Below are 288,358 nucleotides of genomic sequence, written 5' to 3'. Positions count from 1 at the left end.
TCATGGCTATGATGTGTGCAAATATGAATTTGGACAAGTGTTCATGTGTCCAAGGCCATAGAAGGTGTTTCCGACTCTTTGATTAGAAAAATGGGGTGTATAATAACCAACTCATGTCCAAACATGCCCAAACTTGATGTAGAGGCTATATGTGCCATGATAATGAATTCTGGATACCCAAAATATTGGCAGAATCTCTCTATGATAGTTTGAGACATCATATGTGTATGATGTCTTTTCTTGTAAAATTGACATTTGAGCATTGGGGTATGATGTATATGCTATGTGCATATCTTGTGTCAAGTTTCTCTGAGTTTGGAGCACTTTCCCTATGGATAAGTCCATATTTTGCCCAAGCACTCCAACTTAGAGGTTTTTGGCTAAGTGGTGGCTTGATGTGGTCCAAATTGCATGAGACTTGGTAGGTGAGCTATAAAATGCGTGGTTAAGGGGCTGGTGTGGAAAAAATGACATTTGCATGTGTAAAAGTGCTAGCCAGACATCATATGCGTATGATATCCAAGATGAAAAATTCAGGTGTTGATGAATGGGAAAGATGTGTGCCAGTGCCCTAAGCCCAAATTGCTAGTTTTTGTTGGGATTAAAGCCCAAGTGGCCTCTTATGCGGATATGGCCGGCCGCCCGCCTAACTCACTTACCTCTGACTCTTTGTATATACTAACATATTCTTTGTGAATACTAAGGAATTGGGAGATAACCCTTCTAACATCTCTCTGCGTACTGTGTACTGTGTAAGCTCACTGTGTGTGTGTGTGTGAGAGAGAGAGTCGACCCACGCTCCGCTCCGTGACTTCAATTGGTATCAGAGCCTTGGTTCAGTGCGGATTTGCGCAATCGCGCGCGCGCGCACTTTTCCGGCAGATTCTGGATCCGGAGTTCGAAAATTCACACTCGGCGTTCCGGGAGCGTTTCCACCAGGCGACCTGCAGTTTTACCCCCCTTTCGAAGTCGTTTATGCCCTCAGAATTTCGTTCTGAGCACTACAGCAGAAGATAGATTTCAGCCGCAAAGAAATCCGTCTTGTGTAGATTGGCAAGCAGGAGGTGGTCGACATCAATATCGACATCGACATACATCACTTATTCGTCTTCAGAGCATCATCTATAGACCAGGTACACATATATATCATCAGATATATATATTGCAGTCTGCATTGCTACTTCTTGTGCTTGCCAGGTTCCAGGGGAGGTGTGGCCATACGACGGCTTGACACCACTGGCATGTATGGCAGATTGATGTACTGTGATTGTGGGTCTGCTAGTTGTGAGTCACGCTAGCAGACAGACCGCCGCAGCGGTCATAGGACAGTGATTGGTCTATTATAGGATGTATGCTAGTTCTGGGCAGTTTGCTGAGCCATCTGAGAGGGTCGTGTGTGAGGTTTTTTGAAGCCAAGCACTGGGGGCTGGGTTACCCAGTGTGAGGTGGATTAGGTTGCTGGAGTTCCCCTCTACACGCATCCTCTTCGGCGACTTTTATCCCTTAGGATGTATGACTTTGTGTAGACACTGGATTGCATCTTATGCGTCAGGCCGTTGAGGCATTGTTCAGGGTTCAGTCTTGAGACAGATACAGGTTCTGTCATCGCCCAGAGAGGAGACAGTGTATGCTTACAGGACAGCATATTACAGGGATTTTTTAGATTTGTCATTGGTCAGCTATTTATGATTGTTTCTTGAGCTATCTTTTGGTTCCCAGAGCTCAGTTTACAGGGGAGACTCTGTCAAAAATTTTCAAAATACTGACAGTTCCTGAGGAGAGGTGTTCAGCTTGTTGATTATAGCTTGTTTACTGTGTACAGAGGCCAGTTTACAGGGGAAACTCTGCCGGATTTTTCTCAGGAGTAAACAGTTTGGCAGATATGGCATCTTCTCACAGTGAGACTCTTTACAACATAAAGAAGCTGGATGGCACAAACTTTCCATTCTGGAAGAAGCAGATTTGGCAGGTTTTGGTGCAGAAAAAACAAGTGAAGCCACTGAAGCTCAAAGGGGAGAGACCAAAATTTATGGCTCAAGATGAGTGGGAAGAGCTTGACGAGTTAGCTTGTTCCACAATCATGCTGACACTGGCAGAAAATGTTTACTTCAACGTAGCAGAAGAGACTACAGCGTATGGCGTATGGCAAAATCTATGTGATATGTACGAGAAACAAAGTGCTGCTTCTCAGATTTACTGGCTCAAGAAATTGGTGGATTTGAAGATGAAGGAAGGGACAGCCATGTCAAATCATCTGAATGAATTTCACTCAATTTTCAGCCAGTTAACAGCACAAGAGATAGTCTTTCCAGATTCAGTGAAGGCTATGTTTCTCTTAATCACTTTGCCAGACAGTTGGGATACTTTTCGTACAGCGTTAAGTAATTCTGTCGCGCCAGAAGGTCTTACAAGTGCCAATGTAGAAGGCAGCTTGCTCACAGAGGAAGTGAACAGGAAGAACATTGACAAAGGCAAAGGCAATAGTGCTTTGGTCGTTCGAGGGAGACAACAGTTTAAAGAGAAGAAGGGTAAGAAGGCACAAAACCGAAGTAAGTCTCGTGATTCGAAGTCAAAGGATGACATAGAATGCTACCATTGTGGCAAGAAGGGTCACATGAAGCGAGACTGTACGAAGTGGAAACAAGAAAAAGGCAAAACAAAGAGTTCTGAGCAAGATGAAAAGAAGAGTTCAGTGAAGATTGAAGAGGTGAATGTCACAGGATCTGGTTCAGACAGTGATTCTGGTATAGCAGGTGGTGACATCTTCCTTACAAGCAATCTTGATTCTGTTTTCTTGACTGCAGAGGATGGACATGCTATGAGTGATTGGATTATCGACTCAGGGGCATCTTTACATGTTTCTCCGCACAAAGAGTGGTTTACATCATATGTGGCTACTAAAGATTATGTCAGACTTGGCAATGAGCAGGTTTGTGACATACTTGGAGTGGGAGATGTGCAGTTGAAGTTTCAGAATGGCTCTTCTTTATGGCTCAAGAATGTCAGACATGTTCCAGCAATCCGAAAGAGCTTGATTAGTACAGGGAAGTTGGATGATGCGGGTTATGTGACAGTTTTTGGGAACAGCGCTTGGAAGATCTCCAAAGGTTCGATGACTGTAGCACATGGCAGCAAGTCAGGAACTCTGTACACTTTACATGTTTCAGAGGTTAAAAACCATGTAATTAATGTGATTGAGCAGCCAAGTGTGTCACTGTGGCATCGTAGGTTGGGACATATGTCAAAAAGAGGAATGGAAATACTTTCTCATTATGGTTATTTGCCTGGCTTTTCATTTCAAGATTTCGAGTTTTGTGAGCATTGTGTTTATGGTAAGCAAACACAGGAACCGCACAGATCAAAGAGGAATCGTAGGGACGAACGGTTAGCTGTTGTACACAGTGACCTATGCGGACCAATGCCTAGTTTGTCACTAGGGGGAGCAGCGTACTTTTGTACATTCATAGATGACTATTCTCGCAAAGTATGGGTTTACTTCTTGAAGCACAAGGATGAGGTGCTCAAGGTCTTTAAGACATTCTTGCAGCTGGTGGAGAATCAGAGTGGTCAGAAGCTGAAGTGCTTGAGAACTGACAATGGTGGAGAGTACGTTTCCAAAGCTTTTCAAGACTTTTGTCAAGAAAAAGGGATTAAGCGGGAACTTACTGCACCATATAATCCTTCACAGAATGGGGTTGCAGAACGTATGAATAGGACCATACAAGAGAAGGTCAGAAGCATGTTGTCAAATGCTGAGTTGCCTGATGGATTTTGGGCGGAAGCAGTGGCTACAGCAGTCCATTTGATCAACAGGTCTCCTAGTAGGGTTCTGGATAAGAGTGCAGTGGCCGAGATGCTATGGACAGGCAAGGCACCTTCGTATAAGCATCTCAGAGTCTTTGGTTGTGAAGCTTATAGCCATATTCCTAAGGAGTTCAGAAATAAGTTAGAACCAAAGAGCAAGAAGTGTATATTTCTTGGCTACGGAGAATCGGGCGAGATGGGTTACCGGCTTTGGGATCCTGAGTCCAGAAAGCTTATTTGTAGCAATGATGTGCATTTCAATGAAGCCAAGTTTCACGCTAAGCCAGAGAAGACAGAGGAGATCAGAAGAGTTGTCTTCAGGGAAGATGGACCTAGTGCTAGCACATCAAGACAGCATGGTCAGGCTCAGGAACAGCCTATAGTGGCTAGAGAGGTAGAATCAGTTGTGGTGAGACGTTCTGAGCGTGTCTCCAAACCACCTGATCGTTATGAGCCATCTCTAAATTATGTCATGCTCACAGATTGCGGAGAACCATCTTGTTACAAGGAAGCATTACAAGTGGTTGACTCGAAAAAATGGCAGTTGGCCATGCAGTCAGAGATGACAGCTCTGCATAAAAACCAGACATGGAAGTTGGTTAAATTACCACAGGGCAAAAAGGCTCTACCTTGTAAATGGGTTTACAGGTATAAGATCACCGCTCATGATAGTCAGCCAAAGTACAAAGCAAGGCTTGTTGCCAAGGGCTTTAAGCAAGAACAAGGCATTGACTTTGATGAAGTCTTCTCTCCAGTGGTCAAGATGACTACATTGAGATGCTTTCTTGCATTGGTTGCTATATTGGATTTGGTGTTGCACCAAATGGATGTCAAGACAGCGTTCTTGCATGGTGATTTAGATGTGGAAATTTACATGCAGCAGCCAGAAGGGTTTGTTGAGAAAGGCATGGAACATTTGGTATGCCAGTTGTTAAAGAGTCTTTATGGCTTAAAACAATCACCGAGGGCATGGTACCATAAGTTCCACCAGTTTATGCTTTCTCAAGGCTACAAACGTAGTGAGTTCGATCACTGTCTATATACAAAGAAGGCTAAGGATGGCAGTTGGCTGATCCTTATTTTGTATGTGGATGACATGTTGATTGCTGGCAAACACTTGGAAGAAATTTCAGCTTTGAAGTCAAAGATGGCAAAATCGTTTGACATGAAAGACATGGGTGAGGCAAGTCATATACTTGGTATGCGCATTGAGAGAGACAGATCAAAGAAGTTGATTTGGTTATCTCAAACAGAGTATATTGACAAGGTTTTGCAACGTTTCAATATGGAGAAGGGAAAGGCATTGAGTGTTCCATTGCCACCATATGTGAAACTTAGCAAACAAGATTGTCCTGTGTCTGAGGAAGAAAAGGCTGAAATGGATAAGATTCCATATGCGTCTGCAGTGGGTAGTTTGATGTATGCAATGATTGCTACACGTCCGGATATTGCATTTACAGTGGGAGTGGTTAGCAGATATATGTCAAATCCCGGCAAGAAACATTGGGAGGCAGTGAAAGGTATCATGAGATACTTAAAACATACAAAGAGTATGCGCATATGCTATGGTAGTCAGGATTTGAGTGTCAGAGGATACACTGACTCAGATTATGCAGGAGACTTGGATAAGAGGAGATCTACATCAGGCTATGTCTTTACATTGGCTGGAGGTGCCATATCATGGCGATCTCGATTACAAGATTGTGTTACGCAGTCTACTACAGAAGCTGAGTATGTTGCAGCAAATGAGGCATGCAAAGAAGCTATTTGGCTTGGTAGATTGGTTGCAGACTTGGGAATCAATGCAGATATGCCAGAGTTATATTGTGATAGTCAAAGTGCTATACAATTGGCAAAGAATCCAGTGTTCCATTCGAAGACTAAGCATATTGATGTGAAGTATCACTTCATTAGGGAAGTACTTGAAGACAAGCAGATACAACTGCTGAAGATCCACACCAAGGACAATCCTGCTGATCTACTCACAAAGGGACTTCCAGGAGAGGGCTTTGTGCATTGTCGTGAGTTATTGGGCATTGGATAGATGGCAGCCATGTAAATCTTTGTACATTTATGTTCATAGATTTACAGTTACTTAAAGTGCCACATTGGACTTTAAGTGGGAGGTTGTTGGGATTAAAGCCCAAGTGGCCTCTTATGCGGATATGGCCGGCCGCCCGCCTAACTCACTTACCTCTGACTCTTTGTATATACTAACATATTCTTTGTGAATACTAAGGAATTGGGAGATAACCCTTCTAACATCTCTCTGCGTACTGTGTACTGTGTAAGCTCACTGTGTGTGTGTGTGTGAGAGAGAGAGTCGACCCACGCTCCGCTCCGTGACTTCAGTTTTCAACCTAAGAAGTCAATTTTTTAGCATTAAAAACTCCCTATTTGGCATTTCAATCTCTGAAATAGAATTCCGCATTTGGAGACGACTTTCTGCAAGGATTCTTCTTGAGCTCGATCATCCAAGTTTGTAGATGTAGTAGGGTGCCTTTCCATGGGTTTTGTGTAGCCTTTGGCATTACGGATACCATTTTTGGCGACTTGTTGCTCAAATTACGTCTTTTTGTGAGGAGATGGTCGACAATGATTTTCCTTGATGTTTGACCATATGTTTTGGTTGTTGATGGTATGTCGATGATGCCCGTGAAGTTTGGTGGCAAGGTGGCAAATGGACACACCGTTTGGCCATGAGAGCCAAATGATGCTTTGCGTGTTCGAAGCCAAACTTGATGTTTTGGTCCAATTCTAGTAGTTTGAACATGGAGGAAATTACATGGGCTTGTAGAAAACCTCGAGGAGCGTCTACTCATGAAGTTTGGTGCCAATCTACTTGTTCCTAATTGACTTCTGCAGGCTCCATGAAGTTAGGGTTTTTCTAGCTAACCTAAACCAACATAGGAGGTTGTAGACACACTCATCTAGCCTAGGGTTAACCCCCTATCAAGTCTTGTAGCTATCGGGTTAGTGGTCGTCGAGTTACAATGCAGTTTCGGTCTCTTCCCTACGATGCCACATTGCCGTTTTTGTAGGTTTTTCGCGATGAAGTTAGCATAGAACAAGTAGAGTACATGGTAATGATCCTACCTCTCATGTTTGGTGCTAGTCGATGTCCCATGTGTGATGTACAAGGCCGTAGAAGATTTGCGCACTCTAGGTCTCTCAAGCTCACTCTAACTATGAATAGTGAAAATGAGGTAGTAAGTGGGGTCCAAAATATCTTATATCGAGGGTCCCCGGGCCACTTGCCACAATATTTGACATGTGCTTCTATCTCGTCGTGAAATGCACTTTAAGCTCAAAAATTTCTCCATTTGGACATCATTTGTCCCATTTTTGGAAAATTTGTCATTTCGTCCAAAAATTGGCCAGATTGGGCTTCCACAACTTTTTTTCCATAATTGCACCCAGACTTCACGATGTGTTGTCCTTGACTTACTATATTTTTCTTTTGTCATTTCGTGGCCATCTCACTTGATTTTTCCATTTTTCTTTGTTTTTCTTCAGATGATTAACAAAAATAAAAGGAAAATAATTAAATTAACTCAAAAATACCAATAAATAAAAATAAATAAATAAAAAACACAATAAACCGCTATGTATCGTCATTTGTGATATTTTTGGCAGCATTGCTTTGTTTTTCTCATTTTTATGCATAAAAATTGCTATTTTCACATACACACACACACACACACACACACACACACACACACACACACACACACACACACACACACACACACACACACACACACACACCTAGAGGCTCATTTTTTGCATTTGTCCTCATATTTCTGTAGAATCACATTAGATAAGGGCACATTCAACTTAGTTTCACTAAATTTTCTGCAATTAAATGCAACAAAACCCAAAAACATAGAAAATAGTGTCCTTTTAGTCCTTTCTAAGTCTATCGGGTTCGCATTGAGAATGCCTCCCCCCCTCCTAGTCGGAATCCTCCTAGAAAAAGGTGTATCGCCATAGGGTAGTGTTGTGCATGGGTATCAAGCTGTGCCAATGCATGCCATGTAATGCGGCCCTATATGCATACTCGGTCAATGCATGGGAAAAATTAATGATGTGCAAGAGGAGGGTATAAGCAGTGTGCTTATTGGCGTTCGATGTTGAGGTTTCCTATTATGGCAGTACGAATAGGAGAGCGGTGAAATAATAATCGTTCTAATTGTGCCGCCCGTTGTTTGATTGACAAGGGATGCCCTTGTACTTTTGGTCTCTATTTCCGCTTGTGTTGACAGGCTTGTTTGAATCCAAGAGCCACATATGTCGTTTTTGTTGGCTTTTGTTTAGGTATCCAAATTTGAGTTGATCCTTTGAAGTTGGCTCTGATTTCTTTGGCACACAAATCTTCTTTGCATGTTTTCGTGGGTGATATGGCTGTGGTTTTGGTTGGATATGAGGGGTTTGTAAACGTTTGCCGCTTAGGGGTTAATGTTTGGTGTTATAGTTTAGGGTTGGGAGTTACGAAATATGGTTTAGGCTTAGGATTTAGAGCCATAAGTTTGGGGCTTTGAGCTTTTGGCTTATAGCTTAGGGCTTAGGGCTTAGGGTTTATGTGTAGAGTTTAGATTTAGGGTATTGGATGTATTTATGTATATGTATGCATGTAAGTATATTTGTTTATATATATGTATGTATAAATGCATGCAATCATACATACATTCAAACCAATGTACACACACACACACACACACACACACACACACATATCGATATATATGTATGTATGTGTCTATGTATATGTTTATGTATACATAAATATTTACTTTCCTATTTACGTGTACGCAAATTAATACACACACACACATGTATATGTACATACATTAGGAAAAGTATGAACCCCAAAGGGGCATTGTAAGAGTAACCAATCAAATTTCAATCAACAATAGGACATAAAAGGGGGGGCATGGATAAGTCAAAGTCGACGATGCAGAAGCGTAGAGACCAAGGGGAGTGAGCGTGAGAGAGAGAGAGAGAGAGAGAGAGAGAGAGAGAGAGAGAGAGAGAGAGGGAGAGAGAGTCTCCTGAACCAATCAACCTTGGCAATGAATAATTGAATGTGTATACAATGGAGGCAAGGGGTTGCTTATATAGCAATCCCAATAAATTTCCCTACCCAAGACTTTGACAAATAAGTAAAATAAATACCTAAAAGCCAAACTAAATAATGGGATCACATTGGGCAGTTCACTTGAGATGCCTAAACTTTAACACCCTCTCTGCAGCTCACAATGGACATCAATAGTGAGACCAAGTCGATGTAGAGCTACTAGGACACCCCAACACCGACCGGGATACTGGATACACCTCGGTGTTGCTCTCCTCAACTTTGTACCTGAAAGTAATGCCATCTTGAGCATTGGTTGCCTTTGTAGAAACTTTGAACTGTAGACCGTACTACGTCCAATAATCCCCATTCGTGAGCTATGAACACATCACGTCCAGAATATAAAACTCCAAGCTAATGAACTGTTGAAACACATCATGTCCATAATCTGACAAAAAACAATGAATTGGCATGCCCATCCATAGTGTTTTAGACGTCTGATTTGTACCCTGCAAGATGCACGTGCATTGAACTCCGACCTACGGGTCCAAACACCAATAACTTGAAATCCAACACAAGGGTCCAAATTAATTATAAGGAGCAGTCATTGCCCCTCTCTTCCACTCACAAGCCTCTCTCTGGTTGAAGCTAGTGGTGACACCTGTCATTTGACTAGAAATCTGATGTCAAGGCCACTGTGGCCGCCGCCACGTGTGCCATGCCGATCTCCTCTGTCAAATCTTTATTATCGTAATCTCTGTACAACTTGACTTTATCCTTGTCTTCCTGTGAGTCACATTCATGACAATGGTGATTGTACCTCGTGGGTATCGAGGCAGCTAACTGAGTACTGGTACTACCATCCTTGTCCAACTGACCTTTGCCATTGTTCTCTAGCAAACTCTTCCATTTGCTTTTGACTTCACAAACTTGAGCCAAACAATTTGTCGGGTTCCTTGAGAACTGTGCCCGTGCATAGTCCGCTAAATGGATGGTTGACAATCAGTTATCCATAGATTTTGGTTGGTTTTGGTCGATGTCATCGGGGGTGCTCGAGCAAGAGGGTGTCATGTTGAAGTTGCAAAACCTGGTAATCTCGAACCATCTCGCATTCCAATAGGACACAAAAATCCCAAGTTGTCCCTCTCTTAATTTGCTCACCTTTTCGTCTCCCAAGCCGCTTCACATTCCAAGCTGGAAATGCTCCAAACAATTCCGCTCTGCTTCGCTGCACCGCACACAAGCCCGCTAACCCGCTCTAAAAACTATAGGGGGTTACTGCTCTCAAGTCGCACAATCTTCGTGTGGGAGCCCTCGAACAAATCAAGGCTCCACATAATCCCGCTCCCAAAACTGCTCCAATGGCCCAATCCCCAAGGCCGTCCAAGACTAGTCAAAGGCCACCCTTGCTGCTGGCTTACAATGTTTCAAAACGCAGCACAGTAGAGAGAAATACCGTCGACGTCAAAGAGGGCCACCCAATGGTCTCGTAGGAGGGTTACACAGCAGCACCATCACAACAGGCGTTTCAAGACGCCGTCGGCTGCATGCTGCAAGGCCAGGAGATGGCGGGCGTTTTAAATTGCAAACGGGAGAGGGACAAGGCACCGTAGCCTGGGGCATCTCAAAATGCAAGCTCAAGGGGGTTAGTCTGCTTCACGCTGCGGACAACGTTTAAAATGCTGCCGAAGGAGTAGGGGGGAAACTAGTGCTGGGCTGGAGGGGATCCACTGCCCAGCATTTCAAAACGCTAGTGAAAGAAGGTGAGACCAGTGCCACTGTGTGCAGCGTTTTAGAATGCCGATAGCAGCATTGGGGGTTGGATTGATGGCAACAATGGTGGGTCTCCTTATCACTCTTGCTCTTCTTCGGGCGTCCTCAAGGTTGCCTCTCCACGCCAAGGGCTTCAAGCACGAGCTACACCAAGTTGCTCGATACCATGTCAAAGTCGACGATGCAAAAGCATAGAGACCAAGGGGAGAGAGAGAGAGAGAGAGAGAGAGAGAGAGAGAGAGAGAGAGAGAGAGAGAGAGAGAGAGAGAGAGAGAGAGAGAGAGAGAGAGAGAGAGAGAGAGAGAGAGTCTCCTGAACCAATCAACCTTGCCAATGATAATTGAATGTGTATACAATGGAGGCAAGGGGTTGCTTATATAGAAATCCCAATAAATTGCCCTATCCAAGACTTTGACAAATAAGTAAAATATATAACTAGAAGCCAAACTAAATAATGGAGTCACATTGTGTTGGAATTAGGGTTGCAGAGAAACACACACAGCTTGGAGAAGACGAAGGAAGCTCAAGGCACACAACTGAGAGTGTATTACTTAGTGTGCAATGGAAAGATAGATAGCCCTAGAGTGATGGGCGTATATATAATGCACGGGGGAAAAAACCTCCTAAAGAGGGAAAAAATGCCCCGGCGGTCCTAGTGTGTTCACACACATCACTACCACATGTATATGGTAATAAATCCCCCCTGGAGTGATGCGGTGAACGAGAGCTGGCACATGAGTAAAGGGAAGTGCCATGCCCTGAGGACATGATCAGTCCACAAAGGGGAGTAAGCCCAAAGCTTTGCGGAAAGCTTCAAGCTTCTCACGAGACAATGCCTTTGTGAAAAGATCTGCAAGGTTGTCCTGTGTTGGCACATAAGCCAAGCTGATCTCTCCTGCTGAGAGCCTCTCCCTAACATAGTTGTAATGCACCTCAATGTGCTTTGTGCGAGCATGAAAAACTGGGTTCCTCGCAACTGCCAATGCGCTCTGACTGTCAGTGTAGATAGTGTTGGCAGTGTCTTGTCCAACACCCAAATCAGCCATAAGGCGTCTGAGCCATACACACTCAACCGTAGCTGTGAAGACTGCCCTGTACTCAGCCTCACAACTCGAAGTGGCCACAGTAGGTTTCTTCTTGCTCAACCATGATATACATGAACTACCAAGCATGAAACAAAAACCACTTGTGGACACTCGCGTGTTAAAACAACCAGCCCAATCTGAGTCCGAAAAAGCATGTAAGTTTGGCGGCAATGATCCCCCCTTGGGATAAAACAAGCCAAGATGTAAAGTGCCACTAAGGTAGCGGAAAATCCTCTTGACAGCCTGCCAATGCTTAGACCCTAGGCTATGCATAAATCTTCTGACCTGTGAGACTACAAACTGAATATCTGGCCTCGTGTTGCATACATAAATGAGGCAGCCAACAATAGTTTGGTAAAAAGTGACATCAGCAGGATCGCTAGCATCATGTAGACTCAACTTCAAACCTGTTTCCATGGGAGTGGCAATAGGTTTGCAATCCTCAAGTCCAAACTTACATAGAAATGTCTCTATGTAACTTTTCTGACACAAGGCAATACCACCATCACACTGCTTAAACTGTATACCCAAGTAATGATGCAACAGCCCCAAATCTTTCATCTTGAAAGTAGCATTCAAATCAGCCTTAAATTCAACAATATGTCTCTCATTTGGTCCAATGATCAGCAAATCATCAACATAAAGAACCACAATGAGAAGTACATCACCCTCACGCTTTACATACAATGTGCTTTCTGTTGGACTGTTATGAAAGCCTCGTTTAACCAAATGAGTTTCAGCTTTCTCATACCAAGCACGAGGAGATTGCTTCAACCCATACAAAGTCTTCTTACATCTGCACACTTTGTCCTCTTGTCCTTTTATGACAAAACCGCGAGGCTGCGTTACATAAACTTCCTCAAATATGTCACCATTCAAGAAAGCAGTAGCAATGTCTGATTGATGTACATCCCAACCAAAATGAGCTGCCAATGCACATAGAAAACGTACAGTAGTCATACGACAAGTGGGAGCAAAAGTCTCTTCATAATCTATGCCTTTTTGCTGTGCATAACCCTTTGCGACAAGTCGAGCCTTATGGCGATCAATCTCACCATCCGGTTTGCGTTCACAAACATGTTTGACAGGTGCTTGAAGAGGCGGCAAAGAAGCAACCATATCAGATTTCTGCAAACGCAGCAAACTAGCAAAATTTAGATGACCAAAATGTGCATGCCAAAGTTTTGCATCTGAAATAGCCCTTGAATCTGCAATAGCATTTGCAATATTTTGTCCACACTTGTCATACAAAGTGAGCTTATACAGCCCACGGCACAAAAGCCCAGATGCAACAATTTTATCACCAAAATTGAGATCATGAACTGTACATCTGTCATCCACAAATTTGACTACAAGTCCAAGTCTAGCAAGTGCGGATACAGACAAGAGATTCTTCTTGATCCCAGGTACATAAAGTGCATCAACAAGTGTGAAGGAACTGCCATTAGCAGCAGTGAGCACAATCTTTCCAACTCCTTGAACCTGATAAGAGGCGTTGTTGGCACAAGTGACTGAATTCTCACGAGGGACAGACTCGAGAGAGGTAAACAATTCACGATGTGAGGTAATGTGCTTTGTAGCACCATTGTTGAAATACCACACATGTGAATCTGTAGCAATTGACAAGCATGCATTATGGACAGCAGGATTGTAAGTGCACTCTGCGCTAAAAGCCCATTCTGCATCAACATCAGCAACACAGTCTCCTTTCACAGAAGACTCAACAATAGCTGCATTTGTAGTGGAACCAGCATTTGTAGTGGAACCACCCTCTTTCTTCTTAGCCTCTTTGGCCTTCAACTTAGGACACGACTTGATCAAGTGATCATTGGCTTTACAATAATGGCAACGCATCTTCTTTTTGCCCTTATCACCAGAATTTCCAAACGAATTGCTACAAGCAAAAGCATTAGGAACAGAATTTTTGCCACTCGCAGCAGAACCATAAGAAGTGGCTACATTGCTGTTACTACCCTTTCTTTGAGAAGCAATAAAAGCCTGTTCAACTGCACGCTACCTAGTCCTGTTTTTTCTAAAAAGTGACTCTTGCAACAGCAATGTGCATAATGCATCAAACTTGACAACTTCAGGATTTCCTTGGGTCATCAGTCTCCAAGTACTAGCAAAAGTCTGGTAAGAATCTGGTAAGGCATCAAGAACAGTCTGCACAAGGGAACTGTCTGAAATGACTTCACCTGTAGAAATAAGCTGATCATTGATATCCTTGACACTAGCAAGGAAAGTGTCCATATCATCTTCCTCATGCATAATCTTCGACTCCAGCTCTTTACGCAGCAAAGAAATTTTAGCCTCATTGCGGCTTGCATAAAGACTTGCTAGAATATCCCAAGCCTGTTTTGCAGATTTTGCAGAACGGATTTGAGGAACAATGGTGCGCTTCACAAACAACACAATCAATGCATGAGCCTACGCATCCTTAACATCCCAACGAGCTTGTTCTGTCGTAGGCAAAACAACTCTAACAGTTGCGATCAAGACCTGCAACATCCTCAACATTGCCTACATCCTCAGAACCAGGACGTACATCAATGCCCTGCACAATGTTCCAGACGCCCTTTGACACAAGAACATGTTGCATCATATAAGCCCACATAGGGTAGTTGTCCCCATCCAACTTGTCCTCAACAGCAAACATCTTGAACACATCTGTGTTGTTGTTGTCAGCCATGGTAAATGCTGCACCTGATGTGAAAACCGTCCGAAAATAGGAGAAACGGAGCGGGAACAACCTGTGCTATATAGCACAAACCATAGAAGACTATAAGGCAAAGTATTTGTCAACCTGCGAACGCTCGCCAAAGCTCACTAAAATCGGAGAAAGTGAGCAGGCATGTGCTAGAGCAGCTGCTGACTAAGCCCGGGAGGACGTGACCTGCTCTGATACCAATTGTTGGAATTAGGGTTGCAGAAAAACACACACAGCTTGGAGAATACGAAGGAAGCTCAAGGCACACAACTGAGAGTGTATTACTTAGTGTGCAATGGAAAGATAGATAGCCCTAGAGTGATGGGCGTATATATAATGCACGGGGGAAAAAACCTCCTAAAGAGGGAAAAAATGCCCCAGCGGTCCTAGTGTGTTCACACACATCACTACCACATGTATATGGTAATACATTGGGCAGTTCACTTGAGATGCCTAAACTTTAGCAGTATAGCCCATATCACGGACCTCAAAACTATATCATGTAACATATGTATGGAAAGAGCTTAAAAATGCGATCCAAATGCACTACTACTCAACAAATTTGAAGATAAAATGCTCAAGTTATGGCCATTCAGAAAAATGAAAAAACTGGTGGACCGTGGCCACAAGCCCATTCTCATTGGTGTAGAGAGCATATTCCAAAAGCATTTTTGACCCAAAGGGCCCTTTTGGGGTTCATATTTTCCGTATTGATAAATAAATAAATAAATATGTATATAACATATTATCTATATTTTATATATAATATATTATAGCAAAAGTTATATAACATATATAACCCATTTTTGTAACAAACCTTTATCCCACATATGCAAAAATCCCTTTTAGACTGTCCCTTTGAAGCCTATTCTTAAGTGGTAATTTTGCACAGAATCTCTCTCTATGCGAAACCCCTTTTTAGGTCTATGCCACGTTTCCCAACTCTCATTGCCACCTCTTGGCTCCTCTATCCCCTGTAGATATGCAATGCCACCCATTTTTGGAGAACCCTTGGCCACTTACTGGCCAAATTACTCTAATTGCCTTAGCCTTGAAGAGCCATGCATGTACGATAGGGTGTTTTGTCAGGCAAAAAGGATAGATTTGATAAAGGAGGTAACTGTATGTAGGGGTAAATGAGGCAATTTTGGTGCATGCATGTGATGTCATCTCTCTATTATTACTAGCAAAACCCCTAGGTGTGAATAGAGTTGATCCTGCCATTGAAAATCAGACAAGTTGCAACAGAAGCCCCAGATGTGGAGAAGCCTTGACTTTGCATCCAAGAAATTCACCTGCAAATCTTTTACCCTTTCTATTGTGGCTATTTTCAATCCATGCATCCCAAGAGCCCACATTTTTTGAATATGTTATTGTCTCCATTTCCAATGTTCAAATAAACTTTGTTTCAACAATCAATATTTGGTTGAATCTTCTCACTAAGTCGAATGTACAAATCAACATTGAATCTCCCTTGTGGCCACAAATAGAAACAATTACACTGAACACACAAGTGTGCAAGTATTTGTCAAGCAACAATGACACTAAGTGCACGGCTCTGAAAACAATTCCTAGTAACCATAATGCATAATGGGGAAACCATTTCAATAATACATATACTTCTCACAAGTTCAAGAAATAATCTACTGGCTTTTAAGAGTAAGCAAAGAGCATCAAATTGCAAAGTTGTCTCTTTTATGGTTAAAGCAATGCCATAGTTGTAAAAGCATAGAAGGTGTTGGTGTTACCAAAACAGATTTTTCTTGAACTATGAACATGAATTTTCTTTTTCCTTGCCGCAACAAAAATCTCTATGGAGTTGAGCCAAGTTTTATATCAACGTACATCATCTACATATAGTTTGTTTGTGGTATAGAATTAGAATATCATTGCGACCATGGGGTCAGAAGCCGTTGAGCAGATTGATTAACTCACTAGCTTTAGCCATTTCATCTTGTGCTTATAAAACAACCACTCAAGGAAACAATCTTAACTCATACCTCTTGATCTCTCTTCACAATATCTTTTGTATTAGCAATCATGTGTGGAAATTTGTGACACATGCACTGTAGATGGTGGGAACGCTAGTTGAGGGAATAGATGGGTGTGGTTGGGCAAGTAATTCCCAAGGTTAGTTATTTACTGGCACAATGGATAGTCGACTAGAGGCCTAATCCGGTGTCTATAAATAGGGCTCATTATTCATTTTGCAGAATCTCTTCTCGACTAGTCATTTTGACAGACTCTTCACTATCCCTATTGCGTGTCTTGTAGCTCGTCATGCTCTTGTACTTTGTAACTCTAATCCTTAAGCCCAGAAAAAACCTGTCTCACATGGTTGTAATTTTCCTATACTAATCTGAATATATTCCAGTTCCAATCTCCAGTTTCAGTGTTCAGTCTTAGTTTCTAGTTTAGTCTATATTCCAGTTCCATTCTTTGCATTCATTTTAGTCTTTGTCTCATATGATGTTTGAAGTCGTAATATGATCTAAACCAACTTTAACTGACCAAACTGGAATAGATTTCATAAGTGCTCATCTCATTCCATTTTGGCAATCATGGTGGCTTGAGCTAAGTTGCTCATGATAGACAAGCTATCTCCTAATTAGTGTTAGAGCTAAGAGAAATCAACCTTGCCACCTAGACAAGTTTCACGTGGCAGAAAGCTAGTTACCAAATTCATGGATGATCCAGACCACGTCAGCCCGATCTAGGAAGAATCGGAGCAAGGCTTTGATACTCAGAAAGAACCTGTAAATGAGATAGATGCTCCTTCAGGACACATGATGAATCAAGGGATTCTCAACATTCAACCCATTCCAGGCAAAGATGTACAGAGACAAAGAAGGAAACATACTGAGGAGAGTGCGGGCAGCAAGTGAAGTCATCGATCAGTAAGACATAAATTAGCAAAATAGCCTAAAGAAGACACAATGATTGAGATTGATGATAACCATGACAAGGAAGGTGATACCGATTATTATGCTAAGAGACAATCCAAAGATAGAAAGCCAATCCACAAAAGCAAATCCAGTCTCATCATGATCTAAAAATATCATTTCTAATTTTCAAATGGGGAAAGAAAGATGACTCGAATGTACACATTCAAGCGTTCAAATAGTATGTTGAACTCAAGGACATAGATGAGGATGAATGGGGGGAATATTTTCCCTAGACACTGAAAGAGGCAGCTAGAAAATGGTACTACCATTATCCAGCATGTCAATTGAGATCGTACAATAAGATAATTAAAGCTTTTCACTTGGAGTATTTAGATAATAGAGGTGATGAGGACATACTACTGTGCAAACTGGACAAAATCAAGCAAGGAAAATTGTCGGTCATAAGCTATGTGGAAAAGATTAGGGAATTGACCAGACAATTGCAAGAGCCTCCATTAAAGTAAAGGATGCAAGTCTAGTTCCTTAATCGTTTCAGAAGCAATAAGTTAAGGGAACATGAGGTTCTAGTTCCCACAAAGAATTTTAATGATCTGGCTGAAAGGCGCTGAAATTGGAGCAACAAGCAAAAAAAGAAAAGGACCACAAGAAAAGAAAATCCAGTGACAGTGAGTCATCCATGGAAGAATCAAAGTCCAACAATACTTCCGACTCATTTGAGAGGAACTCATATGAAAAAGGTAGAGCTAAGAAGAAGGGATCTTGGACCAAAAATCTAAAAGAAATTTCGAAGCAAATTATTGAAATAGCTAAGACAAGGACTTCAGCCAAAAAGATGGAGATCTGGTCTTTAAAGTGCAGATTGAGAGACCACAAATCTAATGTATGCTCACAATGTACATATTGCAAGGTCTATGGGCATGTATGGAATAATGTTGGCATTAGGATTCATCATTCAAGAAGGGAAAATATTTATCAATGGTTGCGCTGACGAATCTTGAGGCAGTAAAAGCAGATGAAAAAAGTGGTTCGAAGGAAAATGAGACCAGAACAGGTATTGTTAATGGCAGAGGCAGATATCAGGGAGGTACTATCCATGGCAAAGGCAGAGGTGACTTTGGAAAAAGAAGCTTAAATTGTTATATGTGTGGGAAACATGGTGATGGAGGATATGCATGAAAGCAAACACTTGCATAGCAAGCCTATACCAAAATGTCGGTGAAGGACATAGCTCGACCCGCAAGCACGTGGAAGCAAATAGATGGTTGTCAATCACCTACTCCACCTTCTAAGAAAATTAATACTCGAGGAAAATAGATGTTCATATGTGCTTGCAACTGCAATACAACCTAAAACACTCACGCTACCAAAAGTCCTCGAGTCACCTTGAAACTCATAGGGGCTACTCTACTTACCTAGAGGACACTACCCTATGGACTTCGATCCTTTATCCTACACATAACCACCTGGTGTAACCACTTGGTGTAGCAAGTGGTTACCAAAAGTCCTCGAGTCACCTTGAAACTCATAGGGGCTACTCTACTTACCTAGAGGTCACTATCCTATGGACTTTGATCCTTTATCCTGCACGTAACCACTTGGTGTAGCAAACATGTATGAAGGCAGACAGTCTATTACATGTCACCAATTCTCAACTTGTATGATCTTAATGTGTAGCTCTACTTGCCGTGAACCTACTAGTATGAAGAACTCACAAAAAAGACATACGGTTTGCAAGATAACTCACTCAGAAGCTCGTGGGAGCTCGCCTTGTGACGGAACCGAAACTTTGCAAGCTTGGCATTGGTGTGTAACCCCTTGCTGTTGCTAGCTCATTGGTGGTGTTGGCTTTGCAATGGCTACTCCATAGAGCGTGTAGCAAAGAGATAAGACCTCTCTCTCTCTCTCTCTCTCTCTCTCTCTCTCTCTCTCTCTCTCTCTCTCTCTCTCTCTCTCTCTCTCTCTCTCTCTCTCTCTCAAACACAATAGTTGATTAATTCAAAAATCTCCTTAGGGCTACAAAACTTTGACTTATATACATTTATCTTGAGTGGCACATTTCCATAAAAAATAATCTCTCCAATCTATTAAAAAAGAAATATAACAAAAAATGGGTGATCGTGTGATCCTTCTCAGTGTTCCATCAGTCACACTCCCCCCCTCCGCGTCCATGTCGTCCTTGACATGACTGGTTCATGTCTTTGTTTGATCTTTAGTCCGTTTCTTTTCTCAATATAACCCTGGTGTCTTTATCATCTTTAAGTATGATTCATATGTGATATTGCCGGTGCTCATAGTTGGTCCAACAATCTTGCTGTCATATGTGAAAAACCCTGTGTAGACAGCCTTTTCAAAGGCTTGCATGTGGAAGCTAGGTAGAAACATCAACCTTTGGTAGAAGTGGAGTAGCACTTGTGGAAAGGGTTGAATGGAGAGGTCGTAAGCTAGTTTGAGGAGAGTGTCACCCATTGACAATAGACTTGAGTTCGTAGCTTTGTGCAGCACAAACACCTCAATGCAAGCTAGCAGGGTTTTGCAAATCTTCATGAGTATCACACGTCGAATTAGGAGAGCCAGTGAAGAGCTTAATTTTTGCACCTGTTAGGGTTTTCGCCTCATAAGGCCCACTTATTCTCTCTCCTTCTTTGGGTAGTGGGAGATTAGGTTAATTTAGACAGGTAGGATGCTTCTTCAAAAGCCTTGTGTGGTCTTTCTAGGTGCGCATCCTTGGTACTGGGCAGTAGGAAACATCATCTCTGATAGATTTTGGAGCATCTATTAGACATACTAGGTAGGCCGGGTACTTTGTGAGCCAACATTTTCTCCGCTTTGGCTGTGAATCTACAATCCTCTTGGAGACTACTTGATCCTTTATATCACATTCAAAGAGAAGTGTCGTATCCTCTGCCTGGATTCTTTTCTTCATTGTGAGCACTTCATATTTGAGCAAAGGGTAAGGGAGGGATGGCTGCATCCACTCTTCTCTGATTGCATTAGTATCCAACCTTAGCACCCCCACAAAATGTAGCACCCTTTGCTCCCATTCTATTGTTGCTCTAACACCTTCTTCAGTGGATTTCTCTATTTGGAGATGGGCCTCGTTCTCCGCTATCATCTGATGGCCTTCTTCTTGAATTTATGGAGGTATCTCCACTAGTATAGGTTCCTCAAAACTTTATGGAATTTCCATCGGCTCTTGTTGGGCACTGACTCTTGAGTCACTTGGACCCAGATCTGTATTTTGACCTCTGGCTCTCTCCACCTCTTGTCTTAATTCTTCCAGTTGCTGTTGCATCAACATGTCTCTTTTGGTGGCTTCCTCTGCATTGTTAACTAGAAGCTCTTACAACGTTTCTAATGGAAGGTTCATCTGTTTATTTTCTTCTTGGAGCTCTTGCTGCTCTTTCTTGTGTCCTTCCTTAACTGCCAAGGAGCCTTCTGCTATGTGAATTCTTTGTATTTTCTCTAATTTTAGCTCTTTCTGAAGTGCCATGATACGAGCCTTCAAAGCCTGTATGGCATGGTTGTCCGCTCCTGCACTTCTTGCAGCCCTTGGTGTCCCCTCTTAGCCTTTGTATGGTTAACTCTTGGAGATATAGTTTGTCCTTGAGCTCTATTATCTCATCTTGAGCCAACTTCAGCTCATCCTCTGTCTTCTCTTTCTCCTCCTGCACATTCTCAATCTCTTTAGATACCTCAACCATTTGCAGCATGAGGGTATCCCTTTCCGCTTCAACTTCTTTAGGATTTTGCTTTGTGCTTCTTGCTCTCTTTCTTCACTTTTTGCTCTCAGAATAGCTCTTTGCAATTCTTTGGTGAGGTTGTCATGCTCTCCTATCAGATTTTCATCTCTCATCTTGAACATGCTATTTTCTTCAACTATAGTGAGAGACCTTGTTCAGATTCTGTCCAAAATTTGGTGGACAGCTCTCACGTCTTCTTCATTTGCTGCTACCACACTCGTTGTTGTTGTTTTAGGCAGTGGTCCACTTACGGGAAATTGGTGGCCCATACTTAGCACAACTCCCACTGGAGGAGGGTGCCATGGTCTTTCCAGAGGCCTCCATCTTGGCATTGGTGGGATTTGAACCAATCTCGGTACTCCAGGCAATGATAAATGCACTTTTGATGCCCTTCTTTGATTACCTTGGCCTTGTGGTTTCTCCTCGCATTTTTCTTCTTTGTTTGCAGCCCATGGCAAAGTTAAGGTGCCATACACAACCTCAGAAGCATCCGATGTTGTATATCCACCTTTGATGAGATCGTCATAAGTGCATCTTTTGTTCTTTTCCTTTTCCTCCGGCGTTGGATCAGCCTCTAATTTCTTCTTTGGCAAATCCTTTTGCTAGGATGTTGGGGATTTTGGGCTTAGAGGTTGTTGTGTGTATTTTGGGGGAGATATTGGTGGTGTTGTACTACCTCCCTCCTCTTTGGACTCTGTTTCTTCTTCTCCTTGTGCTTCAGGCTGCTCTTGCAGCTTTCTCTTAATATGTTGAACTTTCTCAACAGAGAAAGGCTCTAGATTTTGTTGTTCTATCACCCTCTCAGACTCTTCATATGCCCTGATGTAGTGATCAAAATGGTCCTCTAAGGATCAAGAGGAACCGCCGCCCATTTTCTTTGGGTCTCGTACCCAATACTCCTCAAAATCTCCCTTTAATGCTCGCTCAGTCTTGAATTGTTGGATCAGCCTCTCGATGCAAGCTGACTTTTGGCTTGTGGGGTCTTTTAGATTCTCCTCCCTAGTCATCGACGTCTTCCCTTTTTTTCTTTGGTGGCTCTTCAAATTTTTCTTATGGCACTGTCTCTAGCTTTCTCCTGAGCCTTGTTGAGATAGTCGGTGCCACTGGAGGTTCATCTTCTACATCCCCTTTCAACCTTAGCCATTCATTTTGAGTTGGTGGGTCTTGCCACTGTCCTCTTGCTCCAATAGCTTCATATGAAATTTTGGTTAATATTTTTGCTCCACCAATGTATTTGGGCTTATCAGTTTCCACGCCCACTACCTGTTCATGTATATACTAGTAGTGAGCACAATTAACATCTTTTGGTACACTACTTCTCAGTGCCCAAGTGAAGGTGGTGGCAATGGCATGAGGTGGTGTAGTGTATTTTTGTGGTCTCTTGTTGCAAATATGGAAAACCCGGTTGTACAATTTGCAGATTCTGATAGCTCTTGGGTACACCATGTCTTCAAAAATTGGGGTGGTTTTCTTCTAAGAGTACACTTCCAACACGTCCTTTGTTTCTCTAACTGAGATGCCATCATTGTGTAAACCCAAGGCATCTGCAATAATTAGAGGTGTAATGGTCACTTCTTTACTTTCTCCCTGAAGTGTAGTGAAAACTGCTTTGCCATCTTTCTTAATTGTAGTGGTCAACTCATAAACTCTTTGGAAATCAACACTTGCCGACACAAATGTAAAGAATCCATGTAGACCTACTCTTTCCAGGTGATTGATGATGCCTTCTTTGCTTGCATATTCAATGACTTCTCTTGGAATCATCGGCACATCCACAGTATTGCCTTATGGATCCCAAAATGTCCCTTGGTATAGCTTTTATGCCCTCCGACTCTAGAGTGGCTTCACCCATCTATGCTTTAGTCAGCTTCAATGTCTCATTGGGAATTGTGAAGGGCTGCAACGATATCTTTCAAGGTGATCCTTTTCTTCTTTATTGTATGCTAGGTCAAATGATATCCAAATCTCATGAAAATTTGATGGCAAGCTAATAAAGATGTGATAAAAGTACTGGGCTTGTCAAAAGTATTGCAGCATGTCAAATTAAGGGATCTAGACATCATATGCGTATGATGTCTATGTTGGATTTTTGGGCTCATGGTTGATGTGTAGCTTGCTCATGATGTGTGTATCACTCTGATGTGTTCAAATCTGAATTTGGACAAGTGCTCATGTTGCCCAAGGCCATAAGAGGCATTTTTGGCACTTAAAATATAAAATGAGGTGTATAATGACCAAAACATGCCCACTTTGGGTGTAAAGGCTATATATGACATAATAATGAATTTTGGATACTCAAAATGCTGGCAGAGTCACTATTTAGTAGGTCTAGACATCATATGCATATGATGTCTATTCTTGAAAAAATGAAATGTGAGCATGGGGATAGGATGTATGTGCTATGTGCATGCCTTGTGTCAAGTTTCACTAAGTTTGGAGCATTCCTTCTATGGATGAGAACATGTTTTGTTTGAGGACTCCAACTTAGCGATTTTTGACCAAATGGTGGTTTTATGAGGTCCATTCTGCATGAGAATTGGTATGTGGCTGTAATGAGCATAATAAAGAGGATGGTATTGAGAATGTATCCTGTGCATGTGTAAAAAGGTCCACCAGACATCATATGCGTATGATGTTTGGGATGCAAAATTTTGGTTTCAATGCATGGGGAAGATCTGCGCAAGTTCCCTAAGCCCTTTCAGCTCTGGTTCAACTTTAAAATTCATCAGTTTAGCTTAGAAACTCCCTGATTGGTACTTTGGACTCTGAAGTCAATTTCCACTCTTGGAGATGACTTTTCGCGATGATTTCACTTGAGCTTGATCACCTAAGCTTGTTGATGCTATGGGGCACCTTTCCATGCCGTCGGTGTAGAGCCTTTGGCCTTAAGGATGTCCTTTTTGACGATTTGTTTCTTTCAAAGCGTCTTTTAGTTGGGTGATGGTCCGGTGGTGTCCGACTTCTGCAAGCCCTTGGAGATTAGGGTTTATTTTTCTTGACCTGAACTTGTATGGCAGGGCTTAGGCTCGGTCATCTAGCCTAGGGTCAACCTCCTATCAAATCTTGTTGCTATCAATTTAGTGGTTATTGAGTTACGGTCCCGTTTTGCTCTCTACCCGCCGATGCCACATTCCCGCTTTTGTTAATTTTTCGCATTGAAGTTAGCATTGAACATGAAGAGAACATGGTAATTAGCCTCCCTCTCATATCTCGCGGTGACCAGTGTGTCGTGGGCATCGTACAAAGCCGTAGAAGATCCACGCGCTCTAAGTCTCTCTAAGTGTGAATAGTGAAAATGAGCTAGTAAGTGGGGTCAAAATTTCTTATATCGGGGGTTTCGAAACCACTTGCCACAAAATTTGACATGTGCTTAAGCCTATCTCATTACAAAATGCACTTTAGGCTAAAAAATTACTCAATTTGGATTCCGTTTGCTCAACTTTCAGAAAATTTGTCATTTTCGCCAAAAATTGGCCGGGTCGGACTTTTTGCAACATTCTCATAATTGCACCCTGACTTCACCATATGTTTCCCTTGAATTGTTGATCACCCCTGTATTTTTCTTTTGTCATTCCGTCACCATCTCACTTGCTTTTTCTATTTTTCTTCAAAATATTACAAAAATAAAAGGAAATAGAAAATCAAATCCAAAAATACCAATAAATCAAAATAATTCAAAAATAACATAATAAGCCAATACATGCACTCGTTTGTAATGTTTTTGGTTGGATTGCTCCGTTTTATCATATTTTAGCTAAAATAATTGCTATTTTTACACACACACACACACACACACACACACACACACACACACACACACACACACTAGAGGCTCATTTTTGGCATTTTTTCTCATATATATGTAGATTCAAGTTAGATAAGGGTATGAGTACTCGTGTTCACCAAAAAAAAATTGCAATCAAACACAAAAAACCCCAAATCATAGAAAACAATGCCTTTTTTAGCACATTGGGTTTGCATTAACAATGCCTCCCCCCTCCTAGTTGGAGTTCTCTTGGACAATGGTGTATTTCCCTAGGGTATGTGTTGTGCATGGGCATCAACATTGTGCTAATGCAGACCATGTAGTGTGTTGACACCGAACATAGAAGAAGCTCTTCCCAACTTTTTGTATCACTATTTTTAGAAACGGAATGACATTTTGTAATGGTTTAAGCAGCCTATATTCTTTGTGGGAACGAGCCTCTAAGGAGGAATCGTATAAAAGCCAATTTTTGTAGCCCTAAAACAACTTTTGAATTAATCAAATCTCAAGTTTACTGTGCGTAGAGAGAGAGAGAGAGAGAGAGAGAGAGAGAGAGAGAGAGAGAGATTTCTTCTCTTCCCTACACGCTCTATGGAGCATCCATTGCGAAAGCGACACCACCAATGCGTTAGCAACAGCTAGGGCTTCAATCCAACGCCAAGCTTGCATGATTTCGGTGTCGCGAAGCGAGCTCCTAAAAGCTTTTGGGTGGGTTTTCTTGAAAACCATGTGTCTGTTTAGTGATTTGTTTATACCTGTGGGTTCACAAAGAGAAGAGCTACATATTAGGATCATACAAATCGAAAAGTGGTGACATGCATTTTGCTGCTTGTCTTTATGTGCGATTGTCACATGGGGTGGTTCTAGGTAGGATATCAAGTCAGAGTCCATAGGGTAATGACCTCTTGATGAGGAGAGTGTTTCCTATGAGTTTTGTGACTTTTCGAATGTGTTTGGTCTAGTCTCGGATAGCATGAGCATTGTAGGTTGAGTTGTGTTCACTAGTGCATAGAGCATCTATATTTGATTTCCTTGAGTAGAGATTGTCTTAGAAGGTTGAGAAGGTGATTGACATCCATCTCCTTGTTTCCATGCGCCTACGGGTTAAGCTTCATCCTTGGTTGACATAGAGTTGTTAGTTTTGTTCTCGCTATGCTAGCGTTCGCTTGTGGCGTATCCGCCAACATAGTGTAGCCATATATGTATACTCAGTGTTACGTAGGTGACCTTACACTGATCCTATGAGGTAAAAGTCTCTTTTGGTTCACTAAAATTTTATTACTTCACTTTAGGTAGAATCCAACATAGGACTTTCGAGATTGTAGAGAGGTTTGAGTGGGCATAGGGCTTGCCCAGGTCATTGGCGTTTGACAATATTGTTGTAGTTATTGTAGTTAAGGAGTGAGTGATTTGTGAGGTGTTAAAAGCGTAAACTTGGTAGTAAAGTGTTTTTCTACTCATGAATACAAAAACCCCATAGGATGTGTAGGAGTAGGATAAGTAGAACTTGTGATTGAGATCTAGAGCCGACTATCATAGAGTAGAGTTGCTTGTTTGCTTGTTTGCATTTGCAATCTTAAGAATTGAATTTGGGGACATAATTGCAATAAACAAGCATCAATGGTTGATTGAACATGGTTGGATGTTACTGGGCATAAACAATACATCTGCAAGAGATATGTGTAAGAAAACTTCAAAGTCTCAAAAGAAGACATTATATGCGTTGTCGTGCTGTGACACGTACATAGTGGGAACGAATGGTACAAGATCTATCTTGCAACATTTTGGATACATAAGTATATTTCCTATAATATAAATATGCATATCTAAGAATAATAATAAGCTTTCTATCTCATCCTAATATTTATCTCAAGGGTAACATATTATTACTTTACCGTTAGAAAGTACTTTGGGAAAAAGCATCAATAGCTCCGCTTCTTTAACTTGGGGCAAAAAGCATTGGTTCTTTCTTTCTACTATCTCATTATCATCTCATGTCCTAGCTAGATCCAATATCTAGGGTAACTTCCACTATATATATATATATATATATATATATATATATATATATATATATATATATATATATATATATATATTCTATGTTTTTTTAATATTTTTATTATATTTCTTTTTAATAGCTACTATGAAGGAATCAAATCCTATTGGGACATTAGCTTGCATGATTCTCAAATATACACCTATTTTAATGCATTAATGCAAGGATGATTACAAAACTTTGTCAAGGAGCAATGTCATGCTTTCATATTGCATGAGGTGTCCATCGGAATCAAATGAAAGTCTAGGCTAAGGGAACCACAAGAAGACTTTTGCTGCCAGAAATGTACCCTATTTTGATGATTTTTCTACACAAGGTTTCAATCCAAATTGGAAAACGTATATAAAATGGGGGTCGTAGCTTATGAGCTGAATTTTTTGTCCCTATTTTTACTTTTTTTATTTGCAGCCACGGTTGAGGAGATATGATCAAAATAGTGGACCCCAGGCTGCCCACATCATGTAGGGACAGCCCCTTTCAAACTTTGCCACTTCCTGTTCACATTGGATCTTCTCTTTCTTGTGTAGCCCTTGGGCGTTCCCTTCACCTATAAAAAGGGACCTCTTCTTCTTTGAAATTCATTCAGAGGGAGTGATAGGATTCATGTCAAATTAGCCTTTAGCTCCACACTTGCCTTTGAGGAAGGCTAACTAAACTTGAAAGCATCCTTGTAAACATCAACTCTAGTCAATCAAGGCTGAAGTCTTCTATCTCTTGCCATCTTCATCAAATTGGCAAATACTCTCGAAGGGGTTGATAAGTAAGGTGTTTTTTTTGCTTTGTTATTTTGTTGATTTTTTGGTTTTTCATCTTCAATCCCAATCTATACCTGCATGTCTTCTACTATTTCTACCTCTACTCCTATCTCCATCTCTCTTGTCTCCTAATTGTTTCTCTTGAAGGCATTCAAGCAACAACGCTCTATCAATAACCTTCTTGTGAAGAAATACTAGTGAACAAGGTACATCTCTCCCCGAAGTATCCTTATTGCCTACGGGCAAGAATAGGGTTTGGGAGGGAAAGTTCTATTCTCTTCTCTTCTCTCATATCTACATTTTTCCCATACTAGAGTTATCCTAGATGAATAATCCATGATGTGAATTTATATCGCTTTCACTATGTGCAATCTATTGCAATTAACGTTTGGATTAGCCATAAAATACACTTTCAACAATGTATAATGTTTCTCTTTGGTCCAAAAAGGCTTAATGAAATATTTCTTTCACTGGATCCCATCATACTACCCCTTATAGACTATAACTTTTCATTTGACATAAGTGTAGTTATCTTGCTATGAACCAAGAGGATTTGTACACACAATTAATCCCAATCACTAAACAAAACATATATATTATGGTAAGCATAAAATTACAATTCCAAAGAACAATTCGTATCCTATTTGGTCGGCAAAGATCGAATGCCATTAACTCATCTATTAAACCTTTCATATTACCCATGATATGATACGATCATAGTCTTGATCTTTTCATCTTTGTGTTGTTTTGATATTTTCTTTTGTGTTTCTTCTTTGTGTGTGTGAGTGCAAGAGAGAAAGAGCGGGGCTTCTTTGATTGCACTTCCTTTCAAACCTAGACTTCGTGGCATCTATGGTATAACTCCTTCATATAGTTTTTGGAGTCCTCTCACAGCCAAAAGCCCGGTGCTTTCTTGGCAAGACCGCAAACTTCTCAACATATTTTTGGCGAACCCGACGCGAATCTGCTAGGGTGAGAGTTTGTGGGTAACTATGGGTGATCATGTGGAGCAACATGGTATGCATTTTGACCCAGCAACAATGCAAATGCTTCAAGCATTTGCAATGTTCATGCAACAACAATATGCCACTGAAAGAAGGGAGATTTTAACAACCAAATCTATACAAGCAGTCGTCATTAGAATGGACTAGAAAAGATGTAACCAAGTACTTGTGTGAGTATGTGAAGGAGATGGAGCTGCATCATGTGTCAGAAGGTGAGATGATTCAAAGCTTTGAGCTAGTTGTTGCTCCAGAAATTAGGGAACATGTTAGGGAAATTAAAGATGGGCATGGGAGAATTTGGGAAGAACTCAAAGTAGCTTTAAAGGAGAAATATTTCATGGAGGACTTTGAGAGAGTGAGCAAAAGGACAATCTTAGAATCGGCAGTCAAGACAAAGCAATGACTATCAATAACATAGCTACTTAGGGAATTCGAGCAGCACCTATTCACAACTCACCAGGACAAAAAAGGCCACAGTAGATGTAGAGAAGACAGATCTTTTCTTACAAGCTACAGGTAAAGAGTTTCAAGAAAATTTGGAGCTTCTTCTTGAAGGTGAAGATGCTAAGCAAGGAGTAAAGACCGACTAGAATGAGGTTGAATGTGTTGTCTCACTGCTTGCCAAACGGCAAAGAAGAAGGGACAAGATGGTAGTAAACACTACAAGTTCTTCCACCTCAACTTCTGACAAAATGGTAAAGCCTACTTTTATAGCTCCTAAGTTTGATGAGTCCATGCTACATGAGCTTGTGAAGGGAACGCGTGACTTGAAGGTGAAGCTTACAAAGCTTGAAGAAAAAGGCCAACCATCAGGGCCACTTCCTAGGCAAAGGCAATAGCCCAAGGAAGGGATTGTGATAGTTTTAGTGATGCTTTGACAAAAGATGTTGTCTTTTTTAAGGATGGTAAAATCCACTTAAGAGAGACAAGCCTACCCTTGAGAACTGACTTTGGGAAGGGGGGAAGGCAAACCTTAGTTGAAGATATGGCAACTAACCATGTCACCTCTTCAGTTGAGGCAGCTACTTATGGAGTAAATATTGATCATCTGATGAAGAGGTGATTGATCATCATGGTCAACTTTGGCCAAATGTCATGGAATTATCTTAAAAGGGAAAGATTAGAAAAGAGATTCTACATGAAACAGGTGATTGCATATGTCTAGAAACAAGGTGGAGTGATCCAGTGGATTCAATGTCTGTGCATGCCTACATTACAAACTTCCAAAGCCATGAAGCCATTGTAGAAGAAAAGCGTAGGTGTAAAAATGGTGATGCAGGGCCTTCAAAAAGAGCTAGAGAGTGGACGAAGGAATGATGCAGCACCTTTGTGAGCACCACGAACACAGGAGGCACCTTCACCAGAAGTGACCATGGAGGAATCTACAATATGAAAAAAAAGGAGTCAACAAAAGGTAAGCCAAAAGGAACAACTTGCAAACTACAATCTAACATTGAGCTTGCTACAGACTTGAAGAAAGTTCTAGAGGAGAGGATTTTGAATAGCAAGGTTGAGTTTAATTTGGGGGAGGTGCTTCGCATATCCAAGTGTGAATTCCATGAAAAAATTATTGACATCATCAAGAGAAAGAAGCAAACACTTGGAGAGTCTATTTGCCCACAAAATGAAGGCGGTACTGTGAAGACACAAGGAGTACAAGTGCGTGCTAAAGAAGGTGATGAAGCTATGGTGGGATGCTACCAGTCTTCTTAGAATGTAAGGCAAGTGAAATTTGCTGATGATGGGGAAGAATCTCAAAGTATTCCTAGGAGTCACTATTGTAGAAGCCATTGGGAACGGGCTACTACAGAGACATTGGTCAAGGTAGGTGATCTTGAAGAACCATTTGTTGCCTTAATTGACCATGGTTCTGAAATAAATATCATGTCAAAAATTCTTTACAACAAATGAAAATGGCCAAACAAAACATGGTTGGATGGTGAGAGTGGCAAACAATCCATCAGAGGTGAATTGTAGGAAGCATGTCCGAGTGTAAAGGTGACAATAGGTGATGTAAAGGTCAAACAAAACTTCTTTATACAAGACACATCTCCATATCATCTTATCCTTGGACAACCCTAAATTGTGGGAGTTTGAATGGAAACAAAGGTAATGGATGATGGTTCACGTTATGCTAGGATATGAAGTAAAGATGGTAAAAGTGTTGTTCAATTTCTCACAGTTTGTGTAAACCATGAAAGAAATTGTGACAACCTCAGAGATCATCCTCTACCAAAGGTGAGCAAAGAGTTTCATGATCATAGAGAAATGTTGGGTTTTGGCCAAGTACCATTGTAATGCGGGATTGCATTGGTACATAAAGAAAAAGGGTCTCGCCTGATCCAAAAATAGGTGACATTTTCTCAATGGGCTCCTTGGTAACAAGAAATGGATCAATATGTTTTACAAAAAATGAAGGTTTGAAGAGATGTGAGAGGCAATATGTACATAATATACAAATATGCATGAAAGAGAGTGGGTTGCTAGAGCCTAATGAAAGTGTTTTGGATTTGGGTGAACAAGTTTCTATTGTAGATACTACGGGTGAGCTTGATGCTATAATGGACTCTATTTTGTATCTTGAAAATGAAGTTGTGGAAGCATGCTCTATGTAAATGTATCAAGTAATAGAAGCCTTTAAAGAAAACCAATGTTTTAAGCAAACAGTTGGCCGAAAAGTCCATGTTGAAACTAAATACAAGAGTGTACCAAAGAAGGTGAAACCAGTAGCTTCACCCTTACCACCCAACAACAAGGAAAAGATTGAGAAAGATTCTTTGCAACCAAGTTTGAGGAATCCTAAAAAGATTGGGCATACCTTCAGAAAGGAGTCTTTTCAAGAGTTGTAGATTGGTTGCGAGGAGTTTCTAACACATGAGGAGATAAAGTGATTCAAAGAAATGTTTTCAAAGCATGGTAAGGCTTTTGTATTTGAGCCACATGAGACAGGATGTGTTGATCCTTCTATTGTAGCTCTTATGGTAATTTTTACAATACCTCATGTGCCTTGGAATCTGTGGCCTATTCCGGTTCCAAAGGCTCATTTGCCCAAGCTAGTAGAGCTATTGAATGAAAATATCAAAATGGGGATTTTGGAGCCTTCTTGTGCTCCATACTCAAACGGGCGGTTCATAGTTCCAAAGAAGAATGGTGCTCTACGCTTCATCCAAGATATGCAACCAGTGAACAAGGTGACAATTAGAAATGTAGGTATAGAGGTGTTTGCAAGGAGGACAATCTACTCGATGGGGGATCTCTACTCAGGGTATGATCAATTTTAGCTTGCAATTGAAATTTGAGACTTGACAACCATGAGGAACCTTTGGGTTTGGTAAGGATGTGTACCTTGCCGCAGGAAGTAACCAACTCGGTTGCACATATGATGAATGGGATGAATAAGGTCTTACGTGACTTTATTCCTCAAATCACAATGCCTTTCATTGATGATTTTCCTATCAAAGGATGTGAAGAAGGTGGAAAAGATGAAGCTTTGGATATCAGGGGGTGCCGCAGATTTGTGAAAAATCACATAAATGATTGTGATAAAATTCTATCTAGGTTGGAGGAAGTGAATCTTACTTTGTCAGGGAAAAAGTGTATGTTTGGTGTCAATGAAGTGCTCATTGTGGGGCACATGTGCGGGCCATATGGTAGGAAACCTTGTCCAACAAAGGTAGATGCCATCCAAATAATGAAAGAAACATGCACTAGCATCACCGAGGTTAGAAGGGAGCATGTGTTTTTTATGTTATTTGGATTCCACATTATGCACATGTAGCTGATCCTCTTTATCAATTTCTTCAAAAGAATCAGAAGTTTAAATGGACAAAAGCACATGTAAAATCCATGAAAAAGATAAAGGAGTTGCTCTAGTCAGCACCAACTTTGAGAAAGGTAAACTATGAGTGTCAAAGGCCAGTAATTGTGAAAGTAGACACCAGTCCTATACGAATTGGATGGGCAATAGGGCAAGATGACAAAGAAGGACACAAGTAGGTGGTGAGATTTGGAGCAAAGGTAGTAAGTGCTCGCCAAAGAAACTATGCAAAGATAAAAAGAGAGTTATGGGGTATGGTTACAGCCTTGAAAAATGGAAAAGTGTACCTGTTGACTGGGGGGTCAACAACACGACATAACTCACCAAAGTCTTATTTTTTGAGATTTAGAAAATGCTGCGGATTATGGTCATAAACATCATTTGTGATAAGTAGGTAGTCTAGTTGCAGAAGCTGGGGTGCAATGGCACTTCTAGATTTTAAATACCAAGCCATTTAACCCCTCAAACTCTATTTTTGGTTAACCTAAGGTAGCCTTAGTATATAAGGTACCTAGGTCATTTTTGTAAATTTTTTTTATGATAATCAATAGTTTGAAGCTGCCATTGACTGTGTGAGAGAGAGGAAGAGAGAGGGCGTGAGCTTCATTCTGACGCTACTCCCTGCTCATTCACCACATTGTAGATCCAACCTCACCATCGCGCTAGCCTTGGCAAGAGCTATGCGACAATGCCAAGCATTCCTCGCGGAATGGAGCAAACGTGCTCGTGCATCTACGAGCTATTTGCGACTGTAAGTATATCAAATGATGTCTATTTTCTTGCAAGTAGTCATTAGAATCATGGAAACATAAGCTATGCATAGGTACTCATAGATTTTAGTTTTGGGCACTTACGGAATTCGGCTCTGTCTTTATACCCGTTTTCTACAGATGGGTTTAGAGCTAGGATTTTGAGTGTAGAGGCTTAGGGATAGGTGTATCCTAGTGAGTGGATGATGTTCCTTAAGTTTTGTGAGATTCTGGTATGATTTGATGGGTTTCCTTTCGTTGTGTGTATGTGGCTTAGGTGGTGTAGTTGAGAGCAGTCACATTCTAAGTTGTGGTTTAGTTGGCCTTCCAGAGTGTTGTATGTGTAGGATGGTCTTAGCATGACAAGCTAAAGAGATTTCTTCCGTGTGCCTGTCGTGTCATCTGTGTCCTTGATTGACATTATGTTGATCTAGGTTGTGTTGCATGCACTTTATGGTTGGCGTGATTCGCTCTCGCAACATTGGCGCCATTGCTAGGGATACAAGGACTTAGGTAGATATTCCTACTCCTAACACTTGTGTGATGGTTGCTTGCTTTAGTTTCGGCTTAAGAAAGCATTTTTCTTAAGTGGATCCAAAAGAGGTTATTCCGAGATCAAGTGGATAGCCAGAAAGCGTGTGTCTTGCCGAGGGTCTGCGACTAAGTAGATTTAGTTAGGATTTGTACATTAGAGTAGTTGTTGGTGGTCGAGTGATTTGTGAGGTGATAAAAGCGTTTGCTAGTCCGTGTGTGGCATTGAAGCGTTTTTCTTTTCATAGATGCAAAACCCCATATGATTTTTAGGAGTAGATTTAGGTAAGTGATTTGATTCTGATCTAGAGCTATTCATCATTGATTTATTTACTAAACTGCTTGTTTGCATTTAAAATCACTAAAAAGTCTGCTTTTGAGAGTAAGAATGCAAAAAACAGCTTTCTGTGGATAGTTTTTCATGTCTGATTAGTGATGTGCATATAAGAGAGAATTTGCAAGGGTTCTGTGTACAAAAGCTGCAATTCTGTAAACTTAGACTTTATACGCGTATAAAGTCTCAAGGGGCATTAAGAGACAAAATTTTGAAAATTTGACTGCACCACTGTGTTCAGGAGGGGGGTTTTACCCAAGTATACATTGGAACTAGAGTTTTGACCAACTCTTGACACCCAAAAGATGAAAGACTGAGTGTCTAAAACAGGAAACAAGAAAACTTGTGATTTTGAGCACATTTTGCATGAAAATTGACCAAAGTACTTGAAAACCAGTGCTACACACCTGGGGATGCCCGTGAATCAGTTCTGGCCAAAAATTCATCAGTAGACATCATACACGTATGATGTCTCAAGGGTGATTCTGGCAGCCAAAATGAAGTTTTGACATTATACCTATCTTTTGCATGTTGTGTTGAGCACACCCACCAAATCTCATGTCATTTGGACTTATAGATTGAGAGTTAAGGGGATTTTACTCTTTCAAGGGATTTCCTTGTAAAACTAATGATTTTGTGCAATTTTGACATCCAAAATTTGCTGTGAGCACATATTCTTGTTCTACACACTAAGGGGCACCTTTGGTAGGAACATAACTAAAATCTGAGCAAAAGACTTCATACACGTATGATGTCTTAGAGGCAAGATATGACGTCAAAAGTTACAACTGAGTGTACCCTTGTGATCTACAGCATTGAGGGAGCATATAGGCCAAATTCTATCAAATTTGGATCACTTTTGGGCTTGCAAAGACCATAAGACGCATCTAGGCAAGTGAATGCTTGTATTGGCCATAACTTGCTCAAAAAGTGTTGAAATTCAAATATGAAACTTGTTGTGAGTAGCCAATGTAGAGAGGAACCTATGAAGTGAAATTCACTTCATTCTAACAAGCTAGACATCATACGCGTATGATGTCTAGCTTGCACTTTTAGAGATCAAAATTGAATCCTGAGCTTACCAGGGTGTTAAGAACCACAAGACAAGTTCATAGACCAAATTTTGTCAAAATCTGAGCACATAGACTTTATACGCGTAGAATGTCTCAAGGCCAGATCTAAAAGCCAAATTTCACTTTTGACCACATAGGGGTTGGGAAATGATGTGTTAAGCTTGCTTGAAAAATTTCAACTCATTTGGATACCTACTTTTGCATGTACAGAGACTTTGCAGATACAAGATTGTAAAGGTTAAAAATTGGTGATTTTGAGCAATTTTGACATCCAAAATATGATCTAATCACATATTCTTGTTGTATGCATCAAGGAGTACCTTGGGTAGAGATATAAGTGAAATCTGAGTACATAGACTTTATACGCGTATAAAGTCTTATAGGCCAAATCTGGGTCAAAACAGACATTTGAGTATATCTCAGTGTCTTAGAGCATAAAAGAAGTCCCTAGCCAAAATTTCGTAGAATTTGGAGCTCATTTGGGCTTGCAAAGAGCAAGAGACAGAAAACTACAAATTATGGCTTGTATAAGTCTTAACTTGCTCAAAAAATGTCCAAATAGAATTCTAGAACTTGTTGAGAGTTGCTTGAGTGATAACGAAACAATGGAAAAAAAGTCACCTCATTCTGCCACAAAAGACTTTATACGCGTATAATGTCTCAAGTGTCAAAATACAGGTCAAATTCACAAATTGAAACTTACAGTCGGTGGAGGACATCAAGAGATCTCACATACCAATTTTGTCAAATCTGAGCACATAGACTTTATACGTGTATGATGACTCTAGCCCTAATTTGGAGGTGAAAACTCAGAGTGAGCTTCTAGGAGTGTTAAGCATTGTAAAGTAAGCCTAGTGACCAAGTTTCAACAAATTTGGGTCACATTTGGTCAAGATAGAAGCAAAAATCCTTGATCCTGAAACTGTTTTAAGTGCTGTTTCAAGTGCAGTTCACCAAAACTGCTCTAACGTTTGATAGACAACTCCAAATTGAGTCAGGTATAGCCAGGAGAAAAGCTTGTGGGCAATAGATTTTAGAGCTGAATTTTCCTAGGTTTCCTAATTCCAAAATTTTAGGGTACCCAAAACCAGTATCCAGAGACCAAAAGAGTCACAAATTCGTGACTTCTGATAGACCAAAAGAAGGTATGGATCAAGAAGAACAAGATCTTTGATGAAAAATCGCAAGATCCAATGCTAGCAGAAAAATAATCGAAGCCTGCAAGAGCATCTAGGAAAAACACAAAGTTGCAGGCTTTCACAAATAGGATTTGCGTTTCAAAGAAGTTGACTTAAGCACAAAGAGATAAGGAGTTCATTTGGATCCCGAAGCGGTTAAATTGTCAACTCCCAGAACATCAACTCCCAAAGTATGAATCTCATCACCAACCAAGCGTACAAGAGCTGAAGCAAAGACCGTTGAAGACTCACACAAAGACAAGGTGGATCCCAAATAATTCTCTTCAAACACAAACGAAGCAACGAAGCAAGGACAAGTATGGGTTCCCAAACGAGCAGCATCAACAAAACAACCAGCAATCAAGAAGAAGTGGATCCCAAAGGGAACGAGGAAGATGATGTAGGCACAAAGTTCTTTGACTCCCCAAAGTCTTTTCACAGTGATTCAATTTTGATGTGTGTGCTTATTTTGTATGCCTTGGGTTTTTTGCTTTTCAAGGAAAAACGCCCACACTGGGAACCTCTAGGGCTCTAGTACCATAGGCAATACATGTGAGTGGAGTACCAAATCAAGCTGAGGTTTCTCTTCCAGCTTAAGAGTTTGCATTGTGGCACTTTGATTTTTTGGTTTGTTTGTTTTCAGCATTTTAATTTTGTAACTTTGGGGTTCATATAACACTATTATCCTCCCCAGGCTCATCACACTAGTAAACTCCCTTTATAATACTTAAGCTAAAGGTCAATAGGGACTAAGCCCACTAGAAATCCCTAGTACACTTTACAGAATGCTGCCTAAATCCGGATTAAGAACCTAAGTGACCATTGATAATTAGGAAGGCATTCCCCATGGTATTAAGAGAAGATCTATAACACCTAGCTTGGCCAAACTAGCTTAGTCGGACTGCTTGATTTTTAAACCTAAACAAGTGATTATGACAAAAAATTACATTTAATTTAATGTTTGATATTAAGCAAATGCACTGAATATTATGCTACCAATCACAATTAAAGCAGACAAACATGGATGCAAAAAGATAAGGGGCAATGTTAATGGACAAGAAACACTTGTTTGTGTTGATGGTCGCGCTTGGTGTGAAGTGTGAATGAGAGAAAGATTCCATGAAGGTCCAAACCCTAACCACAGCAACACGTTCCTGTACACACTAGGAAACACAAAGAATACCTCTAGGAGGCACATCAGTGGGAAGAAAGAACTTTGCTAATCACTAAACTCTAAAACAGAAACACTCCTATCGTACTAATCTTATTGTGCGCGTATATCGCATGTGTCAATGCAAGGAACTTGCCAATACACCGCGTGCGAGCCACAAATGGCTCCAAGCACACAACAAGCCTAAACTAGTAAGCTCAAAGATAACGATGGTGTGTCACTCACCACTCTACGCTTGCTTCGTGGAGGATTCCTCGCCGCGAAGAATAGGGAGATGCCGCTACGCCGCGCTCAACCACCTCGCCGCCGTCGTGCCACTGCAATGCTTGATTGCACTCTCTCTCTCTCTCATGCATACACACACACACACAAGGAGATGAAGAAGAAGAAGATGGAGATGGAGCAAGAGCACTCTTCAATTGCACAAATGAGAGAATGAGTGAATTTTAGGTTTAGTTGACTTTTATATGAGCTCGCCCCATTCACACTTGGGTACCCACACTTATCCAATCTTACCCAAACGTTATACGTTGCAGTTTTAGAGTGCCCTCTCATCGGCGATCAGTCTTACCGTTTTCCTATTGGACCGACAAGCCCGGTACCTGACTCTACCAAATAAATAATACGACGTCCATTGTAGGTGATAGGAATGTGCGTGAGGGTTAACATGTCCCCTTCCTTATGTAGATTCCCTCCTCGGAAGCTATTGAGTTGAAGCTCGTTCGTCGTCGAGGTGGAAGAGCATCTGAGATGAATGTCCTTAGCCTCCTTCAATCACTGCAAAATCAAACAACATTGGCACAGTAATTGCATTCTCATAAGAAATTAAAAAGCATATGTAGTTGTAGGCAGACAATTTGATTGGTAACAGAATTTTAAACCTTTTGTCAGTAATAAACATTAAATTGCAATATAATCAAACGCCTAAACAGCTGTAAAGGTAAAAAATTAAACAAGTCCGGGGTCGCTAATTTAACAGTCGAAAGGGACTAAAGATTGACTATTAATACCATGGGTAAGCTTTTTAATTTTCTCTGGTCAATTAAGTTGTTTAATCGCGAGAGCCAAGTAACTCATGTTCGAGGGCTAACTAGAGGCTATACCTAGAAGACCTTGTAGTTAAGCTACGATAAAAGGAATTTCTCATGAAATCATCGCCTGTCTGATTACCTTTTCTTTGACCCCCCAAAGTCCTTTCACAATGATTCAATTTTGATGTGTGTGCTTATTTTGTATGCCTTGGGTTTTTTGCTTTTCAAGGAAAAACGCCCACACTAGGAACCTCTAGGGTTCTAGTACCATAGGTGATACATGTGAGTGAAGTACCAAATCAAGCTGAGATTTCTCTTCCAGCTTAAGATTTTACATTGTGGCACTTTGATTTTTTGTTTGTTTGTTTTCAACATTTTAATTTTGTAACTTTGGGGGGTCATATAACACTGTTACCCTCCCCAGGCTCATCACATTAGTAAACTCCCTTTATAATACTTAAGCTAAAGGTCAATAGGGACAGCCCACTAGAAAGCCCTAGTAGATTTCACACAATGCTGCTTAAATCGGATTAAGAACCTAAGTAACCATTGATTATTAGGAAGGCATTCCCCATGGAATTAAGAGAAGATCTCTAACACCTAGCTTGGTTAAACTAGCTTAGTCGGACTGCTTGATTTTTAAACCTAGACAAGTGATTATGACAAAAAATTACATTGAATTTAATGTTTGGCACTAAGCAAATGCGTTGAATATTATGCTACCAATCACAATTAAGCAGACAAACATAGATGCAAAAAAGATAAGGGGCCATGCTAATGGACAAGAAACACCTGTTTGTGTTGATGGTCGCGCTTGATTTGAAAAGTGGATGAGAGAAAGATTCCATGAAGGTCCAAATCCTAACCACAGCAACATGTTCCTGTACACACTATGAAACACAAGAATACCTCTAGGAGGCACATCAGTGGGAAAAAAGAACTTTGCTAATCACTCGACTCTAAAACAAAAACACTCCTATCGTACTAATCTTACCTACCCTCCATCACGCGAGTGATGAGGATCAAAGGTGTTTAATGACATAGGTCTTTGTTTCAGTGTACCGGATGTGAATGTGTAGGTCTGGGTCAATGTTTTGACTTTTATTGTGCATATTCGTTTGCTAATTGCTCTTGCTCTTTATTATTTTTGTTTTTTGTGAGTATAAGGCTTTATATGTACATTCCCTAAGATTGGGAGATTGAGAGGTCAGGGAGGAAGGTTGAGAGGGAAATAATTCAATAGGCTGACATGAATGAAGACTTCCCCCCTTCCTTGGGTAGGTCATACTGTTTGAAATGTGGTCACTTTTTGAAACCAATTGTTCCAGTTGGTAATAGGTGAGTATTTTTTCCAGTAGTTTTCTATTACCTTAGGTGCCTCATCGAGTTGCAAGGGTGGTAAGATACTCTCCCAGGATCGAACTTGAAGTGGTTTATCAGGTGATTCTTGAACACTGGGAGGTGCGGATTCCTTTGTAGCTTCATGGAGGTCCACTATGTAGGTGGAGGTTGTGCAGAAGCTTTTACCTCTATGGATGCATTACATGAGGAGTTGGAAGCTTCATGGGACTCCCCCCTTCCTGAGCTAGGTGGAACAAATTGTTCTTTCTTCGGTACCCAAACTAGCTCTTGAGCGGGTGTGTAGCATTCCGGGATTTTTTCCTTTTCGCGATTGTCGATTCGTTTCAGAGCTACGGGATTGAGCTTACATAGGCCCGGTGACAAGTAAGAGCACAATTTATGTTTTGACACCCAGATTTGATCATTTCCTTTATAGTAGCCTTGCGCTTTCAATAGTCGTTTAGGAATCCAATGCCACATTTTCTTACATTTCTTGAAGCGAGTGGTACATTTCTTACAAGGCTTCTATTTTTTAGCACTAGCTATGGTCGCTAAAGAAGCTTTAGGGACCCACTTGTATGTTTTCTTTGTTACATTAGGATGAGTCTTGTCAGAAGCTATATGCATTGCTTGTAGCATATTTAATGGTACGGGCATCTTGTCCCGCTTAGGTGTTACCCATGTCGTCCCCTTGTTTCCCCAAGTGTCTATGGTTGCTGCTAGGTGGACCCAATCCACATTGTCCGACTCAGTCATCCTAGGTAGTACATCCATATAAGGAGAATCTTCCCCAACATCAGTGTCCGCTTTACACGTGTAACAATACTGCAAAGGGGCCGAGTGAACTGTGGTGTCAGATCTATGATCAATTATAAAACTTGTTTCCTAGGGGATGTGCTCGACCCGTCACAAGATCCACTCGAATGACAGAATCTTGGAACTGCAAGTAGACATGGTTTTTAGACCAGTCATGCACCATTTTTGCTTCCCTCATGAAAGGACGTCCTAAGATCATCTCCGATGCCATAGTGTGTTTGAAGAAATCCATAACAATGAAGGTAATCCTTATTTTATGTCCAAAGATCTTGATCTTGAGATCTTCTAGCATCCCAATAGGTTTAACAATAGACCCATTGGCCATCTTCACTACTATGGTTGTGGTCGCAAGGTGAGGTCTTCCCATAGTTTCCCAACAATTTTTAGTCACAATGCTAACCCTAGAGCCACCATCAAGGATTCCCTTCACAGCTAATCCCTTAGTAGTGGTTGGTATGGTCACATTGGATTCATCACCCTCAAAGTATTGTCCCAACTTGTTAATTGGTATTTCTATAACAAGGTTCTCATCTAGGTTGGGTTGTGGATCTAAGTGTTCCTCCTCTGTTGGCATCTCCCCAGCTCCATCCATCTGGGCAAATTGTGGTAGCCCAAACTTTAGTTCTCCATTGAGGAAGGCTCGAAGAGCTGAGACTAGCTCAGGGTCTTTATATAGTTTGGACATGATGATGGTTCTAACTTCTGAAGACATGAAACCCATCAATTTGGCAATGTTTAACGGCACCTTTTGGACTTCAGTCCCTTGACATGGGGAAGATGGGATCTCCATTTCTTCGATAGGATCAAGTAGTCCCTCTGTAAACATTCTTTCCATCAAGAAGTGAGTACGCCCACTTTCCCATGACTTTAAGTCACTTTCTTCTTGGATGACACTAGGTATGGCTAACGGTCTATGGAGTTGGTGATTTTGTTGTTGCGTAGGGAACACGGTGTATGTAATCTGGATCTTTCTAAGTGCTGGTTCTAGATCCCTTTGGGTATCTTCTACCAAACTCCTTAATTGCTTGACTCGCTCAATCTCCTCTGTAGGGTTTGGATAAGTTCTTATCTTCTTCTTGGATCCTGGCCATTGTGGCTCATGAAGATCTTCCTTGTTGGTTTCTATCTTAGTGGTCGTTTTGGTCTCCATGGTTTCTCCTGAATCAAAATCCTCTTTAGCGTCATTCATATATACGGGGTCGTCACCAGTCCCTATGTTGGTATTTGAACTGGGGTATGACTTCGTTGCTTTTTGCGATCTCTTTCATCGTGTTTGCTTCTTTTTCTGAGATTGGGCAATTGATGCCGTGTCTCTTTCCTCAAGAATATAATTTTGTTTTTGGAGCATTGATCGTGTGAGTACGTTTATTGGTACCACATGTGTACTTTGCGATGGCTCCTTGGTAACTTCAATCAAGTTTAATGGTGTGATCTTTGGTGCATTTGGATTATTTGGACATTGGGCAATCAAATGATCTATGCCACATCGATTACACATGAGTATCGGCATTGTAGACGTGCTCGCTTGATTGGTTTGCATTAGTGTGGCGTTCTTTTGTAGCCTAATAGGACACTCGGCTACACGATGTGGACCTCCACAATCATAGCATTGAAGAGGTGGTCCCTTAGCGGTGTAATTGATATTTTGGCCTCTTGCCGCAAGAGCAGCTACTTGATATACAGGTTTAACTTGTCCCCAATAGTCTTCCATGTAGTATTTGTGGACATTCTTTAAGCACATCCATCCCATAGGCAATATTAGGATCTATATCTTCCTCACAGCCTTCCAAACAAGAAATAGATGACTCACAACCCACTTGATTCACAGAAGTGATTCTCGGATGTGGTGGTTGCGGTCGTAGCATTGGAGGTGGTAAGGGTGTTGTTTGAACAACATTTTGGGCCCTAGGGACCATATGTTCTGATGTTTGTTCAAGAGGTGGGACCGGCATCAATGCAGACACTCGAGGTGTGTCTGTCCATGCTAAGGTTGGTCTATTGGCCATCACGTGCTTAAATACTATGCAATCCTTAGCTTGATGACCATACCTCCCACAGGCATTGCAATTCCCATTGAATTTTACTCTAAAAGTAGGGCATTCACTGGTACTATGCGGTCCATAGCATACTGAGCACCATTGTTGCTCCCTTCTTGGATACATATGATTGTTTTGCGGAGCACGATTGTCTCTAAGACTCTCTTGAATAGCCTTGGTGAGATCTGCTAAAGTCATCTTAGATATCTTTGGCTCCTTAGCAATAGGCTTTAGGGTCATAGGTTGATGCCCTGATGCTTGCGAGCTAATAGATCTAGTCTCAACAGACACTCTTTCTCCTTGAATCATTAAATTATCCTCCAATTGGATCGCATTGGTGGTGACTGCTTCCCAAGTGGTGATACCTCTAATGACTAGGCCATTGTAGATATCCTCATGTCGTAATCCCCTAATGAATCTATCAAGCCCCCTGCCTTCCCGCTTAAGGTTAGGCTTAAAGCATTACTCTTATGTATGTCATTGTGTTCTCCTAGAGAATCGCATATTTGTTCAAACATTTCGATATGCTTTCTCACATCCCCGTCTCCACTAAATTTTTGTGTGAGATTGGCTATTTGTACTTCCTTACTTCTAGGCTCTCTATCAGGCGTGTTACGTATATTCTCAGCAATAGATCGACCAATAGCTTGAGCAAATGTTGCCAAGTCACCTAAGTGAGCAGGCACCATGGGTGGACATGCTCCAGAGACTACATGTGAAGTAGGTATTGGCATCGGGCTTGGCGCATAGGAAGCCCTTGGGTTCCACGTTGGGTACGATGTTGTGCTATGTGGTGGCCCAAAGTTCATATGTGTGGCCCTAGGCATAGCAGACGTCGGATGTGACATGCTAACGCTAGCTGGTATGGTCCCATGGAATTAAGAACTTGGGTATTGTGGTTGTGGAGCATAGGTAGTTGAAACAATGGGAGGAGTAGGGACTACATGAGTGTGATGACCCATAGGTGCATACGATTGGTACACACTTGTAGGTACTGTTGCAGGCATTGAGCTACCATGTATCGGTGCTTTACTAACAAATGAGGTCCATGGCATGTTTCTTGGCATGCCCATCATTGGGGTAGGCATGGTAGCTGTGGTGTCATCAAGAGAAAGATGAGCTAGAATTGGAAAGGTGAAGCTATCACTTGTGGGCTCAGATTGCACTGAGACCCCTGGAGAAACAACATATGGGGGATCCATCCGACTTACCAAGGGAGTCTCGATTTGCGATAAGGTCCGTTGTTTAGCCTTCCCTGTATCCAAGAATCTCATGAGACCCGTTGAAGGCATGTTGATCCCCTTGTTCTGTCTCTCTAACTTGATAACCCTATGGATGACCTCACAAACTATTTGTTGTTGATCCTCCACACTAGTAGCACACATTGTGGATTGTAGGACATCTAACCAACCCATGTGATAGGTGTGACCTGTGTATAGGTCGGTCAGATTTTCTGTTTGTAGTTCGTACTCCCAGTTCTCATTTAAGAAGACTCCATCTAGGATTGAGGTGCTAGGGGTGTCCTTTGAGCTAGATGCGATGTTGCTTTCTAGAGGTTTCCCTTTAACAATTGCTAAGTCAGGAGCACTCGATTTCTCTCTTAGCAAGGATATTGACATAGGCCCTTTCGATTTTAACTCTCTTTCTTGCTCCGCCTTGCGTAAGCTCTAAATTTTCTTTTCCCCTGCAAGGATATATCGCTCAACCTCTTGCACTTCGGCAAGGCTTCTACCATCGGGTAATATGACCTCGGAGGGAAATAACTGTGAAGAGTCAGGAGGTGCAGTGAATGAATATTCACATGCACATTCTCTAAGGGTATAGGGTCTACGTTGGTCATGAATGGAGAATTTACTTCCCCACCCCCCTCATTTACATCATTAGCTCCATGTTCGGAGTGAGTGGCTCTACTAAAGGTTTCCTTCAAGCGGCTAAGCACGCTCGGCCCGGACCGTGGACCCATGGCATGCATGTCTTGGCTTCAGCTATCGGGATCAGGCATTGGGAAAACCTCCATGGCGTCGTAGTCAAAGGAAGAGTCACTAGCCGCTATGTTCGGGTCTTGGTTTGTACTACCTTGGGTCCCCGCGGAGGGCCCGGAACCTAAAGTAGGTGGATATTGAGAACTCGCGTAAGTCGAAATTCTCTCTAGTTGCTCTGTCTCTAGCACACGACCAGAGCGCAGATGCATGTGCCTTTGGCACCCTACAAGAGTCGGCGAATAACCTCGAAGGTTAACCGCTTACCTTTTCTAAGCGTCCGTTTTCACTCGTGTTTTTTACGTTTTTAATGTTTGATTTTTTTGATTAAAGTGTGTGATAGCTCGAAACGAGCGTATCACTTAGAGGGTCACTGTGTGCTTTACAACACAATTTTTGGGCATTTGAAGTTCCGTTGGTCCTCAAAAAATCAATTTTTAGCTACGTGTGAAGCTAAAATTCGTAATTTTAAAAGGCGACTGAGGCCTAGGCCTGAGCGTGAGCTTGGGCTTGGGTCTGGGAGATATTCCCGATCTACCTTTAAAAAATTTTTATTTTTATTTTTTAAAATTATTATTATTATTATTTTAAAAAGAATAAGGTCGCCGCGGCCTGCGCGAGAGCACACACACACTCTACCTACCTACTTCTAACTAATACACCTACTGTTATACACTAACACACTCTATTAACTCTCACAGATCTACTTCCTACTTACTGTACACAGAAAACTAACAACCTTAATACACAGAGAGTAAACACAGTACCTTTGAAAACTCCATTAACAAAAAAAACATAACACAAAATCCTTCTTCTCAACACACACAAACTCCTTCCCTACCCTTCATACAATTGAAATTGTAGCACAAAAGAAGCACAGAGTGCCATTCAAGCTTAGTGTATGGCATTCCCCGGCAGCGGTGCCAAAAATGTGTGCGTATGTCGCACGTGTCAATGCAAGGAACTTGCCGATACACCGCGTGCGAGCCACAAATGGCTCCAAGCACACAAGTCTAAACTAGTAAGCTCAAAGATGACGATGGTGTGTCACTCACCGCTCTACGCTTGCTTCGTGGAGGATTCCTCGCCCCGAAGAAGAGAGAGACGCAGCTACGCCGCGCTCAACTGCCTCGCCGCTGTCGTGCCGCCACAATGCTCGATTGCACACTCTCTCTCTCTCTCTCTCTCACGCATACACACACACAACAAGGAGATGAAGAAGAAGAAGATGGACATGGAGCAAGAGCACTCTTCAATTGCACAAATGAGAGAATGAGTGAATTTTAGGTTTAGTTGACTTTTATATGAGCTCGCCCCATTCACACTTGGGCACCGACACTTAGCCAATCTTACCCAAACGTTATACGTTCCAGTTTTAGAGTGCGCCTCTCATCGGCGATCACTCTTACCCTTTTTCTATTGGACCGACAAGCCCGTTACCTGACTCTACCAAATAAATAATACGACGTCCATTGTAGGTGATAGGAATGTGCGTGAGGGTTAACACTTACCTACCCTCCATCACTCGAATGATGAGGATCAAAGGTGTTTTATGACATAGGTTTCTGTTTCAGTGTACCGGATGTGAATGTGTAGGTTTGGGTCAATGTTTTGACTTTTATTGTGCATACTCGTTTGCTAATTGCTCTTGCTCTTGCTCTTTATTTTTATTTTTTTTGTGAGTATAAAGCTTTATATATACATTTTCTAAGATTGGGAGATTGAGAGGTCAGGGAGAAAGGTTGAGAGGGGAGTGAGTGAATGATGACTGTCAGCAAACACTCCCCCCTTCCTTGGGTAGCTCATACCGTTTGAAATGTGCTCGTCACCCTTTGAAACCAATTGTTCCAGTTGGTAATAGGTGAGGATTTTTGCCAGTAGTTTTCTATTACCTTAGGTGCCTCTTTGAGTTGTAAGGGTGGTAAGATACTCTCCCAAGATCGAACTTGAAGTGGTTCATCAGGTGATTCTTGAACATTCCCTAAGATTGGGAGATTGAGAGGTCAGGGAGGAAGGTTGAGAGGGAAATAATTCAATAGGCTGACATGAATGAAGACTTCCCCCCTTCCTTGGGTAGGTCATACTGTTTGAAATGTGGTCACTTTTTGAAACCAATTGTTCCAGTTGGTAATAGGTGAGTATTTTTTCCAGTAGTTTTCTATTACCTTAGGTGCCTCATCGAGTTGCAAGGGTGGTAAGATACTCTCCCAAGATCGAACTTGAAGTGGTTTATCAGGTGATTCTTGAACACTGGGAGGTGTGGATTCCTTTGTAGCTTTATGGAGGTCTACTATTGTAGGTGGAGGCTGTGGAGAAGCTTTTACCTCTATGGATGCATTACATGAGGAGCTAGAAGCTTCATGGGTCTCCCCCCTTCCTAAGCTAGGTGGAACAAATCGTTCTTTCTTTGGTACCCAAACTAGCTCTGGAGCGGGTGTGTAGCATTCTGTTGATTTTTTTTGGAGCTACTAGATTGGGCTCACATGGGTCAGGTGATAGGTAAGAACACAATCTACATTTTAGCACCGATATTTGATCATTTCCTTGATGGTAGCCTTGGGCTTCCAATAATCGTTTACGGATCCACCGCCACATTTCCTTACATTTCTTGGAGCAAGTGGGACGTTTCTTACAAGGCTTCTGTTTTTTAGCACTTGCCATGGTCGCTAAAGAGGCTTTAGGGACTCACTTGTATGTTTTCTTTGTTATATAAGGATGAGTCTTGTCAGAAGCTATTTGCATTGCTTCTAGCATATTTAAGGGTACGAGTGGTGGCATTTCATCCCCCTCAGGTGTTATCCAGGTCGTCCCCCTATTTTCCCAAGTGTCTATGGTTGCTGCTAGGTGGACCCAATCCAAATTTTCCGACTCACTCATCCTAGGTAGTACATCCATATAAGAAGAATCTTCCCCAACATCACTGTCTGCTTTACACGTATAACAATATTGCAATGGGGCTGAGTGAGCTGTGGTGTCAGATCTATGATTAATTATAAAACTTGTTTCCTAGGGGATGTGCTCGACCCGTCACAAGATCCACTCGAATGACAGAATCTTGGAACTGCAAGTAGACATGGTTTTTAGACCAGTCATGCACCATTTTTGCTTCCCACATGAAAGGACGTCCTAAGATCATCTCCGATGCCATAGTGTGTTTGGAGAAATCCATAACAATGAAGGTAATCCTTATTTTATGTCCAAAGACCTTGATCTTGAGATCTTCTAGCATCCCAATAGGTTTAACAATAGACCCATTGGCCATCTTCACTACTATGGTTGTGGTCGCAAGGTGAGGTCTTCCCATAGTTTCCCAGCAATTTTTAGTCACAATGCTAACCCCAGCGCCACTATCAAGGATTCCCTTCACAATTAATCCCTTAGTAGTGATTGGTATGGTCGCATTGGATTCATCACCCTCAAAGAATTGTCCCAACTTGTTAACAGGTATTTCTATAACAAGGTTCTCATCTAGGTTGGGTTGTGGATCTAAGTGTTCCTCCTCTATTGGCATCTCCCCAGCTCCATCCATCTGTGCAAATTGTGGTAGCCCAACCTTTAGTTCTCCATTGAGGAAGGCTCGAAGAGTTGAGACTAGCTCAGGGTCTTTATATAGTTTGGACATGATGGTGGTTCTGACTTCTGAAGACATGAAATCCATCAGTTTGGCAATGTTTAACGGCACCTTCTGGACTTCAGTCCCTTAACGTGGGGAAGATGGGATCTCCATTTCTTTGATAGGATCAGGTAGTCCCTCTGTAAACATTCTTTCCATCAAGAAGTGAGTACGCCCACTTTCCCATGACTTTAAGTCACTTTCTTCTTGGATGATACTAGGTATGGCTAAGGGTCTATGGACTTGGTGAGGTTGTTGTTGCGTAGAGAACTGAAGGAGTACGAGCGGAAGTGCGAGGCGAGAGAGAGTGCGAGAAGAAGAGCACGATGATATGGTGAACTCGCTCTATTGTAATGTGTAGAGCATAGTGAGTTCTTATTAGGTTTTTACAAAGAATATGTGTACATACCTGGCGGCCCACCCACTTACTTGGGCGACCACATTGGGCTTTATACCCCAAAAACCTCCCACTTAAAGTCCAATGTGGTACTTTAAGTGTGAGAGAAGCTACTATACAAGCTAATATACAAGAGATGTAGAGAAGTGATGTACTACCCTACACCTAACTGCTTGTGAAAATGCGCAACGCTCTCTGAGGGAAGTCCTTTTGTAAGTAGATCAGCAGGATTTTCTGTGGTGTCAACTTTGACAAGCTGAAGTTGCTTATTCTCGAGCATTTCCCTGATGAAATGATACTTCACATCCACATGCTTTGTCTTTGAGTGAAAAACTGGATTGCGAGCCAATTGTATAGCACTTTGACTATCACAATATAACACAGGCATCTCTTCTTTGATTCCCAAATCTGTTACTAGTCGATTAAGCCAAATTGATTCTTTGCATGCCTCTGATGCTGCAAAATATTCAGCCTCTGTAGTAGACTGAGTAACACAATCTTGTAATCTAGAACGCCATGATACTGCTCCACCAGCCAATGTAAAGACATACCCTGACATAGACCTTCGGTTGTCTAAGTCACCTGCATAATCTGAGTCTGTAAAACCCTTTACACTTAGCTCCTGACTCCCATAGCATATGCGCATACTCTTTGTAGCTTTCAGGTATCTCAATATTCCTTTCACTGCCTCCCAATGTTTCTTGCCTGGGTTTGACATGTATCGACTTACTACTCCCACTGCAAATGCAATGTCTGGGCGAGTAGCAATCATTGCATACATCAAACTACCCACTGCAGACGCATATGGAATCTTATCCATTTCAGCCTGTTCTTCCTCAGACACAGGACAATCTTGTTTGCTAAGTTTCACATATGGTGGCAATGGAACACTCAGTGCCTTTCTCTTCTCCATATTGAAATGTTGCAAAACCTTGTCAATATACTCTGTTTGAGATAACCAAATCAACTTCTTTGATCTGTCTCTCTCAATGCGCATACCATGTATATGACTTGCCTCACCCATGTCTTTCATGTCAAACGATTTTGCCATCTTTGACTTCAAAGCTGAAATTTCTTCCAAGTGCTTGCCAGCAATCAACATGCCATCCACATACAAAATAAGGATCAGCCAACTACCATCCTTAGCCTTCTTTGTATATAGACAGTGATCGAACTCACTACGTTTGTAGCCTTGAGAAAGCATAAACTTGTGGAATTTATGGTACCATGCCCTCGGTGATTGTTTTAAGCCATAAAGACTCTTTAACAACTGGCATACCCAATCTTCCTTGCCTTTCTCAACAAACCCTTCTGGCTACTGCATGTAAATTTCCACATCTAAATCACCATGCAAGAACGCTGTCTTGACATCCATTTGGTGCAACACCAAATCTAATATGGCAACCAATGCAAGAAAGCATCTCAATGTAGTCATCTTGACCAATGGAGAGAAGACTTCATCAAAGTCAATGCCTTGTTCTTGCTTAAAGCCCTTGGCAACAAGCCTTGCTTTGTACTTTGGCTGACTATCATGAGCGGTGATCTTATACCTGTAAACCCATTTACAAGGTAGAGCCTTTTTGCCCTGTGGTAATTTAACTAGCTTCCATGTCTTGTTTTTATGCAGAGCTGTCATCTCTGACTGCATGGCCAATTCCCAATTCCCGGAGTCCTTCATTTGCACTGCTTCCTTGTAACATGAAGGCTCATTGCAATCAGTCAACATGACATAGTTCATAGATGGAACAAACCTATCAGGAGGTCGCGTGGCACGTCCAGATCTACGCACAATAGGTGGCTCAGGCTCAGCCACAACCTGTGGTTCCACTCTATCCTGTCCTTGCTCCTCTTGAGCCCTGACATTTTGTCTTGCACATGCAGGTCCATCTTCTTGGAAGACAACTCTTCTAATCTCCTCAACCCTCTCTGGTTTAGAATGATATTTGGATTCATTAAAGTGAACATCATTGTTGCGGACAACCTTTCTAGATTCGGGATCCCAAAGTCTGTACCCCATCTCACCAGAATTACCATAGCCTAGAAAGATGCACTTTCTACTCTTTGGCTCAAGTTTGTTCCTAAAATCCTTTGGAACGTGAGTATATGCCTCGCAGCCAAAGACTCTGATATGCTTGTATGAGGGCATTTTGCCCGACCATACCATCTCTCGCACTGAATCCTTCTGCAAAACCTTGCTAGGAGATCTATTTACAAGATGAACAGCTGTTCATACAGCTTCAGCCCAAAACCCATTTGGCAGCTGTGCATTAGACAACATACTTCTGACCTTCTCTTGTATGGTCCTATTCATCCTCTCAGCAACACCATTTTGAGGAGGATTGTAAGGAGCAGTAAGTTCACGTTTTATACCTTTTGACTCACAAAAGTCCTGAAAGGCCTTTGAAACATACTCTCCACCATTGTCGGTGCGTAAGCATTTAAGCTTCTCGCCACTCTGATTCTCCACAAGTGTCACAAACGTTTTGAAAACACTAAACGCTTCATCCTTGTGCTTGAGAAAGTAAACCCATACTTTCCTCGAGTAATCATCTATAAATGTCATAAAGTAAGAAGCTCCCCCTAGAGATAGGTTAGGCATAGGTCCACACAAATCACTATGAACAAGTGCCAACTGTGTATCTCTTCTACTTCTTCTATGCTTATGTGGCTGCTGTGTTTGCTTACCATATAGACAATGTTCACAGAATTCAAAATCATTAAATGAAAAGCCAGGCAAATAACCAGAACGAGACAAGATTTCCATTCCCTTCTTGGACATATGTCCTAACCGGCTATGCCACAAAGAAACGTTCGGCTGCTCGGTTACATTGATTACATTTTTAGAGACATTTGATACATAAATCATGTAAAGTCCTCCAGACTTTACTCCATGTGCTACTGTCATAGAACCCTTGGATATCTTCCACATGTTCTGTCCAAAAGTGGTGACGTAGCCAGCATCATCAAGTAAACCTGTGCTGATCAAGCTCTTTGTAATTGCGGGAACATGTCTCACATTCTTCAGCGTGAAAGAAGAGCCATTCTGAAACTTCAATTGAACATCTCCAACACCTAAGATCTCACATGTCTGCCCATTGCCTAGCCGAACATGATCTTTAGTGGTCACATAAGAGGTAAACCACTCCTTGTTTGGAGACACATGAAGTGATGCCCCTGAGTCTATAATCCAGTCACTCAGTGCATTTCCATCAGATGCTGTAAGAAGAGCTGAGTCCATTGTATTCTTCAAGAAGTAGATGTCTCCTGACACTAGACTGTCATCCTCTGCAACAGTGTTTGTCACATTTATTTCTTGAATCTTCACTGAGGACTTGTTCTTCTCACCATGGTCTTCAGCTTTCTCTTTGCCTTTTTTTGCCTTCCATTCTCTGCAGTCTCTTTTCATGTGACCCTTCTTGCCACAATGGTAGCATTCTATGTCACTCTTGCCTTTAGCACTGCGGGACTTGCTACGAGACTGATTCCTCTTTCCACCTTTGTACTTTTCTTTGGTCCTTCCCCTGACAACTAAGGTTGTTCCTTTGTCTTTGTCCATTGTCTTTCTATTGGTTTCTTCAGTAAGCAGACTTCCTTCTACACCTGCTATGTTCAAACCATCTGGAGGTGCAGAATTACTCAAAGCTGTGCGAAAAGTGTCCCAACTTTCCGGCAATGTGATCAACAGGAACATAGCTCTAACAGGTTCATCAAACTTGAAACCTTGAGCTGACAACTGACTATAGATTTGTGTTGAATTCATTCAGATGATTGGACATAGGTGTCCCTTCTTTCATCTTCAAGTCAACAAGCTTCTTAAGCCAGTATACCTGTGAAGCTGCACTCTGCTTCTCATAAAGATCACTCAGCTTTAACCATGCTTGATAAGCTGACATCTCGTCTGCTACATTGAAGTAAACGCTTTCTGCCAAAGTCAGCATAATGGTAGAAAGTGCCAATTCATCCATTTCGCTCCATTCATCTTCGTCCATATCTTCTGGTTTTATCCCCTTGAGCTTTATAGGTTTTATCTGCTTCTTTTGTACCAACACCTGCCAAATCTGCTGCTTCCACAATGGGAAATTGGTTCCATCCAGCTTCTTGATATTGCAAAGAGCAGTGTCTTGTGATCCAGCCATAGCTACGCTTCACAATGGTTTACTTTCCTGGGAAAAATTCGGCAGAGTTTCCCCTGTAAACTAACCTCTGAACCAATATCAACCTGTCAAATGAACCAAGAAAGCTTCAGATTCTGCATAAATTTCGGCAGAGTCTCCTTTGTAAAATGGCTCTGGTGTACTAAAAAACAGACCAAAAAACAGCTCAAAAAACACTGTCTCTCTGACACTGTAAGCTGCGAGTAAACTTGTCCTGCACCTGTACTGTCTCTGACTGTCCTGTCACTGTCCTGTAAGCATAGACTGCGACAATGCCTCAATGGCAGTAAAGCAAAGATGCAATCCCAACTGTCTAACTCACAGTCAATACATCCTAGCTGCCTATCGAAGGGTGCTCGAGGGATCGCTCCAAGACCTGTATCACTGACAGGATCTCAACATTCGAGAATCCCCCAGCTCAATAAAACCTCACTCAACCCTCAACAAAGGCTGCAGTAAATCTGACAGTACATAGACTTCCCACAAAGTCATACATCCACAAATTTCCCACTGTATGCTGTAACCGCTGCGGCGGTTGTTTGCTGCGTGACTCACAGCCAACAAACCCTCAACAGACATACATCATCTCTGACAATACATCCCATCTGAAAGTACCTGCAATGTCAGGATGAAATCTGGAATATCAAGCAGCAAACACAAGCTACCTGATGAACTAGTGGATGTCGCCTACAGTCTGTGTGTAGATACGCCCGTGTCGTATGTGACACGCCTCCAAGAACTGTGAGCCGTCCTTCGATGTGTAGACAGCCACAAATCAACACTCTGGGAGTGTCGATATCCTCAGCACCTGCAGTCGTAGGCCGAAAACCCCAAATTTGCAGAGTCGGATCTGCACCCGTCGAGACCACGTAGTCGAAAATGGCCTGCGCAGACCTTTGTCGAAGCCGAACGGTGGCCGAGAATTTCACTCCAATCTAAGTTGGTGACTCTCGCCTGTCGAATTTCACTCCAATCTGAGTTGGTGACTCTAGCCTCCTGCAGTGCTGCCCCGAGCCTCGATCTGAGCTCTGATACTAGTTGAAGGAGTACGAGCGGAAGTGCAACGCGAGAGAGAGTGCCAGAAGAAGAGCACGACGATATGGTGAACTCGCTCTACTGTAATGTGTAGAGCATAGCGAGTTCTTATTAGGTTTTAACAAAAGAAAATGTGTACATACCTGGCGGCCCGCCCACTTACCTGGGCGACCACATTGGGCTTTATACCCCAACAAGAACACGGTGTCTGTAATCTGGATCTGCCTAGGTGCTGGTTCTAGATCCCTTTGGGTATCTTCTACCAACCTCCTTAATTGCTTGACTCGCTCAATCTCCTCTGTAGGGTTTGGATAAGTTCTTATCTTCTTCTTGGATCCTGGCCATTGTGGCTCATGAAGATCTTCCTTGTTGGTTTCTATCTTAGTGGTCGTTTTGGTCTCCATGGTTTCACCTGAATAAGAATCCTCTTCGGCGTCGTTCATATATACAGGGTCGTCACCAGTCCCTATGTTGGTCTTTGAACTGGGGTCTGACTTCGCTGCTTTTTGCGATCTCTCCCTTCATGTTTTCTTCTTTTTCTGAGATTGGGCAATTGATGCCGTGTAATTTTGTTTTTCGAGCATCGATAGTGTGAGTACATTTACTGGTACCACAAGTGTACTTTGTGATGGCTCCTCGGTAACTTCAATCAAGTTTAATGGCATGATCTTCGGTGCATTTGGATTATTTGGACATTGGGGAATCAAATGATCTATGCCACATCAATTACACATGAGTATCGGCATTGTAAACGTGCTCGCTTGATTGGTTTGCATTAGTGTGGCGTTCTTTTGTAGCCTAATAGGACACTCGGCTACACGATGTGGACCTCCACACTCATAGCATTGAAGAGGTGGTCTCTTAGCAGTGTAATTGATATTTTGGCCTCTTGCAGCAAGAGCAGCTACTTGATATACAGGTTTGACTTGTCCCCAATAGTCTTCCATGTAGTATTGTGGACTTTCTTCAAGCACATCCATCCCATAGGCAATATTAGGGTCCATATCTTCCTCACAGCCTTCCAAACAAGCAATAGATAACTCACAACCCACTTGATTCACAGAAGTGATCTTCAGATGTGGTGGTTGCGGTCCTAGCACTGGAGGTGGTAAGGGTGTTGTTTGAACAACATTTTGGGTCCTAGGGACCATGTGTTGTGCTGTTTGTTCAAGAGGTGGGGCCGGCATCAATGCAAGCACTCGAGGTGTGTCTGTCCATGCTAAGGTTGGTGTATTGGCCATCGCGCTCTTAAATACTATGCAATCCTTAGCTTGATGACCATACCTTCCACAGGCATTGCAATTCCCATTGAATTTTACTCTAAAAGTAGGGCATTCACTGGTACTATGCGGTCCATAGCATACTAAGCACCATTGTTGCTCCCTTCTTGGATACATATTTTGCGGAGCACGATTGTCTCTAAGACTCTCTTGAATAGCCTTGGTGAGATCTACTAAAGTCATCTCAGATATTTTTGGCTCCTTAGCAATAGGCTTCAGGGTCATTGGCTGATGCCCTGATGCTTGCGAGCTAATAGATTTAGTCTCAACAGACACTCTTTCTCCTTGAATCATTAAATTATCCTCCAATTGGATTGCATTGGTGGTGACTGCTTCCCAAGTGGTGATACCTCTAATGACTAGGCCATTGTAGATATCAACGACAATTCAAATGCTTCAAGCGACTAATAAAGCCTCTCACTGTTTCTCCTTCCTCTCGTTGGGCTTTCTGGAGCTGAGAGGCTACACCCCAAAGCACTCCCTCTCGTATGTATTCTTTCAAGGACAGTCTCCTAAGAGTAGGGTAAACCGTTTTTTCTTCCACCCTTATGGTTCTATACCAATCCCCAGCCTTCCCACTTAAGGTTAGGCTTAAAGCATTACTGTTAACCCTCACGGCTCATGGACACCCCATCACCTACGACAGACGTGTATTATGTATTTGGTAGAGTCAGGTACCGGGCTTGTCGGACGAATAGGAAAAGGGTAAGAGTGATCGCCGATGAGAGGCGCACTCTAACTGGGACATTCAAGGGATTAGTTGGCTAAGCATGGGCGCCCAAGTGTGAATGGGGTGAGCTCATATAAAAGCCAACTAAACCTAGAATTCACTCATTCTCTCATTTGTGCAATAGAAGAGTGCTCTTGCTCCATCTTCTTCTTCTTCACCTCCTTGTGTGTGTGTGTATGTGTGTGTGTGTGTGTGTGTGTGTGTGTGTGTGTGTGTGTGTGTGTGTGTGTGTGTGAGAGAGAGAGAGAGAGAGAGAGAGAGAGAGAGAGAGAGAGAGAGAGAGAGAGAGAGAGAGAGAGAGCGCGATCGAGCATTGCGGCGGCACGACGGCGGTGAAGCAGTTGAGCGCGACGTAGCGGCGTCTCCTTCTTCTTCGCGGCGAGGAATCCTCCACGGCAGGAGCATAGAGCGGTGAGTGACACACCATTGCCCTCTTTTGAGCTTACTAGTTAAGCTAGTTGTGTGCTTGGAGCCGTCTATGGCTCGCACACTGTGTTAGGCAAGGCCCTTGCTTCGACAGTGCAGCAAGGAGCGCACATTTTTGGCGCGGCTGCCGGGGAATCGCCCTGCACTAAGCCCAAGAGGCACTTTGTGCTTCTCTTATGAGTTGTTTGTAGTAGGAAAGAAGAGGAAGAGGAAGAGGGACGAGTTATTTTTTTGCAAGTTGTTAATTTCTGTATTGTCTGCAAGTTCTGTGATTTCTGCATAATGTTGTGTTTTCTGTTTGCACACAGTCTTTGCACAATTAGTAGTCGTTAGCTTGTTCGCAGTGAATGAATAAGTAGGAAGGCAGTTAGCAATTTCTGTTTGCACATAGTCTATACACAGTTTTCTGTCAAGGTTTGCCTGCACACAGTCTTTGCACAGTAAGGTAGCTAGGTAGGTTTTGACAGTGTGTGTGGCCAAGAAAGGGTCACCTAAACCGCGCGTGGTCGTCGTCTTTAAAAAAAAAAAAACAGAAAATATTTAAGCGTGAGTGACTGGGGGGCTACACTAAAATTTTGATCGGGATCGGGATCATTTCCCCAAGCCCAAGCCCAGGCCCAAGCCTCAGGCCTCAGTCTTATGACATATACTAGACTCACTCTTATATATATACCCTACCCCCTCAAGAGGGAATGAGAGCATGTGAGGCAAGTCCTCCACTCTCCTCCCTTCTCTTCCCACTTACACCCTTAGACTTTCTAATTTGGGCCTAGTTCCCTACTAGAAATTGACGGTTTTAGGGATTCCGAGGGCATAAAGTGACCAAACGGAGGGCTGTAAAGCACGGCACGTCCCTCTGACTGAGACGCTCGTTTTGAGCTATCATACGTTCTATTCTATAGCTGGGTCAGAAAAAAAAGGACCAAAAAATCAAAAAATAAATAAATAAGAAAAGACTTGGGTTGCAAAACATCCAAAATTACTAGGTGAGCAGCCTTCACGGGCACTCACTGACACTTCTAGGGGATCCAAGTCATATGAACCTACGCTCTGGACGAGTGTTAGAGCACGAGCATATTGGTAGTGCCTCCATTTACGCGGGCACCCATTATTCCTCCACCCTAGTTCTGGACCTTCGGCCGGGACTCAAGGTAGCGCGACCCAAGATCCTCATATCGCGTCTAGTGATTCTTCCTCTGACTACGAAGTCATGGAGGGGTATCCTACACCAAACCCTGATAGTTCAAGTCAAGACATGCATGCCATGGGCCCACGGCCCGGGTCCAGCGTGTTTAGCCGCTTAAAAGAGACCCTTAGTGAAGCTACTCGCTCCGAACATGCAGTTAATGAAATAAATGAAGGAAGTGGGGAAGTAAATTCGCCATTCATGTCTAAAATAGACCCTATGCTTCTTGAGAGTGTGCATGTGAATGTTCCATCCATTGCACCTCCTGATCCTTTAGGACTATCTCCCTCTGAGGTTTTACTACCCGATGGTAGGAGTCTTGCCGAAGTGCAAGAGATCGAACGCTATATGCAAGCAACAAGGGAGAGGGAAATTGAGAACCTACGAAGGCTAGAACAAAGTCGAGCCCTGAAAGCAAAGGATCCTATGACAACAATCATGCCAGCCGAGCAACCGAGTGCTCCCAAGGTAGCAGTCATGAAGGGGCAAGCGATGGGGAGCAATAATGCTTCCACTTCGAGGGAAACCTCCAGCACGCCAGGCCTAGATGGGATATTCCTAAACGAAAATTGGGAGTATGACCTACAAGCAGAAGCTTTAACTGATCGGTACACAGGACACACCTATCATGTGGGTTGGTTAGATGTTCTACAATCCACATCGGGTGCTACTAGCATAGATGAGCAACAACAGAAAGTCTGTGATGTCCTCCATAGGATTGTCGAGTTAGAAAGACAGAACACAGGGATCAACATGCCTTCAACAGGCCTAATGAGATTCTTGGATACGGGAAAGGCCAATCAACCAACCCTGTCACAAATGGAGACTCCCTCAGTGAGCCCCATTGATCCTCCATATCTTGTTTCGCCAGGAGCCTCAGTACAATCTGAGCCCACAAGTGGTAGCTTTACCTTCCCAAATCTAGCTCATCTTTCTCTTAATGACACTACGGCTACCATGCATATCCCAGTGGTGAGCATGAAAAGAAGTACACCATGGAGTTCATTTGTTAACACTGCGCCGATGCCTAGTAGCACAGTGCCCCCAACTATACCTACATGTATGTATCAATCGTGTGCACCTGTCGTACCTCAGCCTCATGTAGCTCCTACACCTCCGATTATTCCGAGAGCTTACAATCCACAATGGTATTATCCAAGCTCTTATACAAGTGGAGCCATGCCATTTAATAATAACATGCCATATCAGGCACCCCCTATGCCTAGGGCCACGCCTGTAAACTTTGGACCACCGTCTGGTACACCACCATACGAAATATGGGACCCAAGAGCCGCGCGTATGCCCATGCCAAGGCCAACTCCCATCTCACATGTGGTTCCAGGAGCACATACACCCATTATACTTGCTCAGATAGGAGATTGGGCAGCATTTGCTCAAACTATCGGTCACTCTATTGCGGAAAACATGCGTAGTGCACCTGATAGAGAGCCTAGGAGCAAGGCAATTCAAGTAGCTAAGCTCACACAGAAATTCAGTGGAGACGGAGATGCTAGAAAGCATATGGAAGTCTTTGAACGTGTGTGCGATTCCTTGGAAGAGCACAATGAGCTACATAAGTGTAAGGCTTTGAGTTTGACCCTAAGCGGAAAGGCTGGAGATTGGTATAGAACCTTAAGAGTAGAAGAGAAAACGATCTACTCTACTCTTAGGAGACTGTTCTTAAAAGAATACATATGAGAGGGAGTACTTTGGGGTGTAGCCTCTCAGCTCCAGAAAGCCCAACGAGAAGAAGGTGAATCCGTGAGAGACTTCATTAGTCACCTAAAGAATTTGAATTCTCGATGCAATCCAAACGAGGGATTCAACAACAACCAATTGCTCGATAGATTCATTAGGGGACTACGACATGAATGTATTTATAATGGCCTAGTCATTAGAGGTATCACTACTTGGGAAGCAGTCACCATGAATGCAATCCAATTGGAGGATAATTTAATGATTGCAGGAGAAAGAGTGTCTGCCGAGTCGAAGTCTAGTAGCTTGCAAGCATCAGGGCATGAGCCAATGAAGATAAAGCCAATCGTGAAAGAGCAAACGATATCTGAGATGACTTTGGCAGATCTCACCAAGGCCATCCAAGAAAGCCTTAGGGGTAATCGTGCTCCACAAAACACTCATATGTATCCAAGAAGGGAGCAGCAATGGTGCTCAATCTGCTTGGGCCCACATACTGCGAGTGAATGCCCTACTTTCAGAGTAAAGTTTAACGGGACTTGTAACGCGTGTGGTAGGTATGGCCATCAAGTGAAGGATTGCCTAATGCTTAAACGCATCATGGAAAATCGACCGCCTATAGCTTGGGCAGACTCACCTCAAGTTCCTGCATTGATGCCTACCCCACCCATGGAGCAACAGTTGCCATTACAGCACATGGTCCCTAGAACCGAAAATGTGGTCCAAACCACACCGTTGCCACCTCCAGTGCTTTGACCGCAACCCCCTCATCCAAGAGTTACACCTATGAACCAAATAGGTTGCGAGTCATCTAGTACTTATGTAGATTGCGAAGAGGACATAGACTCTAGTATCACCTATGGAGTCGACATGCTTGAGGAGTGTCCCATGTACTATATGGAAGACCATTGGGGACAAATCAAACCGGTATATCAAGCTACTGTGCTAGCAACAAGAGGCCAAAACATTAATAGTTTTTCCAGGAGACCACCTCTTCAGTGCTACGAATGTGGTGGACCACATCGAGTAGCTGAGTGCCCCATTAGAATGCAAAAGAATGTTGCACTAATGCAAACAAGTCAAGGGAGTGCATTGGCAATGCCAATACTCACTTGTAATCGTTGTGGCATAGATCATTTGATCGCACAGTGTCCTAACAATCCAAATGCACCGAAAATCACACCATTGAACATAATAGAGATTGTTGATGGGACACCACCAACTATAAACATAGCACCAGTGAATGCACTCACACGGTCGATGCTCCAAAAGCAAAATGACATCCTCGAAGAGAGAGATGCTGCATCGATTGGCCGAGCGAGAAAGAAGAAAACACGAAGAAAGAAATCCCTTAATGCTTCTAGCTCAAAACCTAGTTCAAAGACTAACATAGGGACAGGAGAGGATCCCGTGTATATGAATGACCCTGAGGATGACTCAGATTCGATAGAGACCACGGAGACCAAAACTGTTACTACAAAGGAAAAAGCCAGTGAGGAAAATCACGAGAGGGAATTACGACGAACACCAAACGAGTATTCAAAGTTAAACCACCCAGTTGCGAACCCCCAAGATAAGCCACGAGAGACAAAAAATGAGGATTGCAAGAGAAAGATTGGAACCTATCCAAACCCGACAGTGGAAATTGAACGAGTCCAACAACTGAGGGGTTTGGTGGAAGAAACTCAACGAACATTAGAACCTGAACCCAAACATATCCAGATGTCAAACACAGTGTTTCCCACACAAGTTCAACCTCACAAGAACTGCTATACCCAGTATCATTCGGGAAGAGAGTGAGGGTAGGACATCTGAAAGTGGACACACACCTTTCCTACTAGAGAGAATGTTTAGTGAGGGAATGCCCGACCCCCTTGAGGAAGTGGAGATTCCATCTTCACCATTCTCTTGTCAGGGTCCTACGTCCCACAAGATGCCATTAAACGTTGCCAAAGTGATGGATTTCATGTCTTCAGAAGTTCGAACCACCATCATGTCCAAACTATATAAAGACCCCGAGCAAGTTTCAGCTCTTCGAGCCTTCCTCAATGGAGAATTACAGGCCGGATTACCACAGTTTGCACATATGAACAAACCTGACTCGGTAATGAATGATGAGGAACATTTAGCACCACCATCTGACCTAGCGGGACATGAATCTGTAATTGAAGTACCCGTTAACAAGTTGGGGCAATACTTTGAAGGTGATGAATCTAATGCTACTCTACCAATCACTACTAAAGGATTAAATGTAAAGGGGGTCCTTGACGGTGGTGCGGGAGTCAGCATGGTGACAAAGAGTTGTTGGGAGTCTATGGGGCGACCTCACCTTGAAGCCACAAGCGTAGTGGTAAAAATGGCTAATGGATCTATTGTTACGCCTATTGGAATGCTAAAGGATCTCAGAATCAAGGTCTTGGGACACAAGGTAAGGCAGACTTTCATTGTTATGGATTTTTCCAAGCATCCTATGTCATTTGAGATGATCTTAGGGCGTCCATTCATGAGGGAAGCAAAAATGGTGCATGACTGGTCCAAAAACCACGTCTACTTACAGTTCCAAGACTCTGTCATTCGAGTTGATCTTTTAAGTGGTCGAACGCATCCTCTAGGAAATAAATTCATCATTGATAATTGATCAGACACAACAATTCACTCAGCTCCATTACAGTATTGTTACACGTGTAACGAAGACACGGATATTGGGGAGAACTCTCCTTATATGGATATCCTACCCGGAATGGCTGAGTCAAACAATGTCGATTGGGTACACCTAGCAGTAACTATAGATACATGGGGAGCTAGAGGAACAACCTGGGTAACACCAGATGGGGAAGAGATACCACACATTGCACCAGTAAACATGTTAGGTGCAGCGCATGTAACATCAGATGATAAGAAAGAGGCACACCTACCTGAGAGTGAAACCGATGACTCCTCAAAGGCTTCAGGCCAATACACATCAGAAACGGAATCTTAGGGAGAAATGGATTCAGAACCTGAAGAAACATCGAGTGAACCAAGTATAGAAACTGAACACTCAAGGCCTAGTACGACCATCTATGGTAATTTATATGAGAGTGAAGAAGATACAAGCGAAGACCTATCAGGCGAGTCGAGTTCAAACATTTACCAAAATCAAAACCTTAACAAGAAACAAAGGTCATATAAGAGACGACGATATCGAGCAAATGTGAGAGCTAGGATAAACAAGAAAAGATCTACTACAGAATGGCTTAGCTATCTAGGAGCATGTGATGCTCATCAAAAGCTAGTAGACAGTTGGGGTGAACATCTCCAGAGTGTCATGTGGTGCAGCCCGCGACCCATTGACCTCGCTCAATTGGAGGTTACCGAGCCGAAATTGAGTCGAACTATAAGAAGACGTCAAAACCGAGAGTTAGCACAACAACAAAAGGAGGTAGAACTAAAAGAAAGGTCTCCGTCAGGACAAGAGCCTGCTGACTTACATACGGCTCCTGAACATTTTAAATCTTATACCACGGGGGAGCAAAAGGTTGTGTATGCCAAAGCCCAACGAATACCTACCAATGGAAGCAGTGGAGTCTATGATGGTCCAGCGGTAGTTAAAGAGATAGAATTAGCAGAACTAGGTGAGGAGTCTAAACCAGTCTTTATTGCTCAAGACCTTACCGAAACTGAAGAGGCTGTACTTAAGGAGCTCCTCAAGGAATACAAGGATATCTTTGCTTGGACATATCATGACATGAAGGGTGTTCCACCTTCTGTGGTGCAACATACAATTCCCATGATCAACACTGCTAAACCCATCCAGCAACGACCATATCCAATGAATCCTAAGTACGCCAAAATTGTACAAGAGGAGATTGAAAAACTTATCCAATGTGGATTCATATACCCTATTGAGCACTCATAATGGGTTTCTCCAATAGTCATTGTGCCAAAAAAGAATGGGAAACTACGAGTGTGCGTGGACCTCAAGAAAGTTAATGCAGCTACTAGGAGAGATCATTATCCCTTTTCATATTCAGAACATGTGCTTGAAAGAGTTGCGGGCAAGGAAGCTTATAGCTTTTTAGATGGGTACTCAGGTTACAATCAAATCACAATTGCATTAGAGGACCAAGCTAAAACTGCTTTTATCACAGAGTTTGGAGTGTTTGCATTTCGTGTTATGGCTTTTGGCTTAACAAATGCCCCTGCTACATTCCAACGATGAATAAACACTGCGTTTAAAGAATTTCTAAGGGAGTTTTGTGAAGCTTTCCTAGACGACCTTTGTGTTTATTCTTCTTGGGAGAAGCATTTGTTATATCTACGAAAAATATTTGAAAGGTGCAGATTTTATCGCATCTCATTGAACCCTTTCAAATGCCAATTTTGGGTTAAGCATGGAGTCATTCTAGGGCATATAGTGTCCAAGAACGGGATATCCACAGAGGAGAGTAAGATTAAAGCCATTGCCGATTTCCCACCACCTACTAACTATAAAGGAGTTCAAAGATTTATGGGCCATGTTGGTTATTATCAAAGGTTTATTTTAAACTTTGCTGACATAGCGCGTCCATTGTACAAGCTTCTTATCGAGTTTCATTGGACGGAAGAATGTCATCAATCTTATGAGTTATTAAAGAAGGCCCTAACAAGTGCTCCAATCCTGCGAACACCTGATTGGAATGTACCTTTTCATGTGCATATTGATGCATCAAATTTTGCTATTGGGTGTGTTCTAACTCAACCAGGAGAACATAAATTGGACTACCCTATTAGCTTTGCAAGTCGCCAATTAAATGATGCCGAGATGAACTACAGTACTACAGAGCGCGAAGGTCTAGCTATGATTTACGAAGTAAAAAAATTTTGCTATTACCTTCTTGCTACCAAGTTTGTGTTTTATGTTGATCATCAAGCATTGCTATATTTGGTAAACAAGCCGTGTTCCACAGGTCGAATTACACGATGGTTGTTAATTCTTCTTGAGTTTGACTTCACCATTGTTGTGAGGCCTGGGAGGAAACATGTCATGGCGGATCATTTATCTCGTATCCCTAATGGCGAAGCTCCTACGGGGGTTGATGATGAATTGCATGATACTCCTTTGTTCATTGTTGAGACAATGCCTGAATGGAGTGAAAAGATTGTTAACTTCTTAGTTAATGGTTTTCCACCCAAAGAACTGCGACAAGATATAGCTCGAAAATTAATCAAGGAATGCGAACCCTATTGCTTACTGGCTGGAACTCTCTATAAGAGAGGAAAATATGATGTTCTTAGACGCTGTGCCCGCGAGGATGAGTATTTATATATTCTACAAGAGGCACACATGGGCGTAGCTGGTGGTCACTTTTCAGGAAAGTTGACTACCCGAAAGATCTTACAGTCAGGCTATTGGTGGCCCACTCTGTTTAAGGATGCATCACTTTTTGCAAAGGGATGTGATGAATGCCAACGCTTCAAGAAGCCACAAAGAAGTGATAGGATGCCTCTACATCCCATCAAGGTAACCCAACCATTTGAAAAGTGGGGCTTAGACTTTGTAGGACCGATTAGTCCGGTTGCACGTAACACGCAATCACGATATATCATTGTGGCTACCGACTATGTAACCAAATGGGCTGAAGCAAAAGCAACACGAAAGGCGGATGCAAAAACAACAGCTAAGTTCCTCTTTGAGAACATTATCACAAGTTTTGGATGCCCCTTTGAACTTGTGAGTGACAATGGAACTCATTTTATAAATGAAGTAATAAAAGAACTCACATCAAACTTCATGATATCTCACCACAAGTCTACACCCTATTATCCCCAAGCAAATGGCCAAGCTGAGAGTACCAACGAAACTCTCATCTCCATTTTGAAAAAGACAGTTGAGGCTCATCGCACTGATTGGGACCTAAAGCTTACATCAGCTTTATGGGCTTATCGTACTGCGTATAAAGTTGTTATTAATTGCACACCGTTTAAGATGGTGTATGGCCAAGAAGCAGTTATGCCATGGGAGTTTGTCATTTCTAGTCTTCGAGTAGCTTCTCAAGAAGGTTGGGATGGTAACCCCTTAGTGGAGCGATTATATATCCTGGAAAGACTAGATGAAGAGAGGCAATTAGCTGTGCGAAATGCTCTAGTGGAGAAGGATAGGAGAAAGAAGTGGTTTGATAGCCATTTAAAGGATAAAGACATCAAGGTTGGTGATAAAGTTCTTATGTACGGGCTACGTAATGAAAAGAAGAAATTGAAATACGCTGGTAAGGGACCATATCGAGTGTGTGAAATTACCCCGCAAGGTACCATTCGTGTGGAGACTCTAGATGGAGTTGAAACCATTGGATTCCTTAATGGGAGTAAATTCAAAAGATATTATGATCCTCTAAGCCAGGAAGAGTTGCAAGCTATCCATCAAAAGAAAGCTGCCAAGGAACAAGCAAAGCTTATAAAAATCCAAGCAAGAGTTGAGGCTCGAGAACGACAACAACGTCTTAGAAGCCAACGAGAGGCTAATCTGGGAATCACGCAAGCATTTTTCGAGGACACAGATGACGACTCATTAGAATTTGAGCCACCGCTACGATACCCAATTGAGCTAAATAGCCCCTATGGGAGAGTACTATACAATGCCTTATTAGATACGGGAGCTAAACACAATTTGTTATCCTATGGAGTTTGGTGTCAATCAGGGAAACCGACCCTATCCCCGAGTACGATGCAAGTCAAGGGCATTAATAAAAAGAAAACTGCTATTCTTGGAGTCCTTCAGATCCCTGTTGTCTATGACAATGGAAGCATAGTGCAGAGGTTTCTAGTCATGGCCGCGGGAGCTATGGAAGGTAACGTAAACCTCGGACGCACGTGGATGTTGGCAACCAAATGCACTATTGATTGGGATACTGGTAGTGTCACGACGCGACCACCGACTCTTACCCCTATCATTCAAGCAAAGTCACCTATGTTGCAAACTCTAGCAAAGTTGAAGGATAGCCAACATTGACAAGCCAAGGTGGTTAACTCGTCTTTGCCGGCTACCCATGAACCTAGCACTTCAACACTTGTAGTTGCAACAAGCAGTAATATTGCAAGTACTCAACCTGCACGACCGAAGAGTACATATCAATGGGTCCCCAAGGCCTTACTTCCAACTACCTCAACCCTCCCATCCATTCCAAGAAAAAATTCCCTTGGAAAACCAAGAGCGCGGTCTAGGAGAGTCAAGACCAAATCACGATGGATTCCAAAACGATTATTAGAAGCCCAAGGCTACTATGATAGAAATCAGCAAATTTGGGTACCTAAAAGTAAAATGTGTCCTTTCCTATCGACAACAAACCCATATGAGTCAAACAGTGTAACGCTAAAGCCAATGGCAGACCGTGGGAAGGGAAAGATCACAGAATGCTACACACCTAGTCCAGAGCTAGTTTGGGCTCCAAGGCAAAACCAATTTATTCCACCTAGCTCAGGAAGGGGGGAGTTCCATGAAGCTTCTAGCTCCTCATGTAATACATCCATAGAGGTAAAATCTTCTACATAGCCTCCACCTACAATAGTGGACCTCCATGAAGCTACAAAGGAATCCACACCTTCCAGTGTTCAAGAATCACCTAATGAACCACTTCAAGTTCGATCCTGGGAGAGTACCTTACCACCCTTGCAACTCGACGAGGCACCTAAGGTAATAGAATACTACTGGCACAAATCTTCACCTATAACAACTTGGAACAACTGGTTTCAAAGGGTGACGACATCATTTCAAACGATAGGATCTACCCAAGGAAGGGGGGAGTGTTTGTGGACATCCATTATTCAGTTGCTTCCCTGTCAACCTTTCTCCCTGACCTCTTAATCTACAATCTTAGGGAATGTATATATAAAGCCTTATACTCACAAAAACAAGATAAAAAGTAAAAGAGCAAGAGCCATAACACAAATCATAAAAACAAATTATGCACAAGAACACGACCCTTGTAATATTTGCACTCTAACCATCATTTATTTGCGTGTACAGATATGGCTAGTACGCTAGAGTCATCCACTCCTGCCTTGGGTGAGAGGTACCCTCGTTACTTTCCACAAATATTTCACATGGTCTTTCCAGTGCTTTCATGTGAATGGGATTTGATAGGTACGCTAGCATGTGAGAGGAATTTTGAGGAGTTAGAATGGCTGATACGTCTCTTGACCACGTCTGATCCATACTTAGTAGAGAGCGTTTCTCCCATTGCACAAGCCTACCCTTTTGACCAAGATGACTATAGGCGTCTAGTGACCTTCTTAGTAAACATGGGCACCTATGATGAATAAGAAAATTTACAGGACTACACGGATGGCACATATGGTCTCATGGATGATGACTTTGTTTATGTCGACGACAAGGATAGGGGTTTAGCCTTAGGGTTTCCCCCCAACCTCTACAATATCCTATTCCCTTGACTCTCTAGGGGGAGTGCAAATAATTAGGTTAGGGTTCCTTATGTTTTTTGTTGTGTTCAATAAGTGTTGGTACCTTTTCCCACTAATGTGCCTCCTGGAGGTATTCCTTTTGTTTCCTAGTGTGTACAAGAGCGTGTTGCTATTGATAGGATTTGGACCTTCATGGAATCTTTATCTTGACTCACTCTTCAAATCAATCGTGACCATCGACACAAACAGGTGTTTCTTGTCCATTAGCATTGCCCCTTATCTTTTTTGCATCTATGATTGTCTGCTTTAATTGTGATTGGTAGCCTAATATTCACCAGACTTGTTTAATTTTTTACATTTATATCTGTTTATGCATTTGATTACATTGCAATTTAATGTTCATTGCTGACAAATTGTTTGAAATTCTTTTACCAATCAATTTGTCTATCTAAAACTGCATATGCTTTTTAATTACTTATGAGAATGCAATTACTGTGCCAATGTTGTTTGATTTTGCAGTGACTGAAGAAGGCTAAGGACATTCATCTCAAATGCTCTTCCACCTCGACGAATGAGCTTCAACTCAATAGCTTCCGAGGACGGAATCTACATCAGGAAGGGGGGCATGTTAACCCTCACGGCTCACGGACACCCCATCATCTACGACGGACGTGTATTATGTATTTGGTAGAGTCAGGTACCGGGCTTGTCGGACCAATAGGAAAAGGGTAAGAGTGATCGCCGATGAGAGGCGCACTCTAACTTGGACATTCAAGGGATTAGTTGGCTAAGCATGGGCGCCCAAGTGTGAATGGGGTGAGCTCATATAAAAGCCAACTAAACCTAAAATTCACTCATTCTCTCATTTGTGCAATAGAAGAGTGCTCTTGCTCCATCTCCATCTCCATCTTCTTCTTCTTCACCTCCTTGTGTGTGTGTGTATGTGAGAGAGAGAGAGAGAGAGAGAGAGAGAGAGAGAGAGAGAGAGAGAGAGAGAGAGAGAGAGAGAGAGAGAGAGAGAGAGAGAGAGAGCGATCGAGCATTGCGGCGGCACGACGGCGGTGAAGCGGTTGAGCGCGACGTAGCGGCGTCTCTTTCTTCTTCGCGGTAAGGAATCCTCCACGGCAGGAGCATAGAGCGGTGAGTGACACACCATTGCCCTCTTTTGAGCTTACTAGTTAAGCTAGTTGTGTGCTTGGAGCCGTCTATGGCTCGCCCATAGTGTTAGGCAAGGCCCTTGCTTCGACAGTGCGGCAAGGAGCGCACAATTACTCTTATGCAGGTCATTGTGCTCTCTAGAGAATCGCATATTTGTTCAAACACTTCGATATGCTTTCTCACATCCCCGTCTCCACTAAATTTTTATGTGAGCTTGGCTATTTGTACTGCCTTACTTCTAGGCTCTCTATTAGGCGTGTTACGCATATTCTCAGCAATAGATCGACCAATAGCTTGAGCAAATGTTGCCAAGTCACCTAAGTGAGTAGGCACTGTGGGTGAAGACGCTCCAGAGACTACATGTGGAGTAGGTATTGGCATTGGGCTTGGTGCATAGGAAGCCCTTGGATTCCACGTTTGGTACGGTGTTGTGCCATGTGGTGGCCCTAAGTTCATATGTGTGGCCCTAGGCATAGCAGAGGTCGGATGTGACATGCTAATGCTAGCCGGTATGGTCCCATGGGAATAAGAACTTGGGTGTTGTGGTTGTGGAGCATAGGTAGTTGAAACAATGGGAGGAGTGGGGACTACATGAGTACAAGGACTCATGGGTGTATACGATTGGTACACACTTGTAGGTACTGTTGCAGGCATTGAGCTACCATGTAGTGGTGCTTTACTAATAAATGAGGTCTATGGCATGTTTCTTGGCATGCCCATCATTGGGGTAGGCATGGTAGCTGTGGTGTCATCAAGCGAAAGATGAGCTAGATTGGAAAGGTAAAGCTACCAGTTGTGGGCTCAGATTGCACTGAGACCCCTGGCGAAACAACATATGGAGGATCCATCGAACTTACCGAGGGAGTCTCCATTTGCGATAAGGTCGGTTATTTAGCTTTCCCTGTATCCAAAAATATCATGAGACCCGTTGAAGGCATGTGAATCCCCTTGTTCTGTCTCTAACTCAATCACCCTATGGATGACCTCACAAACTCTTTGTTGTTGATCCTCCACACTAGTAGCACCCATTGTGGATTGTAGGACATCTAACCAATCCCCATGATAGGTGTGACCTGTGTATAGTTCCATCAGAGTTTCCATTTGTAGTTCGTACTCCCAGTTCTCATTTAAGAACACTCCATCTAGAATTGAGGTGCTAGGGGTGTCCTTTGAGCTAGATGCTATGTTGCTCTCTATGGGTTGACCTTTACCGGTTGCTAAGTCAGGAGCACTCGATTGCTCTCTTAGCAAGGATATTGACATAGGGGCTTTTGCTTTTAACTCTCTTCGTTGCTCCAGCTTGTGTAAGCTCTCGACTTCCTTTTTCCTAGCCGCAATGATATATCGCTCAACCTCTTGCACTTCGGCAAGGCTTCTACCATCGGGTAATATGACCTCCGAGGAGAATAGTTCTGAAGAGTCAGGGGTTGCAGTGAATGGAGTATTCACGTGCACATTCTCTAAGGACTACGTTGGTCATGAATGGAGAATCTACTTCCCCACCCCCCTCATTTACATCATTAGCCCCATGTTCGGAGCGAGTGGCTCTACTAAAGGTTTCCGTCAAGCAGCTATGCACGCTCGGCCCGGACCGTGGACCCATGGCATGCATGTCTTGGCTTGAGCTATCGGGATTAGGAATTGGGAAACCCTCCATGACATCATAGTCAGAGGAAGAGTAACTAGCCGCTATGTTCGGGTCTTGGTTCCTGCCGAGGGCCCGGAACCTAGAGCAGGTGGATATTGAGAACTCGCGTAAGTCGAAATTCTCTCTAGTTGCTCCGTCTCTAGCACACAACCACAACTTAGATGCATGTGCCTTTGGCACCCTACAAGCGTCGGCGAATAACCTCAAAGGTTTACCGCTTACTTTTTTAGGCGTCCGTTTTCACTCATTTTTAATGTTTTTTAATGATCGATTTTTTTGATTAAAGTGTGTGATAGCTCAAAACGAGCGTATCACTCAGAGGGTCGCGGTGTGCTTTACAGCACAATGTTCCGTCACCTGAAGCTCCGTTGGTTCTAAAAAAAAGTCGATTTTTAGCTACGTGTGAAGCTGAAATACGTAATTTTAAAGGGCGACCGAGGCCTGAGCCTGAGCGTGAGCTTGGGCTTGGGTCTGGAAGATATTCCCGATCTCGGTCCTACCTTTATTTATTATTTTTATTTTTTTTTGGGGATAATAGCACACACACACTCTACCTACCTACTTACAACTAATACACCTACTGTTACACACTAACACACTTTATTAGCTCTCACAGACCTACTTCCTACTTACTGTACATTACATTACCCAGAACTAACAACCTTAATACTAAGACCTTATCACAGAGAAAACACAGTAACCTTTTTAAACTTCATTAACAAAGAAATACACAGTAGCAACACAAAATCCTTCTTCTCAACACACACACCTTCCTTCCCTACCTTTCCTACAATTGAAATTGTACCACAAAAGAAGCACAGAGCGCCATTCAATCTTAGTGTATGGCATTCCCCGGCAATGGCGCCAAAAATGTGTGCGTATGTCACACGTGTCAATGCAAGGAACTTGTTGATACACTGTGTGCGAGCTGCAAATGGCTCCAAGCACACAACAAGCCTAAATTATTAAGCTCAAAGATGGCAATGGTGTGTCACTCACCGCTCTACGCTTGTTGTCGTGGAGGATTCCTCGCCGTGAAGAAGAGGGAGACGCCGCTACGCTACACTCAACCGCCTCGCCGCCGTCGTGCCGCCGCAATGCTCGATTGCACTCTCTCTCTCTCTCTCTCATACACACACACACACACACACAAGGAGATGGAGAAGAAGAAGATGGAGATGGAGTAAGAGAGAACTCTTCAATTGCACAAATGAGAGAATGAGTGAATTTTAGGTTTCGTTGACTTTTATATGAGCTTGCCCCATTCACACTTGGGCACCCATGCTTAGCCAACTAATCCCTTGAATGTTCCAGTTAGAGTGCGCCTCTCATCGGTGATCACTCTTACCCTTTTCCTACTGGACCAACAAGCCCGGTACCTGACTCTACCAAATAAATAATACAGCGTCCATCGTAGGTGATAGATGTGCGTGGGTGTTAACACTCTCTCTCTCTCACTGTTTATCTCTATCCCACTTGGGTAATTGACTCATAATCATTGTATCTCCTTAACTCTCTAACCAACAATAAACTCCATAGCTATCAATGGCCAATGTAGGTCAATAGTGGTTTCAAATTTTAGAAAATGACTACACTTCTTTACGGGCTTGACCATCAAACATTGTCACAGTATTACCTCCTTCACTTTGTATAGTTAACATATGTAGGCGATCATTATGCTTAGCTAGACGTAGATTCAAAGACTTTGGTTGGGTTCCAACCTCTTTTGAAATCTTCATATCACATTTGCATAAAGCATTGAGTAGATCATAGTGGCCAAGGGCTCTCCTGCTTGGTTGCATGCATCCAACACTCTAGTCTAGCAAACAAAAGCATTTTATACTGAACTTAACCAATGATGAACTTGCATTATCAATATTCTATCTTTAATACTTATCAAGGTGAAAATCTTCAAAGGGCTTGCTACTAACAAGGTGAAAAGTACACTCAAGGGGAATTCTATAACAATGTCAATTATTCAGCTCATTCTGTTGGGGTGTTCAAGTATGCACACTATTATCCATGTCTTCAAGTTTAGGCAAGACTCTAAGATCCTAAAAATACTTCAAGGATCATGTACAAGGTTAGGGTTTCACAGTGAGATCTGGATATTATTGAATTGTATGTTTTATTTCACATAGAGACCTACTAAACAAAAAAAGTGCAACGATCCCTAACTACAAATGTTATGATTAATGTTTCAGTTGTAGTTATTGAAAGAGCTTAATTGGTCTAGCTTTGACATAGAACCAAAATCCATTGGTTATCCCATCTTTATAAACCATTCTATAAATAAAACTTTCATTGTCTGCTTATTTGTACTCAAAACTACCTACTTCCAAATCCCACTCCCAATATACTTTATCATTAATATCTTTTTGAATATTAATTTATTTAGAGTGTCCTTAAATTGTTGTTGAATTTGACCAAAAAAAAATTATACCTTTAGTCCTTTGTCTTTGAGTTACAATTTTGCAGCTAAAGCTAACTACAATGCTACCATATTGGAAACTGTCCAGATATTCTCACAACTCTATACCCAAACACCTTTGCAACAAGCAACAATGCCATCAGACACTTCTAGACATTAAGTCACACTACTATTCTTTTTACGTACTTTACTTGGGTTGATATATATTGATTTACCTTAAACAAGATGACACCTTGTTTTATTTCATGCTCAATTATTAACACAAAAATTAACATGTTTTGGAATTCTTAGCTATACTTTGGTGTAAGTTTGCTAGTTATAGCACTTGTACTTCTCAACATGTGCCAACAATGGTATATATATTTTCAAATACAGTATACCCTCCTAGGTATGTACATCACATACATCATTCCTCTTTTCATATTTCATTTCTCTGCATTATGTTCTAAGCTGAATACTCAAACATTGCTAAGGTCATGGCTTCTTATTATATTTTCATTGAGACGATTTGTCAATAAGCTATGCAAATACAAGTGCGAGCTTAGGTGCTTTGGGATAGTGAACAACAATTTGTAAGCACTTTGATATACTCCAAAGTGGTGTCAAACACATAGTAAATATTATTCTTCTTTATGTCTTCTCTAGTCCATTGGTCACAAGCACACAGATTCACCGGCTTAGGTAGTGTGTAAATGCTCAACTTGGTGTAGATTCATTGAATTATGCAACACCAAAAGCCCGTGAAGATCCGCCGATTTAGGTTGTACACCGACAAAATACAGCTTGACAAATCTAAATGCAGATACGCCAATTTAGGCAACATTAGTGCATATTTACCGATTTAGGCAGCACAACCTATTGGTGTAAATTCATTGATTTAGGCAACACTGATCACATAATCATGCTGCAATGGATGGCCACCACTGTAACTGGTATGATTTTGTTACCCGTGTATGCAAAATGATGGATATTTGGATTTGGATTTGAAATGGATATATGTTGGCAGATATTTGGATTTGGATTTGGAATGGGTATATGATGATTTTCTGTTGCGACAGTATCTATGGAATTGAACTTGAGATTGATGAGAATCAATTATTGAATGATGATTGTGACAAATGATATCCTGACTCATCAGGGTATGACATATACTGCTTATTCTAGTAGTATGGGACACTAGAATATGTAGTATGTGGATGACGACATGCATAAGAAATGTTGTTTCATTTCATAATTTTTTCATTTTACTACGTGCTATTTCTGACACAGAATACTAATCACTGTTTTTGACAAGTATGGTTTGTAGTTTTTTTATCTTCGCAATTGAGGACAATTGCTTTCTAATAGAGAGGTATGTAATGAATATTGATATATTGTTATTTTCTATAGCTGCCAGTTGGAAAAAGCTGACCAAGCCTTGGGCTATGCGAAAAGACATCACATTTATGTATAAAATAGTATTCAAGTTCTCCTTATGAGCTATGGCCATTTATGACCGGCCGACCAGTTTGTACTCACTTTGACCATTCAAGAAATCTATAAAGTAAATACGTGCAAGAGGCAAATGGTTGCTCTTGCACGGGGGGAGATTGCACCCAGTGCTTGTGTCTTCTTCTCTCCTCTCCTCTCTTCTCTCTTGCTGTGTCGGCGTAGCACTCCGCTCTAGGAGGTGCGCCCGCACACTTTCTCTCTCTTTCTCTGCCTCTCTATGCTCGCGTTTAGCTCAACTATGGATTTGTGTGAGTCGTCAAGTATGCAGATTTGTGCGTTTATGGCTTGCAACGTGTTATTTTGGTATTTTGCAGGGCTTTTCATGCTTCCCTTTATAGGAGATGTAATGAAATTAATATTTTACTATTTATTATAGCTGACAAGTGGAAAAGGGTGTATTGATCTAGGCCTATGAGGACGGATACATATTTTATGTACATTTTATTATTTAAGTGCTTTTTTATGAGCTTTGGCCATTTATGACCGACCAGCCAGTTTGTACTCACTTTGACCATTCAAGAAATCTATAAAGTAAATATGTGCAAGAGGAAAATGGTCACTCTTGCACGAGGGGAAATTGCACCCAGTGTCTGCATTATTCTTCTCCTCTCCTCTCTTCTCTCTCACCGTGCAGGCATAGCATTCCGCTCTAGGAGGTCGCCTGCAGGTGCGCTCTTGCTCTATCTCGTTGTCACTCTGTCTCTCTCTGTTTGTGTGCAAGTCTCGATTATGTGCTATGCAATTCATCAGCTATGCAATTTTTGCACCACTCCTTCATTAAGCTAATGATATAAAAGTATTATAAAATGCATATATAGGGGTCAAATTTTATAGTGCTTACAAATTAGTGAATTTTTTACTACATAAATTACCAGCTCATTAAAGACATAGAAGCCTTGCAGAGAATTCAAAATTAGTCATTTCTCCCAAGAAAAAAAATAAAATATTTTAGCAACTATCTCAAATATTTATATATATTGCAATTTTGATAGGACCTTATTTCATCATTTTATGTTGCCATTTTACATAAGAATTGTGATTTATTATGGCATGATTTTTACGGTTTATTTTATAAAAAGAAAAAAAATGTAACATATAATCTTGTCAGCATTATATTTGCAGTTGGTTAAAGCTTTTTTTTAGGACATGGGGTTAATAGCTCAACATTTCTATACTCTTGAAAAAATTTGGTGCATAGTGTGGCCTGCCCACCTTTATTTTGGTTTAATGCATGCGTACCATCAAGACTAAGCACACTTGAAGAGAACGGGTCAGTTAAGTCCTATCCTCACTCTAGTTTCTTTTATATTTCAAGAGCAAAGCATTTATAAAGATCCCCTAAATTGATTACATACTTGATAATCAACGTTAATAAATGCTGCACATTTTTTTAATAAGGAAAGGCTCTTTTACTTACGTGCATTATCTTTTGAGCTATCAAATCAACAATCTCTAACGTTGTGGCTATACATATATTAGATTGAATTTCCATTGTGATCATCTCACATTGGGCTATGCAGCTACTCACATGACTTGAGGTGCCTTGAGTTAATAAACAACAATTTGTAAGCACTTTGTTACTCAACCTTACTCCAATGTGGTGTCAAATAGGTAGTAAAAATTTTCCTCTTTTTATGCCTTGTCTAGCCCATTGGTCACTTGCACACATATTCGTCGATTTAGGCAAATACTCATCCTAGTGTAGATTCGTCGATTTAGGCAACACTAGCTGTCCGTGCAAATTCGTCGATTTAGACAACACACCGACAAATTGCAGATTCACTATTATTAACAATACTAAATGCAGATACACCGGTTTAGGCGGAATTAGTGCAAATTTCCCGATTTAGGCAACACGTCTTATTGGTGTAGATTCGCCGATTTAGGCAACACCGATCACAGAATCATGCTGCAGTGGCTAGCCACCAATGTCCCTAACATGCTTTTTTACCCGGGTATATGTTGGTAGATATTTGGATTTGGATTTGAAATTGGATTTGGAATGGGTATATGATAATTTATTATGGAATTGAACTTGAGATTGATGAAAATTGATTATTGAATGATGAGTGTGACCAATGATATCCTGCTTCATCATGGTATGACTATACTACTTATTAGAGTGGTATGGGACACTAGAATAAGCAGTCTGTGGATGACGACAGGCGTAAGCAATGTTGTTTACTTTCATAATTTTTTCTTTTATTATGTGATATTTTTGACACAGAATATTAATACTAATCACTATTTTTTACAAGTATGCTTTGCAGATCCATATCGTTGCAACTGAGGACAATTGCTTTCTAACGGAGAGGTATGTAATGGAATTGATATTTTATTATTTAATGCAACTGATAGGTGGAAAAAGCTAACCAAACTATGGACTATGGCATGAGATATATATTTTATATACATTTTTATTATTCAAGTGCGCTTTATGAGATTTGGCCGTTTATGACCGGTCAGTCAGTTTGTACTCATTTTGAGCATTCAAGAAATCTCTAAGTAAATATGTGCAAGAGGAAAATGCTCACTCCTGCAAGTGTAGGTCACAAGATTAAGCTTATAGTGGTAATATTTGAAGATACGAGCAATTAGACATCTTTGCTTATTGGGCCAGTTTGTACTTGCGAGGTGGCCTGTTTTTATCTATATATGATAAAGATGAAGTGTTCGAAAATAGATTTTATTGGTCAAAAAATAAAAGAACACCCATGAGTTTCACGAGTGAGAAGTGACAATTGCAGCTTAAGTCTTTTCTTGCTGTTGGATTTTGATTATATTGATGAAGCCTAGCCATGTACAAACGAAAATCTGCAACTCCATGTGAGCAACATTTTCAGAGTTGTGTCACAGCTTTGCTTTTTGAAATAGGGACTCGACATTCTCTAGGAGATGAGAAAATACACAGAAACGCTAGGGCAGAACCAACATGGGGAGAGTAACTGCATTTTGAAGTACAACTTCTTCACATACATTAAATTGAACATAAATACAACTTCTTTGCATACATTAAATTGAACATAAGTAACCCATGTGCACTGCATACAAATAAGTGCACATCCATGAGGATTTAACCTACCTCAAACCTATGCATACGGGCTTCACAACGACTCTGACTTCTAGTTTATTGTTACTAGATGCGCTATATACTGCCACATCTTCTCGTGAGGAGTCTTGAATACAAAGGCAGAACCCGCAATTTGGTTGGATCATTGACATCAACGATCGTCCAAAAGGCAAGGGAAAGAGGGGGGGAAGAGAGAGAGAGAAATGAAATGAAATGTTATATTAACCGTCTTCAAAAGGCCAAAATTATCCATGAGACTAAACTGATACAATCCTTGGGGATCTAAACCAATGCGTGGGTATAGAAATAAAATGAAGTTAAGTGAAAGATTGTTGAGACGAAAACGTTGTCCGAGAAAGTATTGCACTGGTCGCCGAGAGCTTCCTCAATGTCCACCGCTATAAGGAGTTGTAGTGGGAGGGGGAAGAGAGATGGAGAAATGAAATGAAATGTTATATTAACAGTTTTCAAAAGGCCAAAATTGCATATGAGGCCAAACTGATACAATCCGTGTGAATCTGATCCAATGCCTGGGTACAAATTAAAATGAAGTAAAGTAAAAAAACTGTAAACAAAAAGATCATCGTCCGCATCATTGTCAATGGTAGAGGATGCTTTGCTGTGGGTATTCTTGCAGAAAGTATTGCATTAGTCTGGAAGAACTTCGTCAATGTCCACTGCTTTAGATTGTCGTACTGAAGAGGGGGGGGGGGGGAGAGAGAGAGAGACCTTGGGGCGGCTACTGTGGAGAGAGAAAGAGAGAAAGGAAGAGAGGGAAAAAACCGAGTCCACTGACTGGTGGTCAGAGAGAGGGTGGTGATTCCTATTGCGGTATGTTACTGAGCCGCAAGGGTGTATGGATGGTGGTGGGCAGCTCCACGTGGGTGTTCCCCAGTTGCACGCGAGGGAGAGAGGTTGCAGGTGTATGGGCGCCCTGAGTCACAGAGAACAACGAGGAAGAGTCAAACATGCCTGTTGAATCTAGTGAGGAGCCTCTTGCTCAGTGCAAGGGCGAAAATCATGTAATCTCAAGGGTGCTTATAGTCATCACCTCAGTGTGGCTATAATGGCCCTAAGCCTAATGTATAAGTTCTCTATATAGTCTAATTTTCATATATGGTCATGATGCCATGTGAATCCACATCCACATTGGCTATACACATAGTTTTATCCCTTCAATCCTTTGTGCAAGAGCATGGCCATTGATGGCAAAAATCCCAACATTAGGTTGAAGATATGAACTAACAAGCCATCTCTGTCAAAGCAATTTACACTTGGCAAGGGTGTTTAAATGCTGTTAAAACTTCTTGAAAGCGCTCCATAACTAAATTTGTCTTTGTCTCTTAATGGTCATCATGGCTTTCTAAATTCCTTGGCTTGGTGGGTTTGCCAAATCATCCTCTATTTTGTATGATTGGTGGTGATTCTAAAACACTCACCTTTCACTACTAATAGGACAACAATTGGTATTTTTATCTTCTGGAGGCTATTTGGCATCTTTACATCATTGGTAAACCCTTTGAGCACCCCAAAATCGATTGCTAGAAAACTTTTGGATCTTTGGAGTATTTATAAAAATATTGTAGTATCTATGAAAATATCTTTGTGCAGCCCCCAACAACATTACATAAGAACGATGATTGAGTCAAAGGGTGGATTTGTCACAATGGTACCTGGAATGATAATAGTGGAGCATAAAAGTTCCCCACCCCCCCCCCCCCCCCCCCCCCCCCCCCCCCCCCCCCCCAACACACACACCAAAACAACCCATTTTTGGACTCTCTTATCACTCTTAATACTCTGATCAATGCATGTGCATGTCATTTACAAGCAAGGCATCAAAGTGAGGCCGTAGGGACGTCTCAAAAGCACTACAAACTCTGTGGGAGTTTGAAAGGTGAGAGAAGGTGTTGGGGCACAAACAACTATAGGGGTCATGATAGGTGGCCCTTATGCTTGAAAGCATTGGTCACAAAGTGGCAATAGTGTGCTTAAGTACTTTGCCTTTGTGTATAACATGTTTTAGAATGTGTATCAAAATGTTTTAGCATACTACTTTGGGTGTGTTTAAGTGTGGGTATGTGTGTATGTGTGCGCTCCTACCTTCCTCTCTCCCCTCATAGGCAGAGGGAATCTTACTTGGAGAGACTCCAAGTTGAGAGTCTCTCTCTCTCTCTCTCTCTCTCTCTCTCTCTCTCTCTCTCTCTCTCTCTCTCTCTCTCTCTCTTCGTGAGCACATATGCACCTTGCGATGTTGCAAGTGGTAAAAAAGTTCTGTTGGCCCACCAAAATCCCCCAATGCCTCGGTCAAAATCCACCACCTCATTCACCAGTTGTATCGGAACTTCACTTACCTCCCCTTCGCGATCAACTGCGATTGTAGTCGTTTCATTGGCGAGATAGTGTGTCAATTGCCTGCAAGCTTTGCATAGCTCGACACGCCTTTAGAACTTTTTCTCTTTCCTTGTCTCTCTACAACACAATGCATGAGTGCGTTTTCTCAGGTTGCTTGCACCCTAGCAGCTTCTCTCAACGACACCATTGTATGTGCGTTGTGTACCTCGCCGAATGCGGAGTGGGACAAACTGGTGGGGGAAAGCCCGCTTGGAGCACTAGTACAAGGAATCTATACTATATATGAATGAGAGAGGAATTCAGGTGGCCACGTGGCAGCACCTCCTTTCTCTGGTGAGTGCACTCTGAGCGACACAGGTAACAATGAGAGCGTGCGATCAATTGGGGGGAGAGAGAGAGAGAGAGAGACGTCAAAGCAAGCCGGACTTTTTTCTTGGAGAAAGAACACTCCAGCCTCTCTACTCCTGCTGGCTTCGTTGCCAATGCTCCTGCTCCTACGTCTCCCTCGCAACCTTGCCCTCAATTGTCTTACCTGTGGTGATGAAGGAAATGGGAGCTGCTGCGCCTCCCCCATCTTGATTGTAAGGTCTCTGACCCCAATCAAAAGAGCACCATTGTACCATAAAATGAACATAATGGAATAAGTTACTATTTTTAGCAGTTTTCCAAATTATGTCAGTGCCATGATGTTTAGAATGTTTTAAAGCTTCGAAATGTGAATTAAAATAATTTTTGTAAAAAATTTCCAAAAATAGCAAGTTTTTGGTCACTCGATCCGTCCAGTTTTGATCGTCTCGAAAAACTGCACTCGTACCCCGAATTTGAAAAAATGCAATTTCGGACCCCGGGGGCTGCTAAATATGGCAGGTACTCAGTCCAGTACGTCTTGGTTAAAGCTCCGTATAGCAATTTACGGCATCAAAATCTGACTCGTATGACCGTTTTAGCCAAAAATCAATTTTTCCAAAAATTGAGCAGGGAGGCACCGGAGCCCGGGACTGTGTGGGAACATGCTCCAGGCCACTCCAGACCAGCTTTAGCAGCTAGGGGGCGCCCTCTTGCCTTGTGGGAGTCTTTGGGAAGTTTCCAAGCCAATAACTAAGTTTCAAAGCCAGTTAACCAAGCCAACCTGACACTTGGTGGGTAGGGGAACTGGACTTGCCTATGCAGAGACTGAGTGCTCCTGCAGTTGCATTTAGCAAGGATGGTCGATTTTCAGCCTGTAGGAGCCTATTTAAAGGCCTGCACACACACACACACACACACATATGCTAACACACACACAGTGCACACACACACACCTACACATACTCTGGGAAGGTGCTGCCGGTACACACACCTTTTGAAGGAGAAGCAAGGAGGGAGGTGCTGTCGAATTCTCGCCTCAAGAAGCTCGATTAGATCAGAAAATCGAGAAGATTATCAGCCCTTAATCACGGTAACCACGGTTTAATTAATGCTATCTGTAAATTCCTTTCTCTACCATCTAAATTTTTCGTCTATTATGCTTATTCCTAGTCGTAATTCTCTATAATTACTCTCTAAATTCTCCTTAACCATATTCTATTATGTAATCATCATCCCATAACTGAATTATCAGCCATACATCACTCTTAATTAATGATTAGTGCACGATTATTAGAATTTTCTCTCTCTAGGTAGCATAGAAATTAGTCCATAAGCTAGTAATTGTGTAGATTTAAGGGAATCACTTTTTCTATCACTCATTAATACTGTAACTAAATTAAATTCATTTTCTTTATGCATTAAGGTGTAATTAAGGAAAAATTAATCTGTTATTAAGTCTCTACGAGTTGACTTTCCTCACGCATATGCATAAGATAAATCTGCATCATCTAGTTGCTAGGAAAGAGATTAATCATACTTAATTCATCTCTCTGATAATTCCATCAGTGAAATCCTACTATTCTTAATCACGTAAGTCGACTACTACTTGTACAAGCAAGAGTTCCTACGTCTTTGGGCTCTATGGATACGAAATGTTGCTAACCCTGGTGATGGTGCAGAATTTCTAAAGAAGGAGAGGTTCATAGCCGGACTCTTTCCTGACCTTAAGGTAAAAGTTGAGGCGGGTGCACCTGCTACCTTTGATGCAGCTGAAACTAGGGCTGCTGAGAAATATAGGAAACTCAAGTGCTTAAGGGGGGAGGTTCCAATAGAAGGTCTTAGACCCAAAGGTAAGTCACAAGCATCAACATCTAAGGAGCTTCCTGAGGTAACGGCGGAAGTGATTGAGAAGTTAAATGAATCTTTAAGCAGCTTGTCAATTCACCTTGCACAAGCCGTAGGTCCAAAGGGACAAGCAAGGAAGTCTGAAGAGCGAGACTCACGACCTAGGAGAGTCTGGCAATGTTGGAATTGCTGTGAGTCTGGACATGGGATGTATAATTGTCCTTGGCCCCGTGGGGAGCCAGGGAGACCTAACTTGAATTACCCAGTGATGAATGCAGGTGAAGGAGCTGGTCAACAACCACGGCTTATACAAAGGCCAAATGGAGCAAGACCACCTCCACAAGGAGTGGAAGGAGTTCCACCTTTTCCAGACCCAAACGTGCATGTGGTAGAGGTGACAAATTCAAGAGAGGTTGACATGGAAGCAAATGGCATTAAGCGTGGCTGAGGGAAAGGTAAGGAGAAAGAAGGAGTTACATCACAAAGTGACCATGGACGAGAAAAGAAGGCAAAGGAGACCAAGGAAGCTAAGAGGACTCGACGTCGTATCAACCTCCAAGACTTTCCTCTTGGACATGGAATGGCTCCATACAACCTGTTGGAAGGCATGAGAGGTAAGGGTCCTGATATCTCATGGCCTCAATTTCTTGCATTATGTCCACAAGTTAGGAGGGATTTAACAAGGGCAGTTAGCACTAGGAGAAAGGTAAAAGAGAGTGTGCCTGTTGTAAAAATTGCACAAGTTGAAATGAATGAGGACATTACACCTGTGCTAGATTGTTACATAAAAGGGAGATTGGTTAGGAAAGGTCTAGTGGATGGGGGTGCACAAATTTGCATCATGACAGAGGGACTCATGCAAAAACTAGGCATGCACATCCATGAGACACCTGAAATTACGGTCAAGATGGCAAACAATAGCAAGGCTAGGTGCGTAGGCATTTGTAAAAATGTTTTTGTGGAGGCCTTTGGCATTAAGAAGGCAGTGGATTTCTATGTCATGTCTACCAAAGGAAATGGTTACCCATTTATCCTAGGGAGACCATGGCTAATGAAAATGCGAGCTTTGCAGGATTGGGAGAGTGGAAAGCTAATTTGCAGGAACGACAATCATAAGAAGGTTGCCTTTGACGTGAAGGAGCAACGCCAAGAGGAGCTCCATGAAGAATCATCTCAAAGTGAGACGGAAGAAGGTTGGACCGATAACACTTCAGAAGAAGAAAGTAGCGGCAGCATTACTGAAGAGGAGTCTTCCATCGAAGTCATGGGGGTAAGGTTTAAGCCAACCAACCAAGAGACCTCTTGTCAAGGTTTGGAGGAGGTAGGTTTCCAAGAGAACCAAAAAGTGGAAGATGAAAGAATGCTAGAAGGTATGCTATCTACAACACTTACAAAGGATGAAAGAGAGGAGTTCAAATGTGTGCTAAGGAAATTTCCTAGGCTTTTTGCTAAAGACTACACCGATGTGTGTGGAGTAGATGCTGTTCAACACAAAATTGAGTTGAAGCCAGAGGCCACACCTAAGGCTCAGAAGCTACGGAGGTTAGGAGTCATCAAGGAGCAGGCTTTACTCAAGGAGGTAAGAAAGCTTCTAGCAGCAGGTTTCATTTATCCAGTGGAGAATTCAAAGTGGGTCTCTCCCGTTGTTGTCACTCCTAAGAAAAACGGAAAGTGGAGGGTGTGTGTGGATTACCGTCCACTCAATGAGGCAACAAAAAGAGATCACTTTCCCCTCCCATTTCAGGATGAGATACTAAATGAGGTAGCTGGTCATGAAAAGTACACTGTGTGTGATGGCTACTCAGGCTACTTTCAAATAGGTATCGCATTGGAAGATCAATTGAAAACAACCTTTATCACTCCTTGGGGTTGTTATGCTTTTAGAGTCATGCCATTTGGTCTGACAAATGCTCCTGCAACATTCCAACGTTTCATGAACATGGTGTTTCAAGCATTCTTTGGAAAGTCAATTAGGGTGTTCATTGATGATTTCTGCATTTATAGCTCAAAATCATTGCATCTACAAAGGGTAGAAGAAGGTTTAAAGAAGCTCTACGACATGGGAGGTCAACTCAACCCCGACAAGTGCCACATAGGTGAGGATGAAGTGATCTTGCTCGGTCACAAGGTTTCCTATAAAGGCATTGAGGTGGATCCTTCAAAGGCAAAGGCTCTTATTGAGCTCCCATCACCGAAGAGTCTTAAGGAGGTCATATCTTTCATTCAGAAGGTGAAGTATATGTCACGCTTCATTCACTTAGCCTCGGAGTTGCTTCATCCTTTGCAAAGGTTGACACAACAAGTAGAATTTGCATGGTCTGATGAGCTTGAAGAGTATTTCTGTAACATTAAAGTCATTTTGTCAGAGCTACCAACACTCATGCCTCCTTGTTGGGAGTACACATTCTTTGTTAGCTCTAGTGTTGGAAGGGAAACAATTGGTGCTGTGTTGCTACAACAAGATCCCCACAGTACAAGGATGCGACCCATCTACTTTGCTAGTAGGGTCATGAATGCTTTGGAGAGAGACTACACAGAAGCAGAACTCATGATGCTTTCTCTCATGTTTGCGGTGAGAAAGTTTAGATCCTACCTGCTACCAAAACCTTTTGTAATTTTCACTGCAGAAAATTTGTTCCCTTGGGTGTCATCTCAAATGAATCTTAGTACTAAGATCTCAAAGTGGATTATGGAGTTGCAAGAGTTCCAATACTCTTTCAAGGTAGAAGATAGTGTGCGTGCACAATTGGCAGGGATTCTCACTTATAGGGTACATGAGAAGGAAATTAAGGTGCCTCAAGTAAAGACCCTACCATTGCCACCACCAAAAAGTATTCCCAATGCTTTTACCCTGTTCTTTGATGGAGCTTTTCGACGAGCCATAGGGAAAGCAGGGGGAGGGCTAGTGTTGCTCAACCCAAGTGGAGAGGTGGTCATGAAAGAGAAGGTCAATCTACCAGGTTCAACTAGCAACAATGAAGCAGAATACGACACACTACTTCATGGTTTGAAGATTTGCATTGGCCAAGGGATAAAACGTCTCATGGTAAAGGGAGATGCACTTCTCATTGTTAAACAGATTTTAGGCATTTGGGCATGCAAGAATGAAAGCTTAAGGACAAAAGTTCATGCCATTCGTAGGATGTTTAATCAGTTTGAAGAAGTGCAACTATATCATATTCCGAGGAAACAAAATGAAGATGCCGATTTACTTGCACAACAAGCAGTTACATGTGTTGAGAGAGAAGTGCAGGTCATCATAGTGGCAGCAGCTGTCAAGCAACCGAGATACCAGGGATTGGATTCATTGGCTCCCATTATTGGCTACATTTTGGAGGGTGAGTTTCCACAAGACTTCACGAAGGCTCAGAAGAGGAGACTCATGAAGAAGGCAAGTTTCTATCTCTTCCTAGAAGGCTCCCTTTATCAAAGAGGGAAGGATCAAGTGTGCAGAAGAGTACCAACTATCGAGGAAATTCCAGCCATTCTAAAAGGTTTGCATGAAGAGGCATGTGGTGGTCATTTTGCCCAAGAATCAACTGTGAAGAAGATTTTGCTTGCGGGGTATGTTTGGCCAAGCTTGTATGTGGATGTTCAACATTGGTGTAAAAGCTGTCACAATTGTCAGATAAATGGAAATAGAAGGTTGGTGCATGGCCCGAGGCAAATAGTGCTTGCAAATGGACCCTTTGAAAAGTGGGGCATTGATGCTATGGGTCCTCTGCCTAGGACAAAAAATGGTAAACTCTACATTCTAGTGGCTATAGACTATATGACTAGGTGGGTGGAAGCTCAAAGTGTGGCAAGAGTGAATGAGAGGACAGTTAGCAAGTTTGTGTACACTCACATTTGTTGCAGATTTGGCACACCTTTGGAGATCGTTTCTGATAATGGTCCAGGATTTAGGAAGGGCTTGCTCACAGAAGTTTGTAATGAGCTTCACATTCTACATCGGCATAGCACACCCTACTATCCTCAATCAAATGGTTTGGTAGAGAGGGCTAATGGTGTCATTGCAGGAATCATTAGAAAGATGGTGCAAAACAAGACAAAATTATGGGATGACTTTTTGGATGGTGCCTTGTGGGCATATCGAACCACATATAGGGAAGCCACGGAGTTCACACCATTTCACTTGGTCTATGGTCAAGAGGCTTTGCAACCTATCGAGCTCAACATTCCAACAATGCGGCTTCATGGCAAAGGTGCACAAGATGATCAAGAGGTATGGATGGATCGACTTCTTAGGTTAGTGGAGCTTGAGTGGAAAAGAGAAGCAGCTTACGAGTGTTACAAGAGGAAAGCCACACAAGCAAAAGAAAAGCTCGACAAGAAACTGAAGGACAAAGGCATCAAGGAAGGAGAGCTTGTGCTAAGGTATGACAATCGTTTCGATGCCAAATTTGAAACTAGATGGCAGGGGCCATACATAGTTAAGAAGGCTTTCAATTCAAGTTACTATCAACTTATGGACTTGAATGGGAAAGAGCACTCCAGGAAGGTAAACGGGTATCGCTTGAAGCCTTATTTGAGTCGAATTCTACCAAAGGATCTACCAAAGATCTATCAAAGGGCAGCTGTCTCATGTAAGTATTGTTACATGAAGTACCAATGTAACTCTAGTCAAAATGCCGAGGGGCCAAACAATGAAGATCTCGTCAAGGACTCTGAAGCACTCTCTTTGGAAAAGATGCTCTATGATGGTACATGAATATACCATCATCCTGGGGGAGGGCTAATGATAGCCGTTTTTCGGCTCTCCATAATTGCCATAGTAAGTTACTCCACCCTACCAAATTCACCCAAACGCTATGGCTATCCCTACCATTTCACTGTACATAGGCGTGTGTGAGTTAGGGGGCTTTTCCCATATCTTCTTAAAAACCCTCAGCTAGCTAGTCACTGGGCTAGTTGAGCCAAAAAAATAAAAAAATAAAAAAAATAAAAGTATATTATGGCCTCTTTGTGTGTAAATATTTCATTGTATATATGGCTTAAATATAGAGATTTTTTATAATTATTTTGGTATTTTATTTAAATATTTCTACTTAAGTGTGTGTTTTATTAAACCTATGTACACCTTCTTTCATCCTCTTACACCATAATTATATTTTTTGCCAATATGTACATACTCTAACCTCATACTTTTCCTTTATACAAATCACTCCCACATTTTCACCCTCACCCTCGTGAAAACAAAAAATTGATTTCTACTCATTGGTTACGTTTATTATATTATTTACTTGCATACCTTTTCCTCTTTCACCCAAAATAATTCAAGGAGGGACCATATCATATGATTCTAATATCTTTCCATATCCATAACTCCTCCATATTTTTATTATTATTTTTACTCATTATTCTAACACCATGTGCTCATTGAGCTAAAGTCCATGAATAGTCCATACACTAGTCCCACCATGTATATATTTCTTTATTCACCAATAATCCTCCTCCATGCATAGGCCAAGGGCAACTTGGATGCTTTGTATTATAATATGACAAAGGAGGGGCTCACTCTTGGATGCATTGTACAAATTCAACAAAGGAGGGGGCCACTAGAAGACTTTTGCAGGCATAAAAACAGGCTTTTTGGTGAGAATTTTGGCACCTATCTCCACTCCGAATTTGGAGCGGTGGTCAAAAGAGAAAATGTAGCCCACGCTTTTAATAATCACCTCAAATTTTTTCATCATTTTTAGAGCTACCAGTGGTGAGCTATGATTTTTTGAGTGGACCCCAGTCTGCCCACTTTTCTCACAAGTAGCCCTTAGTCTTCTCTCACCCTTCCACACACCTACTCACTCTTACACATCCCCCCCTCTCCTTCCCTCACTCAAACCTGCAATTTCCATGGCTTCTCCCACCCTCTTCACCATTACCCTTCTCTCTCATCCCTATAGTTCTTTTATGAACCTCTACATACATACACCCTCTCCATGTCTCTCTCTATTGCTTCCATGTTACAAATTCATTTACCTCTCCTAAAAATATCTAAAATTCAGCATCTTAACCATGATAACTTTTGAAAATTGAGGATTTTTCATCAACAAATCCTCTTTTCATCGTGGTGGTCAACCGTGGCGGTGGCGTAAAGAAGCGAAGAAGAAGAAGAAGACCAGTGGTCATTTTTTCCACAATCTACACAAGGGTGAGTTCAAGCTTCTTCAAAGCTTCACCATCTCAATGATTCTCTTTTAATTCACCCCTCTTACTTCATCAAATCAACTCCTCCTACCCATTGTAAATGTATCACTAACAATTCTAGTGATTATTACAACTAACAACTAACTTCTCTTGTAAAAATGCACCCACACTATCAACATATGGAGTAGGCAACCGCACAAGTAAAACAAATTCACTCACTCCCATGGAAGTTTCTCTCCTTTCACCACATCAATAATTCTCTTACTTGAGCCCACATCCATGTGACTCAAGAGAAAAGAGAGACCCCATTCTCATTTGAAATTCATAAAAATTCATAATCCTTGATCTTTCCTAATAAAATTGATTAGGCTTAATCCTAATCAAGGCTTCTAAAACCTATAAATAGAACCCATTCCTCCTTGTAAAAGACATCACTATACCATTGCACACTAGATTGAGCGTGCCACACGCCAGTTCTATCTTGGTTGTAAAGAGAGAGTGAGCTTTCTATACACCATCACCTTGGTGCATAGAAAAGCTTGATCTAGTTTGAGTGAGTGCGAGTAGAAGATATTCTTCCTACCATTGTTGTATGTACCCCAACATCAATGAATTGGTAGTTTTGGGTGCAATTCATGTCCAAAGGCGCACGCTTCTCCTCCAATTTGGCTTGGCAAACTCATTCAGCTTCATAAGGTGACTTGTTTCATTGAAGGTTGTTGTTTTGTTGCTTGTGATTCATTGGCTATTGTTTGGCTACCATTGTAAGAGGGTGGATGGTGAGAGGGCTCCCATAACCCTAAGACAATGTGCTAGTGATGCTATAACCAAATCTTGTCACTTGATTCCGCAAGCTCTAAGTTTCTTTTTGTGCAAAATATAAAGTTGAAGCTAAGTTGTACACCATCTCTCTCTCTCTCTCTCTCTCTCTCTCTCTCTCTCTCTCTCTCTCGTGTTTTAGTGTGTGAGAGTGTTCCATTGGTGTTAGGGTTAGTGTAAATTCCTTGCTTGTTTGTGGGTTGCTCTAACGATTCTCCTCTTTTGCATCCTAGTTCGCTCTTAAACTAGGTGGTGCCCCTTGTGTAGTTGGGATTTGGCTGTGGGTTTGTTGTTTTGGTTTGTGTTGTGTTGTGCCCCAGCCCCATTGAGCAGCACGGGAGCCTTGAAGGGTGTCTAGAGGTTGCTCTTCTTGTTGCCCGCCCCGGACTGCCTCAGCGTATTTTATACGCAATCCATAAAGCCATGTAATAAGCTGATCATCAGTTATCCTAAACCTTGAGGGGTTTCAATTGTAATAAATTTTCATCAATAAAGTGCTTTTTGTCTCTGAATCTCTATCTCTTGATAAAGTAGAATCTTGAATTTTATTTAAAGTTTCGTGTCTATTTTGAAATCCAAGTAATGTATCAAGAATTCGTATAATGCATGTAGGTACTGCATGTTGCTTTGTACTCGGCAGCGCAAGAGAAGAAGCTTCTCCTTAAGCAAGCCCAACCTCCGATCTTTAAGGGCGAGGGGGCAAATGTGGAGAGAGATGCGAAAGTATGGATGGAAGCCATGGACGACTACTTTGAAGCTGCGGGGACCCAACCCGTAAATCAGACCACGCTTGCGATGTTCCGCTTGATTGGCGATGCCAAGATATGGTGGAAGCAACATTGCAGAGACATGGATATTAAGGGATCTTCCCAATCATGGGAAGACACTAAAGCTACAATAATGGGACGTTATTTACCACCTGCCTATAGAACCTTGAGGATGAATGATTTCTTTTCACTTCGGCAGCTGAATTCATCTGTCGAAGAATACTATGCAAAGTTTGTCACTCTTCGGAGATATGCTTCTAAGATGACCTTGGAGCAACAGGTGCCAAGGTTCTGCCAAGGACTAATTGATCCCCTGAATACTTGATTGGAATCTCTCAGGCCGACGACGCTACAGGATGCCTTGTTAAGGGCCAAACCTCTAGCTCTCGAAGTACAAAGGGCTAATCAGAACAGGAGGAATCATTGGGCAAAGAGGGCAAGGACCACTGCTTGGGATAATAGACCAGCCAACCAAGCATATAACCAGCGCCCTATTGTGGCTACCACCACAACCATGGAGTTCCCTGATGTCCGATGCTATGGCTACGGCTAGCATGGGCATTACAGATCCAATTGCCCTAGGAACATTCAGGCAACCAATGCCAATGCCATACCCTTGAATACCCGTGGGCGTGGCCAAGCTAATGGAAGAGGAGGACGTGGAAGGATGAACAGAGGGCGAGGGCGTGGAGATACCGCCAGAGTAAATGCCACAGTGGTACAACCAACTGTGGGTGATGAAGCAGTGGAGAGAGAAACCCTACGTGCTGCAATTGACAATCCCAATGGTTGCGAGCAATACGCAGTCATTCATACGCCAGGATCTCTCAGAGGTGAACAAGTTAACTTCCTTATAGATTGTGGTAGTACTCTTTCATTTCTTTCACCCAGATGCATGAGGAAGCTAAAGCTAGATAAGTATCCAACAAGCAAGCTAGTTGTAGACTTAGCAAACGGCAAGGAAGTAGTATCTCAACATTCTGCAGGAAAAATCGATTTTGATTTAGGGGGACACCCTACTTCTGCCCAATTTCGAACCCTACCCTTAGGATTCTTTGATGGGATACTAGGGATGGACTAGCTAAAGCAAAATAGGGCCCACATACATTGTGCACAAGGGAATTTTACCTTTACAGATAACTTGGGTAATGAAGCCTTAATCCAGGGGGAAAATGGGAGACCTAAGGCTACTCTAGTTAAGGCCAGCAGACTTTTGAAGGGACTAAGGAAGGGTCAGCAAATTTATGCAGTAAAACTCAACAAGGTGGACCAATCAGATACCTCATTTCAACCAAACTGGTTGAGAGAGTATGATGATGTATTCCCTGAAGACCTTACGAATCTTCCGCCGCACAGAGAGGTAGATCATGAGATCGAGACTATCCCTGGATGTGAACCTATCTCAAAAAGACCTTATAAAATGTCACTTCCAGAGGCTATCGAACTCAAGAAACAACTTAGGCAACTCATTGAGCAAGGATTCATTCGACCCAGTACTTCTCCTTGGGGTGCTCCAGTTCTTTTTCAGAAAAAGAAGGATGGGACCTTAAGGCTATGCATAGAATACCGGGGACTGAACCAGGTAACTGTCAAGAACAAGTATCCAATTCCAAGGATTGACGAACTTTTGGACAGACTCCAAGACGCCAAAATATTTACAAAGATAGATCTAAGGTCAGGATATTACCAAATCAGGATCAAGGAATGGGATATTCCAAAGACGGCTTTCAATACTAGGTATGGGCACTACGAGTTCACAGTAATGTCTTTTGGTCTAACAAATGCTCCTGCAAGCTTCAATCGACTTATGCAGGATATTTTCAGACCTTACCTGGATGATTTTGTCTTGGTTTTCTTTGATGACATTCTGATCTACTCTAAGAACGAGGCAGATCACAAAGAACATGTTCGCAAAGCACTTGATCTTCTGAAAACACCAACTTTACGCTAAAGAGAGCAAGTGCACTTTTTGCTCACCAAAAGTCAACTATCTTGGATTTGTCATATCGGTTGAGGGGATTTCAGTGGACCTAGACAAGGTCAAGGACATCGTTGATTGGCCTCAACCATCCACCGTCAGCGAAGTAAGAGGATTTCTTGGAATAACGGGATGGTACAGGATTTTTGTCAAGGATTATGCTCATATTGCTGCACCTTTGACGGAACTCCTGAAGAAAGGAATGAGGATCGAATGGAAGACCAAGCACAAGTCTAGCTTTGCTAAGCTAAAAGAGTTCTTGGTCTCGGCTCCTATTTTAAAGCTTCCAGATTTCAGCAAGGAATTTGAAGTAGCGACCGACGCTAGCAAATTTGCTCTAGGCGTAGTTCTTACTCAAGAAGGAAGACCAGTGGCGTATACTTCGCGAAAGCTGAGAGATCATGAGAAGAATTATCCTACTCATGATTTGGAACTTTTAGCAGTTATTCATGCGTTGAAGTTATGGAGACATTATCTTCTTGGGCGCAAGTTTCAGCTCGTTACAGACCACAAGAGCTTAAAATGGATTTTTACTCAACCTATTCTCAATATGCGACAACGACGATGGATAGAGCTATTACAGGAATATGACCTTGACATAAAGTATAGACCAGGGAAGGAAAATGCAGTTGCAAATGGTCTTAGCCGAAAATCCTTTCTCGGAGCTATCCGTATTCCAAATAACCCTATCTGGGATAGAATCAAAGAAGCATCTTTAGTAGATCCAGAATACCAGCGTATAGTATCTCTAGTCCAGCAAAATAAGATGCATGAAGCTAAAGATTACTCTATTATGGGAGGATGTCTTTACTACAGACATAGACTATGTGTACCCAGAGATCCAGCTTTAAAGAAGGCCATTTTGGATGAAGCACACGATAGCCCTACATCCGGACATCCAGGCTATGCTAAGACTCTTCATGCTGTCAGGAGGAGTTATTTTTGGTATGGAATGAAAAGTGTTGGGGTATAGGCGCCTGTGCCTTGCCCGGCCGCCCAGAGTCTGGGCGCCCACTGACTTGTATACCTTATACATAGCATAAGTGTATAGGGGGCTACTCACTCATTGAGTCTCCCCACCCATATCTGTGTGTCGTGTGTCTCCTTCTCTCTCTCATTCTCCGTCTGTGGTGCTCCCCGATCCCCTTCAATTGGTATCAGAGCGTAGATGCGGAGGGAGCGCGTGTGTGCACAGTCACGACGACAGCGGAGAGCTAGTTTCATTCCCGAAATCACGTCCGCGCGCGCGCACTTTCAAGAGTGCAAACAGGGTTTCGACTTCGGCATCGGCAAATTCAGCTTTCCGAGAGCGTTTCCACGAGGTGCCCTGACGTTTTATCCCCCTTTCGAAGCCATTCGAGCCATCAAAAACCTCATTCGAGCTACGGTTGAAGAGCTGCATTTTCAGCCCTCTTTTGGCAGTTTATGCTGCGTTTTTGGGTCGAAAACAGTGTTTTTGGCATATTTTGCACACTCGGACTCGGATACATGTGATCCAGAAGTCTACCTTGGGGTTTTGGCATGCTCCGGACGCGCTCGTCATATCAGAATTTTAAAATTTTGAATGCTGAATTTTTTGCAGTAGCAGTTGTTTATTGTGTGTCGAGGATTCCACACATGGTTTGCTCTTAGATGTGAGAGTGATATTTGCTGCAAGTTTCCTCACAGGTGGGAGGATACAATGTATGCCTTATGTGGTTTGATGCTCAGGGAGACTAATGTGATTGCATTTTGAGCTCAGCAATGTATGCCTCGAGCATGTTTTTTGGCAGTCACAGGTAGAACAGATATTTGTGTACTAGATTTGCAGGTGTTTGCAATGATGTATGCAAAGTGTGGAGATTGGTGCATGCATTTGGAGTGCGGTTTGATGCGCTTTGGTTGCTCATGGTTTTGAGCGTGCAGTCAGTTTGGTTAACTGGTTTTGTGGCCGTTTTACTGACGAAACTCTGACGAAATTTTCTCGAGGTTTTATGCGCATCATTTATGCGATCTAGGTAGAGATTACGGGTTGCACTCAGCATTTGCGTGCGGTGTTCTCTGCAGGTGGGAGATTTGTGCGTGTGTATGCATTGATACCGCACAGTGTGGGCTTGGTGATTAGCTCACGGGTTTGACAGGCGTACAGTTATCTTGCCACACTCACAAGAGTGAATATTGTGATGTATGCTTGTGTGGCTACGAGCTAGGTAGCCGGATTCGAGCACTAATGGCTTGAGGTTTTTCAGCAGGTTTCAGCTACAGGCTTACAAGTTTACAGGCAGGTTTGAGGGCTTATTTGGGCGCTGAATTTTCAGCCATTGTTTCCTCTTTGCAGGTGTCCATGTATGGCTCAGTTGTAGGCTGATCTGGGACACGTTTGTGACTTGTTTATGCAGTTGTTTAAGAGCTGAATTTTGGGGCTGTTTTGGGGCTGATTTACAGCCATATTTGCAGACTTTTGTTGATGCGATTCGAGCCAGTTTAGGGCTGATTTGGTTGACATTTGCTACTCATTGTTGGTTGCTCTTTTGCGAGCATTATGGCTGATTTTTCATTTGACTTCCAGCGTTATGGTCTGACACAGTTTGATGGTGCAGATTTTGTTGCTTGGAAGGAGTATATGCTTGTTGCATTGACGGATTTGGGGCAGGATAAACCCTTGCGTGGTTTATCGGCGAAGCCCAAGTCTATGCGTGATGATGATTGGCAGGATCTTGATGAGTTAGCCATGTCTACGATTCGTTTGCATCTGGTTGAGTCTATTGACTGGCAGGTCTCGAGGGAGACTACAACTCATGCTTTATGGCAGAGTTTACATGCTATGTACGCGACATCCATGTCTACAGGGAAGTCTAGTCCCACTTCTATGTCCATGGGAGAGATTGATCCCACACGCAAGTCTCGACGGCATAGAGACTTGACATGTTGGCATTGTGGACATAGAGGGCACATTAGGCGTCGATGTTTCAGGCATTTGAGACAACGGAGGCGATAGATGCGTGATGCAGATTTGGACATGACAGATGCTAGTGAGATCAGTACGGTGGTTACTGAGTATGCTTGTGACGGCGATGTCACATTTACATCTACCTTGTCTTCAGACGATCTTATGTCTACGGATTGCATATCGGATTGCACATTGTCTTCACATTGGTTACTAGATTCAGATGCTACTTTCCATGTCACGTCGCATCGTGAGTGGTTTAGCACGTTTTCTCGTGGGAGACTTGGTTGTGTGCACATGGCTGATGGTGCTGTGTATGACATTGAGGGTGTAAGAGACGTATGTTTGTCCTTGCCCAGTGGTATCAGATTTACCCTGCGTCATGTGCGTTATGTGCCAGATCGGAGACGGGATTTGATCTCAGTCAGACAGTTACGGGATAGTGGATGTCGGGTATCGCTGCTTGAGCGATCTTTTGCATTGCATTTGGGTTCACTAGTGATTGCGAGAGGTGCCAGGAGTGGTACAGGTTACCCATTGCATGTGGATCACGGGAGAGACAGTGTTGTCTCTGTGATCACGCAACCAGGTAGAGAGCGAGAGAGCAGGCGAGTCTCTTTTGCTTGTGGGTTGCAGGGTACTTTGCATGGAGTGCAGAGTAGTGAGCTCGTTGTGCACACAGTTGGGGCACGACTTGAGCAGTCACACAGAGAGGTGACAGAATCAGACATGCATGCTTTGCTAGTGACTGAGCAAAGCAGAGAGTCAGTTGTGCGAGATACTTCTATGCAGGATAGACAGGTAGAGCGGTCTTGCTCTAGTGAGTCACGACAGGAGGACGTTGTGCAAGAGTCTATGCATACGGAGTTAGAGCATGAGAGCTCTAGTGAGTCACAGCAGATTGAGTGGTCATGTTTACAGTGGATGATTGCAGAGGAGGCTGAGATGTCAGCGATTATGCAGCCATTCCTTTTTATGCTCGACAGTGAGCATGGGGATATAGTTGTGCAGGATATGTCTTCCAGCAGACACCTAGAGCAGCTAGTTTTCTCTGAGGTTGCACGACAGGTTGATGCGTCTTTTGTGGACAGTCAGGAGATGCATGTGGCTGACACGCCTTGTTAGTCAGAGATGCCTATTGCCAGGGATATATATGTTGATGCATGCTCCGTAGAGCTAGCAGGGCCCGCTAGCATTGCATCGGCATTCGATGGTCTCATGTATGAGATGCTGATCTTGAGACCAGATATCGCAGCTGCAGTGGGAGCATTTGTAGTTGGGGTTGTCAGTCGTTTGTTGACTGATGATGGCATAGTGCACGAGGGAGATATGCAGGTATTGCGTACATAGTTGCAGTACGTGTGCGGTATGTCTGGTGGTGTATGGACTTACACGGGAGCAGGACAGCCGGATGCACACGATCACAGCCAGCCAGTGGGCATCGGTTGAGAGCGGTTTTCTCTCACCTTTTGTAGTCTTTAGACTAGGTTCCCTTGCTTAAAGGCACAGTCGCCTTTAAGTGGGAGGTTGTTGGGGTATAGGCGCCTGTGCCTTGTCTGGTCGCCCAGAGTCTGGGCGCCCACTGACTTGTATACCTTATACATAGCATTCGTGTATAGGGGGCAGCTCACTCATTGAGTCTCCCCACCCATATCTGTGTGTCGTGTGTCTCCTTCTCTCTCTCATTCTCCGTCTGTGGTGCTCCCCGATCCCCTTCAAAAAGAGACATACTTCGCTATGTGAGGCAATATCTTTCTTGTCAGCGGATAAAGGCCGAAAGAATCAAGTTACCAGGGCAACTTCAACCTCTTGACATACCCCAAATGAAATGGGAATGCATCAGTATGGATTTTGTTACAGGATTACCTTCTACAGGAGGTTATGATTCTGTTTTCGTGGTTGTTGATATGCTCACAAAAGTGGCTCATCTAATACCCGTAAAGACAACCTTTACTGCTTCAGATATTAGTCAGGTATTCATCAAGGAGATTTTTAGGCTACATGGTCTACCCAAGCGTATCGTCAGTGATAGAGATGCCAAGTTTACATCAAAATTTTGGACTTCTCTTTTCCAATCTATTGGGTCACATTTAGCTTTCAGTACAGCGTATCATCCCCAGACGGATGGGCAAACTGAAAGAGTTAATCAAGTCATCGAGGACATTCTCAGAGCCTATTGTTCGCAAGAACCAAAGAAGTGGTTACAATATCTACCTTTGGTGGAGTATGCTTATAATTCTTCCGAACATAGAAGCATTGGAATGTCACCTTTCAAAGATCTTTATGGACAGGACTGCTTAGCACCATTGAACTTCTTAGATCCAACCATCAGGGTAGAAGCATCTAGGAAGATGTTAGAAGATATGGAAGCACAGACTAGAGCTATTTGCCAGGACATTCAGGCCGCTCAGGATAGACAGAAGCATTATGCAGATAAGAACCGTTCGGAAAGAACTTTCAAAGAAGGAGATAAGGTTTTTCTGCGAGTCCGACCAAAGAAAAGCAACTTATCACTAGGCAAATATAAGAAGCTAAGCCCAAGGTATTGTGGACCATTCGAGATCGTTAAGGTTGTAAGTGACCAAGCGTACAAGCTAAAGTTACCTGCAAACTTGAAGGTTCATGATGTATTCCACGTCAGCTTACTCAAACCCTATATTCCTAACCCTGATCAATTCTTGGACTCAGATCAAATAGTCATGCCAGCACAAGGAGTACTCGAGCTCCAACCTGACTACGTACTGGAAACAAGGGAAAGGAAGTTACGCAACAGAACTATCACAGAGTATCTGGTAAAGTGGAAGGATTACCCTGAAGAAGATGCAACTTGGGAGGACGAACCAACGCTCATAAAAGATTACCCAAACACATTCTTGAGATGAGGACATCTCAAATTTTTCACGTTGGGGAGGTTGTAAGGTCTCTAACCCCGATCAAAAGAGCACCATTGTACCATAAAATGAACATAATGGAATAAGTTACTATTTTTAGCAGTTTTCCAAATTCTGTCAGTGCCATGATGTTTAGAATGTTTTAAAGCTTCGAAATGTGAATTAAAATAATTTTTGTAAAAAAATTCCAAAAATAGCAAGTTTTTGGTCACCCGACCCGTCCAGTTTTGATCGTCTCGAAAAACTGCACCCGTACCCCGAATTTGAAAAAATGCAATTTCGGATCCCGGGGGCTGCTAAATATGGCAGGTACTCGGTCCATTACGTTTTAGTTAGAGCTCCGTATAGCAATTTACGGCATCAAAATCCGACTCGTATGACCCGTTTTAGCCAACAATCAATTTTTCCAAAAATTGAGCGGGGAGGCACCGGAGCCAGGGACTGTGTGGGAACAGGCTCCAGGCCACTCCAGACCAGCTTTAGCAGCTAGGGGGCACCCTCTTGCCTTGTGGGAGTCTTTGGGAAGTTTCCAAGCCAATAACTAAGTCTCAGAGCCAGTTAACCAAGCCAACCTGACACTTGGTGGGTAGGGGAACTGGACTTGCCAATGTAGAGACTGAGTGCTCCTGCAGTTGCATTTAGCAAGGTTGGTCGATTTTCAGTCTGTAGGAGCCTATTTAACGGCCTGCACACACACACACACACACACACACACACACACACACACACACACACACACACACACACACACACACACACACACACACACACATGCTCACACACACACAGTGCACACACACACACACACCTACACATACTCTGGGAAGGTGCTGCCGGTACACACACCTTTTGAAGGAGAAGCAAGGAGGGAGGTGCTGTCGAATTCTCGCCTCAAGAAGCTCGATTAGATCAGAAAATCGAGAAGATTATCAGCCCTTAATCACGGTAACCACGGTTTAATTAATGCTATCTGTAAATTCCTTTCTCTACCATCTAAATTTCTCGTCTATTATGCTTATTCCTAGTCGTAATTCTCTATAATTACTCTCTAAATTCTCCTTAACCATATTCTATTATGTAATCATCATCCCATAGCTGAATTATCAGCCATTCATCACTCTTAATTAATGATTAGTGCACGATTATTAGAATTTTCTCTCTCTAGGTAGCATAGAAATTAGTCGATAAGCTAGTAATTGTGTAGATTTAAGGGAATCACTTTTTCTATCACTCATTAATACTGTAACTAAATTAAATTCATTTTCTTTATGCATTAAGGTGTAATTAAGAAAAAATTAATCTGTTAAGTTGACTTTCCTCACGTATATGCATAAGATAAATCTGCATCATCTAGTTGCTAGGAAAGAGATTAATCATGCTTAATTCATCTCTCTGATAATTCCATCAGTGAAATCCTACTATTCTTAATCACGTAAGTCGAGTAATTATCTTTAGAGCAGGTTCCCATAGGAATATGCATCATCCATAATGATTGCTATATGGAAAAATCTAAACCTCTCATGTAGCAGGCATTGTTTGATGTTGCTAATCTATCATTTGGCTTGTTATGACGCTTGTAGACATTAGCTCTTTTCTCCAAGTTAATTATTTAAAGTAGTGAGTTTAAAATGGCCCCGGTTAAGAGGACTCGCTTTGGTGGAGCCCACGACCACGAGGCAAGAACGAGCAAGGTGAACGGGAAGGAAAAAGCTCCCATGGACAAACAATTACCGGCCATCTCACGGGCCATCGACGAAGAAATGGAAGAGGTAGATCATAATTTCATTCAAGTTGTTTAATTTAACATTGCACACGTTTAGTTAGGATTGAAAATATCCCCAAACATGTTGGAGAAATCCGACGGAAACCTCGGCATTGAATTCATTGTACATTAAGTTCTAAAGTAGGAAGGAAATGATTGATGGGTATGCTGGTTGCAATTAGGAAAGAATGTCTGCTAGGGAAAGTTTAGCTCGACATGTTCCTTTTATTTCCAATGTTGAATCAGTCTTGACCCCCTACTGATCACAGGGGGCAGAGTTCCTCGTTAAGGACTCTTGAATCCACGACTTGCTTTTTATGCAGTGGGAACCCACGTCTTGCTTTCTATGCGGTGGGAGTGTCCATGATGTGCTTTGTATGCGGTGGACATACTTAGTTGTATGGGCAGCTAGGCGACAACGGGAGGAGTGAACTCTCGCTGGAGGGGGGATATTGTATCTCCAAAACATTGGAACTTTTATGAATAAGTTTGAGTAGAATTTTTACTAGAATTCTGTCTTGGTGCTGTTTGCAATACTGGTTGAAGGGCTGTCTTAACGAACAATGTGATTCGGAATTAAACAAGGAATATCTATGTTGAACAACCTTTGTGGTAGTAATTAGGTCACACAAGGAAGTGTGAGTGTGGGGGTGGAAAATGGGGGCTTGACTCAGGTTGCCAATGCCTACGAGATGGGTGGTCCCGATTGGTCGGGAACTCTCTGTCCCCATAGTGCTTACTTCGATATTAGTAATACTCATTGCACCTAGAGCGGTGAAATCTCGAGAGTACGTGCCTCTGAAACATGGGGAAAAAGGCACTCGGGGTTTCTCTCCTCTTGGAAGGTGGGTCTTAGGATCGCTAGATAGTTTAAGTACGCTTCCCCTGCGAGGTGGAGCTAGATCTCCCTTCTAGTAGGCTCGAACTCGACTCACCTTGTGATGAGAGATCGTCCGCTAGTCGAACCCCGAACCATTTTGTTTGCTTCCGCAATAGATCTAGTGGCCACCAAGTTCACCATCAAATCCGCTGGTTGATACGGCGGGGTGGGGACCTCACATTGATCACAGTTCTCCCAGCACAGGCAGGCTAGCTAATGTGTGGAGCGAGCGAGAGAGAGAGAGAGAGAGAGAGAGAGAGAGAGAGAGAGAGAGAGAGAGAGAGAGAGAGAGAGAGAGAGAGAGAGAGAGAGAGAGAGAGAGAGAGAGAGAATTTTCGCCTGAAACTGGGGGCCTCAAATCTCTTGCTCCAACAATTCGTAGTAATCACTGACCCCATCGGAGGTGCAGGTCTTGTGCAGTGCTATTATGACTCCTTTTCCGGTGCCATGTGTTAGCAAGTGATGCATTCGGCAAGGTCATACCTCAGGCTATAGATGGCAGTGGCGGTTTCAAGAGGTGGGGGTTTCAAAAAACTAGGGTCGCAAAGTTCCGCCTGATGCTAGAGCGGGCTTGCGACCTCTCAACTGCCCCCCGAATTTCAAGATGTACTTTCGTGTGTGTGTGTGTCTCCTAAGAGGCTCACCCGCCTGCACATGCCATGTGCTATCATGCCCTCTCCATCTCTCTTGCCAAACCCTCGGCTGCTGCAACAAGTCGCCCCAAGACCTCCTCGAACCCTCCCCCTCCTCCACAAACTGCTTCAGTGAATCATACTTTACCACATTGCATGACGTGCAGAGCTTTGTACATTAGCAAGTCCACATCAAGAATTACTAGAGCGGTGCTCCATAGCACCACCTTCATAAAATGCATCTGCTGCCTCAGCACATCATCGACCAGGGAATGCAGTCATACATTGATACAAGGAATCTGGTGATGAGAATGAACATCAGGAACTGCCCATGCTGCTAGCCATGGCGGCTATACTCAATTAATCTGGTTCAGTCGTTGATGGCAGGCTATACGCGGTGAGGTGGGCAGGTGATTATTGTGAGCTCAATAAAGTAAGCAACAACAGAAAATGTTGAGTTATACAAATAATGTTGGACATGTTTATGAGTAGTTAGGGCACAAGGAGCACATTGTGCGGCTATAAGGCTTATTAGCTTATTGCAAAGCTAATAAGGCTAGCGCTATGGCTTTTTAAGAGCAACTCCACCTACCACCTTACCTGGTTGTCCACCTGACACCCTCTTATGTTGAACATAGCTCTAGCACGAAAATCATTCGTCCATCTCTTAGAGTGATTGTCAAATCCCAATAGCACTAGAGTATCTAGCCCGATGACGAGAGAGAGAGAGAGAGAGAGAGAGAGAGAGAGAGAGAGAGAGGGAGAGAGGTTCTTGACACATTACTACTATAATTCACGCATTGTGGACAACAACAACATCATGAACTATCAAGAGGGAGACACCGCATACCTAGCTAGGTGTGGTAGTGGCTAAGGGACTACTGGTGGCAGAGAGTGGAGACTGAAACCCCTTGGTCCCAACTACACCTAAGTAGGTTTGTGGTCCATATATATAACCACTAGCTCATGATGTGGAATACTACATGAAAAAATAATGGGAAAAAGAAGATGCTTTATCCACATGGGGAAATGCCAAAGAGAGAGAGAGAGAGAGAGAGAGAGAGAGAGGGAGAGAGATGAGAGCCCCAAACTGCCAACTAACAACTCAATATTTTGCAATGGTTCAAAAACTAGGCTGGAGCAAATTGAAATAATAATTAAGCATTTTGCAATTGTTTCAATGTTAAATGTTAAATAAGTGGAATCTATTAACGATATTATGGGGAGAGGGATTGGGGGCCACGTGGTAGCATTTGCAGCCTCTAGCCAGTGGCCCTTCCTTCCCCAATTCCCCACGTGCTCCCTTTGGTTCAATGTTAAATGTTAAATAAGCGGAATCTATAAACGATATTATGGGGAGAGGATTGGGGGCCACGTGGTAGCATTTGCGGCCTCTAGCCAGTGGCCCTTCCTTCCCCAATTCCCCACGTGCTCCCTTTGCCTCTCTCGGTGCTCACTGAGCATCCGTAGATATAACATCCGCAGAGGACTCCACTGGCGTTGGGCAGCATTCTCTCTCTCTCTCTCTCTCTCTCTCTCTCTCTCTCTCTCTCTCTTACGCAGACAAAACTGAGAAGACTCCATGGCCTGCAAAACACCCCCAATATTTGAATTCTCAAAACACCTCCAATATTTTGTCACAATTCCCAAAATGCCCTTCGATTTTTTCGAAATTCCCAGGTCGTGGGATTAAATCTCTTGAAAGACAATTTATCTTTTCATAAGGAGACTTGATTGTCTATCAATAGAAGATGCTAAAACTAGAATTTGAGTCCGTTAAGTAGGCTCTGTAGATGAATTGCTTCATTATATATTATATTTAGACATAATATTTTCCCTTTTTTGCAACGTAATTTGTGACTAATTACATGCTAAGCACTCAAAATTGGATCTAATTGTCAATCAAAAAGGAATAAAGATTAGAACATAAATACAAGGGTATTTTGGTAACTTTTGAAATTTGGGGAATATTTTTGGGAATTCCACAAATTAGAGGGGTATTTTGGTTTGGTAATTTTACCAAAAAAAAATCAATCAGACGGTTGCTTTGAGGTAGTTTCAAAGAGAATTTTTTTCAAGATAGACGATTTTTTTTGCAATTTAACTCTATTTTCTTGAATTTTCCAAGCAGACTTTCTCCTTCTCCCCGTCCCTTCAACCGGCTGTTTTGATTGTTCAATTCGATTGCTCAAGGCTTAGTTGACGCACTTTTCTCGAACATTGATGCACAGAGAGAGAGAGAGAGAGAGAGAGAGAGAGAGAGAGAGAGAGAGAGAGAGAGAGAGAGAGAGAGAGCACCTACTCCCTGTGTTTGAGAAAAATCATTTTTCCACACATACAAAATTCATTTCCTTGATTTTGTCAAGAGAAACTTTTAGAAAATTATAAATTTTCTTTGGAGTTTTACACTTTTTTTTCTCTATTTTGGAATGGAATTTCTTCTTTTCCCCTTGCCCTCAGTCAGCTATGTTCCCTGCAGCCCCGACGACCTAGGTGGATAGTGCGTAGAGAGAGAGAGAGAGAGAGAGAGAGAGAGAGAGAGAGAGAGAGAGAGAGAGTAATCTATACTATATATGAAAGAGGAATTCAAGCGGCCACGTGGTTGAAAATGGAGTCGCCAGGCCGTACTTGCCTGAGTGAGGTGATACCAATAGAACCTGCGAGTGTGCTCTGAGTCGGCCCGACCAAACAACGAACGCGACACACACACACACGCACACAGTGAGTGCCACTGAACACGACGTGACATGTCGTCTTGCTTTGCAATGTTAACTGAAGAGAGTACATAGTCGCACAAGTGATTTAACACGAGAGAGAGAGAGAGAGAGAGAGAGAGAGAGAGAGAGAGAGAGAGAGAGAGAGAGAGAGACTCTAACGATGAGAGAGAAACGGGAGAGCTAGACAAATATGCTACAGCAACATCCGGCCACATCTAATTTGGAGAGAGAGAGAGAGAGAGAGAGAGAGAGAGGACCACCCATGAGAACTTGATACAAGACTTTGTGTGTGTGCGTGTGTGTGTGTGTGTGACAACACCCATCCAAAGAGAGAGCCGCTCAAAGTTCTGACATGTGTGTCATTAATTTAATTTGTGTCATAGTAAGAGCGAGCGAGACCGGCGGGTCGCGCAAGCTAGTAGATGTAGAAGCAGGTCAATATCCATGAGCACCTTTCATATTGAAATAAGCGGGAAACAAGGAATGTTACCGTTAAAAAGACAATTTTTGCTAAAGATAAGCACAGCGGACCATCACAGCTCTTCATTGAAGCTCTCTACTGAAGCTCGCCATCAATGTCTACCGCCCAAGTAGCACGCGACGTCATCACGCTCAAAGGCTCTGCAGACATCGTTACTGAGTTCTTCTGTAATATCCTAGTTTCCAAAGAAGGGTTTTACGTCCATATGTTGCGCTTGCAAGCTTGTGTAATGGGGGCCTTGTTTGATAATGTGATATGTTTACAAAGCTTGTGTAATGGGGGCTCTGTTTGAGAACAGGATTTTTGCAAAGCTTGAGATCTCTGCGATTGTTAGGGTTGCGATCACCTCTGCTCTAAAAACTTATAATGCACCTGTGTATGCATGCGTGTGCACTAAATGCTCTGCAATTAAATGAATGTGTGTACATCGACGCACGTTATGTCCATAACATATACTCTTGTTTCTGAATGCAGGTTATGCTGTCAACAGGTTTTGTCTGGATTTCCTTCTCGCACATATTCAGAGTTCTCTCCTTAGGTGGTGCTGTTTTTTTACAACTCTGAGCTAATTTATTGTCTTATTGCCAGTATTATATACCAGCGAGGGCTCTACCCAACAGAACAGTTTGGAAGAGTTAAAAAGTATGGTCTCACTCTTCTTGTTGCACAAGATGAGAGTGTGAAGAAGTTCATTACCGGTGTTACAACACAGCTGGCAGGTTATATTCCTTCTCCTCTTCTGAGTATCTGCAATGTGAATGCTTTTGCACATACAGAAACTTACTTTTGTTAGGTGAGCTGAAGGTAAAGACATAAATGTTGTCGAGACACTTAAGATGTTGCTTAGGCTAACATTAGGTATAATCTGCTGTTGATTCCGCTACTCTGTATGAAAATACGGTTTACTATGTGCGTATTTTTTTGATGTCGTGTAAGATCCAAATGTTGCACACAGGGGTTTAACAGGTTTTTTGCATGTAGAAATGGTCCAAGCATGTGCATGCCTGTTCATATGCAAAGGGAAGGTGAATCGTGAAAAGTTCTTCCTCTGTTAAAAGAATCAAATGTTGCATAGAAATGGAACGGAATTTAAGGATGAAAGCTGTTTGTTTTGCATATCTATAAAGTGCAAGGCCATGTTAAGCAATTTAGTTTCCTTACACTGGTTCCCTCTGTAATTGTGCTGCAGCATGGCTTCAGACTGGACAACTTCAGAGAGTGGTTCTCGTCATTCTAGATCAAGCTACCTCTGAGCCATTAGAAAGGTGGAACTTCTTGATCGAAGCCGATCAGGAAGTTGTGCAGAAGGGGTACTCTCTCACTTTCACCTTAGACTGTGATTCATGGATTGGATGCAAACGAAAGTAATGAACAGTAGCATCTGTCACCCTTGTCCATTCGAATGAAAATTTATGGAGAAGATCTCGAGCAGGACAATGGCTCGATTGAGAATTGCAAGTAACCTATTTATGACATCAAACTGGCATTAAGTTTTGTGGGGGTTGGGGTTGCACTAAACTGATCAAAGAGGACATTGAAATTCCGACTTATGTTCTCAATTGTCAGTCGGTTTTGTGTCGTACCCTTGGGCAGGTTGTGAGTTACTGAATTTGAATGCTTCTTTCTTAAAATCTTTATTTGCTTCAATCAGGGTCTCAAAGAGAAAGAGCGACGCCGACATCATGAAAGAGATTCAAGCAATTATGCGGCAAATAACGTCTTGTGTTACCTTCCTTCCGTGCTTAAACACAACTTGTAAGTCTAAAAAAGCATGAAATGTAGTGAACATTCCTGTGTGCATATGCTCACAGAAAGAGGTATTTTTAGCACCTCCTCTACCAATGTTGTGATGAGTGGCATGCATGTGCCCATGGCTACCTCCAAAATTACGTACTCGTTATGAATCAGCTCTGTTATGTAACTCGAAGAGAGCGAACAATTCTGGCACGTGTTTGTTGAAGGTTTTCCTTGCTAAAAAAGTCTTCTATGGGCAGGTATATTTGATGTTCTTGCATACACAGACAAAGATGCCACGGTGCCAATCACTTGGGCAGATAGTGATGCCAAGATCATCGAAAACTCACAAGTAGTGAAGCTGAGATCGTTCGACACAAAGGTAAGTTGTTGAAAAGTGAGACTGCATCCATTTTGAGCGAACTGTTTGAATGTGTGTGGTTTTAGGTTGATGTGATTCTGCAGGTATTTGAAGTTGGGTTCACATTGTGTGATGTAGTGTGTGGCGGTTGCTTGCAGGTGCACAAGATCGATGCATCAGTGGCATTCAAGATGGAATTGGACGAGGATTTCGGCAGCTCAACCTAGTGTCATGCAAGTTATAGCCAAGCATTCTCAGCTTGCTACTTCATTGCTCTGTTTGTGCTGTTGAAGTTGGCGATTCAAGCTACCTCCCTCTCTCTCTCTCTCAGCTTGTTGATGGGGGGTAGTACGTTTGATTGACTCCCGCCCCCCCCCTCCCCCCCCCCCCGCCCCCCCCCTCTCTCTCTCTGTGTCAGCTTGTTGATGAGGGGTAGTACGTTTGAGCACTGCCTTTCTCCACAAGAGTTCAAAAGTTTGATACTTATATATGGGGATTTTTTTGTGCCTTGTAAGTTAGATAAACTTCAATGTAGTAAAGACTGCTTAATTGGCGATCAATCTTTCTTTCAAAAAGACATGTTTGTTGGTAAACACTTTACTTCCTCATCATTGTTGCCACCTTGCCTTCCATCAATCATACATGGGAGGAAGGAGGGAGGGAGATGTCCCCTTGTGCAGTGCGAGCCACCTTTATCTCGCTCAAGCTTGCAAGAGCCAGCTACCATAGATATCTATTTTAGTCTACAATTGATGTCTCTAGTTAAGGAGATATGATATTGTTTACAAAAAAATTGCTTGGAATTTCACTAAATGACACTCTTCCAGCAACGTTGTGTGAAGGTCATTTGTTTGCACTACATGATAGCTCGAAGCCAAAATGCATGTGGTAGCGCTCGACTCTTGACAATACATCGTGCTATCTTTGTAAGTGACCTGTTACTTCTTTCAGCAACACAATTTTTTTGAGGTTTATAGGATACCACTTAACATTGGTATTTTATCCCACGACTAGTATCAAATGCATTAAATTCATGAGACATATTATCCCCCTCGATTGGTACGTAGGGTGCTTATAATACATATAGAGATATTTTTCAACCATAGACAAAAAATTCTTGAAGCATGTAAACTCTTCGTACTTAGCTTGGAATAATTATCAACGAAAGTCACGAAGGTACACGGAATTACCTAAGGATGGAGTTTGCATAGGCCCATAAACATCATCATTGCGCACAAGCTGCAACTTGCATGTAGCCCTTAATGAACCATCCTTTGGAAACTTCAAATGTTGTATCTTACCCAGAATACAACCTTCACAAACATGCTTCATATATGCTGGTGGCAAAGAACTAACCATACCAGTTTTTTAAATGTAGCAAATTGGCAAAATTTTGTTTACACTTGACATACAAAGTGAGCTTACACAACCCATGGCGTTAAAGCTAGTCTAGCAAGTGTAAATACAGAAGAAGAAAGGTTTGTTTTGATCCCAGGAACTTAAAGTACATCAACAAGCGTGAAAGAACTGTCATTCGCTATAATCAATAGTCTTTGCAACTCCCTTGATTGGATAAGAGGCATTGTCGGCATAAGTGGTCGAATCCCCACGAGAGATATCTTTGAGAGAGAAAAACAAGTCATGATGAGAGGTAATGTGTTTTGTAGCACCACTATCAAGGTACCACACATGAGCATCTACAACAACCGACATATATGCATCAAGGACAGAAGGATTATAAAGGCACTCTGCGCTAAAATTCCATTTTACATCTACATCAACATTAGAGCTTACACAACCCATGGCGTTAAAGCTAGTCTAGCAAGTGTAAATACAGAAGAAGAAAGGTTTGTTTTGATCCCAGGAACTTAAAGTACATCAACAAGCGTGAAAGAACTGTCATTCGCTATAATCAATAGTCTTTGCAACTCCCTTGATTGGATAAGAGGCATTGTCGGCATAAGTGGTCGAATCCCCACGAGAGATATCTTTGAGAGAGAAAAACAAGTCATGATGAGAGGTAATGTGTTTTGTAGCACCACTATCAAGGTACCACACATGAGCATCTACAACAACCGACATATATGCATCAAGGACAGAAGGATTATAAAGGCACTCTGCGCTAAAATTCCATTTTACATCTACATCAACATTAGAATCTCCTTTCACAGAAGACTCTACAATTGCTGCACTTGTAGTGGAACTAGCCTCTTTCTTCTTAGCCTTCAATTTTGTACATTGATTGATCAAGTGATCAATTACCTTACAATAATGACAATGCATCTTCTTTTTTGCCTTTCACTAGAATTCCTAGATGAGGTGTTGCCAATAGAAGCATTGGAAACATGTGATTTTTCACTCGACAAAGAACCATGAGAAGTGGCTACATTGCTATTACCACTTTTCCTCTGAGCAGCAATAAAGTCCTATTCAAACTGCACGTTGTTTAGCCCTATTTTTTCTTGAAAGTGACTCTTGAAACAACAATGAAAATAATGCATCAATCTTGAAATCTTATGGATTTCCTTGGGTCATAAGTCTCTAAGTACTATCAAAAGTTTGGTAAGAATCTAGCAAATCAAGAACAGCTTGCACTGGCGAATTGTTAGAAATGGCTTTGCCTACAGAAATAAGTGACTCTATAATATCCTTGATACCTCATGCATAATCTTTGACTCCAACTCTTTACGAATCAATGCAATTTTAGTCTCATTGCGACTTGCTTAAAGACCAACCAGAATATTTCAAGCTTGTTTTGTACATTTAGTTGAACGAATGTAAGGAGTTATAGTGCGTTTCACAAATAACTAAATCAATGCAGGAGCCTGTGCATCTCCTACATCCCAACGAGCTTGCTCAGTTGTAGGCAAAATAGCTCTAGCAATAGCAATCCTTGCTACCAAAACTTGAAAGATCCTCAACATTGCTTGTATCCTCAGATCCATGATGTACATCAATGCCCTGCACAACATTTCAAACGCCCTTTGACACAAGAATATGCTGCATCATGTAAAGCCCACATTGGGTTATTGTCGCCATCCAATTTATCCTGAACAACAAACATCTTGAACATATCTGCGTTGTTGTCATCCATGGAGAAGGCCTACACCTGATGTGAAATGGCCCAAAAAGAGGAGATACGAAGCAAGACCAACATGTGCTATATAGCACAACCAGTTGAAGGCCATAAGAGATCTGTTATGCAAAAAACAGCACTAACAAAATTTTTGCACAAAATGACAAAATTGCATGTGTAGCATTGCTTGTAGTGGAAACGCAGGCCAAAACGAGTCCGAATGGAAAATCTAAGTAGACTTACATTTTTTTCAATTCTTCTCTTGACATTTGGACGGTCATCAAGATCTCATGTCCCAATGGATGCAATCCCCTTCTCAGATCTTGATAAGTACATAGTTTAGTGTGGATAGATTAGGCTAGCATTCACGATGATGGTGAGAGCATCATGTGCAGCCACAACAAGCATAATTAGGAGACTCAATGCACAAAGAGAATAGGCACAAAGTGGGTTGATTATTGAACTCAAATGCTAGTACATAGTGAGCCATTATATAGGCTTCTGGGAAGAGCTTTGGATGACATCACAAGTGATGGGAGGCATCAAGATCAGCCCAAATCAGCTCTAGGTCGTGCATACCTCTCCATGGGGGGGTGTGGGTGTGTGTGTGTAGCATGTGAAGTCAATGCAAGCATCAACTAAATCAAGTAGGCAAGTCTAGTAGGCAAATACAGTGAACTAGACAAGGTAGAGTAAGGGCAGAGTTCCATGGTGTGGGATTAGGCACAAATCCCTAACAATCCTCCCCTATTTGTGTCTGAACACATCAAATGTCAAAGGTACCTTCTAGTGGGGTCTAAGTCTCCCATCTAGATAGGTGTACAAAAGAGTGTCTCCCCTAGAGAGTAGTAACAATAGGGTGCCGACAAAAATCCCTCCCCTTGAGAATGGTATTCAACAAGGGTGTAGGTCACAAGTTCCTCCCCTAGAGAGTTGTAGGCAACTAGGGTGTAAGAAAAGAACAAATTGGGTGCATCAAAGTACATCTACGTAGCAAACTGCTCCATTGTCTTCTTCAATTGATTCTTCAAGGATGTTGACTTTGCCTTTGTTTTTATCTTTGTACATACACCAATTAGACCCATGATTGTTTTAACCACAATGCACACAAGGTTTGATTTTGTAACATTTGTTGGATGTGTGATTGGTGCGATTGCAGTGTTTGCATCTTTGCTTTGTTTGGTTCCTTGATGATGTAGTGATGAAAGCTCCTCCTGAAGACTTTGGATCTTGGATCTTCTTCTCATGCTCTTGGAGAGAGTTGATGACGTCTTCCAGGCTTGGTACGGGCTCTTTTTCCTTGAGCACTGTGACAATTTGACCATATTCTGCATGTGGCACCGCTTTGAGTAGAATGGCTACTTGGTCTTTGTTCGGGCATTTTATGTACGCCAAGTGGGTGCATGTGCTCTTCATTCGCTTGACATGAGAAGCAAGATCTTCTCCTGGCTCCATGGTAAGACCATAGAGTTGCATTTTGAGAGAGAGTTTTGAGGGTTTGGCTATGGCTCCAAAGTGCCTCTCAAGCGTGACCCATGCATCATATGAGGTAGTGCATTTGTCTAGGTAGTATTATCCCCTACAGCAGTGAGAAGGATCCCCAATGCTTGCTTATCTCGTGCTGTGAATTATGCATGAGAACCTCTAGTTTCAATCCTTTCTCCTTCTCCCAATGGCTTGACTGCGGACCATAACTATCTTTTTGTTAGGTAGCCTTGGTCTTTATCTTCCAGGCATGGAACCCTTAGTCGTCAAAAATCGTGAGATTATCTTTGCCAATAGTGCACCCCCAAGTGTTGTGAGGGAAAGGTCTTACCCTTGGCGTAGGGCAGTGTCTAATTCCCTTGTGAATTTACAAAAGTTTTTTTGAAGTCACTCTCCACTTTATAAAGAACCCCTTCACAAAGCCTTTTGAAGATCGTGGCTTACAAAAAAAAATTGGGCATTACAAAGTCTCGAGATGTAGAGTGAGCACAAAGGGATAGTGGGATTTCTTTTAAATCCAGGGCTATACAATGTGCTTAAGTGAGGAATGATTTAGCTTCTTTTGCAAAGGGTAGAATACATGGGTTGGTGGGAATGGTTGATCGAAAAATGGTTGTGGGAGTACCTGCTAGTCTTGCAACATGCGGGAATGGCTGCTTACGAGCATGAGTTGTTGAAGCCGAGGTCGGGTGATGGCGCCTTAAAAAAGGGGTTGGCACTACGTGTGAATGTGGAGCAGCAAAAGGGCGCCGAGAGGATAAAAGGGAATTTGTCAAGCTCATGTGAGCACCGCTAGTGGAATCGACCACGTTTCACAAGCCAATTTTTGGAGAGACTTTGAATTTTGCCACTTCGTCTAAAAATGGTATGTGCAAGTTGACCTCACAACCACCGGGCACCAACAATAGGATGCACACATAGACCATTCCGCCTTTGGGGTTTTGTGCGCGTCTGTCGCACGTGTCAATGCAAGGGACTTGTCGATACACTGTGTGCGAGCCACAAATGGCTGCAAGCACACAGCCGGACTAATCTAGCAAGCTCAAGAGAGCAAGGGTGTGTCACTCACCGTCCTACGCTCGCCTTCGTGGAGGATTCCTCACCGCAAAGAAGAAGGAGCTACCACAGTGCCACGCTCAACCGCCTCGCTGTCGCCGTGCCATCGTCGCAATGCTCGATTGCACACTCTCTCTCTCTCTCATGCGCGCACACACACACACACACACACACACACACACACACACACACACACACACACACACACACAAGGAGATGAAGAAGAAGAAGATGGAGATGGAGCAAGAGCACTCTTCAATTTCACAAATGAGAGAATAAATGATTTTTAGGTTTAGGTGACTTTTACATGAGCTCGCCCCATTCACACTTGGGCGCCCATAATTAGCCAACTAACTCGTGAATGTTCATGTTAGAGTGCACCTCTCACGAGCGATCACTCTTACCCTTTTCCTATTGGACCGACAAGCTTGGCCCATGACTACTAGAAATGGATGCCAGTGGTTAACATGTCCCCCTTCCTGACGTAGATTCCGTCCTCGAAATAAAACAGTGCAGCATTGGGATCCACGATAGAAGTACCTGCGTCTAAAGAAAAACAACATTCTGAAAGCTCAAAGGCAGCATGTACAGGTGTGCAATAAGTGAGATGCATACATGATATTCTAAGAAATGCAAAAACAAATTCATGAATTGTAACATTGCCAACTAGAACAAGATAGTACCTGAATAAACGCAATTGAGTTAGGGTCTATTAAATCGACTCTAAGAGAAGTACACAAGAGCTAGGGCTAAAGTAAGTACTAGATTGACAAACGTTAATTAAAAAATATCGAGTAAAGAGTAGTTAACCCTAGGAATGCTCGTCGGGGTCTAAGGACTAGTGGTCTTGTCACTTATACCACTTAAGTGTGATCCACATAAAATACAAAGAAGTTTGTGCTATTTGCTTTCTCTCTTTTTTTTTTCTTTTTCTTTGTTTTCTTTTTTGTTGTTGTCATAGTTGCTACAAGTATCTGGGGGACTCAAGGTCTCAAATACCAGCAGACAGCTGGGAGACACTCAAGGTCTCAAATACGAGCTTGAGCATAAACTAGTCGGGAGACTCAAGGTCTCAAATACCAGCTTAACACATGGGCTTCCATAACACAAGTCACACTTAGGTGGAATAAACTAAATAGAACTATATCCTCATAGCTTAAAACATTAGTAAAGTTACTACAAATAATAGACTATTTAGGAATTAAAGTCAGCAATTAAGTGGCTTAGTTTAACCTAAGGTCCTGATACCTACTTAAAGCCAACTAATAGACCAAACTCAAAGAGAAGAACAAGGTACTAGAAGTTTGAAAAAATTATAGCATCTAAATTGGCAATGTCACAATTTCATAAATTTTATGCAGTGTTAGAATTCAAATGACAAGATGCAAACATGTAAATGTGGAAGCATAGATAAAAGGAAGCATTACACCTGATATAATGGAGAACATCCGTTGTAACATGTAAACATTCATTGTCGTTGTCCTTCAAAGGAATCCTTATGTAGTCACAAACTGCACAATAGTCACCACCAAACATCCACCTTCCAGAGGCACATCAGTGGGAAAAGGTACCAACACTTCTTGAACATAATTAAAAAACATAAGGAACCCTAACCTAATTATTTGCACTCCCCCTAGAGAGCCAAGGGAATAGGATATTGTAGAGATTGGGGGGGAACCTTAAGGCTAAACTCCTATCCTCGTCGTCGACAAAAACAGTCATCATCTGTGAGACCATATGTGCCATATATGTAATCATGTAAATCTTCTTCTTCATAAAAGGCACCAATGTTTACTAAGAAGGTCACTAGACGCCTATAGTCATCTTGGTCAAAAGGGTGGGCTTGTGCAATGGGAGAAACGCTCTCTACTAAGTATGGATCAATCGTGGTCAAGAGACGTATCAGCCATTCTAACTCCTCGAAATTCCTCTCACATGCTAGTGTACCTACCAAATCCCATTCACAGGCAAGCACCGGAAAGACCATGTGAAACATTTGTGAAAAGTAATGAGGGTACGTCTCAACCAAGGCAAGAGTAGATGACTCTAGCGTACTAGCCATATCTGTACACACAGTTAGATGATGGCTAGAGTGCAAATATCACAAGGGTCGTGTTCTTGTGCATGATGTGTTTTTATGATTTTGTGTTATATATAGAACTTGTAAGTTTCCACATTAGTGTTTGGTGGCTCTTGCTCTTTTACTTTTGTATCTTGTTTTTATGAGTATAAAGCTTTATATATACATTCCCTAGGATTGGAGATTGAGAGGTCAGGGAGGAAGGTTGAGAGGGAAACAAGTGAATGATGGATGTCAGCAAACACTCCCCCCTTCCTTGGGTAGATCATACCTTTTAGAAAGATGTTGTTACCTTTTGAAACCAATTGTTCCAAGTTGTTATGGGTGAAGGCTTTAACCAATAGTTTTCAACCGCCCTATGTGTTTCATCTAGTTGCAAGGGTGGTAAGGTACTCTCCCATGATTTTATTTGCAACGTTGTTGTAGGTGGTGAACTTACAACGGGAGGTGCAAACTTTTCCTTGTTTGTATAGATATGTACAATGGGGGATGGAGGTTGTGTCAAAGCTTCTATTTTCGTATAGGAACTACATGAAGAGCAAGAAGCTTATTTGACTTCCTTGTTCCTGAGCTAGGTGGAACAAATCGTTCTTTCTTTGGTACCCAAACTAGCTCTGGAGCGGGTGTGTAGCATTTCGTGATTTTTTTTCTTTCCGCGATCTTCAATTCGTTTTGGAGCCATAGGATTGGGCTCACATGGGCCAAGTGACAAGTAAGAGCACAATTTACGTTTTGGCACCCAAATTTGATCATTTCCTTCATAGGAGCCTTGGGCTTCCAATAGTTTTTTAGGAATCTATTGCAACATTTTCTTACTTTTCTTGGACTGAGTGGTACGTTTCTTACTAGGCTTATGTTTTTTAGCATCAGCCATGGTCGCTAAAGAAGATTTAGGGACCCACTTGTATGTTTTCTTTGTTATATTAGGATGAGTCTTGTCAGAAGCTATATGCATTGCTTGTAGCATATCTAAGGGTACAAGTGATGGCATTTCATCCCCCTCAGGTGTTACCCTGGTCGTCCCCCTGTTTCCCCAAGTGTCTATGGTTGTTGCTAGGTGGATCCAATCCACATTGTCCGACTCAGTCATCCCAAGTAGTACATCCATATAAGGAGAATCTTCCCCAACATCAATGTCTGCTTTACATGTGTAACAATACTGCAATGGGCCGAGTGAATGGTGGTGTCAGATCTATGATCAATTATAAACCTGTTTCCTAGAGGATGTGCTCGGCCAGTTACAAGATCCACTCGAATGACAGATTATTGGAACTGCAAGTAGACATGGTTTTTAGACCAGTCATGCACCATTTTTGCTTCCCTCATGAAAGGATGTCCTAAGATCATCTCTGATGCCATAGTGTGCTTGGAGAAATCCATAACAATGAAGGTAATTCTTATTTTATGTCCAAAGACCTTGATCATGAGATTTTCTAACATCCCAACCAATAGGTTTAGCAATAGAACCATTGGCCATCTTCACTACTATGGTTGTGGTCGCAAGGTTTGATGATGTTGTGGGTGTTCTCCTAAGCGAGGAAATGCAAAGGAGAAGCATAGGAGAATCATCAAGTGCTGCACTGTTAGTGGAAACAAGAGGAAGGCCTAAGGAGAGGTTCAAAAACCAAAAGGGTCATGATCGCTCAAGACGGAGCAAGTCACGCACAAAGTCAGTTCTTGAATGTTGGAACTGTGGCAAGAAGGACCACGTCAAGAAGGATTGTTGGTCCAAGAAGAAGGAGTCGGAGTCTCAAGACAACAAGGCAACATCGGAGGCCAATGTGGCAGGTAAAGTAGAGCAAGATGCTCTTATTCTCTCATTAGACAATGTGTCTAATTCCTAGATAATCTCCATATTAAGTTTCCCTGACGAGGGCCAGATCTGTGTCAAGTCGATCGCCTCGATCAGTGTGCCATATGGTGTTTTTTGGAGCTTGGTATGGTTCTAGAGGGTAGTACTTAGTATATGGGGTTATCAAGAAGTGACTGTGCATCAAAAACCGGGTCAAAAAGATATAACAAGTTAAAGTGTGTGCCACTTGTCGACTTTGTGTTAGCAGATGATTTTGTGCCAATCTGTTGCTCGTCCTTCAAAGCCATGCTGGTGTCTTTAACCGAATGCGAAGGGAAGGCCACTCCTCAAATGCAATCACTTATACTTGCATCATGAAGGCAAGTGGCACTATCCAAGAAATTGAAATGGGCAACAAAATTTACAATGATATTGCTGCAAATAAATGCGGTGTGAGGCAATGCTTTGTCAGTGTGCATGCCGCGTGTAGCAATGCCTTAGTCGGTATGTATGCCAAATGTGGTTATTTATGAAACCACAAAAAGTTCGTGATGAGCTCTTAGTCCGAAATGTCCTCTCCTAGAGCGTGCTGATAGCAGGAAATGCCCAACGTGGCTATGGCTTAAGCACATGACTAGTTAAGGGTCTCTCTCAAAATGCAATCACCTATACTAGCATCTTGAAGGTTGTGGCAATATCCACGACACTGAAATGGATAACAAAATTCATGACAATAGAAAAAACACATAATGGACCTTTGAAAAGCCAAAACGTTGAACTTTTAGGTCAAATTCACTCATGCAAGTCTACAAAATACCTCTTCATACAATGAGCATAACTTTCCACTATCGCACATTATGCAACAAACATGTCAATACATACTCAACCCACGCTTGTATGATACTGATATTCTGGGAAATTTCCAATTTATATACTTGAGAAGCATGCCTTATATTCAGAAGGCATGCTTCCATGCCTGCACAGACTCAGTAAGCTACTAATATTATGAAAGGGCAAGCCCAATATATGTGTCTTCCAGGACCCTATTCTTTTGCTGTCAAACGTGAGCCTCCACAAATGAGAACATTTTTGCACAATAGCTTTTAAAACAGGAAGAACAATTGAGGGGCTACCCCTCCCCCTCTATATTTTCATCCTTTCTTTCCTCACGCAACAGCTTCCATTGTGCTCACGGACATCACAAATAGTTTGCTTCCACCACCACGTACTCCACACACCAAAAGCATACATATTTGCTTACCCACGGCATTTGCACCGAAGATCGCATGTGAGGGTGATCAAAGGTCATCACAGAAACGTCGCGCTGCTCGTGAGACTAATGTTGACATTTGGGTGGATGGCCATTTGTACCCTTACGATTCTATAAGCCGCTTCCATCCATCCTTTAATAGCCTTTCGACATTTCTTCAATTTATTGGGAGGAGAGAAGCAGGCTTGCTAAGCTATTCATCTTTTAGGTGTACTTTGGCACTTCAAGCCCTAGTTGCTACTCCTCTTTACCCCTTTAGAAAAAGCACTCAAGCTACTGTACCCGTGGCTCGAATACCATTAATAACAAGGAATAGAAGAGAGTGTCGTTCACACCAAAACAACACCGACTCCTGTCAAGCTTCTAATAGCTCAATAGTGGTTAAGCCGTAGGCAAGCCCCGTAGGACTCCACTATTAAGACCATAGCTCTCGACGGTGATGCCGCGTTAACTGCACAAAGGAAGGCACACTGCAAGGCTAAAAAATCCCTATTCTACTTATTCACATGCAATTAATAGTACCAACAATTTATAGGTAGCTTGAGGACCTCCCTTCTTGAGCAAGAAAAGAGAAACCTTGTGCTCTGATTCCAATGTAACATTTTATGGTCTAGTAACTTGTGTGTAGCGGAAAATAGCATGAACATAGTGAGCGTTTCATTACAATAGCCTCCTAATGAGAATAAAAAGAGTGCTTGGGTGGAGAGAGCAACAAAAAGCATAACACCTAGTTAGATAGCATGAACAATACTTCAAAAGAGAGAGAAATTAAGCAGTTGACAAAGGTGACTTTGGGTATTGCCTATGGAATCTTGAAGATGGTAAAATCTTAAGGAGTAGGGATGTAATTTTTAACGAACAACATATGTACAAAGATTACTTGGAAAGAAAACAAACAAAAGAAACAGATGATGAGTACATGGAGCTTGAGGACGGTGAAGACTCAAGGACTACAAACAATGACAATGTGCAACAATGTCAACCAAATGAAGAGCCTCAACCTATTCCCTTCTACAAGAGTAAGTAGACCTCCAGAAAGGTTTGTTCGTTCCTTCAACCATCTCTTGATCTTAGATTTTGGAGAGCCGGAATCATATGAAGAAGCTATGCAACACGAATCCAAAGAAGAATGGACAAAGAGCATGCAAGTGGAGATAGACTCACTACATTGCAACCAAACATGGGAGTTTGTTGAGTTGCCTAAAGGTAAGCGGGCACTTCAAAACAAATGGGTGTACAAGCTGAAGGAAGAAGAAGGTGGGAAGAAAAGGTACAAGTCTAGGCTTGTGGTAAAAGGGTTTTCTCAAAAGAAAGGTATTGACTTCAATGAAATATTTTCTCCTGTTGTAAAAATGAACTCAATTAAGCTTGTCTTAAGCCTTGTGGCTGCTTATGATCTAAATCTTGAGCAAATGGATGTAAATACGGCATTCCCTCACGGTGACTTAGAGGAGGAAATTTACATGCTTCAACCAAAGGGGTATGAAGTAAAAGGTAAGGAGAAAATGGTTTGCAGAATAAAGAAAAGCTTGTATGGTTTAAAGCAAGCATAAAGACAATGGTACTTGAAGTTCGATCGATGGATGTTAGATCATGGATTCAGAAGATGCAACTCAGATCAGTACGTCTACACGAAGAATTTGGGAGATGAGAAGTTCATCATCCTAATGTTGTATGTTGATGACATGCTGATTGCAAGTGCTAACATGCAGGACATCAAAGACCTAAAAGAGGAGCTGTCTATATCTTTTTCAATGAAAGATTTAGGTGTTGCAAAGAGGATACTTGGTATGAAGATATCAAGGGAAAGGACGAAGAAGACAATAAAGCTATCTCAAGAGGATTATATCAAGAAGGTACTAGAAAGGTTTGCAATGCAAAATGCAAAAGCAGTTTCTACACCTTTGGCTGGTCACTTTAAACTAACCAAGGATATGTGTCCAAAGACACATGTCTAAAGTTTCATATGCTGCAGCTGTAGGTTCTCTTATGTATGCTATAGTCTGGACAAGGCCAGACATTGCACATGCAGTGGGAGTTGTAAGTAGGTTCATGGACAACCCAGATAAAGATCACTGGCAAGCTGTGAAGTGGATACTTAGGTATCTAAAAGGGACAACAACAAATGCTTTGTATTTTGGAGGAACTGATATTTTTCTAGAAGGGTATGCTGATGCAGATATGGTAGGTGACAAAGATACTCGAAGGAGCGCTACTAGCTATGTCTTCATGGTTAGAGGCACATCAGTAAGTTGGGCTTCAAAGCTACAGAAAGTGGTCTCACTTTCTACCTGGAAGCAGAGTACGTAGCAATGACGAAGGCAAGCAAAGAAATTCTGTGGCTTCACAAATTCTTAGAAGAGCTTGGATTCAAACAAGACAATTGTGTCTTGTACAATAGCCAAAGCTCTATCCATCTTGCAAAGAACTCGGCCTTTCATTCAAGGACAAAACACATTGAGGTGAGATATCACTTCATACACACTCTTTTGGAAGAGGGACAACTAAAGCTAGGAAAGGTGCATACAAGTGAAAATTCTGCAGACATGTTTACAAAGGTGGTCAACAAGGAGAAGTTGAGCTTTTGCTCATCTTCAATCGGCATTCAAGGATAAGAAGCCAGGATGAAAATCAGTCATAGGTTTGGTTTGGAGATCAGTCTCTAAGTTGGGAGATTGTTAAGTATGGAGCCTGCTTTACCCCTTGTAATTTTCTGTGTTAAAAACGCACATTTGTAAGGTCCCCATTATGAGGAGAAGCCATCGTGCGTGAAGAAAAATAACTCGCCGGAAAATAAAATCACGCACCAGAAACCAAAAATTTTAATGCCCAGTCTCGAGCCTAAGCTTCAGACTGGCTTCGCCGAAATATTCCTTTTCGTCGGAATATTATGACCGGACGACGGCCGGAAAGTGGTCGGAAAACTACCGATCGGTTGGCCGGTTGGCCAATGGCCGGTGGCCGGTGGTCGGAAGTCAATGGCCGGTGGCCGAATTCAAAAGGGACTTGTCTTCTCAAGGGCGGCCACACATGGGCGGATTGGAGGGTCCGATTTGGACTTATCTACACAAGGGCGGCTACACATGGCTGCCTCTCATGAGAGAGGGCATCTCTTTTGGCCTATAAAAGGAGGCCATTTCTACACACATTTCATAGTGTGAAGTTGATGCAACAAGGTGGGTGTGAGGTGGTGAGAGTGAAGCAAGGTGAGAGCTCCAAAAGGGTATAATCCTTTTGTAACCTACTTCTTGTTTTGAAGTACTAAAGCCATTGAGTGGCTGCTTTCCCGTGGACGTAGCTCACATTGGGTGAACCACGTATATCGTGTGTACTCTCTCTCTCTACTCTATAATCTCTTGTGTGTGTAAATTTTCTCTCTCCATTAAGTAATCTACTCAATTATCCACTTAGCTATGTCATATTTCCTAACACTCTAGACATGTCAAAATCTCATGCCTCTCCTTGGAATCCAAGGGCATCCAAATCTCATGCTTCTCCTTGGATGTAATCCCCTTCTCTAATCCCACTCTAGCAATCTCACCAATACTAGTATTAGTAAGAAAAGTGCAACATTATTTTGATTTGTAACCCTAGCAACCTCTTCTTGGTACTAGTAAGTGTGTACTCTTTTTGTGCATTGTCCGAATCTCATGCCCTCTTTGGATTCAATCCCTTTGCAAGGGGGTAAATTTAAACCCTAGAATCTTTTCCAACACTAGTACATGTGCACTCGTTTGTGCAATGTTCTTGCAAGTGTGCCCTTTTTTTTGAATTCTTCTCTTGAGGTTTAGACAAGTGTCCCCAAATCTTATGGCCCTTGAGGTGCAATCCCCTTACAAGAGAGTGCTCAAATCTTAACCCCAGCAACCTCTTCTTGGTATTAGTAAATGTGCACTCTTCTATGCATTGGGCTTGTAGGTGCACCCTTTTTTTGAATTCTTCTCTTGAAATTTGGAAGGGTGTCAAAATCTCACGCTCCAATGCAATCCACTTATAAGGGAGTCGTCAAATCTCAATCTTGTCAACCTCTTGAATACTAGTAAATGTGCACTCATTTGTGCAACGTTCTTCCAAGTGCATCCTTGCTTTGAATTCTTCTTTTGACATTTGGACAGGTGTCTAAATCTCATGCTCCCCTTGGTTTCAATCCCCTTTATAAATCTCACTCCTAGGAACCTCTAAAATTGTAGTAAATTTACACTTCTTTGTGCAATGGTTTTGCAAGTGCACCCTTTTTGGGAATTCTTCTCTTGACATTTTGAAGGGTGTTAGAGTCTCATGTTGTGCTTAGGCGCAATCCCAATTCTCAAATCTCAAGCTTATAAGGAACTCAAATACTTTTAAATGTGCACTATTCTATGCCATGGTCTTGCACGTGAACTTCTTCTTTTGAACTCTTCTCTTGACCTTTGGATGGATGTCCAAATCTCATGCCCCCAATGGTTACAATCCCCTTCCCAAATCTTAGCCCTAGCAACCAACCAATACTAATACTAGTAAATCTACACAGTCTTAGTGCAATGGTCTTGAAAAATTTCACCATTTTTATCGATTAACTTATTGATATTTGGATAAGTTTCCATTCTTCATGTCTCCCTTTGGTGCAATTCCCTCACAAGAAAGTGCTCAAATCTCATTCCTAGCAATCTCTCCAATACTAACATATTTGGAGTTTTCTCTACAATGGTCTTGCAAGTGGAACCTTTTTTATATATCTTCTTGTGAAATTTGCACGGGAGTCCAAATCTCATGCCCTCTTTGGGCATAATCCCCTTGCGCGGGGAGTGCTCAAATCTAAACCTTAGAAACCTCTCCAATACTAGTAAATGTGCACTCTTTTGTGCAATGGTCTTGCAAGTGAACCATTTTTTAATTTTTGTCCTGACCTTTGGAAATGCTTCCAAATCTCATGTGTCCCTTGGGTGGGATTACCTTACAACGGAGTTCTCAAATCCCAACCCTAGCAACATCTCCAATACTAGTAAATGTGCACTCTTTTGTGCAGTGGTCTTGCAAAGTGCATCTTTTTACCAAATTCCTCTCTAGACATTTGGAAGATGTTCAAATCTCATGCCTCCCTTAGGCACAATCCGCTTCTCTTGAAAATCTTATTGGCAAGGACTAGCCGTCATTTTATCCAATCCACTTCTCAATGTGCACTCTTATATGCGATGGTATTGCAAGTGCACCCTTTTCCTGAATAGTGCTCTCAACATTTGGATGGACACCCCAATATTATTCCACCCTTAGGTGCAATCCAATTCTCAAATCTAAGCCCTAGAAACCTTTCCAATACTAGTAAATGTGCACTCTTCAATGGTTGGCATTGCAAGTGCACCCTTTTTTTAAATTCTTCTCTCGAAATTTGGACGAGCGTCAAAATCGCAAGTGCACCGTTTTTTTGAATTCTTCTCTTATGGTTTGGACAAGCACCCAAATATCATGCCCTCTTAATATCTCTGACAACTCAAAACAAATTTTGACAACCATCCAAATCTCAACCCAAAATTTCAAATACCACTTTTCTACAAACCTGCGATAAAAACTTGAAAATCTTAAGAGAATTTGGTCTCTTCCAAATTTTCAAGAGGAGGCCACTTACGGATGGTTCCACTTTAAGTTAATTTCCATATGAAGGCCAATATTAGAAATTATATGCCCCAAAAATCAAATCTTTGTCTTCCAAAAATCACACGTGAATTCCTTGGCATATAATCTCTGTTGCCTAAGGAGATCAACCACCTGCTTCACATGTTGTAAGTGCTCTTCCTTAGATGCACTATAGACTAGAATTTCATTGAGGAAAACAATTGACCATGTCTTTGTTGCATCCTTTATCCTCTCCCTTGAAAGACTAGTGGTTTCGTGTTTTTCAACAGCTCATGTGCCTATTTTTTAGTAAGAGACTAAAACGGCTTTGAATTGGAGCCTTGTTTTGGCATGCCATAGTTAGAATTATTAAGCACTAAGCCCTCATTTGCAATGCCATTGGCCGATTGAATCATGAACTACACCACAAAATTCAACAATTTGGTGACAATCTCATTCAAGTGCATAATATTTTCTTCTAAACCAATCATGCGTGAATGCGATGCCCTAAAGTCCTGAATGTCAAGCAACTCAATCTAGTTGCCTATACCAATTTTTGTGTAGGTATTCTCTATGAGAGTATTATGCTGCGGAGCAACGGTAGTCAAACGGGCGACGTATGCTCAAAATTAAAAGTATGATGCATATTAACATGTGATTTTAAAAAAAAAAACATTGCATCCCAAGTAGAGCAGACAATTAAGTATCCATGGTAAATTCTTCTAAGAAAGGTATACAATAATGGGATTCCAATCATGCTCACGACGTCCCACTCTCAATGCTAGCTCGACTCTCCACACCCTTGGCTTTTGGCATGTTCTACTCCCTCCCGAGTAGCAAACTCTTCATCTGTACATGGTGCCTTATCCCATCCAACCCCCAAAACTCCCCTTGCTTTGGTAGCACAACCTTCATATAGCTTTCTTTCCACCTTTCGACCTGCTTGCCGCGATCAGAGGTCAGGTCGTGACCCTTTATGACTAGCTTCCAAAACTCTTCCTAGAAATTCAAGGATGATCCATTGTCAACTGCTGTTAAATTCAAAATAGCGTCCACTCCAAGTGGCACCCATGTATCTGGATTCTGGACTTTTGTAAAGTGAAGCCTGCCGGCCAAAGCATGAGACCAACATATCCGTATTGATAACTCCAATATTTAAGGCAACCACTGTTACCCCTCGAGGGACCTCTTTTGCAACCGCTTGTGTGATCCCTTCAATCGCCCACTTTGATGCGCAATAAGGGGCAACATCTGCAGCACCATCGTGAGGTTATATTGACAAATAGTCCTTGTTTTGCCATAAATGGTAAGAGGAAGAAAATGCCTCATCATGTTAGCAACCCCTTTGATGTTGACATCTATAACAACATCAAATTCAGCAGCAGCTGACAGCTCCCATCTGTTTATGCTGTCTGCAAAGTTAATAACAGTGTCAAGGGCACCCTTCATTTCCATAACAGTCTCAGCAAACTCTTTAACGTTGTTGTCAGAAGTCACATCCACTTTTTTCAATAGATGTTTTGAACCTCCATTCAAAATCTTATCTAATTTCAAAATCTTTTCTTCATTTTGATCGCAGCCGGTTAACCACAGTGTAGCCCCTTTCTGCTAGCTCCAAGGCAAGGACTCGACCTAATCCCCCACTGACACCAGTGATCACCACAACTGCAGTTGTATCTGCACGAGAAGCTTAAGGGGATTTGGTTATATTTCGGCCTGCTTGCCCTCGTGGCAAAGCAAGGCAAGCCGGTTACCGATCGAATGTAGCCGTTGGGTCGACCTTTGACCAAAAAGTCAACACACGGAGCTCACGCGCAGTGCTCGAACCCCCCGACCACAAAGTCCAGAGGCGTTGTCCTTACCACTGCGCTACATGCGTGCATCTGCACCTGCTGTGGTGCATGCTCTACATATTTTCAAAATATGTGCTGCCCCCCAAAAAAGTGCTGTGATGGGCTCCTCCGGTCAGCTCCACCTCCACATCGCCTAGCAGGCCGATATTTAACATGAGCCTAGTGAGCTTGGGGGCGCTTGCTGATAGGATTTGCATGCATCTCTCTCTCTCTCTCTCTCTCTCTCTCTCTCATTCATGCTAATTTTCAAGTGGTCGCAGCATGAGAGAGAGAGAGAGAGAGAGAGAGAGAGAGAGAGAGAGAGAGAGAGAGATCTCACATGCTGCGACCACTTGAAAATTAGCATGAATGAGAGAGCTCTCTCACATGCTGCGACCACTTGGCAGCATGTGAGAGAGCTCTCTCATTCATGCTAATTTTCAAGTGGTTGCAGCATGTGAGAGAGACAGAGAGAGAGAGAGAGATCTCACATGCAGCATGTGAGAGAGACAGAGAGAGAGAGAGAGAGAGATCTCACATGCAGCATGTGAGAGAGACAGAGAGAGACAGAGAGAGAGAGAGAGAGATCTCACATGCAGCATGTGTGAGAGAGAGAGAGAGAGAGAGAGAGAGAGAGAGAGAGAGAGAGATCTCACATGCAGCATGTGAGAGAGACAGAGAGAGAGAGAGAGAGAGATCTCACATGCTGCGACCACTTGAAAATTAGCATGAATGAGAGAGCTCTCTCACATGCTGCCAAGTGGTCGCAGCATGTGAGAGAGCTCTCTCATTCATGCTAATTTTCAAGTGGTCGCAGCATGTGAGAGAGACAGAGAGAGAGAGAGAGAGATCTCACATGCTGCGACCACTTGAAAATTAGCATGAATGAGAGAGAGAGAGAGAGAGAGAGAGAGAGAGAGAGGGAGAGAGAGAGATGAAATGAAATGAATGTTATATTAAACGCCTTAAAAAGGACAAAATGACCTATGGGACCACTCTGACACAATCTTGGTCGATCTAAAATAAAAATAAAGTAAAAATGAAGTGAAAGTGAAGTAAACTGAAAGACTAAAACCATCATCCTCATCATCATCATCAGTGCTCGAGGATGCCTGGCATCGCACGAGGATGGTTCAATAAGGGCTACATACAAGTTGCAGCTTGTTCATAGCCATGTTTGTGGGCCTATGCAAACTCCGTCCTTAGGCAATTACCTATACTTTGTGATTGTCATTGATGATTAAAGCTAAGTCTGAAGTGTTTATGTGCTTCAAGCAATTTTTGGGTATGGCTGAAAATGTCTCAAAATGTACTATGGGTCCCCTCCTTTGCATGGGCCCACAAACATCACTATGCAACCTGCATGTAGCCCTAGTTGAACCATCCTTTGGAAACTTTGAATAATGCATCTTACCCCAAATACAGCCTTTAACACAAACCTGTTTGACAGGTGCTTCAAGAGGTGGCAAAGAAGAAACTATATAAGATTTTTGCAAACGCAGCAAACTGAAAAAATTCAGATGCCCAAAATGTGCATGCCAAAGTTTTGCATATGAAATAGCCTTTGAATCTACAACAGCATTTGCAAAATTTTGCCCACACTTGCATACAAAATGAGCTTATACAACCCACGGCATAAAATGCCAGATGCAACAATTTCATCACCAAAACTGAGATCATGTACTGTACATTTGTCATCCACAAATTTGACTACAAGACCAAGTCCAGCAAGTGCAGATACAAACAAATGATCCCAGGTACATACAATGCATCAACAAGTGTCAAAGAACTGTCATCTGTAGCAGCAGTAAGCACAATCTTTCCAACTCCCTGAATTGGATAAGAGGTGTTGTTGGCACAAGTAACTGAATTCTCATGAGGAACAGACTCAAGAGAGTTAAAAAAATCACGATGTGAGGTAATGTGCTTTGTAGCACCACTATCAAAATACCACACATGTGAATCTGCAGCAACTGACATGCATGCATCATGGACATCAAGATCATAAGGACACTTTGTTTGGGGTAAGTCGTTTATCTTACACTCGATGCATGACCAACCCTAAAGCCAAGCATGCCAACCATGCACCATTATTTGCATGTATGCATCCCACTAAATAGAGTTCCTAAGCATATGCTTCTTAATAGTCACATGCTATTCACTATAGCCACATGACATTTGATCCTTCTCCCACATGTGATAAACATCACTTTCTAGCATTAAATGCCACCTTCTCACTTTGAGCCTATTTAAGGCCATATTGCTTAGCTTGTATTTTTCTCTTAATCCAAATCAATCAAGCCATTATATTTTCATTGAGTGCTCTCTCTCTAATTTATTTTGCTCCTAATTATTATGAAGTCCTCACTACCATGAATGCAACTGTTAACCCTCACGGCTCACGGACACCCTATCACCCACGAGACGGACGTTGTAACCTACGGTGGACATTGTATTATTTATTTGGTAGAGTCAGGTACCGGGCTTGTCGGTCCAATAGGAAAAGGGTAAGAGTGATCGCCGATGAGAGGCGCACTCTAACTGGGACATTCAAGGGATTAGTTGGCTAAGCATGGGCGCCCAAGTGTGAATGGGGTGAGCTCATATAAAAACCAACTAAACCTAAAATTCACTCATTCTCTCATTTGTGCAATGCAAGAAAGGTGCTCTTGCTCTATCTCCTTCTCCATCTCCTTGTGTACTAGTGTGTGTGTGTGTGTACTTGAGAGAGAGAGAGTGTGTGTGTGATCGAGCATTGCGGCGGCACAACGGCGGTGAAGTGGTTGAATGCGACGTAGCGGCATCTCCTTCTTCTTCGCGGCGAGGAATCCTCCACGGCAGGAGCATAGAGCGGTGAGTGACACACCATTGCCCTCTTTTGAGCTTACTAGTTAAGCTAGTTGTGTGCTTGGAGCCGTCTGTGGCTCGCACACAGTGTTAGGCAAGTCCCTTGCTTCGATAGTGCGGCAAGGAGCGCACATTTTTGGCGCCGCTGCCGGGGAATCGCCCTGCATTAAGCTCAAGAGGCACTTTGTGCTTCTTCTATGAGTTGTTTGTAGTAGGAAAGAAGAGGAAGAGGAAGAGGAATGAGTTATTTTTCTGCAAGTTGTTAATTTCTGTATTGTCTGCAAGTTCTCTGATTTCTGCATAATCTTGTGTTTTCTGTTTGCACATAGTCTTTGCACAATTAGTAGTTGTTAGCTTGTTCGCAGTGAATGAGTAAGTAGGCAGACAGTTAGCAATTTCTGTTTGCACACAGTCTGTACACAGTCTTTGCACAGTAAGGTAGTGAGAGAGGAAGGAGGTAGACAGTTAGCTCACTGTCAGTAAGCAATTAGCAGAGTGGTTAACAGATTAGTTAGTAGATTACTTAGTGGTTAGCAGCACTGTTAGTAAGCAGATAAGGTAGTGAGCTGTGAGCTGTTGACAGAGAGGTTAGGTAGCTGTTGACAGTGTGTGTGGCCAAGAAAGGGTCACCTAAACCGCGCGCGGTCGTCGCCTTTAAAAAAATAAAATATAAATAAATAAATAAATAAATAAATAAATAAATAAATAAATAAATGTAAAAAATCCAAAAATATTTAAGCATGAGTGACTGGGGGGCTACACTAAAATTTTGATCAGGATCGTGATACCAAGCCCAAGCCCAAGCCTCAGTCCTCAGTCTCATGATATATACTAGACTCACTCTTATATATATACCCTACCCCCTCAAGAGGGAATGAGAGCATGTGGGGCAAGTCCTCCACTCTCCTCCCTTCTCTTCCCACTTGCACCCTTAGACTTTCTAATTTGAGCCTAGTTCCCTACTAGAAATTGACGGTTTTAGGGATTTCGAGGGCATAAAGTGACCAAACAGAGGGCTGTAAAGCAGGACACGTCCCTCTGACCGAGACGCTTGTTTTGAGCTATCATACGTTCTATTCTATAGCTGGGTCAGAAAAAAAAGGACCAAAAAATCAAAAAAAAAAAAGAAGAAAAGACTTGGGTTGCAAAACACCCAAAAATACTAGGTGAGCAGCCTTCACGGGCACTCACTGACACTTCTAGGGGATCAAAGTCATATGAACCTACGCTCTGGACGAGTGTTAGAGCACGAGCATATTGGTAGTGCCTCCATTTACGCGGGCACCCATTATTCCTCCACCCTAGGTTTTGGACCTTCGGCCGAGACTCAATGTAGCGCGACCCAAGATCCTCATATCGCGTCTAGTGATTCTTCCTCTGACTACGAAGTCATGGAGGGGTATCCTACACCAAACCCTAATAGTTCAAGTCAAGACATGCATGCCATGGGCCCACGGCCCGAGTCCAGCGTGTTTAGCCACTTAAAAGAGACCCTTAGTAGAGCTACTCGCTCCGAACATGCGGTTAATGAAATAAATGAAGGGAGTGGGGAAGTAAATTCGTCATTCATGCCTAAAATAGACCCTATGCTTCTTGAGAGTGTGCATGTGAATGTTCCATCCACTGCACCTCCTGATCCTTTAGGACTATCTCCCTCTGAGGTTTTACTACCCGATGGTAGGAGTCTTGCCGAAGTACAAGAGATCGAACGCTATATGCAAGCAACAAGGGAGAGGGAAATTGAGAACCTACGAAGGCTAGAACAAAGTCGAGCCCTGAAAGCAAAGGCTCCTATGACAACAATCATGCCAGCCGAGCAACCGAGTGCTCCCAAGGCAGCAGTCACGGAGGGGCAAGCGATGGGGAGCAATAATGCTTCCACTTCGAGGAAAACCTCCAGCACGCCAAGCCTAGATGGGATATTCCTAAACGAAAATTGGGAGTATGAACTACAAGCAGAAGCTTTAACTGATTGGTACACAGGACACACCTATCACGTGGGTTGGTTAGATGTTCTACAATCCACATCGGGTGCTACTAGCACAGATGAGCAACAACAGAAAGTCTGTGATGTCCTCCATAGGATTGTCGAGTAAGAAAGACAGAACACAGGGATCAACATGCCTTCAACAGGCCTAATGAGATTCTTGGATGCGGGAAAGGCCAACCAACCAACCCTATCACAAATGGAGACTCCCTCAGTGAGCCCCATTGATCCTCCATATGTTGTTTCGCCAGGAGCCTCAGTACAATATGAGCCCACAAGTGGCAGCTTTATCTTCCCAGATCTAGCTCATCTTTCTCTTAATGACACTACGGCTACCATGCATATCCCAGTGGTGAGCATGACAAGAAGTACACCATGGAGTTCATTTGTTAATACTGCGCCGATGCCTAGTAGCACAGTGCCCCCAACTATACCTACATGTATGTATCAATCATGTGCACCTGTCGTACCTCAGCCTCATGTAGCTCCTACACCTCCGATTATTCCAAGAGCTTACAATCCACAATGGCATTATCCAAGCTCTTATACAAGTGGAGCCATGCCATTTAATAATAACATGCCATATCAGGCACCCCCTATGCCTAGGGCCACGCCTGTAAACTTTGGACCACCGTCTCGTACACCACCATACAAAATATGGGACCCAAGAGCCGCGCGTATGCCAAGGCCAAGGCCAACTCCCTTCTCACATGTGGTTCCGGGAGCGCATACACCCATTATACCTGCTCAAATAGGAGATTTGGCAGCATTTGCTCAAACTATCGGTCGCTCTATTGCAGAAAACATGCGTAGTGCACCTGATAGAGAGCCTAGGAGCAAGGCAGTTCAAGTAGCTAAGCTCACACAGAAATTCAGTGGAGACGGAGATGCTAGAAAGCATATGGAAGTCTTTGAACATGTGTGCGATTCCTTGGAAGAGCACAATGAGCTACATAAGTGTAAGGCTTTGAGTTTGACCCTAAGCGGAAAGGCTGGAGATTGGTATAGAACCTTAAGAGTAGAAGAGAAAACGATCTACTCTACTCTTAGGAGATTGTTCTTGAAAGAGCACATACGAGAGGGAGTACTTTGGGGTGTAGCCTCTCAGCTCCAGAAAGCCCAACGAGAAGAAGGTGAATCCGTGAGAGACTTCATTAGTCGCCTAAAGAATTTGAATTCTCGATGCAATCCAAACGAGCGATTCAACAACAACCAATTGCTCGATAGATTCATTAGGGGACTATGACATGAAAGTATCTATAATGGCCTAGTCATTAGAGGTATCACTACTTGGGAAGCAGTCACCATGAATGCAATCCAATTGGAGGATAATTTAATGATTGCAAGAGAAAGAGTGTCTGCCGAGCCGAAGTCTAGTAGCTCGCAAGCGTCAGGGCATGAGCCAATGAAGATAAAGCCAATCGTGAAAGAGCAAACGATATCTGAGATGACTTTGGCAGATCTCACCAAGGCCATCCAAGAAAGCCTTAGGGGTAATCGTGCTCCACAAAACACTCATATGTATCCAAGAAGGGAGCAACAATGGTGCTCAATTTTCTTGGGCCCACATACTACGAGTGAATGCCCTACTTTCAGAGTAAAGTTTAACGGGACTTGTAACGCGTGTGGTAGGTATGGCCATCAAGCGAAGGATTGCCTAATGCTTAAACGCATCATGGAAAATAGACCGCCTATAGCTTGGGCAGACTCACCTCGAGTTCCTGCATTGATGCCTACCCCACCCATGGAGCAACAGTTGCCATTACAGCACATGGTCCCTAGAACCCAAAATGTGGTCCAAACCACACCGTTGCCACCTCCAGTGCTAGGACCGCAACCCCCTCATCCAAGCGTTACACCTATGAACCAAATAGGCTGCGAGTCATCTAGTACTTATGTAGATTGCGAAGAGGACATAGACTCTAGTATCACCTATGGAGTCGACATGCTTGAGGAGTGTCCCATGTACTATATGGAAGACCATTGGGGACAAATCAAACCGGTATATCAAGCTACTGCGCTAGCAGCAAGAGGCCAAAACATTAATAGTTTTTCCAGGAGACCACCTCTTCAGTGCTACGAATGTGGTGGACCACATCGAGTAGCTAAGTGCCCCATTAGAATGCAAAAGAATGCTGCACTAATGCAAACAAGTCAAGGGAGTGCATTGGCAATGCCAATACTCACTTGTAATCGTTGTGGCATAGATCATTTGATCGCACAGTGTCCTAACAATCCAAACGCACCGAAAATCACACCATTGAACTTAATAGAGATTGTTGATGGGACACCACCAACTATAAACATAGTACCAGTAAACGCACTCACACGATCGATGCTTCAAAAAAAAAATTATATTCTTGAGGAAAGAGACACGGCCTCAATTGTCCAATCTCAGAAAAAGAAGAAAACACGAAGAAAGAGATCGCAAAAAGCAGCGAAGTCAGACCCCAGCTCAAAGACCAACATAGGGACTGGTGATGACCCCGTACATATGAACGACGCTGAAGAAGATTCTGATTCAGGTGAAACCATGGAGACCAAAACGACCACTAACATAGAAACCAACAAGGAAGATCTTCATGAGCCACAATGGCCAGAATCCAAAAAGAAGATAGGAACTTACCCAAACCCTACAGAGGAGATTGAGCGAGTCAAGCAATTAAGGAGTTTGGTAGAAGATACCCAAAGGGATCTAGAACCAGCACCTAGGAAGATCCAAATTACAGACACCGTGTTACCTACGCAACAACAACCTCACCAAGTCCATAGACCCTTGGACATACCTAGTGTCATCCAAGAAGAAAGTGACTTAAAGTCATGGGAAAGTGGGCGTACTCACTTCTTGATGGAAAGAATGTTTACAGAGGGACTACCTGATCCTATCGAAGAAATGGAGATCCCATCTTCCCCACGTCAAGGGAATGAAGTCCAAAAGGTGCCGTTAAACATTGCGAAATTGATGGATTTCATGTCTTCAGAATTTAGAACCACCATCATCTCCAAACTATATAAAGACCCTGAGCTAGTCTCAGCTTTTCGAGCCTTCCTTAATGGAGAACTAAAGTTTGGGCTACCACAATTTGCACAGATAAATGGAGCTGCGGAGATGCCAATAGAGGAGGAACACATAGATCCACAACCCAACCTAGATGAGAACCTTGTTATAGAAATACCTGTTAACAAGTTGGGGCAATACTTTGAAGGTGATGAATCTAATGCTACTCTACCAATCACTACTAAAGGATTAACTGTAAAGGGGGTCCTTGACGGTGGTGCGGGAGTCAGCATGGTGACAAAGAGTTGTTGGGAGTCTATGGGGAGACCTCACCTTGAAGCCACAAGCGTAGTGGTAAAAATGGCTAATGGACCTATTGTTACGCCTATTGGAATGCTAAAGGATCTCAGGATCAAGGTCTTGGGACACAAGGTAAGGCAGACTTTCATTGTTATGGATTTTTCCAAGCATCCTATTCATTTGAGATGATCTTAGGGCGTCCATTCATGAGGGAAGCAAAAATGGTGCATGACTGGTCCAAAAACCACGTCTACTTACAGTTCCAAGACTCTGTCATTCGAGTTGATCTTTTAAGTGGTCGAACGCATCCTCTAGGAAATAAATTCATCATTGATAATCGATCAGACACAACAATTCACTCAGCTCCATTACAGTATTGTTACACGTGTAACGAAGACACGGATATTGGGGAGAACTCTCCTTATATGGATATCCTACCCGGAATGGATGAGTCAGACAATGTCGATTGGGTACACCTAGCGGCAACTATAGATACATGGGGAGCTAGAGGAACAACCTGGGTAACACCAGATGGGGAAGAGATACCACACATTGCACCAGTAAACATGTTAGGTGCAGCGCATGTAACATCCGATGATAAGAAAGAGGCACACCTACCTGAGAGTGAAACCGATGATTCCTCAAAGGCTTCAGGCCAATACACATCAGAAACGGAATCTCAGGGAGAAATGGATTCAGAACCTGAGGAAACATCGAGTGAACCAAGTATAGAAACTAAACGCTCAAGGCCTAGTACGACCGTCTATGGTAATTTATATGAGAGTGAAGAAGATAGAAGCGAAGACCTATCAGGCGAATCGAGTTCAAACATTTACCAAAATCAAAACCTTAACAAGAAACAAAGGTCATATAAGAGATGACGATATCGAGCAAATGTGAGAGCTAGGATAAACAAGGAAAGATCTACTGCAGAATGGCTTAGCCATCTAGGGGCATGTGATGCCCATCGAAAGCTAGTAGACAGTTGGGGTGAACATCTCCAGAGTGTCATGTGGTGTAGCCCGCGACCCATTGACCTCGCTCAATTGGAGGTTACAGAGCCGAAATTGAGTCGAACCATAAGAAGACGTCAAAACCGAGAGTTAACACAACAACAAAAGGAGGCAGAACTAAAAGAAAGGTCTCTGTCAGGACAAGAGCCTGCTGACTTACATACGGCTCCTGAACATTTTAAATCTTATACCACGGGGGAGCGAAAGGTTGTGTATGCCAAAGCCCAACGAATACCTACCAATGGAAGCAGTGGAGTCTATGATGGTCCAGCGGTAGTTAAAGAGATAGAATTAGCAGAACCAGATGAGGAGTCTAAACCAGTCTTTATTGCTCAAGACCTTACCGAAACTGAAGAGGTTGTACTTAAGGAGCTCCTCAAGGAATACAAGGATATCTTTGCTTGGACATATCATGACATGAAGGGCGTTCCACCTTCTGTGGTGCAACATACAATTCCCATGATCAACATTGCTAAACCCGTCCAGCAACGACCCTATCCAATAAATCCTAAGTACGCCAAAATTGTACAAGAGGAGATTGAAAAACTTATCCAATGTGGATTCATATACCCTATTGAGCACTCAGAATGGGTTTCTCCAATAGTCATTGTGCCAAAAAAGAATGGGAAACTAAGAGTGTGCGTGGACCTCAAGAAAGTTAATGCAGCTACTAGGAGAGATCATTATCCCTTGCCATATTCAGAACATGTGCTTGAAAGAGTTGCGGGCAAGGAAGCTTATAGCTTTTTAGATGGGTACTCTGGTTACAATCAAATCACAATTGCATTAGAGAATCAAGCTAAAGCTGCTTTTATCACAGAGTTTGCAGTGTTTGCATTTCGTGTTATGGCTTTTGGCTTAACAAATGCCCCTGCTACGTTCCAACGATTAATAAACACTGCGTTTAAAGAATTTCTAAGGGAGTTTTGTGAAGCTTTCCTAGACGACCTTTGTGTTTATTCTTCTTGGGAGAAGCATTTGTTATATCTACGAAAAATATTTGAAAGGTGCAGATTTTATCGCATCTCATTGAACCCTTTCAAATGCCAATTTTGGGTTAAGCATGGAGTCATTCTAGGGCATATAGTGTCCAAGAACGGGATATCCACAGATGAGAGTAAGATTAAAGCCATTGCCGATTTGCCACCACCTATGAACTATAAAGGAGTTCAAAGATTTATGGGCCATGTTGGTTATTATCGAAGGTTTATTTTAAACTTTGCCGAGATAGCGCGTCCATTGTACAAGCTTCTTATCGAGTTTCACTGGCCGGAAGAATGTCATCAATCTTATGAGTTATTAAAGAAGGCCCTAACAAGTGCTCCAATCCTGCGAACACCTGATTGGAATGTACCTTTTCATGTGCATATTGATGATCAAACTTTGCTATTGGGTGTGTTCTAACTCAACCAGGAGAACATAAATTGGACTACCCTATTAGCTTTGCAAGTCGCCAATTAAATGACGCCGAGATGAACTACACTACTACAGAGCGCGAAGGTCTAGCTATGATTTACGCAGTAAAGAAATTTTGCTATTACCTTCTTGCTACCAAGTTTGTGTTTTATGTTGATCATCAAGCATTGCTATATTTGGTAAACAAGCCGTGTTCCACAGGTCGAATTACACGATCGTTGTTAATTCTTCTTGAGTTTGACTTCACCGTTGTTGTGAGGCCTGGGAGGAAACATGTCATGGCGGATCATTTATCTCGTATCCCTAATGGCGAAGCTCCTACGGGGGTTGATGATTAATTGCCTGATACTCCTTTGTTCATTGTTGAGACAATGCCTGAATGGAGTGAAAAGATTGTTAACTTCTTAGTTAATGGTTTTCCACCCAAAGAGCTGCGAAAAGATATAGCTCGAAAAATAATCAAGAAATGTGAACCCTATTGCTTACTGGCTGGAACTCTCTATTAGAGAGGAAAAGATGATGTTCTCAGACGCTGTGCCCGCGAGGATGTGTATTTATATATTCTACAAGAGGCACACATGGGCATAGCTGGTGGTCACTTTTCAGAAAAGTTGACTGCCCGAAAGATCTTACAGCCAGGCTATTGGTGGCCCACTCTGTTTAAGGATGCATCACTTTTTGCAAAGGGATGTGATGAATGCCAACGCTTCAAGAAGCCACAAAGAAGGGATAGGATGCCTCTACATCCCATCAAGGTAACCCAACCATTTGAAAAGTGGGGCTTAGACTTTGTAGGACCGATTAGTCCGGCTGCACGTAACACGCAATCACGGTATATCATTGTGGCTACCAACTATGTAACCAAATGGGCTGAAGCAAAAGCAACACGAAAGGCGGATGCAAAAACAACAGCTAAGTTCCTCTTTGAGAACATTATCACACGTTTTGGATGCCCCTTTGAACTTGTGAGTGATAATGGAACTCATTTTATAAATGAAGTAATAAAAGAACTCACATCAAACTTCATGATATCTCACCACAAGTCTACACCCTATTATCCCCAAGCAAATGGTCAAGCTGAGAGTACCAACAAAACTCTCATCTCCATTTTGACAAAGACAGTTGAGGTTCATCGCACTGATTGGGACCTAAATCTTACATCACCTTTATGGGCTTATCATATTGCGTATAAAGTTGCTATTAATTGCACACCGTTTAAGATGGTGTATGGCCAAGAAGCAGTTATGCCATGGGAGTTTGTCATTCCTAGTCTTCGAGTAGCTTCTCAAGAAGGTTGGGATGGTAACCCCTTAGTTGAGCGATTATATATCCTGGAAAGGCTAGATGAAGAGAGGCAATTAGCTGTGCGAAATGCTCTAGTGGAGAAGGATAGGAGAAAGAAGTGGTTTGATAGCCATTTAAAGGATAAAGACATCAAGGTTGGTGATAAAGTTCTTATGTACGGGGTACGTAATGAAAAGAAGAAATTGAAATACGCTGGTAAGGGACCATATCGAGTGTGTGAAATTACCCCGCAAGGTACCATTCGTGTGGAGACTCTAGATGGAGTTGAAACCATTGGATTCCTTAATGGGAGTAAATTCAAAAGATATTATGATCCTCTAAGCCAGGAAGAGTTGCAAGCCATCCATCAAAAGAAGGCTGCCAAGGAACAAGGAGAGCTTAGAAAAATCCAAGCAAGAGTTGAGGCTCGAGAACGACAACAACGTCTTAGATGCCAACGAGAGGCTAATCTGGGAATCACGCAAGCATTTTTCGAGGACACAGATGACGACTCATTAGAATCTGAGCCACCCCTACGATACCCAATTGAGCTAAATAGCCCCTATGGGAAAGTACTATACAATGCCTTATTAGATACGGGAGCTAAACACAATTTGTTATCCTATGGAGTTTGGTGTCAATTAGGGAAACCGACCCTATCCCTGAGTACGATGCAAGTCAAGGGAATTAATAAAAAGAAAACTGCTATTCTTGTAGTCCTTCAGACCCCTGTTGTCTATGACAATGGAAGCATTGTGCAGAGGTTTCTAGTCATGCCCGTGGGAGCTATGGAAGGCAACGTAAACCTGGGACACACGTGGATGTTGGCAACCAAATGCACTATTGATTGGGATACTAGTAGTGTCACGACACGACCACCGACTCTTACCCCTATCATTCAAGCAAAGTCACCTATGTTGCAAACTCTAGCAAAGTTGAAGGATAGCCAACATTCACAAGTCAAAGTGGTTAACTCGTCTTTGCCGGCTACCCATGAACCTAGCACTTCAACACTTCTAGTTGCAGCAAGCAGTAATATTGCAAGTACTCAACCTGCACGACCTAAGAGTACATATCAATGGGTCCCCAAGGCCTTACTTCCAACTACCTCAACCCTCCCATCCATTTCAAGAAAAAATTTCGTTGGAAAACCAAGAGCGCGCTCTAGGAGAGTCAAGACCAAATCACGATGGATTCCAAAACGACTATTAGAAGCCCAAGGCTAATATGATGGAAATGAGAAAATTTGGGTACCTAAACGTAAAATGTGTCCTTCCATATCGACAACAAACCCATATGAGTCAAACAGTGTAACGCTAAAGCCAATGGAAGACCGTGGAAAGGGAAAGATCACAGAATGCTACACACCTAGTCCAGAGCTAGTTTGGGCTCCAAGGCAAAACCAATTTATTCCACCTAGCTCAGGAAGGGGGGAGTTCCATGAAGCTTCTAGCTCCTCATGTAATACATCCATAGAGGTAAAAGCTTCTACACAGCCTTCACCTACAATAATGGACCTCCATGAAGCTACAAAGGAATCCACACCTTCCAGTGTTCAAGAATCACCTGATGAACCACTTCAAGTTAGATCTTGGGAGAGTACCTTACCACCCTTGCAACTCGACGAGGCACCTAAGGTAATAGAAAACTATTGGCAAAAATCTTCACCTATAACAACTTGGAACAACTGGTTTCAAAGGGTGATGACATCATTTCAAACGGTATGATCTACCCAAGGAAGGGGGGAGTGTTTGTGGACATCCATTATTCACTTGCTTCCCTCTCAACCTTTCTCCCTGACCTCTTAATCTCCAATGTTAGGGAATGTATATATAAAGGCTTATACTCACAAAAACAAGATAAAAAAGTAAAAGAGCAAGAGCCATCACACAAAATGATAAAAACAAATTATGCACAAGAACACGACCCATGTAATATTTGCACTCTAACCATCATCTATTTGCGTGTACAGATATGGCTAGTACGCTAGAGTCATCCACTCCTGCCTTGGGTGAGAGGTACCCTCGTTACTTTTCATAAATATTTCACATGGTCTTTCCAATGCTTGCATGTGAATGGGATTTGATAGGTACGCTAGCATGTGAGAGGAATTTTGAGGAGTTAGAATGGCTGATACGTCTCTTGACCACGTCTGATCCATACTTAGTAGAGAGCGTTTCTCCCATTGCACAAGCCTACCCTTTTGACCAAGATGACTATAGGAATCTAGTGACCTTCTTAGTAAACATGGGCACCTATGATGAAGAAGAAAATTTACATGACTACACGGATGGCACATATGGTCTCATGGATGATCACTTTGTTTATCTCGACGACGAGGATAGGGGTTTAGCCTTAGGGTTTCCTCCCAACCTCTACAATATCCTATTCCCTTGACTCTCTAGGGGGAGTGCAAATAATTAGGTTAGGGTTCCTTATGTTTTTTGTAGTGTTCAATAAGTGTTGGTACCTTTTCCCACTAATGTGCCTCCTGGAGGTATTCCTTTCGTTTCCTAGTGTGTACAGGAGCATGTTGCTATTGATAGGATTTGGACCTTCATGGAACCTTTCTCTCGTTCACACTTCAGATCAAGCGCGACCATCAACACAAACAGGTGTTTTTTGTCCATTAGCATTGCCCCTATCTATTTTGCATCCATGTTTGTCTGCTTTAATTGTGATTGGTAGCCTGACCTTCACCGCATTTGCTTAGTATCAAACATTTAATTCAATGTAATTTTTTGTTATAATCACTTGTCTAGGTTTAAAAATCAAGTAGTCCGACTAAGCTAGTTTGACCAAGCTAGGTGTTAGAAATCTTCTCTTAATACCATGGGGAATGCCTTCCTAATAAGCAATGGTTACTTAGGTTCTTAATCCGATTTAGGCAGCATTGTGTGAAATGTTCTAGGGCTTTCTAGTGGGCTTGACCCTATTGACCTTTAGCTTAAGTATTATAAAGGGAGTTTACTAGTGTGATGAACCTAGGGAGGTGTATCAGAGTTATATGACCCCCCAAAGCTACAAAATTAAAAAGCTGAAAATGAACAAACAAAAAATCAAAGTGCCACATTGTAAAATCTTAAGCTGGAAGAGAAATCTCAGCTTGATTTGGTACTTCACTCACATGTATCGCCTATGGTACTAGAGCCCTAGAGGTTCCTAGTGTGGGCGCTTTTCTTTGAAAAGCAAAAAACCCAAGGCATACAAAATAAGCACACACATCAAAATTGAATCACTGTGAAAAGACTTTGGGGGGTCAAAGAAAAGGTAATCAGTCAGGCGATGATTTCATGAGAAATTCCTTTTATCGTAGCTTAACTACGAGGTCCTCTAGGTATAGGCTCTAGTCAGCCCCCGAACTTGAAATACTTGGCTCTCACGATTAAACAACTTAATTAACCAGAGAAAATTAAGAAGCTTACCCATGGTATTAATAGTCGATCTCTAGTGCCTTTCGACCGTTAAATTAGCGACCCCAGACTTGTTTAATTTTTTACCTTTACATCTCTTATGCATTTGATTACATTGCAATTTATTGCTTATTGTTGACAAATTGTTTAAAATTCTGTTACCAATCAATTGTCTGCCTAAAATTGCATATGCTTTTTAATCGCTTATGAGGATGCAATTACTGTGCAATGTTGTTTGATTTTGCAGTGTTTGAAGAAGGCTAAGGACATTCATCTCAAATGCTCTTCCACCTTGACCAACGAGCTTCAACTCAATAGCTTCCGAGGACGGAATCTACATCAGAAAGGGGGGCATGTTAACCCTCATGGCTCACGGACACCCTATCACCCACGAGACGGACGTTGTAACCTACGGTGGACATTGTATTATTTATTTGGTAGAGTCAGGTACCGGGCTTGTCGGTCCAATAGGAAAAGGGTAAGAGTGATCGCCGATGAGAGGCGCACTCTAACTGGGACATTTAAGGGATTAGTTGGCTAAGCATGGGCGCCCAAGTGTGAATGGGGTGAGCTCATATAAAAGCCAACTAAACCTAAAATTCACTCATTCTCTCATTTGTGCAATGCAAGAAAGGTACTCTTGCTCCATCTCCTTCTCCATCTCCTTATGTACTAGTGTGTGTGTGTACTTGAGAGAGAGAGAGAGAGTGTGTGTGTGTGATCGAGCATTGCGGCGGCATGACGGCGGTGAAGTGGTTGAGCGCGACGTAGCGGCGTCTCCTTCTTCTTCGCGGCGAGGAATCCTCCACGGCTAGAGCATAGAGTGGTGATTGACACACCATTGCCCTCTTTTGAGCTTACTAGTTAAGCTAGTTGTGTGCTTGGAGTCGTCTGTGGCTCGCACACAGTGTTAGGCAAGTCCCTTGCTTTGATAATGCGGCAAGGAGCGCACATCAACTAATATTTATCCACCTTAATCAAGCCTTACACACTCTGCACTAAAATCCCACTCTGCTGTTGGAATTAGGGTTGCAGGAAAACACACACAGCTTGGAGAAGACAAAGGAAGCTCAAGGCACACAACTGAGAGTGTTTTACTTAGTGTGCAATGGAAAGATAGATAGCCCTAGAGTGATGGGCGTATATACAATGCATGGGGAAAAAAACATCCTAAAGAGGGAAAAAATGCCCCGGCGATCCTAGTGTGTTCACACACAACACTACCACATGTATATGGTAAAAAATCCCCCCTGGAGTGATACGGTGAACGAGAGCTGGCACATGAATAAAGGGAAGTGCCATGCCCTGAGGACATGATCAGTCCACAAAGGAGTAAGCCCGAAGCTTTGCGGAAATCTTTGAGCTTCTCATGAGACAATGCCTTTGTGAAAATATCTACAAGGTTGTCCTGTGTTGGCACATAAGCCAATCTGATCTCTCCTACTTAGAGCCTCTTTCTGACATAGTGGTAATGCACCTAAATGTGCTTTGTGCGAGCATGAAAATTTGGGTTCCTCGCAATTGCAAATGCGCTCTGACTGTCAGTTTAGATAGTGTTGGTAGTGTCCTGTCCAACACCCAAATCAGCCATAAGGCGTTTGAGCCATACACACTCAACCGTAGCTGTGAAGACTACACTGTACTCAGCCTCACAACTCGAAGTGGCCACAGTAGGTTGCTTCTTGCTCAACCATGATATACATGAACTGCCAAGCATGAAACAAAAACCACTTGTGGATACTCGCGTGTCAAAACAACCAGCCCAATCTGAGTCCAAAAAAGCATGTAAGTTTGGCGGAAATCATCCCCCCTTGGGATAAAAAAAGCAAGATGTAAAGTGCCACTGAGGTAGTGGAAAATCCTCTCGACAGCCTGCCAATGCTTAGACCCTGGGCTATGCATAAATCTCATGACCTATGAGATTGAAAATTGAATATCCGGCCTCGTGTTGCATATATAAATGAGATAGCCAACAACAGTTTGGTAAAGAGTGACATCAGTAGGATCACCAACATCATGTGGACTTAACTTCAAACCTATTTCCATGGGAGTGGCAATAGGTTTGCAATCCTCAAGTCCAAACTTACATAGCATGTCTCTATGTAACTTTTCTGACACAAGGCAATACCACCATCACACTGCTTAAACTGTATGCCCAAGTAATGATGCAACAACCCCAAATCTTTCATCTTGAAAGTAGCATTCAAATCAGCCTTAAATTCAGTAATATGTGCCTCATTGGGACCATTGATCAACAAATCATCCACATAAAGAACAACAATGAGAAGTACATCTCCCTCATGCTTGACATACAATGTGCTTTCTGTTCGACTGTTACAAAATCCTCGTTTGACCAAATGAGTGTCAGCTTTCTCATACCAAGCACGAGGAGATTTCTTCAACCCATACAAAGCCTTCTTGCATCTGCACACTTTGTCCTCTTGTCCTTTCTTGACAAAACCGCGAGGCTGTGTTACATAAACTTCCTCAAATATGTCACCATTCAAGAAAGCAATAACAATGTCTGATTGATGTACATCCCAACCAAAATCAGCTGCCAATGCACATAGAAAACGCAAAGTAGTCATACGACAAGTGGGAGCTAAAGTTTCTTCATAATCTATGTCTTTCTACTGTGCATAACACTTTGCAACAAGTCGAGCCTTATGGCGATCGATCTCACCATCCGGCTTGTGTTTCAACTTGTAAACCTACTTCGTACCAATGGCCTTTTTGCCAGGAGGCAAATCACATAAAGTCCATGTGTCATAAATGTCCTATGAGCTTACATTCCACCACTGAAAAGAGGCAACAAAGTGTCATAAATGTCCTATGAGCTTACATTACCCTCTCTAGCACATGACATCAGGGGCTGAATAGAATCTTTCACAAACACTACATCCCATGAAACCAAAATACACTTTGTTTGCAAATGATACAACTTGTAACCTTTGCTTTCAGCACTATAACCAACAAATACATTTGACAGTCTTATCATCCAATTCTTTGTGCTATGTTTGTGGCACCAAAGCATATGCCAAACAACCAAAAATATGCATGTGCTCAATAGAAGGCTTTCTATCATGCCATACTTTTATATAGAGTAACAGACTACAAAGCTTTCATAGGACACCTGTTAAGTGCATAAGTGGCACACATGATGGCCTCAAGCCAAAAAGAATGCGGCAAAGCTTGACTTTTGACCATACATCGTGCCATTTTTGTAAGTGACCTATTTTTCCTCTCAGCAACACCATTTTGCTGAGGCGTATAAGGCACTGTACATTGGTGTTTTATCCCATGACTAGCTAGAGATGCATCAAATTCATGAGACATATACTCCCCCCTCGATCAGAACGGAGGGTGCCCCTAGTACATTTCGAGACATTTTCAGCCATAGCCAGAAATTGGTTGAAGCACATAAAAACTTTGGACTTCGCTTTAAGCGGAAATACCCATGCATGCCTGGAGTAATCATCAATGAAAGTCATGAAGTAAAGGTAATTGCCCAAGGACGGAGTTTGCATGGGCCCACAAACATCACTATGCACGAGCTGCAACCTGCATGAGGCCCTAACTGAACCATCCTTTGGAAACTTGAAACGCTGCATTTTACCCAAAATACAGCCTTCACAAACATGTTTGACAGGTGCTTCAAGAGGCGGCAAAGAAGCAACCATATGAGATTTCTGCAAACGCAACAAACTGGCAAAATTCAAATGCCCAAAACATGCATGCCACAGTTTTGCATCTGAAATAGCCCTTGAATCTGCAACTGCATTTGCAAAATTTTGTCCACATTTTTCATACAAAGTGAGCTTATGCAGCCCATGGCACAAAAGGCCAGATGCAACAATTTCATCACCAAAACTGAGATCATGAATTGTACATTTGTCATCCACAAATTTGACTACAAGTCCAAGTCTAGCAAGTGCAGATACAGAAAAAAGATTCTTCTTGATCCCTAGGTACATAAAGTGCATCAACAAGTGTAAGGAACTGCCATTTGCAGCAGTAAGCACAATCTTTCAAACTCCCTAAACCGGATAAGAGGCATTGTTGGCACAAGTGACAGAATTCCCATGAGGGACAGACTCGAGAGAGGTGAACAATTCACGATGTGAGGTAATGTGCTTTATAGAACCACTGTCAAAATACCACACATGTGAATCTACATCAATTGACATGCATGTCTCATGGACAACAGGATTGTAAGTGCACTCTGCACTAAAAGCCCATTTTGCATCAACATCAGCATCATAGTTTCCTTTCACAGAAGACTCAACAATGGTTGAATTTGTGGTGGAACCAGCATTTACAGTGGAACCACCCTCTTTATTCTTAGCCTCTTTGGCCTTCAACTTAGGACACTGCTTGATCAAGCTTTTGTTTACCATAAACCCAATCTTCACAAAACTCTAAGTCCACTTCTTTCAAACCTAGTAGAAGCTTCTTTGTTTGATTAGCTTTACAATAATGGCAACGCATATTCTTTTTGGCCTTATCACCAGAATTTCCAAACGAATTGCTGCCAGCAGAAGCATTAGGAACAAAAGTTTTGCCACTCGCAACAGAACCATAAGAAGTGGCTGCATTGTTGTTACCACCCTTTCTTTGAGAAGCAATAAAATCCTGTTCAACTGCACGCTACCTAGTCCTGTTTTTTTTGGAAGTGACTCTTGCAACAACAATGTGTATAATGCATCAAACTTGACAACTTCAAGATTTCCTTGGGTCATCAGTCTCCAAGTACTAGCAAAAGTCTGGTATGAATCTGGTAAGGCATCAATAACAGTTTGCACAAGGAAACTATCTGAAATGACTTCACCTGATAAGTTGCTCATTGATATCCTTGACACCAGCAAGGAAAGTGTCCATATCATCTTCCTCATGCATAATCTTCGATTCCAGCTCTTTATGCAGCAAAGAAATTTTAGCCTCATTGCGGCTTGCATAAAGAAGTGCTAGAATATCCCAAGCCTGTTTTGCAGATTTCACTAAAAGAATGTAAGGAGTAATGGTACACTTCACAGACAACGCAATCAACGCATGAGACTACTCATCCTTTACATCCCAACGAGCTTGTTCTACTGTAGGAAAAACAACTCCAATAACAACAATCCTTGCAGCAAGACCTGCAACACCATCAACATTGCCTACATCCTCAGATCCAGGACGTACATCAATGCCCTGCACAATATTTCAGACACCCTTTGACACAAGAACATGTTGCATCATGTAAGCCCACATAGGGTAATTGTCCCCATCCAATCTGTCCTCAACATCAAACATTTTGAATTGAACACATATGTGTTGTTGTCAGCCATGGAAAATGCGTGCACCTGATGTGAAAACTACCCAAAATGAGGAGAAACTGAGTGAGACTAGCACGTGCTATATAGCACAACCCGCACCAGACTGTATGGGACCTGTTATGCAGTAATTTGTGTTGACAAAAAATCTGCACAAAATGATGAAATTGCTTGCACAGACTTGGCTGTAGTGGAAATGGAGGTCGAAATGAGCCCGAATCAAAAATCGGAGCAGAACGCTCGCCAAAGCTCACAGAAATTGGAGAAAGTGAGAAGGCGTGTGCTCGAGCTGCTGGGGACTAAGCCCAGGAAAACGCAACCTGCTCTGATACCAATTTTTGGAATTAGGCTTGCAGGAAAAAACACACAGCCACGAGAAGATGAAGGAAGCTCAAGGCACACAACTGAGAGTGTTTTACTTAGTGTGCAATGGAAAGATAGATAGCCCTAGAGTGATGGGTGTATATACAATGCACGGGGGAAAAAACCTCCTAAAGAGGGAAAAAGTGCCCGAGTGGTCCTAGTGTGTTCACACACATAACTACCACATGTATATGGTAACATCTGCATCTACATTAGCATCACAATATCCTTTCACAGAAGACTCCACAATAGCTGCACTCGTATCTGACCCTATAGTTGATCCAACCTCTTTCTTCTTGGCCTTGTTTGCCTTCAATTTTGGACACTGCTTGATCAAGTGATCGTTAGCTTTACAATAATGGAAACACATTTTCTTTTTTCCCTTTTCACTAAAATTCACCACTCACAGAAGAACCATGAGAAGTGACTGCATTGCTATTACCACCTTTTCTTTGAGCACCAATAAAGGCATGTTGAACTACATGCTGTCTAGTCTTGTTTTTTATTTTAAAGTGACTCGTGCAGCAGCAATGTGCATAATGCATCAAACTTGACAACTTCTGGATTTCCTTGGGTCATAAGTCTCCAAGTACTAGCAAAATTCTGGTAAGAATCTGGGGAAGCATCAAGAACAAACTGCACAAGGGAGCTATCAAAAATGACTTTGCCTGCAAAAATAAGTTGCTCACTGATATCCTTGACACGAGCAAGGAATGTGTCCATCTTATCTTCCTCATGGATAATCTTCGACTCCAGCTCTTTACGCAGCAATGCAATTTTAGCCTCATTGAGACTTGCATAAAGACCAGCCAAAATATCCCAAGCTTGTTTTACAAATTTTGTTGAATGAATGTGAGGAGTAATAGTGTGTTTCACAGACAACACAATCAATGCATGAGCCTGTGCATCTTTTACATCCCAACAAGCTTGCTCAGTAGTAGGAAAAACAGCTCTGGCAGTAACCACCCTACCACCAAAACCTGCAACATCCTCAACATCGCCTACATCCTCAGAACCAGGACGTACATTAATGCCTTGCACAATATTCCAAATGCCCTTTGACACTAGAACATGTTGCATCATATAAGCCCACATAGGGTAATTGTCCCCATCCAATCTGTCCTCAGCAGCAAACATCTTGAACACATCCGTGTTGTTGTCAGCCACGGTAAATGTTGCACCTGATGTGAAAACTGCCCGAAAAGAGGAGAAACAAAGTAGGAACAACACATGCTATATAGTACAGACCGTAGAAGACCGTGAGGTACCTGTTATGCATTGACAAACATTCTGCACAAAATGACAATTGCCTGCACAACACTACATGTAGTGGAAACGGAGACTAAAATGAGCTTCCACTACAGGCTTGAGCTTCTTCATCTTCTCCATGTTGTGTGTGTTTCCCTACAACCCTAATTCCAACACAATTCTCTCTCAATCTCTCTCATCACACAAGTTGAGCCATACTAAATGGTAGGTTCTCTTCTGAGAGTCTTCTCCTCTCTCTCTCTCTCTCTCTCTCTCTCTCTCTCTGGGCTTGGAAAAAAGGCCCAAAATAGGCCAAGGTGGTGCAACTTAATATGTCTGCATGCACACCATTGAAAAGCCTTTAATGGTGCAGAGAGAGAGAGAGAGAGAGAGAGAGAGAGAGAGAGAGAGAGAGAGAGAGAGAGAGAGAGAGAGAGAGAGAGAGAGAGAGAGAGAGAGAGAGAGAGAGAGAGAGAGAGAGAGAGATAGTTCTATTATTGTCCTCGGAGGTCAAATATGACCTATGGGACCGAATGAACATGCCACGTGGTGTGATTGGAGGTCATAAGTGACTCTCGATGCTCAAAAATGGCTGAAATGAGCATCACAATAGAGAGTCCACATCGTGGTTGGGAGAGGAAGGTATGTAGGGAGAGCTCATGGCTGAATATATGGGGAAAAGAGGACCTAATGTGGTCAAAAGGAGAAATCCTCGGGGGTTCCACCTCTATGTATGTAAGTATACCATGAGAGTTAAACAGGAGGGGTTTTTTAATTCAAAAATTTTGGGTAAATTTTCATAAATATATTTAAAATAAGGGGTTTTTTATTGCACTTTTTTATTTTCATAAATATATTTAAAATAAGGGGTTTTTTATTGCACTTTGGAAAAAAACCTGTAAGTTCATAAAGAAAGAGGGGTTGTTTTATTAGTTCAAGATTCACAGATAAGGGGTTTTTTAAATACCCTTTGAATGCACGTTGTATAGATGGTTTACATATAGTGAACCCCCCGAGGAGGAATCCCCATTTTAAATTTTTGAAACTCTTCAAAAGGGCTTCTTGAACCACATGAACTTGAATTGTTCAATGTTGAGGGAGGTAGGGTTCACATGACATGGATTGAGGTATGCAAAACAAAGGGCCCATGATGGAGAGAATGATTACATAAGAAATTGTAGCCACACAAAAGGTGATTGAAGGACTCACAAAGAGCATGAAGATCACATGGATAAATACAATGTATATGCTAGCAGTTGCTCTATGTAGCTTGTGGGCTTTCATGATCAAAAGGAATAGATGGTGCATGGAATGAGTTGAACACTTTTGAAAGCTATTCCAAGTTGGTCAATTAAAGTTGGTTCAGATCATATTATGACTTCATACATAAGATTAGACAAATACTCAAATGAATGCAAAGAGTGGAGCTAGAATATAGACTGAAGTGGAAGTTGATACTAAACACTAAAACTGGAGACTAGAACTACAATATATTGAGATTAGTATAGGCAAAGTACAACCATGTGATCCAATTCTGCTATGGGCTTAAGGATTAAAGTTACAAAGTACAAGACCAGGAAGAGCTACAAGACACTCAATAGGGATGGTGAAGAGTCTACCAAAATGACTAGTCAAGAAGAGATCTTCGCAAAATGAATAGTGATCCCTATTTATAGCCGTCCCGTTGGGCCTTTGATCAACTCTCCACTATGCGAGTGATTGCAGTGATTGACCTTGGAAATTTCTAGCCCAGCCGTGCCCATCTATTTCCTCAACTAGAGGCTATTCTTGCTGTTTGCATTCCTTCCCCCTTTTCTTTTAAGTACCAATTGACCTCCTCAGGAGTACATGGTGTTGCCTTGGTGGTGAATGGAAACCTTAGCACATGAGCTAACTCTCTTGTATTCACTTTCAACAGTGTCCCATTAACTTTTAGCTATCCCTTTGTTAGGATTAAAAGTGTCTATTAGGATGATCTCAGGATCAAAATCGATCTTTGTAGCTTCTACCACAACCTCTAAGTTCTAGAGCTTGATAAGAGTTTGTTCCTTCTCGTGGAAGACATACTTCCCAAGCTTGTGGTGCAATATTGAGCAAGAAGCTTTTTCCACAGCGATGCCAAAAGGGTTTCATTTTGTGATGTCATCTTGTCCATAGTGGCTTTCATCTTCTCTGACATTTTTTGTCTACCCATACACAAATCAAGTGAAAAATCTTGTGTGGAAAGAGAATACTCACTTATTGATGTTGGAGAGTCGAAGCAAGAACCGTCAAAGTTGACGATGTGCAAGCGTAGAGACCAAGGGGAGTGGAGAGAGAGAGAGAGAGAGAGAGAGAGAGAGAGAGAGAGAGAGAGAGAGAGAGAGAGAGAGAGAGAGAGAGAGAGAGAGAGAGAGAGAGAGAGAGAGAGAGAGAGAGAGAGAGAGAGAGAGAGAGAGAGAGACTCCTAAACCAATCAACCTTGGCAATGAAAAACTGAATGTGTATACAATGAGGCAAGGGGTTGCTTGTACAGCAATCCCAGTAGATTTTCCTACCCAAGACTTTGACAAATAAGTAAAATAAATACCTAAAAGCCAAACTAAATAATGGGATCACATTGGGCAGTTCACTTGAGATGCCTAAAATTTAACACCCTGTCTGTAGCTCATAGTGGACATCAATAGTGAGACCAAGTCGATGAAGAAGCTACCATGGACACTCTAGCATTGACCGGTATACTAGATACACCTTTGTTTTGATACCCTCAACTTTGTACCTGAAAGTAATTCCATATTGAGCATCGATTGCCTTTGTAGAAACTTTGAACTGTAGACCATGCTACATCCAATAATCCCCATTCGTGAACTGTGAACACATCACATCCAAAATATAAAACTCCAAGATAATGAACTATTGGAACATATCCTGTCCATAATCTAACCAACAACAATGGATTGGTGCACTCATTCATTGTGTTTTAGATGTCTGATTGGTTCCCTGCCATATGCATGTGCATTGACCTCTGACCTATGGTTCCAAACACCAATAACTTGAACTCCAACACAAGGGTCCAAATTAATTATAGGGAGCAGTGCTTGCCCCTCTCTGCCACTCACAAGCCTCTCTTTGGTTGAATCTAGTGGTGACATTGTTATTTATGTGACTAGAAGGCGAGAGTCAGTGCCAGTGTAGTCACCACCACACAAGCAGCCTCCTTGCTATCCTTTCCTAATTCACTATCATTGCTTTACTCTTGTTGCTTGCTTTTACCTTTGTCCTTTGTAGAATCTTTGTCTTTGCCTTTGGATTTGCAATCCTTGGCCAAATGACCTCACTTTCCACATTTGTAACAACGATACTTTGTCCTCTTTCTGGAATCCGAAGCAGCAAGTGCTTCACCATGTGCTTCCACCATCTCAGAAATCTGAATTTTGCCTTGGCTTACCAACATGGATTCCTCCTCAATGAGAAAAGAGCTAAGATTATCAAATTCCAGCTTTTCCTCCGTGACTTGTAGCCGTATTGTTGGGGTATAAAGCCCAATGTGGTCGCCCAGGTAAGTGGGCGGGCCGCCAGGTATGTACACATATTCCTTTGTAAAAACCTAATAAGAACTCACTATGCTCTACACATTACAGTAGAGCGAGTTCACCATATCGTCGCGCTCTTCTTCTCGCAATCTCTCTCGCGTCGCACTTCCGCTCGTACTCCTTCAACTGGTATCAGAGCTCAGATCGAGGCTCGAGTCACCAGCTCAGATTGGAGTGAAATTCGACAGGCAAAGACACGGCCCCAATTCTTGTGGGCAAACCCGTAGGGCTTGGTGTGCTCAGAATTTCATTCTGAGGTCATCTCGGCCACCGTTCGGCTTCGACAAAGGTCTGCGCAGGCCATTTTCGACTACGTGGTCTCAACGGGTGCAGATCCGACTCTGCAAATTTAGGGTTTTCGGCCTACGACTACAGGTGCTGAGGATATCGACACTGCCAGAGTGTTTATTTGTGGCTGTCTACACATCGAAGGATGGCTCATAGTTCTTGGAGGCGTGTCACATACGACACGGGCGCATCTACACACAGATTGTAGGCGACATCCACTAGTTCATCAGGTAGCTTGTGTTTGCTGCTTGATATTCCAGATTTCATCCTTCCATTGAAGGTACTTCCACATGGGATGTATTGTCAGAGATGATGTATGTCTGTTGAGGGTTTGCTGGCTGTGAGTCACGCAGCAAACAACCGCCGCAGCGGTTACAGCATACAGTGGGAAATTTGTGGATGTATGACTTTGTGGGAAGTCTATGTACTGTCAGATTTATTGCAGCCTTTGTTGAGGGTCGAGTGAGGTTTTATTGAGCTGGGGGATTCTCGAATGTTGAGATCCTTTCGGTGCCTGGCTTTTCATTTAATGATTTTGAATTCTGTGAACATTGTTTGTATGGTAAGCAAACACAGCAGCCACATAAGCATAGAAGCAGTAGAAGAGATACACAGTTGGCACTTGTTCATAGTGATTTGTTTGGACCTATGCCTAACCTATCTCTAGGGGGAGCTTCTTACTTTATGACATTTATAGATGATTACTCGAGGAAAGTATGGGTTTACTTTCTCAAGCACAAGGATGAAGCGTTTAGTGTTTTCAAAACGTTTGTGACACTTGTGGAGAATCAGAGTGGCAAGAAGCTTAAATGCTTACGCACTGACAATGGTGGAGAGTATGTTTCAAAGGCCTTTCAGGACTTTTGTGAGTCAAAAGGTATAAAACGTGAACTTACTGCTCCTTACAATCCTCCTCAAAATGGTGTTGCTGAGAGGATGAATAGGACCATACAAGAGAAGGTCAGAAGTATGTCGTCTAATGCACAGCTGCCAAATGGGTTTTGGGCTAAAGCTGTATCAACAGCTGTTCATCTTGTAAATAGATCTCCTAGCAAGGTTTTGCAGAAGGATTCAGTGCCAGAGATGGTATGGTCAGGCAAAATGCCCTCATACAAGCATCTCAGAGTCTTTGGCTGTGAGGCATATACTCACGTTCCAAAGGAATTTAGGAACAAACTTGAGCCAAAGAGTAGAAAGTGCATCTTTCTAGGCTATGGTAATTCTGGTGAGATGGGGTACAGACTTTGGGATCCCGAATCCAGAAAGGTTGTCCGCAGCAATGATGTTCACTTTAATGAATCCGAATATCATTCTAAACCAGAGAGGGTTGAGGAGATTAGAAGAGTTGTCTTCCAAGAAGATGGACCTGCACGTGCAAGACAAAATGTCAGGGCTCAAGAGGAGCAAGGATAGGATAGAGTGGAACCACAGGTTGTGGCTGAGCCTGAGCCACCTATTGTGTGTAGATTTGGACGTGTCATGTGACCTCCTGATAGGTTTGTTCCATCTATGAACTATGTCATGTTGACTGATTGCATTGAGCCTTCATGTTACAAGGAAGCAGTGCAAATGAAGGACTCCGGGAATTGGCAATTGGCCATGCAGTCAGAGATGACAGCTCTACATAAAAACAAGACATGGAAGCTAGTTAAATTACCACAGGGCAAAAAGGCTCTACCTTGTAAATGGGTTTACAGGTATAAGATCACCGCTCATGATAGTCAGCCAAAGTACAAAGCAAGGCTTGTTGCCAAGGGCTTTACTTCCCAGTCTGTTATGTGAGTAGATAGTTTAACAGTGTTGAAAGAACTACACAACCAAATGAGAGGGAAGGACTAGGGATGATATATGTTGATAAGAAGTTTTGGCATTATCTCCTTGCAAACCAATTTTATTTTTTCACTGATCATCAAGCCCTCTTATACCTGGTAAACAACCCATGCAATACTAGACGCATTGTACAATGGTTTATCATATTACTGGAGTATGATTTTATAGTAATGGTTAAGAAGGGGAAGACACATGTGTGAGCATATCATCTTTCTAGATTTCTAAATGGAGCAGCTCCAAAAGGAGTAGACGATGACATCCCTGATGCATATCTTTTCAATGTTGAAATGGTATCCAAGTGGTCTCAAAAGATAGTCATTTTATTGTCCTATGGGGGAGAGTTTGATAATTTAAACAATAGACCACTCAACAATCCAAGAAAGTTCAATTAATTGGTGGATGTTTGTATCAATTAGGCTCAGAAAACATTTTACAATTATGCATAAGTCACGGAGAGCATGATTGCTATCTTTTAGAAGCACATATTCAGGACTTAGCATTTCACTGCTTGCCAATGAAAACATATCAGCACTTGAAACAATTATGATTTTATTGGCCAAATATGTGTGTTGATGTTCATAAGTATGTTACTAACTGTGTTGCATGCAGATCTACACCACCAGTAGAACATGCAACATTGTTTCAAGTGACAATGGCACCCGAATGGAATCAATATATAATTGACTACCTGACAACAAAAATGTTTCTTGAAAATACCTCTAGAGCATGTCAAAGGGCTATAGAAATAGAGGCTCGAGACTTTAGATTGACTGAAAATTAGCTCTATAAGAGAGGACAGGATAATCAGCTCAGGAGATGTGCAGTGGAAAGCATGTATTCAAGCCAATCTTAGAGAAAGAACATGGAGGAATAAGCGGAGGCCATTTCTCAAGGGATAAGATAGCAAGAATTGTCTCAACCATGGGAATATAGTGGCCTACATTACGTATGGATGTTGATATGTTAAACGATGTGATGCTTGTCAGCGTACCAAAGTACCAATAAAAAGGGATGAGATGCCATTAAGGCTAATGATAGGAGCTAGAGCTTTCGCTAAGTGGGGCATAGAATTTGTAGGACTCACACCCAATATATCATTGTTGCCATAGACTATCTCACTAAATGGACTAAAGCTAAAGCCATTGGATGCACGGACCACTACGCAAATTTTTCTATGAACATGTATTTGTCAGATATGGTCTACCATAGGAAATTGTCAATGATCATGGCACACATTTTATTAATGAAGTTATTGAAAATCTTCTAGATGAATTCATGGTAATTCATAAGAAATCTGCTCCATACCATCCACAGACTAATGGACAGGAAGAAGCTACAAACGAGACCTTGTGCATTGTATTGACTAAAATAGTATCTAATTCAAGGACTGATTGGCATCAAAAGTTGCACTCTACATTATGGGCTTATAGAGTATCTTATAAGACATCTATCGGAACAACACCTTATAACATGGTGTTTGGTCTTAACGTTATCTTGTCCATGGAGTTTTTAATCCCAATGCTAAGGGTAGCTAAACAACTAGAATGGACCATCCATGAGTTATCTTTGAGAATAGATGACCTTGAAAAGCTAGATGAGCTCCTCTTGAAAGTTGTAACTTCTATCTACCCTCAGAAAAGAAGGCAAAAGGAGTTTTTTGATAAGCATGTACATTTGAAACAATTTAAAATAGACGATTATGTCCTGGTTTATACATAAAAACAATATGCAAAGAAACTTAAAAAGTGAGAGATGGGACCCTTTGTGATCAAAGATCTATCACCAAGTGGGTCTGTCAAGCTTGCTACATTAGCTAGTGAACAAATGCCCAATTGGATTTGCGGATGTAGGCTTAACAAGTATCATTGCCACATGCTTCAAAAAATCCATGAGGAGAAGAAATGAACTTAAGAGAAACAACAAATAGACAAAGAAACTCAAGCGAAAGCAAAGGAACGAATGACAAAGAGAAAGATTCTATGCCATAGGCAACAGCAAAGAGCAGCACTATGGATCAATGTACTCAAAGTAAGAGAATTTGATGAAAAGGATACGATGGATCCCACAATCAACGTCAAGGTTGGAAGTAACCAAGTGGAAGCAAGTGCACTTCTAGATTCAGGAGCTCAAAGAAATCTTATTTCCTACAGCATATGCAAACAACTTGCACTTGAGGAAAAGATCCAATCCACACAATAGTACATTCAAAGCTATTTAGAGCATTCAATCAAGGCTATAGGATGGACAATCATACTTGTCAAAATGTACAAATATGGCTATCCACATAAGTTTTATGTGGTAGAAAAGGTAAACTAGCACAATATCCATTATTCCTTCATCAGCCATGGTAGAGAAAGTACAATGTACAGATTGATTGGAGTTTTGACACAGTCACCATTCAACATGCAAAGGAAATCCAAGTGGTTCCATTTGCTGCACACAAAGTTGACAAACCATCGGTAGTGGAGTCAAGAGATAAGGGCAAACAACCCTTCCTCCATTCGGCAATTTTGCAATGGATACCAAAGAGAACTTCAAAAGAGATCACTTCTGCAAATGTCCTAGCCACGGTCGTTATGGCTAAAAAAGGAAAAGTGCCAATGGATATGTCAAAAAAATCCACCAAACAAAGGTAGCTGTCACGTACCGCAACAGTACATACACAAGTCTGGATCAAGAAGGATGAAGTCAAAAACTTTTGGTAGACCAAGCTCAAAGCTACCTCTTCACTAACATATGATACTCACAGTCTATCACAAAAGTATGGGTGCCAAAGAATTTGCTTTCAATTCAAGGCAATCGAGACAAGCTTTGGATTTCAAAGAAACAGGGTAGGGAACTCCCTTCAGTACAAACACCTAAGATCCAACCAAAACCAAAGACCAGAAAACCAAAACAAAACAAGAAGAAATTTGAGTACCCAAGATCTTGTGGTGGCAAGCTCAAAAGTGTCAGCCTCATATGTGGATTCCTAAACAAAAGACCAAGCATACAACATATTTGGTCTTTGGATTCACACAAGTGTGCAACCCCATGATGCAAAATGGACCACAATACAAGAGCATCCAATGTCAATTAAACAAATAGCGGCACAATTAGAATGCTTTTTATTTCATCGCTCTAAAATAGGTTATTCCAAAACAAGAAATCTCCAGTAGTAGCGAATGCCATATTGCTTATACACTCCTCTTGCACATCATTAATGTTTCCATGCATTGACTGAGTATGCATATAGGGTGACACTATGTTGGCGGATACACCGCAAGCAGACGCTAGCATAGCGAGAACAAAACCAATAACTCTATGTTAGCCAAGGACAAAGCTTAACCTGTAGGCACATGGAAACAAGGAGATGGGTGTCAATCACCTTCTCAACCTTCTAAGACAATCTCTACTCAAGGAAACCAAATCCAGACATTCTATGCACTAGTGACCACAAATCAACCTACAATGCTCAAGCTATCTGAAACTAGAACAAACTCATTCAAAAAGTCACAAAACTCATAGGAAACATTCTCCTCATCAAGAGGTCATTACCTATGGACTTTGACTTGATATCCTACCTAGAACCACCCTGTGCGACAATCACATATAAAGACAAGCAGCAAAATGCAAGTCACCACTTATCATTTTGTATGATCCTAACTGTATCTCTACTTTCCGTGAACCCACGAGTATAAAGAAACCACCAAACGGACACACGGTTTGCAAGAAAAGTCACCCGAAAGCTTGTAGGAGCTCGCTTCGCATGACACCAAAATCATGCAAGCTTGGCATTGGGGTGGATTGAAGCCCTAGCTGTTGTTAATGGATTGGTGGTGTCTCTTTTGCAATGGAGGCTCCATAGAGTAAATTCATCTCTCTCTCTCTCTCTCTCACACACACACACACACACACACACACACACACACACACACACACACACACACACACACACACACAGTGCACAGTAAACTTGAGATTTTATTAATTCAAAAGTTGGCTTAAGGTTACAAAAATTGGCTTATATACAATTTCTCCTTAGAGGCTCGTTTCTACAAAGAATATAGGCCACTTAAACCATTACAAAATTTCATTCCATTCATTAGTAAGAGGATGGGGTGTAGGAGGGCCTCTTTATTTGCCATGAGCTTATGGAGGTGATTAAAATTTTGACAAATAGGTGTATGCCACGTGTGCAAGAATGGTGGGTGTGTAAGAGATATGTAAGAGTGGTCAAAGGATGCACTTTTCTCCCCAAGAAGGAGGTGAAAACTTCTATGATTTTTGGACTTCCATAACTCCCACATATGATCTTCAATTTGAGCGAAGATCATAGATCTGCAATCTACTTGTCGAGCTCTTCCACATATATGCTACATGATATGGTTTTACCCGCTAGATTTTAAATTCCATTTTGGGAGGAAACTTTGAATTCAAATAAACTAGTCGTTTTGCCTGTTTGAATTCAAAAACTATCCTTGGATTACTTTCTTAATACTAAAGATTTGACTTCCTTAAACGGACAAATAAAGAGGCCCTCCTAGACCCCATTCTCTTCCTAATGTTCTAAAAAATAGTGATACAAAAAGTTGGGAAGGGTTTCTTCTGTGTTCGCGGCCGTCAACACTCCCGCCTTTCGCGTCCATGCCATCCCTGACATGAAGGGTCTTGATCTCTTGATTTTGTATTTATTCTTAGCCTTTGAGTCAGTGGAAGCCTTAGGGCTTTGGCAGCTTCAAGTATGACTCGTACCTGATGTTTCCCAAGGTGACTGTGGGGCCTTGTTGTCATAAGTAAAGAAGCCGGTGTAGAAGGCTTCCTCAAAAGCTTGCATGTGGTAACTTGGTAAGAACATTACCCTTTGGTATAACAAATATAACACCTCCGAGGATGGTTGCTTGGATAAATCAAATGTCATTGTGGTGACAGTGGTGGTCAAAACTGCATATTGGGTGCAGATTTATGCTATGAGGAGATATCATATGCGTATGATGTCTAGGTGCTCAAAACTGAGTGATGTTTCATATGTGCATAGCTCATATCATGTACATCATGGATATATGCCTATATTTTAATTTGGATGTCATTTGGACAAGTTGTGACCATTAGAACTCCTTTTAGGCTCTAAAGATGGATTCTAGTTTAGTTTTGAGCAAATGAGGTTCAAATGGGGTGAAACTAGGTAGATGCTCTCATAATCATGTGGTAAAGGCTTAGAAGGGGTCAAGTTAGCCTCTAGGTTCATTTTCAGTCTAGTGAGACATCATACATGTATGATGTCTACTTTGTTCAAAATGGATTAACCTTGTGGTGTAACTGGGCCTTAGCATGGTATAGACTCCTATGATGTCAAAATTTGATTTGGGTTTCTTCTCATGTGTTTGAAACCAATAATCAAGTATAGAGCTTGGGATTTTGAAACCTAGGTTTAGATGGGTATATAGAATCAAAACTTGATGAGACTTGAAATTTGGACTAAGATTAATGGGATAAAGGCATTGGAAGTGGGAAATCCCCCCAAAATAGTCATTTTGGACCTCTGGAGACATTATACATGTATGATGTCTCTGTTAAGATGTTAGCATCCTCAAGTGATGCGAAATCGTTTGATCATCTGAAATTTTGAGTTGGAGATGAGTCATGTGTTTGGGGGCCATAGAATGTGTCTTTTGCCGGGATTTTTTGATTCTAGGCTCCAAGTGGTCACAACCTTGCCCAAACTTGTCCAAATTGAATGCATGGCTTTTATACTATGTGGTGAACATGCTTTTGATGAAAGCTGTGGAGTTTGGCATCTGTATAAGAGAAGAGGCATCATATGCGTATGATGTTTACTGATGTAAAACATCTTGAAACTCCTTGGGTAAGTTGTGTATAACTTGTGCATGATGTCTATGGTCTCAGATGTCCATGGTCTCAGATTTGAAATTGAGCTTGTGAATGGGTGTCAAAGAGCTTGAAGGGGTTTTTGCATCTAGATTTTTTCTTTTTTGGGTGATTGAAGGTCAAAAGATATCGAACAGTGATGAAAATGTGTTGGGAAGCTCATAATGATGTGTATAAAGTGTTCGAGTTTCCAAAATCACAACATGTCATACGTGTATGATGTCTACTTTTGCAAACTGGATATTTGAGCATAGGAACATGGTGTATAGGCTATGTGCTTGCTTTGTGTAAAATTTCACTGGATTTGAAGCACTAAGTCCAAAGGCACATTGTGGGATTAGGCTGAGACTTTGCATTTTTTTTGGGTCTTGAGCACCCTATAATTGGCTCCAAATCTAATGAAATTTTAGGTGCTTCATGTTTAGGGTATGCACAATGTGTTTGTGAAGTCAAGTGAGTGATTTTTGTGCCAAATCTGACTGTGAGACGTCATACGTGTATAATGTCTACTTTGATAAAAAGTGAGTTTGATGCTTTGGGGTGCTTTGTGCTTGTGTCTTAAGCCCTATTAGCTAGTTTTCAACTTAAAAAGTCAAATGTTTAGCTTAGAAACTCCCTGTTTGGAATTTCAGTCTCTGAAAGGGATGTCTTCATTTGAAGATGAATTCCTACAAAGATTCTTCTTGAGATCCATCTCCCAAGCTTGTGGATGCAGAAGGGCACCTTCCCATGGCTTTGATGTATCATTTGGCCTCACGTATATCTTTTTTGACAATTGTCGCTCAAATAGCGTCTTTTTATGAGGAGATGGTCAGCAAAGTTGAATCTTGATGTTTGACCCTACATGTTGGTTGTCAATGATATGTCAATGATGCCTGTGAAGTTTGGTGGCAAACGGATGCCTCGCTTGACTGTAAGGGTCAAATGACGCTTTGTGTGTCCGAAGCCTATCTCCGAAGCCTAACTCAATGTTTTGGTCCACTTTTTGATGATAGATCTGGGAGGAGGTTACATGGGCTTGTAGACATACTTGAGATATAACTTCTCATGAAGTTTTGTGTCGTTTCAACAATCCCTTCTTGATCAATTTCTATAGTGCACGAAGAGGTTAGGGGTTTTTTGGTTTTTCTAAACCCTCATTGGAAGTCATAGAGGTGTTCTCTTAGGTTAGGGTTAAACCCTGTCAAGTCTTGTAGCTATCGGGTCAGTGGTTGAAGCGTTACCACACCGTTTCGGTTTCTTTCACGCGATGCCACATTGCCCTTTTTTGGAGTTTTTCACGACAAAGAGAGTATAGAACAAGAAGAGCACATGGTAACGAGTCTACCTCTCATGTATGGGACTGGTTGGTGTGTCGTGTGCATCATACAAAGTTGTAGAAGGTCCACGCGCTCTAGGTCTCTCAAGATCTCTCTCACTTGTGAGTAGTGAAAATGAGCTAATACTAGTGGCTCGAATAAACTTATATCGGGGTTTCCCGGACCACTTGTTGCCAAACTTGACATGTGCTCCTATCTTGTCGCAAAATGCACTTTAGGCTCATAAATTTCTTCATTTGGACTCTGTTTGCTCTGTTTTTGGAAAATTTGTCTTTTCATCAAAAAATTGGCCAAATCGGCTTTTTGCAACTTTTCTCGTATTTGCACCCGTCTTCACCATAAGCTGTTGTTCACTTACTGATCACTCCCATTTTTTTCTTTTGTTACCATGTCGCTATTTCACTTGCTTTTTCTTTAAGAAAATTGTTTTTCTCTAGAAAATCAACAAAAAATAAAGAAAAATAGCTAACTTGATCCAAAAAATACCCATAAATCAAGATAATTAGATAATAGCATAATAAACCACTATACATCTATCTGTAGTGTTTTTGGATGGATTGCTTCGTTTTCTCAGTTTTTTAGCATGAAAACTGCTATGTTTACAAATGTACACACACCTAGAGGCTCATCTTTGGGGTTCTCTTATGTTTCTTGTTGTAACACATTAATTAAGGGCATATATACGAGTTTACCAAAATTCTCACAATCAAATTTGAAAACCCCCAATGTCATGGAAAAAAGTGCCCTTTTTTACACTTGTAGTGTGTCGGGTCCGCATTGAGAATGCCTCCCCCCTTCCTAGTCTAAGTCCTCCTGGACGACGGTGTATCGCCCAAGGGTATGTGTTGTGCATGGGAATCAACAATGTGCTAATTCTTGCCATGTAATGCAGCCCTATATGCATACTCAGGCAATGCATGGAAAAATTAATGTTGTGCAAGAGGAAGGTATAAGCATGATGCTTATTGGCATTCGATGTTAAGTTTCTTGTGAAAGTATGACTGTGTTGAGAGCAATGAAACAATAAGCTCTCTAGTTTGTGTGCTTGTTCTTTGATAGACAACGGAGCTGGTGAAACCATGTGTCTGTGAGTCACCTCGGTAGTGATAATTGTCTTGCTGTTTAGGTATCCAAAGCGGAGTTGGATAGTCATCCACCAAATTTTTTTGAACTCTGCATATAATCGGATTGGAACATGCTTGTGGTTGTCTTTTGAAAGCGTGTACTTCAAGGAGTTCCTTGGGTTGCTGTTTTGGAATCCCGATTTTTTTAAGCTTACTTTGGGCCATAAGTAATCGCTTGGGTACCCATATTTGCTTAAGGAGAAACTTTGGTTTCATCTTGCAATTTGTAGTGGAGGTTAGTGGAGAGATATTTGTGAATTGTCTTTGTTCAAACCTTGTGACCTGATCCTTTCTGATCCATATCTACTTGTTAGCTTTGTTGGGCAAAGTAGGTGGGGTTCGTTGTGGTACGTTGTCATGAATTCCCACTGAGTGTTTCTTACTCGTTAAACTCACATCTTGGGGAAGAGTACTTTCTATACTGGCTTGCTTTTTTTGCGTTGTTAGTCTCTTTTGAATCCATTGTTGGACAATGTTGTTTGTAAGGGTTGCTTATCTTTATCCGTCAAGTGCATTACTAATGATTTTTTTGTAGCTTTACTGTAGCAAAAGTAACTTGCTATTTTCCAAAATCAGATTGGATGTTAGCTATATTGTAGCTCTAGTCAAGTTGTACATTATAACTTCTTTGCCAAGGTTGCTCGAGCAATAAAGCATGTTGTGTGTGCTTATCTTCCACCACATAAAATTTACGCGGATAGACATATTGGTTAGCCTATACGAGGAGCACTGTCCAACCCATTACCTTGATTGAGTGCTCTGAATAATTGCAGAGATTTTGTTGTGTCTCTTGTAATTGATTGTCGAGTTGGAGTTGCTCATAAAAGCTGTGGGAGATCAGGTAATCTTGAGCACCTGAATCAAGAATTATCGTCACCTCCACTTGATTGCATCCTAGTTTGAGAGCAATTGCAAGATCTTGCATGTTCTTTGTTTCAAAGTTTTCTACTTTAATGGCATTGATCTTCAGGGGAGGCCCATGTTGTAGTCGTTGTCAAAGAAGCCTCCGTTTTGCTATTTGTTCCTTGGCCTCCGCTTGTGCTCTTGCAACAATCTATTGTCTTTCTTCAGTCCATTTCTTTTCCTTGTGGATTCTTAGAAGCATACTTGGGGTTAGTGGTAGATGAGTTTTTTTAGTCGACATCCACTAATCCAGTTGGGCATTTATTCACCATCCAATGTAGCAAGCTTGACGGCCCCCCTTGGTGATAAATCTATGATCACAAAGGGTCCCATCCCTCACTTTTTAAGGTTCTTAGCATGTTGTTTTAAAGTGTAAATCAGGACATAATCTCCTGTTTTGAATTCTTGTGATCGTACATGCTTATCAAAAAACTCTTTTTGCCTTTGTTTTTTCCCATAGATGAAAGCTACTTCTTTTAAGCGAAGCTCATCTAGCCTTTCAAGGTCATCTATTTGTGAAGACATTTGATGGCCTGTCCACTCTAGTTGTTTGGCTACTCTTAGTGTTGGAATTAGGAATTCCATAGGCAATATAGAATTAAATCCGAACACCATGTTGTACGGTGTCGTTCCAATCGAGGTTTTATAAGCAATTCTATAAGCCCATAGTATTGAATCTAACTTCAGATTCCAACCTGTTCTTGATTCTAAGACTATTTTGGTTGAGACTATATATAGAGTCTTATTTGTAGCTTTTGACTATCCATTAGCTTGTGGGTGGTATGGAGCTCACTTATTATGAACTACCATAAACTCATCAAGAAGACTTTCAACTGTCTCATTTATAAAATGTGTGCCTCGATCACTGAAAATTTCTATAGGTAGACCATATCTAACAAAGACATTTTCATATAGAAATTGTGCAGTAGTCCTGGCATCGGCTTTTTGCAGCTTTAGCTTTGACCCATTTAGTGAGATAATATGTGGCTACAATGATATACTAGGTATGTGTTTTATGAGCTGGGGTTGAAATTGGTCCCAAAAATTCCATTTCCCACTTAGCAAAAGCTCTAGCTCCATAAGGGCATCTCATCCCGTTTTATTGGCACTTTGGTGCGTTGATAAGAGTCACATCATCTTGTATATTTGTTCGCATCCATATGTAATGTTGGCCACCATATTCCAACAATGAGGATAATATTTGTTGTCTTTTCCCGTGAGAAATGGCCTCCAATTATTCCTTCATGTGCTTGCTCAAGGATTGGAATGTACATGCTTTTCGTTGTGCATAGCCTAAGCTGGTTATCCTTTCCTCTTTTATAAAGATGATCTTCAATCAAAGTGAAGTCACGAGCTTATATTTGTATCACCATCTATCACGCTCTAGTGGTATTTTCAAAACATATTTGTGTTGCTAAGAAGTCAACAATGTATTGACTCCAGTTTGGTGTAACTGTTATTTGAAACAATGTTGCATGTTCTACTAGTGGGCTTGATCTGCATTTGGCACAACTATTTATATAATCATGAACATCAACAGGCATAGTTGGCCAATACACTCCCAATAGTCTCAAGTGCTGAAAAGTTTTGGTGGATGAGCAATGAAATGTTAAGTCCTAATTATGTGCTTCCAGCAAGTAGGCATCATATTCCTCTGGATTTATGCACACTCGTAGGATATCATCGGAGCATAGATTAATTAAACGTCCTCCAATCAACTAAAAGTTCTTAGCTTGCTGAATTGTTCTTTTTTTATAGCTTTGGTCAGTCTTGTCGAATTCTCCGCCATGTGATAGTAGGCTTACTATCTTTTGGGACCACTTAGGTACCATTTCTACATTGAAGAGATATGCATCTGGGAGATCATCATCCACTCCCTTTGGAGCCTTTACATTTGGCAATCTAGAAAGGTGATCTGCTCGCAGATGCATCTTTCCCTTTTTAACCACTACAGTAAATTCAAACTCAAGCAATATGATGAACCATGTTACAATTTGCCCTGTATTGCATGGTTTGTTGACAAGGTATAAGAGGGCTTGATGATCTGTGAAAAACACAAACTTATTTGCGAGGAGATAATGCCAAAATTTCTTAACAGCATAAATTATTCGAAGTCCCTCTCTTTCAATGGTGGTGTAGTTCTTTTCAGCACTGTTGAGTTGTCGGCTAGCATAGCAGGCTGGGAAATCCATAGTTCTGTCTCTTACTTGAGCCAAAATACATCCTATAGCAAATGTAGACGCATCAATATAGACGTGAAAGATTTTTTTCCAATCAAGTGCTTTTAACATTGGAGCGGATACAAGAGCATCTTTTAATTTCTTAAATGATTCCTCACACTCATTCGTCCATTCAAACATCACTATAAGGATATACAGAGGTTGGGTGACGATTGCATACATGTGTATGAACTTCCTATAATAACCAAAGTGTCCCATAAAACATTGTACTTGCTTTTTATTAATTAGTTTAGGCATTTCAATAATCACTTTTATATTATCCAAATCCGTGGATATGCCATTTTTTGAGACAATATGTCCCAAGAATCATCCTTATCTGACCATAAAAACGCACTTTTTTAGATTAAGACAAAGTCTATACATCCTGCACTTCTCGAATACTTTTTTGAGGTGTTTTGGATGTTCCTCCCTCACTAGAGAGTGTAGACATAGGGCATCCATATAGATTTCTAGGAAGATGCCATCAATCTTTGGAATATTGCAAGTGCATTTGTCAACCCAAATGGCTTGATATGCAAATATGCCCCATTCTGTGGAAAATGTTGTTTTATATTGTTCCTCAGGTGCAATTCCAAGTTGGTTGTAGCCAGAGAATCCATCCAAGAAGGAATATGCACTCTTGCCCGCCACTCCTTGAAGGACATGATCCGTGATTGGTAGGGGATAATTGTCGCTTATCGTAGCTGCATTAACCTTTTTGAGATTGACACACACTCGGAGTTTACCATTCTTTTTGGGTACCACAACGATTGGAGATCGTAATGGAATTAATATTTTACTATTTGTTGCAGCTGACAAGTGGAAAGGGTTGGACCGATGTAGGCCTATGCGAATGGATATACATTTTATTATTTAAGTGCTCCTTTATGAGCTTTGGCCATTTATGATCGTCTAGCCAGTTTGTACTCACTTTGAACATTCAAGAAATCTATAAAGTAAATATGTGCAAGAGGAAAATGGTCACTCTTGCACTGGGGGAGATTGCACCCAATGTCTGCGTTATTCTTCTCCTCTCCTCTCCTCTCTCCTCTCTCATTGTGCGGGCGTAGCACTCTGCCCTAGGAGGTGCGCCTGCACGTGCCCTCTCACTCTATCTCGCTGTCACTCTCTCTCTCTCTCTCTCTCTCTCTCTCTACGCATTGATGTAAAGACAGAATTTTTCTGTGTAATGGAAGGCTTTGCTGTAACAGCATCTCAGAACTGAAAAAACTGTCAAAACTTTGCGTTTTTGTTGCCGACTTGAAGGCAATGTCAGACAAAACTCGCAAGGGTGGAAAAGCCACACTCGCCATGGAGAATGATGCAAAATCTCCAAGGAATTTGGATGCTAATCCAACCACATCGTCTACAACAACGGAAGCAATGATCATGGCTTACTTGATCTCGTTACAAGAAACCGTCAACAAGCAAGGTGAAGAGTTGCGCGCACTTGCAATGGAAAATGGTACTTTAAGAGTTCTCGTTGTGGAGAATGAGCACCTCAAGAAGGTTCTTGAAATGCAAACAACGCGCTTGATGCATCTTGAGAATGAAGTTCAAGAATGTAAACGCTCTCTTGTGGACATGAATGTAGTGAAAGAGCGCTTGAGTAAAGTTGAGAGTGATCATGTATTGAAAGAGGAAACGATAGATACAATACGACATGATGTATGTGAGATGAGAAATGCATCCAAATCATGGGCTGATATATGTAAGGATAATGTGGTTTCTACATCTCCTATCACGCAAGCCGTTGTCCAAGCAAAGAATGTAGAGAATGTGGACACTCAAGAATTGCAAGAACGACAAAAACGCTCAAAGAACATCGTCATTCGTGGAATCAAGGAGGAAAGCATGGAAACACCCCAATCTCTTGCGGTTGCTATTGAAGAGTTTTTTGCTACACACTTTGGCATGTCAGGAATCATGGCTTATGGTGCACATCGAGTTGGAAAACAAGGAGTCCCTCGCTCGGGAGAAAGACCTATTGTATGTACCATGGCTGATGAGGTAAAGAGAAAGATCATCCTTGACAATGGTTGGATCTACCTCAAAGGAACGGGTTGTAATGTATATGAGGATCGCACTCTTATGCAACAAAATGTACGTCGCAAAGCATACGAGGAAAGAAGCAAGAAGGTTAAGGTATCATCTCAAGAAGAAAAGGCACTTGAGGAGGATGCAAGTCCACCCAACAAATAGGGACACATGATCTATGAGACCAACTCACGCTTGCGAATAAGCTTTTGGAATTGTAACGGGTATCCATGGAATGCGGGAATTGGCATTGATGAGCTTACCAACGACTCCGATGTGATACTTCTTGTCGAAACATGGGAGCATGATGCGCAACGAATTCTTGGATTTGACAAATACGATGTACATTCTTTGATGTGGGCCAAAAATGCAAAGCAACGAAGAGGCCAAGGAGGCATAGCATGTATGACCAAAAAGGGTTTGAAAGATGTTTCCATTGTCAAAGAAGATAAGTATAAACGCTACTTATGGCTGAAAATCAGCCCACCAAATGGTCAAGTCATGTTTGTGGCCGGCTGCTACATTCCTCACTATGACTCCAACTTTTATGCTCGCTTGAATATGGATAGAGATCAGCCCTTTGTTGAACTAGAGGAAGACATTGCTTATTACAAGGATCAAGGTGAAGTCATTGTTTTTGGAGACATGAATGCTCGCACAAATATGTTACAACACGACACACAACAAGTCGACATGCCGCATGTATCAAGAAGAGTGGATGACTCATACATGTATAATCGAAGTTCTAATGATGCAAAAGAAGTGGATCACTATGGAAAGTCACTTCTACATATGTGCAATAGTACCGGAATGCTCATTGCAAATGGTGTATCTCTATGGCAAGGCACCAATGACTTTACATGTAGAAAGCACAATGGTGCTAGCGTGATTGACTATATGTTGTTCTCAGAAGCCACTCTAGAATGCATACAAAGCTTTACACTTGGTGAATGGAATCCGGAATCGGATCATAGGATGTTATGTATTGACCTCAAGTGTGGTAAACGGCCCGAGCATGTAGCCTCCAATCATGATGTGAATCATTTGTACTTACGTCTAGACTTCAAACGAGCACTTATATATGCTGATATGGTGGACCAAATGTTAAGCATGATAGAGCATCAAGGGAGCCCAACATTAGAATGCAAGTGGAAAGTTTTCAAAGAAGTAATTTTCTCTTGTGCGAAGGAATGCTTTTCGGCGAAACACATGTCTTGCAAAAGGTCTAAGAAGGGTAGCACCAAGAAGAAATGGTTTGACATGGAATGTAGTCAAGCCCGAAAACACTTGCTAAGATTGGATGCAATCAAAGACAAGGAAGTTTACTTGGAATGTTCACACACATACAAAGCACTTGTTCAAAAGAAGAGGAGAAGGTGGGAAGTCGAAAAACAACTTCTTTTAGCACAAGAGAAAGCACATGCATGTGGCAAGTTTTGGCAAAATCTAAAAGGCAAGCGCGTTGAGAGCTTTGGTGACTTGACTCTTGAGGATATGTATATGCATTGTAAGAACCTCTATGAGCAACCCAATGTTGATAAGATGGAGGGTTGTAGCTCCCTTCCATTTATGTCTCCCTTCTTTACCATTGAAGATGTATGCCGCGCGCTTGAGAAACTTGCTACTCGCAAGGCAGGTGACCTTCAAGGTGTCAAGGCTGAAATGATTAAATGGACAAGCAAGAAAACACGATATTGGATATGCGATATGTTTAACCTTGCACTTCAGTATGGCATGCCTCATGATTGGAGTGCAAATTGGATCAAACCTTTGCACAAAGGAGGAGATGTAAACAATGTGAACAACTATCGCACTATAATGGTTGGTTCTTTGATGGCAAAGTTATTTGGATGTATCATGGAGATGAAGATAAGTGAATGGGCTGAAAAGAATGGCAAACGTGCGCTTGGCCAAGCAGGTTTTCGAAAGCATCATAGCACTATTGATCACCTTGTCACTCTTCGAGTTCTTATGGAAGCGTCTCGATTGAAAGGAAAAAAGTTGTATTGTTGCTTTGTGGATTTCAAGAAAGCTTTTGACATGGTACCGCGAGGAAATCTTTGGAGACGTATGCAAAGCCTTCAAGTGCCGAGAGAATTTATGCATGCAGTCTTTCGCATCTACCAAAAAGTGATATGTCGATTACGTATGGGAAATGGAATTTCAGAATTTTTTGCAAGCACTATTGGTGTCAAACAAGGATGCCCACTTTCCCCAACCCTCTTTGGGCTACTCATTGATGAATTGGAATACATGGTTCTTGATTTTATGCAGCAAGAAGGCATAGAAGAGGTTAAGATTGGAAATGCGGTGATCATGCTTTTGCTTTATGCCGATGATGTAGTGCTCTTGGCACATACCTTAGAAGATGCACAAAAGCTTATGAGTGTCTTGGAACGCTTTTGCCTACATAGCGGGCTGATCGTGAATGGATCCAAAACCAAGGTTATGCTTGTAAAGACCCTCAATGACGAAAATCCATGCATTGTATACAACAATGAGAAACTTGAAGTGGTAGATCACTTCAAGTACCTTGGCCTTGAGGTTCCATCCAATCATAAATGGAAGGATTGTGCAATGCGTCGCTTGGAAGCCGGAAAGAGGGCTTATTATGCATTTGAGAACATGTGCAATGCAGGAGAGATCAAGTGTTGGGCTCTCAAAAAGTACCTCTTTGACACATTGGTGACACCGGTGCTTCTTTATGGAGTGGAGGTGTGGGGTGGAAGCATCGGGAAGTCTACTTGGAAAGAGTTTGAGAATGTCCAAAAGCGTTTTCTCACCAACTTTCTCCAAGTCAAGACACAAACACCCTACATGCTCTTACTTCTTGAGTCCGGATCGCTTCCCATTGAGGTCTTGGGCATGGAAAGGGTTGTGGAGTACATGCGTAAGACACAACGTAGCCCTTTGCATCGACTTCCTAGAATCGCATATGAAGCAAGTCAAAAGGTTCAAAAGACATGCAAGAGCAAAATACTAAGTTCGGGGTGGATGCTTGATATCAAGAAATGGTTTGGAAGATGGGATGCATGTCACTTGGTCAAGGATGCGTCGATCGACTCCCAAGTTAATGAGGCCTTCTTACAACGCCAATGTATCATGGCTTGGGAGAAATCTGGAGGTTCTCGCTTCAGCCATTACACCACACACGTTGCCCCAAACTACAAATCTCTCTTCTTCTCGGAACGAGGTAACCGAACCCATTCCTACATCCTTGAGCCCATCCCGTTGAGTGCGATCCGCACCATTGCCTCCATTCGTCTTAGCTCCCATTCTCTACGCTGCGAGACAGGACGTTGGGGCACTGGCGAGGAGTGTCATCGACTTTGCACCTTATGCCCTCGTCAAGTGCGAGAGAGTGAGTACCACACACTTCTTGAGTGCTCAGCTTTTGACCACATTAGGTCCTCTTTTCCCATATATTCAGCCATGAGCTCTCCCTACATACCTTCCTCTCCCAACCACGATGTGGACTCTCTATTGCGACGCTCATTTCAGCCATTTTTGAGCATCGAGAGTCACTTATGAACTCCACTCACACCACGTGACATGTTCATTTGGTCCCATAGGTCATATTTGACCTCCCAGGACGATAATAGAACTATCTATCTATCTATCTCTCTCTGTTCGTGTGCAAGTCCCAATTATGTGTTATGCGATTCATTCGGTATGCATATTCGTTGTTTTATGGCTTGTAGTGTGCTATTTTTGGGTATTTTGTAGGCACACCGCACCTCCGTTTGTAGCAGGTGACGGGGGAGAGTGAGTTATTTGGATGTCCACACGAGTGAGAGAGAGAGAGAGAGAGAGAGAGAGAGAGAGAGAGAGAGAGAGAGAGAGAGAGAGAGAGAGAGAGAGAGAGAGAGAGAGAGAGAGAGTTGTTGGTGGATGATTAGTGGAACTAAGGAGAGTCGTAGAGATTGTGTGGCTGGAAAACGGTGAGAGAGAGAGAGAGAGAGAGAGAGAGAGAGAGAGAGAGAGAGAGAGAGAGAGAGAGAGAGAGAGAGAGAGAGAGAGTTGGGACTATATAGAGAGAGAAATGAACGGTGCCAACCGTAGAGTGAGAGAATGAAAAGGGTTAGTCATAGGCTGGCAATCGTAGATGAGGGAGAGAGAAATGGTTTCTACTACAGAAAGAGAAACGACCAACTGTTGTTGGGAGAGAGAGAGAGAGAGAGAGAGAGAGAGAGAGAGAGAGAGAGAGAGAGAGAGAGAGAGAGAGAGAGAGAGAGAGAGAGAGATGAGGCAAATAACGTGTACAATTGGGTAGGTATGTTCACCATGCACAAGTGGGTTGTGGTTGGATAATCTCAAATGATTGGCTTCAATACCCTGTGGTGGGCAACCCCATGCACTACCCAGTGATGACACCTCCCCTTTTTGCAGTCGTAACAATCAGCAAAGTGCAATTTATGACATCATGGGAGTTGAGTGGGAGCTATAAGCATAACTATCGAATCGTAGCTGCTAACACCTCATACGGTTATTGAACGACAATTATGACGGCTAATTTATCCTAGGTGTTAATGACCATTCCTGCAGAGTCATGCGACTATAGACGTGGGGTGAATATGCATACAAAAAACAACTGATTGCCTATTGAGTTTGAAAATATAACAAAAATAAATAAAAAAGTGGATGCAACATTGTTGTGCATGCTTCCACAATCGCTAGTTATGACGACATTTGGTATTGATGATCAACTGGTCTGAGGTTATCGTGGCACTACGACAACGATGGTGCACACAGATCGGTGCTGGTTGGGGTGATTATTGCTGGATGTTGCCGATTCTACTGCCACAAACAGTAGATTTAATTAATTATTTATTAGTTTTTTTTCCACGTTTGAATTGTTGAACCCTTGTGAGGGTTGGTTCCCGCTATGACTCAAAGCCAAAGTCGGCTGGAGAGTTTCCAATCTAACTGTTCATCAAATCAGTTTCTAGAACCTCCTCAAGCCCTTGAGCTCAAATCTCATGGACGAGATCTTTGAGATTTCTTTGAATATTTTCCACGCCACATTAAAAGACCTACTTTTTCAAACTTGGGTATAATTGAAGCCAAACCCTCGAGATTTGCCTACGGTGCTAAAAGACTTCTTGGATTCTTGTTCTGCTACTCCTTCATGACTTGGATAAACTTCTTCAAGCCTGGATGCACCTCAAAGGTCTCTTAGGCTTAATCTCTATGACGTTGGAGTCTCTTTGCCATTTCTTCTTCTTTGCCTTCTGTACTTTCTTTTTTTATAGAATCTAATCATAGGCAAATACATTGTCTCTTGCTATCTATGTACCTCTACATTCTTAATCTCATCCACTTTACAATCTCACATTATTTTGGTAAAAATACCCTTGAACATTTAAAACCTCCTATGCCTCATTAAAATAGTTGTGCGGTTTTCATGGTTAGCCAATCCAAATACCACTAGCTATTCACTATGTTTAACACCAATTTCTACAAGGTTAACCGCTCAAAGGAATGTGCAGGTAAAAGAAAAATAGAAAAACAATTATTAAAAGAAATTATAATACTTAGCTTTTCATTCTCAAGATCTTCAATCTTTAGAGCGTAGCCTATGCTCTGATACAATTGCTACAAATGGAGGTGCGATGTCCCTGCAAAATACCCAAAAATAGCACACTGCAAGCCATAAAACAACGACATATAAAGCTTCCTTGACCTTTAAAGGAGCTACCAAGGCATCTAGCTTGTCCCTAGCCAACTCATCACCTTCTTTATTCTGCTCACAAGGAACATGCTTAAACTGTGTCTTCTCAAACTCATGTAAAAGCTTCTTGATTCCATAGAGCCACTTCTTCAAATTGTCTTTTTTAACATTCCACAAACCAAGCAATTGATTCATGACTAGCAACGCATCCCCTTTGTCAATGACCCTCTTCAATTCAAACTTGACACACTGCTTAAATCCATGGAAAAGCATGAGGTACTCAGCCTCATTATTACTTTTAGCTTCATCAAGATCGTAAGCTCTAGAAAAGATTACATCGCCTTTTGGGTTCTTAATGATTACCCCACCACTTGCCTTTTGAGGAACTTTCCTGTATGCATCATCAAATATAATCGTATTTGCACCTATAATATCCACTTCCTCTTCATGATCATCCTTGTCAACCCTTGGGTAAGACGGCAGCTCCCCTCCCTTGTGTACCACTATGTCCTCCAAGTGAGCTTTAACAAAATGATGCACAAAACTCAAACTCATACTCTTGAAGCTCCACATTCCACTTTAAGATGAGCTTGCTAGGCTTCAAATGTTGTACTACATCCAACAAAAGGTTTGATGTTGTGAGCACATAGAACTTCTGGGGCAACATGCATGTTTTGAACCTACAACAAGCAAGAACCAAGGCAAAGACCCACTATTCCATTTCTGTGTAAGAGAACTTGCTTACATTCTTCATCTTGCTCTCAAAATAAACTGGTTCAAAATAAACTGGTTTGAATTTCCTTCCCTGCTTTTGTAAGAGCACCGACCCAAAAGCTACTACTGACCCCACACTAATAGATACATAGAAAATTGATTGCAAGTCAGGAGGACTCACTATTGGTAGAGCACACAATACCTCCCATCAAAATCCTGTTGCATGTCTTCATTCCACTCGAACTCTTGAACCTTTTGACTCATTTTTTGGAGAGGATACACATACTAACATAGCATCCAGAAAAAACATGACAAGTGCCTTAGCTTATGCACAAACGATACCAAATCCTTTGTGTTGTTGGGCGGATCCATAAGCAATAAAGCCTTAACTTTCTCTGGGTCAGATTCTATTCCATTTTGGGAAACCACATGCCCTAGAAAATGGACTTTGGCATGAGAAAACTTACACTTCTTTGGGTTGAGTTGCCCACCCTCTTGTTGAAGCCTTTAAAAACTCAACCTCAGCTTCTCCAAATGTGTGACCCTAGAGCTATAACATCCAATGTCATCCATGAAAACTTGAATGAAATTACACAAGTAAGGACCAAATACTCTATTCATCCACCCTTCGAAGGTAGCATATACATTAACCACCACAAAAGGCATTCTTTTGTAGGCAAAACAACCCCAAGGAGTAATGAAGGTAGTCTTTGATCGATCTTCAATTGCTATCAGGATCTGAAAGTAGTTGGCAAATCCATCCATGATTGAGTAACGTTCATGACCTGCAACCTGATTGAGGATTTCATCCAAGAAGGGTAGTGGATAATGATTCCTTTTTGTCGTACATTCAAAGTTTTGAAATCAACACATATCCTAAATATTTCGTTCTTCTTGGGCACAATATCTACTAGAGAGCCCATTCAGATTCCTCCATTTGAAAGCTAAAATCTGCTTCCAAAACCTTCTTCATCTCTTCACAAAGTACCCTCTCATGAATGACCCCCAACCTCCTAAGCTTTTGAACCTTTGGCTTGGCACCTTCTTCTAGATTGATTCTATGCTCAACCCCTTTAGCTCCTTGCAACTCTATACATTCAATGGCAAATAGATTTGGAAACTCCGTAAACATATCTTCATACTCCTCCTTTTCTTTCTCTGTCAAGTCCTCTCCTAACATGCTCCTTACATTCACTTTCACAGGCTCTATAATTACTTTTGAATTATTCTTCTCCTCCTTGATCTCCAAATCATGCATCGATGCTTCCTTTTTGACACATCCCAAATAGATGAGGACATAACTACATCAAACCTTCCTATACACTTTCTTCTAATGACGTAGATGAAGCATCACTAGCGTACAATGTCAAGATGTTTGCGGTCTTGATAGGAAAGCACTTGCTTTTTGCTTTGAGAGTTTGTGAAATCAAAAAACTATATGAAGGAGTTATACCATAGATGTCATATGTAGGGTTTGGAAGGAAGTGCAATCAAAGAATCCCCACTCTTTCTCTCTTGCACTCACACACAAAAAGAAAGAACACAAAAGAGCATATCAAAACAACACAAAAATGAAAACATCAAGGCTATGGTTGTACAGTATCATGGGTAATATGAAAGGGTTAATAGATGAGTTAATGGAATTCAATCTTTGTGACCAAACGAGCTACAAATTGTTATTTGAAATTGTAATTTTGTGCTTACTATAATATATATGTTTTGTCTAATGATTGGGATTAATTGCGTGTACAAATACTGTTGGTCCATAGCAAGATAGCTACACTTATGTCAAAAGAAAAGTTATAGTCTATAGGGGGTAGTATGATGGTATCCGATGAAGAAGTATTTCATTGAGCCTTTTTGGGCCAAAGAGAAACACTATACATTATTGAAATTGTATTTTACGGCTAATCCATACATTAATTGTAATAGATCGCACAAAGTGAAAACGATAGAAATTCACATCATGTGGATTATTCATCTAGGATAACTCTAGTATGTGAAAAATGTAGATATGAGAGAAGTAAAGAGCACAGAAGTTTCCCTCCCAAGCCCTATTCTTGCCGTAGGCAATAAGGATACTTTGGGGAGAGATGTACATGTACTGGGGAGAGATGTACCTTGTGCAGTAGTGTTTCTTCATAAGAAGGTTGTTGATAGAGCGTTGTTGCTTGAACGCCTTTAAGAGAAAAAATTAGGACACAAGAGAGATGGGGATAGGAGTAGAGGTAGAAGTAGTAGAATACATGGAGGTATAGGTTGGGCTTGGACATGAAAAACAAAAAATCAACAAAATAACAAAGCAAAAAACACCTTACTTATCAACTCCTTTGAGATGCCGTAGTAGGGATCCAAAGGAGGTAAAATAGGGATCCAAAGGGGGGGGCCATCTGCAGAAGAACCATGTGCAACAATGGGCTAAAAAGACCCTAAGGTTCAACCCATTAAGACTTCCAAAATGCTAAGGTTCCAAAATTCAAAGGTTGTGTCCAAAGGTCAACCTTAAGGGAATTGGATGCTTTGTGTGTGACCAAAAAAGTCTTTGAATATCCCTACATAGGAGGGGGCGAGCCTAGCAAGTAGGGGATGAGAGAGAAGGCCACACACACACACACAAGCTCCCTTTACACAAAGGGAATGAGGGACACATGTCAGCTCCCTATGCTAGATGCCCACAAGGAATACCCAATTCCTATTGGATGACCCTTGAAGTGGACCAATGAGAATTAGGCTAGAGTAAATTTAGCCTAATTAATTTTAAAACACTTAATAAAAAGAAACAATAAAAATTAAGTCTCCTAGATGATTATTGGACAGCCCGTGAAGGGGTCAATAGGAATTGAGCAGCCCAATGGGCTACTTAATTCCTATTGGTCAGAATGGGGAAAGGTCCAATGGGGATTTAATTCATTTAAATCAATTAAGTTTAATTGATTAAGCTCTCACAAAAAGGGAAAGGGGGACACATGTCAGAAGGCTATCACTTTTGCTGCTTAATAGCCATTGGCTGGGGGAGGTCCAATGGGGAGCCTACAAGAGCAAATAGCAAGAGGGCTCGCCCAAGAGAGAGAGGGGGCTGATTTTTGCAAGGCATTATCACACACACACACACACACTCACACAATCTCATGTGTGAAGAAAGAGAAAACTATCTCTTCCCAAGCTTTAATTGAGAGCTCATCACCTACTCCAAGCTTGTGAGATAGAAGCCTACATCGACACACTCTTGGCTTGTGGATGCAAATCCAACCAAGAGCCAAGCTTCAATGCATGCTCATCTCCTCTATCAAGCTAATTACTAAGCTAAGCTATGCTAATATGAGTGATTATGTGAGGAGATGTACATCTTTCTCGTAAGATACTTCTTCTTCCTCTCAATCTACTCTCATACCCTGCTAGCTCTCACCATCTTCGAAGGTGTGTGAGGTCTTGGGTCTGAGAATGAGGATAACTAAAGTTGTGTTTACTAAGTGTTTTTCTTAGTGCATGAAGTTTTCATCTTCATTGCACTAGCTAGTCTTGAAGGAACACAAAGAATTGTATTATACAATGTCTCTCTTGATGGGAGAAACCATAATACAAAGCCTTTTGGAGGGGGGACCGGCTCCATGCAAATCCAGTCCTCAACTGTTGTCAATAGCTTAATTTCTCTCTCTTTTGAAAGTATTGTTGATGCTATCTAACTAGGTGTTATGCTTTTTGTTGCTCTCTCCACCCAAGCACTCTTGTAATTCTCATTAGGAATCTATTCTAATGAAATGCCCACTAAGTTCATGCTAATTTCCGCTACACGCAAGTTTTTAGGCCATTAAATGTTACATTGGTATCAGAGCACAAGGTTTCTCTTTTCTTGCTCAAGAAGGGAGGTCCTCAAGCTAGCTATAAATGGTTGGTATTATTAATTGCCTGTGAGTCAGTAGAATAGGGATTTTTCAGCCTTGCAGTGCGCCTGCCTTCGTGCAGTTAACGGGCATCACCGTCGAGAGCTATGGTCTTAATAGTGGAGTCCTATGGGGCTTGCCTACGGCTTAACCACTATTCAGCTATTAGAAGTTTGACAGGAGCCTCTCTTCTATTCCTTGCAATTAATGGTATTCGAGCCGCGGGTACAGTAGATTGAGTGCTTTTTCTAAAGGGGTAAAGAGGAGTAGCAACTAGGGCTTGAAGTGCCAAAGTACACCTAAAAAGTTTACACCTAAAAGTTGTTAGAATGGCTGACAATAGTAAAGAGAGTGAAATTAATGTTGATAACTTTGATTTTGCTCATGAGCAAGCTACTAATGATGCTTCAATGCTTGTTAACTATCTTGTTTCTAGGCTTCAACAAGCCATGGGCAATCCATCTCTCCAAAGTGAAGTGCAACGGCAGCTCCGTGCTCACGGGATTCTCCAAGCTCATCACCACACCTAGGAAGCCTCCTTGTGAGACTCCCAAAAGAGGTCTCTCTCCGATTCGGGAAGAAGAAGGAATCCATACGAAGGGCTCAAGAATTTACTTCTTGATGATGCATCTCCTTCCCAAAGGAGAACTCAAGAGCCTCCACCGAAGGAACGAGAAAGAAGTGAGTCTCCCGCCACCTCGACGGAGATGGCTCCACGAAGACGGCGGGCTAAACGCTCTCCATCACCACCAAAGCGGAGAAGACCATCATACTCTTCTCCACGCCATAATTCAAAGAGGGATGATAAAAAGCAAGAGAAGAAAAAGGCGAGAAAGAGGACACCCTCTTCTCCATCTTCTTCATCCTCTTCCTCTTATGAAAGTGATGGTAAAGACGACGAAGATCAAGACAAGAAAAATGCGAGAAAGAGCTCACCCTCTTCTCCACCTTCTTCAAATTCTTCACCTTCTGAAGAAAGTGATGGTGCAGCCTTTGAACCATAAAAAAGAAGAGGCCATAGGAAATCCTATGCCGCATGGAAGAGGTCATCCAAGCTGAAGAATTTCAAAGAGGGAGGGAAAAGCATATCTTTCCTTACCTATGATGGCACCTTTGGTGCTACGGACAAAGTCTTGGCCTTTATCCAGCAATTTGATGCGGCGTTTGGAGATGAGGGCTTCACGGAGATAAATAATAGGATGAGATAGAAATCTTATTATTATCCTTAGATATGCATATGTACATTATATGAAATATACTTATGTACCTAAAAAGTTTCAAGATAGATCTTGTAGCATTCATTTCCACTATACACGTGTCACAGCACGACATCCACCCCCTCTAAACTTGCACATCCTCTGGTATGTGCCACATATGTTCTTATGCAGTTTCAATTTCCTTGTAGATCTTCCATGATTTCATCTTCATTGATAGCTTCCAATGCTTCATCTTAACTTTGATCGTCTCATGTGTTTTGCTCTTCCTCCTCCTCAACATCTTCTCGATCACTGTCTCCTCTTCTCTTAAACACTTTGATCCTTTTTCCTGCAATGGGAACCTTTACTTCTATACCATCTAATTCAAACAAGCTATAAGTAGGATTTTCATGCACATGCTTTACAACGTACGGTCCAAACCATCTTTTTGAGAGCTTACGCATGACTGTGTGCTGGTTATCAAGGCTACTATCATACACTAAAACCCAGTCACCTTTGTCAATTGATTTACTCTTGAGCCGATGTTGCTTATCAAAGTAGTCCTTGTTTTTCAACCTTGCATTTTTGAGTCATTCTTTAGCAGCCTCAATGTCTTCAGGTCTTCTCTCTAGTTGCCTTATGCGCAATGCAAGGAGATCTTCCCTACTAAGCGCCTCTTGCCAAGATAGTACATTCAATGTGAGTATTGTATCTTCAATCGGCATCACTGGCTTTGGACCATATTTGATTTCCCTAACACGTTCCCTAATTTTTGAAGCAACAACTAGCTTAAAGCTTTGAATCATCTCACCTTTTGACACACGATGCTTCTCCATCTCCTTCACATACTCCTGCAAGTACTTGGTTACATCTCTGACATTGAATTGATCCATTCTGATGATGACCGCTTGTATGGATTTGGTTGTTGAAATCTCCCTTATTTCAGTGGCATGTTGTTGTTGCATGAACATTGCAAATGCTTGAAACATTTGCATTGTTGCTGGATCAAAATGATTACCATGTTGCTCCACATGATCACCCATGGTTTCCCAAAAACTCTCACCCTGGCAAGTTCGCATTGGCTTCACCAAAAATATGTCTTTCCAAGAAAGCACTGGCGTTTTGTTGTGAGAGTTTGTGAGAGAACTCCAAAAACTATATGAAGGAGTTATACCATAGATGCCATGAAGTCTAGGGTTTGGAAGGAAGCGCAATCAAAGAAGCCCCACTCTTTCTCTCTTGCACTCACACACACAAAGAAAGAACACAAAAGAGCATATCAAAACAACACAAAGATGGAAACATCAAGGCTATGGTCGGATCGTATCTTGGGTAATATGAAAGGGTTAATAGATGAGTTAATGGTGTTCAATCTTTGCTGGCCAAATAAGCTACGAATTGTTCTTTGAAATTGTAATTTTGTGCTTACCATAATATATATGTTTTGTCTAGTGATTGGGATTATTTATGTGTACAAATACTATTGGTTCATAGCAACATAGCTACACTTATGTCAAAAGAAAAGTTATAGTCTATAAGGGGTAGTATAGTGGGATCCGATGAAAGAAGTATTCGAGCCTTTCTGGGCCAAGGAAACACTATACGTTGTTGAATGTATTTTGCTGCTAATCCATACTTTAATTGTAATAGATCGCACAAAGTGGAAGCGATAGAAATTCACATCATGTGGATTATTCATCTAGGATAACTCTAGTATGTGCAAAATATAGATATGAGAGAAGTAAAGAGAATAGAAGTTTCCCTCCTAAGCCCTATTCTTGCCCATAGGCAATAAGGATACTTCGGGGAGAGATGTACATGTAGCGGGGAGAGATGTACCTTGTGCACTAGTATTTCTTCACAAAAAGGTTGTTGATAGAGTGTTGTTTCTTGAACTGCTTCAAGAGAAACAATTAGGACACAAGAGAGATGGGGATAGGAGTAGAGGTAGAAGTAGTAGAAGACATGGAGGTATAGGTTGGACTTGGAGATGAAAAACAAAATAACAAAGCAAAAACCACCTTACTTATCAATGTCTTTGAAAGTATTTTTCACTTTGATGAAGATGGCAAGCGATAGAAGACATTGGCCTTGATTGACTAAAGTTGATGTTTACAAAGATGCTTTCAAGTTTAGCTAGCCTTTCTCAAAGGCAAGTATAGGGCTAAAGGCTTATTTGGCATCCTCTCACTCCCTCTTGAATGGTTTTCAAGAAAAAAGAGGTCTCCTTTTATAGGTTAAGGGAATCCCCAAGGGTTACACAAGAAAGAGAAGAGCCAGTGTGAACAGGAACTGGCAAAGTTTGAAATGTGCTGCTCCTGCATGATTTAGGCAGACTGAGGTCCACCATTTTGATCATATCTCCTCAACCATAGCTCCAAATAAAGAAAAAATAGGGACAAAAATTTCAACTCATAAGCTACGACTCCCATTTTATATACTTTTTTCAATTCATATTGGAATTTTGTGTAAAAAATTCACCAAAATAGGGTATCTTTTTGGCAGCAAAAAGTCTTCTCGTGGTCCCCTTACCTTAGACTTCCACTTGATTCCAGCGGACACCTCATGCAATATGAAAGCATGCCATTGCTCCTTGACAAAGGTTTGTAAGCATCCTTTTAATAATGCGTTAAAATGAGTGCATCTTTGAAAATCATGCAGGCTAATGTCCCACTAGGATTTGATTCCTTTCTAGTAGCTATTAAAAAGAAATATATAAAAAATACATAGAATATATATATATATAGAAAGTTACCCTAGATATAGGATCTAGCTAGCATGTGAGATAATAATGAGATAGTAGAAAGAAAGAACCAATGCTTTTTGCTCCAAGTTAAAGAGGCGGAGCTATTTTTTCCATAGTACTTTCTAACGGTATAGGAAGAATATGTTACCCTTGAGATAAATAAAAAGATGAGATAGAAAGCTTATTATTATCCTTAGATATATATATGCACATCATAGGAAACATACTTATGTATCTAAAAAGTTTCAAGCTACATCTTATAGCATTTGTTCCCACTATACTTGTGTCATAGCACGACAACGACGTAGTTTCCATTGAATCTGTATCTTGCATCTGCAACAGGGGATGTATATGGCTCTCGTGTGTCTTCATGTTGTAGACAATGGTCCTTACTTTCTCTTGATTAGAGATGGTGATCAAGCCCGTGCCCCAATCCTGCTTAGCACCAAGGGTTATAAGCCATGGCCTCCCTAAAGTGATCGGATAAGCATTCTCACCTGCTTGCATCACGTAGCAATCAACCAAGCACTCAATCCCCAAGACTTTTATCTTAACATCTTCAGCTATCCCAAGACACCTTGCCTTTTTGTGGTTGGCCATCCTCATACGGATCGAAGCATTCACTGACATCTTGACTGCGAGATCCCCAACCCTCCGATACCAAAGTCAAGATGGGATCCTTGATAGATATCTAGGCCTAAAAAAAAAATCAGAGTCTCTAAATAAGAAAAATCCAGAGAATAGACCTTTAGCATTGACAATGGCTTAGGTCTATAGCACTAGAAGAAGACCTAGTCCTGTCTCACAACAAAAACGGGACAACATTTCAATAATATAAGACTGTTTTAGCCGTATAACTTCCACAATTCGGGCTAAGATATTCTCAACCAACGCTTTTTTCCCCCAGATGTGAGGACGCGGCCACTAGTGAACTCTTCTTCCAATTAGAGAAGTCTGCTAAATGTTTTTAGTGCGCGGGAACGGATAGTTACCTAACTAGTATGGTCCTCCCGTCCATGATTGACAACCTTAGTCAATCCTCACTTACCACCCCGCAATCACATATGATCCTTTTGTTTCCTAATTACTACCACATGTGTTTTAACACTTAAAATAATGGATTCCTTTTTAGCTTTCTGTCACAGTTATTCATTAAGACAAGTCATTGAAATCAGCATTGAAAATTGTCTTTTAGAAAACAAACATCTTTAGACTTAAGACAAGGTACCGTCACTTATAATATATCTTGAAAATCCTAACACGTACTCCACTTGTCTCAAGCACACCTCTACATGGGTGAAACAAACAACACCCTTCCTTATTTATAAGCAGGGTGGAAACCCATCACCCAAAAGTTCGAGGCGCCCATACGCCAAACCAGTTGCCCATACAACCGGGCGTTCCCCTAGGATAAAAACGGTATCCTAAGTAGTATCCACAAACATACACATGTAAGAGTTACAGACTCCACGTACATGGAAAAAACCGACTCATTTATGGTTGACAAGCCATCATTACTCATCACCTGAAGTGAAAATATTCCAAGGAATCAGAGGTGTCTTGAGACAAGTTGTCTTAAGGATGACCAATCATTCTTTACTGAGTTAACCACCCTTATCCCAAACATTTCTTTCCTAATTTACAAACAAGTGCTTGTAGGTTTCTTGGAAGATGTCTTCCGTTTCAACCAATTTTACTTTTCCTAATTTTTACTCCCTTTTTATGTATACAATGTTAAAGAAAAACTTGAATTAGCTAAACTTAATTATAACGAAGACCCACGTGGGACTGATCGGGCATTTGTTGTAGCGTCGAGGCCTGAACGCTCTCGTCAATGGACCTACTACTAGAGTCGGCTTCGTCTCTCTAGTTCTTTTAGGAACACTACCCTCTTAATCAAAAATAGGATTGGCTCGGGTCCTTTTGGGTAGCATGACTTATTATCCTTATAAAAATAGATGTTTAATTATTAGGTAAATCATCCAAAAGCTAGACTTAAACTTCGTATTCAATCTAATTCCTCTTCTTAACCCAATCAAGGTTAAATGTGTAGTCCTAGATGGAAAATTCTTGACCTAGTAATTTTTTATCTGCTTATATAGGTAAGATAACTTTTCCATAGCTTTCCTAAGAATTTCTTAAGCTCCCTTCATTTTCTTATAAATTTCTACATCTTTTTCCTAATTTCTCCATCTATTTTAAACTTGAAATATGCTTATTTTAATCTTAATATTTATTATATTCATTTTCTCTTAAAGATTGCATTTCCACAACTTTATATCGATGGTTTACACTTTTTTTAATTTTCCCAAAAACTTTTGATCGTAAATTCTATTTATCCTAATTAATCTTTAGATAAAAAATAGCGCTTTTGATCAATTATAATTACTTAGCTGATAATTAATTATGCTATGATTATTTCAAGTAGATAATGATATTTATTAGCTTCAGTAATTATCTTTTAACTATCCAAATCAGTTATCTAATTTTTCCCTTTTATTTTTAGCTAAAATCATTTTTTTTTGGCTTAGATAAATAGCTAAATTAACTTTTTGACCTTAAGATTACTATCATGGCTTACTTATGATGTATAAAAACTTTGATAAATAGAACATAATTATCTAAGTTGATTAGCTAATTTTCCCTTTTTAATTTTAGCTAGAATTAGCATGTTTTGGCTTAGAAAAATAGCTATATTAATTTTTTGACCTTAAGATAATTATCATAGCTTACTTATGATGTATTGTAAGTCATTTAAATAGCACAGAGTTATCTAACTTCATTAACTAATTTCCCTCCTTTAATTTTAGCTAAAATTAATTTATTTTGATTTAGAAAAATAGCTAAACTAACTTTTTAACATTAAAATAAGTATTATGGATTATTTATGATGTATAATAACTCTCATAAATAGCACATAATTATCTAACTTGATTAGATAATTTTTCCCTTTTAATTTCAGCTAGAATTAGTCTGCTTTAGCTTAGAAAATTAGCAAAACTAATTTTTTGACCTTAAGATAATTACCAAGGCTTAATTATGATATAAAATAACTCTGATAAAAATTACATAATTATCTAACTTGATTTGATAATTTTCCCCTTTAATTTGTGGCTAAAAATAGCTAATTTTAGCTTAATTAAATACTTCGACTAGTTTTTTGTTAATGAGGTAATTATCCCATATTTTTAATAGTATTTCTTAATTGTGATAATTATCTTTGGATTATTTGAGATAATTAAGTAGATTTTCCATCAATTTTTTATTAAAAATAATTAATTTCTACCTAATTAATTACAAAAATTAATTAAAAAATGATGTTATAATTTATATAGCTTCTTAAAAATCTAATCCATCTCTAATAATTATTTCATACTAATCTAAGCTGAATTAGTATATTTATCCTTAATTTAAGACTAAAACGATTAATTTCAGTCCTAATATGGCTTAATAATTAATTAGATTAATATCTCTAATCTCAATCTAAGCAATCATCAAAATATTAAGAGTTAAGAGAGTAATTTATAATGTAAAGAGATTTAATCTTCTTAATTGAGTAAATTAATTAAGAAAATAGAGGTAAATTAGCATAATTTTGCTTAATAAAAAAGGATTAGGCTAAGTATCGTTGATAATCAGCTAGAGTTTTTGCTCTCTAGTGATTTTTGAGTAGAGTTTCTCTCTATGTGAGAGAGAAATGGCCAAGACTCCGAGTCTAATTCATTTGTGAAGCGGTAGGACCTATTTATAGTTTTTCTGGGCATTCTGGAACTTTCCTTGGCTGGATTAGGCAGTTGCTTGCAGGTCAGGTAGCCCCCAAGAAGGTGCTATCTGCTGCTAATTTTTTTGCATGGCAGCTCCTACTATCGGACCCCCATAGCCTGCCTGATTTAAAAATCAACCCTACCAATTTTCTAGGCTATTTTCATAAATATCTGGAAAAAATATATGGGAGGCCTTAGTAAAAGTCTATGCTTAAATGATTACTGCAACCGTACATTTTTTCTTAACAATTTAATTTACATTGAATCTTCCGGAGGGACTAGCGGGGTCAATTTTTATCCGAATTTTTAATTCTGAAAATTTCTAGCCCTGGGTTTGTTGTGCTTAAGATTCCAAAGATACCAGTTTTTATTGCTTTTGAGATAATATTTTTACCTGATTGTATGACTAATGCTTTCTCCTAAAGCTTTGAGTTCATTCCCGACAGGTAGAAAGGTAGAGACCTTACATTGACACCTGCTTCCTTCATGATAGCCTTGGTTATGACACACACCTAGGCACCACCATCCACATATGCTTGCACTTCTGTCTTCTTTCCCAACATAGCTTCAACTATTGGCACCATATCCACCAAGTGATTAACCCTCAAGGATGACACCATGCTTTGATGCTTTCCCTTTTTGGAAGGAAAATGTGTACTTACACATTTGGTCCACTGCCTCCTCAATTTAGCGTTTAAAGCCATTAATTGACCAAAATATATAATGGCTTTTTGATTTCGTACGTCATCAACAATATCATAGTCTTTAACACCTTGGCCAAGAAGGTCGTATTTCATCAACAATATCATAGTCTTTCGCTACCGCCACTCTTGCTACTCGCTGGTTGGTCTTCTACTTTGTCTTTCCCCTTCCTTGCTCTTGTTTCTCTCTCTTCTTCTATCTCTTTCTCCCTATCATGCCTAGCTCTCTTATTGGCCAAAACATCCACATCTTGATGCTCAAGGGTAATGATGTTGAAAGCCCTACCTTCTCCATTTGCAGGCAACTGTTGTGGTTGTTGTTGTGGTAGTGGTGCTTCTAGTGCCCACTCTTGATGATTCTCTTCTATTCTCCCTCGACCACGCCCTTATAAGGGGTACATCCCTCGTCTCTCTCTTGGTGGTTCAGGACAATCAGGGGTGTAGTGACCCTCTTCATCACAATTGTAGCATTTGCCTTGTAGCCTCCGTCCCCTACAAATTGGTGGTTCAGGACAATCAGGGGTGTAGTGACCCTCTTCCTTGTGTTGTCTTGAGTTGTCTAGGTGTGTTAGTGTGCATAGGGTGTCTTTTGCTCCATCATCCTTTTGCTCCATCATCCTGAGGACAAGGCGTGAACTCGACGGGACTACACTAGACCACCTGTAGGAAGCCTGCTTTCTCCCACACATAGAGAGGTGAAATTGCTAAGAATGAACTCCAAAATCCTCCTTCAGGTTGAGCATTCACGCCATCATGAGTGATGTGGAAAAATATGGGCTTTTCACACCATTTTTGGATAGTTTTTGACCTTTTTGGCCCCAGTTTTGGCCAATTTTGACCTCAAACGGGCATTTTTTGCCGGAAAAACCCACAAAATGGACTCCAAAAGTCACCAAATTGTGTATGCTTAATCCTTGGTACCCAAATTCCTTTTCCACACCCCCACATTTCATTTTTTACCATGGCGATGCATGCATCACCGTAGCTCAGGCACCGCAAATAGACAGTTACCGCATGTGCCAAACTTCTCAGGCGGGTCGAGGGTACCCACACCTCCCACTTGCATTATTTACATTCTAGAAAGTTCAAAAAAATTCCCTAGAACCAAAATAAGACTCCTAGAACCACATCCAAAGCCTCGATACCCTATCCAGGCATGTACGTGTGCTCGGCTATTAGCACGCAAACCTGACTATTCACAATGTGTACACGCTGCATCTTTTTTAAAAGTGGAAACCACTTTGCAAATATTCCAAATTCATGTATTTACATCTCTTTATACATATGCCCATGCATATACGTGCTACTATGTACATGCCAAAAACGGTCTATCAACGTGATGCCCACTACCTTCTGGAACCTGATCGAGCCCAAAAACCTCCCATATGGCACGTCTACCAATGCACTCAAGTTGCTTCAATTGATGATCTAGAAAGACCAACATGATTCGCAACTAGAGCTCTACACATCCATCCACTCACACCAGCTCTGGCCACTTGTCCCCACTTGCCCTATCCGTCTAGGATCTTCAAAGCCTTCCAACTTTGGATTAGCGTAACTTTCACACTAGGGCTTCGTTTGAGGAGCCGTCTGGACCAACTTGTGCAGCATCTCAAACTCCACATTCTAGGGAACATTTTGTGCATTTTGGGCACTTGGATTTTCCATCCCAATTTCCCCATTTTGGAGCCTTATTGTCTTATAGAACCTCCTTAAACATACATTCCCACTATCCTTTGCTTGCCCAGGACATTTGTATCTGCTTTAACCACCTTGTCCATGCACCTGTGTACACCTCTTGCATTGGTTGGCACCACTTTTAGCTTCGACCAAATTTGTATGTACCATCATTGCCTAACCCCCTTGTTGAACATTCATGGTGAACCAAAAGCATACTTATAGAACTTTAAAACTGCCACACTAAACTGCTATGTACAAAGATTTAACTCCTCTGCACTTTTCCTTTTTTATGTGGGTTTCCCACTCCGATCCTGTAAAACCTCCTCTTGAGTGGCACTCACACGCCACATGCCCTTTAAAGCTCCTAAATCTACATGCACTCGCAACACTACCTCATTACCATAAACTAGCTCAAATGGAGTGAAATTGGTCGCCACTTTGTAGGACATCATGTACATCCACAAACACTTCTTTAGATTTTCTTCCCAGTCTATCTCTTGCTTGTACACATACTTTGTCAGCATCTTGATGATTTTCCCATTGGCACTCTCTACCAAACTATTGCATTGGGGATGATAGGGTGAGGAAAATCGATGTTTATTTCCTAGCTTCTCCACCAATGCACTTATGCTTCTAAATCCTTGGCCTCTATTAGAAATGAGCACCCACGGTACCCCAAAACAGAAAAAAATGTTATAAAAAACAAACTGAACCACAACATGTGCATTTACCTTTATAACTGCCTTGGCCTCAACCCACATTGTGAGATAGCCAATAGCTACCACAACATACTTCTTATTACTTGTAGACTTTAAGAGAGGACCAATGGCATCCAAACCCCACTTCTCAAAAGCACTTTGAGCGATGATGACCCCCTGCGACTCCGCTACCAGTCGTCTTTCACCCATGGTCTGGCACTTGTGACAGGTCTTGCACTAATAATGCACATCCTTCACTATGGAAGGCCATCAAAAAACTGCTCTCAACACTCAAAATTGTACCTAATCCTTACCTTGATGTCCATTGTCTTCATGGCCTTGCTCTAGAACCATGCCTATCTCCTCTTTATACATCACTTTCCGTAGCACTCCATTTCAAACAATAAGTCGTCAGATCTTCACCTACGAAGGTAAACTTGCAGACCTTTTTCACAACTCTTCTTCTTTGCAGCTTAGACAAGCCCTTTAGACATTGGCACGTGCTCAAAAAGTCTTCAATCTGCTTTAGAGTCTCCCTGCTTGCATAAGTGGTCGGGGCCACATATAGGCCTGCAACATGTACCTGTACTCTGCTACTTGCTACTTGGTCTGCCTCTTTGTTTTTCTCTCTTTTCACATGCTTGAATTGAACCGCTTCAAATAACTTTATCTTTTCAATGGCAAAAAACCAATGCTTCAAAAAATCTCTGTGTACCTATCATTGGCCTCACAATTGGTTGATGACCAACAATGCATCACCTTTACCACCAACTTGGAAATGCCAAACTCTGTGCACTCCTTCAAACCCAAATGTAGAGTGAGATACTTTGCTTCATTGTTGGTGTGGACATCCTCCAAGTCATAAGCCTTCAAAAAGATAAATTTGCCATGTGGATCATGTATTACCACACCACCACTTGCTTTCTAAACTACCCTTCAATACGCTCCATCGAACCACATGGTAACAGTGTCCTCTAAGTCAGACTTGTCTTTAGCTTCATCTCGTACCACCCTTGGATAAGCTGGAAAATAACCAACCCTACTGACCAAAATGTCTTCCAGGTGAGACCGAATAGTGTGGTCAATCTTGGACTCAAACTTGAACTCTTGCAACTCCAACACCCACTTCATTATTCGCTCTTTGGCTTTGAATGTAGCACCACCACTTTCAGCAATAGATTGTTAGAAGTCAACACAAAAAAAATTGCGTACAATCAAATGCACTTTGAACTTCCTGCAAGCAAAAACTATATCCATCACCCATGGCTCTGCTTCAGTATAGGTCACCTCTCTAGGATTAATAACCCTGCTTTCAAAGTAGATAGGCTTGTAGCTTCTCCCTACCTTCTAGAGCAACACCTCTCCAATAGCAACAATACCTATTGTCATAGCAACATAGAAGTTTTCCTCTTGGTTAGGAGGGCACACCGTCAACAACCGACACAAAATCTCTTTCACCCTGTCAAAATCCTCTTGGGCTTCTTCATTCCATTCAAAACCATGCACATGTTGAGCCATCTTTTGAAGAGGATACACATACTGGGACAACATCCAAAAAAAAGTGCGATAAATACTTTAGCTTATGCACAAACAAAGCCAAACCTTGATCACTTGATGGAGGCTCCATCAACACCAATGCCTTCACCTTCTCCAAATCCACTTCAATTCCTTTTTCCGATAGAACATGTCCCAATAGTTGTGCTCAAGGTTGTGCCAGCTTGCACTTCTTAGGGTTCAATTGACCTCCTTCTTTGTCGAGATTTTCAAAACATAATTGTAGCTTCAACAAGTGCTCTTCTCTAGAGCTATAGCAACCTATATCATCCATAAACACCTTGATGAACCTACCCAAGTAGGGATCAAATACCATGTTCATCCAATCTTGGAAAGTAGCATATGCATTCACCAACCCGAATGGAATCCTTTGGTAGGAAAAACATCCCCATGGAGAAATAAAGGTGGTCTTTAGTTGATCTTCAAGCGCTATCCCTATCTAAAAGTATCATAAAAACCCATCCATGTTTGAGTATCTTTCATGGCTTGCCACTTGATTTAAGATCTTGCTTTGAAACAGAAATGGATAATGGTTTCTCTTGGTTGGCACATTCATTGGTTTGTAATTGATGCACACTCTCCATTTCCCATTCTTCTTAGGAGTGATAACCACTGGGAAAACCCACTCTAACTCCTTCACGGGATATATGATACCTGCATCCAACAGCTTGTTGATCTCCTACCAAAGGGCTTCTTTTTTAATCTCCCCTAATCTCCTCAGCTTATGTGCTTTTGGATTGTACCCTTCCTTGAGTACTATCTTGTGCTCTACCCCTTTTGCTCCTCGCAAATCTTTGTACTCCTTTGCAAACAGGTTAGGATAGGATGCACACAACTGAACATAACTCCCCTTATCACCTTTGGTCAGATCTGCACTTAACATGCTAGATATCTCTTCTACACCCAACCATGATCTTGAGACTGCATACCTTCTTCCTTAGGAGAGTCGTCAATAGTGACACCGAACAGATCCGCATATATCTTCACCATGTAATCCTTGCTCTCCTCTTCCTCTATATTTGTGTATCCCTCATCATAGGCCATCTTGATCTCATACTCATAGCTTGTCATGTCATATTCACCTCTTGCCACCATAGGATGAGAACTGCTCTCCTTGGTCTTCAAATCTAGCACAATTTTTCTCCCTTTCTCTTTGTCAAGCAAGGTGAACACCTTGCTCTCCCAATCTTGTTTAGCACCTATTGCCAAAATCCATTGCCTACCCAAAATGATTGGATAAGCATTATCATCTACCTTCATCACAAAGAAGTCTATCAGGCACTCTATGCCCATCACCTTCGATTTCACATCTTGAGCCATGCCCAAATACCTTGCTTTTGCATGGTTAGCCATACTCATGTACACATTTGACTTAGCTACTTCTTTGATACCTATCTCTCTTGTAGCTACTTCCATCATGACACAAACATGTGCTCCACCATCTATATAACCATGTACTTGCATCCTCTTCTCAATGACTGCATCCACAAGAGGAAGAACATCGGCTAGACTACCCACCCTTAAGGCCATATTCTGTAACACATGAATGTTGCCCTTAGCTCTTGCTAGCCTCGTGGTAACACTCATGGACCACTTTCTCCTCAGCTTAGGATTCAAAGCCAGCAACTAACCAAAATTAATGTTTTCTTTTTTTTTTAAACATCACTTACCAAGTCATACATAAGTAGTCGTGTCCAAATTGGAAATCTGCTTGTTTCATCTTGCAATGTCTCTTTTGCTAGTCTCCGGTTGCTCTCTACCTTTGTACCCTTCTCTTTTCCCTTGTGAGCTCTAGTTTCCCGCTCAGTCTTTGCTTCCCTTTTGAATCATGCCCTTTTGTTGGCCAAAACTTCAACATCCAAAGAGTGAAAAGATGAAGAAGAAAATGGAGGCAGGGTTGTTGCAGTTTGCTATTGCGGTAGGTGGACCTCAACCAAAGCGGATAGATGATTCCCAAGGCGTACAGGCTTTTCCTTGTGTTGATATGCATTTGGTGGAAGCTGGTAGGAGTGTTGGCAGATCAGAGGAGATTCTGCATGTGCCTATGAGGCTTCAAAAGTTGCAGAGAGGCATGTTCAAAGTGCTTCCCAATGTGTTTGATCAAGAGGATTTGAGAAGGGAGGCGGTGAAGAAGTTTAGAGAGAAGGTGCACATTCCAAAGCGCAGGCAATAGAGAAGGTGGTTGAAGGGCCAAAAGTGGCAAATTTGAAAGAATAATCCAAAGGTTGTTTGAGCTCTAGAAGTAATTTGGACACAGATAGCATGTAGCAGACTAAGTCTCTATCCTCAATTTATGAGGTTTATGATGTTTTTCATGTGGATAAAGTGGTAGTATAGGTGCATAGAAGTGAGATGAAGGTCAAAGAGGAGCATGATGCAGATGCAAAGATATCTTGTATGGACTAGGGGGTTGGGAAACCCTCTCTTATGCCTTGTGGTGGTGAGGCCCTATTGAATGAAGAGGCTTCAATATTCTCTACAGATGTGCCCATTGGTTTCTTTGCATAGACATTGAGCTAGTCCTCGTACTCTTTTAATAATCTATGTCTCTTGGTAACCTTCTCAGATGCCTCTACGGTGTTAGTTTCAAGGTTTTGTTTCCTTGTCGATGGCATGGATTATTTTAATTATCCTTTTGGTCCTATTAGCACCAATATCTAGCCTTTTTGACCTTCTAGTGTTACCAACTTCAAAGTCAATGCTTGATTTTGGGATACTCTAGTACACAGGTTGTCCAGTAGATGAATTTCCAGACATACCAAGCTTTGAATAGATGTTGGCTCTTAACTTTATATATCTAGGAGACCACACTATTAGCTGTCTAAGAGACCACTATTAGCTGTCTGGGAGACCACACTATTAAAAAAATAGAGCTCAGATTGGACATTAGGAAAAATGTGGACTCTCCTTGGGCCATATAAGATTAAGGTTAATTAGGCTCCAGCCAATAGGAAGAGAGAAATGTATATAAGTCTAGAACCTAAGAAAGTAGAGAGAATAATAGGGTTGTCCACTCATTTATTGCTTTGTATCCTAGAGGGAGGTGGATGGGTAAAAGAGGGAGGGGGAAAAAGGGAGGGGGGGAGTGGTGGGTCCACAGATACGTTTTTGCAAAAACCCTAAAATTTCAAATTTAAAAAAAAAATAAATTCAAAATATTCCATCCAAAACTCCCCCCAAACCTACCCTCTAATCAAAAAGTCATTTTCTCACTCTAGAACCTTTTTTCCAAGACTCCCTTGATCCATAGCCCCTTTCCATAACACAAAGTTCTCACTCTCTCTCTAAACTCTTACACCTTCCTCCTTCTTCAAGCTCTCCATTGCAACTTTAAGCTCCCACTCTCTCTCTAAACTGTCTCCCTCCTCCTTCCTTAAGCTCTCCATTGCAACTTTAAGCTCCCACTCTCTCTCTAAACTCTGTCTCCCTCCTCCTTCCTCAAGCTCTCCATTGCAACTGTAAGCTCCCACTCTCTCTCTAAACTATCTCCCTCCTCCTTCCCCAAGCTCTCCATTGCAATTTCAAGCTCCCACTAGCATCCATGGCAAACAATGGTCAAAATAGATGCCCCAAACCCATCATTCAAAGTATGGTTCTCCACAACTCGAAGAATGAGGAGCAGCAATGGGAACCTCAGGTTTTTCAAGAAGGTGCGTGGGTCTACATGAAACCTTCCGCAATGGGTCCCCATCATGTTCGTGAAAGAACAAATGTTGATCTCCATTGGAAGGGAAGACTAATAGGCTTCAAGCAAGTAAGAGACAAGGGTACGGTGGCAATCGTTCAACATGTTTTCATGTTTGGACACATGCGTCTATGAGGGATCACCAACCCAAGGGATTTTCCTTGTAATTGTATGTCCCTTGCATTTCAATGGTTTTGGTGGTAACAAAAAAATGGACTTTTTACATCTCATGGACTGTTTTGTTTCTATGTATATGTTTTCCCTTCTAGCCTTGTGGAGGAGCAACCACTCTCCTGCCTTTCAGGCACATTTACGGCCATGCATGCAAGTCTTGGGGATATGCTCTTCTCCAACACAACTTCATCAAACCTTGCACGACAAAGGGTGTTCTTCTACACCCACAAGTACATTGTACCTACAGATGAGGAAGGCTACGGAGAGCTACAACCTTTGGAGGCTACAACCTTGCGTAGCATGGAGTGGCCAAAGCCAGATGCATTCACTGTAATGTCTTTGAAAGCCAAGATTGTAGTTGATGTGAGAGCATCATTAAAATTTGGAAAAGCCTCGCGTTCCGTTGGGCTTGGATGGTGTTGTCCTGCTCATGTCTTCGCTAGCATCTTTGGATCTTTGCCTTTCCATCATACAAATACTATGTATGTTTGCAAAGATCTACAATACCATACATTGGAAGCCATCCTTGGCGAGAAGTGGGGGTATCTTGAAGGACTTCACAACGGAGATCGATTTCGGTGTCAGGTTGGAAGTTTTGGCATTGCTATCCGTTTCATCAAGGTGCGCTCCACCCTTTACGTGCGGTACTTCTATGAAAGGTGGATGTGCAAGCTTGGTGAATGGATTCCATTGCAATCCACCGATGCTACAATTGAGGTATTTGATATTGCAATCAAATTGTCGAGTGGTGTGGTTGAAACCGTCCAAGTGAACAAGCACTGGACATTGGCCAATGTGCGGGAGCACTTAGTGATAATGGGTTTAGAGCATGGAGAAGATACAAAATTTTGCATCGGCCGACGTAAGGTGAATGATTTTTCTCTCTTAATTATGTTATATTTATGTTCTTTTGATTATTCCCTGCTCTAAGTTGGGTATGTTATTCTTTTTTTTTTGCTAGATTGGTAGCCACATGGAGAGCACGATTCAAATTGAAAAGGCGTGGACGTCAGAAGAGAATTTAATTTTATCATTAGAGTAGTTATGTTTTGTACTTAAATTTCTTATAATATCACAATTGTAAGTTCAAGCAGATGATTGTATCAAATTTTGGCAATGCACATTATCTTAAAGTTGTAGTGATGTGTTTTTAGAGTTAAATGATTGTAATTGAGTTTGTAAGTTTTTTATAACTTCTTGTTATTTGTGTTACTTTATGAAAATTGCTTAATATTTTAATTATTGTTATTAAATTTTTATTTTTATTTTGGGGGGGGGGGGGGGGGGGGGGGGGGCGTGCTATATAAAGCCTCCTAAACCCTACCATTCTCACACTCTTTGCCTGTTCACACTCTCATTTGAGCTCCAACACTCTTTGCATTCCTACTTTAAAAGCTAGCATTATGGTATCCTCCTCCACTCCTCCTGAAGCCACGGCGTTACAACGCTTCCAAGCGTTTTTACAAACAACCGAGTGGCAAGATCGTGACGATCTTCACAATTTCTTCACCCAATTCCCTAATGTGAACGCAACTATTCACCTAAACAGCCAATCTTTTCAGCCTATCTTGGAATTTTTTGAATTTTACATCGACAAGTATGCTGTACCAATTGTCGGACAAGGGGAATTGTGGATTCCATGCGATTTGCTTCGCTACATACACAAAGGCGATCGGCCTTTCACCCAGCAACTTCAGCGATTTTGTGTAATTGCGGGTGAGGCAGGTCAGTACATTGAAGATTCACGTTTGAAAAAAAAGAAGGTCGGCACCCAGTTTTTAAGTCGCTTGGCGACTTTTGTGTTTCTTCTTGCGGAGGAGCCTGAAAGATCTGAGGTGAGTTTGCCTCATTTGCGCCTTGGGGGTGTCGTCAAGGACACAAAGGAGCCCATTACAGCACCCTGGGATGCAAGCAAAGAGGGCAATATTCTTGCCCTAACCTACCCAGGAGGTGTCATGGATGCCGCCAAATCCATGGGTGATGAGGGTGCAGAAGCATCCTTTAAGCCCGCTGCAGATGCGCCGGAGGAGACATTAACTCCGGAGGTTTTTTTTGAACACCTCTCCCCAATTGTGATAGATGGGGAGGAATATTTGTTTTTACATGATCTTGAAAAGACTTTTGACATCCGCATGGATGAGTGTCTGTCCATCCTCTGTGCCACTGTAGAGTCTTCTGCCATTGATCCCTCTTCCGATCCTTTGGATCGAAGCCTCCTTCCCCTTGTAGAGAGTGTGGTAGATATAGTGGAGTTGGAAATGGTGGCGGTGACAGATGCACCGCACTCATCTGTGTTGGAGGATGAATTTGTAGCTACACGCGCATTGCTTGAAGCCCAATGCACTCCTATGCCTGTTCGTATAGATGAACTTGAGAGTGTCGCTATGGCTTCCAATTCATCTATTTCTCTTGACAACAAAGGCATAAACAATGAGGACGACAAAAAACAAGAGGTATTAATTAATTTTTGTTTTGTGATTACGTTAATTTTCATTGTTGCATTCTGAAATCTTATTTACCTATTGATTCCTTTGTAGAATGTTGTGGAGCTGGATGAGCATGTAGGTCGGGGAGGAGATGGTAGGCGCCAAGCTTTTGGATGGCAGTCGTCTCTTGCGCATTACCTTGGCAAGCTCCCCCAGGACGGCTTTGCGATAATCCACAAGGAGTACACTCCTTGTGGTCAATTTTGGGTGTCAATGATGAAAGCAATGAGCCGCATTCTATGCCTGTCAACCATATCTCAAGCTTCCCAAGTTATATATCTTGTAAATAAATCTCTGGCCAGTGCTGCATTTGCGACACACATTCGTGGTCGTGTGCTTTGTAACGTGGCCTTAAGCCAAGCAGTAGGTCTAAGAAATGTGGAACAAATTGCTTGGGATGTGCTGCACAAACAGCTTCCTTGCGCCCAAGAGCGTCGAGAAAACATTGCTCGCCATATCTTAGATGGCTCAAGCAGTCAATAGCTGCATAAATCTTGTAATTAACTCCTTCAAATATGTAATGAGATATATCACATCTTTGTACTTTGTTATTTCAAAATTCGAATGGAAATTGATTTTAACTGGTACTTTCCAACTTCTGTATTGAGCTTATGGTACGATAGACGGTATGTGATTGGTTCTATCTTGCGATACGATTGTGCAATTTTCTGAATCAAAATATAGAGTTTTTTTCATATAAATAACATCAATAAAACCATAATATCATATAATTCTTATAATTTTAGCCTAAAAAAGGTTTAAATAGGCTGTCTAGAGGCCTGCCTTCTTGCGCGCCTCTGCGGCAAGCCTCTAGACAACCTATTTAACCATTTTTTAGGCTAAAATTATAAGAATTTTATGTCTTTTTTGGTTATTCAATCAACCGCACTTGGTTGACAGATCTTATATCCACATCTCTCTCTCTCTCTCCCTCTCTCTCTCTCTCTCTCTCTCTCTCTCTCTCTCTCTCTCTCTACTTAGTTTTACTTATATCACTTAAAACACAAATGTACACGACTCATTATGTTTGAAAAAGCCACGACTCGTTATATTTCAAAAAGATATCTTTACATTGGCAAAATTGCATAAAAGTCAAATTCAATCTCTTTCTCCTCTGATTCGACGCGCAAGAGCTAAATCCTTGGGTATTATTGTCACCCGTTTTGCATGAATAGCACACAAGTTGGTGTCTTCAAAAATAGAAATTAGATGATATTCTACCACTTCTTGTAGAGCTTCTACAGCGATACCTTGAACTCGAAACGCCATTCGGTAACTTTGCATGATCTCTTTCACCAAACGTGCGATGTCTTGCTCTCGTAATGCATCTTTCATCAATCCATGAAGTGCATGGTATGCATTTGTGCTGATCCCAACCTCATCACAAGCTCTCTGGACATCATCCTCAGACACAAGGTTAGAGATCTTTTTTAGGATCTCCTTTGTGATGGCATCTTTCATGTGTTTGGCCTTTTCACAACCTATGATGTAAAGTATATCTTCCTTTGAGATACATCCTAGGAGAAGGTTGCAACGGTCCTCTTGTCTAAAACTTCCACACACATCTTGTATATATGTCATATTTCAAAAGGTGAACCGAGTTACAAATTGATGAAAATTATTTGAGAGTTATGAACACTGTGAATTTAAAAAAATACCTGGTTGCCGTGATCCGCTTCTTACGTGCCCCTCCATTAGAGGCTAAATTTTCAATGGAAGAGAACTTCCTCTTACGCTCACGCATGCCAAATGGAGTGGCTTTTAAGTGCATCATTGCAATCTATAGCTTAGTTACCTCTGTTTCTGTAGCATTCATCTCCTCTTTAAGATCTTTGAGTTGTTTCTCTGTGGAATGTAGTTGTTGCTGGAGATTTGTGGAATGAATGTGTAACACTTGACATTGTTGTCAGAAATATGCTGACGCACCTGTGTGATTGGAGTCCAATCTCTTGCAATACCCAAGAAGACCACGTTCTCCTTCTCCCACATATTTGATTAAGCTTGGGAGTGTACGGAATGTCGGATGACAGCCCACGAGGGGATCTTTTGGATACAACCCTCCATCAAGCCACAAGTCAACATTGGTTTCTCCTTGAAACCGTTGTACGGATGCCGGTTGAGATGCTTTCTCGTCATTTTTTTTTGTGGGAGCAAATTCGATCGGTAGACGCAGACTGACAATAGTTGACCTAGTAGATGACGGTGCAGGTGATTCATTGGTTATGTCGCGAAGAGACATGGTGAAAAGTTATGATGGGAAAAAAATTTGATAAGATATACTTTTTGGGATAAACAAACAATTTTTGGGATAAAAAAACTTAAAAATATATTTTTTCATATATAGGTTCAATTTTTGAGCTCAAAGGAGGAAAATTTTTAAATTTTAAAAATTTCAATTTTTAGGCTTTATTAGATGGATGCTTTGATGATGTGGCATTATCTATTTATTCTTGGAGTTAATGTAGAGAGGGACCCAAGGAATTTTAGATTTGGAGCTTATAAAAGCTAGATTCTTCTAAAAAATTACTGTTATATATATATATATATATATATATATATATATATATATATATATATATATATATATATATATATATATATATATATATATATATATATATATATATATATATATAGGGACCTTTTGAAAGCTTAAAAGATCCATTTTGAAGATTTTATAAAAAATTCATTTTTTTGGGGTAAATTGATGCACGAACTGAAAAGTGGCTTTTGTCATAACTACTTACTCTCTTTGTTTGGTGATAGGTAGAGAGAGAATGGTTCTTCTCTCTACTTTTATTCCTCTCTCTCTTTTTACTTCCCTCTCTCTCCTACTTTATCCCCCCTCTTCCTCCTACTTTACCACCCTCATTCCCTACTTTCCCCCCCTCTCCTATCTAGAGAGAAGTTAGAGAGAGAGCTACAAAAGTAGCCCTATTTATTGTCTTTGTTCCCTCCATCCCCTACAAAATTAGCTTTAATCCCTTAAAATTAGGATTCCTTACATGGCCCCAAGGGGGTCCAATTTTATCCTAATGGATGCACAGGACTTAGTCCAAGCTATAGCAAGGAGTAGGCTGAGCACTTTTTAGAAAATATATGTCGGATTATTGTGCGCTTTTACCGCACGTGTTGGAGGGTGGAAACTTGCCAAACACTGTGTGCAAACCACGAAGGGCTGCAAGCACACAACTAGACTATCCTAGCAAGCTCAAAGGGGCAATGGTGTGTCACTCACCACTCAATGCTTTCCGTCATGAAGGATCCCCGTGCCGCGAAGAAGAAGGATCCACCATCGCCCCCGCGCTCAACCACCTTGCCATCATCGATGCCGGCGCAATGCTCTCTCTTTCTCTCTCTCTCTCTCTCTCAATCATACACACACACACACTTATGAGCACACAATGGAGAAGAAGGTAGAGGTAGAGCAAGAGCACTACTTTACCATGCACCTCAAAGATTGAGGATTTTAGGTCAAAATGGACCTTTTATATGAATTTTTCCCATTCACACATGGATGTCCACAATGGCCAATACTGTAAAAATAAGATAAATGGTGCACCTCTCATCGGCGATCACCTACGTACCTATAAGACCAACAAGCCCGGTCCATTGCTCAAATAAGTGATAAGGAGTCCCCCTTCCTGATGTAGATTCCGTCCTCTAAAGCTAGTGAAGTGAAGCCCGTTCATCGAGGTGGAAGAGCATCTGAGTTTATAGTCTTTAGATTTCTTCAAACATTGCAAAATATACCAAAAATGGCACAATAATTGCATTCACATAGAATATATATAATTAAAAATTATATGCAGTGAATAGGCACATAGATTGATTGGTAACAGATTATTAAACACTTGTAAAGGTCAAAAAATAAACAAGTCTAGGGTTGCTAATTTAACGATCAAGAGGTACTAGAGGTCAACTATTAATACTATGGGTAAGCTTCTTAATTCTCTTTGGTCAATTAAGTTTTTTAATTGAGAGAGCAAAGTATTTCATGCCTGAGGGCTGACTAGAGGCTATCCCTAGAAGACCTTGTAGTTAAGCTACGATAAAAGGAATTGCATATGAAATCATCGCCTGAATTACTTCCTTTGTTTGACCCCCCAAAGTTTTTTCACATTGATTCAATTTTTGACGTGTGTGCTTATTTTGTATGCCTTGGGATTTTTTCTTTTGAAGAAAAAGCGCCCACACTAAGAACCTTTAGGGCTCTAGTAACATAGGCAATACATGTGAGTGAAGTACCAAATTAAGAGTTTACATTCTTGGCACTTCTTTTTTCATTGCATTTCAATTTTGTAACTTTGGAGGGTCATATTGATATTGTTACCCTCCACAGGCTCATCACAATAGTAAACTCTCTTTGTAATACTTAAGCTAAAGGTAAAGAGGGATTAAGCCCACTAGAAAGCACTAGTATATACACACAATGCTTCATAGTATTGAATTAAGAACCTAAGTAACCATTGACAATTAGGAAGGCATTTCCCATGGTATTAAGAGAAGATCTCTAATGTATATCTTGGTCAAACTAGCTTAGTCAGACTGCTTGAATCATAAACCTAGGCAAGAGACTATGACATAAAATTATATTGAATCTAATGTTTAATACTAAGAAAACGTGTTGAAGATTGTGCTACCAATCACAGTCAAAGAAGACAAACATGGATGCTACAAAGACAAGAGGCAATGATAATGGATTAGAAACACATGTTTGTGTTGATGATCACGCTCGATTTGAAGAGTGAACTAGACAAGGATTGCATGAAGTTCAAAATCCCAACAACTGCTAGGCATTCCTGTACACATTAGAAAACACAAGGAGAACTATACAAGGACTGCATGAAGTTCAAAATCCCAACAACTGCTATGCGTTCCTGTACACACTAGGAAACACAATGAATACCTCTAGGAGACACATCAGTGGGAAGATGCACCAACCTTTATTGAACACAATCAAAACAACATAAAGAACCCTAACCTAATTATTGCACCCCCCTAGAGGCTCAAGGAAACAGGATATTGTAGACCCTAAGTCTAAACCCCTATCCTCGTCATCGTCAAGAAAAATAAAATCATCATCCATGATACCATGTAAATCTTCCTCATCATTAGATGCACATATGTACACTAAGAATGTCGCTAGACGTGTATAGTCATCTTGGTCAAAAGGGTAAGCTTGTGCAATCAGAGAGAGTCAAGATGTTCTGTACTAAGTAGAGATCAGTCATGGTCAAGAGATGTATCAGCCATTCTAATTTCTCAAAATTCTTCTCACACGCTAGTGTATCTACCAAAACCCATTCACAGGTAAGCATCGGGTAGACTATGTGAAACACTTTTGAAAAGTAAAGAGGGTACCTCTCACCCAAGGTAGGAGTGGATGACTCTAATATACTAGCCATATTTGTACACACAGATAGATTTTGGTTAGTGTGAAAATATTATAAGGGTCGTGTCAAAAGGTCATGTTCTTGTGCATAATGTGTTATTGTTATTTTTGGGTCATGGACTAGAATTTATAGGTTTCCAGCTTTTTGTTTTGTGGCTCTTGCTCTTTTACTTCTTTTTTTAGAAAAATTTGATTTCTTGAGTATAGGGATATATATATACATTCCCTAAGATTGGGAGATTGAGAGGTCAGGGAGGAAGGTTAAAAGGGGAGCGAGTGAATGATGGATGTCAGCAAACACTCCCCCCTTCCTTGGGTAGATCATACCTTTTGGAATGATGTTGTCACCTTTTGAAACCAATTGTTCCAAGTTGTTATGGGTGAAGACTTTGACCAACTGTTTTTCACCACCCTAGGCGTTTCATCTAGCTGCAAGGGTGGTAAGGTACTCTCTCATGATTTTACTTGCAACGTTGTTGTAGGTGGTGAACTTACAATGGGAGGTGCAAATTCTTTCTTGTTTTTATGGATAATTACAATGGTAGGTGGAGGTTGTGTTGAAGCTTGTATTTCCATATACAAGCTACATGAAGAGGTGGAAACTTTATTTGACTTCCCTGTTTCTGAGCTTGGTGGAATAAATTGTTCTTTCTTCAGTACCCAAACTAGCTTTGGATCAAGTGTATAGTATTCTGTGATCTTTCCCTTCCCACGGTCTTCAATTAGCTTTATCATTACAAGATTTGACTTACATGTTAAGTATGGAGCCTGATTTACCCTTGTAATTTTCTGTGGTAAAAGCGCACATTTGTAAGGCCCCCATTATGAGGAGAAGCCATCGTGCGTGAAGGAAAATCACTCACTGGAAACCAAAATTTTCACGGACAAGAATCAGGGGCAACTTTAGAGGCCTCGGGGGCGGAGGCCCCCGAGACTTTTTTTTTCGCCAGAATATTATGGCCGTATGGCGGTCGGAAAGTGGTCGGAAAACAATCGGTCGGTTGGCCGGTGGCCGCTAGTCAATGGCCGATGGCCAGTGGTCGGAAGTCAATGGCCGGTGCCCGGTGGCCGAATTCAATGGCCGGTGGCCGAATTCAAAAGCGGACTTGTCCTCTCAAAGGCGGCCACACATGGGCGGATTGGAGGGTCCGATTTGGACTTATTCGCACAAGGGCGGCTACACATGGCTGCCTCTCATAAGAGAGGGCATCCCTTTTGGCCTATAAAAGGAGGCCATTTCTACACACATTTCATAGTGTGAAGTTGATGCAACAAGGTGAGTGTGAGGTGGTGAGAGTGAAGCAAGGCGGGAGCTCTATCAAGGGTTTAATCCCTTTGTAAACTACTTCTTCTTTTGAAGTGCTAAAGCCATTGAGTGGCTGCTTTCCCGTGGACGTAGCCCACATTGGGTGAACCACGTATATCGTGTGTACTCTCTATCTCTCTCTACTCTATAATCTCTTGTGTGTGAAATCTATCTCTCTCCATTAAGTAATCTACTCAAAAATCTATTTAGCTACGTCTTATTTCCTAACAACTGGTATCAGAGCAAGGTTTGCTCATAGCTAAATTATCTCAAGGAAAGGATTCCTTGAATTGAGTGGGAGTTATGGTGGAGGAAGGGAAGCTCAAGATTGAGAAGTTCAACGGCAAAAACTACCAACATTGGAAGATGCAGATTGAAGACTATCTCTACCAGAAGTACCTCTATTTGCCTCTAGGCGGTCTTGCGAAGAAGCCCGCAACAATGGTAGATGAAGCATGGATTGTCCTTGATCGAAAGGCACTGGGGACAATCCGGTTAAGCTTGGCGTCAACGGTGGCCTTCAATGTTTCGGAGATGAAGACCACGGAGGACTTGATGAAGTCACTTGACGACTTCTACGAGAAACCATTGGCATCCAATAAGGTATTTCTTATGAAGCGCTTGTTCAATCTAAAGATGGCAGAGAATGGTTCAGTTGCAGAACACCTAAATGACTTTAACACAAACATAAGTCAACTTCGATCGGTGAAAATCAATTTCGATGACGAAGTGCGAGCTCTCCTTATACTATCATCTCTACCGGATAGTTGGGACAGCGTTGTGATGGCTGTAAGTAATTCTATCTCTGGTACAAATACTCTTAAGTTTGATGATGTTGTGGGTGTTCTCCTAAGCGAGGAAACGCGAAGGAGAAGCACAGGAGAATCATCAAGTGCTGCACTATCAGTGGAAACAAGAGGAAGGCCTAAGGAGAGGTTCAAAAACCAAAAGGGTCGTGATTGCTCAAGGCGGAGCAAGTCACGCACAAAGTCAGTTCTTGAATGTTGGAACTGCGTTAAGAAGGGCCACATCAAGAAGGATTGTTGGTCCAAGAAGAAGAAGGAGACAGAGTCTCAAGACAACAAGCCAACATCGGAGGCCAATGTGGCAGGTAAAGTAGAGCAAGATACTCTAATTCTCTCATTAGACAATGTGTCTAATTCCTGGATAGTAGATTCCACGGCTTCATTCCATGCGACACCACACAAGCAACATTTCCAAGACTACACCAAAGGTAATTTTGGGTATGTATACTTGGGAGATGATGAAGCTTGTGAGATTGTCGGCAAAGGTACAGTTTCTATCAAAACTGCTAACGGAAATGAATGGAAGCTTAAAGATGTTAGGCATGTTCCTTCTCTTCGCAAAAATTTGATCTCTACAGGACAATTGGACGATGAAGGTCACAACATTGCATTTGGAAACAAACGGTGGAAGATCTCAAAGGGATCTTTGGTGGTTTCCAAGGGAGAAAAAGTCGGTACACTTTACTTGTGTACTGTTAGCACGCAACCTTCAGCTTGTGCAGCAACTAAAGAAGTTGACAGTGCGGTGTGGCACTACCGACTTGGGCATATGAGTGCCAAAGGAATGCAAATCCTTCAAACAAAGAAGCTTCTACCAGGTTTGAAAGAAGTGAACTTAGAGTTCTGTGAAGATTGTGTTTATGGTAAACAAAAGAGGGTAAAATTTCAAAAATCAGGAAATGAAAGAAAAAATAAAAAACTTGAGTTGGTTCATTCTGATGTTTGGGGTCCTGCAAGTACACCATCACTTGGTGGCTCATTGTACTATGTAACATTCATAGACGATGCGACTAGAAAAACATGGGTTTATGTCATGAAGAATAAATCTGATTTATTTTCCATATTTCAAAGGTGGAAAGCCTTTGTGGAGAATGAAACAAGTACCAAGGTTAAATGCCTCAGATCTGACAATGGAGGTGAATATTGCAGCCAAGCTTTTGTGCTAGCAATGGCATTCGAAGGCAAAGGACAACCCCAAGGACAACTCAACAAAATGGGATTTCGGAAAGGATGAACAGGACAATCATGGAGCGAGCACGAAGCATGCGGCTACATGCAGGCCTACCGCTTGAGCTTTTGGCGGAATCTGTAAGTACGTCTGTGTACTTAATCAATCGGTCACCCTCAACGGCATTGGATGGGGGAGTTCCAGAAGAGGCAGAGACAGGTAAACCGGTGAATTATGCGTTTCTCAAAGTGTTTGGGTGTGAGGCTTTCATGCACATAGATAGAAGCCTAAGATCAAAGCTAGATGCAAGTCCAAAAAGTGTTTCTTCATTGGCTATGGAAAAGATGACTTTGGGTATCGCCTATGGAATCCTGAAGAGGTAAAATCTTAAGGAGTAGGGATGTAATTTTTAACGAACAAAATATGTACAAAGATTACTTAGAAAGAAAACAAACAAAAGAAACAGGTGATGAGTACATGGAGCTTGAGGATGGTGAAGACTCAAGGACTGCAAACAGTGACAATGTGCAACAACGTCAACCAAATGAGGAGCCTCAACCTATTCCCCGAAGATCTACAAGAGCAAGTAGACCTCCAAAAAGGTTTGTTCCTTCCTTCAACCATCTCTTGATCTCAGATTCTGGAGAGCCGGAATCATACGAAGAAGCTATGCAACATGAATCCAAAGAAGAATGGACGAAGAGCATGAAAGTGGAGATGGACTCACTACATCGCAACCAAACATGGGAGTTGGTTGAGTTGCCTAAAGGTAAGTGGGCACTTCAAAACAAATGGGTGTACAAGCTGAAGGAAGAAGAAGGTGGGAAGAAAAGGTACAAGTCTAGGCTTGTGGTAAAAGGGTTTTCTCAAAAGAAAGGTATTGACTTCAATGAAATATTTTCTCCTGTTGTAAAAATGAACTCAATTAGGCTTGTCTTAATCCTTGTGGCTGCTCATGATTTAAATCTCGAGCAAATGGATGTAAATACGGCATTCCCTCACGGTGACTTAGAGGAGGAAATCTACATGCTTCAACCAAAGGGGCATGAAGTAAAAGGTAAGGAGAAAATGTTTTGTAGATTAAAGAAGAGCTTGTATGGTTTAAAGCAAGCATCAAGACAATGGTACTTGAAGTTTGATCGATGGATGTTGGATCATGGATTCACAAGATGCAACTCGGATCACTACGTCTACACGAAGAATTTAGGAGATGGGAAGTTCATCATCCTAATGTTGTATGTTGATGACATGCTGATTGCAAGTGCTAACATGCAGGACATCAAAGACCTAAAAGAGGAGCTATCTAAATCTTTTTCAATGAAAGATTTAGGTGCTGCAAAGAGGATACTTGGTATGAAAATATCAAGGGACAGGACGAAGAAGACAATAAAGCTATCTCAAGAAGATTACATCAAGAAAGTACTAGAAAGGTTTGCAATGCAAAATGAAAAACCAGTTTCTACACCTTTGGCTGGTCATTTTAAACTAACGAAGGATATGTGTCCAAAGACACAAGAGGAGCTAGCCTATATGTCTAAAGTTCCATATGCTGCAGCGGTAGGTTCTCTAATGTATGCTATGGTATGGACAAGGCCAGACATTGCACATGCAGTGGGAGTTGTGAGTAGGTTCATGGACAACCCAGCTAAAGAGCATTGGCAAGCTGTGAAGTGGATACTTAGGTATCTAAAAGGGACAACAACAAATGATTTGTATTTTGGAGGAACTGATATTTTTCTAGAAGGGTATGCTGATGCAGATATGGCAGGTGACAAAGATACTCGAAGGAGCACTACTGGCTATGTGTTCATGGTTGGAGGCACAGCAGTAAGCTGGGCTTCAAACCTGCAGAAAGTGGTTTCACTTTCTACCACGGAAGCAGAGTATGTAGCAATGATGGAAGCAAGCAAAGAAATTCTGTGGCTTCACAGATTCTTAGAAGAGCTTGGATTCAAACAAGACAATTGTGTCTTGTACAGTGATAGCCAAAGCGCTATCCATCTTGCGAAGAACTCAGCCTTTCATTCAAGGAAAAAGCACATTGAGGTGAGATAAGACCATATTAGGTATTTTGGTAAAAATCTCACATTATGGGAATCTCCAAATCGACTAAATTCATGTAATTTGGGAATTTTCCACTTAAAGTGGAAAAAATTGAGGTGTGTGGTTAGTAAATAAAGTGAAAATCTCATAGGATTGTGGTGTTGATAAACACCAAAAGTCAAGAGGATGTACAACACATGGATTTGAATAATAACTATAAATTACATAAAACAAAGGAAGATACAAAAAAGATTTTGTTTACAAACTGACTAGTATAGTCACAATAGAAGCTCCACATAATTCTACTCCACATTTGATACCATATCTGAACTTTGATCCAAGTGTGGTTGATGTGCACGAGTGAGGCCTTCTTTGGCTTTTAGAGCATGCCTTTCTGGAATCTTTATTCTAGAAAATGGTCCTTCTTTTTTGGGTCTCCAGGACCAAACAATTGCATCTACAGTTTCCCACACTTGTGGGTCCTTATAGTTGACAGCCCAATAACCCTTCCAACAATTGCTGTAAGCTTGAGTATCTGTCATCCCACTTCTCGCGCAAGGTGCCCAATATTGAATCAAGAGTTTTCTGTAGTTTGGTGATGTAGGCTCATTATCAATGTCAGATAAAGCCATTGCAAGCCACACTGGATAGATTTCTGTGTCACTCGGAACAAGCATAAGAAAGTCACCTTGGTGCACATCAGACATAGGGTCAAACTCTTCCCTTGGCCTATCTCGTTGAGGCCCACAAAATGATCGTTCAACTCTTCAAGGCCTAGGAATCTTTTTGCTCCTTGTTGCAAATTCATTGTAGTGCTTTGTAGGTGAGAATATTCTTGAGTTTTTGGCCAAAACATTTCATACAAGACTCCCTCTGATATGATTGCTTTTCCAATCTCTTCAATTACCTTACTCCAATAATCTATCACGGGTCTATAATATCGCGGAATACTTGAACCATTCCCTAAATTTTTCCAAAATTTTATATAGTTCTTTAGCCCCAAAATGACTTCTTCGTGGGCCTTGACATACTCCGCCATTTGTGCTAGAGGTGGATCTGCATGTGGTAACATTGGCTTGCCTTCTGTGTCTGTTTTCCAAAGGCGAATACTTCCACTCCAACTTGATACACCTACATGTGCCTTATATTGCATCATTGGTGTCTCATCTTGCATAAAGAACCTGAACTGAAGCGGTTTGGAATGTCCAACAAGTATGTCTTGTCCATCACAAAGATAGCCATCACAATATTGCTTGAAATCGGGGATCTTTGTGAGAAAAAATGGAGTTGGAGATGAAGATGAGCTGTTTCGTAATGTATCCATCAAATGTGGCAAAGTATAGGTTTGTGTAACTCTCAGCTTCTCTGAAAACCTACCAAACATGGCGTCTATGTCCTCATGTGTATGCCCAACCATTAAAAATCCCAGCTGGATGGTTTTGAAAACACCCCTTGCAACAAGCATTGACAAATAGGCAAATAAGTATCGATTTTTGTTTTCCCCTGCACAATTATCCAATTGTAGCAACAAGCTCTCTGGCAATCTGCGAAATGTTGACCCCAATTCCTCTTCTGCAATTTCTGACGACTGCACAATGGGCTCTTTTCCATCACTCAAGTTATGGTAGTCCAAAGCATCCCTTGAGTTCAAAGCATGTAGTAGTGAAATATTGCTCCTTGGAAGTCCATTTGTTACTAGATCACCAAGAGGATGCTTATCTATCCTCTCTAGGTTATGTAAACAATTAGCAATTGAGCCAATTGTAAGATTTGGATCAGCTGGCCACAAACCATTCAAGACAAAGTGTCCGTAATGACCTTCTCCATGTCCATGAGTGATCATGCCAATCAATGCCACCTGCAGATTATATCCTGAATCCACACCCTTGGGAACAATGCGTAATCTAGGAATGGCAGTTTTCTTTTGATCCATCTTATCATGGATTATGCATACATATTTTTGTGGTTGAGTTTCTGAATACGTGTGCCATGCATAATATAGGCTTGTGCAACTCTTTTGTTGTGCCATGTGAACTTCTCTCTCCCTCAAGAGAAGAGCTCTCTCTTCAAGAGAAGGTTTAGCTTCTAACCTTGCCTTGATCGAGCTACAAATATTGCACTTAGAGAACTCACTCATCTTTGTTAAAGTGACATGTGGGTACTCTTTGTTCCAAATTCTACCAAAAGAAGATTGGGATAGCTTCTTCTCATAGCCCATTTGGTCAAGTGTCGTGTTGATTTCACATAAAATATCCACTTGTTTGTATGTTGATGGAATCACCAATTGAGTCTCTCTTGAGCCATCTAGCAGTGTTCTACTTCTATGTGGCATCTTCTTAGAGTTGTTTTCCACAAACTCATTTAGTAGTGCTCTTGCTAAACTAGTATGTTGAAGTCCCCTTCTCAATGTACATGTGTTCCCATGTACATATTGGCTCACACCATTTTCAAAGTTCTCCTTGTATCGATAAAATGATGTCTTTGGTATTCCATGTAGCTCATACCATGCTCTACAACAAACAATAGAGCCATTTAGCCCGAATTGGTATCGTGACTTCTCATCTTTCTGATAACATATAGAAAGAACAACATAAACATAATTAGTGCGTGATTTTTGAGACTCTCCCCAAAACTGTTGTCGTAACCTTGTCACCATATCACGATCTGCAAACTGGAAACATTTTTGTGCACAACAATCAATGCATGATACCCTTTGAATTGATTTGTTTGAAAGGTAAAAAGTCGAAGCTGGTGCTGCTTTTGATTTTTGAGTCCTGTTCATGAAAGTGTATCGTCTCTTCCTTGACAACTGGACAACATTACTCCCATCAAGTTTTTTTCCAACATTGTCATCGTTGGATACATCCTCATATATAGCATGCATGCCATCAACAGGAACATATCGTTGTAATGGGCTCCCATTCAACATTGTTGTCTGCTTGATGGGCCACTTTAGCAAAGTGATGCTACCCACTTCAACCACATCATCAATGCTTGCATTTTCTCTTTCAATACCCACACCCACACAATCAGGACCAAGTTCCTGAAAGTTGACATAATCATGTGGAAATACATATAAGATGGTCCCTTCATTCATGGTTTGCATCATTGTGTCATCTTTTAAAAGGACCCTCTGATTTCTCCAAGACTCTCGAATCATTGCTTCAAATTCTGGGCTTGTCATAGGTATTGCATATGTAACTAGAGGATCAGAATGATCATGTTCTTCATCACCATTGTAGCTTTCCTGTGGATCAATTAAGTTCCCATTTAATACAAAAGATTGCAAAAGAAGCTTTGACCATCGAACAACACTCCATAATGAGCCTTGGAGAGATGAAGTATCCATTGTAGGGAAAGGTAGGACCACATCCTTCAAGCATTCCTCCACTAGTATGGAGACATTTCCGTGCCCTATCTTTGTACCACCACAAGTGGAATCTGGATCTGTTCTACACACACAGCCAATATCAACAATTTCATTGTCAAGTATCATATGTACTTTCTCCCCAGATTCAAAGTCCATCCTGTAAGTGAAAAAGATTACATTGTTAAATCCATAGTTATAGAAAAATACTCTTCAAAAAAAAATTCATGCTACAACATGGAAAAGGTTTGCATAGGTTGGACAAGTGGTGAACCTTGAGACCAAATCCTCCTTGCTATATTAATGGAAGCAAGGTTGGAAATTATGGTGGATCTTGAAACCAAAGCATCCTTGCTATATTAGAGCATAGGTTGGACAAGTGGTGGACCTAGTTGTAATACCCACTGCCACCTATCAACTACTATAGGACTATGCTTTCCAATGTCCAAGTATCCCTTGAGGCTTTCAAGGTTGAACACGTGGTGGACCTTGAAACGAAAATCCCCTTTCTATATCAGAGCATAGCTTGGACAAGTGGTGGACCTAGTTATAATGCCCAATATCCAAGGTGAAATACCTTAGGACCTTTCTACCTTGCTTGCCAATGTTTACGTAGCCCCTCATTTCTTTAATGGAAGCAAGGTTGGACAAGTGGTGGACCTTGAAACCAAAGCCTCTTTGCTATATGAGAGCATAGGTTGGACTTAGTTGTTATACCCACTGCCACCTATCAACTACTATAGGACTATGCTTTCCAATGTCCAAGTATCCCTTGAGTCTTGCAAGGTTGAACACATGGTGGATTATTGAAACCAAAATCCCCTTTCTGTATCAGAGCATATCTTGGACAATTGGTGGACCTAGTTATAATTCCCCTCCTTTCTTTAATGGAAGAAAGGTTGGAAAAGTGGTGAATCTTGAAACCCAAACCCTTTGGCTATATATAGAGGAAAGCTTGGACAAGTGGTGGGCTTAGTTGTAGTATCCAATGTCCAAGGTCCAAGGTGAACTATGTAAAGACTTTACTTCCAAAAACAAAGTTGTACAAGTGGTTCTCCTTCAAACCAAAACGTCCTTAGTGTATTAGAACATAGCTTGGAGAAGTCGTGGACTTAGTTGTAATGGTGAATGTCCAAAGCAAACTATTATAGGACCTTGCTTCCCAAATCAAGTTTGGACAAGTGGTGGATCTTGAAACCAAAACCTCCTTACTGTATTAGAGCATAGCTTAGATAAGTGGTGGACCTAGCTGCCATGGAAAATGTTCAATGTGAACTGCTACAGGACCTTGATATTAAATGTCTAAGTAGAGCTAGCTTCTTTAATGGAATCAAGGTTGGGAAAGTGGTGCATCTTGAAACCAAAAGCCCTTTATTGTATTAGAGCATAGCTTGGACAAGTGAGGGACCTAGTTTTAATGTGTGATGTCCAAAGAAAAGTATTACAAGACCTTGCTTTCCAATATTTGAATTGGTCAAGTGGTTAAAACTAAGTATAAAACTTTGACCATTTTCTTCTCGAATTGCCAAAAAGCTAGTTTTAGACACCCCTAAATGAAAATGGTTTAGGGTGGCCTTAAGCAACATTTTTTCAAAGACTTGAACAAAAGGGTTGCCGAAGAGTAATGAAAATTTATTATGGCTTGAAGTGCCTGAGTATGTGAAAACAAGCCTAGGTTTTCCACGAGGCAAAAGGTGACATAATAAGAACATTGGAAACTTAGGATTGACCATGTGGCCTAAACTTTGGCAAGTGAAGTGGTGGACAAGTTTTGTGGCACAGTGTGCACTTGGTCCTATATGTGTTGACCACTTGGCTAAATCTAGGACCATAAGGCCAAACCTTTGGCACCTTAAATATAGTATGGGATATAATCTAGAACTGCTATAGTAAATTAGTAGTATAGTTAATATGTTAATATTTGTATTATATTTAAGTATATGCTAAATATAATTTATGTTCAAAATTTCACTAATGAAGAATGTTCCCATTTAGCACTCCAGATGCGGGGTCTTAGGGCAATGCCACAATGGGGTGACAAGGCAGCGCTTCCACGTGAGGTTTGGGGGTAGCGCTCTTGATGGGGATGTGGAATATAGCGCTCTCGATGGAGGGGCTTGGGAGGCTGATTTTGGGATATTGTTCCGGGCGGGGTCCTGGGGAAGCGCCCCAGGCGGGGTCCGGGGCAGCTGTGTGAATTGGTTAATGTTTTATATTGCTTTTGTTTTTTTTAATCCTATGATAAAACATGGACTTGTAGCATACGTGGCATTCTAATAAACCCTATCAAGATTAGGCACAGAGAGAGCGCACGAGAAACGCACACAGAGAAAGCATGCGAGCAGCAAACACACAGAAAGCGCACACGGATCGCACACAGTTGGAGTATACGCGCACGTAGAGGAGCAAGCCCGACATCGTACACAACACACAGGTGGAGCACACAGGATTGAAAGTTCGCGCACAAGATAAAGAAACAGCAGCGTACGCAACGCTTTCCAGAAGGGCAGGATCGGGCATAGCTTCTTCTCAGGAGACATTGCACACCTCACAAATAGAGAAAAAATAGGTATTTCTCTCTCTCTCACTCTCTGTCTTTCTCCATATAGAGAAGATGGTTCTCTGTAACTCTTCTTGCACACACACTCTCTCGTCAAAAGACAGAGATACGTAGTTTAAAAATATCCCCGCACACATACACATATTCCTACACATCGTCTTCCTCTCTTCCACATACATAACCACAGTGAAATCTGTTATCTTGTTGTCTCTCTCTTGAAAATACATGCACATATTCCCACACATCGTCTTCCTCACTTCCACATACATAACCACAGTGAAATCTGTTATCTTGTTGTCTCTCTCTTGAAAATACGTGCACATATATCCATACATCGTCTTCCTCTCTTCCACATACATAAACACAATGAAATCTGTTATCTTTCTCTCTCTCCTCTCTCTAGAAAACAGGTATTTCTCTCTCTCTCTCTCTCTCTCTCTCTCTATCTATCTCTGTATCTTGCTATCTCTCTCTTGAAAATACATGCTCATGTATGTGTGCGTCTATGTTATCTATGTGTATGTATGTATATTTGTGTTATTTCATTGTAATACTCATACATAATGCAGATACACAATTACACTTAATTACGATATGCACACATAGTATATATACATACATAAATATCACAAATAACTAACACATTGTAATACTAGTAAACTTGAATGGAAGACTTACTTGCGTGATCTGTTAAAGTCGCTTCTTGTAGCGAGTTCTGGATGTAAGCTGAGTTGATTTTCCTCTAATCCATTTGTAGATATGATTGTAACTTCTGTTTCTCAAAAATAGTAGTGTTGTTTAGTGATACACCTAATGGACAAAAATGGTTGAAACTAGGACATGTAGACCAAAAATACGTGTATTTCTTTGGATGAATATATACACTTTTTGGTGACCCTTACCACAAGTGGTGGACCTTGAGACTAGTGGACTATAAGGACCTCCAAACAATACCTTGTACACTCAATCCTTTTTGGTATCTATGTTGGACAAGTGGTGGACCTTGTTCAAATTCTCTAACCACTCTCTCTAACATGGTGACATAATTTAGGTGTGATAAATTCATATCTATGCAAACTAATATCAGTTTAGGCTTGTTAATTTGAATTTGTTTGAATTTATGTACAATATAATGATTTGAGGTTTGCATATTTGAATTTAGGTGGTATAATGATATCTTTTTGTGGTAAACTTGAATTTAAAATCAATTTCGCATGGAATATTTTAAATTTAAGTGGTAAAATTTAAATTTTTATAAAAAAGTTTGAATTTTAAAATTTGGGCGGGATATTTTAAAATTTAGGCGGGATACTTAAAATTTGGGAGGGATATTTTAAATTTAGGCAATCAGATTTTGAATTTTAAATTTAGGCGGGAAGGTTTTGAAATTATAGCGAGATCTCTCTTACATAAGAGAGTATAGGTTGGACAAGTGGTGGACCTTAAAGCTACAGCATCCATGCTACTAGACATGATAGGTAGGGAATCTAGTTAAATATTGTATGTATAATATATATGTAATAGATCTAGCTTGGACAAGTGGTGGACCTTGGAGCAAAACCCCATGTAAAACATATCATGCACATTCCAAGTGGTGAGAAAAAATATCATTTAAGATATAGCCTTATAGGTTGGACAAGTGGTGGACCTTAACACCAAGATATTCTTAATGTAATGACATAGAGTGGAAAACTGGTGAATCTTGAGACCAAACCATGCTACTAGCGATAATACCTTCGACAAGTGGTGGACGTTGAAAGTAATCCCCCCATCTACGAAATATCGTGGGTTTAAGGTATTTTGATGGAGCCTAGCATCTTGGAGACATGGTGCAGCTTGCTTCTCTTCATGTTTCAATGAAGCCTATCTTGGACAAATGGTGGAGCATCCTTCTCTCCATGTTTCAATGGAGCCTAGCTTGGACAAGTGGTGGACCTTTGCTTCTCTTTATGATTCAAGTGGTGGACCTTGGAACCAAACCCCCATGTAAAACCTATCATGGTCACTCCAAGTGGTGAGAAAGAATAACCTTTAAGATATAGCCTTATAGGTTGGACAAGTGGTGGACCTTAACACCCAAATATTCTTAATATAATGACATAGAGTGCAAAAGTGGTGAATCTTGAGACAAAACCACTCATGCTACTAGCGATAATAGCTTGGACAAGTGGTGGATCTTGAACGTAAACCCCCCATGTTTCAATAGACTTAGCTTCGACAAATGGTGGAGCATCGTTCTCTCCATGTTTCAATGGAGCCTAGCTTGGACAAGCGGTGGACGTTTGTTTCTCTCTATGTTTCAATAGAGTTAGCTTGGACAAGTGGTGGACCTTGAAACCAAACCCCCATGTAAAACCTATCATGGTCACTCCAAGTGGTGAGAAAGAATAACCTTAATGATATATCCTTATAGGTTGGACAAGTGGTGGACCTTAACACCCAGATATTCTTAATATAATGGCATAGAGTGGAAAAGTGGTGAATCTTGAGACCAAACCACTCAGGCTACTACCAATAATAGCTTGGACAAGTGTTGGACCTTGAATGTAAACCCCTCATCTACGACATATCGTGGGTTTAATGTTTTTCGATGGAGCCTAGCATCTTGGAGACATGGTGCAGCTTGCTTCTCGTCATGTTTCAATGGAGCCTATCTTGGACAAATGGTGGAGCATCCTTCTCTCCATGTTTCAATGGACCCTAGCTTGGACAAGTGGTGGACCTTTGCTTCTCTCTCTGTTTCAATAGAGTTAGCTTGGACAAGTGGTGGACCTTGGAACCAAATCCCCATGTAAAACCTATCATGGTCACTCCAAGTGGTAAGAGAGAATAACCTTTAAGATATAGACTTATAGGTTGGACAAGTGGTGGACCTTAACACCCACATATTCTTAATATAATGACATAGAGTGGAAAAGTGGTGAATCTTGAGACAAAACCACTCATGCTACTAGCGATAATAGCTTGGACAAGTGGTGGTACTTGAATGTAAACCCCCCATGTACAAAATATCGTGGGTTTAAGGTATTTCGATGAAACCTAGCATCTTGGAGACATGGTGCAGCTTGCTTCTCTTCATGTTTCAATGGAGTCTATCTTGGACAAATAGTGGAGCATCCTTCTCTCCATGTTTCAATGGACCCTAGCTTGGACAAGTGGTGGACCTTTGCTGATCTCTATGATTCAATAGAGTTAGCTTGGACAAGTGGTGGACCTTGGAACCAAACCCCCATGTAAAACCTATCATGGTCACTCCAAGTGGTGAGAAAGAATAACCTTTAAGATATAGCCTTATAGGTTGGACAAGTGGTGGACCTTAATACCCAAATATTCTTAATATAATGACATAGAGTGAAAAAGTGGTGAATTTTGAGATAAAACCACTCATGCTACTAGCGATAATAGCTTGGACAAGTGGTGGACCTTGAACGTAAACCCCCCATGTTTCAATAGACTTAGCTTCGACAAATGGTGGAGCATCGTTCTCTCCATGTTTCAATGGAGCCTAGCTTGGACAAGTGGTCGACCTTTGTTTCTCTCTATGTTTCAATAGAGTTAGCTTGGACAAGTGGTGGAACTTGGAACCAAACCCCCATGTAAAACCTATCATGGTCACTCCATGTGGGAAGAAAGAATAACCTTTAAGATGTAGCCTTATAGGTTGGACAAGTGGTGGCCCTTAACACCCACATATTCTTAATTAAAGTGGTGAATCTTGAGACCAAACCACTCAGGCTACTAGCAATAATAGCTGAGACAAGTGGTGGACCTTGAATGTAAACCCCTCATCTACAAAATATCGTGGGTTTAATGTATTTCGATGGAGCGTAGCATCTTGGAGACATGGTGCAACTTGCTTCTCGTCATGTTTCAATGGAGCCTATCTTGGACAAATGGTGGAGCATCCTTCTCTCCATGTTTCAATGGACCCTAGCTTGGACAAGTGGTGGACCTTTGTTTCTCTCTATGTTTCAATAGAGTTAGCTTGGACAAGTGGTGGACCTTGGAACCAAATCCCCATGTAAAACCTATCATGGTCACTCCAAGTGGTAAGAAAGAATAACCTTTAAGATGTAGCCTTATAGGTTGGACAAGTGGTGGACCTTAGCACCCACATATTCTTAATAAAGGTGGTGAATCTTGAGACCAAACCACTCAGGCTACTAGCAATAATAGCTTGGACAAGTGGTGGACCTTGAATGTAAACCTCTCATCTACGAAATATTGTGGGTTTAATGTATGTCGATGGAGCTTAGCATCTTGGAGACATGGTGCAGCTTGCTTCTCGTCATGTTTCAATGGAGCCTATCCTGAACAAATGGTGGACCATCCTTCTCTCCATGTTTCAATGGAGCCTAGCTTGGACAAGTGGTGGACCTTTGTTTCTCTCTATGTTTCAATAGAGTTAGCTTGGACAAGTGGTGGACCTTGGAAACAAACCCCCATGTAAAACCTATCATGGTCACTCCAAGTGGTAAGAAAGAATAACCTTTAAGATGTAGCCTTATAGGTTGGACAAGTGGTGGACCTTAACACCCACATATTCTTAATATAATGACATAGAGTGGAAAAGTGGTGAATCTTGAGACCAAACCACTCAGGCTACTACCAATAATAGCTTGGACAAGTGTTGGACCTTGAATGTAAACCCCTCATCTACGACATATCGTGAGTTTAATGTTTTTCGATGGAGACTAGCATCTTGGAGACATGGTGCAGCTTGCTTCTCGTCATGTTTCAATGGAGCCTATCTTGGACAAATGGTGGAGCATCCTTCTCTCCATGTTTCAATGGAGCTTAGCTTTTACAAGTGGTGGACCTTTGCTTCTCTCTCTGTTTCAATAGAGACAAGTGGTGGAACTTGGAACCAAACCCCCATGTAAAACCTATCATGGTTACTCCAAGTGGTAAGAAAGAATAACCTTTAACATATAGACTTATAGGTTGGACAAGTGGTGGACCTTAACACCCACATGTTCTTAATATAATGACATAGAGTGGAAAAGTGGTGAATCTTGAGACAAAGCCACTCATGCTACTAGCGATAATAGCTTGGACAAGTATCGGCCCTTGAATGTAAACCCCCCATGTACATATATCATGGGTTTAAGGTATTTCGATGAAGGCTAGCATTTTGGAGACATGGTGTTGCTTGCTTCTCTTCATTTTTGGATGGAGCCTATCTTGGACAAATGGTGGAGCATCCTTCTCTCCATGTTTCAATGCACCCTAGCTTGGACAAGTGGTAGACTTTTGCTTCTCTCTATGATTCAATAGAGTTTGCTTGGACAAGTGGTGGCCCTTGGAACTCAAACCCCATGTAAAACCTATCATGGTCACTCCAAGTGGTGAGAAAGAATAACCTTTAAAATATAGCCTTATAGGTTGGACAAGTGGTGGACCTTAACACCCAAATATTCTTAATATAATGACATAGAGTGGAAAAGTGGTGAATCTTGAGACAAAACCACTCATGCTACTACCGATAATAGCTTGGACAAGTGGTGGAACTTGAATGTAAACCCCCCATGTTTCAATAGACTTAGCTTCGACGAATGGTGGAGCATCGTTCTCTCCATCTTTCAATGGAGCCTAGCTTGGACAAGTAGCAGACCTTTGTTTCTCTCTAGGTTTCAATAGAGTTAGCTTGGACAAGTGGTGGACCTTGGAACCAAACCCCCATGTAAAACCTATCATGTTCACTCCAAGTGGTGAGAAAGAATAACCTTAATGATATATCCTTATAGGTTGGACAAGTGGTGGACCTTAACACCCACATATTCTTAATATAATGGCATAGAGTGGAAAAGTGGTGAATCTTGAGAGCAAACTACTCGTGCTACTAGCGATAATAGGTTGGACAAGTGGTGGACCTTGAATGTAAACCCCCCATCTACGAAATATCGTGGCTTTAAGGTATTTAGATGGAGCCTAGCATCTTGGAGACATGGTGCACCTTGCTTATCTTCATGTTTCAATGGAGCCTATCTTGGACAAATGTTGGAGCATCCTTCTCTCCATGTTTCAATGGACCCTAGCTTGCACAAGTGGTGGACCTTTGCTTCTCTCTATGTTTCAATAGAGTTAGCTTGGACAAGTGGTGGACCTTGGAACCAAAACCCAATGTAAAACCTATCATGGTCACTCCAAGTCGTGAGAAAGAATACCTTTAAGATATAGCCTTATAGGTTGGACAAGTGGTGGACCTTAACACCCAGATATCCTTAATATAATGACATAGAGTGATAAAGTGGTGAATCTTGAGACAAAACCACTCATGCTACTAGCGGTAATAGCTTGGACAAGTGGTGGACCTTGAACGTAAACCCCCCATGTTTCAATAGAGTTAGCTTCGAGAAATGATGGAGCATCCTTCTCTCCATGTTTCAATGGAGCCTAGCTTAGACAAGTGGTGGACCTTTGCTTCTCTCTATAATTCAATAGAGTTAGCTTGGACAAGTGGTGGACCTTGAAACCAAACCCCCATGTAAAACCTATCATGGTCACTTCAAGTGGTAAGAAAGAATAACCTTTAAGATGTAGCCTTATAGGTTGTACAAGTGGTGGACCTTAACACCCACATATTTTTAATATAATGACATAGAGTGGAAAAGTGGTGAATCTTGAGACCAAACCACTCAGGCTACTACCAATAATAGCTTGGACAAGTGTTGGACCTTGAATGTAAACCCCTCATCTACGACATATCATGGGTTTAATGTTTTTCGATGGAGCCTAGCATCTTGGAGACATGGTGCAGCTTGCTTCTCGTCATGTTTCAATGGAGCCTATCTTGGACAAATGGTGGAGCATCCTTCTCTCCATGTTTCAATGGAGCCTAGCTTGGACAAGTGGTGGACCTTTGCTTCTCTCTCTGTTTCAATAGAGTTAGCTTGGACAAGTGGTGGAGCTTGGAACCAAACCCCCATATAAAACCTATCATGGTCACTCCAAGTGGTAAGAAAGAATAACCTTTAAGATATAGACTTATAGGTTGGACAAGTGGTGGACCTTGAATGTAAACCCCGCATCTACGAAATATGGTGGGTTTAAGGTATTTAGATGGACCCTAGCATCTTGGAGACATGGTGCACCTTGCTTCTCTTCATGTTTCAATGGAGCCTATCGTGGACAAATGGTGGAGCATCCTTCTCTCCATGTTTCAATGGACCCTAGCTTGGACAAGTGGTGGACCTTTGCTTCTCTCTATGTTTCAATAGAGTTAGCTTGGACAAGTGGTGGACCTTGGAACCAAACCCCAATGTAAAACCTATCATGGTCACTCCAAGTGTGAGAAAGAATAACCTTTAAGATATAGCCTTATAGGTTGGACAAGTGGTGGACCTTAACACCCAGATATTCTTAATATAATGACATAGAGTGATAAAGTGGTGAATCTTGAGACAAAACCACTCATGCTACTAGCGGTAATAGCTTGGACAAGTGGTGGACCTTGAACGTAAACCCCCCATGTTTCAATAGAGTTAGCTTCGACAAATGGTGGAGCATCCTTCTCTCCATGTTTCAATGGAGCCTAGCTTAGACAAGTGGTGGACCTTTGCTTCTCTCTATAGTTCAATAGAGTTAGCTTGGACAAGTGGTGGAACTTGAAACCAAACCCCCATGTGAAACCTATCATGGTCACTCCAAGTGGTAAGAAAGAATAACCTTTAAGATGTAGCCTTATAGGTTGGACAAGTGGTGAACCTTAACACCCACATATTCTTAATATAATGACATAGAGTGGAAAAGTGGTGAATCTTGAGACCAAACCACTCAGGCTACTACCAATAATAGCTTGGACAAGTGTTGGACCTTGAATGTAAACCCCTCATCTACAACATATCATGGGTTTAATGTTTTTCGATGGAGCCTAGCATCTTGGAGACATGGTGCAGCTTGCTTCTCGTCATGTTTCAATGGAGCCTATCTTGGACAAATGGTGGAGCATCCTTCTCTCCATGTTTCAATGGAGCCTAGCTTGGACAAGTGGTGGACCTTTGCTCCTCTCTCTGTTTCAATAGAGTTAGCTTGGACAAGTGGTGGAGCTTGGAACCAAACCCCCATATAAAACCTATCATGGTCACTCAAAGTGGTAAGAAAGAATAACCTTTAAGATATAGACTTATAGGTTGGACAAGTGGTGGACCTTAACACCCACATATTCTTAATATAATGACATAGAGTGGAAAAGTGGTGAATCTTGAGACAAAACCACTCATTCTACTAGCGATAATAGCTTGGACAAGTGGTGGAACTTGAATGTAAACCCCCCATGTACAAAATATCTTGGGTTTAAGGTATTTCGATGAAGCCTAGAATCTTGGAGACATGGTGCAACTTGCTTCTCTTCATGTTTCGATGGAGCCTATCTTCCACCAATGGGGGATCATCCTTCTTTAAATGTCTCAATGGAGCCTAGCTTGGACAAGTGGTGGACCTTGGAACCAAACCCCCATGTAAAACATATCATGGTCATTCCAAGTGGTGAGAAATAATACCCTTTAAGATCTAGCCTTATAGGTTGGACAAGTGGTCGACCTTAAAACCTAGATCTTCTTAATATAATGACATAGAGTGGAAAAGTGGTGAATCTTGAGACCAAACCACTCATGCTACTAAGGATAATAGGTTGGACAAGTGGTGGACCTTGAATGTATACCCCCCATGTACGAAATATCATGGGTTTAAGGTATTTCAATGGAGCCTAGCATCTTGGAGACATGGTGCAGCTTGCTTCTCTTCATGTTTCAATGGAGCCTATCTTTGACAAATGGTGGAGCATCCTTCTCTCCATGTTTCAATGGAGCCTAGCTTGGACAAGTGGTGGACCTTTGCTTCTCTCTATGTTTCAATAGATTTAGCTTGGAAAAGTGGTGGGCCTTGTAACCAAACTCCCATGTAAAACCTATCATGGTAACTCCAAGTGGTGAGAAAGAATAAAGTTTAAGATATAGCCTTATAGGTTGGACAAGTGGTGGACCTTAGCACCCAGATATTCTTAATATAATGACATAGAGTGGAAAAGTGGTGAATCTTGAGACCAAACCACTCATGCTACTAGAGATAATAGGTTGGACAAGTGGTGGACCTTGAATGTAAACCCCCCATGTACGAAATATCATGGGTTTAAGGTATTTCAATGGAGATTAGCATCTTGGAGACATGGTGTAGCTTGCTTCTCTTCATGTTTCAATGGAGCGTATCTTGGACAAATGGTGGAGCATCCTTCTCTCCATGTTTCAATGGACCCTAGCTTGGACAAGTGGTGGACCTTTGCTTCTCTCTATGTTTCAATAGAGTTATCTTGGACAAGTGGTGGACCTTGGAACAAACCCCCATGTAAAACCTATCATGGTCACTCCAAGTTGAGAAAGAATAACCCTTAAGATATAGCCTTATAGGTTGGACAAGTGGTGGACCTTAACACCCAATATTCTTAATATAATGACATAGAGTGAAAAAGTGGTGAATCTTGAGACCAAACCACTCATGCTACTAGCGTTAATAGGTTGGACAAGTGGTGGAACTTGAATGTAAACCCCCATGTTTCAATAGAGTTAGCTTCGACAAATGGTAGAGCATCCTTCTCTCCATGTTTCAATGGAGCCTAGCTTGGACAAGTGGTGGACCTTTGTTTCTCTCTATGTTTCAATAGAGTTAGCTTGGACAAGTGGTGGACCTTGGAACCAAACCCCCATGTAAAACATATCATGGACATTTCAAGTGGTGAGAAAGAATACCCTTTAAGATATACCCTTATAGGTTGGACAAGTGGTCGACCTTAACACACAGATCTTCTTAACGTAATGACATAGAGTGGAAAAGTGGTGAATCTTGAGACCAAACCACTCATGCTACTAGAGATAATAGGTTGGACAAGTGGTGGACCTTGAATGTAAACTCCCCATGTACAAAATATCGTGGGTTTAAGGTATTTCAATGGATCTTAGCATCTTGGAGACATGGTGCAGCTTGCTTCTCTTCATGTTTCAATGGAGCCTATCTTGGACAAATGGTGGAGCATCCTTCTCTCCATGTTTCAATGGACCCTAGCTTGGACAAGTGGTGGACCTTTGCTTCTCTCTATGTTTCAATAGAGTTAGCTTGGACAAGTGGTGGAACCTTGGAACCAAACCCCCATGTAAAACCTATCATGGTCATTCCAAGTGGTCAGAAAGAATACCCTTTAAGATATAGCCTTATAGGTTGGACAAGTGGTGGACCTTAACACCCAGATCTTCTTAATATAATGACATAGAGTGGAAAAGTGGTGAATCTTGAGACCAAACCACTCATGCTACTAGTGATAATAGGTTGGACAAGTGGTGGACCTTGAATGTAAACCCCCCATGTACGAAATATCATGGGTTTAAGATATTTCAATGGAGCCTAGCATTTTGGAGACATGGTGCAGCTTGCTTCTCTTCATGTTTCAATCGAACCTGGCTTGGACAAATGGTGGAGCATCCTTCTCTCCATGTTTCAATGGAGCCTAGCTTGGACAAGTGGTGGACCTTTGATTCTCTCTATGTTTCAATAGAGTTAGCTTGGACAAGTGGTGGACCTTGGAACCAGACCCCTATGTAAAACCTATCATGTGCATTCCAAGTGGTGGTAAATAATACCATTTAGATATAGCCTTATAGGTTGGACAAGTGGTGGACCTTAACACCCAGATCTTCTTAATATAATGACATAGAGTGGAAAAGTGGTGAATCTTGAGACCAAACCACTCATGCTACTAGGGAGAATAGGTTGGACAAGTGGTGGACCTTGAATTTAAACCCCACATATACAAAATATCGTGGGTTTAAGGTATTTCAATGGAGCCTAGCATCTCAAAGACATGGTGCATATTGCTTCTCTTCATGTTTCAATGGAGCCTATTTTGGACAAATGGTGGAGCATCCTTCTCTCCATGTTTCAATGGACCCTAGATTGGACAAGTGGTGGACCTTTGCTTCTCTCTATGTTTCAATATAGTTAGCCTATATTAGACAATTAGTAGACCTCGAATCTCTCCATGTTGTCTAGAGCTGAGCTTGGACAAGTGGTGGACCTTACTTCTCCCTTCCCTTAGTTTACTAGCTTAAATGATCACTATGTATACTTGCTTAGATCTAACTTGAACAAGTGGTGGACTTGTATTCACACAAACTTAATCATTACAAAAAAGTATATGCTAAAATAACATTTGGTTTTTTTTGTTTCAGGAAAGATGGCTCCAAAAAAACAGGTTGCAAGGGTTGCTGTCTCAGTTGACTATACTTGCAATGATCTTAGGAAATGGTATTTGGACATACATGGTATAGAGGGTGCACAATTTCATAAGGTGCATCTATTTATTGCCAAAAAGGAGAATGACAGCTTGTTTGAAGATGTTGGACAAGTTGTGGAAGCATCTGTCTCTGTAGTTGATAGTCATCCAGAGGTGGAATGCATTGACATTCTAGTTCCAATGAATCTAGAATTTCAACTATCTCCAGGAGCATATGCATTGGAGCGCATGTCTAGAAACAAAGAAGAGACAATGTTTTCTCGAGGATGGAAGTTTGCAGAATCAAATCCAAATATCACAGCAGATCAACTTCAAAGCTCCATCATTGCCACACTACAACGAAAAAAGGTGAAAGCTTCACGACCACCATCCACAAAGAAGCAAGCAAAAGCAAAATGCAAAGTAGAAGCTAAGCGAACTAGTTCCATTTTGGATGTAGACAAGGCATCTTTGGCATCCTCATCAACAGAGGGTTCAATGTCAAAGATGAGAATTGTGGATCCAGATGTTTTAGAAGCTGAGGCCATGAAAGGACAAGAAAAAGATACAGGTGGAATGAATAAGTACATAAATTATTTTCCTTTCCAATATAGGGAATTTGATATCCCTATTCAAAATTGTTGGCTTGCTCCTGATCACTATAATGCACGTATTATGGATAAAAAACACGCTGAAAGTGTGTTATTTGGATTTTCACGGAGTACGACCAAGCCTGCAGCATGTGCATATTTGATGCCTGTTCGAAATGCAAAATCAAAGAAGGGGACTCCTTTGGCAGTAGAAGAGGTAGAGGAGCAAAAAATTAAAGATTATCATTATTGGATTCTTGATGGGCAGCATTCAATCTATGCTGCAAAAGTTTTGCTTCACAATGAACAAAACAACAAAGAGATCTTTGAAAGACTGATTAGCGTGTATAAATTTAGAAAGGCTCGCATTGTTGTGAATGCTCCTCCATTTGTTGCAACTGCTATATCTGCCATTGCAAATGAGGAGGCTCAGGCATTGTATGTCAAGCAACCTTACAGCCAAATATTGAGACATTTACGGAGTCAATGGATCTTCTCAGGACGACCACCAAAGGCAGCAAGTGGAATTGCAGAGGGACATGCATCTCGTGCCGGATGGGATGTAAGTTATTTTCTTTGTCTTTTTGATAGTGTTTAATTAACAAATCTTGCTCAATAGTTTAATTATTTCTCTATTTCTTTTTAGGCTTTTCTTCGATTGGCAAGAATGAGTGCAGCAGCAAGTTGGATTGCTAAACAGGCACACATGGTCACGTACTCTGATTTAGTTTATGATTGCTGGATAGAAAATCATTGAAAATCTAGAAGAGGAGAATAAGAAACCCCCAACAACTGTATTTAGATACCTTTGTGGCCTTGAGGAATCAGAGGTAAAGACTATTCAAGAAGAGATTAGAGATGAGAAGATTTTACTGTCAAAGAGTGCAAAGGATGGTGATGCAACTGACATGTATGATCGAATCAAGCAGTTGAAGCAAGACAAATTGATTCAAGATGCACTTCTTGAAGGCTTCAACAATTTGAATGAGTCTTCACCATGTAAAGACTGGGAGGAGGTGGTCAAAATGTATAACATCAATGATGTTGTTTATAAAACAATTTTAATGCTATGCGAGGAATGGATCAGATCTAGTTTGACGCGTGGAACAAAGAAAATGGCTTTTCCAGATGGAGCAATAAAATACATGCAATGGGCAATTCACCTTCAAAAGGAGAAAACTGAGCCTAGAGATTTGCCATGGTCAATCTATGTGGTGAGCCTACAAATGGAAGGCAATCTCTACTTGATGCGCCACTTCAATAATAAAGTGCCTATTGGCTTATGTGTTTTAGATATGACAAAAAACGTTGGAGGCAATTTGAAGTGGAGTGAGGAGACATTTAACAATGCTTTGGATGGGATCTTGGCTATTGCTGGAGGGTCAACAGATCCTGGATTTGTCTTTCTTGCATTTGTGGATTTCACTAACTTCACAAAATTGCAATGTGCCTTTCACGCCATGGGAGATAATCTGAGCTACCATTGTTGTGGTGCATTGCATCACTTTCCATCAGCTCCTTGCAAAGGAGCAATTCAATTCCTAACAGTTATTGCCTTCTTGGGACAAGGCAATGCATTTGAAGACCTGAGAAGAAGATCAGAGGAACATCCCATGCCAATTGATTGTTCTCTTCTTCAAGTAGCAGATAACGATATGTCAGATTTGCAATATTTGGAGGCCAAAAAAGAGCTTTGGTCAAGCACTACATTCGTACATATTGTTTTGAAGACCGCAAGCTTGTTGATGTTTTTGGTGATGGCTCCTTGGTTGCACAAGAAGGAATACAACAGAAAAAAGAAGTTATCTGCTTAATTGATAGTGTGGAGGAGGCAAAAAACGTGGAGACCATGCTGCTAGACTTTGTTAAGTCTCATGAAGATATAGAAAAATGGGCTGGACTTCAACAATCCACTTCGCAATCAGGCGACATTGTGCCTGTTACAGAGGAGTGCTCTCCACAAAGAGAAGAAGAACAACAACAACACAATCCTCTGTCAATGGAGGACTTTTTGGAAATGGAGACACGTATGTTTTGAGTTTCTTGTGCATGTTAGTGTTTCTTGTTACTGATTTGATACTCTTAATGTTAGATTTTGCTTTATATAGTATTGATTGAGTTTGTATTTTTTATCTCAAGCATTCAAGGTTTGAATGTAAATAGTAAATTACTTGAGTTTTGAATGGTGGATCTGTAGACTAAAACTATAACATTTAATACTCACAAAGACTTAATTACTTAAGAGCTTGAACTCAATAAGTTTTGGACCTTTTATCAATACCCCCTTGATATGATACATTAGATCGTAGCATGGTTAAATGGTGATGCTTCATAAATTGAACCTAGCTTAGACAGGTGCTGGAGCCTAAATTTAAACTAACCTTGCTAGAAGGGAGCTTATGTTTGGACTTTGAGAAATAGCATAAGTAATCAATTAGAGCATAGATTAGACATGTTGGTGTGGCCTTAGAGACCAAAATCTTAATGAGCTTGGAAAGGTATTTAAGTACTGCAATTTACTTAGTTTTAGTACTCATTAAATGCATAGCTTGACAAAAGGTGGACCTTACATGGATCCTAATTTCAAGAGGTGTGGTAGACCTTCAAAACAAGCTCATATAGCTTGGACATGTGGTAGACCTTGCATGAAGACTAGTTTAGACAAGTGTGGTACACCTTGTAACCAACACCCATTTTGTTATATTAGCTTGGACAAGTGGTGGACCTTGCTTTTATGTTTCAATGGAGCATATTTTGGACAGGTGGTAGACCTTGTTTCTCTCCATGCTTCAATGGAGAGAAACTTTAGCTTGGACAAGTGGTGGACCTTGTTTTTATGTTTAAAGGAGCATATTTCGGACAAGTGGTAGACATAGTTTCTCTCCATGGTTCAATGGAACCCACCTTAGACAAGTGAAGTACCTTGAAACCAAACCCCCATAATACAACCTACTAAATAGGTTGGAAAATTGGTGGATATGAAACCATCCATGATAGAGCATAGTATAGGTGAAAACGTAGTGGTCCTTATATCAATTACCCATGCATAGCTTGGACAAGTGGTGGACCTTGATTCTCTCTATGTTTCAATGGATCCTATCTTGGACTAGAGATATATCTTACTTAGTTCCATGCTTCAATGGATTGTAGCTTGGATAAGGAGTGGAACTTCAACAAAAAACTCCACAGCATAGCATATATTAACAATTCATGGGTTTTATAGAGATTGTCCTTGCCTATTTTGGAGAGTTGGTACACCTTTATTCTCCATTCTTCAATGGATCTGAGGTTGGACAAGCGGAGCTGGAGAAGTGGTCAACCTTAAAATGAAACCTCCCATGCTACAACCCATCATAGATCGTATATGTAGTGGACCTTGAAACTCTTTTATGTCCCTAGCTTAGAGAAGCATTGCACTCTTGATTATCTCCATACATGAAGGCAAGGTTGGACAAGTGGTGGAGGACCTTCAAACCAGAATCTCTATGCAATAATAGGCAAGTGGTGGAGCTTGTTTTCTCCATGTTCCAAGGAGCCTAGCTTAGACAAACAATGGAGCTTGCTTCTCTCCATGTTTCAATGGATCCTAGCTTAGAAAAGTGGTGGAGCTTTGCTTCTCTCCATGTTCCAATGGACCATAGCTTAGACAAGTGTAAAAAAACCCCCCGTATACAACATATTATGGGGTTTTCATGTTTCAATGGCTCCTAGCTTGGACAAATGGTAGAGCTTGCTTCTCTTTATGTTTCAATGGATCCAATCTTAGCCAAGGGTGGACCTTGAAACAAGAATCCCCCCCCCCCCCCCCCCCATGTACAACGTATTATGGGTTTTGAAAGCACTGGGAGAAAATAATAGCTTTGATAAGTGGTGGACCTTGCTTCTCTCCATGCTTCAATGGAGCCGAGGTTGGACACATGTTGGAGAGAAGATGGTTGCCCATGAAATAAGACCATGCATGCTATAATCAATCATATGTTGTACACATGGTGGACCTTGCAATTGTTTTATATGCCTAACTTGGACAAGTGGAGGACCCTTGATTACCTCCAGATATCAACAACAAGCCAAGTTTGGACAAGTGTAGTACCACCAAACCAGAATCTATATGCTACAATAGAGTATAGGTAGGACACGCGATGAACCTTGATATCAAACCATCCATGCTACTAGAGATGATAGGTTTCACATGTGGTGGAACCTTGTATCAATGTTCTATGTGTAGTTTTTGACTAGTGATAGACCTTGAAACTAATCCCTCTAGGCTACAAGAAAAAAGAGATGGATGAGGAGGCTAGACTACTTTTGTTGCATCAATGCATCCCATGTTACCACATATACTATAGGGTTCTTGGATAAGTGTTGGATCTTGTGTCAATGCTCCATGTCTAGCTTGGACAAGTGGTGGACCTTGGTTCTCTCTATGCTTCAAATGGGCAATAGATTGGAGACACAGTGGCCTTTTTTTTCCAATGATTTTATTTTTTGGAAACCTTGGAGGCACCATGTAAGAGGCACTCTAAGTCTTCCATACAATGGACCTATTGGACTATAAAATAATGATATCTTTCTTTGATATTGTCATTATTTTATGCATAATATTTTCTTCTTTTTGCAGACACAAAGGAGTTAAGTGATATAAAACTAGATGTATTTCACACTATGATTGGCATGAAGATCCTTTTGGGACACAACTTTTCCTATTCCCAAAGATGTAATTTTCCATATTAACGGTGTGGATTTTGAAGTGCGACTTTCATGTATTGAAGGAGCTGGTTATGGGCTATTTGTGCATACTACCCTGGAAAGTGGTTTGACTATTCTAAACTATGGAAGCATAAGTATAGATTTCAAGACTGGAAAAAGATAAGCAAAATTTTTTCCCAGAGCTATTCAAATATTCTCTTCTAGAGGAACCAACATAGAAGAAGAGGAAGATCAATCATACATTATTGGTTGTGTAGAAGAAGGAAACGTGTCGGGCTATATAAATAGTTCTCACAGTACAAATTTCTGTCCCAACGTACGCTATACATTTGATCCAAATTTTCCACCTTGGCATAAATGCACCTCTTCACACATCAAGTCAGAAGAATATGTCCATGTATGCATTGAGACTATTTGTCAAGTTGAAGCAGGAGAAGAGTTGTTTGCTGACTATAACTTTACTTGACATTGTAAAGTATTGTACATGGATGGAAATCTCAAGTACATGCATCATTTTCATTTTTCATGGATGAAATCTCAAGTGAATATAACATTTGATTATTGTTTAGTTTATGCTCAACGAGAATCTAAAGTGCTCTTATGCTTTGTGTGTTGTCTAACTTATTTGACTACCTTGGCCATAGAATCTTGATTCTACTCTAGATTTGTGATAAATCTTACCAAAATTTAATCAATGTCTAGGTTGACAAGTGGTGGGGCTTCAAACATTACTGTCTTAAACAAGTGGAGTTATCTTACTTGAATAAGTGGTGGCCTTTGAATCCAAATCTAAGCCAAATCTCTAATTGTTTGCTTGTAGTCTAGGTTGGACATTTGGTGGACCTTGTATCCATGTTTCCTCACAAGGGTGGCTTTTAGTTTTCACTTTAAGTACTCATCTTTAATAAAGTGTAGGATGGAAAATGTTGAGTTAGTAGATTGTATTTTAGACAAGTGGTGTTTTGGTGTACGAATGCTGAAAATGGTTGCAAGGATTCTAACAACGACTTTACCTTAAATAAATTTCTTACTAGGAGTTCTACATATAAATATGGTGAATAAAATTCTAGTGGTTTTGAGATACCATTTGTGTGTGTGTTTTCTTAGATTCACAAACTGGGATGGATAATGCTCCTATGGTTCAGTCAACAACTATAGAATCCATAGATTCTATGGTTTCTAAAGTGCCCAAGATGGATGATATTTCTATACTAGAGTCTATGGTTGTGCAACTTGAGCAAGCTTCCAATAATGAGAACCAAGAAATCGATGCTTCAAAAATGCAACATACATCAAAAGAGACTGAAAAGTCCACTCACGAGCTATTGCCAATTGGTACTACGTCGTCATGTAGCGTAGATGTTGAGAAATCCATGCTTACAATTATATTGGATTTAAATGGTCTATTGTTGAAACGTTCCCCTCAACCATCCTCACACCACAACTCAGTGCAAATGGATTCAAAAAGATATATTATACTCAGGCCAGGTTGCATCCAATTCTTGAAGACTATTTTACAAAGGTTTAATGTTGCAATTTGGTCGACAGCTACTAGGAATAATGTGTATCAAATCCTTGCAGCACTAAACAACTTAGCTGAGGATACATTGCCTTTCTTTGCAATTTGGTCGCAAGATGTTTGCTACACCGCTCAAACTCAAAAATTGTTTAGACCGGACAATCCAAACGTTGAGGCAATGTTCAAGCCTCTAGCCAAAATTGCCATGGGGTTTGAATGTGATCCACAAAGAACAGTGCTTATTGATGACTCTTGCATTTTTCCACCACAATTTGATGCTGAGAAGATGGTTGACAATATGCTCTTGGAGGAGCTATTGCCATACTTGATTCAGCTTGATGAGAGAAGGGATGTGCGTGATTTAATTGCTTCTAATCGTTATGGACAACCTATAGTGACAAATGATAGTGAATACAAACAAATCATGGAGTATTGGAAGCAGAAAAATGATGTTTGGTCAGCTAAGGTGTTCTTTACAAGAAGAATACCACCTGCAAAAGGTGACAGGGATGAAACTATCATTGAAAATGCAAGTGACACAAGCCACCGCAATGAAATGAGAAGAGCCCAAATACAAGAGATCTTAGCAAAGGAGCGTACACCCATTGAAAGCATGAAGGCGTCACAATTGACCACTTTAGCTAGGCAATTGGGTTGTAACACAAAAGGAGTTTTGAAGGCAACCACAGCAAAGGCTTATATAAATAAGGTGAAAGCTGAGAACAATCTTCTAAGGCTGGATAGAAAGCAACCCTAAGGTACTAGTGACAGTCATATATTCTTGATACACATACTTGAACACTCATGTGCATGGTATCTAACAAATCTTTCTTTTTATTCCTTCCTGCAGGATCTTACAAAGGATACTACTAGATGGAGCTCAATCAATAGAGATTTTGATATGTTTGCTCAAAATAATGAAGCAGTCACCTACATTTTTTGTTTATCAATTTCTTGAGAGACTTTCTTTTAGTTTGTAATCATCAAATGAAATGAAAAGTATCCTTCTTATAAGATTGCTGATCTTTTTCTCGTTCAAAACTTTCAATTGTGATTTATAGTTTTGTTAGCATGAGATTGTGCTTTTTTAGTTTGAAAAAAACTGTCAAAGATCCAAGTCTTTTTGGCTTTACTTAAGTTATTAATTGTGAAAGATCCAAGTCTTTTTGCTTTACTTAAGTTATTGATTGTCTATGTAATAGTCCTTAAAACAATATCGGATGGCTTTCTTGCTCCCATGTCTCACATTGGTCTTTAGGTAAGACAAGTGGTGACCTTGAAAGTATGGTCTCATATCTCGATCAAGTGAAGAGACATGAAGCTTAAATATCACTACTATGTATCTAGTGTTAAACTCCATCAAGACAAAGATACTAGAGTGCCAAATTGCAGTCTAGTTTAAGTGAAAATCCATTTGAGCTAAGGTAAAACTTATAGTGCCTCATTTTTCTAGGACTCTACCCCATCAAGGAAGTTAGAATCTAGCACAAACCAATTAAGACTCTTTTGGAGCTTAGATAGGACAATTCGTGGATCTTAAGAGACTTATTATTGAGTTAGAGTCTAGTTTAGATAAGCAAAAGATCTTCAAACCAACACTTGACTTTCTTACTATTCAATATTCAAAGTCCCTTGAGGCTAACAAATTAAATACCTACTTGTAACCTAACTAATGAGTAATTATATAGATCTAAGCAAGTATATATAATGAGTCTTCAAACTAATAAACCAAGGGAAGAGAGTAGCAAGGTCCACTACTTGTCCAAGCTCAGCTCTAGACAACATAGAAAGATGCTAGTTCTACTAATTGTCTAATTATAGGCATGGAGAAATGATAGAAGGTTGAACACTTGTCCAACCTATCATCTCTAGTAAGATGGGAGGTTTGGCCTTAAGATTCACCATGTAACCAACCTATACATCATTGTATTATGAAGAGTAGAAAAGCAAAGCTCCACCACTTGTCCAAGCTAGTTCTAAAATCCACATGGAGATAAGCAAGCTCCACCATTTGTCAAATCTCTCTTCCATTAAAACATGAAAAAACTCAGCTATGTTGTACAGGGGGGACTTTTTTCCAAGGTCCACCACTTGTCCAAGCTAGGATCCATTAAAACATGGAAATAAACAAAGCTCCAACACTCGTCCAACCTTTAGAGTTGCAAAGTGTATGGGTTGTCTAAACTAGGTATGGGAAAATAATTGAAGGTCCACCACTTGAAACATGGAGCGAAGCAAGCTCCACCATGTCTCCAATATGCTAGACTCCATTGAAACACCCTAAACCCATGATATTTTGTACATAGGGGATGTACATTCAAGATCCACCACTTGTCCAACCTAGTATCCCTAGTAGCTTGATAGCTTTGGTCTCAAGATTCACCACTTGTCCACTCTATGTCATTGTATTAAAAAGGATTGGGTGTTAAGGTCCACCACTTGTCCAACCTATAAGGTTATATTTTAAATGGTTTTTTTTCTCACAACTTGAACTACCCATGATATGTTTTACATGGGAGTTTTGTTTCAATGTCCACCACTTGTCCAAGCTAACTCTATTGAAACATAGAGAGAACCAAAGATCCACCACTTGTCCAAGCTAAGCTATATTGAAACATGGAGAGAAGGATGCTCCACCGTTTCTCCAAGATAGGCTTCATTGAAACATGGAGAGAAGAAAGCTCCACCATGTCTCCAAGCTAGGATCCATTTAAATGCCCTAAACCCATTCTATTTTGTACATGGGGGGTTTTATTTCAAGGCCCACCACTTGTCTAACCTATTATCCCTAGTAGCACGAGTGGTTTGGTCTCAAGATACACCACTTGTACACTCTATGTCATTATATTAGGAAGAACTATGTATTAAGGTCCACCACGTGTCCAACCTATAAGGTTATATCTTAAATGGTATCCTTTCTCACCACTTGAAATGCCCATGATATGTTTTACATGGGGGTTTCATTCCAAGGTTCACCACTTGTCCAAGCTAACTCTATTCAAACATAGAGAGAAGCAAAGGTCCACCACTTGTCCAAGCTAACTCTATTCAAACATAGAGAGAAGCAAAGGTTCACCACTTGTCAAAGCTAGGCTCCATTGAAGCATGGAGAGAAGTAACCTCCATCATTTTTCCAAGATAGGTGCCATTCAAACATGGAAAGAATCAAGATCTACCATGTCTCTAAGATTCTAGGCTCCATTGAAACACCCTAAAACCATGATATTTTGTACATGGGGTGTTTACATTCAAGGTCTACCACTTCTCTAACGTATTATACCTAGTAGCATGAGTGGTTTGGTCTTAAGATTCACCACTTATCCACTCTATGTCATTATATTAAGAATAACTGGGTGTTAAGGTCCACCACTTGTCCAACCTATAAGGGTATATCTTAAATGGTATCCTTCACCACTTGTCAAGGTCCATCACCACTTTTCCAACCTGTAAGGTTATATCTTGAATGATATTTTTCCTTATCACTTGTAATGTCCATGCTATGTTTTACAAAGGGGTTTTGTTCCAAGACCCACCACTTGTCCAAGCTAACTCTATTGAAACATAGAGAGAAGCAAAGGTCCACCACTTGTCCAAGGTAGGCTCCATTGAAACATGGAGAGAAGGATGATCCACCATTTCTCCAAGATAGGTTCCATTGAAACATTGAGAGAAGCAATCTCCACCATGTCTCCAAGCTAGGCTCCATTGAAATACCCTAAACCCATAATTTTGTACATGAGGGGTTTACATTCAAGGTCCACCACTTGTCCAACCTATTATCCCTAGTAGCACGAGTGGTTTGGTCTCAAGATTCACCACTTGTACTCTATGTCATTATATTAAGAAGAACTATGTGTTAAGGTCCACCACTTGTCCAACCTATAAGGTTATATTTTAAATGGTATCCTTTCTCACCACTTGAAATGCCCATGATATGTTTTACATGGGGGTTTCATTCCAAGGTCCACCACTTGTCCAAGCTAACTCTATTAAAACATATAGAGAAAGAAAGGTCCACCACTTGTCCAAGCTAGGCTCATTGAAACATGGAGAGAAGGAACCTCCACTGTTTCTCCTAGATAGGGTCCATTGAAACATGGAGAGAAATAAGCTCCACCATGTCTCCAAGTTGCTAGGCTCCATTGAAATACCCAATACCCATAATATTTTGTACATGGGGGGTTTACATTCAAGGTTCACCACTTGTCCAACCTATTATCCCTAGTAGGTTTGGTCTCATGATTCACCACTTGTCCACTCTATGTCATTATATTAAGAGGAATTGGGTGTTAAGGTCCACCACTTGTCCAACCTATAATGTTATAGCTTGAATGGTATTTTTTCTCACCGCTTGTAATGCCCATGACATGATTTACATGGGGGTTTTGTTCCAAGGTCCACCACTTGTCCAAGCTAAATCTATTGAAACATAGAGAGAAACAAAGGTCCACCACTTTTCCAAGCTAGGCTGCATTGAAACATGGACCTTAATACCAAATTATTTCTAGTAGCATGAGTGATATTTTGTACATGGGGGGTTTACATTCAAGGTCCACCACTTGTCGAACCTATTTCCCTAGTAGGTTTGGTCCCAAGTTCACCACTTATCCACTCTATGTCATTATATTAATAATAATTGGGTGTTAAGGTCCACCACTTGTCCAACCTATAAGGTTATATATTAAATGGTATTTTTTCTCACCACTTGTAATGCCCATGATATGTTTTACATGGGGGTTTTGTTCCAAGGTCCACCACTTTTCCAAGATAACTCTATTCAAACATAGAGAGAAATAAAGGTCCACCACTTGTCCAAGCTAGGCTCCATTGAAACATAGAGAGAATGATGCTCCACCATTTATCCAAGATAGGCTGCATTGAAACATGGAGAGAAGCAAGCTTTACCATGTTTCCAAGCTAGGCTCCATTGAAACACTCTAGGGGGTTTTATTTCAAGGCCCACCACTTGTTTAACCTATTATCCCTAGTAGCATGAGTGGTTTGGTTTAAAGATTCACCACTTGTACACTCTATGTCATTATATTGTGTTAAGGTCCACCACTTGTCCAACCTATAAGGTTATATATTATTTGGTATCCTTTCTCACCACTTGAAATGCCCATGATATGTTTTACATGGGAGTTTCATTCCAAGATCCACCACTTGTCCAAGCTAACCATATTTAAACATAGAGAGAAACAAAGGTCCATGACTTGTCCAAGTTAGGCTCCATTGAAACATGGAGAGAAGGAACCTCCACCATTTCTCCTAGATAGGTTCCATTAAAACATGGACATAAGTAAGTTCCACCATGTCTCCTAGATACTAGGCTCCATTGAAATACTCAAAACCCATGATATTTTGTACATGGATGATTTACATTCAAGGTCAACCATTTGTCCACCCTATTTTCCCTAGTAGGTTTGGTCTCACAATTCACCACTTTTCCACTCTATGTCATTATAAGAAGAGGAATTGGGTGCTAAGTTCCACCACTTGTCCAGCCTATAAGGTTATACCTTGAATGGTATTTTTTCTCACCACTTGTAATGCCCATGACATGCTTTACATGGGGGTTTTGTTCCAAGGTTCACCACTTGTCCAAGCTAATTCTATTGAAACATAGAGAGAAACAAAGGTCCACCACTTTTCCAAGCTAGGCTCCATTGAAACATGGACCTTAATACCAAATTATTCCTAGTAGCATGAGTGATATTTTGTACATGGGGGGTTTGCATTCAAGGTCCACCACTTGTCCAACCTACTTTTCCTAGTAGGTTTGGTCGCAAGATTCACCACTTGTCCACTCTATGTCATTATATTAATAATAATTGGGTGTTAAGGTCCACCACTTGTCCAACCTATAAGGTTATATATTGAATGGTATTTTTTCTCACCACTTGTAATGTCCATGATATGTTTTACATGGGGATTTTGTTCCAAGGTCCACCACTTGTCCAAGCTAAATCTGTTCAAACATAGAGAGAAACAAACGTCCACCACTTGTCCAAGCTAGGCTCCATTGAAACATGGAGAGAATGATACTCCACCATTTATCCAAGATAGACTCCATTGAAACATGGAGAGAAGTAAGCTCCACCATGTCTCGAAGATGCTAGAGTCGATTGAAATACCCAAAACCCCTGATACTTTGTACATGGGGGGTTTACATTCAAGGTCCACCACTTGTCCAACCTATTATCCCTAGTAGCATGAGTGGTTTGGTCTCAGGATTCACCACTTGTCCACTCTATATCATTATATTAAGAAAAAATGGGTTTCCATATCTAAATGGATCTTTGCTTGGATAAGTGGTAGACCTTGAGACCTAAATACCCATTCTACACTAGAGCATTGGTTAAGCCTTATGCACTTCAAGCATACCTTTAAGAACAAGTAGTAGTTATTAGTTGACTTAAGTCTAGTTGACCTCCATGGTATTGAGACTAAGAAAGAGTGTAGCATAAAAAAGAGTCAGGATTTTAATTTGACTTTCTTTCTATTAATGAGTAGATCATAGATGGATTTTGGTATCTAATAAAACCTTAGGGTAGACAATGTAAAACTCATGTCTATTGTTGTGTTTGCATTAAGTGTTCTTGTTCTTTAATTTCAGAACCATTACAGAAAAATGGATTGGCTATATGCTGGCATAAATTGAAGAAAACTATTGAATTACCCATCCAACCTCCTCCAAGACCTTGTCCAAGGAATGAATCACCTCCTTATCACCTACCACTTTCTTTCAAGGATATCAAAAGAGTACTTATATCTTGGATCTAGAGGGGTTACTTCTCAAGACAATTGAAATGAAACATGGAGATTCTATGCCATCTTGGGCTCAACACATGCGACTTGTGGAGGATAAAGATGAAGTTTATCATGTAGTGCGACCAGACGCACAAAGTTTTTTGGATTATTGTGCTGAATACTTTGAGCTATGGATATGGAGTTGCTATAACTTAACAAGGGTGCAACGCATCACACAAAAATGTTTTCCTGAGCAGTATACCAAGTTCAAGGTGTTTATGAGTAACAAAAATTGCCAAAATCCAAATATTATGTTAGGATTTACAAGGGTTTATCACAAAAATTTGAGTGATATTTGGAAGATATTTGAGGATTTGGATGCAAACAATACCTTAATTTTTGATGACACTCCATATAGGGTGATGTGGAACATGCCAGGGACATATCTTATATTTCCAAAGATGTGGAGGCAAACTTCCGAGCAACTTCAAAACTTCTTGCAGAGAACCATAATTCCATGGTTGGTAGGATGGTTGTATGCAAGAGATAAGAAAGTCTATACATACAACACAATTGTAAATTAGTATAGTGATTCTGAGACAAATTATGTCCTTCGTGTGTACTTGTCAACACGAAAGAATTGAATAAATATGGCCATAAGATGCTTTTTTTATTCTAGTGTGTATCTTTCAACATTTGTATAATTTGATATAGTCTTTTTTATAAAAAAACAAAGGTGTGTCAATTTTATGAACACTTGAATGGAGTGCACCCTACTCTAAGGGGACTTCAATGTACTATTGGAGTGCATCCTATTGTAAGGGGACTCTGATGTATTGCTAGAGTGCACCCAAATTTTTGGGGACTCATTTTTTATTTGATTGGGGCCTATGTTGGGTCATATAGTAAAAGAAATTCATTTTTTGTCAATTCATATCGAGGTTGCATTTATTTGTAACTATGAGAGAATTGATGTTTGATGTCAAAATAAAACTTGTATGGATCAGAGAATTGATGGACTTTAAATATGTGAGAGGGATCTTTTTCTTGGGCACAAATGTTTGCTTCAAGAATTTTGTCATTACATACTTTACGTGAAAGAGTTTTAGAACCTAAAAGACTTTGAAAACAAAACTATGGAATCTAAGTGCATGTATTCTTGAATGGCTTGAAAGTTGATGTATACATGCATGTCGCCTTGATGAAGATTTAGATCTGACAAGATGCAAAGCTAGAATTCTTGGAGTACGTTACCTTTGTCAATTTGGTGATAACATATTTAACTTTCTTTTATTATGGGTGGAAAATATATTATTATGTGCATTTGGAACCTAATTGCTTGACCTTCAAACCAAGATTCCTATGTTATTTTTTCATATACTTTTTTGTAATGAATTAAGATTGTGGATACAAGGTCCACCACTTGTTCAAGCTAGATCTAAGAAAGTATATATACTGAGTCTTCAAACTAGTAAACCAAGGGAAGAGAGAAGCAGGGTCCATCACTTGTCCAAGCTTATCTCTAGACAACATAGAGAGATGTTAGGTCTACTAATTGTCCAATATAGTCATGGAGAAATGATAGAAGGTTGATCCACTTGTCCAACCTATCATCTCTAGTTAAATGGGAGGTTTGGCCTTAAGATTCACCATGTAACCAACCTATACTTCATTGTATTATGAAGAGTAGAAAAGCAAAGCTCCACCACTTGTCTAAGGTAGTTCCAAAATCAACATGGAGAGAAGCAAGCTTCACCATTTGTCCAAGATAGGTTCCATTAAAACATGGAAAACCTCATATATGTTGTACATGGAAGCTTTTTTCCAAGGTCCACCACTTGTCCAAGCTAGGATCCATTAAAACATGGATAGAAACAAGGCTCCACAACTCGTACAACCTTTATAGCTACAAAGTATACCGGTAGTCTAAACTAGGCATGGGAAAATAATAGAAGGTCCACCACTTATCCAATATATTATCTCTAATAGCATGGGAGGTTTGGTCTCAAGATTTAGGAATTGGCTAACGTGTATTTCATTGTATTATGATGAATTTGGTTTTAAAGTCAACTACTTATCCAAGCTATAAGTTTATATCTTGAATGGTACTCCTTCCCATCACTTAGAAAACCAATGATATGTTGTACATGGGGGGGTTTGTTACAAGGTCCACCACTTTTCCAAGCTAGTTTCATTGAAACATGGATGAAGACAAGCTCCACCATTTGTTAAATCTAGACTCCATTGAAATCTAGAAAATCCATTCTATGTTGTACATGGGGTTTTTGTTTTAAGGTCCAACACTTGTCCAAGCTAAGATCCATTGAAACATGGAGTAGAGAAACACTCCACCACTTGTCCAAGCTAGGAAACATTGATAGTAGTTGGCTTAGTTTGAAGATCCACCACGTGTCTAAGCTAACTCTATTGAAACATAGAGAGAAGCAAAGTTCCACCAACTGTTCAAGCTAGGCTCCATCGAAACATGGACAGAAGCAAGCTCCACCATTTCTCCAAGATAGGCTCCATTGAAACATGGAGAGAATCAAAGGTCCACCATTTCTCCAAGCCAAGCTCCATTTGTCCAACCTATAAGGTTATATCTTAAATGGTAATCTTTCTAATCACTTGGAATACCCATGATATGTTTTACATGGGGGTTTTGTTCCAAGATCACCACTTGTCCAAGCTAACTCTATTGAAACATAGAGAGAAGCAAAGGTCCACCACTTGTCCAAGCTAGTCTCCATTGAAACAAGGAGAGAAGCAAGCTCCATCATTTCTCCAAGATAGGCTAGCATGGATAAGTGCACCTTGAAACCAACCTTCCTATGAGGCAATAGAGCATATGCTACATATTTTATGTATGCCCCATGCCTCAAATTAAGAAGTTATAGATTAGAAGTGGACCTTTCTTGAATGTCACATGCAATAAATTAAGGAAAAATAGCCAAGTGGATTGTATTCCTCAATGGATCCTTGCTTTCACAAGTTGTGAACCTTGAGTCACTTTTACATTAACTTGGACAAGTGGTGGACCTAGAAACCAAGCTCTCCATGTTGAGATAAGTTGTAGGTAGGACAGTAGAATGTAGACAACGATAATGGATGCAATATACTCGTCTCCTAATAATCCAATTGATTGAAACCATGGTATTTTAGTTGTTTTCATTGTGTATTGTATGTGCTTAAAGTGGAATGAGACCTTAAGAAAACTCAAATTTTTGAAAAAATCTCTATATTTTGTACATGATATATTGAAAGTTGTCCAACCTGGGAATTGGGATTTTCCCACTTTACCTAATATGGTCTTAGATATCATTTCATACGCACTCTTTTGGAAGAGGGACAACTAAAGCTAGGAAAGGTACATACAAGGGAAAATCATGCAGACATGTTTACAAAGGTGGTCAACAAGGAGAAGTTGAGTTTTTGCTCATCTTCAATCGGCATTCAAGGATAAGAAGCCAGAATGGAAAGCAGTCACAGGTGTGGTTTGGAGATTAGTCTCCAAGTGGGAGATTGTTAAGTATGGAGCCTGATTTACCCTTGTAATTTTCTGTGGTAAAAGCGCACATTTGTAAGGCCCCCATTATGAGGAGAAGCCATCGTGCCTGAAGGAAAATCACTCACGGGAAACCAAAATTTTCACGGACAAGAATCAAGGGCCGGAATATTATGGCCGGACGGCGGCCGGAAAGTGGTCGGAAAACAACCGGTCGGTTGGCCGGTGGCCGATGGCCGGTGGTCGGAAGTCAATGGCCGGTGGCCGGTGGCCGAATTCAAAAGCAGACTTGTCCTCTCAAAGGCGGCCACACATGGGCGGATTGGAGGGTCCGATTTGGACTTATTCGCACAAGGGCGGCTACACATGGCTGCCTCTCATAAGAGAGGGCATCCCTTTTGGACTATAAAAGGAGGCCATTTCTACACACATTTCATAGTGTGAAGTTGATGCAACAAGGTGAGTGTGAGGTGGTGAGAGTGAAGCAAGGCGGGAGCTCTATCAAGGGTTTAATCCCTTTGTGAACTACTTCTTCTTTTGAAGTGCTAAAGCCATTGAGTGGCTGCTTTCCCGTGGACGTAGCCCACATTGGGTGAACCACGTATATCGTGTGTACTCTCTATCTCTTTCTACTCTATAATCTCTTGTGTGTGAAATCTATCTCTCTCCATTAATTAATCTACTCAAAAATCTATTTAGCTACGTCTTATTTCCTAACATTACATATGTCTATAGATGATAGTAAGAACACAAGTTACGTTTAGGCACCCAGATTTGATCATTCCCTTCATAGTAGCCTTGGGCTTACAATAGTTGTTTAGGAATCCAACACAATGTTTTCTTACATTTCTTGGAGAGAGTGGGACGTCTCTTACAAGGCTTATGTTTTTTAGCATCAGAAATGGTTGCTAAAGAAGCTTTAGGGACCCATTTGTATGTATTCTTTGTTATATTACGATGGGTCTTGTGTGTCTCATGTTTTGTTTTGGCTACAAAAGTTGAAGCTCTAGAGGTTTGGGCTATAGGTACAAATGGTTCAACCTTTTGGACATGCAATGTTTTGGGTTTTATTTCCTTACGAGGTGATATCTTAGGGACTATCGCTTGAGTGGCAGGGCTAAGAGTTGGTTTTTGTGTTGTGACACTCCCAATCCCCCAATCAATATTGCATTTGGTCGCTTTCATCCACTCATGTCCTAGGTTTATATTGCCTTCCATAGTTCCAACACGCAGCATGACCAAAAAGTCTTAAGCTACGACCCCGTTTTCATAATTGATAGAAGTGTGCCAGGTTTCAAAAACTACAGTTTTTTTCTTGTTGATACCCTTGACTTGGATGGTACTCTGGGATAGAGATGGCTTTCATAACTAACACCACACTCCATATGATAGCAAATTATATTTAGCACCTGTGTCCAATAAGGCATTATATAGCACTTTTACATAGGTGCTATTTAACTCAATAGGGTATCGTAGAGGTGTGTCAAAGTCCAACCGATCATCCTCTCTTTCAACTTGAGATGCATATGTAACCCCAAGGTTGGCCTCTTGTTGGCGTCTAATACATTGTTGTCTCTCCTTAGCCTCAGCCTGAGCTTGTATCTTTTTCAATTATGCTTGTGCCTTGGCTGCTTTTTTTTAATGGATAACACGTAGCTCCTCTTGGATTAAAGGATCATAGTATCTTTTAAATTTACTCCCATTGAGAAATCCAATGGTTTCAACTCCATCAAGATTTTCCACACGAATGGTACCTTGTGGGGTGATTTTGCATACTCTATATGGCCCTTTTCCCGCATATTTCAACTTTATCCCCAACCTTGATATCCTTGTTCTTTAAATGTTGGTCAAACCATTTCTTTCTTTTATCTTTCTCCACAAGTGCATTTTTCACAGCCGATTCTCTTTCTTTGTCTAACCTCTCAAGGATATATAAACTCTCAACTAAAGGGTTACCATCCCAACCTTCTTGTGAAGCTACCTGCAGACTAAGAATTACAAACTCCCATGGCATAACTGCTTCTTGGCCATATACCATCTTGAATGGTGTACAATCGATAGCCACTTTGTAAGCAGTACAATAAGCCCATAGAGATGATGCCAGCTTCAAACCCCAATCTGTGCGATGAGCTTCCACTATTTTGGTCAAGATAGAAATTAATGTCTTGTTAGTGCTCTCAGCTTGGCCATTTGCTTGTGGATAATAAAATCTAGACTTATGGTGGGCAATCATGAATTTTTTCATGAGTTCCTTTATCAGTCCATTTATAAAATAAGTACCATTGTCACTCACAATTTCAAAGGGACAACCAAATCACGTAATAATGTTAGCAAAAAGAAACTTAGCAGTTGACCAGGCATCAACCTTGTGTGTCACCTTGGCTTCCACCCACTTTGTCACATAGTCAGTGGCAACAATAATATATCGAGATTGAGTGTTACAAGCTGTCAGACTAATTGGGCCTACAAAGTATAAACCCCATTTTTCAAATGGTTGAGTCACTTCAATAGGATGTAAGGGCATCTTATCCTTTTGTTGTGTGATCTTGTAACGTTGGCATTCATCACACCCTTTTGCAAAAAGTGATGCATCTTGAATAATATAGGCCACCAATAGCCTGATTTTGCAACACCTTTCTAGCAGTTAGTTTTCCTGAAAAATGTCCGCCGGTTATACCCATGTGGGCTTCTTGCAGTATGTATAAATACTCATCCTCATGAGAACATCGTCTAAGAATATCATCCTTCCCTAGCTTGTAGAGAGTTCTTGCAATTAGAGAATAAGATTCACATTCCTTTAACAATTTTTGAGCTATATCCATACGAAGTTCTTTGGGTGGAAAACCATTAACTTAAAAGTTCACAATCTTCTCACTCTATTCAGGCATGGTCTTGACTAGGAATACGAAAGTATCGGGAAATTCATCAACAAGTCTAGTAGGGGCTTCACCATTGCGTATGTGAGACAAATGATCCACCATGACATGTCTTTTACCATGCCTCACCACAATGGTAAAATCAAACTCAAGAAGAATTAACAACCATTGTGTAATTCTTCCCGTGGAACAAGATTTATTTACTAGATACAACAGTGCTTCATGATCCACACAGAAAACAAACTTGTTGGAAAGAAGGTAGTAGCAAAATTTATTTATTGCGTAAATCATAGCTGCAAACCTTCCCGCTCTGTAGTGGTGTAGTTTCTCTCAGCATCATTTAATTGATGACTTGCAAAGCTAATGGGATAGTCTAATTTGGGCGAGCTATCTTGGCAAATTTTAAAATAAAACCACAATAATAACCAACATGGCCCATGAATCTTTGAACTCCTTTATAGTTTGTAGGTGGTGGAAAATTGAAAATGGCTTTAATTCTACTCTCATATGTGGAAATCCCATTTTTTGATACTAGATGCCCTAAATTGACTCCATGTTTAGCCCAAAATTGGCATTTGAAAGGGTTTAACGAGATGCAATACAATCTGCACCTTTCAAACACCTGTCGTAAACATGATAGATGTTCTTTCCAAGAAGAATCAACACAAAGGTCATCCAAGAAAGCTTCACAAAACTCCCTCAAATATTCCCTAAAAGCAGTGTTTATTAATCTTTGGAAGGTAGCAGGGGCATTGGTTAAGCCAAAAGCCATAACACGAAAGTGAACACTCCAAATTTGGTTATAAAAGCAGTTTTAGCTTGGTTCTCTAGTGCAATTGTGATTTGATTGTAGCCAGAGTACCCATCTAAAAAGTTATAAGCTTCCTTCCCTGCAACTCTTTCAAGCACATGTTCTGAATATAGAAAGGGGTAATAATCTCTCCTAGTGGTGGCATTGACCTTCATAAGATCCACACACACTCTGAGTTTCCTATTTGTTAACCACCAACGTCCACTTCGAGTAGTCATTGGCCGGGCTTGTCGGTCCAATAAGAAAAGGGTAAGGGTGATCGCCGATCAGAGGCACACTCTAGCTGGAACATTCAAGGGTTAGTTGGCTAAGCATGGGTGCCCAAGTGTGAATGGGCGAGCTCATATAAAAGTCACCTAAACCTAAAAATCACTCATTCTTTCATGTGTGCAATTGAAGAGTGCTCTTGCTCCATCTCCATCTTCTTCTTCTACATCATCTCCTTGTGTGTGTGTGTGTGTGTATGCGTGAGAGAGAGAGAGAGTGTGTCATCGAGCATTGCGATGACGGCACGATGGCAGCGAACCGGTTGAGTGTGGCACGGTGATAGCTATTTCTTCTTCGCGGCGAGGAATCCTCCACAAAGGCGAGCGTAGGGCGGTGAGTGACACACCCTTGCTCTCTTGAGCTTGCTAGATTAGTTTGGTTGTGTGTTTGCAGGCATTTGTGGCTTGCACACAGTGTATGGCAAGTCCCTTGCATTGACACGTGCAATAGACGCGCACACTTTTGGCGCCGTTGCCGGGAAAATGCCTTGCATTAAGCTCAAGTAGCAATCTATGCTGCTTTGTGGTGAATTTTGAAATGTAGGAAAGATAGAGAAGGAAGGTGTGTGTGTTGAGAAGGAGTTCTTTTCGCTGCAGTGTATTGTCTTGTTAATAAGGTGTTGAAAGGCACTGTGTTTTCTCTGTGATAAGGTGTTAGAATTAAGGTAGAAGGTCCATAATGTTAGTTCTATGTAAAGTACAGTAGGTAGATTTGTTAGGTAATGAGTTGGTGTAGTACTGTGTTAATGTGTAACAGTAGCTCTATTAGTTGTAAGTAGGTAGGTTAGGTGTGTGTGTGCTCGCACGTGCAGTGCAGCCACGGCGACCTTATCCCAAAAACAAAATTAAAAAAATTAAAAATTAAAAAATTAAAAAAAAAATAAGGTAGGACGGAGATCGAGAATATTCCCCAGGCCCAAGCCCACGCTCAGGCTCAGGCCTTAGTCACCCTTTAGAATTACTTATTTTAGCCTCATGCCTACGTAAAAATCGACCTTTTTGAGGACCATCGGAGCTTCAGGTAACCGAACGTTGTGCTATAAAGCACACCACGACCCCCTGAGCGATACGCTTGTTTCAAGCTATCACACACTTTAATCCAAAATTTGATCATTAAAAAATATTTAAAAACATCAAAAACGAGTGAAAACAGGTTGCAAAACGCCCAAAAAATCAGACGGTTAACCTTCAAGGGTATTCACCGATGATTGTAGGGTGCCAAAGGCACATGTATTTACGCTCTAGTCGTGTGCTAGAGGCCAAGCAACTAGCGAGCATTTTGACTTACGCGAGTTCTCAATACCCACCTACTTTAGGTTCCGAGCCCTCGACGGGAATCCAAGGTAGTACCACTCAAGACCCACATATACGACGTCATGGAGATGCCTAATCCTGAAAGCTCAAGCCAAGACATGCATGCCATGGGCCCATGATCCGGGCCGAGCGTGCTTAGCCGCTTGAAGGAAACCTTTGGTAGAGCCATCACTCCGAACATGGAGCTAACGATGTAAATGAAGGGGGTGGGGAAGTAAATTCGCCACTCATGACTAAAGTAGAGCCTATGCTCTCAGAGAGTGTGCACGTGAATACTCCATTGACTGCACCCCCTGACTCTTCAAAGATATTCCCCTCCGAGGTTATATTACCTTCTGGTAGAAGCCTTGCCGAAGTACAAGAAGTTGAGCGGTATATCATTGCGGCTAGGGAGATTGAGAGCCTAGCAAGGTGGAGGAACAAAGAGAGTTAAAAGCCAAATGTCCTATGTCAATATCCTTGCTAGGAGAGCAATTGAGTGCTCCTTAATTAGCGACCATTAAGGGTCAACCCATAGAGAGCCACATTGCATCTAGTTCAAAAGACACCCCTAGCACCTCAATCGTAGATGGAGCGTTCTTAAATGAGAACTGGGAGTACGAACTACAAACAGAAACTCTAAGGTCACACCTATCACGTGAGTTGATTAGATTTCCTACAATCCACAACGGGTGCTACTAGTGTGGAGGATCAACAACAAAGATTTTGTGAGGTCATCCATAGGGCTATTGAGCTAGAGAGACTGAACAAGGGGATCCATATGCCTTCAACGGATCTCATGAGATTCTTGGATATAGGGAAGGCTAAACAAACAACCTTATCACAAATGGAGACTCCCTCGGTAAGTCCAATTGATCCTCCATATATTGTTTTGCCAGGGATCTCAGTGCAATCTGAGCCCACAAGTGATAGCTTTACCTTTCCAAATCTAGCTTATCTTTCCCTTGATGACACCACGGCTACCATGCCTACCACAATGATGGGCATGCCAAGAAACACGCCATAGACCTCATTTGTTAGTACCACTACATGGTAGCTCAATGCCTGCAATAGTACCTACAAGTGTGTACCAATCGTAAACACCTATAGGTCCTCGTACTCATGTAGCCCCTACCCCTCCCATTGTTTCAACAACCTATGCTCCACAACCACAACACCCAAGTTCTTATTTCCATGGGACCATACCGGCTAGCATTAGCATGTCACATCAAATGTCTGCTATGCCTAGGGCCACACATATGAACTTTGGGCCACCACATGGCACAACACCATACCAAACGTGGAACCCAAGGGGCTTCCTATGTGCCAAGCCCAATGCCAATACCTACTCCACATGTAGTCTCTGAAGCACCTTCACCCACGGTTCCTACTCACTTAGGTGACTTGGCAACATTTGCTCAATCTATCAATCGATCTATTGCTGAGAATATGCGTAACACGCCTCATAGAGAGCCTAGAAGTAAGGTAGTACAAATAGCCAAGCTCACACAAAAATTTAGTAGAGACGGGGATGTGAGAAAGCATATCGAAGTGTTTGAACAAATATACGATTCTCTAGGAGAAGACAATGACCTGCATAAGAGTAGTGCTTTAAGCCTAACCTTAAGTGGGAAAGCAGGGGATTGGTATAGAACCCTAAGGGTGGAAGAAAAAACGATTTACTCTACTCTTAGGAGACTGTTCTTGAAAGAATACATAGGAGAGAGAGTGCTTTGGGTGTAGCGTCTCAGCTCCAAAAAGCCCAACGAGAGGAAGGAGAATCGGTGAGAGACTTTATTAGTTGCTTAAAGCATTTGAATTTTTGTTGTAATCCAAATGAGCGCTTCAATAATAATCAATTTCTTGATAGATTCATTAGGGGATTATGACATGAGGATATCTACAATGGCCTAGTCATTAGAGGTATCACCACTTGAGAAGCAGTCCCCAATGCAATCCAATTGGAGTATAATTTAATGATGTTAGGAAATATGACGTAGCTAAATAGATATTTGAGGAGATTACTTAATGGAGAGAGATAGATTTCACACACAAGAGATTATAGAGTAGAGAGAGAGAGAGAGAGAGAGAGAGTACACACGATATACGTGGTTCACCCAATGTGGGCTACGTCCATCGAAAACCAGCCACTCAATGGCTTTAGTACATCCAAACAAGAAGTAGTTTACAAAGGGATTATACCCTTAATGGAGCTCCCGCCTTGCTTCACTCTCACCACCTCACACTCACCTTGTTGCATGAACTTCACACTCTGAAATGTGTGTAGAAATGGCCTCCTTTTATAGGCCAAAAGGGCTGCCCTCTCTCATGAGAGGCAGCCATATGTAGCCGCCCTTGTGTAGATAAGTCCAAATCGGACCCTCCAATCCGCCCATGTGTGGCCGCCCTTGAGAAGACAAGTCCACTTTTGAATTCGGCCACCGGCCACCAGCCCATTGACTATCGGCCACCGGCCAACCGATCGATCGTTTTTCGACCACTTTCCGGCCGTCGTCTGGCCATAATATTCCGGCAAGAAGGAATATTCCGGCGAGTGATTTTCCTTCACGCACGATGGCTTCTCCTCATAATGGGGGCCTTACAAATGTGCGCTTTTACCACAGAAAATTACAAGGGGTAAATCAGGCTCCCTACTTAACAATCTCCCACTTGGAGACTGATCTCCAAACTAAACCTGTGACTGCTTTCCATCCTGGCTTCTTATCCTTGAATGCCAATTGAAGATGAGCAAAAGCTCAACTTCTCCTTGTTGACCACCTTTGTAAACATGTCTGCAGGATTTTCACTTGTATGCACCTTGCCTAGCTTTAGTTGTCCCTCTTCCAAAAGAGTGCGTATAAAGTGATATCTCACCTGAATGTGCTTTGTCCTTCAATGAAAGGCTGAGTTCTTTGCAAGATGGATAGCGCTTTGGCTATCTATGTACAAGACACAATTGTCTTGTTTGAATCCAAGCTTTCTAAGAATCTGTGAGGCCACAGAATTCTCTGCTTGCCTCCATCATTGCTACATACTCTGCTTCCGTGGTAGAAAGTGAGACCACTTTCTGCAGCTTTGAAGCCCAGGTTACTGTTGTGCCTCCAACCGTGAACACATAGCCAGTAGTGCTCCTTTGAGTATCTTTGTCACCTGCCATATCTGCATCAGCATACCCTTCTAGAAAAATATCAATTTCTCCAAAATACAAAGCATTTGTTGTTGTCCCTTTTAGATACCCAAGTATCCACTTCACAGCTTACCAATGCTCTTTACCTGGGTTGTCCATGAACCTACTCACAAATCCCACTGCATGTGCAATGTTTGGCCTTGTCCAGACCATAGCATACATTAGAGAACCTACCACTGCAGCATATGGAACTTTAGACATATAGGCTATCTCCTCTTGTGTCTTTGGACACATATCCTTTGTTAGTTTAAAGTGACCAGCCAAAGGTGTAGAAATTGGTTTTGCATTTTGCATTGCAAACCTTTCCAGTACCTTCTTGATGTAATCCTCTTGAGATAGCTTCGTCCTGTCCCGTGATATTTTCATACTGTTGGAGCCCCATTTGTCCAACTATTGTAATGAGCCCATCTTGTAAAGCATATCAAATTCCCATTTTATGTCAAAGACGTCTTATCATTTTGATCCATTCGTCTGGGTTATGTAAAGATTAATCAGTTAGTCAGGACTCAGATTTGTTCACACTTTGTAATAATGAGTAAGAGAACCCCATGTACATTTTTGAGCTAAGGTGACTAAAGTATAAAATTCACCTTAGAACCATTTTTGAAAAGCATTTGAAGATTAATTATGTGTCGTACGAGCCAGAGAGAGGGAGAGAGAGAGAGAGAGTGAGTGTGTCTTATCCTCTTTGCTGCGCGCTTCTCCCTCACCAGATTCACGACACGACTACACCATCGCGGTAGTCTCTCCGAGAGCTACGCGCCCACGCCACACATTCACATTTTTGAGCTGTTCGCGATCGACGATCCTTCCTCGAGCTTGTTTTGCTTGTAAGTAGCACAAACAGTGTCTGTTTTCAACAATCAGGTGCTTTATGGAATGATAAAGAGATTAGCTACACATAGATACTCATAAACTTAAGTTTCACCCACTTTTGGATTATGACCTGTTAGTCTATCGCGACTATATTCGAGATAACTAGGGTTCAAATCTGGTGAGATTAGACTTATAGGTAAGTATATCCTAGTGAGAGGATGGTGCCTAGTAAGTTTGATGCGATTCCGAGTTCATTGGAAGTGTAAATGGTGTTATGAGCGTTTAGGGATAGAGTGGGTTGCATTCTACCAGAGTTAATGATTGATGCATCATAAAAGTGCGTATGTGTAGATTGGTCTCAGCCTGACAAGCTAACGAGATTGCCTACGTGCACCTACAGGTTAGTCGTGTCATCGGATGATAAGTATGTTGTCTGTGTCGTGCTCTTGAGTATGAACAGGGGAGTAGTCAAGCCCTAAAACATTGGCACCGCTGCCGGGGACACGAGACCTTAAATAGGGAGATCTACGTCACTCGTGTGATGGTTAGCTTACTAAATTTAGTTTTGACTAGAGAGAGCTTAAAATTTTAGAACAAGATCTAGGATAGAGTATCCTGAGGTCTAGTGGATAGCCAGGAAGCCTATGTCTTGCCGAGGGTCTACGACCAGTTAGATTTAGTTAAGTAGGATAATGTGGAGTTATGGTTTTTGGTTTTGAGTGCTTGTTATACTTGTGAAGAAATAGAGTAGAAAAACGTTGTAAAAACACAAATAACAAACAAAAAGAAGAAACAATAAGGCTGTTTGCTTTCCTTGAAAGCAAAACCCACCCCATATACCCTTGAAGGGGGTGAAAAGAGTCGACATTGAAATTTATGATCCAACACTCAAGAAAACATAAAAATTGCGACCAAAACCAACAAAAAAGAAACAGGTGATTGTCATAAGGAAACCCTAAGTGAACTTAAAGAGGCCAAGAAGAGATATAACCATTAGCCTAGGGTAAACTGACTGTGTCATGAGGTACGACTGATGTTCACAAGTTTAAGATGAAGTTTCATCAAATTTGCATCACTTCAAGTGCAATGGAGTTGTGAATTGTCAGAGAAAAGTGAAATTTGTGAAGTGCTTGAGTTTAAGGTCAAAATAAGTCCAAACTTCATAAAACTTGGGGGATAGACTTATATGGGCACAGGGAACAAGACTATGCAAAAACAGACAAAAAATTAAACCCCCATTTCTCTCTGTCTAATCTATCGCGATAGACTGATGAAGGTGGTGATTGACTAGCAACAAGGAAAAAACCTTTATACCACAGGTTTAACACATCAATACAAGGGTCCTCACAAAAATTGAGTGAAATTGAACACCATCTTGACCACAAAACTTCAAAACTGGTGTTTAGAGTCTGAATTCAGAGACAAGGGCAAGAAGTCTTTGACCAAATGTCCAAACAGTGCCAAAATTGTTCAATGCACTACACAAGGGGAGGCTGAACCAACTGTGGAGAAAACTTGAGAAAAATGCTAAAAAAGGAGAAAATACCAAGTCTATCGCGATAGACCAGGGAAACTGCTGCTGGGGAACTTTTCTTTCAAATTTCCCCTAGGGAGAGCTTTATCAGGGCCTATATAACAGACACACCAAAATTCAAGGCATTTAGATCACTGAAGGTCAATCTGAGGTTCAGATAGAGAATCAAGCTCTGACTGAAATACTAAAATGGGACCAAAACCCAACCCAAGTGTCCAAACTTCATAAAACTTGAGGGATATGCTATAGAGGGTAACTGGAACTCAAGGGTAAAGTCACAATTTTGAATTGACTTGTGCTGAGCAAATTGTCAGTCTATCGCGATAGACTAAGAAAGTAGTGATTCAGACATATTTTGCAATTTGTGACTATACTGCTAGGACATACTCTCTATATAGATCCCAGCCATCATTTCATATTTGAAATTGGACCACCAGAAGACTGACTAAGTGGTTGCTGTATATACTTGAAAGATTTTTTGGTAATTCAGGGAAAACCTTTGTGAACAGACTAACCATCCTTGTGTAGATCCCAGAAGGAGATCATCACAAAGCCACACAGGAAGAAGGAGTCCAGGTAAGCTTTAAGTTTGCAACCCAACTTTCATTCTTATGTATTTAAGGTCAGGAGCCTTTGTTAAGTCGGGAGCTAAAAGTGTCAAAAGTCAAGTAAGCACCACGTCCACCGAAGAGAGTGTAACTCAGATGAGACTAGACCCATTGTTGGGGTATAAAGCCCAATGTGGTCGCCCAGGTAAGTGGGCGGGCCGCCAAGCATGTACACATATTCTTTTGTAAAAACCTAATAAGAACTCACTATGCTCTACACATTACAGTAGAGCGAGTTCACCATATCATCGTGCTCTTCTTCTCGCACTCTCTCTCGCGTCGCACTTCCGCTCGTACTCCTTCAACTGGTATCAGAGCTCAGATCGAGGCTCGGGGCAGCACTGCAGGAGGCTAGAGTCACCAGCTCAGATTGGAGTGAAATTCGACAGGCGAAGACACAGCCCCAAATCCTGTGGGGCAGCTCGAAGGGCTTGGTGTTCTCAGAATTTCATTCGGAGGTCATCTCGGTCACCGTTCGGCTTCGACAAAGGTCTACGCGGGCCATTTTCGACTACGTGGTCTCGACGGGTGTAGTCCGACTCTGCAAATTTGGGGTTTTCGGCCTACGACTGCAGGTGGTGAGGATATCAACACTCCCAGAGTGTTGATTTGTGGCTGTCTACACATCGAAGGACGGCTCACAGTTCTTGGAGTCGTGTCACATACGACACGGGCGCATCTACACACAGACTGTAGGCGACATCCACTAGTTCATCAGGTAGCTTGTGTTTGCTGCTTGATATTCCAGATTTCATCCTGACATTGCAGGTACTTCCACATGGGATGTATTGTCAGAGATGATGTATGCCTGTTGAGGGTTTGCTGGCTGTGAGTCACGCAGCAAACAACTGCTGCAGCGGTTACAGCATACAGTGGGAAATTTGTGGATGTATGACTTTGTGAGAAGTCTATGTACTGTCAGATTTACTGCAGCCTTTGTTGAGGGTCGAGTGAGGTTTTATTGAGCTGGGGGATTCTCGAATGTTGAGATCCTTTCGGTGATACAGGTCTTGGAGCGATCCCTCGAGCACCCTTAGATAGACAGCTAGGATGTATTGACTGTGAGTTAGACAGTTGGGATTGCATCTTTGCTTTACTACCGTTGAGGCATTGTCGCAGTCTATGCTTATAGGACAATGACAGGACAGTGAGAGACAGTACAGGTGCAGGACAGGTTTACCCGCAGCTTACAGTGTCAGAGAGACAGTGTTTTTTGAGCTATTTTTTGGTCTGTTTTTTGGTACACCAGAGCCATTTTACAAAGGACACTCTGCCAAAATTTCTGCAGAATCTGAAGCTTTCTTGGTTCATTTGACAGGTTGATATTGGTTCAGAGGTCAGTTTACAGGGGAAACTTTGCCAAATTTTTCCCAGAAAAGTAAACTACTGTGAAGCGTAGCTATGGCTGGATCACAGGACACTGCTCTTTACAATATCAAGAAGCTGGATGGAACCAATTTCCCATTGTGGAAGAAGCACATTTGGCACGTGTTGGTTCAAAAGAAGCAGATAAAACCTATAAAGCTCAAGGGGATAAAACCAGAAGATATGGACGAAGATGAATGGAGCGAAATGGATGAATTGACACTTTCTACCATTATGCTGACTTTGGCAGAAAGCGTTTACTTCAATGTAGCAGACGAGATGTCGGCTTATCAAGCATGGTTAAAGCTGAGTGATCTTTATGAGAAGCAGAGTGCAGCTTCACAGGTATACTGGCTTAAGAATCTTGTTGACTTGAAGATGAAAGAAGGGACACCTATGTCCAATCATCTAAATGAATTCAACACAATCTATAGTCAGTTGTCAGCTCAAGGTGTCAAGTTTGATGAACCTGTTAGAGCTATGTTCCTGTTGATCACATTGCCGGAAAGTTGGGACACTTTTCGCACAGCTTTGAGTAATTCTGCACCTCCAGATGGTTTGAACATAGCAGGTGTAGAAGGAAGTCTGCTTACTGAAGAAACCAATAGAAAGACAATGGACAAAGGCAAAGGAACAGCCTTAGTTGTGAGGGGAAGGACCAAAGAAAAGTACAAAGGTGGAAAGAGGAATCAGTCTCGTAGAAAGTCCCGCAGTGCTAAAGGCAAGAGTGACATAGAATGCTACCATTGTGGCAAGAAGGGTCACATGAAAAGAGACTGCAGAGAATGGAAAGCAGAAAAAGGCAAAGAGAAATCTGAAGACCATGGTGAGAAGAACAAGTCCTCAGTGAAGATTCAAGAAATAAATGTGACAAACACTGTTGCAGAGGATGACAGTCTAGTGTCAGAAGACATCTACTTCTTGAAGAATACAATGGACTCAACTCTTCTTACAGCATCTGATGGAAATGCACTGAGTGACTGGATTATAGACTCAGGGGCATCACTTCATGTGTCTCCAAACAAGGAGTGGTTTACCTCTTATGTGACCACTAAAGATCATGTTCGGCTAGGCAATGGGCAGACATGTGAGATCTTAGGTGTTGGAGATGTTCAATTGAAGTTTCCGAATGGCTCTTCTTTCACGCTGAAGAATGTGAGACATGTTCCCGCAATTACAAAGAGCTTGATCAACACAGGTTTACTTGATGATGCTGGCTACGTCACCACTTTTGGACAGAACATGTGGAAGATATCCAAGGGTTCTATGACAGTAGCACATGGAGTAAAGTCTGGAGGACTTTACATGATTTATGTATCAAATGTCTCTAAAAATGTAATCAATGTAACCGAGCAGCCGAACGTTTCTTTGTGGCATAGCCGGTTAGGACATATGTCCAAGAAGGGAATGGAAATATTGTCTCGTTCTGGTTATTTGCCTGGATTTTCATTTAATTATTTTGAATTCTGTGAACATTGTCTGTATGGTAAGCAAACACAGTAGGCACATAAGCATAGAAGCAGTAGAAGAGATACACAGTTGGCACTTGTTCATAGTGATTTGTGTGGACCTATGCCTAATCTATCTCTAGAGGGAGCTTCTTACTTTATGACATTTATAGATGATTACTCGAGAAAAGTATGGGTTTACTTTCTCAAGCACAAGGATGAAGCGTTTAGTGTTTTCAAAATGTTTGTGACACTTGTGGAGAATCAGAGTGGCAAGAAGCTTAAATGCTTACGCACTGACAATGGTGGAGAGTATGTTTCAAAGGCCTTTCAGGACTTTTGTGAGTCAAAAGGTATAAAACGTGAACTTACTGCTCCTTACAATCCTCCTCAAAATGGTGTTGCTGAGAGGATGAATAGGACCATACAAGAGAAGGTCAGAAGTATGTTGTCTAATGCACAGCTGCCAAATGGGTTTTCGGCTGAAGCTGTATCAACAGCTGTTCATCTTGTAAATAGATCTCCTAGCAAGGTTTTGCAGAAGGATTCAGTGCCAGAGATGGTATGGTCAGGCAAAATGCCCTCATACAAGCATCTCAGAGTCTTTGGCTGTGAGGCATATACTCACGTTCCAAAGGAATTTAGGAACAAACTTGAGCCAAAAAGTAGAAAGTTCATCTTTCTAGGCTATGGTAATTCTGGTGAGATGGGGTACAGACTTTGGGATCCCGAATCCAGAAAGGTTGTCTGCAGCAATGATGTTCACTTTAATGAATCCAAATATCATTCTAAACCAGAGAGGGTTGAGGAGATTAGAAGAGTTGTCTTCCAAGAAGATGGACCTGCACGTGCAAGACAAAATGTCAGGGCTCAAGAGGAGCAAGTACAGGATAGAGTGGAACCACAGGTTGTGGCTGAGCCTGAGCCACCTATTGTGCGTAGATCTAGACGTGTCACGCGACCTCCTGATAGGTTTGTTCCATCTATGAACTATGTCATGTTGACTGATTGCAATGAGCCTTCATGTTACAAGGAAGCAGTGCAAATGAAGGACTCCGGGAATTGGCAATTGGCCATGCGATCAGAGATGACACCTCTGCATAAAAACAAGACATGGAAGCTAGTTAAATTACCATAGGGCAAAAAGGCTCTACCTTGTAAATGGGTTTATAGGTATAAGATCACTGCTCATGATAGTCAGCCAAAGTACAAAGCAAGGCTTGTTGCCAAGGGCTTTAAGCAAGAACAAGGCATTGACTTTGATGAAGTCTTCTCTCCGGTGGTCAAGATGACTACATTGAGATGCTTTCTTGCATTGGTTGCCATATTAGATTTGGTGTTGCACCAAATGGATGTCAAGACACCGTTCTTGCATGGTGATTTAGATGTGGAAATTTACATGCAGCAGCCAGAAGGGTTTGTTGAGAAAGGCAAGGAAGATTGGGTATGCCAGTTGTTAAAGAGTCTTTATGGCTTAAAACAATCACTGAGGGCATGGTACCATAAATTCCACAAGTTTATGATTTCTCAAGGCTACAAACTTAGTGAGTTCGATCACTGTCTATATACAAAGAAGGCTATAGATGGCAGTTGGCTGATCCTTATTTTGTATGTGGATGACATGTTGATTGCTGGCAAGCACTTGGAAGAAATTTCAGCTTTGAAGTCAAAGATGGCAAAATCGTTTGACATGAAAGACATGGGTGAGGCAAGTCATATACTTGGTATGCGCATTGAGAGAGACAGATCAAAGAAGTTGATTTGGTTATCTCAAACAGAGTATATTGAAAAGGTTTTGCAACGTTTCAATATGGAGAAGGGAAAGGCACTGAGTGTTCCATTGCCACCATATGTGAAACTTAGCAAACAAGATTGTCCTGTGTCTGAGGAAGAACATGCTGAAATGGATAAGATTCCATATGCGTCTGCAGTGGGTAGTTTGATGTATGAAATGATTGCTACTCGCCCAGACATTGCATTTGCAGTGGGAGTAGTAAGTCGATACATGTCAAACCCAGGCAAGAAACATTGGGAGGCAGTGAAAGGAATATTGAGATACCTGAAAGCTACAAAGAGTATGTGTATATGCTATGGGAGTCAGGAGCTAAGTGTAAAGAGTTTTACAGACTCAGATTATGCAGGTGACTTAGACAACCGAAGGTCTACGTCAGGGTATGTCTTTACATTGGCTGGTGGAGCAGTATCATGGCGTTCTAGATTACAAGATTGTGTTACTCAGTCTACTACAGAGGCTGAATATGTTGCAGCATCAGAGGCATGCAAAGAATCAATTTGGCTTAATCGACTAGTAACAGATTTGGGAATCAAAGAAGAGATGCCTGTGTTATATTGTGATAGTCAAAGTGCTATACAATTGGCTCGCAATCCAGTTTATCACTCAAAGACAAAGCATGTGGATGTGAAGTATCATTTCATCAGGGAAATGCTCGAGGATAAGCAACTTCAGCTTGTCAAAGTTCACACCACAGAAAATCCTGCTGATCTACTTACAAAAGGACTTCCCTCAGAGAGCTTTGCGCATTTTCGCAAGCAGTTAGGTGTAGGGTAGTACATCACTTCTCCACATCTCTTGTATATTAGCTTGTATAGTAGCTTCTCTCACACTTAAAGTACCACATTGGACTTTAAGTGGGAGGTTGTTGGGGTATAAAGCCCAATGTGGTCGCCCAGGTAAGTGGGCGGGCCGCCAGGTATGTACACATATTCTTTTGTAAAAACCTAATAAGAACTCACTATGCTCTACACATTACAGTAGAGCGAGTTCACCATATCGTCGTGCTCTTCTTCTCGCACTCTCTCTCGCGTCGCACTTCCGCTCGTACTCCTTCACCCATTAGCGCCAATCATTGAAGAGGGTAGTGCTACTGACACTTCGTCGGAAAAATCCTTCTTCATGATGGGGAGTCAACAGCGAGGAGGTTTCAACGGTGAAGGACCAATGCCAGGGGGGAGCACCTCCCTACATCCTTTAAACGAAACCAAGTTCACTATAATCTTCTTGGAAGGAACTAACTCGAGGGGAGCCTTAGTTTATTCTGACTATTGGGGACACAAGTGTATTTGTATTGAAGAAAGACCGGCTCAGAGACTAGAGATAATTCGAGTCTATGATGATGGAGACAGATTCCGAGACGAAAAGGGGAACCACTATCTGATAGTGAGTAACCCTGAGGATTACAACAGATATGGGGATAACGTGGCAAAAGGGAAAATGGTTTTAGAAACCCAAGAACCGCCTCCTAACATTGATCCACCTGGAGCACTTTTTATGTATGATAAGAAAACAACCAGGGTCCCAACCTATAATGAGAATGTAGGGATTTACAAGCATGAAAGCGAGGGAATAGTCTCTTACTTTCGATGCAAGGAACCCTACCCAAACGAATTAAGCAAAGACAAGGTTCTTTACTTATTTTCTTATGAAACTACTATGGGGAAGGATATTGTTTTTGTTGACAGATACGGGCGAGAATACAAACGTATTCTCCCAGAAGAGATTGAAAAGGCAACAGTTCCGGGAGCATCGACCTATGGCCCCGACGAAGTACCAAGAGCCACCTACACCCCTAGCAAGTCGACAAATCCCTTTTCAGAAGAGTATGACGCTACCTCACATTCTACCCGACAACCAACATCCAACTACCAGGATCAACCAGCTACTCAGCCATCATTGCAGGCATGGCTTCGACAGAGTGCTACATTAGAACAAGACTGAACCCGAGAGGGTTATCAAACCGCACGAGGGTTAAGGGATTTACAAGAACCACCACTCTATGCACAGTATCAAGGAGAGAGTAACCAAAGACTCAGGGGTCAAATGAGCCTGGAAGAACACCCCGAGAACGAGTTCGGAGAGATGAACCATCTCTCGCGAGAACTGTTAGAAATTATGGATTAGGAGCACCATTGGGAGAGGAACCTTGCCACTACAGAAGACCAGAGGAGGTATATCGACTAAGATGGGGAGATCCCATGATGAGATTTGTAGACCATCGTAGAATTAGACCTTCTCAAGTGCAAAAATGGGTAAACAAGAAATATACGGGAAGCAGGGATCCAAGAGATCATGTAGCAGCCTTTGTGCGTGTAATTAGAGCTGAAGAGGTGTTAGACTTTCCTACCCAATTTGCAGAATTCGGTTTAACCTTAGAGGATGATGCTGCTACATGGTTTGACTCGGTGGAGCGAAGGGACTTTGAGTCTATGGAGGAAGTGTTTGACGAGTTTATCGAGGAATTCTCACAAAGGGGAATAGCTCATAATACAGTCTCACAAATCCATAAATTCAAACAGAAAGATGGAGAGTCTGTGTGAAAGGCAGCCCTCCGACTAAAAAGATATGTTAAGTTCTGCCCCGTGGAAGAACTGCCAACTCAGTCCAGACTTATGCTTATGTTTATTCAAGGACTAAGGAATGCAGATCTTCAAAAGGACTTACATATGAAAAGGAGCACGACGCTGAATGATATACCCTCATTAGTGACCAATTGTATAAAAGAGGAACTGATGACCAGCTGAGGTTAGTTCCTCATGAAAATGACTACTTTCCATTATTGGAACAAGCTCATGCAGGCATAGCAGGAGGTCATTTTTCAGCAGAGAGAACCATAAAAATCATTATGGTTGCAGGTATATGGTGGCCGACCATGATTCAAGATGCAGCAGAATTCGTGAAAAGGTGTGATGAATGTCAACGCACTAAGGTACCAGTTAAAAGAGACGAAATGCCTTTAAGACCAATGATGAGTGCTCGAGCATTCGCTAAATGGGGATTTGACTTTGTTGGTCCTATCACTCCACCAGCGTATCGTTCACAAGCACAATATATCATAGTGGCCACGGATTACATGACCAAATGGGTGGAAGCAAAAGCCACAACGAAAGCAGACGCTAGAACCACGGCACAATTCTTATATGAATATGTGTTTACACGTTATGGCCTTCCAATCGAGATGGTGAGTGATAGAGGGACACACTTTGTAAATGAAGTTATCCAACATCTCTTAAATGAGTTTATGGTAATTCATCGCAAATATGCACCCTATCATCCACAAGCCAATGGCCAAGCGGAAGCGACCAACAAAATACTGTGCACAGTTCTTACGAAACTGGTTAGTGAAACAAGAACAGATTGGGATCAGATGCTCTATTCGACATTGTGGGCTTATCGAGTTGCATATAAAACAACACTCAATGCAATATTGCCTATTGACTTTCTGATCCCCACACTAAGGGTAGCCACACAATTGGACTGGACGGGGCATGAACTTTCAGAACGGTTAGAGGACCTTGAAAAATTAGATGAGTTACGACTCAATGCTGTAGCGGCCATATATGCAAAAAAAACGACAACAGAAAGAGTTTTTTGACAAACATGTCAAGAACAAGGACTTTAAAATGGGCGACTATGTCTTAGTATACACCCTTAAACAGCATGCCAAAAAGCTAAAGAAAAGGGGAATGAGGCCTTATTTGATCCAAGAAATATCGTCCAGCGGAGCAGTAAAACTGTCGACACTAGATGGAAAAGAAATGCTGAACTGGATTAGTGGGTGTCGTTTAAAAAAATATCGTCTACCTTTAACACCGAAAATGTTGTTTCAACTACATTATGGAAAAACCTATAGACATGAACAACAAAGAATTCAGGACCAGGCACAATAGGAAGCAAAGGAACAGATTGCTAAACGAAAGCAGTTTCTCAGGACAATAAACATGGTCACCCCAATGATGACTGACGAATATCCTCTTTCAACATCCCAAACAATCGAAGCGGATATACAAAGTGACGAATTAGAAAAGACCATGACAGACCTTAGGGCTCAGGACAATAGCATCATTGACGACTTGGAAGATACATGGTGTAGTCCTTACGTAAAAGCTTATGCAGGCACAAAACAAGTTGAAATCTATGCATTGCTTGACACTGGAGCAAAATTGAGTGTCATCAGCTTTGAGCTCTTTCAGAAACTTGGACCAATGAGGACAATACCAGAGACACACCGGTTGAAAGTAGCATCGGGTGATGAGGTGACCACGTTGTGGTTTATTATAATACCAATCACAGTGCAAGCACACCCGTACACTACAAAATTCCATGTACTACCACCAAGTAGATCAACAACACCGTGTATCTTAGCAGTGTCATGGATGAAAGCTAACAAGGTATTCATTGATTTGGGTACTAATGAAGCACTGTTCAGAAATGAAAACTTTTCATAACCCTTCTTATCATATAACCAATACATGTCGAGGAGGAAACAAAAGTCAATACAACCGCAAAGATCTGCCCAACAACAAACAGAGTTTACAATTCCAGCAACGTCTTATCAAAAATCAACAACCATGCAGGGAACCAGGCAAGTTTGGGTACGGCGTACAGAGCTAACCGAGGCACAATTACATCAAAAGAGGAAATACAAAGTTTGGATAGGGCACGACAGCCTAATTCCTATAAAAAAGGGATCAGAAGAATAGACAAAACACCGAAAGCCAGCAAAACTTCAAAGAACCATAGTCAATCTGTCGAATACGCAACGGACTATATTGGTATAGTGGCCAAAATTGCCAATTCAAAACGGGCCAACAACACAAGAAGGGAGGCCAAAGATGACGATCGAGGAGTTATCTACAACTGTCAAGGTCAAGCCACATCATGCAAACAGCACGAGGAAACAAACAGAATCAACAACAAAAACTACAAGGATCTATAAGACCCAAGTCATCAAAGCAGAAAAAAAGAATGTTCCACCAGATGCGACAATATCGACTTCAAAGAAACCACATACGCCAATTCAAAACCAGTGGAAAACAATCAAACAAAGAGCGGCAGATTTACAACTACTCCTTGCAAAGAAAATCTACCAGCCAACTCAAGCTACCACAGGAAGCCTCAATGACAAATGCCAATAAGCGAATCGCTTATACCTTCCTCTTACACTGCATAAATTCTTTCTACATGCATTGACTGCACATGCATATAGGGCTATATTACAAGGCCTGCATTAGCACGAGTTCACACCCATGCATAGCACATACCCTTGACGATACCCTGTCATCCGGGAGGACTCCAACTAGGAGGGGGGGAGGCATTCGAAATGCGGACTCATGTTAGACTCATGTCATATATTAGAGGGCAATGTTTGTGAGCAATTTTTCAACCATTTTTGCGTTTTATTGTGTGATTTTGGGAAAAAGAATATGCCCTCGTAATTAATCAGAATTGGGGACCAAATCATCATTCATGAGCCCCTAGGGATGTGTATAGACTATAAAGAGAGTCAAATCTGGCCAAAAAATGTCTAAAAACAGCAAAAAATAGGCCAAGGTTGACCATAATGAGCGAGAATGTACATAGACGAGAGAAAAGTGAGCCACAAAGTGTTTTGCTTTTCATTGGTATTTTTATAGGTTAGAATTGCTATTTTCGGGTTATTTTGGGATTTATTTGCTTTATTTTAGCCATTTTCTAGCAAAAATTATAGAAAAAAATCCGTAATCCAGATGGAAACACAAAAGAAGAGACGCTTGATCGAAGCAAGGTAAAGAAGACACAAAAAAAATGGGGACTGCAAAGGTGACAGGGCAAAATGACCACCGTCATGAAGGGACCTCCAACAAGAGAAATCTACAAAAATGGTAAAACTGGAGCAACCGAAGTCCAAATCAGGAAATTTGCGAGCCTAAACCGCATCTCGCAAAAAGTTATGTCCACAGGTAAAAGATGGGAAAATTTGGTGTCGGAGTCTTGATTACATATAGAGAGGCTAGGCTAGAAATCTCTCATTTGAGTCATTTTCCATAGTGAGTGAGAGAGAGAGAGACCTCCCTACAACAGTTGAGACTTCCAGAAGCTCATCCATCGCGCACGGTCACCAGATCGACATCAGATATGAGAGGTACGCTCGTCAACACTGACTCTAAGTGTTGTTTACTTCAGTTAGTCGCAAACCCTCGCCAGCATCACAATCACAACCTGTGCACACATACACAAGACCGGTTGTTAGGGAGACCTAGAGGCCACCAAATGGAACCAAAATTGAAATGCACAATGCCTATAACTTAGGGATCGAGCCTATGACCTCGAAAAGCGCGAATGAAGCCGCTCAGAAAACCCTAATTTCACAGGACCTGCAAAAGGGCAACTAAACCAAGGTGATCGGAAATGAGCCAAAACTCATAGACAACAAGCCAATAACCTCGACAAACCGAATGGAGGGTTAGACCATGAAAAAGTTCGTCAAAACGGAGCCTTAAGTCCCTATCTGACGAAAACCGCACAAAGCGTCACGATACTCTAACGGGCCGACCAAGTGACAAAATGACACCAAATTTAACAAGGTACATCCAAAAGAGGTCAACTACGAGATGGAATGTGTCCACTCAGGAAAATAGCTCTTCCACTAGGGCAAATGCCGGCAACAGGCCAGAAAGATGTCCAAATGGTCATTCTTGGTGTTGTAAACACCAAAACAACAACTGACTGCTTGGATCAAAGGTCAAAAGGAAATAAAAGACAGTCGGAGTCATACAATGACCAAAAGGAACGGCGACCATCACCTAAGTGGTATACTGCGACTCCAGGAATAGCTAAGTGCTGCAAACAGGGAGTACACTCTTCTAAATTGATTAAAACTTGATGTGTGTGTCTAGGAGGGCCTATCAACACCATTGTGGTCAACTAACAAAAAAAAAACTGGTAAAAATGACCAAGTACTAGTCTATCGCGATAGACTTGAATTTACAATTAGACAAGGAAATTTTGACTTTGTCTTCATGAGGGGTGCTAACAAGGAATATTAACCACCATTATCAAATCAAAGTGCAAGAGGGATCATTTTTGGCCAAATAACTTAGTCTATCGCGATAGACTTGCTACACCAATAATTGGGGGAAAGACTTTTCAAGATTTTAACAAAATAGACTTGGGGAAGCATATGAAGGCAGTACACCAAATTTGGTGACAGGATGGACTCCTATGGCAAGCTGAGAAAGACATGATGACAACTCAGAGTCAAAACAGGACATCTCAAGGGCAGACAGCTAAAATTCACATGTGAGGGGTCAAGAAACTTTACATCAACTGGGAGAAGGTAGACAGATGATCACAGAGCCAAAAAATGACAAATTGACATTAAGTATCAGTCTATCGCGATAGACTAAGCAGAGGGATACTAGGCCATCTTATCAAAAATTGGAATTAACAGTTGGCTTCAACATGATGCAAGCGAGCTACCCACTAAGTTTGAGCCCAAAACAACACAAAATGAAGGAGATAGACCAACATCTCCTTAGAAGGAATCTGGAAAAATGGGAGTTGATCCAAAAAGGGGTCACTTGACATTCATTTGAGGTGAAAATGGGATCAGATCATGTGCAAGGTATGAGAAACCAATTGGTGGAGGCAAAACTGCAAAGTAGGACCCTTGTCAAAAAAAGGCTAGTCTATCGCGATAGACAGAGAAAAAGTTCAATTGAACATATTTTCAGTTTGGGCTTATAGAGTGACCTTACATGCCCTGTGAACATACACCACACAAAATTTCAAGGCATTTGGACTTGTTCTCCTTCACCAACAACATTAATTTGAAGCCGCCAGAGTCGCACAATGGAAGAGCTTGTCTATCTGCTAACATTTTACCTTAACTAATCTTGGGACTAAGAAGGCTCATGTAGATGCATGATTAAGTGGTAATCAATTTAGAAGAGTAGTACTATGTTTGTGCATTAACTGTTAATTGTGAATACAGGATCTATGGATGCTTCTCCGGGAAAAAGAAAAAGCAAGAACCTAGCAACGGAAGGTGCAGTACCCTATGCACTTCTACCCAATTCCCTAAAGCCAGCAGCCACCTGGATACCTGCAGACGTGCAACAGGCTGCAGCCTTTCAGATCTATCAAGGTTCATATGTGGATGACAAAAGAAATTTAGTGGATACAGTGATGATCCCTAAGGAGGCAGAAAATTACTTGAAAAGATCACCGCAAAGGTCATGGCTCAAAAAAGTTGTCTTGTGGAACTTTGTATCACTACCACCAGTAGGGATAGATTTCAAAAGGGTACAACATCTAATTGAGACTATCCAAGAAGATGGAACTTGCATAGTGGCACGCATGGATAATGAAGTGATGGAGATCCAGATCATCAAAGAGATCATCAAAGAGGCATTGAAATTGTCCGATCAAGGAGCCAACATGAGAGAAAGAAGGAAAAACCTCACAGTCTACTTGCAAAAGTCCAAACTACCTTCTTTCGAACTCATAGCAAACACGGAATTAAGAGAACTGACACAGATCTACAGTCAGTGTTTGTTGAGCTACAACAAAAGACCACCAAGATACACTACACCACACGGGAGCATCTCAACCACACTGACATGGGATATGGGAATGACCCATGAGTTCTATATAGATCACGCGTCATATCTGTTTGAAGAAATGACAAAGCTAAGGCAGGACATACCAAATTAAATTGCAGGAGGAGAAGTCCTAACCAGAGTAATATACCAGGCCATAGGTGCGGTAGATCAGTTGCCACCTGCCCCTCATCAGAACGACTGGCTGGTATTAAGAGAGAATATCGAAGAGAGATCACAAGGGAAAGTACCAGCCTCTATTAACACCATTGGAGGACGTAGGCTGGAAAGAGTAACAAGAAGTACACAAGAAAAGATGGAAGAAGAAAGAAGAACTAAAGAGGAAGATGCCCGACTAAAGAAGCGGAAAGCGGAAATGGAAAACAACACCAGGTTGCAGAAGATAGAAAAAATGGAAAGGATGCTAGAAGGATTTTTTCTAGAGAGATCTCTACAAGGCAATGTAGGCGCCACTTGGAAACCTTCTAGTAGCACTTACGCACTGAGAACGAAGAATAGAAACAACCCAGCTTTTGAGTTGGACTGGTCCGAGAGGTACATCCAAGAAAGAAATGCTAGGGACAAACCAGGATTGCTACTAGAAGAGGAGGATCTCCAAACTTTGAGAGATCAGTTGAGGCCAACTTCACGAGATCAGGAAACACCACCGCCATCTCCAAGGCCAGACACAAGTGAGAGGCAATCTACCCCACCTGCTGGCTCTACTTTGCATTCAGAAAGCTCACATCGTGATGAGAGAGTTCATACACCACCAAGTGAAGAAGAAGAAGAAGAAGAAGAAAGAACAGATGGTCGCCCAAACACTGGAACCATATCACAAAGCTATAAAGGCAAGCAAAAGGAGGTGGATCAGACAAAAGATAAAGCTTCCTCCTCTCAAGAAATTGAGCTGGAAGCTACTATAGATGAAGATTTGCAGTCAATGGAGACAATACTAAACCGAACAAGACTGCACAGTCAATGGCTAGCTTATCAGAACAGGTCCAACAAAATGAGGTTACAAAAAACCCATGGAGAAGTTCAAAGACTACAGGAGCAAAGGGAGGACACTCTAAAGCTGATCAGCATCAGAGATGCTAAGATCTTGGGGCTCAAAAGCACAGTAATTCTCCTCAAAGACAATTTACAGGAGTCTGAAGACTTCAATGCCATTTGCCAAGATACAATCAACGTATTCCTTGAAGATGTCAGTGACAGAGATGAACACATCCATAAGTTGGAAAAAGAAAAGCAAGATGCGCTGGAGACAGTCAAAAGTTTGCAAGTCGTCATCGATGACTTACAAACTGAATTCAAAGATTTGAGAGTAGTAACAGATATACAAGCAAGGGAAATCGAACGAGCTAAGAAGCAAAAAACGTCGCTACCAACAACACCGGTAGTCCACCCAGAAGAAGAAGTGGCTGCACTGAGGAGGGAGCTGGAGTTGGAAAGAAAACAACGCTTAATGATAGCCGAAAGTGCGCTTAGAGCAGAAAATCAACTACAAAGGCAAATTTCAGACTTACAAAGTGAACAGCAACAAGGACCAGCTCCTGACAGTGAAATGGAAAGCATTGTTTCCAAATCACTCAGGGAAGAAAATGAAAACTTGCACATTAGGTTAAAACAGTTAGAGGAGTCTGCCGCTAAAAAAGAAATGGAATTTCAAGCTCTACAAATCAATAGTAGAACAATGATGCGCAAATCGCAAGTCTACAAACTGCAAGGCAACACCAAGGACAAGTACGAGTGCACCTGGAGCAAGCAACAACAAATTTGGTTGGACTCGCCGAAATATATGGGGGTTAAGATGAGTATGAGGAAGAATCAGATGAACAGGAGGCCCCAAATACACAAACTGATCAAACTGGCTCCAAAGACCAAGAAATAGAAGAAGATTCAGTCATGATATTGGAAGAGCAGAGCCTAACCGGGCAGATGGAAAAACAATCAGAGATGATATGGTACAAGGCAATGCAACTAGAAAAGGAGATGCTACAAGGGCTTTCCAGATCAGGCAAAACAGCAGCAGAGCTACGGAAGGAATGGAATGCCCCTATGTTACCATATGCTCTATTGAAATACGAAACTCTAACACATCAACGGCAGCTCGAAAAAGAAGCACAATTGCCAGTGTTCGAAGGAGAAGTACAGGATCGGGAACAGCAAAACAGAATAGTAGACAACCAGCCAAAGTGGAGGCGTCAATGGCTCTTGGATCATCCTAATAACCTGATCCACTTAGTCAACGCACCGCCTGAGCTGAGGAATGACAGAACTTTTTGCCCAACTCCCCGAACATACACCTACAGCCAACATAAAGCACTTCAGAGCAGAAATCCGACATGGCTAAATTATCCAGTATTGCCAGGGCCAGCAGAGGGTGAGAGAATATCCGGTTCTTACATGGTGAAAACCCTTCAGGGCGCCATCGCAGAATTCGGATGCTCTCCCGACCTATCCTGCAAGATGCTATGTAAAATAGCTCGAACCCTTTTGGCCTGTCTCACAGTCTTCTCAGAAAGCTGGACATCAGAGTATATGAATATCAAAAGAAGCATCTCAGAGCTGTCATACGATCTAAGTGGGCCACCTACAGAGCCAGTATTGTATGCCTATTTCAGACGGCTAATGTTTCTGCCAAGCTACCATCTCCAAACCTTCGAAGAAGCATTTTACACAGGCTTCTTCATGTACAAGTCAAAAAATTTTGGCCCATTAATGGCAAGCGAGTCTATGCGATATGTTGCGTTTCTACATCAAATCAACCAAGAAGGACAACAACGACAATGAAGACAAAGACGATCATGTCGTGGTAGACATGAATTAGGAGGGGGGGAGTGTTGGAGCCCCATTTGTCCAACTGTTGTAATGAGTCCATCTTGTAAAGCATATCAAATTCCCATTTTATGTCAAAGACGTCTTATCATTTTGATCCATTCGTCTGGGTTATGTAAAGATTAATCAGTTAGTCAGAACTAAGATTTGTTCACACTTTGTAATAATGAGTAAGAGAACCCCATGTACATTTTTGAGCTCAGATGACTAAAGTATAAAAGTCACCTTAGAGCCATTTTTAAAAAAACATTTGAAGATTAATTCTGTGTCGTACGAGCCAGAGAGAGGGAGAGAGAGAGAGAGAGAGAGAGAGTGAGTGTGTCTTATCCTCTTCGCTACATGCTTCTCCCTCACCGGATTCACGACACGACTACACCATCGCGGTAGTCTCTCCGAGAGCTACGCGCCCACGCCACGCATTCACATTTTCGAGCTGTTCGCGATCGACGATCCTTCCTCGAGCTTGTTTTGCTTGTAAGTAGCACAATCAGTGTCTGTTTTCAACAATCAGGTGCTTTATGGACTTAGAAAGAGATTAGCTACACATAGATACTCATCAACTTAAGTTTCTCCCACTTTTGGATTATGACCTGTTAGTCTATCGCGACTATATTCGAGATAACTAGGGTTCAAATCTGGTGAGATTAGACTTATAGGTAAGTATATCCTAGTGAGAGGATGGTGCCTAGTAAGTTTGATGCGATTCCGAGTTCATTGGAAGTGTAAATGGTGTTATGAGCGTTTAGGGATAGAGTGGGTTGCATTCTACCAAAGTTAATGATTGATGCATCATAAAAGTGCGTATGTGTAGATTGGTCTCAGCCTGACAAGCTAACGAGATTGCCTACGTGCACCTACAGGTTAGTCGTGTCATCGGATGATAAGTATGTTGTCTGTGTCGTGCTCTTGAGTATGAACAGGGGAGTAGTCAAACCCTAAAACACATACCAAGTATCCTCTTTGCAGAACCTAAATCTTTCATTGAAAAAGTTTTAGACAGCTCCCTTTTTAGGTCTTTGATGCCTTGCATGTTAGAACTTGCAATCAACATGTCATCAACTTGAAAAAAATTTAGACAGCTCCTCTTTTAGGTCTTTGATGCCTTGCATGTTAGCACTTGCAATCAACATGTTATCAACATACAACATTAGGATGATGAATTTCCCATCTCCCAAATTCTTCGTGTAGACAGAGTGATCTGAGTTGCTTCTTGTGAATCCATGATCCAACATCCATCGATCAAACTTCAAGTACCATTGTCTTGATGCTTGTTTTAAACCATACAAGCTCTTCTTTAATCTGCAAACCATTTTCTCCTTACCTTTTACTTCATACCCCTTTGGTTGAAGCATGTAGATTTCCTCCTCTAAGTCACCATGAGGGAATGTCGTATTTACATCCATTTGCTCGAGATTTAGATCATGAGCAGCCACAAGGCTTAAGACAAGCGTAATTGAGTTCATTTTTACAACAAGAGAAAATATTTCATTGAAGTCAATACCTTTCTTTTGAGAGAACCCTTTTACCACAAGCCTAGACTTGTACCTTTTCTTCCCACCTTCTTCTTCCTTCAGCTTGTACACCCATTTGTTTTGAAGTGCCCGCTTACCTTTAGGCAACTCAACCAACTCCCATGTTTGGTTGTGATGTAGTGAGTCCATCTCCACTTGCATGCTCTTCATCCTTTCTTCTTTGGATTCATGTTGCATAGCTTCTTTGTATGATTCCGGCTCTCCAGAATATGAGATCAAGAGATGGTTGAAGGAAGGAACAAACCTTTCTGGAGGTCTACTTGCTCTAGTAGATCTTTGGGGAATAGGTTGAGGCTCCTCATTTGGTTGACGTTGTTGCACATTGTCACCGTTTGCAGTCCTTGAGTCTTCACTGTCCTCAAGCTCCATGTACTCATCACCTGTTTCTTTTGTTTGTTTTCTTTCCAAGTAATCTTTGTACATATTTTGTTCGTTAAAAATTATATCCCTACTCCTAAAAATTTTACCATCTTCAGGATTCCATAGGCGATACCCAAAGTCACCTTCTCCATAGCCAATGAAGAAACACTTTTTGGACTTTGCATCTAGCTTTGATCTTAGGCTTCTAGCTATGTGCATGAAAGCTTCACACCCAAACACTTTGAGAAATGTATAATTCACCGGTTTACATGTCCATGCCTCTTCTGGAACTCCCCCATCCAATGCCGTTGAGGGTAATCGGTTGATTAAGTACACAGACGTACTTACAGCTTCCGCCCAAAGCTCAAGCGGTAGGCCTGCATGTAGCCGCATGCTTCGTGCTCGCTCCATGATTGTTTTGTTCATCCCTTTTGAAATCCCATTTTGTTAAGGTGTCCTTGGGGTTGTCCTTTGCCTCCGAATGCCATTGCTAGCACAAAATCTTTCAAAAGCTTGGCTGCACTATTCACCTCCATTGTTGAATCTGAGGCATTTAACCTTGGTACCTGTTTTATTCTCCAAAAAGGCTTTCCACCTTTGAAATATGGAAAATAAATCGGACTTATTCTTCATGACATAAACCCATGTTTTTCTAGTCACATCGTCTATGAATGTTACATAGTACAATGAGCCACCAAGTGATGGTGTACTTGTAGGACCCCAAACATCAGAATGAACCAACTCAAGGTTTTAATTTTTTCTTTCATTTCCTGATTTTTGAAATTTTACCCTCTTTTGTTTACCATAAACACAGTCTTCGCAGAACTCTAAGTCCACTTCTTTCAAACCTGGTAGAAGCTTTTTTGTTTGAAAGATTTGCATTCCTTTGGCACTCATATGCCCAAGCCGGTAGTGCCACACCGCACTATCAACTTCTGTAGTTGCTGCACAAGCTGAAGGTTGCGTGCTAATAGTACACAAGTAAAGTGTATCGACCTTTTCTCCCTTGGTAACCACCAAAGATCCCTTTGAGATCTTCCACCATTTGTTTCCGAATGCAATGTTGTGACCTTCATCATCCAATTGTCCTGTAGAGATTATTTTTTTGCGAAGAGAAGGAACATGCCTAACATCTGTAAGCTTCCATTCATTTCCGTTAGTAGTTTTGACAGAAACTGTACCTTTGCCGACAATCTCACAAGCTTCATCATCTCCCAAGTATACATAACCCAAATTACCTTTGGTGTAATCTTGGAAATGTTGTTTGTGTGGTGTTGCATGGAATGAAGCCCCGGAATCTACTATCCAAGAATTAGACACATTGTCTAATGAGAGAATTAGAGCATCTTGCTCTACTTTACCTGCCACATTGGCCTCTGATGTTGGCTTGTTGTCTTGAGACTCTGTCTCCTTCTTCTTCTTGAACCAGCAATCCTTCTTGACTTGGCCCTTCTTGCCGCAATTCCAGCATTCAAGAACTAACTTTGTGCGTGACTTGCTCCGCCTTGAGCGATCATGACCTTTTTGGTTTTTGAACCTCTCCTTAGGCCTTCCTCTTGGGGTCCTCTTGTTTCCACTGACAGTGCAACACTTGATGATTCTCCTGTGCTTCTCCTTCGTATTTCCTCGCTTAGGAGAACACCCACAACATCATCAAACTTAAGAGTATTTGTGCCAGAAATAGAGTTACTTACAGCCATCACAAGGCTGTCCCAACTATCCGGTAGAGATGTAGTATAAGGAGAGCTCGCACTTCGTCATCAAAATTGATTTTCATCGATCGAAGTTGACTTATGTTTGTGTTGAAGTCATTTAGGTGTTCTGCAACTTAACCATTCTCTGTCATCTTTAGATTGAACAAGCGCTTCATCAGAAATACCTTATTGGATGTCGATGGTTTCTCGTAGAAGTCATCAAATGACTTCATCAAGTCCTCCGTGGTCTTCATCTCCAAAATAGTGAAGGCCACCGTTGACGCCAAGCTTAACCGGATTGTTCCCAGTGCCTTTCGATCAAGGACAATCCATGCTTCATCTGCCATTGTTGCGGGCTTCTTTGCAAGACCGCCTAGTGGCAAATAGAGGTCCTTCTGGTAGAGATAGTCTTCAATCTGCATCTTGCAATGTTGGTAGTTTCTTTCGTTGAACTTCTCAATCTTGAGCTTCCCTTCCTCCGTCATAACTCCTACTCAATTCAAGGAATCCTTTCCTTGAGATAATTTAGCTACGAGCAAACCTTGCTCTAATATCAGTTGTTAGGAAATATGACATAGCTAAATAGATATTTGAGTAGATTACTTAATGGAGAGAGATAGATTTCACACAGAAGAGATTATAGAGTAGAGAGAGATAGAGAGTACACACGATATACGTGGTTCACCCAATGTGGCCTACGTCCACGGGAAAGCAGCCACTCAATGGCTTTAGTACTTTAAAACAAAAAGTAGTTTACAAAGGGATTATACCCTTAATGGAGCTCCCGCCTTGCTTCACTCTCACCACCTCACACTCACCTTGTTGCATGAACTTCACACGCTGAAATGTGTGTAGAAATGGCCTCCTTTTATAGGCCAAAAGGGCTGCCCTCTCTCATGAGACGCAGCCATGTGTAGCCGTCCTTGTGTAGATAAATCCAAATCGGACCCTCTAATCCGCCCATGTGTGGCCGCCCTTGAGAAGACAAGTCCGCTTTTGAATTCGGCAACCGGCCATTGACTTCCGACCACCGGCCAACCGATCGATCGTTTTCCGGCCACTTTCCCGCCGCCGTCTGGCCATAATATTCCGGCAAAAAGGAATATTCCGACGAAGGAATAAAAACGGACTTGCCCCTGAATTTTGGCCGTGAAAATTTTGGTTTACGGCGAGTGATTTTTCTTCACCCAAGATGGCTTCTCCTCATAATGGGGGCCTTACAAATGTGCACTTTTACCACAAAAAATTACAAGGGGTAAATCAGGCTCCATACTTAACAAATGATTGAAGGAGAAAGAGTGTTTGTTGAGCGTAAATCTATTAGCTCGCAAGCATCAGGGCATTAGCCAATGACCCTAAAGCCTATTGCTAAGGAGCCAAAGATATTTGAGATGACTTTAGCAAATCTCACCAAGGCCATTCAAGAGAGTCTTAGAGACAATTGTGCTCCACAAAACAATCATATGTATCCAAGAAGGGAGCAACAATGGTGCTCAGTATGCTATGGACCTCATAGTACCAGTGAATACCCTACTTTTAGAGTAAAATTCAATGGAAATTGCAATGCCTGTGGGAGGTATGGTCATGAAGCTAAGGATTGCATAGTATTCAAGCGTGCGATGGCCAATAGACCAACCTTAGCATGGATAGACACACCTCGAGTGCCTTCATTGATGTCGGCCCCACCTCTTGAACAAACGTCACAACACATGGTCCCTAGGGCCCAAAATGTTGTTCAAACAACACCCTTACCACCTCCAGTGCTAGGACCGCAACCACCACATTTGAGGATCACTTCTGTGAATCAAGTGGGTTGTGGGTCATCTATTGCTTGTTTGGAAGACTGTGAGGAAGATATAGAGCCTAATATTGCCTATGGGATTGATGTGCTTGAAGAAAGTCCACAATACTATATGGAGGACTATTGGGGACAAGTCAAACATGTCTATCAAGTAGCTGCTCTTGCTGCAAGAGGCCAAAATATCAATTGCACTGTTAAGAGACCATCTCTTCAATGCTATGAGTGTGAAGGTCCACATCGTGTGGCCGAGTGTCCTATTAGGCTACAAAAGAACGCCACACTAATGCAAACCAATCAAGCAAGCACGTCTACAATGCCGATACTCATGTGTAATCGATATGGCATAGATCACTTGATTGCACAATGTCCGAATAGTCCAAATGCACCAAAGATCACGCCATTAAACTTGGTTGAGGTTACCGAGGAGTCAACACAAAGTACATCTGTGGTACCAGTAAACGTACTCACACGATCGATGCTCCAAAAACAAAATTATATTCTTGAAGAAAGAGACACGGCATCACTTGCCCAATCTCAAAATAAGAAGAAAACACGAAGGAAGAGATCACCAAAAGCAACAAAGTCAGACCCCAGTTTGAAGACCAACATATGACTGGTGACGACCCCATATATATGAAAAACATTGAAGAGTATTTTGATTGAGGTGAAACCGTGGAGACCAAAATAACCACTAAGATAGAAACTAACATGGAAGATCTTCATGAGCCACAATGGCCAGGATCCAAGAAGAAGATAGGAACTTATCCAAACCCTACAGAGGAGATCGAGCGAGTCAAGCAATTAAGGAGTTTGGTAGAAGATACCCAAAGGGATCTAGAGCCAGCACCTAGGCAGATCCAGAATACAGACACAGTGTTCTCACACAGTGTTCTCTACGAAACAACAACCTCACCAAGTCCATAGACCCTTAGCCAAACCTAGTGTCATCCAAGAAGAAAGTGACTTAAAGTCATGGGAAAGTGGGCATACTCACTTCTTGATGGAAAGAATGTTTACAGAGGGACTACCTGACCCTATCTAAGAAATGGAGGTCCCATCTTCCCCACATCAAGGGACTGAAGCCCAAAAGGTGCCATTAACACTAGATTGGTAACCTAACAAGACATAAAAGTGTCCTTTCAGGGTTTTGGGAAAAATTTCCAAAACCATAGTAGAACCACTCATTTTGAAAAATCCTTTCATGAGCTTATAGTTGAATAACTACTACATATGAAAAAATGAGAAACTTGTAATTTTTCTCATCCCTTGGTCACTACAAGCCTCCAAAGTTGATGGACCAGTGCATTTTGCCCAAAACAGCAATTTCTTACGGTTGATTGCCTATAAATAAGAGTGGAGAATTTTGTAGGACATGAGATAAAATGCCCCGTTAACTTCAATGGGTTGGTGACCAAAACATATGGTTTCTTTTACCTCACTAATTTTTATTTGGGCAAAAAAAATAGGTACGAAAAAGTTGCATTTTTGCCATTCTGCGGACCTCTAATCAAAGTTTCTATAGTCACGCTCAATACAGATACTATATACATGTTTTCTTAGTTCCCTTTGGGCCTCTGGATTCAAAAGGAGCCATGGAGAACGTCAAAAGGATAATGGATCTCTTACAATTGGAACCTTGGGGGCAATGATAAAGTGCTAAATACAGAAAACATGAAAAAACTGGGTTTAGCATTATGACCTCTAGAAACCCATAGAAACTACTCAATATCTAGCCAAGTTTGTAGTCTATGATTAGATATGGTTACTACCTATAAAATACACACAATTAGCCTAAGAAACTAGCAATATTGAGAAAGTTATACTTGCTACCCCAAAATGTATCGTATTCTTCAGCAATCAAAAAACTCAACCATCATCATATACTATGCTATATAGCATATTAGGTCCCCCAAAACTCAAGGAAGATTAGATTTATGTTATAAATTCCACTTACACAATCAAAATTGAATTTGGATATCAAGAAAGCCACCAAAAAAATCATAAAAGTGCTAATTTTGGCCAAAAAACAAGATTATGCAATTCTTGTAAATTGGTCATAAGTTTCAATTTTAACACTTAGCTCTCCATACAAGCATCAAAACATGTTGAGAACTATGAAGGCCTAACCTCTAGCCATCTAAACCTCACAAACATGAAGTTTAGAGAGGTATAGTTGCCAAAAAGTGAAAAAAAGCCAAAAACAGGACCCGTTTTTTCACACAGTTTAGGTTTAAAAATGTTGTGCAAGAGTAAGGTTAATGGTGAGATAGATACTTTTAAAAAAATGCTAAGTTCTTTTCAGCTCATAAGGCAAATTTGTGGATATATAGCACCTAGAAATTCATTTTCATACTCTTCAAATAATTCAAGAAAAATGGTCACTTAACAGGACACAAAAGTGTCCAAGGACATAAAAGTGTCCTGTTACCATTCTAGTGTTAAACATTGCCAAATTGATGGATTTCATGTCTTCAAAAGTTAGAACCACCATCATGTCCAAACTATATAAAGACCCTGAGCTTGTCTCTGCTCTTTGAGCTTTCCTCAATGGAGAACTGAAGGTTGGGCTACCACAATTTGCACAAATGGATGGAGCTAGGGAGATGCCAATAGAGGAGGAAACCTTAGATCCACAACCCAACCTAGATGAGAACCTTGTGGTAGAAATACATGTTAACAAGTTGGGACAATACTTTGAGGGCGATGAATCCAATGCAACCATATCAATCACTACTAAGGGATTAACTGTGAAGGGAATCCTTGATGGTGGCGCTGGAGTTAGCATTGTGACTAAAAATTGATGGGAATCTATAGAAGACCTCACCTTGGGACCACAACCATAGTAGTAAAGATGGCCAATGGGTCTATTGTTAAACCTATTGGGATGCTAGAAGATCTCAAGATCAAGGTCTTTGGACATAAAATAAGAATTACCTTCATTGTTATGGATTTCTCCAAGCACACTATGGCATCAGAGATGATCTTAGGACGTCCTTTCATGAGGGAAGCAAAAATGGTGCATAACTGGTCTAAAAACCATGTCTGCTTGCAGTTCCAAGATTCTGTCATTTGAGTGGATATTGTAACTGATCGAGCACATCCTCTAGGAAATAGGTTTATAATTGATCATAGATCTGACACCACAGTTCACTCGGCCCCGTTGCAGTATTGTTACACATGTAAAGGGGACACTGATGTTGGGGAAGATTTTCCTTATATGGATGTTCTACCTGGGATGACTGAGTCTAACAATGTGGATTGGGTCCACTTAGCAGCAGCCATAGACACTTGGGAAAATAGGGGGACGACATGGGTAACACCTGAGGGGGATGAAATTCCACCACTTGTACCCTTAAATATGCTAGAAGCAAGTCATATAGCTTCTGATGACCTACAAGATGAAGGTCTGACTGGCATTGGAACCAATACCGTCTCACAAGCTTATAGCCCACACAATTTGGGGTCAGAATCATCAATTGAAAATGACTCTGAGGACAAAAAATCTGAGTTAGATCTTAGTGCAAATGTGCGTACAAACCATTCAGGGCCCAGTGGGACCCTAGATGACAATCTATCCAAGGGAGCAGAAGACACAAGTAGCGATTCATCTAGTGACTCTTCACTAGAGATGGGTCATAATCCAAAATTACACAAGAAGAGTAAGAGATATAAGAGGCGAAGATATCAATCAAATGTGCGTGCTAGAATAAATGAAAAGAAATCTATCGCATAATGGCTTAATTATATAGGGGCATGTGATGCTCATTGGAAGTTGGTAGATAACTGGGGTGGATACCTTCATAGCGTTATGTGGTGTAGTCCACAACCCATTGACATCACAAAACTAGAGGCTACAGAGAAGCCAAAGTTGAACCGTACCATAAGGAGATGACAAAATCGAGAGTTAGCTCAACAACAAAAGAAATCGGAAGTGAAATCACAGTCCACAGAACAACAGGACCCCACAAACTTACACCCTGCACCTGAACATTTCAAATCCTACACCACAGAGGGGCGTAAGGTTGTGTATAAAAAGGCTCAAAGAAAACCAATGGATGGAAGCAATGGAGTCTATGATGGTCCAGTGATAATTAAGGAAATAGAGTTAGCAGACCCAGGAGAAGAGTCCAAACCTGTTTTCATCTGAGGAGTGTGTACTAAGAGAACTTCTCAAGGAATTCAGGGATATATTTTCTTGTATATATCATGACATGAAAGGTGTTCCACCTTCCGTGGTGCAACACATAATCCTTATGAATAGCATGCTAAACCAGTTCAGCAATGACCCTACCCAATGAATCCTAAATATGCAAAGATCGTTCAGGAAGAGGTTGAAAAACTTGTGAAATGTGGATTCATATACCCTACTGAGCACTCAGAATGGGTGTCTCCAATAGTGATTGTGTCAAAATAGAATGGGAAACTCACAGTGTGCGTGGATCTCAAGAAGGTCAATTCCGCCACTAGGAGGGACCATTACCCCTTGCCATATTTAGAACATGTGCTTGAAAGAGTTGCAGGGAAGGAAGCTTATAGCTTTTTAGATGGGTACTCTGGCTATAATCAAATCACAATTGTGCTAGAGGACCAATCTAAAACAGCCTTATAACCGAATTTGGAGTGTTCGCATGTTTTGTTATGGCTTTTGGGCTAACCAATGTCCCTGTTACCTTTCAAAGATTAAATAAAAACTCCTCTTAGAGAATATTTGAGGGAGTTTTGTGAAGCTTTCTTAGATGACCTTTGTGTTTATTCCTCTTCGAAAGAACATCTATCATGCTTACAAAAAGTGTTTGAGAAGTGCAGATTATATCGCATCTCCTTAAACCCTTCCAAATGCCAATTTTGGGTTAAACATGGAGTCATTTTAGGACATATAGTGTCCAAAAATGGGATTTCCATAGATGAAAGCAAAATTAAAGCCATTGCTGAATTGCCACCACCTACAAACTATAAAGGAGTTCAAAGGTTCATGGTCCATGTTGATTATTACCAACGGTTTATTTTAAACTTTACCGAGATAGCTCGTCCTTTGTACAGGCTTCTTAATGAGTTCCACTGGACCGCGGGGTGTGACCATGCTTATGAGTCATTGTAAAAGACCTTGACTAGCACTCCTATTCTACACGTGCCCGATTGGAATGTAATTTTCCATGTGCATATTAATGCATCAAGCTTTGCTATTGGGTGTGTTCTAGCTCAACCGGGAGAATATAAATTAGACTACCCCATTAGCTTTGCAAGTCGTCAATTGAATGATGCCCAGAGAAACTAAACCACTACAGAGTGAGAAGGTTTAGGTATGATTTATGCAGTGAAGAAATTTCGCTACTACCTTCCGGCCAACAAGTTTGTTTTTTATGTTGATCATCAAGCCTTGTTGTACCTAGTAAATAAACCTTGTTCCACGGGAAGAATTACACGATGGTTGTTAATTCTCCTTGAGTTTGATTTTACCGTTGTGGTGAGACCTGGTAAAATACATGTCATGGTGGATCATTCATCTTGCATATCCAATGGTGAAGCCCCTACTGGAGTCGATGATGAGTTGCCCCATACTTGTCTATTCCTAGTCAAAACCATACTTGAATGGAGTGAGAAGATTGTGAACTTTCTAGTTAATGGTTTTCCACCCAAAGAGCTTCATAAGGACATAGCTCAAAAATTGTTAAAAGAATGTGAACCTTACTCTCTGATTGCAGGAACTCTCTATAGGCTAGGGGAGGATGATATTCTTAGACGTTGTGCCCATGAGGATGAGTATTTATACATATTGCAAGAAGCCCACATGGGTATAGCCCGAGGACATTTCTCAGGGGAACTAACAGCTAGAAAGGTGTTGCAATCAGGTTATTGGTGGCCTACCTTATTCAAGGATGCATCACTTTTTGCAAAAGGATGTGATGAATGCCAACGTTACAAGATCATCCAAAGAAAGGATAGGATGCCCTTACATCCTGTTAAAGTGAGTCAACCATTTGAAAAATGGGATTTGGACTTTGTAGGCCCAATTAGTCAGGCAGCTCGTAGCACTCAATCTCGATATATTATCGTTGCCACTGACTATGTAACAAAGTGGGCAGAAGCCAGGGCGACACGCAAGGCTGATGCAAGGTCAACTGCCAACATTATTGCAAGATTTGGTTGTCCCTTTGAGATTGTGAGTGACAATGGCACTCATTTATAATTGGAGTGATAAAAGAACTCATGACAAACTTCATGATAGCTCACCATAAGTCCACACCTTATTATCCACAAGAAAATGGCCAAGCTGAGAGTACCAACAAAACTCTCATCTCCATTTTGACAAAGACAGTTGAGGCTCATTGTACAGATTGGGATTTAAAGCTTACATCAGATCTATGGGCTTATCGTACTGTATACAAAGTTGCCATTAACTGTACACCGTTTAAGATGGTGTATGGCCAAGAAGCGGTTATGCCATGGGAGTTTGTCATTCCTAGTCTTCGAGTAGCTTCTCAAGAAGGTTGGGATGGTAACCCCTTAGTTGAGCAATTATATATCTTTAAAAGGCTAGATGAAGAGAGGCAATTAGTTGTGCAAAATGCACTTGTGGAGAAAGATAGGAGGAAGAAATGGTTTGACTGTCATCTAAAGAACAACTAGATTGCCTTGATTGCTCTCTGTGTATATGGTAAGAAGTAAAAAAGTGATAGTGTTGTGGATTTTACCGCATGGCATAGCTCGTGATGATGACTCCATAGCATATCTCCTTGAAGACTTCGCCAAAAGCTCTATGACCTCGCAACACAAATGAAATTTTGCATGAAAAGATGTATCAACGTAAACAGTTCCACATTATAATAAAATAAAAATGAGATGCATTTTGTGCATCTACAATGCTTGTGCCCATTAAAAAAAGAAAAAAATCATACATACGTATGGTGTGGAGTTGGCACCGTTCTCCACATTTATAATAATACCGTAGGGAACGTGCCCTTCCCCTGCCACTTTTATCCCCTTCAGTGTTGAAGGGGGACTTATGCTTCTTCTCCAGTGTTGGAGGGACTTTTTTGTTGTAAAAAAACTACGGCCGTGTTTTATGAAGACATTACCGATGTTCTATGAAGACATGTATCATTCCACGTTGCCTTTCCGTGGCGTATTGTCTATGTGTTTATTTGTTGGGCATCACAAAAATTCTTCAGCCTTTGTCACCTTCATCTACAATCTTTTGAATAAAAATGATGTAAATTTATTGCTTTAATATGTACATGATTTAATCTAAGTACTTTTGAGATCACATAAAGAAAATGAAAATACGAAATATAAGTGTACCTTTGGTATTGGTCGTGTCGATCAACGCACAATCTTGGATGGAGTCGCTTCTAGACCTTCCTTACATTGTTTCGCCACCTTCCCACCAGTGTACCGCATTTGAGTGATTTCAGCTAGGAGGCCACATTTTGTGCAGCACCACTGAGGTGTTTGAGTGATTTTTAAGGAGGTCACTTCACTACTAGTAAGGGGGGTGACATCCTCACGTTAGTGAAGAAGAGTGATGGTCTGTCCTTCTCTTACTGGTAATGTCACATGCCTTCAAGACAAAAGTATAGTTTACTGAATGGTGAGAGATACTCTCGCTTTGCATTTGCTAAAAACAGCCTAGAGCTTTCTGCCCCTGCTCCTGTTGAACATATCCCGTAATCAGTGCGTGCCAAGAGACGACATTCCAGACAAGAAGCTCCTCAAGCACTTTTTATGCTTTCTGAAGCATACCACATTTGACATACATATCGACCAAGGGAGTGCCAACCACAACCTCTATTTACAAAAGCCTCTGACGAACAAAGAAATTGTGAATTTTTGTGCCCATATCATCATCTTACATAGAGCCACATGCCTTCAAGATGCATGCATAGGTGATTGCATCTGGACAAAGGCCCTCACTGTGCATTTGCTAAAAATAGCCTAGATCTTTCTAGCCCTAGTCTTGCTGTGCATATCCTACAATCAGTGCATTCCAAGAGATGTTGTTCCGAATTGGGCATACACATTGGGCATACACATCGACCAAGGGAGTGTCAGCATGACATCTCTTTGCAATAACATCTGAGTAACAATATCATCGTGAATTTTTGTGTCCATATTAGTATCTTGCAAAGAGCCACATGCCTTTAAGATATATACGTAGGTGACTGCGTCTGGATATAACTCTCGCTTCACATATGCTGAAAACAGTCCACTGCTATCATCATGAATTTCTGTGTCCATATTAGCATCTGCTGAAAACAGTCCACAACTTCCTAGCCCTGCAGTCAGTGCATTCGAAGAGATGCCACTCCGAACAGTAAGCTCCTCAAACACTTTTCTGTGCTTTCTCAAGTGCACCACATTTGGTATACATGCCAAGACAGTGCCAAGTACCTCGTTTTTTTCCAACAACCTCTGGCTAACATTATTATCGTGAATTCTTTTGCCCATATCAGCATCTGCATAATGCCACATGCCTTGAAGATACAAGCGTAGGTGATTGCATTTGGGAGAGTTTCCCTCTCTTTGCATTTGCTGAACAAAGCCCAGCGCTTCCTGGCCATGCCTTTGTTGGGCATATCCCGCAATCAGAGTATTCCAAGAGACAGCATTCCATACAGGAAGCTCATCGAGCACTTTTTGGGCTTTATGAAGAACACCGCATTTGAGTGATTTCAACTGGGAGGCCACATTTTGTGCAACACGACTGAGGTGTTTGAGTGATTTTTAAGGAGGTCACTTCACTACTAGTAAGGGGGGTGACATCCTCACGTCATTGAAAAAGAGTGATGGTCTGTCCTTCTCTTACTGGTAATGTCACATGCCTTCAACAAAAGTATATTTGACTGAATGGTGAGAGATACTCTCACTTTGCATCTGCTAAATACAGCCTAGATCTTTTTGTCCCTGCCCCTGTTACACATATCTCGTAATCAGTGCGTGCCAAGAGACGACATTCCGGACAAGAAGCTCCTCAAGCACTTTTTATGATTTCTGAAGCATACCACATTTGACATACATATCGACGAAGGGAGTGCCAACCACAACCTCTATTTACAAAAGCCTCTGACAAACAAAGAAATTGTGAATTTTTGTGCCCATATCAGCATCTTACGTAGAGCCACATGCCTTCAAGATGCATGCGTAGGTGATTGCATCTGGACAAAGGCCCTCACTGTGCATCTACTGAAAATAGCCTAGAGCTTTCTAGACCTACTCCTGTTGTTCGTATCCTGCAATCAGTGCATTCCAAGAGATGTTGTTCCGAACAAAAAGCTCCTCTAGCACTATTTGTGCTTTCTCAAGTGCACCACATTTGGCATACACATCGACCAAGGGAGTGTGAGCATGACATCTCTTGCAATAGCATCTGAGTAACAATATCATCTTTAATTTTTGTGTCCATATCAGCATCTTGCAAAGAGCCACATGCCTTTAAGATATACAGGTAGGCAACTGCGTCTGGATAAAGCTCTCGTTCACATCTGCTGAAAACAATCCACAGCTTCCTAGCCCTGCTCCACTTGTGCGTATCCTGTAGTTAGAGCATTCGAAGAGATGCCACTCTGAACAGTAAGCTCCTCAAGCACTTTCTGTGCTTTCTCAAGTGCACCACATTTGGTAAACATGCCAAGACAATGCCAAGTACCTCGTTTTTTTCCGACAACCCAACAGTCAGTGCATTCAAAGAGATACTGCACCGAACAATAAGCTCCTCAAGCACTTTTCTGTGCTTTCTCAAGTGCACCACATTTGGTATACATGCCAAGACAGTGCCAAGTACCTTGTTTTTTTCGGCAACCTCTGGCTAACAATATCATCGTGAATTCTTTTGCCCATATCAGCATCTGCATAATGCCACATGCTTTGAAGATACAAGCATAGGTGATTGCATTTGGGAGAGCTACCCTCTCTTTGCATCTGCTGAAAAAAGCCCAGCGCTTTGTGGCCCTGCCTTTGTTGGGCATATCCCGCGATCAGAGCATTCCAAGAGACCGCATTCCAGACACGAAGCTCATGAGCACTTTTTGGGCTTTATGAAGAACACCGCATTTGAGTGACTTCAGTTGGGAGGCCGCATTTTGTGCAACACGACTGAGGTGTTTGAGTGATTTTTAAGGAGGTCACTTCACTACTAGTAAGGGGGGTGACATCCTCACGTCAGTGAAGAAGAGTGATGGTCTGTCCTTCTCTTACTGGTAATGTCACATGCCTTTAAGACAAAAGTATAGTTGATTGAATGGTGAGAGGTACTCTCACTTTGCATCTGCTAAAAACAGCCTAGAGCTTTCTATCCCTGCTCCTGTTGCACATATCCTGTAATCAATGCGTGCCAAGAGACGACATACTGGACAAGAAGCTCCTCAAACACTTTTTATGCTTTCTGAAGCATACCACATTTGACATACATATCGACCAAGGGAGTCCCAACCACAACCTCTATTTTCAAAAGCATCTGACAAACAAAGAAATTGTGAATTTTTGTGCCCATATCAGCATCTTACGTAGAGCCACATGCCTTCAAGATGCATGCATAGGTGATTGCATCTGGACAAAGGCCCTGACTGTGCATCTGCTGAAAATAGCCTAGAGCTTTCTAGGCCTACTCCTGTTGTGTGTATCCTCCAATCAGTGCATTCCAAGAGATGTTGTTCCGAACAAAAAGCTCCTCGAGCACTATTTGTTCTTTCTCAAGTGCACCACATTGGGCATACACATCGACCAAGGGAGTGTCAGCATGACATCTCTTTGCAATAGCATCTGAGTAACAATATCATCGTGAATTTCTGTGTCCATATCAGCATCTTGGGAAGATCCACATGCCTTTAAGATATAAACGTAGGCGACTGTGTATGGATATAGCTCTCGCTTCACATCTGCTAAAAACAGTCCACAGATATCATCATGAATTTCTGTGTCCATATCAGCATCTGCTGAAAATAGTTCACAGCTTCCTAGCCCTGCTCCTCTTGTGCATATCTTGCAGTCAGAGCATTCGAAGAGATGACACTCCGAACAGTAAGCTCCTCAAGCACTTTCTGTGCTTTCTCAAGTGCACCACATTTGGTATATATGCCAAGACAGTGCCAAGTACCTCGTTTTTTGTCGACAACCCTGCAGTGAGTGCATTTGAAGAGATGCCGCTTCGACCAATAAGCTCCTCAAGCACTTGTTGGTGCCTTCTCAAGTGCACCACATTTGGTATACATGCCAAGACAGTGCCAAGTACCTTTTTTTTTAACGACCTGGCTAACAATATCATCGTGAATTCTTTTGCCCATATCAACATCTGCATAATGCCACATGCCTTGAAGATACAAGCATAGGTGATTCATTTGGGAGAGCTCTCCTCTCTTTGCATCTGCTGAAAATAGCTCAGCACTTCCTGGACCTCCCTTTGTTGGGCATACCCCGCGATCAGAGCATTCCAAGAGACAGTATTCCAGACAGGAAGCTCATCGAGCACTTTTTGGGCTTTATGAAGAACACCGCATTTGAGTGATTTTCGTCTCCCAACACCACATTTGAGTGATTTCAGCTGGGAGGCCGCATATTATACAACACAATTGAGGTGTTTGAGTGATTTTTAAGGAGGTCACTTCACTACTAGTAAGGGGGGGTGACATCCTCACATCAGTGGTGGCAGCGGGCATATTTGGAATTTTGAGTAGTAACATAATCCAACATTGGTACGCTAAAGTAGGTGATTGCATTTGGAGAGCTTCCCTCTCTTTGCATATGCTGAAAACAGTCTAGTGGTTCCTGGCCTTACCCCTGTTGGGCATATCCCACATGCCTTCCAGATACAAGCATAGGTGATTGCATTTGAAGAGGTGCCCTCTATTTGCATCTGCTCAAAACAGACTAGCACTTCCTGGACCTGCCTCTGTTGGGCATATCTCACAATCAGAGCATTCAAAGAGACGTCATTCTGGACAGGAAGATAGTCGAACACTTTTTGTGCTTTATGAAGTACACCGCATTTGGCATACATGTCGAGCAAGGCATACTTGAGGCCCTCTCTTCGCATATGTTGAAAATAGTCCAAAGGTTCCTGGCCCTACCTTTCGCATATGCTGAAAACAGTCCAAAGGTTCTTGGCCCTACCTCTCTCTCTCCCTCTCTCTCTCTCTCTCTCTCTCTCTCTCTCTCTCTCTCTCTCTCTCTCTCTCTCTCCGGCATGATGTAACGATTGTAGAAGCATGTATGCAAAGCGAACAAATTACCTCCGTCAATTACCTCTGCTCTGCAATGCTTGCTGCTACTATCTGGCTCTCTTTACCACAGAGTTCTCTCTCTTTACCGCACAGTTCTGTCCACTGCTGTCCGGCTCTGCAATTGCATTATTTGTGAAGTACTCACAACCCACCAGCACCAGTAGAGGCAGGCCTTGTCTGGTCTACGCGAGGGTGGTGAGGCTCAATGCAAACCTTGATTTTTTATCTCTTTTTTTAAACGTCGTTGCTTTGTTCTCTCTCTCTCTCTCTCTCTCTCTCTCTCTCTCTCTCTCTCTCTCTCTCTCTCTCTCTCTCTCTCTCCATTTAGCAGTCCAATCACATGTGGCCACATGGCATAGCTAACCTTCCTCCTTTCACTAAATCGATCTTAGATAATCAAGGTAAAGATATCAATGATGGTGATAAAGTCCTCATATATGGAGTGTGTAACAAAAAGAAAAAGTTGAAATATGCGGGAAAAGGACCATATAGAGTACGTGAAATTACCCCACAAGGAACCATTCATGTGGAGACTCTAGATGGAGTTCAAACCATTGGATTCTTCAATGGGAGAAAATTTCAAAGATATTATGATCCTTTAAGCCAAGAGGAACTACGTGTCATCCATCAAAAAAAGGTAGCCAAGGCACAAACAGAATTGAAAAAGATACAAGCTCAAGCTGAGGCGAAAGAGCAAAAACAACTCATAAGACGCCAACGAGAGGCTAACCTTGGAGTTACACATGCATTCCACGTTGAAACAAAGGATGATTGGTTGGACTCTGACACACCTCTACAATACCCTATTGAGCTAAATAGTTCCTATGGAAAAGTGCTATATAGCCTTATTGGACACGGGTGCTAAATATAATCTGCTATCATATGGGGTGTGGTATCAGTTAGGGAAGCCACCTCTATTTGAGAGTATTATCCAAGTCAGGGGTGTCAACAAGAAAAAAACTACGATTTTGGGAATCTGGCACACTTCTGTCAGTCATGACAATAGGGTTGTAGCTCAAGACTTTTTGGTCATGCCTACTGGACCTAGGAGGGTAATATAGGCCTAGGATGCACATGGATAATAGCCACCAAATGCACTATTGATTGGGGTACAGGGGGTGTCACAACGCAGAAACCAACTCTTAGCCCTGCCACTCAAGCCCTAGTCCCTGAGATATTGTCTCTTAAGGAAATAAAACCCAAAATATTGCATGTCCAAGAGGTTGAACCATATGTCCCCATAGCCCAACTCTCTAGAGATTCAGCTGATGTAGTTGAATTAAAGCTTGAGACACACAAGACCCATCCCAATATAACAAAGAAAACATACAAGTGGATATTGCCTCTTGAGGAAATAAAACCCAAAATATTGCATGTCCAAGAGGTTGAACCATATGTCCCTATAGCCCAACTCTCTAGAGCTTCAACTAATGTAGTTGAATTAAAGCTTGAGACACACAAGACCCATCCCAATATAACAAAGAAAACATACAAGTGGGTCCCTAAAGCTTCTTTAGCGACCATAGCTAGTGCTAAAAGACAGGAGCCTGGTAAGAGACGTCCCACTCGCCCCAAGAAATGTAAAGAAATGTTGTGTTGGATTCCTAAAAAACTATTGGAAGCCCAAGGCTACTATGAAGAAAATGATCAAATCTGAGTGCCAAAACGTAAAGTGTGCTCTCACTTGTCACCTAGCCCATGTGAGCCCAATCTTGTGGCTCCAAAATGAATTGAAGATCGTGGAAAGAAAAAAATCACGGAATGCTACACACCCGCTCCAAAGCTAGTTTGGGTATCGAAGAAAGAACAATTTGTTCCACCTAGCTCAGGAATAAGGAAGTCAAATGAAGCTTCTTGCTCTTCATGTAGTTCCTATACAAAAATAGAAGCTTCGACACAAGCTCCACCTACCATTGTACATATCCATACAAACAAGGAAGAGTTTGCACCTCTAGCTATAAGTTCACCACTTACAACAACGTTGAAAATAAAATCATGGGAGAGTACCTTACCACCCTTGCAACTAGATGAAACGCATAGGGCGGTCGAAAACTATTGGTTAAAGCCTTCACCCATAACTCCAAAATCTATGATCTACCCAAAGAAGGGGGGAGTGTTTGTTGACATCCATTATTCACTTGCTTCCCTCTCAACCTTCCTCCCTGACCGCTCAATCTCCAATCCTAGGGAATGTATGTATAAAGCCTTATACTCACAAAAACAAGATTAAAAAAGTAAAAGAGCAAGAGCTACCAAACAATAATGTGGAAACTTACAAGTTCTCTACATAACACAAAATCATAAAAACACATTATGCACAAGAACATGACCCTTGTAATATTTGCACTCTAACCATCATCTATCTATGTGTACAGATATGGCTAGTACGCTAAAGTCATCCACTCCTGCCTTGGGTGAGAGGTACCCTTGTTACTTTTCACAAGTGTTTCACATGGTCTTTCCGGTGCTTGCCTGTGAATGGGATTCGGTAGGTACGCTAGCATGTGAGAGGAATTTCGAGGAGGTAGAATGGTTGATACGTCTCTTGACCACAACTGATTCGTACTTAGTAGAGAGCGTCTCTCCCATTGCACAAGCCTACCCTTTTGACCAAGATGACTATAGGCGTCTAGTGACCTTCTTAGTAAACATTGGTGCCTCTGATGATGATGAATATTTACATGATTACACGGATGGCACATATGGTGTCACGGATGATGACTTTGTTTTTCTTGATGACGAGGATAGGGGTTTAGCCTTAGGGTCCCCCCCCCCAATCTCTACAATATCATATTCCCTTGACTCTCTAGGGGGAGTGCAAATAATTAGGTTAGGGTTCTTGATGTTTTTTAATTGTGTTCAATAAGTGTTGGTACCTTTCCCACTAATGTGCCTCTGGAAGGTGGATGTTTGGTGGTGACTATTGTGCAGTTTGTGACACTAGGCGTTGGCAGCCAATCAGAGCTCCTGTTTAATGACATAATTGTGGGCTCTTTTGAGGTTAAAAGGTCTGTAAAGCAAGGATGTCCCCTGGCCCCCTTGCTTTTTGCCATCGGATCGCATCCTCTCATTTCGATGCTCGAAGCTAGTGCTGCACGGGGAGAGATTCAAGGTCTGGCATTATCGGGCAACGACCAGCTACCTACTGGCCAAAATGTTCGCAGATGATTCGCTCCTATTCTTGAAGGCGTGCCCTCAAGTTGTTAGGAGAGCTCTGGAGATTGTACAAACATTTGTCGTGGCCTTGGGATCCAAGTGCAATATAGAGAAGTCAAGGCTTATCTCCCTGACGGAGAACGACTCTTTTGACCCTGCAATCTAGACAAGGGATATTATCTCAAAAGGGAGTGTATTCAGACACCTGGAAGCCCCTGTAGGGGTGGACGTAACCCACAGGCAAAGATTTCAATGGGTCCTTGAAAAAATAAGCTCAAAAATGAGAAGATGGGAGTTTGTTCTCCTCCCCTTCCAAAGCCGGATTAGAGTGATTAATTCTTTTATGATCCCGTATATTGCTTTCCTCAGCCCCGTGCTCAAGATGGCTAAGTGTAACTGGAAAGAATTCTTAAAACCGGTGTGAAAAGGTTTCTTTGGAGGAACAACACAAAAACCTCCCGGCCATGGAACTGGGCTATATGGGAGGTAGTTGCTCGCCCGGTAGACCAAGGAGGGCTCGGAATTCTTAACCTTGTATCCCATGCTGAGGCCCTTTGTGCCAAATTTATGGTCTCATTGGCTAAACAGGACCAAGCTTGGGCTATCATGACCATGGAAATGGTTGATGCAGTAAAACTGGGATTGAAAGGGGGAAAGTGGAAGGGGGTTGTG

The 288,358-nt window shown here is 41.5% G+C and overlaps 1 protein-coding gene and 1 pseudogene across 1 annotated transcript; one reads left to right on the top strand and one right to left on the bottom strand.

Moving 5' to 3' along the window:
* Window positions 1-103,979: 103,979 nt before the first annotated feature.
* On the top strand, window positions 103,980-106,866 carry MAD2 (DNA-binding HORMA family protein). The gene is made up of 7 exons (XM_086501218.1): window positions 103,980-104,134; window positions 104,442-104,457; window positions 104,556-104,686; window positions 105,157-105,277; window positions 105,619-105,722; window positions 105,962-106,083; window positions 106,221-106,866. The coding sequence occupies exons 1-7, from the start codon at window positions 104,062-104,064 to the stop codon at window positions 106,287-106,289; spliced, it is 636 nt and encodes a 211-aa protein (XP_086357344.1). The 5' UTR covers window positions 103,980-104,061; the 3' UTR covers window positions 106,290-106,866.
* A 16,543-nt stretch (window positions 106,867-123,409) lies between these two features.
* Window positions 123,410-125,651, bottom strand: LOC147424203 (NADPH-dependent pterin aldehyde reductase pseudogene; annotated as a pseudogene).
* Between the last annotated feature and the right edge of the window lie 162,707 nt (window positions 125,652-288,358).

Source organism: Adiantum capillus-veneris, chromosome 26 (assembly GCF_014529385.1).
Source record: "Adiantum capillus-veneris isolate H3 chromosome 26, ASM1452938v2, whole genome shotgun sequence".
In the NCBI taxonomy this organism is placed as follows: Eukaryota; Viridiplantae; Streptophyta; class Polypodiopsida; order Polypodiales; family Pteridaceae; genus Adiantum; species Adiantum capillus-veneris.
Note: the sequence above shows the minus strand (reverse complement) of the source record. Positions and strands in the feature narration are given on the sequence as shown.

Excerpts from the sequence above, each read along its gene's own strand:
- MAD2 (XM_086501218.1), top strand. The coding sequence starts at position 104,062 with ATGTCTACCGCCCAAGTAGCACGCGACGTCATCACGCTCAAAGGCTCT. Across the intron at positions 105,723-105,961 it reads TCCGTGCTTAAACACAACTT|GTATATTTGATGTTCTTGCA; the intron begins GTAAGTCTAAAA and ends TTCTATGGGCAG. Across the intron at positions 106,084-106,220 it reads TGAGATCGTTCGACACAAAG|GTGCACAAGATCGATGCATC; the intron begins GTAAGTTGTTGA and ends GGTTGCTTGCAG.